The 285,458-nt window shown below is 29.3% G+C and overlaps 3 protein-coding genes across 10 annotated transcripts; 2 read left to right on the top strand and 1 right to left on the bottom strand.

The window, feature by feature from the left end:
• Positions 1-9,840: 9,840 nt before the first annotated feature.
• LOC129984985 (uncharacterized) lies at positions 9,841-132,222 on the top strand. The gene is made up of 29 exons (XM_056094920.1): positions 9,841-11,253; positions 56,696-56,797; positions 67,895-67,993; positions 84,541-84,657; positions 86,551-86,754; positions 89,371-89,574; positions 90,794-90,892; positions 101,429-101,527; positions 103,456-103,557; positions 104,934-105,035; positions 107,646-107,744; positions 107,865-107,993; positions 110,976-111,104; positions 112,178-112,294; positions 112,435-112,533; positions 114,312-114,512; positions 117,469-117,567; positions 118,120-118,221; positions 119,809-119,913; positions 120,815-120,913; positions 123,822-123,920; positions 125,592-125,717; positions 127,583-127,690; positions 127,794-127,991; positions 128,640-128,738; positions 128,840-128,947; positions 129,238-130,588; positions 131,304-131,435; positions 131,920-132,222. The coding sequence occupies exons 1-29, from the start codon at positions 9,841-9,843 to the stop codon at positions 132,048-132,050; spliced, it is 6,072 nt and encodes a 2,023-aa protein (XP_055950895.1). The 3' UTR covers positions 132,051-132,222.
• A 2,778-nt stretch (positions 132,223-135,000) lies between these two features.
• LOC129984830 (crossover junction endonuclease MUS81-like) lies at positions 135,001-194,209 on the bottom strand. 6 transcript variants are annotated; one of them, XM_056094795.1, is made up of 12 exons: positions 194,170-194,209; positions 167,797-168,061; positions 148,674-148,746; positions 148,456-148,512; positions 146,367-146,676; positions 143,840-144,050; positions 142,700-142,816; positions 138,715-138,810; positions 137,878-137,985; positions 136,572-136,675; positions 135,969-136,052; positions 135,002-135,174 (listed from the first exon to the last, which is right to left on the bottom strand). In XM_056094795.1, the coding sequence occupies exons 4-12, from the start codon at positions 148,493-148,495 to the stop codon at positions 135,120-135,122; spliced, it is 1,125 nt and encodes a 374-aa protein (XP_055950770.1). In that variant the 5' UTR covers positions 148,496-148,512; positions 148,674-148,746; positions 167,797-168,061; positions 194,170-194,209; the 3' UTR covers positions 135,002-135,119. The 6 variants fall into 6 exon arrangements, with proteins under 6 accessions (XP_055950766.1, XP_055950770.1, XP_055950768.1 ...); XM_056094793.1 differs by lacking the exon at positions 194,170-194,209 and adding an exon at positions 180,466-180,527; XM_056094794.1 differs by lacking the exon at positions 194,170-194,209 and adding an exon at positions 170,226-170,281.
• A 13,057-nt stretch (positions 194,210-207,266) lies between these two features.
• On the top strand, positions 207,267-235,736 carry LOC129984832 (uncharacterized). Of its 3 annotated transcripts, none has more exons than XM_056094798.1 (2): positions 207,267-207,383; positions 233,758-235,736. In XM_056094798.1, the coding sequence occupies exon 2, from the start codon at positions 233,822-233,824 to the stop codon at positions 234,593-234,595; it is 774 nt and encodes a 257-aa protein (XP_055950773.1). In that variant the 5' UTR covers positions 207,267-207,383; positions 233,758-233,821; the 3' UTR covers positions 234,596-235,736. The 3 variants fall into 3 exon arrangements, with proteins under 3 accessions (XP_055950773.1, XP_055950772.1, XP_055950771.1); XM_056094797.1 differs by lacking the exon at positions 207,267-207,383 and adding an exon at positions 212,556-212,884; XM_056094796.1 differs by lacking the exon at positions 207,267-207,383 and adding an exon at positions 227,476-227,626.
• The last annotated feature ends 49,722 nt before the right edge of the window (positions 235,737-285,458 follow it).

A 285,458-nucleotide genomic window follows, 5' to 3' on the forward strand; every position in this document is an offset into this window, starting at 1 on the left:
GTCGTCGAAATGCCCTTGTGTATATGCATCCTTTTTACATTCCTTTTTGCATAACAATTATTATAAAAGCCGTATAATAACAAAAACTTTCACAATACGTTTTAAGAATTACAGCAAATTTACAACTATTTCTGAGTTTTCTAAGCATTTAAATAAATTCTTATACTTACTTATCTATAATAATGTCTGTCATTATTTTCCGGTGTACAAAAGGTTAAAAACAAATAACAAGCGAAATTACATAATTAAAACAGCTCCAGACATGAGATTTTATCAAATTCAGTTACATGAAATAAGATCAATGATTGTATTAAAAGTTTTATTTGATTATCATTATAGGTATGAGTTACTTTTGATCGTAAGTTTATGCGAAATAATTTCATTTCGATATTTCATTGGATTTGGCTTTAAACAAATATTATTATTGAATGAGCAACAGTGGTCTTCCCAAAACTTTCTCGCACACTCTCTCATAAATTTGATACGCTAGAGAACTCTTTACATGGCAATAGCATACAATAGTTTTGAAATATTAACTTTTGGCGTGAATGTAGCATTTTCACCGAATCTGTCGGTTGATAATTGGCGAGTTATTTGGCGATGAATCCCTGGCATGCGGTTAATAATATCCAAAAATCGAATTTGTGTCTTAGGCATGTTTTTCTCTACCGATTGAAATACAAATTTGACACAAAACTGCACTTGTAAATCGTAAAATCCCATACCAAATTTGATATATTTATGTCACTTCGTTCTTGAATGATCGTGTTTACTTATTTCTGAAAATGCAGACCGACAGACAATCAACTCGTCGTTGGATTTCACTCAAACTTTGAGAGATGTTTACATTACAGATATTAAATATGAGTACCTAATTTTATCTATCTAGCTCTCTTCATTTTGTACTTATATTGTAACCTTATATTCGAACAGCCGGACAAATGCACTTTGTCTAAATAAATTTTATTCAAAAATTTTATAATAATCAGCAAATTTGGTATAAAGACCATATACCAAATTTCAACCATCTGACTCAAATTGATTTTGAGTTATCTTTGTCACAGGCAGACGGACGGACATTTTCCAAAAATGTGTTATTTGAACTCGGAGAGATTTGAACCGTGGAGATTCATTAAATCTCGAGTTCGAATTTTTTTGACGATTTCTATACTTTTTCTATACTACCCATACGAGAAGGTAAAGAAGGATTCAGAACAAAATCTTAAACTTAAAAATCTTAAACAAACAGTAAACTTAATTCAAAATTAATAATTTAATTTTTTAAATTTATTTTTTGCTTAACCTTTTAAAGGGCCATTTTTTTCTAGTCATATTATATTAAAATATTTTTAGGCTTGAAATTAGAATAAGAAAAGGGATTCATTTAGCTTATTAGATAAATTTAATTTGATTCATTAATTAATTTGGTTAATTAATAATTAAGTAACAAGTCAAGGCACATCATTTTGTCTGAGATAAAGAACTGAAGCATCTAAGTTTCTGACTTACTAAAAAATTTTATCTGAATTTATGCCAACCTACATAATTTCATACAAAGATTGATACATTTGGTAGGAAGCATACTTCCCCACGGCCCTAGAAAGGGTTAAAAGAACGATCAGAGTATATGGCAGAACGATGTATTTAAAAATAAAATATCTGATTAAGGGATGGGGTGGAAGAACAAGTTGATAATTGTAATGAATGAAAATCTGCGTAATTTTAAAAAGATCTTTTTTGAGAAAATTATTTAATATGAGGGAATACATATAATATAGGTTTCCTTTGAAATTTTGCAAAGTATTGTTGTTTTAAACAAAATGTTATTTTTTGGTCTGCAGAAACGAAAAAAAAAAAATGCCTTATTGATTAGCCATATACATCAGGGGATGTACAGAAAATTTCACAGGTGATTCCTTATCTCTCAATTATTAATACAATATGACATTCCATATCCATTATTAACCAAGATAATTGAATCATCAACTTTATATTCTTGTCATGATGTTCAACACAAGATGCGGCGTTGCTCTTCCGTGATTTATAAAATTTTATTCACTCAGTACATAGATTCGAATGGAAGAAAAAGAAATTATCTTATCTAATTCATGATTCAAAGCGTTCGCACCATAAAATGAAAACAAAACCCAACTTTCCACACAGATGTGTGCTTTGGTATTCATCGAGTTTGCTCATCAGTAAAATATACACGTCCTATTACGTTTCCTGGGTATTTGTTTAAACTTGCTTCAACCTGATAGCGCGCATTAAAATTTCATGTTTAGTCACGCTAGTTTTCAGAACTGGTCTAATGCTTTTGACTAGACGGTCCATGATAGTTAAAGCACATAGAGGTAAGGAATCTGGGTCAATAATAAGAACTACTTCAAGGCAACGCCATGTGGCTGCAAATATCTGGGTTTCCGGGAATCAAAACAGAGCCTTAACATTGCTATATTATTTTATATTGCAGAAACTATTTCATGGGACGAAAAATATTTACCTTAATAATTCATAATTATATAATTTTTATTTAATAAAAGTTACAAAGTTAAAATAATTAAATAAAATTATTATAAATTTTATAATTAAATAAATTTTTATAATTAAATGATTTTTATTTAATAAAAATTATTTCATCAATTTTTAATTAAAGTGGATGGAAACTGTTTAATTAATTTCAATAATGGACACCATTTGGCCCTTTTGCGAATTAGGATCGTCAAATTTTGTACGCATATGTATTGAAATATATATACGTCAAATATATAACAAAAAAAATCTCTTTAAACGAAATATATTATTTTTTAAAAATTAAATGTTAAATAATTTTTTAAAGTTTCAAAATATTCCAGGCGAATTAATTTTTAATTTTTTTCATTATTTTTCTCTTATTATCCTATATATTTTTATTTGGGAGAAAAGTATATATAATTTTGCAATTCCAATTAAACGTTGATTTTTTTAGAAATATTTTTCTGTATATGCACTGAATTTCCAGAAGAATTTTATGCTTTTCTGAACTAAAATTGACTTTTAAATATCTATAAAAACTGGAAACTTGATATGCACACTATGTTTTCTTATAATGTTTAACCGAAATCTTTATTATCAGTTTTATTTAATTTAATCAAAAATTTAAACACCTGCAATATTAAAAATATCATTTTGTGTAAAGCCATTAAAATGCATTGATTTATCTCTACGCTCTTCGAGTCAACAGTTTATTGAACCACTGATTTTATAAAGCTGTTTTAGTGTTGAATATACCATATATTTTGGTAATGAAACAATAAAAAAAAAATTTCATATTTTTGATCATTTCAAACCCCACTGTGTTCTTAAGTACAATAACATATAAAATATAGAGACACTCAGTGGCAGATTATATTAATGAGGCTTCTCTTTTAATAAACTGATCGATTTGTTTTCCCTTTCAATGCATTTTTAACTTAACAGACTAATGATTTATATAATTAATATGTAAATATATATTTTTATTTATTATTTAATATGAACATAATTAAAAATGACTAAAATAATGAAATTCTTTAAAAATTAAACTAACATTATTGATTATTTACTCATTTAAATGCATTTAATCGTTACAAAAGACTATAAAGCAATAATAAAACAATTATTACACTGCAATCTATTTCATTTGTTCAATTAAATGTAATATAACCTACCCAACTAAATGCATAATATTCTATTATGAAGGCGGCATATTTAATGGCGATTTTTAGTAATACAATGTAAGTGCATAGTTTTGCATTAATATCTTATATTATCATAATTATTCTTTTTTCAAATATATTTATTTCGTAACTGTATTAATTACATTTTTTTTAATTGACTTGCTTGAAGTTCCCTTTCCTTTACTGACTCCAGACAGCTGCCTAAGCAGAAACTGGCCTCTGCGTATACTTAAATATGAATGTGTGTTGCAATTTAATTACGAGAGCTTAATTTAACAACATTAAGAAATGGGAGGAATATGTTCTCCTTGACCATCTAATATGCAGAAATCCTACAGTGCATTTTATATTTAAATTAACCTTAAGATATAAATAATTAAGTATGACCTTTGTATCTTTGCTCGCTGTCTGATTGTGTTAAAAATTTAATAAAGATCTATATACAATCTTACTGAAAAGCTGCATTCTAAATTTCTTTTATTTTGCTTGTTATATTTTTGATTGATCGTGGTCCCATTTATACGAAAGAAAGAAATATAGGGCATATCCTTTAAAATATTTAATGAGAAATCAAATGCAAATCTGGTGTAAAGTTCTTTCTAATATTCATCTCTGCTTTTTTTTTTTTTCTCGTTTCTCATTTATCTCGTTCACTTATTTACATATGAACACATAGATCATGAAGCATTCAATTCTCAGAAGCATTTCACCCAAGATTTTTTTACGAAAATACAACTACTATTATAAAATCATATAATCAATTAAAATTATAGGTTTTGTTCTTGCATGTGAGGTGTAAAGAAAGTATTGCAATTGCCAACCGAATCGAACTAGGAATTTTAACAAATCTCCGTATTTCTGACCTCCTTGAGCTTGAGAAACATATTTTTTTAAACATTATGTTTGTTTATCCTTCTATGAAAAAGATAACTCGAGTAAAAAGGCTTGGAGGGCAGAGGATAAATTCGGTATATGGATTTAAATTTCAAGATTTCTTCAAATTTTAAATGAAATCATCAGATGAAATCTATCTGATTTCGATAACTACGAAACATAAAAAGCTAGAGAGATTCTTAAGCAGATATAATATCTAAAATGTAGCTTTGTATACATCTTTGAAATAAATTTGTTGTCAGTCTTTAGTTTCGCATGCACGCAATAACTCATAAAGGTAATTATCTAAATTACTGTCATTCGGTATTATTACAACTTTAATTTCGTTATAATTTTTGGTTTTAATATGTCAGAAAAAAGCTTTTTAAAATACATATTTGGACTGAAAATTCAATAAAAAAAATGCTAAATTCCTATTCAAGATTTGTATTTTGTTAATATTGTTCACCGATGGCACATAAGGCATTTGCATCCTTACCCAAGATACTCAGTTTTACACGGTGGGAGGGGGGAGAGATAAGATTTATTCAATGGATAAGAGGATGGATAATTACGTGGAGAATATGCAAGAAAATTTCGAGGAGACTTTTCTAGCTATTGTTTACTGATGGGTGAAGAGTCGCATTTCCCATGGAAGGATTTTTTTCCTAAATTTGATAAAAATTTGCAAGTAAATTTGTAAATTTGGTAGAAATTTACTTCTCTTTTAAGGTCAGGTTTTTTTTTTTATTTACATTTTAAAGGTCAAGGTTTTGATTTCATTTACAAATCTCAAGGACATGCTTGCTGACAATTATATCGCTTTCTCTTTGGATACATCGTAAACAAGAATGCAAAAATGAGGTAGCATTTTCATTTAATTTGGATTTTAATATAAAACATTCAAAGGAATGTCAATAAAAAAACCTAAATTATAAATTTTAAAGAAATAATTTTTTTTTGTTTCTGTTTAGAGAATATCGTTGATAGCAAATGATAATCAGCATATTATCTTACTTCAATCACAGTATCTTAATTAATTTTAAATTCTTTAGTCGTTTGAAAATATATATGAATTAGTTTCAAACGACTTTATTTAGTTTTATTACATAAATATTTTCAAGACTAAATATGAATTGAATTACGTGTAGCGAAATATAAGCTGAAGACACACAGAATTACATAATTTCCTCACAAAGGATTATATATTTGATTCTGTAAACAGTCTGTTTATTGTATAATTTTGAATAAAATGAGTTTAATAAATCTGCAATTGCAAATTTCAAGTTATCATGTGAGAACATGATTATTTCTTAAGTCATTATTTTTCTTACTTGATTTAAGTCATTAACCAGTTTAAACCGGTTTGAAACATTCACGAGATTTCTCTCTCTCTCCTTGTATATATATATATATATATTTCTTATTTTATTGGCTGGATTCTTATTTTATTTGGTTTAATTTTAATTCTATTTTTTTCTTTTAACTTGGTATTACTAATTATTTGTATTGATTGATTGTATTACTAATTATATATAATTTTTTTAAACTTTCATTTTCAATTCTTCTAGCTGGCAAACAACGAAGTTTTGGAGATCGACCGATTTTAAGATGAAATAACAGCTATGATGTCATAGTTCTACATCAACCTTTTTAAAACGCATCTGCTGTCAAAGAAGCATAAGTAATAATAATGCAATACTGGTAAAAGCAGGTAAAAATATGAGATTAAAAGATGATGATGAAAATTGCCATTTATGCTTTATTTATTGCCTATGCGATTTCGAGTTTAAAAATCACCTAACCAAAACAACATCATGTTCTCACATGAAAATATTATTTATAATTTATAGGAATTGCCTTCGTATTTAAATACTAAAATAAATAAATCATTAATTGTTTCGTGTACAGTATACTGATTAATGTTAAAAATATTACAATGGTTAAGCTACATGTTCGCATTTGTTACTTCTAATATTTTCATAAAAGTTAAAATTCTTATGATATATTTTTGAAGAAAAGAAACAATGCATGTTTAGTTTCCACAAACGCGATCCTATGACAACGAAGCGCTTGAATTTATTATCATTGTTATAGGGTAAAAATGATTAATTTATAAAAAATATTATAACATTTCATATTATTCTCTTTATACCTACGTGCTAAATTTATTGAGGAAATGAACTGCTCATGTATTTACTATTATTTTATACAACTTTGCTGCTTTCAAAATGCCTATTGTTTTTTTAAGGATAAAACACAGATATAATAAACTTTTCATTCATTGTTTCAGGTGACCAGCTGGCTTGTTGATTATATTTATGTTGGTTATATTTTTTTTCATATAAATCATTTAAATCAAATTTCATGCCCATGATTTTTCCAAACTGTTTGGTATTAAGACTGAGCTATTTTAACTATCTTGCATACGTTCTGTTTATTGTATACCTGAAGTTTTCTTTTGGGAAGAATCCAAACAACAAAATTTGTTATGTAATTTTTTAAAAAATATTCAAACAAAAGTTTTTTTTTCTATTTTTCCTTGTATATGCAAGAAATATTTGAGTTTTTTAATTCATCAGTGAAAAACAGAAAATTCTAAGAAAGAGAAATTCTATTTCAAACGGTTTTTAACTAAATAATTTTTAAAAACTTTCAGAGCTTAAAATTTTTTATTTATATCCAGCCTGTGGTTAGCTTTTGAAAATTTCATTAAAAAATCTTGTTTTAAAAATTCAATTTTATTCTTTGTATCTTTCCTTTCATTTTCTAAAAACAATTTTAGCTAAAGCTAATTTAATTTAAATGATATGGAAGCAAAATAGTTAAAATCCTCAATTATAGATTGACATTTTATTAGAATAAATTAACTGACAGTTTAAAATATAACTACATTTAATTAATAATTATGAAGATTTATAAGCGCAATTAGAATAATAATTTATTTAAATTAACAGAAAATTCTTTTATTTGTTTATTTTTGAAGTACCGTTTGAAACTATTTTAAAAACTTAATTTAATCTTCAATTTTTTAAAAATTATTTTATTCGTAAAACAATTTTATTTTTTTTTCACCGTGGAAAATATAGAACTCACAAAATTAATGCTGATTAAAAGAATTTTTGAGAAAACGGTAATTAGTTGTAAAATTTCTAAACAGAAATATAAATTTAAAGGAATAATTAAAAATACAAAAAATAAATAAGCTTGCAATTTTAAAAAAAGATTTATTTTATTTATAGAAAATTTAAATTTTCTTTCAAAGAAATTGTTGAAATCAGAATCCTAATTTTGATTAAAAGAATTTTTTTAGGAAATGATATTTTATTGTAAAGCATTTAAGCATGAATATAAATGTAACGAAATAGTAAAAGAAATGAAAATGTGTTGTGTTAAATTTACAAATAAAAAGAGCATTATTTCATGTAATGAACATTTCATTTTTCTTTAGAAGATTTTACGTTTTCAAACTTTCTTTGAAAGTTTGAAAACGTAAAATGAAAATGCAATTAATTTTAAGAAACGTAAAACGTAAGAAAATGTAAATATAATCTCCAATATAAAAAATTTTTTTAACAGACTGTAAGGTTTTAAACAGAAGCATATAATGTAACGAAATAATAATAAATTTGTAATTTTTCTTTTTTTAAAATTATTTCATGTAATGGAAATTTAGTTTTTTTTTTTTTTTCTTTTCTAAATGCAGAAAGTAGGCATTTTTATTAAAAGAATTTTTAAGCAGACGATAAACAACTATAAAATTTAGAAAAATTTAAAATTATAATTAATTATATTAATAAAACAAATGAAAAGGGTTTTTATAGCATTTAGAAAGACCGATCTCAACTTATTTTGTCATTTCATTCCGAGTAACTCTATAAACAAAACAGCGCCCAAAATATTTTCAGCGATCATCACCCTTTTCTTCCACAAAGAACGACGACCGTAATTCCCCTATAAACGGCAAATATTTCACCCTCAGGTGTTTACGGAACCGAAATTAGGCGACCGATTTATTCTTCAGGCACCGTTACATTTTCACCACGCGCATCCACTGCAAAAAGCTCTCTTACTCTCTCTTTCTGCCCTTTCATAATTACGCATTCCGACGGTGCTCCATAAATCAGCGGGAGTAATAATGAAATGAATAACAAAAAGAGGGAGAAATGGGATAGAAGTATTACGCCACCGGGGCGCACGCCTGCGACTGACCAATGAGCGCCCAGCGGTCCACTGACACCCGCCTAATCCAAGGGCTGTGGGTTAGGGCGGCGCAGCTGAAGAGAGGGGTCCAGAGCGGTCGGCTTTAATCTTCATCAACGGGCCACAACTGCGTGACGACTTGTTGAAAAATATATTAAATATTTACAGATACTTATGTATCCACTTTTACAATTGGTGAGAATCAACCAGTGGTCAGTGAGCGGTTCAGTGATTGGCAAGTTTGTGGAGTTTTTATTGCAGTGATTTGGATTATTTGTGCAATGGATATTTGTGAAAACGTGAAAACTGGTGTATTTATGCTCATCAACTGATTGCTGAAATTATTTTGAAATTCAGGATGCCATACGAAATAATTATAGGATATGTTTAATAATGCTGGTTGAGTGTTTAATATTGACAATTGTTTTAAATGAAAGGCTTAATGGAATTCTGAAAGCGAATATATTCAGCATTGAAATGTGTTAATTAAAAAAACTTTGAATATCCGAAAACGTGCTTTTAATTATGTATTCAGGTTACAGCAAATTTTAAATATGCATGTATAAAAACTGCCATGATGTAGTATCTCTATATTTGTAATGTAAAGCAACAGGTAGTTAACCTCTTGCACCTGAGCACAATAGGTATCTGCATTTCATCAAGCAAACACTCACTCAAATTTATACGAAATAATTTATATTTTAAACGTAACATTTTTAGAAGTAAAAATTAATTAAGTGTGATAAAATACATATTACTTTTTAAAATTTCGTAACTTTTTCCACTGCAGCATTTATATACTACAAAAAAACTCTATCAACAAAACTCTAGCTATGTCAGTGCCAAATATGATGATAATTAAAATACATAAATCAGATTGTATTTTTTTAAAACGGAAATTCTTAAAACATACAAAATCTTTTCAAATAATAAAATAATTTTTAAATGTAAATATTGGCAATAATGGGTAAAGTAAGAATCCTAAGCTATTTTATTGAATTAAAATGTAATAGTCGTATAATAAATTTCAATTTAGCATAATAATTTTAACTTTAACACCACAATCATGCCTGGTTTAAGTAACGGGGATAAAAATGCCCCACCTGCAAAGAGCAATTTACCTCCTGGTCGAGTTGTCAACACAACTTTACCACCCAATCGTCCTGTACCACCAGGTATGGACCAGGAGAATTCTGGTGGTGATATTAATCACCCAAGAATTCCTCATACAACTCTTACTATACCAGGGAGCAATGATCCTGTCCAACCTGCTTTACCAAGATCCCCTTTGAGAACAATTATAGGTCCACCAAATGGGCCTATGGCGATAGGCCGACCTGCTAGGTTAATAAACAATGGTGTAAATGGAAATGGTGTTCATGAAGTGAACGGAAATAATTCTGATCCAACAACTGTAGTTCACGCCACGAACGGTGCACCACTCACAACCAGGCCCACAGCACCTATTAGTTCACAACAAGTGAATGGAAGAAATGTGCAACCTGGTGTTTTGGCAAATACCCAGACACCAAGAGTAGGAATTCAAGCTGTCAGTGTTGTCAACGAGCAACAAAAAAGTGAAGATGCGCCAACAAATGGAAATAAAAATCCTAAACGACTACCTCAAAACAACGACCAAGAAAAAGTGTTTCTAAAGACGCCCAATGCTTTGAGAAGAGAAGAAGCTAAAAAAGAAGCGAACAATTCAACGAAAAATAATGAGACAGAGAACGGAAAGACAGATGATACAAAGAATGGCAACAACAAGAATGGTAACGGTAGGAATGCCTCTCCAATAAAAAGACCACTTGATAAAAATGGCAATGGTAAGAATGGTGGTGTTACCAACTCACCAACAAAGAAGGTGCTTAGGACTAATGGAACGAATGGAAATAATAAAAACGACGAAAAGTCTTCCCCTGTGAAGATTCCTCCCATAAAATCATCACAAGAATCTCCAAAGAAGAATGGTGCTCCAAAATCTCAAGAGTCTTCATCACCTACGAGAAAAAATGGCATCAGAGTTCCCTTAAACCCTTCTCCAACTAAGAAAACACCAAGAAATTCACCATCTCCTCCAAGAAAGAAAATAGCTAAGTCTCCTTTACCTTCTCCAAAAACAGCCCGAAAGAATGTTTTAAACCAAAGCTCACCAACCAAGCTTTTAGGCAAAGCTCCCAATAATTTGACATTGGTCCCTGGACGTCCTTTACCAGCCACAACAACTCTCATCGGCAGTCAGAAAGAGGCTGAATCTAAAGATGATAAAAATGCCAAAAAAGATGAAGCGAAAAGTGCTGATGAGGATAAAGAAAAAGCAGATGAGAAAGGGAAAGATAAAGAAAAAGGCAAACCATCGGAAGCTACATTAATTTTTGACCGATTGTTGACATTGTGCAAAAGAGGCGATTGGCTTGCTGTTGAGACATTGCTCAATCACCTTGATGGCCTGCAAATCCCCCCAGATTTGACAGATCCGGTAAGTGCAAATTATTCTGAAATTTCGAAAGAATTATTTTGTAGTTAAATGTTACTTTCACAATTTGGATGATCTGATAAAACTTGTAAAATGTATTTTAAAAGTACAGTTATAATCAAAATAAGATATTAAATAGAATGAATACCCAAGGAATTTAAGAAATCAAAACAGTGATAAATAAAAAAATCCTATAATATTACATTAGTGGTATGGTCTATTAAGATCTTCCGATACAAGTTATTTGTCAAATATTTTCAAATGTAAATTTTTCAAAAAAAAATGGCAAAAGGAAAAAAAGAGTTAAATTTTTTAATTATATTTCTTTCATGTCTATAAAGATTTTTAATAAATGATACCAAGTCTCAATAATGAATTCTCTCTGATATATAAATTTTTGAAATATTAATTTTTCAACAAAATATTGCAAAAAAATGTTCTATATACATATTTTTATAATTTTTAATTGCATTCGAAGGAATCTATTGTACAGTAATGGAAGTTGATTAAATTTTGGATAACAAACTGCAAGCTCTGATATATTATTTTTATAGTGTATATGAAATTTACAAAATTGTAATTGTTTCGTATTCGTATGGTTATATCAAAATTTATATATTGATTTCTTTCTTACTCTGCAGAAATTATATTAAAATGGAAAAAATTAGTTTTAGTTTTTAATTTTTTACTGTGAATTTTAAAGTATATATATAGAGCTAGGAAATGAGTCATTATAGAAATTATAAAATATATTTCGAGAGGAAAAAACTAACATTCAATTAAAAAAAAATGTATCTATTTTATCTGGACTAGACATGAGTTTCATTTTTTAAATTTATGGATGTAAAAGCACAATCAAAAATAAGCATTTCATTAAAACTAAATTTTTACACGTCTGGTATATTTAAATAGAAAGTTTTCAGAATACAGAAAAATAAATAATAATAATTAAAAAAAATTGCTTTGTTTTAAATGCTTTCAGAAAATATTAAAATGATACTTTTTCGTGTGATGCTAAGATTAAAGCTGTAACTTTTTCTCTAAGCTAGACTTATATTAATTAAATAAAATCTTACCTTACAATTCATGTAAAATTAGTATTTGTACATTTATAAATAAATGTATAAATTTTTATTGAAATAATTAAATAATGAGGGTTATTATTACTTCTATGATAATTTTTTTATTAATTTATTTTCATCCGTATGTTTGTTCAAAGTGTCTATTAGTAAACAAAGAAGTCATCGCCTCAATTCTCAGAAAATCCTGTAAAATTTTGATTAATTTCTTAGCTGGTTAAAAATTTTCTGAGAAAATATAACTACAATTTAATGATGGTACACTTTTTCATAGCAGAATCTTTTTGTTTCGCAGAAAAGCTATTATAAGTAATAAAAATATGCCCAGATTTTGCAGACATAATCTTGCTTACTATTCTAAAATAGAAAAAAAAATAATGAAAGTATTTTTTTAAATAAATTTATAATTCATAAAAATATTTAAACAAAATTTGAAAATGTAACATTTTCAATTAAGTTTAAAAAGCATTTTATGAAATTCTGTACTAAATATCTACAATAAGAACTAAATTTGTTGTTACTTTTAATTTTTACTTTTAATTTGTAATTCATTCCAATTATTTAAATTAATTAACTAATTTTTGAAATACCAAATTATTTGTGCTATAATTTTCTCTCCGAATTTATAATTCCGAACTCTTTGACTACGAATATAATTTTTATATTTAGAAATTAAATCGTTGAAATTTTCATTGCATGGGAAAAAGATAATAATATTCATAATTTTAATAATATATATCATAGCCCCCCCCTTTTTTTTGTAATTTAACATGGGCATTTTTTACGACACAAAGATATATAAACTATTTGGTTTTTAAATATGTTATAAAAATAATCACACATATATATGGTATACATATATTCATATGTGCATTATATAGATAAGTATATACTTATATAGAGTACATATATATTTACATACGTATTGTACATATAATCTTTTTAAATATTTACATATATTTAAAAGAAATGAATTAAATGAAAGCCTTAAAACCTGAAATATTAAGTGACAATTCTATTTTAAAACAAGTAATTTTTATAAATATTTGTTTTTTGAATAGTTGTAATATATTAAATAACAGATAACAAAGAAATAAGATTTTAAATTGCATTAAAACTACATTTTTAACTAAAAATGAAGAATGAAGATAGAAAATATCATTAAAATATTTTAATTTATTTGATGTACGATAATTTAAATATTGAATTTATTAACCTTGAAATATATTTATGTTTGTCTAAAATTGTAAATGTTAAAAATATATTTGTCTAAAATTGATAATATTTATCTAGATATTAAATTCAAAAATATAGAATTGAGAATAATATATAATTTAAAAATTAAAAGTTTGGAGATAAAAGAATTTTTATATTTTTCAGTTTAAATAAAAATCAAGAGAATGTTTATCAAACTTCATTACATTATAAATTTATTGCTCAGGATTTCTTTTATTTGTTTTACAATATTTCAACGTTTGTAACTGGAAGCCAAACATCTATCAAATTTTGACGGTCATGAAATTTTTCCTTCCTGCTTTCCTAGAAACCATTGAACTTATTAGAGGTCAGAACAGTGATTTCTGAAAATGGAGGAAAAATCGAAGCAGAGTAATTTGATGGCTAGCATTGAACTTCAGAGTTGATTAGGTTTCCTTGTAGGAAGAAGGAATTTACTGCCATTTTCATTCACGGTGGGAAAAGGGAACGACCGAAAGTTCAAGACATTTTTGAAGAAAATATTAATTCTTCCGTTAAAGTTAATTTACTTTAGCTGAAATATTAAACATTAAGAGAAATTATTTCTTCATTCCACTTTTTTATTTTACAAAATTATCGCTAATTATCACAAATAATAAATGTATTCAAAATTATCACTAATTATCACAAATAATAAATGTATTCAAAATTATCACTAATTATCACAAATAATAAATGTATTCAAAATTATCACTGATTATCACAAATAATAAATGTATTCAAAATTATCACTGATTATCACAAATAATAAATGTATTCAAAATTATCACTAATTATCACAAATAATAAATGTATTCAAAATTATCACTAATTATCACAAATAATAAATGTATTCAAAATTATCACTGATTATCACAAATAATAAATGTATTCAAAATTATCACTAATTATCACAAATAATAAATGTATTCAAAATTATCACTAATTATCACAAATAATAAATGTATTCAAAATTATCACTGATTATCACAAATAATAAATGTATTCAAAATTATCACTAATTATCACAAATAATAAATGTATTCAAAATTATCACTGATTATCACAAATAATAAATGTATTCAAAATTGTCACTAATTATCACAAATAATAAATGTATTCAAAATTATCACTAATTATCACAAATAATAAATGTATTCAAAATTATCACTGATTATCGTTGATAATAAATGTATTCAAAATTATCATTGATTATCAGTAATAATAAAAACTTATATGGATTTCTATTCAAGTTTTAGATTTTTGAATAAAAAAGCAGCCTTTTCTTTTAACTTAGTAATAAAAACTATGCTTCAGCAATTGTATAAAATTATAAAATATATGCGCAATTATTATCCGGTGTTAATGAAATATTATGAGATGTTTTCGGAAGTTATTAAGCTTTAAAATATTATATGTTCAATATAAGTATTTAAAATCGCATGGAATTGAGATTTTTCTCACTTAAAGGTTTTGCTTAATTTTAAATAATGGAACATTAGAGATGAAATTGTTAATGAAATGTGATGATTTATCACACTAATGTTACTCAAATCTTTTTGATCTTTATTGGTTAATCAAGTGACTGGTTAATTCATTAAATAAATAAGCCATTTTGAAACAAATCAAGTAGACGAGGAAAAGTGTCTTGTATTATTTTAGTTTAATAAACATTTTGATCACGGATTCTTTCCCCCCCCCCTTTTTCCTATTTATCAATCTGTATTTTTTAAAATAGAATTTGCTTGTTAGAATAGAATTTTTTTTTTCGTAAATATTATCAAAACGTTTTAACAGTAAAGGACAGAAAGAAATAATATATAAATTTTGTATTTATAGACCTTAACATAAAACAAACATAATTAGCTGAACCTTGATGAGAAAATTTTACTATTAACTTTTATATATCTTATCCACACAAGAACTACCTTTTAGAAATTCCACATCCGAAATTACAAAGCATATGAAAAAAAATGTATTAATAACTAAACTTGCGTTAGTTTCAACAGATACGATTTAAAATAATTTTATGAAAATATTGAATTGGGATAGCATGGAAAGATTTATTTAGTGATTTGATGATTTAAACAAGATCAAATTTTTAATTTTGAATAATTAATGCTTTATCCCAAAATGTTTATTTAGTAATTTGGCTTAAATAATTGATCGTTCATTTAATGATTATGAGAGTAATCGCCTCAATTATAAATTACCAGAATCTATCTTTTAATTCATTACCACAAAATAAAATGGGAAGCGAATAAGTTCTATAATGGAAATGATAATTTTTTTCAAAATATTTTAATTTAAAGAGAAGAGATTAATCTTAAAAAATAAAACTAATATTGCTGCATATAGAAGATATTATTATGAAGTCTAAAGATGGTTTATGGAAAGATATTAAATTTGACAATAAGAGAAAAATAAACATTTAAAAAATAGTTAAAAATAATATTTTCTAAAATTTTGTGCTTTTTAAATATTAAATATTGAAAGTAATGATATGAGAATTTCATATGGGTTTCAATAGCATGAAATGGACATTTCAATGTTTTTCAATTCCAAATAATATTTAGTATTTCAATTATTCTCTTTTATAATTGATAATAGAAAAATACTTTCAAAATTATAGTCTGCAATTATAATGAAAGGATATTTGTCAAATTATTTAATTTTTATTTTCGTTTCCTGTTATCTTCATCTATTTCAAAGTCACATTATAATTTTGAAAAAAATATGACTCCATTTTGGTAATATTTTGGGATATTGTAATTTAATCCAAAAATTCTTATCCATGTACATTTAAACGCTTTTTGAAATTATAATTTTGTCATCTTTTTTGTATTTTGTTGTAATCTTTGTCCAATAATTCATCTTGGATTTGAAAGAAACTTGATTTCATACTTTTTTACGTATCTAAAGAAATATGCGACTTTTTTATGCCTTATTTGAAAGACTATTTTTTCAAATTCTTAAAGCTCTTTTTAGTCCATTTATAGCTATTTACGATATTTTCCTTCTATTTCAAATTTTTGGTTAAACTCATGTTTATACATAAAAAATAATATGATGGATATTATATAAGGCAAAAGTTTTAAAATATATCAACATTTGAAATGTTCTATACTTTATTTTGTCACAGCTTTCATGAGAATTTTTTTGGTTTTAATAATTGAAAATTCAACTTAACTACATTCGTTGAGATTGTTTTGTATTTCATTAAAATCTTTCATTGCCAACAAGATAAAAAAATTTTTATTTCCAAGTGAACTTACATTTGATGCTGTCTAGTTTCTTGTAATTCTGATAAAAATCAGTGTTTGTCGTACAGAAAATAAATTATTTATAATTCAGTTTATCTTCTGAAACTTCAAACTTTTTTTTTACATCTTCAATACAGTTTTAATTCGCATAACAAAAAACTTGGTAATTTGATTAATTGTATCATAAATGTGCGAGACATTTTTTATTCATATTTCAAAAATTTCAAGTATTCTTTAAACAATAGATTTGTATGTTTTAACTCAAGTGCTTCAATGTAATTTCTGACTAATGCGTATAAATTCATATTTCTTTTATTCGAATAATTGTATGTAATTAAATTCTTAAATCAGTTACTAAAGTAAAGATATAATTTAATTTTTAAAGTAATGAGTAAGGTCACAAAAATTAATGAATTGAACGAATCATAGTATATACTAAGGAATTTATTTTATCAAAAATTTATCAAAATCTAGTTTTTCAGTTTTGAAATAAATAGTTCTAAATAAATAAAAAAATATCATTAATTATATTTTTAATTTAGCGAAACACATATGGAAAGATGATATTTAATTTAAAGAAACATTTGTATTATTTGAACATTATTTACCATTTGTTATTTAGTACTATTTGGTCACTATTTTCAAATCAACATAATTTTCAATTTTGAGATCAAAATTTTGCTATCATACAATGACACTATTAAAAGTTTAACAATTCATGATATGTTTTTCTAAAAAAATGTCGAGAATGTTATTTTTTTAAACAATCCAAACAAATTGACCAACTTAATTTCTCACAGTAAAAAATCAAAGTTATTTCGAAAGAAAGTTCGAATTTTTTGAAAAATAAAAGCGAATCACAAAAATAATAATTTATCTTAAAATTTATTTTTAGTAAAATTTTGATAAACTTATTAAACTGTGTTTTTGCACAAAATAGTTTGTCATAAAAATTATATTCTTTCTTCTCTAGTTTTAAAAAAATGAATGGTCAAAAAACTGTTCTGTAAATTTTTTTCAGACGAAATTTTAAAAAAAATATTTTTAGTTTTAAACAGATTTGTTTTCATATTTAAAATTTTGAATTCAAAGCATTTTTACTGTCCTGCTCAGGCTTTCTGAGATTGCTTTATACTTAATAATTTTTGAATTGTGATTCATTGATTTTGAAATCTATCTGAATGTTAAAATTCTGTTTAAATGGAAAGCTGTTTCCACCACTTTTCCCACCATTTTCTGAAGATTATTTACCATTCTCCCTGTTCAGAAAAAAAGTAACCTCAAAGTCTTTCACTTTTTTTTATTAGCAACAATAGGAAATAAATTTCTCACTATTTGAAAACAGTGAATTCTTCATATGCACTGTTAGTTCTACGAATTTAACCCTTTGCACTCGGATGGCATACAAAATGACAAAAACCTGTAGATTAATTTTTTAAAGAAATTCAACTCAAAACAATTACATATATTTATTTTTCGGAACGATAAGCAAGCCCCTGTATTAAATGAATAATTATGCATCGAATTGTTTTTTCGAGTGAAAAGGGTTAATATTCATATAACAGGATATAAATTGTACAAAAAGTTTGTAAACAATTTCAGAGAAGTTCCTTTAAATTGGTCCAAAGAGTCTGTAGCTAGGACAAGGCAAGAATCATTATCTCTGTTCTTTAAAACACTGAATTCCACCATTTAGATTATTCTTTTCATTTTGATATAAAAGGAACTTAAATTTTTAAAAAACAACGGGAGTTGTCTCCCCAAAACTTTCTCGCATTTTCTGTAAAAACTTGTCATGCTAGAGAACCTCTTACATGATACTGGCGTATAATAGTTACGAAATATTAAATGTTGGTGTGAATTTAGCAATTTTACTGAATGAATCGTGTCCTTCTTGGCGAGTTATTTGGCGATTAATCTTTAGCATACGTTAATAGTATCCTAAAATCGAATTTGGTCGGTAAACACGTTTTTCTCCACCAACTGAAACAAAAATTTGACACAAAACTGCTTTTGTAGTCACAAAATCTCTTACCGAATTTGATATATTTGAATCCTCACGTTTTTAAATTATTGAGTTGACGTGTTTCTGAAAGTACAGGCCGGCAGTTGGATTTGGTTCAAAGTTTGACGGGTATCTATACTATAGATGTTAAATCTATGTACCGAATTTCATCTATCTAGTTTATTTCGTTTTTAGTTATCGTATTAACTTATATTCAAGCAACCGGATAGATGGACTTCTTTGAATAGATTTTACTCAAAATTTGATAAAAATCTGGAAATGCGGTGTAAAGAGCGTATACCAAATCCCAAACATCAAACTCAAAACGTTTTTGAATTATCTTTGTCACAGTAGATAGACGAACATTTTCTAAAAATATGTTTTTCGAACCCAGGGAGGTCTAAAACGTGGAGATTCGTCAAAATATCGAGTTGGAATTTTTTGACTGTTATTTTTTCTCTATACCACGCATACGAGAAAGTAAAAATGAGTCTAGACATTGACTCATTTTTTAAAGCGAATAGCAGCATTAGCGACTGGCAGTATGTTCTGATATGGAGGGAATATAAACCAATTGTTAAACGATACATTCTAGATTGTGATTCCAATCGAAAGGCAATATTTACTTTATGATATAACCAGAACTTTGAAAAGAACCTTTGAGTCTAACTTTAATGAGAAGTCGCAGCATTAAGTCATTTTCCAACATTTTTAAATGAGCGGTATTAGAATTGAGTCTCGAAATATCCCATATTTAAACACGCGTATGTCACAATATTGTCGAAATTAATTTCGTTATGGAAAGAGGATGTTAATTATATATTACGGTTAAGAAGAAGCATATATGCATTTCTAAAACTTAGTTAAATATTTTGACAGATATCGTCATTTTTTTAAAATTCTGAGCTTTTTTAAATGTTATATAGTAAAATAATGACGTTCACTTAATGTATGTATGAAAAACATAATGTTGGAATTTTATAAACTTCTTTAAATATCTTCTCAAAATTTCTCTCACAATAAAATTTGCTTCTTATTTTTGAAAATTTATATATATTTAATGATTTACTAAGTTAAAAATGAATACAATCTGTTTATTCTCTCAATACATCATCAAAAGTACTAAATATGCCTTTAAAACATTAAGTTAATGCAATCATTTTCAGAAGATAACGACTTTTACCTAGTATGGATTGTGAAACTATTTCATATGCTTTAATTCTAAATTTTAATTTTGCACTTGATGAAAGGTTATAGGTTTCCCGTCTATTTGGTTTAAAGCCATGAATTTCTCTTTTAAAATAACAATTATTTTTAAATAAGATATTTATAAAAATCTTGAATATTTGAAAAATATTATTATAATACTCAAATATTTGTATCGTGAAATTCTATTAATTTTAGTTACAGAATTATATGTTTTATATATGAAAAACAAAACCATTACACAGTTTTATAAAATATGTATTATATGAATATCTTGTTTCGCATCCTTATTTTGAATTGGCTTTATTGTGTACTAGTCACCTTTGGCTATCAGCTGGTTCACCTGAGATTTTAATTATATTTAATTTCATTTACATCGTTTTAGATATTTCATACCAATGATTATCTCAAATTGTTAGCCATTATCTATATTATATATAATAATTATTATTATAAAATTATTATATAAATTAAATTGTATTTTATTAAAATTATTATATTATTATAAAATTATTATATTATTATAAAATTATTATATTATTATAAAATTATTATAATACTACATTATTATAAAATAGTGTTATTTTAATCATCTGAAATATGTTCTGTTTTTCCGTGAATAGGAGCTTTTCTAATAGTGACAAGTCCTAAGATGTCATAATGTTATTAAAAACACAAATGTTCGTTTCTTCTGTATTGTAAATACCGCATATTAAAACTTCACTTTTTTATTCGTCTCCTAAACTACACAAATATGAAACAGGATCTTTCTTTTTTTTTCTTTTGCTTCTTTAAATAATTGAAAAAATCGCAATAAAATATTTATAAAAACAACGAAAATGGTTTGAATATCAAGACAATTATGTAATATATTTTTGAAAATTAGACGAAAGAAAATATACCAATTTGCAAGATTCTTAAATTGATTTCATTAAAAGATAATTTTTTTTTAATTTTAAAATAAGGTTTTGAAGCAGTATTTTTGAAATTTATAGTTGAAAAATATTAAAATTACTCTTAGTTTTTAATTAAATAAAAATTATTATTAAATTTTTTAAAATCCCTTCCAGGTGTATATTTTTGCCCTCAGGGACTAAATTTGATAGCTGTTAGCCAAACAGTTTGACTCTAGATTGCCAATACTCGCACACACACACACACGCACATTCATTTTTATAACTAATAGGGATTAACAGAAATTGTTTGAAAACTTGTACAATAATTTAAAAATTAGATCTCGCATTTCTTTGATTTTAATTAATGCAATTATCTACTTCAACATTTATAAAGTAGAATTCAGAAGGAAATACAAATTTATCTCCTCCTGATTTTTTTTTTTTTTTTTTTTTAGAGAGAAAACGGTATCTTTACTAAAATCATTAGAAATCGCAAGACTAGTGAAGTATTGATTTTCTTATGGAAAGTCTAACAGCTGTGTAGGTCAAAATTTCTAATTATAGGGTAAATTTATTTCGCTTCAGCTTAAATCAAAGCATTTTTTTAACTATCCAAGACTTAATACTCAAGATATTTCCTGGTTCTCATCACCTTAAGTTTAATGCTTCATAGACAAGGAAAATTACACAGAGACAGCGTCAGACGAATATTTAATTCATAAGATAGCCTTTCGGGACTCCATGAAACACCACAACGTGTAGAACCTTAATGGCATCGTAATAATGTATATCATTTTAAGCCAACATTTTCATCGACACTTTAATGTGTGTTAATGACAGTAAAATAGAATAAAAAGATGTTAAGAAGCATAAATTTAGTTTAGAAAATGTGATACATGAAGTATTTGTAAATTATTAAACATTTACAATCATAGGTAGAGGTCGAGACATGTAGGGCTAATTGATTTTTTTTCTTCAATTTTATACGAAAGCGTTCATAAAAATTAGAAGAAAAAGAATGAAAACTCCGCAAATATTCATCAAGCGATATTACAGACAATATTATGCAAAAGAAATTGAAAAATCTCTAATAATTTAAACTATATAGTAAATTTTATTATATTATCTAGTAAAGCGATAGAGTACCAGTTAAAATATAAGATAAAAAGTTGAAAGGTTCATTAAGCCTTGATATTTTATTATACTTCAAATATTTATGCATTAAAAAAATTCGTTTAACGCTCTTCAGTATATCAATATTAAGTCAAAATGTCAAATATGCCGAAATATTTTATTGAAGAAAAATGCTTGTCTAGTTCATATCGTCTTCTCACAGTCTGTTGCATACTGTTACAAAATGAATATATTGCAAATACGTCAAACGGTTTTATCAAAATTTATTATATTTTTCTTTATGTGATTTTTGATGTATATTTTGATTAAGCGATGATATTATGAAAAGAGTTGCTAGTTTGAAACTATCTATATTACGCAGTGTTCATGTAATTTTTAAGAGTTATATAAAAAAAATGTTCTTACCTGTCTGAAAGACCCAATCTTCATATGGTAAGCGCTTACGTTTTCAGATGATTTGCAGAAAATAAAACTTTCTATTATCATAATTTTGCTGAGAAAAATAAGGTTACTCTAGTAATTTTTCTATTATAGAAATACGTAATAGAACAATTTTAACAAAAATTTTAAAGGTAAACTTTTTAAATTTTGATCTTTGCGTATTTGCTATCTTTGGTATACTTTTCTTTTTGTCCCGCCCTTTTCAGCTAATATAGAATCATATACACTCAGTAATAAACAAGATTTGCAGGCGAAATTCATTGGAGTTGGAAGGGCATAATCTTGCAAATATTTAGCAGCCAAGTTTGAAAACATTGGGAAATTTGAATATAATATTACTTTCAGGTTTTGAATTGCCGATTATTCTGAATCATTATTAGTATAAGAGAAAATAAATCTTTTCTCTTATATTGAATTATTCATTTACGGTTCACTTTAACAGCTATTCTCTTAAGATCGATATGTTCCTTTCCATCAATTTTGAGATATATTTAAATCATTGGTTTTTGAATTATCGCTTTTACATGTTTCTGAAAGTAAATATCGACAAACAGTCAACTCTTTGCTGAATTTGGCTCAAAATTTGACAGGTGTTTAAACTATAGATATTAAATCTGTATACCGAATTTTATTGGTCTAGCTCTCTTTGTTTGGTAATTATTATGTTAATTTAAATTAAGACAGATGGACTTCCTCTGAACAGATTTTACTCAGCATTTGATAGAAATCTGCAAGATTGGTGTAAATTTCATCCGTCTAGCTCAGAACGTTTTTACGTTATCTTTCTCACAGACGGACGGACGGACATTTTCCGAAAATATGTTTCTCGAACTTAGAGTGGTTTAAAACGTGGAGATCCGTCAAAATCGTGAGTTCGAATTTTTTTAAGATTACTATACTTTCTCTATACTATGTATACTAGAAGGTAAAAAAGTGTTATTTTTATTGTTCTTACCCGAACACATACATTGGATATTTGGCCATTCTTTAGACTTCAAATCTTTATTTTACTAGAATAATGCTCATCCTTAAAAAAAATGCCCTCTTTTAAATTTGTGACCCACATTCTGGTACTTCTCCAATGATTGTAAATAATATAAAAACTACTTTGGAAAATGGAAATCTTTAAAAATAAACGGATTTGAATCCTTCGAGAATTGTTTGAGTATACTGAGATGCTTTCTGAATAGATATGAAACGAACTCTATTGTCAAGTAAATTCTGTATCATTTTTATGCGTGAGGTTAAAATATTGGCTTGAATATTTGAAAACCAGACGACGAGTAAAACAATCTTTGAGAATCATCCAACAGATTTATATAATTTCTTGCCGTTTTTATTCGTGTATATTTACAATTATGTAAATAAAATGGTTACAGAACATTTTTAGAAACTCGTTCAATGAAAACTTTCCTTAAGTTGCTAATTTCCCTAACTATAAATATTTTTTATCTTGCCACTCATGTGGTGTAAAAGTTAAATTTCAATTATCACCTTATTATTAGAGGATAATGCCTGAGAAATTGCAAGATTTACAATTTTTAAAAACTTTAAAATAGTCTGTTATTTAACTAAAAAATCTAATGTTTTTTTTCTCTTTAGTTATTCTTTTGATACTTCCTTGTCAAAGAATTTTGAACCTAATTTGAAATTTCTGAATTAGATTATTGATTTTCCATTTCATTTCATTAAAAAAATTAATGTTTTATTTATTTTCATATTATTATGGCGAAAATACAATATTCTGTATATGAAACAGAATGTAGAGTAAAAGAAGAATGTGTTATATTTTGATATAAGACATCTGTGACGATTTCCTGCCTATTGTACTATGTATAAAGGATGTATAATTATTTAACATTTGAGCTTCGTTGCTTAATAGGACTAAAAAATATTAAATTTATGATAAAAGGTGTTGCACTTTTTTCTATTTTTGCTTTATAAATACAGCATTTTAATATTCAATATTTTTTGTTAAATGTTTGAGCATAGCCTGGTTGCATCATTATGTTTATTGGTTGAAAAGAGAATCTTATGTTTTGAAAAATCAAATGAAATAATCAGAGAAAGAAACTTAAGTTCAAAAAACATTATCAAGATGAATATAAAAATGCCATTTAAAAAGAGCTAACTGTTAAAAGTTTTCAAACAATAAATTTTGTAAAAATTTAATTAAAAAAAATTCCTTTAAAGATATCTTAAGGCAAAAAGCCCTACATTATAAAAATTTAAAAATCAAAATTAAATTAAAAATTTCGGTTATTAGAAAGCAAATCAAACATCTTGTGATATTATAAAATGTGGAAAATTAGAAGACAATGTAAGAAAATGTTAAATTTTATTAAAATTGCTGCAAAATATATTTAAAAAAAAGTGCAGCATCAAACTGTGGGTAAATGAAACTCTACATTGAAATGAATGTATTCAAGAAAATAAATTTCACTAACCATCGCTTTGGCATTGGGATAAAAACAATATGATTTAAAATATTTAATGATTATAGGAATGGAAAGTATTATTGAAAAGCTTAAAATTATATTTAATTCTTTTAAATTAAGTAGAAAGTTATACGACAACTATATTGATATCGTTGCAAATATAATTTTTTAAGGATTTTAAAAGAGTTTCAAAAGAGTTTGTGACATAACATGTTTGGTAAAATTAACAGAATATGCATAAAAACATTTTTAATTTGAAAAGTCAACAAGGATTTTTTTCTTGCTTTCTAAAGCTGGTACAGCATGGCCAAAGATTCCTAATTTTTAATTTAAAATGTCCATAATGATTTTTTTGTAGGATTGCTACATCATTGCCAAAAATGGCTCTTACGCCATAAAACACAACCCAACAATTAACAAGTTTTGTAGAGTGTATATGTCAAATTTCAGAAAGATGGGCAAAACTGAAAATTTCCACGCCCAACTCTACTTTAAATGTAGAAATACTTCTAATTTATTTTACATTTTTTACTGCCGTTTCTACTACTAACATTTAACGCAGCATTTCACTATACCGAATATAATAACATAGAAATTCTTCAAATAAATTGATAATTGCAAAACTTTATGCCATTTGATAGTTTTAATGTAACTGTTGAACATTCAGAACAATAGGAAATAGTTACTCTATTTATTCTATAAAAGTATTTAAAGTATTAAAAGTATAATATTTATAAATTATTATACTTTACTTTAAAAGTATATATCTACTTTATAACTTATCAACTCTACTTTAAAAGTATATATTATAAAAGTATTTAAAGTATTAAAAGTATAAAAGTTTAAACAGTGTGAAAATAAGGATATCAAATTTCTCCGTTAAGCCCATAATGAACCAATTTTCGATATTATGATTTTTTAACAAAACAGATTAGACAACTGGTTGGAAAAGTAATAACAAAATGATAATTCCTTGACATGGTGGTTCCTTGAAATAGTTTTAATGTAACTGTTGCACATTCAGAACAATAGGAAACACTATTTATCCTATAAAAGTATTTAAAGTATTAAAAGTATAATACTTTATAAAGTATTATACTTTACTTTAAAAGTATATATCTATTTTATAACTTATCAACTCTACTTTAAAAGTATATATTATAAAAGTATTTAAAGTATTAAAAGTATAAAAGTTTAAACAGTGTGAAAATAAGGATATCAAATTTCTCCGTTAAGCCTATAATGAACCAATTTTCTGTATTTTGATTTTTTAACAAAACAGATTGGACAACTGGTTGGAAAAGTAATAACGAAATGATAATTCCTTGTCATGGAGGTTAACAGATTGATGTAGAGTTTACATTCAGAAAAGTTACAATCCATCTACTAAGACCACGCATGCGCAGAAACTGTACAGTAGTATTGTCCACTCTTTCAACACATGCGTAATCTTCCATCAGCGCTTGCATGACTTACTGGCTGAGTGACACTTAAAGGATGGTGCGCGAGTCTGGATGATTCTAAATGTCTTCATATTAAAGTTGGAAACACCAAGTGTCACCCTTCTTCAATTATCTTTACTCAATTCATTCTTAGTACCCTCGTGTATGTACTAAAACAAAATAATTTAACTAAACATAATGAGGTTCAGTGACTTACGTAGAAATAATCAAATAAACCAAACTGAACTCATTCTAATAATAACATATATAATTCATTTGCTAATATTTTCTATTCCGTAAGATATATGGTAGTCATAAAAGTCATTTTCAGACTATATTAAGAGATAAATTATAATTTCCTTGAAAATGCAATAAATTAAGTAATTTGGGAAAGGGATCGGTCGGCGAAGGTGGTCCAGTGGGTGGGGCATTAGTAATAACGACACAAATAGACGTTAATTTTTAAACGAGCCTTATGATTCTTTTATTGACATAAGTTATCACTAAACATCCATTACGACAATAATTCATCATTCTTTAAAAGTTTTATGTTTCCCGAATCCTGAAATTCCGAATCTATTATTTTGATATCAAATAAAAAGAACTGAAGTTCCTTCTTTTCTTTAGATCATTAGAACAAAAGATCATTTAAATATTTCTAGATATTTTTTGAATAAGCAACCCCGTTGAAGCTCAGGAAAGTAAAGCAGGATCATAAGGTGGCTCTAAAAGTATCCTCCTTGACATTTTAACACACAGCCTCGTTTTCCCCAGATGTTTGGCATACTTAAAATGCCGGAATATCTGATAATGACGTTTAGAACTATTATACAAGAATGAATGAACATCAAAATTTTTGTCATGCAGTTCTTGTTTTTAAACTTTGTTTTATTTTGGAGCACGTCCAAGAATCTTTTGGAAACAATCTCGAATTTAAGACGAGAAAGAAAACGTAGGGATAAGTTTAAGATGAATGTGTTTGTTTTTGAAATTTTTTGAAAATATTCATTTTTATCATTCTTGTTTTCATTTAAGGGAAATAAAGAAAAAACTTTGTTTAAAAAAATTTATTACTATACAATTCACTTATGGTGATTAGCTGATTCGCCGAGGATACTGGCTACATTTAATTTTAGTCAAATTACTTCATGTCCATGATTCCGTCAAATTGTCAGACATTAAAGCCCCATTATTCTAAATGTCTTACATATGTTTTGTTCATGGTATACATGAACTTTTCTAATGGTTCTAATTCGACTAATCCCATGATATTGTCGTGTTATTATTAAGAACGTAAATGTCTATTACATCTGTCTTCTAAATTTTGTGGTATTGTAATTAAACTCTTTTATTTGTTTCGTAAATTTCACAGATATTGAACAAATTCCTTCTTCTTTAGTCTCCAATAATGGGAAAAAAAATCACGTGATTCAATATTTAATAAAACAATGCCAGCAGTCTGAATTTCAGTGCAATTAAGTAATCTATTGTTGTAAATAAGACAAAATAATAATTTTAAAAAATTGCCAAATTCAGCAAAAAAATTTGCCCGCTTACTTTTTCTAAGATTTGAAATAGTGTAATTTTTTTTTCGCCATAATATTTTCCGAAGTTATCGTGGAATTAATGCCAATGTTCAGCTTAACTTAACTTTTAATAAACTAAAATTCTAAGTGTCAATTTATAAGGTATATAAGTTCCAGTTTGGTAGTTGTAGACCAAACGCTCTGGCCTGAGAACATCAACACACACACACATACACCTTTATTATTTGTAAAGATTTGTATACAAGATAAGAAAAGTGAGGGAATTTTGGGTAAAGTTATTTTTATAAAGTTACCAACATTACAACAAAAATTCAGCGATAATTAATTTGATGCCATTAAAGTGATAATTATTTAAATTGTGGAATGGTAAAAAAAATTTTGTGCAGTCATATATGCTAGATACAAATTATGTCTATTACTTCAAAAATAATAGTATTGGATTAAGAATTAATTTTGCATCCACCAGAAAGACAAGGAAATGCAAATATGAAGAGAAAAATACTACAAACAGTAAGAAGCAGAAACTTAAATAACAAAATAAATGCAAATGGCAATAAAAAATATATGAACTATGTTTATTGATCCATTATAATTTAAAATAGTATTTTCATATTTTTATGATAACAACCCACAATGAATTGGTTTGATTAAATTAATAATACTGTAAGCGAAAAGTTGGTCGCCGAAGGTGAGGAGCTTAAACAATGATAAATTTCTTTTATACATATGCAATATACAAGTGGTTATAAAATAATGGAAACCCCTGTGAATAAAAGTGTTATTTTTGAATGCGCTTCATAAAAATTAAAATATATTAATATCCACCAGGTTTATATATATATATATATATAATATTGTTACAAAAATTTTTCTACAGCAAAATACCGTCGATCAATCATAATAACGTAACACATTTAATCGCTATAGTTCAGCAGCTTGCTTGCTTGCTGTTTAATCCTCTCAAAATCTTTACTTGTCGGCGACTCCGACTCCTCTCACACACAACTTCGGACGATCCACACAACTTCTTCACTATTCAGATTGCCTGTCTTTTATAGTTCCGGGAGGCCGGGCTGGAATATTCAGACCAATCGGAGCGTACCAGAGTGTATCTTGGTTCCTACTGGATAGATCATGAAACTTCTCGAACTTTCCAGTATGATCCATTTTGTCGCCAAAATCGCCAAATTCTTCGCCAAGCCGCCAAACGGTCGCCAAGCTCTCAGGTAATTGACGCACAGGACAGATCTTACAAAGGGTTTTAACGGCTTCTTCCCAGGATGACATTATTCGTGCCGGGTAACAAAATTACAAATTTGTAACAATATATATATATATATATATATATATATATATATATATATATATATATATATATATATTCTGGTTGTATGTGTTTATTAAAGTTCTGTAATTCTTGGATTTTTTTTCAAAAGCTTAAAATGTCGAACCTCTGAGAGGTCCGACATTTAGGAGAGGCCAAATTGTCGGAGCCCGTCTAGTATGACCAAAACATCCCAATTTTTAAGTGTTTGTAGAGGTACGGTGTCTAAAGTCATGACAGCATACAACACACAGCGCGGCAAGACAAACTCGGCAAAGCAAAACAGTGGGTGGAAAGAGAAGCTCAGTGAAAGATACCGATGGGTATTGAAGCGGATTGTAATGTCTAAAAAGCTAACAACTGCAGCAAAAGTGACCGCAGAGCTCAATACCCATCTGGATTCTTCAGTGGCAGTGATTACAGTTAGAAGGCACCTTCATGCATAGAAAATTTATGGCAGAGCAGCAATTCCCAAGCCACTTGTCATAGATGTTAATGGTAAACGTCGTCTAGAGTGGTGTCACACTCCCAAAACCTGTTCGATTGATAAGTGGAAGAAAGTAATATGGTCTGACGAATCGTGTTTCACACTTTTCCCTACAACAGAACGGTGCACGTTTGCTGGACACCTGCACAAATGTATGATCGAGATTGTCTCCTTCCAACTGTCAAGCGTGGAGGTGGATCTGTCATGATATGGTCAGCCATGTCGTGGATTTTGCTGGACCAATCGTAACCCTCCAAGGAAGAATCCCTGGGGAGAAGTATAGAGAAATTTTAGCTGACCAGGTTCATCCTATGATGCAAACTTTGTTTCCTGCAAGAGATGGAATTTTCCAGGATGATAATGCACCTATCAATGCAGCGAGACTTATCAAGTCATGGTTTGATGGACACGAGGATGAAGTTAAACATTTGCCTTGGCCCGCACAGTCATCCAACCTGAAGATAACTGAACCGTTATGATCTATTTTAGAGCGTTCAATATGGAATCGATATCCTCCACCTGCATCTCGCCCAGAACTTTCACAATATCTCCAGGAAGAATGGTACAATATTCCTCTAAGCACTATTCAACACTTGTATGAATCGATTCCTAGGCGAATCTAAGTTGTATTACATGCCCAAGACGGTCTTACACCATACTAATAAAGAATTTTTTATAAATCTAAGTGGTCGAATATCCATCATTTAATTCTCATCGCCAGAACTTCTTCCATTCATCATCTGTAAACATGATTGACTTGGTGGGTGAGAAACACCACCCAAATATTTTTGTCTTTTTAAAAGTAGTTGGATTTTTTATTTGCATTTAATACCTTTTGACCTTAATAATTATTTTTTACTATACAACACCTAATTCCTTTTTCAAAATCATTGTTCATATTTTAATCCTTAAATTTTATACACATTCTCTAAATGTATCAATATTTAACATTCTTATTCTTTTGCTAATAAGTCTATTTTAGCCTGATGTCAAATCATATGTTTGGCGCAGTATGGCCAAAGATGGCTCTTGCGCCATAAAACTAAACCAAAACTAAACTTTATAAATCTAAGGTGTTTCCATTATTTTGATAACCACCTCTATATTTATATGTTTTCTACTTTTATCATGAAAAATATGAAGCATTAGACATTTCATTAGTTGTCTAAAATTACTTTTTGAATTTAATTTTATTTCAATTTTGAAATTTATACCACAGCAGTTTCAAAATAGATTATTATAAAACACTGCGAAGGCTTTCATTCCAAAATTTTTTTAATTTTTAGTCCAAATCTGATTTTCTTTGATTCTGAATGATCTGAAATGGAATATATCAATTAAAATTTTTCAATTTTAGCTTTTAAAAATGTATTGCTTATTTATGCTTGTTTTCTGTTTATTCTTCCACTGTACCAATTGACTGCGCATATATTTTGATGAATATTTATTCTATGGTAATTTTTACGAACCAAATAGTTCTACAGTAATTTTTCTTTTATCATTTTTTCCTTTTACCTATTCCTCAGTCATTAATTATGTGAACTTAGTTTGAAATTAATTTCCAAATCTTGCACAGAAACTATTTTTAATTTTAGAAATTCAAGCTTTCTATTTGAGGTCGATTTATGGATATTAATTTAGACAAACTATGAATTTAGAAACTATAATTGCTTTGAAAATAAATGAGCATTTTTTTTTCAACATGTGCTCCAATCTAACTAACTCTTATTTTAGTTACTTCTTCAATATTTTCAATTTCAATTATTTCTTTAACTGGAATTGAAATAAAGCCTATAATCGGAGTGAAAAATTTGTTATTAAAAAGTAGCAAGCAAATAATAAATAAACAGATTCAGTATAATTTTGAAACCAACGCCAAATAAATTATCGTTTTATCTCCGATCTACGTCCTTTTTCATCGAATAAAAGTAAGGAGTTAACGGGTGGAGCTCTTTCCTGTCATTAGTGTCCTGTCACAAAACGCATTTGTGCAGTCTCGTTTGGAGAGTTTCCTGGAATATTTTCGAAAATACATCCATCATAAGATTTAATAATAATTAATTATCAGTTCAGTATCTCACTAAGTCTAAAAGAAATATTGCCATTTTATAATGGCTATTTTTGAATTTAGACGTTTACATAATTTGGAAAAAATACCAATTGTGTGAAATTACATTATTTATATAATATGGTCTAAATTTTGTGATTAACCCTTTCTAGGACTGTGGGAAGTATGCTTCCCACCAAATTTATCAATCTTTGTATGAAATTATGTAGGTTGGCATCAGTTCTGACAAATATTTTTTAGTAAGTCAGGAACTTAGATGCTTCAGTTCTTTATCTCAGATAAAATGATCTCTTGATTCGTTACTTCATTATTAATTAACCAAATTAATTAATCAATCAAATTAAATTTATCTAATAAGCGAAATGAATCCCTTTTCTTATTCTAATTTCAAGCCTAAAAATATTTTAACATAATATGACTAGAAAAAAATGGCCTTTTAAAGGGTTAAATTAACATTTTCAGATTGTTTCCAAGTTACATGCTTTAAAAAAGAGACAATGAAATGCACATTTTTAATTTTATTTAAAGGAAGTGCTTTTATTTAAAAGGTAAATACAGCATAAAGATTCTCCGTAATAAATTTCGTCAAATACATTTTGTACATCTTAATTCAATTTTGAATATTCGAAAGAAGAAAAGTATAAAAAGTATATGAAGTATGAAAATATAGCAAACTTTGAACAAAATATTTTCAACTAAGATATCAAAATGTGGAACAGAAAGCCAAATGCAGTCTTGTGCATTTGATATACTTATGCATTTCTTTTGATATGCATAGAAGGGTATGTTTAATACAATTATTAATCTATTATTATCAAACAAAAATGTTTCTTTTCCATAGTATAAGTTTGTTTTTACAAAACGCAATCCAAGAAATGTCCGCTAATAAAAAATGAACATAGTTCTTACTATTTTTTATCAGTTATTTTGTGAGAATTGTCTCTTCAAAACATTCTTACTAGGGATTGCAATACCGGGATACCGAATACCGGTATTTTAAGCTATTTTACAATTTTGCAATACCGGTATTCACAAGTTTAAATTCCGGTTTTTCGGTATTGACTAGAAATTTTTTAAATTGTTTCCACTATATATTCAGGGATCGCCAACATAGCAAAATAGTATACGTTTTTGTTTTTATGTCTCCCTAACGGTTGAAATTAATTAGCTAATTAATGGCTTAATTAATTACTTAAATCTAAATTCGAAACATGGATTATCCCTGCAAGAAGATATTGTATCCATAACGACTAATGGAGCAACAGTTATGAAAATAGTTGGAAAGTTGATTGGTGCAAATCAGCAGTTGTGCTATGCACATGGAATTTAATTAGGAGTAGTAGATGGATTATACCAAAAAAAAAATAAAGAACAGAAGAATCCAAATACTGTGGATATAGAAACTTCGGATTCCAACATTGAAGAGAGTAAGAGTGATATTGACAATGAAGATAATGACAATGTAATTGCTGAAGAAGATATTGCTAATAAGGATGAAATATTAACCCATCAAGAATTGTTTCCTATAATTTATAAAGTTAATTGTTAAGATCTTTAAACTTTGCATGCATTATGTTTTTTAAGATGCTAATGCATTATGTTTTTTAAGATCCCATTTCAAAAATTTGTAATAGTACTACAGACTGAATAGTGATATTTACACTTTTTTTGTGATTTAAAAAAAAAAGTTGTTACTTAACTTTTTTGCGATTCTTTATACACTGTTATAATTTATAAGTTACGTTATTTTTTGTGATATTTACACTCTCTTATAAAACTGGCAAATAAAACAAAGAAACACTTGTGTTTTCTTTCTTTTTCTAAAATTTCTAATACCGTTATTAAAACCGGTATCCCGGTATTGAGATTTAAAAAATACCGAATACCGGTATTGAAATTTTGGTCCGGTATTGCAATCCCTAATTCTCACATACTCTGTAGTAAATTACTTATGTATTATTAACCAAATACATTGGCAAACAATAGTTACGAAACTATTGTTGCCATTGTTTTTGTTAGTTACAAATCTATTGCTATTACACTGGTAGAGTGTGATTTTGCGGTGATTAATGATCGGAATGTGGTTAATACATAAGTATCAGAAAATCGAATGTGTATTTTTGGAAGCTGTTTTTTGACAAATTAAAACCAAAAATTGACCCAGAACTACAACTGTAAACAAATAATAACAAAATTTCATATATTTAAGTCTTTACATTTTGAAGCATTTACATGCTTTTGAAAGCATGGACCGATAGACAATTAACCCTTTAGCAGATTTGTGTCTAAGTTTCAAACATAGCTATACATTAATGCTAAATCTGTGTGCCAAATTTTACCTATCTAGATCACTTCGCTTTGTAGTTATCGTATTAATTCATATTAAAGCAATCGGGCAGACAGACTTTTTATCAATAGATTTCGCTCAAAATTTGATAGAAATCCACACATTTGGTGTGAAATCCACAGACTAAAGTTTATTCATCTAGTTAAAATAGTTATTGAATTAACGTATTCACGGGCGAAGAAATAGATATATCCCCAGTCATGGGTTTTTCAATCACAAAGACATCTGAAGCGTAAAGATTCGCCAAAATCTCAAGTTCGAAATTTTTAGCAATTACAATGCTTTTTCTTTGTAGATTTCGTATATGAGGAAATTAAAATGAAATTCCACCCTGTTTTCATATATATTTTACAAATATCAACCCCCCCCCTTTATGCGTTTCTATTGAACTGCATTTAGATATAATTAGATAATATTTAGATATTATCAATATATAGATATTATTAATTACGAAAACAATTTTATTTGAATCTTTTGAAAAATATTATGAACGAAAATTCCTAGTATAAACATATCTCTCAACATAATTCAAAAATGATTCCAATGACGAAAATAGAAGAATAAAAAGCATACCTGACTCAATAAGAATGCAATTCTTGAATTCAACTTTCATTTCTCATATTCGCAAAAACTTCTAATATGTCTAAAATATTAAAGTTTATATTATGGAATTAAGCATTATAATAAATAAGAAAATAATTCTGACAAACAGAATTTCTTGTAGTTATATCTGAGTGCAAATATTTCTCGCAATATGCGCTTTTCGAAAATTATTCAGGTGAACTCCGTATTTGTATTTCATTCAAATGCTGCGAGGTCTAGGAACAGTTTATTTTCATTTTGAATATTTTTGAATTTAGAAGGGTTAATTTAACTCTTCAAAATTCTTCTTGTTTTCGCTTGTTCCAGCGAAGTCCCTCGAGAATCAGTGGAGTTTTTTTTTAAATATATATATATATATATATTGACTGCCGGCGTCCTGGCATAGGGGTAGAGCGTCTTCCCCGTGATCTGGGCGTCCCGGTTCGGGCATGATTGTTCTTCTCTGTTCTACCTGCGAGGTGAGTGAATGTGCCACCCACCCCCAACCCCTGTAAAAAGGGGTTGTGCAATCGAATGTTGTGCATGAAGTAGCTAATTGTACTCTTGGTCCTAGTTGGCGCTACTGAAAAAACAAGACACGCTCACTCGACTTAAATCGCTGACAGATAAACTTCAACGGGCTTGTAAATTGTCATAAGTCACAGCACAACAACATATATATTGACTGTTTATAAATAAATTTTAAGACGGTGATGTTTCTAGCCTGGAGACTATCTGTGAATTTTATATGATGAATGTATGATGTCAAAAATGTTCTAAATACTATTCAGAAATGATATCTTCGGGTTATATATAAGACTTAGAGTCATCAAATTTGACTTTTGCGAAGCAGTTGCTCACTGTTAAAGGGTTTCACAAAATTTTAATTCAATTTTTAATTAAAAATTAATCACAATGTTTATGTTTTCCCTCAATAATTTCGAATCATGTCATTGCATAAAAACCCTTATTAAATTTCTTTTAAATTCCCAAAAAGTCTTTTCAGTGATAACAATTTTATTTTCATACAATTGTTCTCAAATTTTAATAAATTTATCTGTCTTTTGTAAATATAATTTGATATAATATTTTGCATTGTTTTGGATATTAGATTTTGCTCAAGCTCACAGCAACGATATTAAATATAATTTTTGTGTGAAAATCATCACTACTATGTAATTAGAAGTAAATTTTAAAAATTAAATAGAAATAGAAGTTTAAAATATCATCATGTTATGATGGTATTTCGGAATAATGGTTTTAATCTTTTAAATTTGTTTTCTTTCATATTAATTAAATTGAACTTATAATATCTAATCAGGAAATATTTTGATTTCACGAAGAGGATTAAAAGTTCCTTATAAAATTTAAATAAATCAATTTTGAATTGATAATTTATTTGTCTTGTTTTTATTGTATTAAAAAACTATTTTCTTCATTAAAAACTAAAATATTAATCAATGAAATTGCACACGTTGTACTTATTTAACATTCATTTAGCATTGTGCCTAATCCCTAGACCTTCACATACTTAATGTGCACGAATGTATTTTATAGCCACAATTTTGGTAAAAGAAATTATTTGTCCCCAAGGGTCTCATTACACGTGACAGTGTGACAGTGACGTTATATTATCTTTTTTTACTGGAAGTAGGAATGTTTTTTTGCCGCAGCTGAATTCATTATTTTTGGTTAGGGAAAATTATTCCACTTTTTGTGCGATTAGTGTTCTATATTCGTAGCTAATGATACAATAGTTTGTCTTTCTAATGGAAGATTGTAAACATTAAGCCAGAGGTGTAAGCTGTACATGTTAATTTATGAGCAACCATCTCTAGCATAAGAATAAGTTATTCTCATAAAATGAACTACAGACAGTTCTAAGTTTGTTTACGTGACAATTTCCTTAATGAACAGTGCTTTTCGAATGAATATCGTCCCACTTTACCACTGAGGTATAAATAACATTTCATAAATATTCAGCATTATTTTGTTTATCTTCCCTTTGGTTATTCTTCAGAAAAATAATTCACCTGACCTTTTTATCATCCATATAAAACTAAAATAATTAGCAAAATCCAAAATATCAGCCCTCCAGCTTCAATGACAAATCCGATTTCACCAATTTTCCCTTCATGTGAAAAATCACGACTCTTAGATATGACATCAATAGTTGCTTGTCTCCTATCACTATCTCTGCTTCCAAAAGAAATCTCAAAAAGGAAGACACTAGATGCGAAAAAAATCTTTGGTGGTTTCTCCAATCATACCTCTGTAGCGATTTCGCTGCTGTTTTTATTTTATATGAATGATTCTAAATAATCACTTGTCTCCAACTGTTTTAAATTTTTAAGCGATAACAGAAAATAAAATCTTGTCAGTTCTCCAGCTCATCAACTGGACGATTTTTTCAATTTTTCCACTTTGAAAGTACCGAAAGAGGATACTCTATGTTTATTGTGCAAATATAATTTTAAGTAGCACTTCCCTTTTTTTGTGATTAGATGTTGACACGCAATTATTTGAAATAACTAAATTAATAATATGATGATTGAACAGTTGGTGACTAGTTTACACGACGATAATGTCATTCCTTGCAGAAAAATCTTAAGATCCAACCGTGCATTTTATTTTAAATATTTATTGAAAATTTATTTGTTCTTTTATGCAAATGTTTAAACTTTAAATACAGATAGATGTTATTAATCCATTTTATTTTAGTAGATTTAAACACATATTCTGTGCCGGCGTCCTGGCATAGGGGTAGCGCGTCTTCCCCGTGATCTGGGCGTCCCGCGTTCGAGTCCCGGTTTGGGCATGGTTGTTCTTCTGTTGTTCTATCTGTGAGATGTGTGAATGTGCCCTCCTGTAAAAAGGGGTTGTGCAAGCGAATGAGTGATGCGCGAGTGGCAAATTCGTACTCTTGGCCCTAGTTGGCGCTGCTATAAAAAATAAGAGACGTTCCCCTCAGGCTTAAATCGCTGTCTTCGTAACAGTGGGCTTGTCAGTGGCAAGTGCCATAAAAAACAAACAAACAAACATATTCTGTTCATAGCATGTATAAACTCCCTAACAGAGTCGAGTTACTTGACTTCACAAACATAAGAAGAAGAAATAAAATAATAATAATCTAAATAAAATAATCTAAAATATAATTTCTAACATCCAATTGCGCATTCTCAAAGCAATTTGATAATTTGACTTTCTTATTCCTCTTGCACAACTTATTCCAATATAAAAATGACAAGTTTCATTTCACTTGAATTACGTGATCATATCCCAAACTTGTTAATTGAACTGAAACGCGTCTATAGAAAAGTAAAAGAATAGCAATTTTAATCTTTCGGAATTTCAAATAGTTTATTTAATAACTTAGAAGGTTTTAATAAATGATTCTTTGAGGAAATAAGAAAGTAAAAATTCATTATACTATATAGCAAGAGAATATGAGAAAATAGAATTTTTATTCCTAAGCTCTTAATAATGAAAAAAAAAATGCAATTATATATATTTGCGGAAACAATGTAAACAGTTTTTAATCTCATTGCATCAGTGGAAATTATTATTACAGATGTAACATAAAAATTTTTTTAACCATTTTAATGTAAAATTACCAAAATTGAGAAAGAATTTGGACAACAGCTAAATCGTTATTATTAAAGAGGCAATTTTCTTAAATCTTAAAATGACTCATTTGTGCGACACTATTTTTGAAAGTTATTGATGAAGAACGTCAAAATATATCGCAATTTCTAATTGACTAAACTTTTGGTTAGAATTGCAATAAATTAGCATAATCCCTCTATCAAAGTATATTTCTACCAAGTTCATTAACTCTAAGTCAAATTATATTGCATATAAAAGTGCCAGCAGGTAGACACACTCACTTTTTTTTTTAGAGTAGAAATTATTTTTTTACTTTATTCTAATTTTCTTTCATAATTAAGAATAAACGATTCAATTTATAGAATTAAATGTTTATTACCATTTATTTTTATTCCATTTGTATTTATTTATTTATTATCTTTTCTGTGAATCATTTGTCGATGTAAATCTTTTTTTTTAAAAATTTGTGGTTTGGATCAATATAAAATAGTTAGATGTTTAACTTTTTCTAATACTTTATTTGTTTTTTAATGTATGTTTAATAAGTAGTCCTTAAATCGCTATGGCTATCATAAACTTAATTCTTCTAGCTTGGACTTATAGAAACCTTTTCTTAATTGATTTCATTAAACAATTTACTTAATTTCGCCTGTTTTATGTTTGCAAAGAAGGGGTATCGTAATAAATATTTCACCCACTACCACATATATTATAATTCTGAACTTTCATAAAGTTATCAATTTCCTAGGAAAATAGAGTATTTTTATTGTTTTAGAGCTCGTAACTATCAATTAGTATATTAATTTTGTTAAAAATTGATTTCTCAGAGATGGTGGCATTAGAAAATTAATTTGAGAATAAAAATTTTTTGATTCCATAATATTTATAACTATAAATAATGTAATGCGTTGAAAATTAAAAGTAGAAAATAATACAATAAAAAGATTTCAGTCCCACTTTATTAATGTATTAAAAAGCTAGAAATGGTATTTTTTAAAAACCAAATCGAAGTACATTATAAAGAAATAATTACGACTCAATGCCATCATAAGAGTGAAATTTTGGTACAAGAGAAATCAAATCGTAAGTACAATAATTAAAGATGTGTTCTTGGAATAGGATTATTATTTATATCAATTAGAATATTTACTATTCTAGTATAGTAGAGTATTGAATGCGTAGATTATGTATAAATTATAATATTTATTATTAGAAATCTAGAATCTAGAAAATCTAGAATCCGTTGAGGTTTCATATAAATCTTTAGAAAATAGATGCAAATTAAAATAATAATAATAATAAAAAACGGTCACCTTCAATTCTCATATAAAGCTCTGGTGTTTCATGTGTTATTTTAAATCACGTTGGGATATGAATTAAAGAATTAAAATTAGCGAGTAATAAAGATAGAAATACATGGTTAAAAGGAACCAGATACTTACGAAATTTATACGAGATTAATCTCGCATCCATAGTGTCTATTCACATATAAAATAAAATGTCTTTATAGAAAATTTGTGTCCAATGCATGACATTATCTCTGTTAATAAATAACAAATGAACACTTTTAGCAATGACTAAACAATGTTGTCTTCCAAATAACCTCCTTTGTTTACATTTTCCTAAAATGTCTGGCCAATCCCAAAGTTGTTTTATCTTTGTTTTTACCTGTCCTTTTTGTAATATATGATTTTAATTTAGTTTTATATCAGAATTTTTTTTCTTATTATTTTATGAATATCTCTCTTTTCTAGTAGTCCCTTTTACACTTTCAATTTTTGCTCTTCTATTAATACAATCCAAGATCATTTAAAATAAGGCAAGTCTTTTATGTCCTTTTTTTTATTGCAATAGTATGCAGTATTACTCTATTCGGCAAAACAACATTGTTACGTCTTCCCTTTATATATTACAATAATTATACCTTATATAATATATTTGCATTTAAATTATGCTGAAAAATGTAAGTTTTTCTACTTCTTACTAGTTTTCTCAGGCGATCAGCTGGTTCATATTTATATATATCATATATGAGTAATAGTCATATTTAACATTAAATAAATAATTTTCTTTTATAAATTCATGATTCGACAAGATTCTCAATATTAAAGCCTTGTTATTTTAATTGTCTTAGTTAAATTCTACCTATTGTGTGCATGAACCTGTCCCATAACATCATAGCGCTGTTAAAAACATAAATCATCTATTTTTCAAATTTAGCGATATTGTAACTTTACTTTTTTATTTGTTCTTATAACTGCTCAGATATTAAATAGAATCTTTCTTCTTTAGCTATCAATAATGGAAGAAAATCACGTGATTCAATAGTTGATGAAACAATGAAAACGGCTTGAATTTCAGGGCAAAAATGTTGAAAACCAGGCAAAAAGTATATTTAAAAAAATTGCCTAAATTCAGTAAAAGTTTGCGTGATTATTAAATTATTTTCATTAAAAAGACATTTTTTAGGAAAACGCCAAAATTCGGCTTAATTTTTAATTAACTAAAATTTTAATTAAAATTTTAAAAAAATCCCTCCGAGGTGCGCATTTCCACCTTCCAAGGTACATATGTGTCTAATTTGTTAGCTGTAGATCAAGTGGTCTGGCCTAAAGAGCGCCAACACACGATCATCTTTATTATTAGTACAAATAGAAGTATTCTATCAATGTGCATCTAGAAAATAGTATATTTCACTATTACTTTCATTCTTTTTCTTCCAGGTTAATTCATACACATGTAGATTGTATTAACCCTTTCTAGGGCCGAGGGAAGTATGCTTCCCACCAAATTTATCAAACTTTGTATAAAATTATGTAGGTTGGCATAAGTTCTGACAAATTTTTTTTAGTAAGTCAGAAACTTAGAGGCTTTAGTTCTTTATCTCAGACAAAATGATGCGTCTTGATTTGTTACTTAATTATTAATTAACCAAATTAATTAATTAATCAAATTAAATTTATCTAATATGCTAAATGAATCCCTTTTCTTATTCTAATTTCAATCCTAAAAATATTTTAACATAATATGACTAGAAAAAAAATGGCCCTTTAAAGGTTTACAGCGTCTCTATTCTATGTATAGCGATAGTTCAGTAGAAAATTTTTTCAGGGCCATCTTATTTAATCTATAAATCTAGATTCATTTCCTTTCTCAATATCGATAATTTATTGAAAAACGAGAGAATTGGTGACTGTTTTTTTTTCGGGACAATTCGAGACTTTTTCACTCCAGGACGAAATCAGTATTGTCCAGATTAATCCGATAAATTTTATCCTTTTCATTATAAACATGTAAAAAAATTGGGAAGGACAATTCATTTTAGCTTTGCTTACATTTAAAATCAAACAGCATATCATAAAGTATGTCATAATGTTGCATATCATATCAAATCATAACGTTACATATCATAAAGTATGTCATAATGTTGCATATCATATCAAATCATAACGTTACATATCATATCAAATCATGACGTTACATATCATATCAAATCATGACGTTACATATCATATCAAATGATAATGTTACAGATCACATCAAATGATAATGTTACAGATCACATCAAATGATAATGTTACATATCATACCATATTTTATCATAAGCTTTTATAAATTCAGAAGAATTCAGAACATTTACTCCTGAAATTCGCCAAATCCAACAAATTCGATGCAAATCCGGGATTTATCTTCAAATCCGCTACAAACATACAAATTTCAGAATTGTCAAGGATAATTTGGTACTTTCGGTCACTTCAGCTAAAACTAAATGAAATACTGCCAAAAAAATAAAAATTACTTGAAAAAAATCTGGTAAAAGTATGCTTAAGGGCTTCTATTTTCTGATGAACCCTATAAGATTTTAAACAGAAAAACAACCCATCAAATTAGTAATAACTTTATTCAAGTTTATAATTTATGAATAAGTTGCAATTATAATGACATAACGAAAAGATGGGTGTGGATTCTAGTGAAATAGTGCTTTACGAATAAAAAGCTCAAAGATCCTATTACTTTTTGTTGTTGTTAAAATTCTTGCACTTGATGAAACTGCAGAAAATTTTTTTCTGGAAGCATTCATCCCATAGCAACGGAATTTCCCCCCCTTAATAGAATTTTTTCCCTCTTTTTATTTTCAATCTGGTAAACCACTTCCAGTAAGTAATTTATCATAATTCAGGTGGTCATTAATGTATTGGGACAAGATAATGATGATTGGTTAGAGAGTTTGGTTCGTGCTGAGGATGGCTTAAAACTGCAAAAGTCAAGAATAGATTTCAACTTCTGCTTCATAAAAGAATGGTTCTTGATCATGGTTAAATGAATGAAGGATTTCAGTTACCGAAATGAGGGTTTTATTTTTACTTTAAAGGTTTAGATCTTTGAAAGCGAAAGATACATTCAAAGCGAATTTTATGATATTTTCATAAAGTAGTGAAAATTATTTATTTTCATATTTTCAACATTTCAAAACAACATATTAAATTTATAGCTTTTCTTGAGCAAAATGCATCTGATAATAATGGTTTTTTTTCTGTTTTGCACCTTGAAAGTTCGGATTGTATAAAATTTTATTTAATTCATGTGATTTCATGCTTTGCAATTTTTTTTTCACTCATTTCTTGATGTGCTAGAGTTTTGAACAGTTGCACGCTACTGTATATTTGATATAATTTTAATAATTTCAATATTTACTTATTAGTCAATCTTTTAAATAATTTTTTATACCAGTAGCGCCATTTGATGACAAATTGGAAATATTGTTTATAAGCTTCCATAATATAGATAATAATGAATCATACGTTAAAATTCAAAATGTCTGCTTTGTACTTGACTATTCAGATTATGTTTGTTTTTTAATTTATTGTTGTTATTTAGATATTTGACATGGTTATTATTTGAGGGGCTACCGAACTCGCATTGCGCCAAAATAACGAACCAAAAACTAATAATGACATTTTTTTTTCTTTTTGAAAAGCTGAGCATATATATATATGTGTGTGTGTGTGTGATGATATTTTAAACTCTTAATTTAAACCAAATTAATTTCCAAAGCTTTATCTTAATTTAGCCCATAGTAATTTCATTCTCTAATTTCTTGATCCAATACTACTTTCGGTTTAATTAATCCAATTGAAGCTGTGTAAAAATTTACTGTGCAATCACTTCTACGTATCAAATGAAAGTGATTAACACGATGAATTTGAAAGTGATGATTTTAACGTTCTAATAAAGTGATAAAAAAATGAAGGGAAAGATGCTTAAAGACAAATGGAGATAACAGGTTGAACTTACAGAGAAAACATTAGTATTTACAGATACAGTCTCTTTACAGTTTTGAGACGGTTAATTGTGAGCAAACTAATTAAAAATAACTAACTGAATAAAAAAAACTAAAAAACGATAAAAATTATAGATTAAAAGCATTATAAACATTGATGCAATCTGATACTGCCTTTAATGATCGAGATTTTTAAGTGTCAAATCTCAAGCACTTTTATCTCCACATAAAAGTGTTTGATCTTAGACGCATAGAAAAAGACACTATGAGATTATACACTATATATTAATCATGGATTGCAAGTCCAGCAATAATAAAAACGCAACCTTGATTGTATGATAATAAAAATGATAAAAATACTCTAGTTCAAAGATTTAGAAAAAGAAAATCTACGTAGCTTTGTAAATATATATATATATATATATATTGTTTAGTAATCTTCATATAAAGGCATGAATAAAATAAATGCATCTTCTTAAAAAATATATACTTTCGTAAATGGCAATTGTTCGCTAGGACAATCTGACGAATCTGTTGTTTTGTGTTGTGACTTATGAAAATTTATAAGGCCGCTGATAGTTATCTGTCAGCGATTTAAGCCGAATGAGCGTCTCTTACTTTTTCAGTAGCGCCAACTAGGCGCCAAGAGTACCACTTAGCTACTTCGTGCGTCACATTCGATTGCACAACCCCTTTTTACAGGGGCATATTCACACATCTCACATATAAAACACAGAAGAAGAACAACCATGCCCAAACCGGGATTTAAATCCAGGACGCCCAGATTATGGGGAAGATGGGCTACCCCTATGCCAGGACGCCGGCTCTCAAGAACCTAATGGGGACAACTATTCAGAAGTCTGTGGCTACTGCCACTGGGTCTTGTAGTTTTGCTTTTCTGTTTTCCTTTGTGAGAACATGGTGAGTTGGCTATGTGGCTACTACTCGACAGTTTAGGCCGCAAGAGAATTAACTTCTCTAAAATCGGAGCAAATTGGCTGATATCGGTTGTAAATAGATATCTGGTGTTTTCTGTACTATGGAAAGTAACTATTAATTGTCGTAAAGTGTAACTACGATTTAAATTTATAATTCGCCAACATTTTCAGAATATGAAGCACTCAAAATTTATAACAAATAATTTGTTCTTGGAATTTATACTCGTTATATTACTTTTTTGGATGAAATACGGATTTGCTTAGTTTCTCTTCAACAACAATTCAAGTCTTAGAATGTGATTTCTTAAGAAGAAATATATATATATATTTTTATATTGCATCTTTGTAAGTCAGAATTGCACCAACATGTGATTCAAAACATCAAACCCATTTGCCAATCATCCCGATTCGTTTTTTTTTAAATCAATTTTTCTTTCTTTTTACGATAAATGCTGATTTAATTCTTGCAGAAAAAAAAATAACTATTACTGACATTAGTTGAGATGAAAGAAGATGCCTTCTTATATAACTTAACGAATATACTAAATTTTAAAAATAACAATTATAAGCAGCTCGAGTGGACACACAAGTAAATTTCAAATTCCTTTTCTCTACGATTTGGGAGGAAAAACAGGAAATCAAGTCCATACCTTAACAAGAAAAAACAAAAGTTTTAGAATCTCAAACATGTCTTTCTTCCCTACTGAATTTTATCTTTTCTTACTTCCTTACAAAAGACAGGTATTCTATTCTAATGGCTTCCTACAAATCACCTCCGTCCAAAATCCACAGATAAAATATTTTTACCTCTATTCAGCCACCCATTAAAACATGGACATGTCAGAACACCCATAATGTCCCCATATCTTATTTCTATGCACAAGGTCTGTCCGGCTGACCGATCGATGGAGAAAGCTAGCGAGGGCGGGAATTATTTTAAGACTACCACTTGTCGAGGGGCGATCGGATATCGGAACCGAGGACACAAGGGTGGAGACCTACGTCTTTAATCACCACCGGCTCCCGTTCCGGTGGCTCCTTGACCTTGAGACATTCGGGGCAACAAGGACTTCCATGTGAGAGCGAGCAACAGCGCACTCGTTCGGTCTGTATCGGCATGAAGCGGATTCTGGTGCGGTGTTGGACACGGAATGAAGCGATCGGGCGCGGTGGTCATTACGCAGATCCTTGGAATATTAATGATGTTCTTTAATTAATTGATTTGCATGAGGAGGTTTTTAATTAATCAGGAAAGACCCGCCCGTTTCCGTTAAAAACAAAGGAAAGCTATATTTGGGACCAAACTGTTGCTGTTGGTGGAAGTAGCCGCTTTGGGATTTGTTTGAAGTAGATCCGGTTGGGAAAGTATTAATTAGGACACAGAGCGAGTTCAAAAAACTAATAGGAGAAAAAGACCTAGCAAGGTCTTTTCGGCTCATTTGCAACCATTTTCTTTATCTCAATTTCTAAGAGCAAACTACAACATGCATATTTCCTTCTATTATATATTTATTATACTAGCTGCTAAGTCCGTGGCTTCGCCTTGTGTTTTTTTTTATAAATATGTTTAAGAAAAAGCAAAATAGATATAATTTTACATCGTTCAGCTTTTGAATTATATTCAATTCCTTAAGATGATTTAGAACCCTGAACCCTAATTTGAATAGTATCATTGTACGAAGATCTTGAGAAAATAGAAGACAGAATTATAATTTATATCATGAAAAGTTATTAATATTATTTCATTTTAGTGCAGGGCAAAAATAACTTTGGTGCGATGTTATCTTCCAAAGTTATGACCAAGAAAACTTAAAATAATTCTATCTTCACTTCAACCTTTTTTATGGCAACGTAGGCATATTCTAATAACACAGTCAATCTTTCTAGATTCTAAGGAATATGTGTGAGAAATTTTGTTTGTCAAGAAATGGGGAATTGTATAAGGTTCCAACAAACAAACAAATGGAATTCACTTTTATACACAGAGTCCGCCCCCTTTATAGTGGTCCAAAAGCTAACTTCTAAACCGCTAGAGATAGGTGTATAATTCCTACAGAAAAAAAAAGTTGAATGACAGCAAGAATTATATTTTATATTATTTGAATCAATAAATATATTTCTCGGAATGTTACAAAATCTCACTTTTTATACAGTCCCCCTAATCACTGAAACGTGAATTATTAGAAACACTTCCATATTTATTTATTAATTGCACTATTCTAATCGAAAATCTTTGATCTGAATTAACACTTGTTTCGAACAATTGCTCATGCCTTCACAATTCATGTATTTTTTTTTTCTAATGATATTCAATTTAATATTTTTATTTTTATTTATTTTTTGCTTAAAAGTAAAACCTTTTTTTAAGTGAATAATCGTATTTTCAAATTAAAATTGACAATCTGTGGCAACGTAATTCAGTAGAGTCTGCTAAAAATGTATTCATTAAATCAATGTAAATACATTTTACCAAAGCAAAATTTTAATTACATTAAATGTCAGTTATTGTTTTTAAATTGTCTATTGAAGTTATGTTCCAGTGGATGTAGCAAATTGTACAACGGTTACAGAAATAAAAATAAATATAAAAAAGAATAATAGTTTTAAAGCAAACGACTTTAAAAATAAATTTAAAAGTTATTACGATAATTAGTTTAGATTATAATTACTGAAACATAAGAAAACCATTCTTTTTCAACAATGCAAATTTATCTTTTATTAGTATAAATAGGTTCAGTCGAGTCTATTTTATTGCCTTTAAAATGGAAATCTATTCTCACAGGAATGTTTTAATTTGCAATGATTCGCCATTTTACGACTCCACTTGCTTTTTACTCTTAAAATAACATTGACCTATACAAGTACCTTTGGCATTACTTATCTATTGCCACTATAAACTTTCAAACACGATGGAAAAAGTTACGCGGCTCTGAAAAATCATTCATCAGCGTGTAATCATAAACGCTCTCCAGCTCTTGTCAGCTACCAGCACAAGTCCCAAGAGTCCAAGAGCAATAGTAACTGCAAACCGCGAAGCTTTATATGGCACCATTAACTAAATGAAGATGGGCGAGGCATCTGCAGTTGCTGTACGAATAAAAGATTTTTTTTGGCTTGTTTTCTGAAACTGTATTCAATCTTTACCTAGATTGCAAATATCCATATGTATTGTTGCGCACAAGGTTGTGGTAAAATCCAGCTATGTGTTAAATAATTACTTCTGCAACTGTTTTATGTTTATTATTTTTGACAAGATTTTTTTTTTTTGAAAAGTAGGAAAAATTATTGTTGTTATATGGGGTTACTAGGCGATGTTTGTCCTTCTAAAAGTTGTCGAAGGAGAACTGTGCGTTTTGAATAAAATTTATGGAATTGCAATTTGTTAATAGGTTTTTGGGTTATAGCACTTCACAAAATGCAATTAGTTCGCCAAGCTTCGTGATATTTTTAAAGGTCATACATAGCTCAATGTTAATTAATTAATCAAGTTATTAATAAGAATATCTTAATTTTTCTGTAATAAAATAAATAAGCGTCCCAGATTACAGTGCTGGATTAGTCTCTGTGGAGCTTTAAGATAATGAATGATCCAGTAACCTTTTCCGCTCTACATATTTTGATTTTCTCGCATACATAGTTTAGAGAATGTATAGTAATCGTCAAAAAAATTCGAAATCGAGATTTTGGCGATTTTTACGTTTAAGACCTGCCCGAGTTCGAAAAAACACAGGTACGACCGGAGTTTAATCCCCTGCTTGGTGCAATTTTCAAAAATCGCCAACTCGTCAACAACGGTCTTACGCCGTGTTTTGCGAAATGTTCAAAAGCGAGGGAGCAGATGTCCAATCATAGCGCATAATAAAGGTAAAAGATAATAGGTCTGCCAGTCTTTGGCGCATTATCGCAAATTGGCGAAGAAGGGGGTTAAACTACGGTTCACCCAAAACACATTTTTGGAAAATGTCTGCCCGTCTGTCTGTCTATGACAAAGATAACTCAAGACGCTTTGAGTTAGATAAATTAAATACGGCATGCGGTCTTTACATTAAATTAGTAGATTTCTATTAAATTTTGAACAAAATCCGTTCAGACAAAGTCTGTCTGTCCGACTGTTTAAACATAAGTTAACACAATAATTACAAAACGAAGAAAGCTAGACAGATAAAATTCGATACATATATTTAACATCTGTAATGTAGACGCAAATTAAATTCTAAGCCAAATCTAATGAGGGGTTGCCCATTTGTTGGTCTGTACTTTCAGAAATACGTAAACGCGTTAATTCAAAAACGCGATGACTTAAATATATCAAATTTGGTATGTGATTTTGTGTAAAATTTTTATTTTGATCGTTTGGGGGAAAAGCATCTGAAACACAAATTCGATTTTTGGATACTATTAACTCATTCCAGGGATTGATCACCAAATAATTCCCCAAGGGTGACACGATAGTTTCAGTAAAAATGCTAAAGTCAAGCCAAAAGTTAATATTTCGTAATTATTGTACACCAGTGCCATGTAAGGTGTTCTCTTGAATAAAAATTTATTAGATAATATGCGAGAAAGTTTTTAAAATACCACTCTCCCTGGTTAAAATTTTTTTTTTTTTATTGATTTCAATTTAGTATCTACAGATGCCATTTTTAGGTGTCAAATAGAAAGATGAAATTAAGCAACAAAACTTTTCATTTCTGGGTAACTTCGAGAGATACCCAGGATAAAAATACTATACATCAAAATATAAGTTTAATCACTTCACTTAACTAATTATAAAACGATTTAACACAATCTAAACATATTTACTCAAAGTTTGGGGAAATTTTTGGGTTGTGAACAAAGGCGGCGGCAGAGATTTGCCGACAGGGGGGCAAGACAAATCCGACAAGGGGGCAAGCACAATATCTCTAATTTGGCTTCAAAATAACTCATAACAATTAATTTACATTTAATTAAAGAGAATTAAGTATTGTTTAACATTTTTTTTTATTCAGATGCTGATCCTTTCTTTCATTGTTAAAACTTTACAAGGGTGTTTGTAAAAAAAATGTTCTCAGTTTCTTTTACTAACTCAAAAAAATTGTGAATATTTCAGTCTATTTCTTTATGAGACTCTTGAGATTTAATTTTAGAAAAAATATAGTTATATTCCGTTCTAGATTATAGTATATAGATAGAAACACGGATTGCAGCAGAATGACGTGTCATGCTAAATGAACAAATGTATACTCTTGCATACTTTTATATCAGAAACTGTATAAAATGAACGTTGAAACAAAAAGTTTTATAAAAGAAATGTTTTTAAAAATCCAGAATAATAAATAAAAAATATTCGATGTTTTCATCAAAAACCGATTTTTCTGCGTAGTCTCCTAACTAAAATATTTGTTAAGTAAGGATTTCAACAACGAGCAGGAATTAAGATGTGTTTCTTATCGGAGGAGAATAAGTGCGCGTGCTCAACAAAAATTTACTATAGTTCGGACACGAACAATGTAGAATGCGGAAAAGATACAAAGATGTTGTTTCTTAAGAAGGCCGGAGTAAATATTTTGTAAATATAATGACAAACTTACTACTTTATGTAAGATATGAAAAATGGACTGCTTAAACGTTAGATCCCCTTGTATTTATTTTTTGATTTATATTTAAGCTTAAAAAAATCAATGCATTTTATTAAAAAAACAATTAGATCTTGAACCTATCTTCATTTTTAGGCTTGCATTTTTATGGTTAAGTACTTTCTTAATTCGAAGTTATTGCAAGCTAACATTCTTCCCAAAAGGTGAGTTTTATCCCCTCAGTTGTATGCATTGGTTTTTCTTAACTCATACAATGGAGAGTCTAACTTGCGTATGGAATTATTTAATTTTTAATTTTAAATCTACAATTAAATGAAAGTATTAAGTAATTTAGAATGCAAAAATCCCTTGAAAACGCATCATTACCTCAAATGACTTTATATTATTCTATGGATTAAATTAACAATAATTGCCCCAAATAAAATCTGCCATCTAATTAGGAAGTTAAGTAAATTCGTATGTCAAGGGGTTAATGTGTTATTTATGAATATTCTAAAAATAACTATTTTAATCATCTTTTTATCAAGACATCTTTATTCAAAGTCTATTACGAATTTAGAAGCATCTGAAATTATATATTTTTTGTTGCTAATAGTAATTGAAAGAAAGGTATATATAAACAATACGTTCTCCGTTTACATGGTCATAATATTGAATGCAGAGTCGGAAGAATTTAGGCAGTAATTTATTTAACAAGTTTAGTGCATACTTGGATAAACTCTTAGTGTAGCTAAAAAGTTACCATACTACAAATATTTTTTTCTTGTCGTCAACTGCAGTCGCTAATATTTCTTTAGTGTAATAAATGTAGCCTGATAAATTTGATTGCAAAAGAAAACTGAAATTTTACTGTTAAATAAATTTAATTTACAATTATACAGTTTTCTTACTGCAGTGATTTATAATGAATTCACATAATTGGGCTACAGCAAAATAACTTTTTTTGGTATGCATATTCACAAGAAAAGTGTTTGTTTTTTTAATTTAGTTTAACCATTAACTAGGTTTTAGTCAAGCAATTCTCATAGTGAAATGAATAAAATGAATTTAAAAATTCGTTACCGAGGAAGTAACAATTAGATGAATAAAATGACGATTAATTTTAGAACTCGAATTTGAATGATGAATTATGGAAAACAACTCTATCGTCTTATTCATGAATAATATAAAAGTATCAATTTCTAGAATAATTCCAATGGCAGGTAATTGAAATGCCCGATGAAAACAATTTTTTTTAGATCTATGATAAAATCTTAGCCGAATCTTAGTCCAAAGATTAGTCGGAAAAAATGTGACGTCTTATTCATTTGTTAGATTATTGATTATTCTGCTAAATATAGTAAAAATTATATGCTGAATAAACATTATGACATTTAAATAAAATGACTGAGAATTTAGACTCGTCGACATCCATTCGCATTGAATTCTTAGTCAATCGATCAACATTTCTTGACAAAATGCGACATGTCTTATGTAGAGATTGCAATATCGAACCAAAAGCTCAATACCGGTATTCGGTATTTTTTAGATCTTAATACCGGGATACCGGTTTTAATACCGGTATTAGAAATTTTAGAAAAAGAAAGAAAACACAGTTGTTTCTTTGTTTTATTTGCCAGTTTTATTAGAAAGGGTAAATATCGCAAAAAATAATATGTAACTTATAAATTATAACAGTATATAAAGAATCATAAAAAAATAAAGGAACAACTTATTTATTTAAATCACAAAAAAGTGTAAATATCACTATTCAGTCTGTGGTATTAATACAAATTTTTGAAATGTGATCTTAAAAAACATAATGCATCAATTGTACTGTCATTAAGGCTGAAAAGTAATTTTGTGCAAAAATTACTAGCTGTCGAAAACGTTCTTTCGGCATCTATGATAGTTGGTGGTACTGTTAGCAATGCGCAATATACTTTTTCCAAGTATTTACCTCTAAATCCCACATCTTCAAATAAATCGATTTCTTATCGGATGGTTTTGGATATAGCTGATTTCTGTGTTGTATTTTGGTTCGTTGAAATTTTCCTATTTATCGCTAATTCTAATTTTTGATCAAGAGACAATTCCTTTTCACTATCGACATTAGTGTCATCATAATCTTCGATAACTGAACCGAATTCTTTTGAATGTGGATAGGTTTGTGGGTAAAAAATTTTAAGAAAATTCACTATAAACTGAATCAGATTTGAATGGGTTATTTTCTTTTCTTTTTTTTTTTCATTTTCATTTTTAAAATCATTATAATTATGTAAATACCATAAGACATTTTCTATTTCGATATGCCTTTCTTCTGTGCGATTTTTCAATGTAATACATAATCTTCAGATAGTGATGTGTGCTGTTAGGAGTAAAGGGTTCCAACGTGTTTTAAAATCTAATATTAACATATATTCTATATTATTTTCAGTTAGTATGTATTTTAGTAATATGTCATATTTTGTAGGGGAACGTTTAAATATCTTAACAATTTTTCGATCTTTATAAATTATAGGAAGCAATTCTTGATGGGTAAATATTTCATCCTCATTAGCCATATCTTCTTCAACAATTACATTGTCATTATCTTCATTGTCAATATCACTCTCACTCTTACTGTCTTCAAAATTGGAATTCGAAGTTTCTATATCCACAGTATTTGGATTCTTCTGTTCTTTATTTTTTTGGTATAATACATCTATTATTCCTAACTGAATTCCATGGGCATAGCACAATTGCTGATTTGCACCAATCAACTTTCCAACTTTTATCATAGCTGTTACTCCATCAGTCGTTATGGATACAATTTCTTCTTTCAGGGATAATCCATGTTTCGCCAATTTAGTTTTAAGCAATTAATTAAGCCATTAATTAGTTAATTAATTTCGCCCGTTAGGGAGACATAAAAACAAAAACGTATACTATTTTGCTATGCTGGCGATCTCTGAACATATAGTGGAGACAATTTAAAAAATTTCTAGTAAATACCGGAAAAACGGTATTCAAACTTGTGAATACCGGTATTACAAAATTGTACAAATGGCTCAAAACACCGGTATTCGGTATCCCGGTATACCGGTATTGCAATCCCTAGTCTTATGTTCTATTCACATGTCGTCTTGTCGGTTATATTGCCAAAAGTAGTGCCAATTAAAAGTTTGATGAACGACATTTGAATCAAATGTCTGAAAATCTGTGGATAGAGTCTTCGCCATTCTTCACATTCAGTTCGTAGTCGGTAGCTTAAAAGTTATCGGCAGAATGCGGTATCTTATTCACTCGTCGGATATATTGCCAAATCTGGTGTAAATTATAAGCTAAGTGAACGACATTTCAGTCAAATGTCTGAATCTGCAGATTTAACAACGTCAGCACTCACCACATTGAGTTCATAATCGACAAAACTCTACAAAGTGAGAATATCACCTTGTCGATATCTTATTCACTTGTTACCTTGTCGGTTATATTGCCAAAAGAAGTACAAATTATAAGCTTAATGAACGACATTTGAATCAGATCTCTGAAAATCTGCGAACTTACGTCTTCGACATCCATTGCACTCAGTTCTTAGTTCGGTCTATCTAAAATTGTCTGCAAAATAAGCGTATTATTGGCCTACCGCCCTATCGATTATTTTGCCAAATATAGCCAGAAAACTTTAACCGTTACTTGGATATTCCGACTGCTTACAATATATTAACTTTAAGGTGGATTTTAAATAATCATAATCGGTAATGCGCAACTCTCTACAACCATCCTGAAATGGTGAGCACTTGTTGACGAAACTCTCAATGTCTCGCCGATGGGGGGGGGCAGAGGCTGCCTACAGGGGACAATTGCCCCCTTTGCCCACCTACTACCACCGCCTCTGGTTGTGAGTTAATTTATTAACTGCAAAAGAAAAAGAAATGTTAGAAGGTGCAATAGGTGAATTTGAAAAACTGAGAAAAAAAAGTTCTAAGAATAGTCCTTCCCATGTAATTTAGATGGTACTTGATTTTAATTGAATAAGTTTGAACATACGACGCTTTTAAATGAAAAGAAGAGGGGGGGGGAGGATTTTCTTAAAAATGGCACCAAAAAATTTCTTGGTTCTCCTCAGAGTTACCGTGCCTCTAAGCCTCTTTTTACTATTTTACTCTGCCTGATATGCCTGGATTGTTCGCCTGACAGCGAGTAACTCATATTAAAACATGAAAAACAGATAAATCGTAATTGAATTTATCTTTGAAAATTAGTTTTTGAAAAATTTTCTTTCCGAACTTCCAGAATAGAAGGAATATTGTTATCTCATTTTAACGATTATTCTTGTTCAATAATATATTTTACTTCGAATAGTTTTCATGTCCGGTAATTCATAGTTTTCATGCAAGTTCATGGTGTTATAAGAATTAATATTAAAATAATTAGATGCACCTGAGCAGCAGACAAAAACCAAGATTTTTTTTTGGGGGGGGGGGGGGGGGTGGAGTCTTAAATAAAAATATATGCATTTTTCCTTTTAAGACTTTCAAAAATTTCTAAGCGTCCTTCGCAATAGAGAAAAATTAAATGTTCTAATGTGGGAACAATAAATAAATGATCTTATATTCCTTAGTTCCTGTTTTTATTTTTCTAAGAATTACTAATAATTCTTATTAAATCCCTTGACTAAAAATATAGAATTTTCGAATAAATTCACCTAAAATTAAATATGTTTTCAGAACAATCAGCGCTCTTTAAAATTTTACTCTCTGTAATTCTATTATAGCTAAAAGAAATATTAAAAACTCTATTTTACATAAAATGACTCCGATTTTCATATTCATCAATTACTCACCTTTTTTTATTTTTTACAACTGTTGGTTGAAATTTTTAATAAAGGCATTGCATTTATAATACATTTCTTGTATCTAATTAAAGAAAATGCATTACAAACGCATTTTCTTATTTTGCGTATTTTTATAAAGTGAACATTTAACGCTTAACGTAAAATTAAGTATGTTATTCTGTTAAATATTCCGAGTTTTCTATATAACATTCACAACACTTTCATATTATTATTGCTGCCTCTCAAAAGAACTAGCTTTCGGTTCAAGCATTCGAATATTTTAAAGAATTTGCCATGAATTAATTTTCAGAGAGATGGAAAACTTGTCTTGCATGACCCAAGACATCGGAATATGTACAAATGGTAAATAATAAAAAAAAGTAACTTTTCAATGCAACTAAACTTGAAGATAATTTGAAATCTATTGAAATTATAATCAATGTGATGAGAATCACATGTTTAAAAATTTTTAAATATTATTATGATGTATTTTTATCTTCTAATCTAATAATCTCAGGTTAAAATAAATATTTTGAAAACCAAATTTCGTTCAGCAATTTTTTCTTCTTTTTTGTAAAACCGTGTTTTTTCGGAGAAAATATTTAGATACGAATCGCATACTGATTACATTGAATATTTTTCATTCTTACATCATCTCACATCCATCAGCGCCATCTTGAAAATTTTGAGGTACCAGAAGGTAGTCGCCCTACGGGAACAATACAAGTGCCACAAAAAATTACGAGATGGCGCTATATGACATTGTCTGCATGAGAGTAGATAGAAAAAGGCTCTAATAGTTATAATATAAGCAATACCCCAATCTAGTCAAAGGTCATGCTGGCTAGTAGTTAATTATAAAAAAATGTTTTTTTATGTGTGTAAAATCGAGTTTTTCTTCTTTATGAAAGACACCTATATAGATAAACTGAAAAAGCAAAACCGTATATCTATATAAAATTAGATCCAAATCGTTAAAGCCGTTTCCGAGATAACACGAAATAAATTTATATGTATACAATTGCCCGTTTAAAGTTATAAGATTTGGAAGATAATATTAGTAGTTAAAATAATACTAGAAAAAAAATGTTGACAATAATATAGGGCTGTGTATGTTATTAAAATGGTTAAATTAATAACTATTATAAATCGTAACTTAGAACAGACTGTTATAGAACGATGAGACCGCTATCACAGAAAAAACTTGACTTAAATCCACATAAGTACAAAAATAGGAAGACAATTTTGTTTTAGTTTTGTTTATATCTGACTTTCATTTCAAATGTATTTCTAAAATACTATTTAATTATTTAAAACAATTTTTCACTTATTTAGGTTGCAAAATAACAGATTTCTGAATGATTTTCAAAATATTTTATTAAAATTAATAAAGTCTTTTCGTGCTTTTAGCTTGTGAATCCTTAATCCAGTTTTCTAAAGGATTAGGAAATCTTGGAGAATTGAAATTTTCAAAGCAATCTGATTTTAGCTTTCGTATGTAACACAAAGAAATAATATATTTAACTGTTTTAAGACGAAACCAATTACATATATTTATTTATTAATAAAACTCTTTGGAACTTTTAATTTGTTGTAAAAAAAAAGAAAAACTATGGCCTTCTTACTTCTTTTTTCTTTTTTTTCTTCTGTTAGCGTATAAATATTATTCAATTTAATATAAGCATATAACATTTTATCATGCTTAAATAATTGTTTTTTTACATACTAATAGTCATTTCTTTACTTTCCAGGAGAACGGTTACACACCTCTGATGTATTCCGTGAAGGATAACAGAGTGTTCATGGCTGAACGATTTTTGGACATGGGTATGGATATTAACATCAAAGGAAAGGTAAATAGATGTCACGTAATACTTTATCACCATATGTATAAATAAACAGACTGAAATGAATGATGTTTTTATAAAATACATTATACTGGGTTTATTTAAAATCTTATGCATATATACCAAGCTTTTCCAAATACATCCAACCTTGATATAATACCCCAAAAATATCTGTTTTATTGCTTTAAAAAATTAAATTTGTAAATTATGAAAAATAGTCTATATTTCTGATAATAGATGGCAGTGCGATCTAAATGCTAACATGTTGCTCAATTTCCACTGATTTTTGTTGAATAATTTATTTTATAATATATTAGTCTTGTACCCAACTGATTTAATACATTTCGAATTAAAAAGAAGATATTTTTTGATTAACTAATGTCCATTAATGCTGTTTTTAGTTATGCCTATAGTTAATACTGAAGTCAAAATATTAATCTAATATTTTTGTTGTTGCTATGTAGCTTTATTAAGTTAGAAATGATTGAAAAAAGTGGAGGAAATCATTGAGTTAAAATATCTTCCGTGGGAAGGGAGTAGAAGTTGAGTTTCCTAGTATTCTATAACATATTAAAGCAGCATTATTTTCTCACAAGAAGCATTTGCTAACTTCCTGAAAGGCACAGTTCTTAAGTTTTATCATTAATTAAAAATACTTAAATGATATTTTTTTTTACTTTTATGATCTTTATTTATCAATATTGTTTAAGATCATTTAAATTATTTACTTACATATTTGTTAATTAACCATCTCTTAATTAGTTTAGAAAAACAACTATAATTATTATCAAAATTTTGAAATAACCCTTGTGAATCATAATACACTTCCTACATTACATTCTTCCATGTTGGGCATTCAATATTGTTAATATCTATTGATATTCAGCAACAAATTTGATTCAGAAAATCAATCAAATTTGTTGGTGAATATATATCTGTTGCATTTTTATATAGTACTAGCTGGTACCCGGCGCGTTGCTGCCGCAGAAAAAAATAATTTTGGAAATATCGTTTGAAATTTGAAATAGCTATCTTGTTTAAATTGAAATAATCCAAACGAATGATATTCATTTTCTTGTCAACAATGAATACAATCATTGAAATTGAATGATATATAAAAGAAAAGTATAAATAATATTTCTTCTATTTTTTTTTTTACTGTATAATTCAAGTTTACTTTAAGATAGGTTTTCTTCTTCGATATTTTTTTGCTTTTCTTCGTTTTCAGCAAAAACAAGTAAATTTCTTGGCTATGCAACTCGTGAGCATCCATCATACAAGTGGCCTTTTGAAAAACATGGATTTTCTAGAATGAAATCAATAAGTTGGCAAAGTTTCATTGCCATCGGATGAACTGTACAGTAGTGCATAAAATACGAACAAACAAAAATGCATTTTTACATATTATATTTGCTGAATCGAAAATTGTCATAATTTTTAAAAATACTGCCGTTTGGGTAGAAAATAATTCTTTTCAACAAATGTTTTTAAAAGCATGATTACTTTTGCTCAAAATTATTTTTATTCTTAAGGAACTAACATTCGTATTTCCAGAAATCTCCATAGGATTTTACCTGGAATCGTTCAATCTAATATATAAAAATGAATGCTTGTTTTTTCGTATTTATGCGCTGCCCTGCCGTTCATCCGATTGCCAAGGAAGTTTGCCAACTTATTGCTTGCACTTGCGCAAAGGTTATATCTAAAGTAAAAAACATAGAATAAATAGTATTTATACTTCTCCTTTATATATCATTCAATTTCAATAAATGTACTCATTGTCGACAACAAAATAAATATAATTCTTCCAATCATTCTTAATTAAACAAGATAGCTATTTCAAATTTCAAACGATATTTCCAAAATTATTTCTTCTGCGGCAACAACGCGCCGGGTACCAGCTAATAAAATATAAACTCCTTTTATATTTTATTTCCACTTTAATACGAACCATTTGGAGTAAATGAATCACTTAGAATGCCATAGTAATGAAACCTAACGCTAATCGATAAGTCAGCGTTAATTACAATTTCACCTTGCATTAATAATTCTATAATAAGCACAAATCTTTAATAACAGACCTTAACGAAGTCTTGCTTTCAGGTCAGCAACCTCTTACAGGTCAAGGCATGCCTAATATAACTCTAGATCAACGATCTTATTGGAAGTAATTAACGATTAAATGCCATGCTAATGCCTGGCCTTCCTCAGAAATTCGAATTAGATCAATGTTCCGAGAGCAACGTCCAATGAATTTTTGCCATGACCAGCTAGCACAAGCATTGGATAATGGGTCAGTTATAGCAAGGCAAAGATCCGGGAGCCTTGAAGATCGGACAAAAGGATTGAGCTTTCTTGGATGACGCCCAAAAATGGTTGACAAATGACTGGACTGTCCCTAAAAGGGATACGAAAAAGTCGTGATATGCAGTGAATTTGTCTGTGATGTCACGTAAGGACGTGATTTGCATGCTACGAGGGGTGGACTCGTAATGTTGAGTGTTAGATTAGACAGAATTTGGCCGTAGGATATGTTTCTAGGGAATTTTTTTTTCTTTATTATCTGGCATCGGTAAAGCAGTAGGTTGGATTTTGGCTAGATATATTCCCCAGTTATGCGGATGGCTGTTTTTTCCATTCTGTCTTTTTTGGTTTTGTTTCGAATAAATTAATCAGTATAATTGTATTTTATTTAGGAACACTTAAAATGTTGGGACAATGATTTACATGATATAGCAATTTTTCGAGACCCTGCCAATATCAGACAAGGGCAAAAGATTTTTTTTTTTCTAACGGCCTATTTATGGAGTGTTCTCTGTCCAATTCATAATTTTCCTTTTGTTTCGGAAAGAAAATGAACAAAAATATTGAGATTTTTATAATAGAACATGGTTAACTTAAACAAAATTTGTTAAAATGTATAAAATAAGACGTTTTGAAAAGAAACATTGATGTGCAGTACACTGATGTTTATAAATACTATCTTGTATTGAAAGTTTGCAATTTGTTGATTTTAATGAATTGATCAATTAGAGCAGGGGTGGACATTAAGTTGATTGCGATTGACAGGTGGACCCCCAAGACATTTTGAGGTGACCGCCTTTACTAAGACCTAAGACGCACATACTAAAAGAAAAATATTCATAGAACACTGTATTCTCTTTATCTCCTGAAGTTTTTCTCCTTCAAAATGATATAATTTTAAAAGTAGGCTGTTCAGAACCTAAGAGAAACTTTTGGAATCTAATGGACGTATTCTAATTTTTAAAAAGTTGCATATTATTTAATATCGCTCTTTGGTTATACCTAGCTGTGAGAATTTGAATTTTCAACGATGAATATAATTAAGACAACGTGTAGTTCCCGTCTGACAGACGACCACTTAGAGTCCAGAGGAAGATTAGCAGTTTGTAATTATATACCGAGACATTGGCGGACAGTATGTAGCCGAAATCTTATACTAATTATAACTACGAGAACTAATTTTAATTTAAATGGTTATTATATTATATTGAGATTATTAAAATAATTTATTTTTTAACGTATTTTGATTTTTTTTAATATTAAATGCATCATTTGATATTATATTTGTGGCAATTACTATTATATTTGTAGTTATGTAGGTAAGTACATAACTACAAACTATAATAGGTCTACAATAATAAATATTGTAGACCTACTCCACTGGGTGGATTGCAACACCTTGAAAAGATTAGAAGTAGCCCGTACAATGAAAAGTCTGGCCACCCCTGAATAAAAAAATAAAATATTTATATTTTATAAACTATTTATTATTAAAATACTTTTATTATAATCAAGTATTAAAAATATCTAAAATTAAAATTTATCTTCATATTCTTTGAAATGGTTTGCTTTTTTGCCATTCTTTGGTGATAAATTGAAATCTAAATTAATAAAGACATAATATATTTTCATAAAATTATAATTCTTCTTTTAAAAATGACGACTTGTAATATTTGAAGGTAGCATAAATCATCATCTGCTAAATTTACATTAAATTAGCTCTCTCTCTCTCTCTCTCTCTCTCTCGCTCTCGCTCTCGCTCTCGCTCTCTCTCTCTCTCTCTCTCTCTCTCGCTCTCGCTCTCGCTCTCTCTCTCTCTCTCTCTCTCTCTCTCTCTCTATATATATATATATATATATATATATAATCATTTTTTTTATTCAGAAAGAGACTGAACAAAAATATGGAGATAGAAAGATTCCTTAATAGAACATCATTAATATAGATTATGCTAAAATGCTTAATGCACGATGTTTTGAAAACAAACTTTTATCTGCAGTACACTGAAGTTGATAGCCAATCATATCTTGTATTGAAAAGTTTCCATTTTCATGATTTTAATGATTTGAACAGTTAGAATATAAAATAGTTTATAAAATTATATTTATAAATTTTATTATTACTATTTATATAATGCTAATAATATTTATGATATTTTATAAGTTTTATTATTATTGTCAAATATTAAAAAAGTCTAAAATTAAAATTTAGCTCTATATTTTTTGAAGTAATTTGCATTTTCGCCCTTCTTTAGTAATAATCGAAATTTAAATTAATAAAACCCTCATAAATTTTCAAAAAATTATAATTATTTTTATAAGAATGATTACTTGTAATTTTTGAAGGCAGCATAAATCATGAGCAATAAAAATTACATTAAATTACTCATTTATAGATTATTTTATTCACTAAATATGAATTTGAATTATAAAGATATCTCAAATCCCCAGAAATTGCGGATATTATATTCTTCTCTCAAAAAATCAGAAATTATACGACCATATGCTGTGGTATATAGTGGAGGTTGCCAAATTAGGGCCGTATAATAATTTTTACTATACAGTGGCATAGAAGTTATTTCAGTATTTAAAAAATTGCCGATTTGCTGTTTATTTAATCCCAAAACGATGTAGTTGACTTGCTTTTAAATTATAAAAAAACTTTTGATGGAACCAAACGTTTTTTTCCTTCTATAAGAACAGACAATGGAATCGTTCAATACTGAAATTTTATGTACGCTACAGAATATATTTTTATAATTTGCGTAATAGCTCATTTGCGTAATAGCTAATTCATTGAAAATTTCTCTGCTTCAACAAAAAAAATTAATTCACTAAATTAAGAAGAAAATTTTCAAGCAACAAAAAGAAGGCTTTTTGTCATCTAATTTAAACGTCTAATTATGTAATAGCAAAGAGTAGCAATGTTTAAAAATGGACTTACTTTTTTTTAAAAAAATGATCAATGTTTACTTATGAAGTGAATCCTTAAATATAAGTGCAATCAATTTCAAAAAGCACATTAAAAGCATACTTTAAATAGAAACATAATTTATTGTGGAAAAAGAAATTTTGTCAAACTTTGATCATCAAAATTTTAAAAAGCCAAGAGGAAACATTAATTACATATAATGAAAACGATTTCTCTTCAACAAAGATTTATATTGTTAAAAAATACGTTTAAAATATATTATTTAAATGTATTAAATATAGAGAAAATTATACGACAAAAAATATGTCAATAAAAAGATATTTTTTGTGTGTTTAAGAAGATGTGAAAATCTTTTTTATGCTGCAATAGTTTTAGAAGTTATCTCGGAATAACACCCAAACTTCAGTTAATTTTTAATTAATTAAAATTTTTAAAAAACTTACACATTTTAAATATATACCTCACAAGTGCAATAGCTCTAGATAAAATGATGTGGCCTGTTGAGCACCAATACACACATACTTTCATTTTTATTATTAATAAAAATTTACTTTTTGCTTTCACTTGTTTTTTTGTTTGTTTTTTCAAAATACTAGACTCTGGTCTGTAAAAGATACCTAAGCATTTTCTCTATTTCAAGATAAAGATTTCATTTGTTTAAACAATCACACTTAAACAACAATTTGTGCTCCCGTCTGAGCAAGTTTTGAGCAAAAGCAACAAGAAAACAACTTTTATGCTAAAAATATTTAAATATAAAAATATTTGCACGTTTCCTATTTGATGATATAATAATATAATTCATTACTTTAAAAAAACCCACAGAATGGCTATTAATCTGTAGTTAAAATTTCTAATTGATGGTTTCTAAATGTAAATAATTATTCTTTAACCGCAATCACATATGGCTTACTTCGAAAAAAAAAGAATGATTTCATTAACCACATTTACATCATTACATTATAAATTGTCTGGTTTTAGTCTAAATTTTAAAAAGAATTTAAAGCTTCAAAATTGATACAAAGATGTCTAATCTAGACGATAGCTCAAATTTGGCAACTCTCCCTTGTAATGTGCTTTTATATTTGGTAATCTATTCATTCAGGAAAAGTTATAATACTGATGTAGCGGAAAATTGAATAAGTGGGCTATAACTATAGCGGAAATAACTATATTAAATGGCATAATTAATTTTACTAATAAGTATTCAATTTGGTATTTTAACGTAGTTTGAGTCATTAATATACCGGCAAGTGTGAAAAAATTAAACATAGTTTATATATTAAAAGTGTTAAATGAAACTATTTTTAACCAATGGAAGCCATTTCCTCAAAATACTTCCCAATAAAGGTTATCCCCCTCCCTCGTATAAAATTGTGAACTCTAGATAAGACCACGAATGCCTTTTATGATATTGGTGAACAATAGTTGCGAAAAATGAATCTTTGGTTTGAAACACATTTTTACTGAATCTATCGTGCGTATATGTATTTTAGATGATTTTTTTCGAAGAGATTGAAACCAAAGCTATAGTTGTAAGTTGTCAGGAAATTATACACCGAATTTCATCTAGTTAAGTCATTGTGTTGCATGCATGCGAAAGTGGACCGATAGATGGTCAACCCTATGATAGATTTAATTCAAAATTTGGTAAGGGTCTACATGTTCCCGTTAAAGTATATAATGCAGTTATTTCATAAATACCTAGTTATTCCATGAAATAACTGATTGTGTCCGTTAAAGTGTGTAATATGTTATTCATTTGACACTTTAACTAGTTATTCTATGAAACAACTAGGTATTCTATAAATTAACTAATGAGAGACAGTTAAAGTGTAAAATAAACAATTTATCTAAAATGAAATGAAACTAATGATAGACAATTAAAATGAAAAAGAAGCAATTTATCTAATTTATGCAGCGTATAAATGGTATTTATGGAAATGTACCATAAAATCATTTGTTACAACAAGGATTACTAAAATGACACTTGGAATTACAAAGAACATTATTTCTAAAACAAAAACATTTTTTGTTGACACACTGGGTTTTACACGAACATTTTTTAAATCCCTGACCAGTACCTAAACTTTGAGCTGTAGCAACCGACCGAAGCGATATTTCTACATCCGGTACTTCTTCGATTTTAATTAATTTTTGTTCGCAGACACTGAACTGGGATCGGGAATATAATTGTTTTATGCGGCCGTTTCTTGTGCCCAATTGGAAAAATCTTTCTTCCGTTATTTTTATGATGAGAGCTAAAATAGATTTGGCATCACCTTTTCCTCTGCCAACTTCAGGCACTGGGATACGGACGGTAAACCAACCCCACAGAGGCTTCAGAATGAGATTTATCCGACATTAATTTCATCTTTTTCGCTTGAATTTCTAAACATTTTTTAGACTTTTCTCTTTCTCTTTGAACATTAAGTTCATTAAAACACAGGAGAGATTTTACACTTTAACGGGCTGCAAATCGTTATTCTATGAAATAACTAGTTAAACCATGAAATACAAGAGAGTTTTACACTTTAACGGACACGATCAGTTATTTCATGGAATAGCTAGGTATTCTATACAATAACGGATTTCATACTTTAACGGTAACATACATATTAAATACCAATCCTAAAAATTAAATTCATTTATCCAGCTCTGTATGTATTGTAGTTGCCGAGTTCCGTTGTATGAGAACAACCAGACAAACAGACTTCCTCTTAGACTTAGAAATAAATTTCTCATTATTTATAGCATAAAAGATGATATATTTATGTCAAAGTTAAAAAATGTTTAGTTTCCAAAAACGCTACTAAATAATAATCTTAGATGTCTTCTAATCTCAATATTTTTTTTCCTCAATTATGTAATATCTGATTTCTAAAAAGATCTATCAGTACGAAAATATAAACAAATCTTTTGACAACAAATAATCAATACATATGAATAAAGACTTTTTTTCTTTTCGTTATTCATACATTATTATGTCACCATGGAAATTTAATATAAATACTAATTCTATACAACCGTTGTAGAATCCATTTTCAAAAGCGTCAAAAATAATATCATAAGAATGGATGGTAAGTTCAATATTTAGGTTGTTGATCCGACTCGATGTTCTTGAATCTTCTGTAATTATTTTATTGAGATGTATATTTTAGTTCTTAAATGTCTGGAAAATTATTTATTTTTGGTAATGTAATTTTTGGTAATTTTTCTTAGATTTTTAAGATTTATCTCTAAAATTATCATGTTTTTAAAAATTATCGAGAATGTTATCAGTTAGTAGTTTTTGAAGACAATTAAGACAACAATATAGTTACATTGCAAACATAAAGACAGATATCTGCCAGAGGCTTACTACATGGTATTTTATGTTATTTCTTGTTTCATGCCATTTATATTGCTGTTATACTGTCACTATTATACCACTAATTATTACTGCCAATTATATATATTATATAAATTAAACTGATATAATTAACTTGAAATAGGCTTGAATCGACTCCATTTTCATATTCAAATTTGTATTCATTCCAAATTCATATTCATATTCATATTTGTATATTCACCCTTGTACTTTCTGGTATATGAAATAGACAGCGTAATTTAGTCGTCAAAAAATTCGAAATTTTTATGAATCTTATTTCAGACTATACTGAGTCCGAAAAGTACTTCTTTATAATTATGCTTATCTGAGAAAATACTTAAATAACTCAAAAATACTTGAATTTTGAAATTCAGTATGTAATTTAAAGACTTCCATCCAATTTCAAAAGAAATCCACTTAGAGGAAGTTTGCCTATCTGGCTGCCCAAGTAAAATGAGCATGTAAATACAAAACAAAAACTAGATTAATAAATTTGGTACATAGATTTAACATCCCAAATGTAAATACGTATCAAATTTGGAATCCGTCAAGAGGTTGATCATCATAAGAATGTAAACGAAATCACTTAAATATATGAAATTTGCATGTGATTTGTGGCTATAATTATTGTTCTGTGTCCGGAAAAAAGAGCTCCAAAATACACACCCTCTTTTCTGGTACGTGTGTATTAACTGCATTTTAGCAATTGATCGTCGAAGATCGCACTCTAATAAGTTCTTTCATAATTATTGTTTGGGAATGGCATGCGGTTAGTGATAAAGAAGTAAATTTATTAGAGTGTGTACGAGAAAATTTCGGAGAGACAATTCATGCTGGTTAATATTGTTTACTTTTTAGTTCATGCGATACATTTTGCAGGAACTTAGATTTCACTTCTCCACCATACATATATTTGGAGAAAGAGATAAATGTTTTGCAAAAGAATGCTTTAAATAAGTATCTATTTTTGGAGGAAAGTAAAACAACTTTTATAAAAGTTAAAATGGAAAAAAATCAAAAATTGTTTTTTTAACGTACAGAATTCCACGTTTATTTTTAAATTTTGCTATGGATTCGTTTGTTGTAATTCAGTTTCTTTTTAAATATTGGCAGAATCATAATTAAATTTCTAATTAAACATTATTTGTAAAATTAACATAACATTTCGAAATCTACAAGGACTCTTACGAATAATTAATTTTAAATTGGATGATAAGAAGAAAAAGTTGCATATTTTCAAATCGCACTACATCAACAAGATTGTATTGGAATGTTCACAAATTGAACGTTTGTCATCATATTCCAATGCATCTTCGATGAAAAGCGATACAAGTTTTTAACTTTCAGGGAATAAACTAATGTTTTATTAAGCCAATAATATTGAATAAATTACCTCAATTTTCATTAAAGATATTATTTCGGACATTAAAAAAGCTGTTCCATTTCAACATAAACTTATATTTGCTTGCACAAGTTTTAAAGGAAAGGGCTAAAAGTTAATTTGTTGCAGTTTATAATTGATATATTTATCAAGAAAATAGGAATACGCAAAAGAATTTATCAAGTTATTATTTTAGATAGGGACATAATGCAGGATTTGTCAAAACAACGGTACCGGTTAGAAATATGTATTAATTCCTTGTAAACAAATATGAAAAGAAAAAAATTAAATGCAAATCAGAAGGAAGCTTAAAGTTTTGTTTCAATACAAAATAGTTGCACTACGTTAACATCTCTTGGTAGCACGGACGCCATGTATGCGGTAGTCAATTTCACGTCAAATGATGTAAATCATGTTCGCAGACCCTGATGCACGTTCGATAGTCACATTCAAAACATGCATGTGGCTATCAAACGCGCATCAAGGCTGATGTTCCCTGTGTGACAAAGATAATTTCAATGAACAATTATTTGGTTTGCAGATCATCAAATGTAATCTTCTATGATGGCATTCCATTATATTCCTTAATGTATTATGTTCAAATTTTGTTTTTCCTTCCATTGTTTACAATGAGGTTTAAATTTGTAGGTACAGTTGTTTTAAAATACTCTGTATTTCTAGATTTCCGATTTTTCATTTGAGAGCAATTTTCATCAAACATGCTAAGATGGATTTCATTTCATAAGCTCATACTGTATATCATCTCGTAAACGCCTACCCTACGACGCGCTTTAATATGTGGGGTGACCTGAATGATCGAGACGCCGCGTCGAGACACTTAAAATTGGCACTGTGAGAAAAGAATAACAAATTCCATTGCAGCTTGGCATATGTGACACCTCTCTCTTAAGAGGTCAAAGCCATCATTGAAATGGACATAACTCGACCTCACACCGCCATTTCTTTCCATCCCCAAATCTGAGGTGCCACAAGGAAAGGATTTATTTCATAAACAAACATAAGTTAAAGAATTTTATCAATCAGAAATTGCCTATTTTTCACATGTTGTAAGAGCATTATCACAATTTGATGATAACTGCTGATTATGTTTTTCTAGGATAACATGACAGCCCTTCACTTATCAGCTCAACAGGTCCGAGAAGATATGGTACGCCTTCTTCTTGGAAGGAAAGCAGATCCTATGGCAGCAGGCGGTGTAAGTAAATAACGTATAATTTTCTTAAACCAGTTTTTATGCATCATAATTCCAAATTAAGTTATGGTAATAGTTTTACAAAAATTTAGAAGTACACACTTCAAATTTTTTAATCCTTAGTTTAACGATTATTTTTATTTTGGAAGCGATTTTAAAATTGAGCTTTTTTTTCAACAAATATATGTTGGATAGGCTCTGTTGAAGTTATTCATACTTGATCATAATCAAATTATGAGAGAGAAGAATTCAGAAAGGTAAGGTATATGTGTCCCAGTTGTACTATTGGACATAATAATTAGGATTTTTAAGTCCCCCCTGGTATTTTAGGTAAGAAAAATAACAAACATAAATATCTTACAAACATTTATAGGGTTATGAACACATAATGCCTATATATTATTATGATGTGTAGTAAGGTACAAAGCATAGTTTGAGAAGCTGAATTTGTTACGTTACATAAAGGATTTTTTTTACATAGCTTTTAATGAACTCTGAATCATTGGGAACAATATTCAATAAATTTTAGGAAGATAAAATCACATTGAAATGTATATTCTATTTCGTAGGACATACGTATGTACCACTTGGGAGCTAAAAGGGAAAATAGCAATTACAATAAAAACTTTTGAAGATTCATTAATATGAGAAACGATGAGAACCAGATTAGACCAATATATTATTTTCTCTAAGTTAAGCTAAAGCATTTTTAAAATGGAAAATATTTACTTTCAATATCAAATGAGATGAATGCTAAAATGAATACTAAATTTTCTCTTATACTAAATTTTGCATACTAATGTAAAATTTAAAAAAATATATTCCTATGCAATTTTAATAGGGCTAACTTGCGAAAAATAAATTCATCTTGAAAAATTTTAACAATTAAGTCAAGACATATTGTTTATAAGACTTGCTTGTAGAATAGTACTAGGTGATATACTCAACTTTTCTCAGGAATTAAAATACTTTCACGTCTAACACTTTTAATGTAAAAACCACTTTTATATAAAATATTATAATACACAAAAATCTTTTATTGCTTGAAGTGTTTTTAGCAAGTAAATAAATAAATGTCAATTAAAGCAGACGATTTTTAAAACCATCGATTGCTAATTTATAGCAACACAATAAACAAATCAGTAGTTGTTCCTGATATAAATTGTAAGTCATCTGGTTCTAAACTTTTTTTATTCTGATCAGAACAGAATTTAAAGTTTAATTGCTCTCCCATGATTCTGTTAACAGTATATTCTGTCAACAGTTTTTCGTCTAGTTTCCTATTCTTCAGTTAAAAAAAATACGAATATTGTAAAAATTGTTTTTTAAAACCAATAAAAAAGTTGTTTAAAATGTTTTTGAAAATAAAACAGAGATATTAAAAAATAAAAGTAGAATAAATCAAATTCTCACCATTATCAAGAAATGGATTATTTATAAATATGTTTATTTTAAAGTTGTCTGCATATATACATTTAATTAAATTTGAAAAATTCATTGAAATCGAAGAATAAATTACTATATCATTGAAAATGTAAATAACAAATTACTATTATTATTTATATAATAAATTACTATTATTATTATTTATATAATAAATTACTATTATGGAATAAATTACTATACGAAATGTTACTATATCATTGAAAAGGTAAAATTCTGAATTTTAAAATGGTTTAAAATTATTCTTGTGAAATAATATTTACCGAGGTTACTACGAGAAACTGCAAAGCTTCCGTTGATTTCTAATTAATTGAATATAAAAATAACTTTTGTACTTTGGAAAGGTGGCAGCATTTTTTTTTTACGTCTTAAATAAAAAGTGTTACAAAGTTTGAAAAAATGTGCACCGTTATTTAAGAGAATATTTTGAAACATATGTGCATATGTACGTATGTTTCCAAAATAAACCACGATGTTACACCACACTTAACTATAATTTTCATCGTGTTCCATATGGAATCGAATGCCGAATAGTTGTAATTATAAAGATGTGTTTAAGGTAAAGTATTACTTCACCTCTCTGAGCCCGGCTAGTGTGTGAATTCCAGTGCCTCAAAATCTGGGATAATTTTTCAAACTTTGAAACAACAGAACGGAACCATCCTTTCTGGATGAGAGTCTGGCCATATTCAACTATCATCCAAAAACACCCAAATTAGGGGTTTGTCAAAGGAGCGATATGGGCTGATCCGGGCTCATAAGGTTAATGGTTTTGAAAAAGGAAAGAAAATGTGAATCTAATAAATGTTTATTAATTCGATTTCTGAAACTTCTTTAAGTTTCATAATTGAAACTTAAAAACAAAAACCTACATTTTCGTTTTTAAGTTTCAATTATGCAATTTTATTATTGATTGTTTATGCAAGAATATTCGATGTATGCGCACATAATAGGACAACTTGCAGTTTGAAAATAATCATACAGGAACATTTTGATATATAAAATAATAAGATACTTCAACATATGAATAAAATTTTGGAATAGTTAAATTTTCTTCTTGGAACTTTGCTGGAAAATTAACTGACCTTGCTTATATATTCCTACTAACTAAACTCTACACTAATCGTGGAACACTTAAAAATAAAAAATAAAAATGCTTGTAAAAATCTGTCGTTTAGTTAAGAAACGTAAATTATGTCCTCCGACATTGCATAATGAGTTTTCTAAGAATATTATCAAAGAGAGTGTCTCCATAGTATGCAGTCCATTTTTGAGACACGCGAAGAAAGATCTAATGGATGGAGGGCACGTGTAATTACTTCCGATATAGAAAAAATCTTCGCTAAATTCTTTTGCAAAAACAATGTCAATGTGCTTATTTTTCAATTTCTTTTTTCTTTTCCTTGCAACGTCATTTATGTCAATTCGAAGGAGTAAGTAAAAGACTTCAAATCAATAACACTTAGGAAAAGGCATGAAACAATTTTTCGTTGATGTTTTCTTAGCTTTTGAATTCCCCTACACATTTAATGGCGCATGATTGATTTGCTATTTTATTCACTTAACGTTTATTATGGTGTAGTAAACAATTTTCTTTGATTTAGTCCTTGTTTGCGATTTATGCTTGAGTCACCCACAACGCGCAGTTAAATAGCCTCGCAAGTCCATTTACTTGAATACCAAGGCTGTTACTGTCCTTTATTTAACTAAAATTCAGAATAGTTCTCCGTTATCGCAGTTTGCAAGAGATCAGTAAAAGGGAAGAAAATTATTAAGTTAATTTAATTATTGCTATCTAATAATCGCATGCTTCCGAGATGTACCAGAAAGGATTATCATGAAAGAAGGGCTATGTGTGCATGGTTGTTTTTTTCATCAACTGTTAACGATTTCTGGAAATACAAATGACTTCCAAAAAAATTCGCTCAAGAAATAAGAAAAATCAAGTAAGACATTTTTAACTTTTCACAAAACTCTTATAAATCATTCACTTCATTATTCACTTCTTCACTTCAAATCATAAATCTTTCACTACAGAACTCTTATAAATCATTTGAGATAAACCTAATATTCTCTATTTTAATTTAGGATTCAAAAAACGCTCTCTGTTTCACTCCTATCTTATTCAAAAGAATTTGAAAGGAGATTCAAACTTCTAAACAAATGTAGGAGTGGTAATGTTAGACTCGATTCTTTTATCTTTATTTTAGTTTTAAAATTCGATCTTAATTACATGACAGGGATAACGTACATAGATAAAATTTGTTTACGCACATCACAACGCACGAGAGTTTAGATTTCAACCTAAAATAATAAAAAGTAATGTTGTAAAATATGCTTAAAATAATTTTAAAAAATTATTAAAATAAAAGTAAAAATCGCAAGAAAATAAAATTAATATTTTGTTAATAATTAATATAATTAATTCATATTTTGTTAATTTTATTTTATGAGTTTTGTCTTATTTTTGAGTTTAAACTCATGCAGAAATAAGTTTTGTACAATACTATACTCCAAAGATATTTAGGAAAAAAAGTAAAATACAAGTATTAAAAAGGACAGAAAATGAAAAATGTACCCCAACAACATAAATAAAAAGGAATCCTGAATAGATAAGTTTTTCTTTGTATATGTTATGCATTTCCTATATGTTTAAACTCTGCTTTGTATAAATTATTATTTTAAATGTTTTCGAATATGAACATGTTTGTCTATTTTCACTATTATTCTTTCGAATAAGTATTTAACGACATGAGTTTTTGTTTATTTGTATACGAATTTTTTCGAGGACTTACATTCCAAGAGATGTTTCGATCACAAAGGATCATATTTAAACTAAATCTATTTTCTCTTTCATTCTTTTCAATATGTATTTAATGACATGGGTTTTTATTTATTTGTATACTAATTTTTTCGAGAACTTCCATTTCAAGAGATGTTTCGGTCACAAAGGATCATATTTAAACTAAATCTATTTTCTTTTTCATTCTTTTCAATATGTATTTAATGACATGGGGTTTTGTTTATTTGTATACTAAATTTTTCGAGAACTTCCATTTCAAAAGATGTTTCGGTCACAAAGGATCATATTTAAACTAAATCTATTTTTCTATCATTCTTTCCAATATGTATTTAATGACATGAGTTTTTGTTTATTTGTATACTAATTTTTTCGAGAACTTCCATTTCAAGAGATGTTTCGGTCACAAAGGATCATATTTAAACTAAATCTATTTTTCTATCATTCTTTCCAATATGTATTTAATGACATGAGTTTTTGTTTATTTGTATACTAATTTTTTCGAGAACTTCCATTTCAAGAGATGTTTCGGTCACAAAGGATCATATTTAAACTAAATCTATTTTCTTTTTCATTCTTTTCAATATGTATTTAATGACATGGGGTTTTGTTTATTTGTATACTAGATTTTTCGAGAACTTCCATTTCAAAAGATGTTTCGGTCACAAAGGATCATATTTAAACTAAATCTATTTTTCTATCATTCTTTCCAATATGTATTTAATGACATGAGTTTTTGTTTATTTGTATACTAATTTTTTCGAGAACTTCCATTTCAAGAGATGTTTCGGTCACAAAGGATCATATTTAAATTAAATCTATTTTTTCTATCATTCTTTCCAATATCTATTTAATGAAATGAGTTTTTTCTTTATTTGTATACTAATTTTTTTCGATAACTTCCATTTCAAGAGATGTTTCGGTCACAAAGGATCATTTTTAAACTAAATTTTGTTCCACATGGATAAAAATGTTTGAACCCAATTCCAGCCCGAAAATGCTCTTGGTGGAGTTTTCAACCAGGATTCTTTTTAATTTTTATTATTATTATTCTGTCTTTTCTTATACTGGTACTTCTACTTATATCCTTCATGTTTTATAAGCAATGGCCTTTTGCGTACTCCGAACGCGATGATTTATTAATTTTACTAAACGATTTTACTTCATTAGTTTTGAATAGTCCAAATTTTCATTAAAAATTATATTCTAGTATTTTTACTTGCTCGTCTTCAAAAAATTTCAAAATTAAAATCTAATTCAAATTTTGATAAACCATACTTAGAATATGAAAGTTAAAAAAACATTATATATATGGGAGGGGGGGATAAAGACCGATAGAGAAGTCTCGTGATTGTTTCAAACTAGTTTAAACTGGTTAGTGACTTTTTAATTTCCGATAACAATTATTCGTCCATATTGTTTAAGTCCTTATAATCTTTTCTTCCAAAATCCTTAAAAAGATTAATTGAGTGATTATCATTTTATAGCACAAGGACCGATACTGATACATTATAAAGTAAAGACCTTTTAATTTGATTGCTTAAAATTGATTTATCAATTTGTAGCATTAAAGGAGACACCAGGAAAATGAACTGTTTAAATACGTTTAACTCCCAGTTCAACTAAAAATAAATGAGTTGTGTCAGATGGCTTAAAAAGCGGTAAACTCATTTGACATGTCTAATATGTTGCTATATTCCATACAGTAACTATGTTTCCTAATCTTCAAATATTTTTGAAACTTTTTTGGACTTTCTCACATAATTTTTGATTCAAATTTTATTTTTCAAACGATGCATTAAGTGAATAAAAAAAATGATATAAGTTTAAAAATAAAAAAATCAAACTTTTAAGGTACAAATGCCTTATTTAAACAATTCTTATATAAACATTAAATCTCTAATTGGAAAAATGTTCGATTTCAAGGTTTCGATGGCAAGTCTCTATACCCGATACCCAAATGTTCCATGTTTAAAACCACCGCCCCCCCCCAAAAAAAAAACGAATTGGCTGCCTGTTAAATTAGTTTAGTTTAGTTGTATTAACGTGCCACTTGAAGGAATTTTGAATCCCGATCAGATGATGAGAGCGATAGCTGACCCTCCCCTCCTCTAACTTCAGCACCACACCAGTGGAGGGACTTTTGGTTCACGACATCAGATTTAACGTGCATCAGGCCCGCATGCACGTTAGACTTTTACAGGAATTGGGTCTCGAACCAGGGGCTCTCCGGCCCTGAGGCTTAGGCTTTACCATTAGATCAAGGAAGCCTCAAATGTCATTCTGTTGGTGGGCGTGGAAGTTTCAAAAGGAAGTGGTGGCTCAGGCAAAGTCCTCATCTATTGATCACATTTGAAAATTACGAGGCCAGTTTCAAAACAGGCCTCTTGTTGCTTCAAAACGGTATATAAATATAACTAAATTAAACAACCTTAAAGATTGCTAGTAATAAATATTATTCTTAATATAGATGAGTTTTTTTCTAATATAACAAGCTGCTTTTATATATATATTTCTAGTACGTCTATAGACCCTAACCAACCATCATTATTCCTAAAGCACTAAATTAACAATATTCTTTTCAATTGACTGCCTCTCAAGTCCTGTACCGGATACTCATTAAACTTCATTAGAGAATCAATTTTTATTTCCCCTTTTATTTTTTCACTGTAAAAATCCGAGCTTCACGCCAGACTCGAATTCATTATGCAACTAAAAAAGCAGTCATCAAAGTCGAAAACGCCCACCTTAAGCAATAATAGAGCTTCGATCTCTTACGTGAGAAACCAACACTCCGGAAGATCTGACCACTGGACAGCGGGCTTTTGTCTAGTTTATGAGGAATTGTAAAAACAAAGGTCGGTCCAAGGTTAGAGATCTTTGCCAAAATCTCAACAGATTCGTGATAGCACCTTAGTTTTTCGTCTCAGTAGAGAGGTGAACATCCAGGGTGGATCATTAACATCGACAGAATGTTCGCAATCGGATTAGAAACTTATTGGATTTGGTTCGTGGAATCGCACAATGTGACAGCGTTAAGAAATTAGTGGAAGTTCGAAAGTGGATATATGTATATATGGCAATAATGTGTAAGTTAATGTCATTTTAATAATTCGTTGATGTATTCATTTATTCTGTTCTTTAAAGATGAAATTTGTGGTAAATTGGTTGAATTGGTCAAAAGACATTGAAAAAACTCTAATTTAGAATGATATATTTTTAAGAAATATCTTCCCTAAAATAAGTACGTTTCAAAAGTTATAATTTATAATTAAAATCATAGAATGTAAATGTTAATGAATCAGATTTTAAAAGTTTTGCAATTTTTGAAAAAATCTGAACTCAAAATAACATTAAATTTTTTTTTGAATAAAAATAAACATCAAAAAGGTTATGGGTATCAAAAGACTTTGTCTATAAATTTATATTTGTCAATGAAGGAAAATTTATTTATTGTAATTAAAGATGAAATTATGGAAAATAAATAAATAAAAATGCTGGAGAATGCAAACAGAAATCAAATAAAATTAAATGCGATTAAAAATTTGAATGAAACAAATATTATCGTTTGTAGAAACTTCGAGAAAATTATTTCAGTTCTATTGAACAGAAAATTTTAAAAAATGGAATTAATTGCAAATGTTATGCAAATTGGTCAGAATTAATTAAATAAAATTCTTATTATTTTTAATAAATTTAATCGATATTTCACTAGGCTTAAGAATGAAATTCATAGCAAAAAATATAAGTTAAAAGCATAATTAGCATTAAAAATAAAATTCGTAAGAAGATCGTTTGCAATATTTTGTAATATATCTTCAGATACATAAATGGGTCTGCAAGAAAACGCCTTACGCTAATGAATTGTAAATTTTTAAACTAAAAAAATAATCATGCAAATTTTTTAAGATTTCTCAAATCCCGTATTTTCTATTTATTCTAATTCATAAATAAATGGAAGTAAATTTTCAAAGAAGTTCGCATTTATGTAAATAAATAAATAAAAGTTTTTAATTGAAATAAAACTATATTTTATGGTTTTGTTACAAAAATTAAAATTTCTCAATGCATATTATACAAATAGTTTCATTTTGACACAATTCAATATGAAAATCGCAAATATACGATTTGTAATATCGGAAAATAAAAATGATGATTGAAAACGAGATTTTCATTGTCTTAAGTTTCGATTGTTATTCTTCGTTAATGCATTCCTCACAAATTTAATGTTTAATATTATAGATACCAAATAATTTTTATTTCAAAATTTCAAACTAAAAATTTAAAAAAAAAAAAACGACTCAGATTTAGTATTTTGAAATTATGTATTTATTATTAATTCTCTTCCATTTACTTACGTAAAATAGATTTGAATTCATAATTATTAAATTAATATTTGAAAGTTTAGTTATAAAGTATATAAATCAAAAATTGAATAGATGCCAAATTAAAGACCTTGTTCAATCTATACTTTTGAAAATTTTCTTTTTTTATTGTGATTAAATAATAAACGAAATAATTAGACGCAAGATCGTTTATAGTTTAAATTGTGTTCCAATTTTCCTATTCTAGAGTAAAATAATAAAAAAATATAATTACAGATATTTAAATAATACCTAGCTCTTAAATAATATATAGAACAAAGATGAAATACTGTACGAAATAATATTAGAGCGATTTTTCACTAAAAGAAATCTTCTAAATCTTCTAATACAATTCTAATTATCATTCTGATATTTCATGCGCATAATATATTAAAATACATATTTTGTACTAATATATATTTTGAACATTATTCATAAACAAAATAATTAAATATATGTATAAAACACTCGAAGATAAATAAATGCAATTTTAAATATATAATATTTTTTATCAATACGAATGGGAACGCACGTATTAAATTAAATCTTTGGAAATATGAAATTTGTCTTTTTCAGAGAAAAAAAAAAAGAAGAAAAGCCTTTTTCGAAATGCCTTCTTATTTTTTATAAAAATAATTTTAGTTTGGGTTTTTAGGCTTTATGGCACAAGAGTCACTAACTGTTCCAAACAAATTTTTAAAATTATATTAATTGATTATTAAACCCTGATGTAACATTAAGATAATTAGAGTGATATGAAAATAGTTTAAATAAAAGAATTAAATTTTATGGAACCTAAAAATCTAAATAGTTGATAAAAAGATGAGGAATAGGTGACGAATAAAGCAGTCGGAGAATCTAGAGTCATGAGGAAAGTTGCAATCCTGGTACTGAGGTTTCAGCATCCTAAGAGGATATGTTGAAAAGGCATAATGAATAAGAACAAATGATGCACATCTACAATTTTAATATTTCTTTTTTTCAAATTCCATCCACCTAACGAGTTGCATTTTTGATAAACGCTTTGACACAGAGATAACAAATAAAATTTTAAAAAAACTTTAATATTTATCAAAGACGGCTTCAACATGTGTAAATTAACGAAAATAGTAAGCTCGAATGCTTTGAATATTACAATAATGTTTTGAATATTACAATAATGTTTTGAATATTACAATAATATTCTGAATATTACAATATTTTGAATATATTTCATATTTGGATATATATTTTATAATATCAGTGTGAATATTTTTTACACTTAAACACTTAGCACTTTGTTTTCACCCTAAAAACTGTTCATTCATAAAATTAAACTTTTAAAGATACTCAACATTTGTATTTTAACAATAAAATTTCTTTTACTGAAAAGGCACTTTAAAAAATTTTATAATTGCTACTGAAATATACTATTTTAAACATTAAAACTGAAGTAAAAGAATTATTTAAAAAAATTTGAGTTTCAGAAAATTAAGAAAAATATTCAAATTTTTAAATTTTTTTCAAATGAATTTTCAAATTTTACCTTAATTTATTCCCGTATTAACTTCATTTTAAAAGGTTCTTTTATTTCCTGTTCCAGTTCCTCCTTTTTTATTTAATTAATCCTACACAGGCACTGCGAAATTACTTTAATTAGCAGTTTCTCACGCTCTGAATGAAGGGATAAGAATCTGTAATGTTTGCAACATTCTTTTAAAGATATATTTCCCTTTCCTGTCTACATGTGTCAAAGAAATCCGTATCAGAATCTCATAGGATGACCGAGGAAAACATTTCGATCGCTTTTTGCTCTTTTTCGCATTTTTTTTGCGATGTGAACTGACGTCAGTTCCATCATTCATAAATTATGCACCCGTCAGTTTCATCATTCTTATACATAAATTATGCACCCCCGGGATGGAATAAATCGAGTTTAAAATTCAAAAAGGGTCTTTTATTCGGCCATGCAACTATTAAAATATGTTTCACACACATACAAACAATATAGTATCAATACTTTAATAGTTATTATACATTGCAGACAAAAATAAATTTCAGAAACAATGTCCTCTTTAAATAAAATATATCAATAAGATAAGATCTTGACTATATGTACAGTTTCCACGAATTTCTGACTCTCATGATGATTCATGATGTGGATAGTAGCATTAAATTATAACTTAACTAAAACTGTAAGCAAAAATAACTTTCAAAATCAAAAGAGAAATTTCTTCTAATATGTGTAAAAAATTTCTATTTTGAATAAGTTGGCTAAATAATAAGAAAGAATAAGGCAAATGAAAAAAAAAATCGAATTAAGGCTAATTGTGCCTTGTTTAAGCAAATATTTAGGCCAAATTTTCATGTGTAAAAATTTGAGAGCAAGTGGAACTCAGTTTGTTAATAATTAATGAAAGTAGCAAGATAAAATTTTGGAGTAATAATTACTTCCTCAGCATTTCAATCATCGAATTTCAGAGAGTGATTCGGTCTCTTTTATTTATTATTCAAGAAGGCGGCTTTCCTCAGCAAAATCATAACGATTCTGTTTCAGGTCTTTTCTAAATAAAGAGTCCTCTCTGCCTTAAAAATTAAATTTTCAACTTGAAAATATGTATACAATAAAGGTTTTAAATTTTCACGAGTAAAGATTGCAAATACAAACGACTTGAAAATTACTTGAACATTTTTTCGTATTGAAAGTCGAATTGAAAGAGTTGAACTACTCCTGTAATTATCTCTCAAATCATAAAGTTTTTAGTGAAACTTTTTATTTAATCATAATTTAAATTATTTTTGTAATAATCTTCTTTAATAATAATTAATTAGGGTGTGCATGCCAGCTCCATAGATTAGACTATTTGACTTAGAGCTATGAATGTGCCTCTTGGAGCGATTTCTTTTTAATTTAAATTAATCTTAAATAAGTAAAGTTTTGGTATGTACTCCCAACTGCCCATAAAAAAATATTTTACAAAACTGATTTTTAAAACATTTTAAAATTCTCCAAAAATGTCTTTTTAACGATAATAGTTTATTTATCCTGTAAATTTTCATGAATTTTGTCAGTTTTTAAAAAAAAATTTGTATAATTTTCAACGATGTAGCGAAATTCAAATAGTTTTCATTGTCACATTAATTATTTGATCTTATGAATCTTCTTAGATTGCTGAAAGCTAAGAAAAAAATTCTTCTAAACATCGCCTCAGTTGACAGAAAATAAAATTATATTATTGCAAGAAATAACATGTAATTTGAAATATAATAACCCCATGGTATAAGGACATGAGAATCGACTACATTACGAAAGTTCATGCATACATTAGGCAGGGTAGGTTAATAACGTTATTTAAATAACACAGTGTTTTTTAATGATTTTATTGTTTGTCATAATTTGTTGCTTAAGTATATTTTATGGAGTGGATCACAAACATCGTCATGCATGAAATATTTAATTTTACAATTTCTAGGAAACAGAATTTTATATATATTTTTACAAACCTGTAACTTTACTTCCAAGCACGAATAGTGTCATCGTAAGGAAGACCGTTTTACATTGAGCCCTGTTGGGTGCTAATCGGGTGGCGTGTCAGTGATCTCAGAGCTTGGTGACAAACTTGGTAACCATTTGGCCACAAAATGGATATTGCTTGAAATTGCGAGAATTTTATCGATCCATCCAATAGGAAGTGAGACACGCTTGATTGGTCCGAAAACTTTCTCGGCCCGTTCCCGGGAACTATAAAAGGCCGGCAGTCTCAAGCCGGAATGAATTAGAATTGGAACCGAAATCGGAGTTGGAGTCGTAAACAAGTAAGAGTCGTCAAGAGGATAGCGAAGCAACGGTAGTATAGTCCGGCGAAGTGCCAGCGTTGTGTGGAGCTCAAACGAGTGCTATGGTGCCGAGTCCTTGCGTTTATTGTGGAAGCAGCGTCGTGTCGTCTGAGGAGGAGCCAATTGTGTCGTAGTGTGTCGCAGCTAGATACAGCTAAAGCGAGGAGACAGTGGAGAATTTCAGCCGTTTGGACAGACCTACGTGAGAGTAATATTCATAGATTCCCTCTCCTGCCAAAATCTGTCTGGTCGCTTTGTGTGCTGTGGTTGTTATTACTACCATTTACGACTTGTAAGCTACTGTTTGCTGTAGTGTGCTGGCCTATGTTCGTCTAAGCTGTATATATTTGTCGTCTGTGTATTCGTTGTCTCTATGTTAGTGTCTTCGTGTTTAACAAACGTCATCGTTGTTTTCTACTAAATGACTGTTTATTTCAGCATCAAATCTTAAAAGAACCCCAACGGGAGAGGATAAATCTCTAACAATATATTAGCGAACCATTTAGTCGACTATAGTAGCTAGTTAAACAAAATCTATTAAAAATGATAGCATAAGCTCGAATATCTAAATTTAAATGAATCAAAGGTATTAAATATTTAGTGTAATAAAATCCGAACTTTAGATGATGCCAATGTCTGTGAACATGCGTCTCGCAGACATTGTTTCTGAGAGACATTCTTAAGAAAAAAAATCTAGGGTAGATAAATAGGATGCTACCAATCCAGCTGCAGCGATAGTGAATAGGTCCTTCAGGCTCACTAGACTGCCATTCCCAGACATTAACTTCCATTTGTATTTGTGCCTTCCCAGTGCCTCTCCAATATTCCATAGATATTCTCCAATGCTATAAAATATTTCCGATATTTAATAATATTTTGCAATATTGCATAATGTTATATAATATCTTGCAATATCCTCCACTGTATGTATTAGTACGTTCGATATCGAATCAATTTGTAGAATCCTCAATAGAATGGTAGCAAGAAGGAAACAAAATGCAGTTTAATGTAATGGGTTTCAGTTTGTATATTATTTAGATGTGTCAACTATTATTCTAAGTAAATACCATTTTATTAACCTCAACAATTTTAAAAGCCTGAATTATTCTTATCTAAATAAACTCTGAGTTACGGCCGATAATTATGTGGCATGGATTAAACTGATTTCAAGTTTTTTGGAATATGGCTCTAATTAATATCATAGTTTACAATCACATTTGTGTCACAGTGTTCTTTAATCAATAAAGCAGTTAATAAAATAAATCATAACAATAATTCTATTCATGCCTTGGTTACAAGTCTTTTGACTATTTTGTCTCGTTGAGAAAGAGATTTTATTTCATATTATTACGTTGCCACGGTTGTCAAAAAATTGCAGCTCTTCTTTCTGTTTTATTTCAAATGTCTTTCGACTGAAACGTTTCAGTTAAAATGGCGTAACAGGATGATCACAAAAGATGGCGCGAGACAACGAAATCTGCACAGAAAAGCAGGTGTAGATGATTTCTTTTGAAAAATTTGGCAAAAGATCAACATTGCCAAGTTCAAAGTTGCCATTATTTCTTCAAATATGTGAATATTTCTTTATACTCTCTGTAGGTATTCCCGGTATTAAGTTTCTTGCGAGACAAAAATAAAATCTTATACATTTCAAGTTCTATTAGTGTTAGGTCGATTTTCACCATATGGGATTGAGGTTTTAGGATAGGATACTCTTAATTTTGGTGTTTCCGCTTCACGACTAATTTTTTGATATTGCCGGTTAAGAAAATGGAATGTTACAACTATGCTATGAAATTATATATAACCTTATGCTGTTGATAAGCAAAATGAATTGAAATATTAATATATATCAGATGCAGTCAGCGAAAAAGTGGCGTAATTTATAATAAGTGATTTATCATATTAACATTTTAAAACACTATGAAGAATTATTGCTGAATGAAGCTTGTATTTTAGAAACTACTGTGATAAACCTTTTTGTTTGTTTTTTCCAAAATTCTTTATGTAACAGCAAGCAAAGATTGAATAGCTGTAAAATAATTCTGCTACGTCATAGATATGTAAACATCTACGGAATCGAAATCATAACATAAAGCTGGCTTGAAGAGATTGCCCTGGCTAATGATGTTTTTTGCTTTTACTAAATAGAATCAATGATGCCTTCAAAACTTTTTCGAAGAAAATTGTTCCAACTGCTTTTAGAATTTCTGTGCCATAAAATAGTTTAATATCTTCATTATTTCATCTGAGTTGGGAACTGTAATATTTAAATCGATATTTCAAGATATTGAACTGTTCAAAGACTTGGACCTGAAGACATGACTTAAAAAGTTTTTAATCAGACAAGGCTCGGATACTGTTGGATTTCTTTCGTACCACGAACGAAATGAGATTTTATGGCAAAAAGTCAAAATATAAAAAGTGTACTGTAATCGGAATTTTCTTTCAATATCTGGCGAAGATTCATGCTCTTTAACTAGTAAGTGTTCAGATAATAATGGTTAATTCTGAAGTCATAGAAAATCATTAGAACAGCATTTACTATTTCGATGATTGAAAGTAGGTGGACAATATTCTATTTTAAGAATCCATTCTATTTTGTTCAATTCATCTTTTCATGGTTATTTTTTTTCTTTTAAATTTTAAAGTATCTTAACATTTTTTTAAATAGTTAAGATAATTTTAATATTAAAGTAATTTCATTTCAATACTAAGACAGAATTTTAAATAACTATTTAAAATTCTATTTACTTTTTTTTATTTCCAATCAAAATCAGTTTTCGGAACAAGTAAAGTATTAGGAGATTTTAGTATTTGATTTAGCAATCACCTAATATTCTGGTATTTTTTTTTCTTTTTTATTTAAATCTTCTATGAAAGTGGAGCAGACATAAAAACATTTATAGAAATGTCAAGGAAACTCTTTCGGTTTGATAATTTATCCGCAACTGCACGACACACTCGCATGATTCCGTGACAACTGTTTTTACTTGTGAAATAAGAATATTTTGGTGTCAATCAATTATACATATATATATTTTTCTCTTTGTTGAATGTTCAAAAGTAAAAAAAAAAATGTACAAATAATTCTGTCTGAAAAATGTAAAAATCCTAAAGTTAAACTAAAATCTTAAAGTTAATCCTAAAGTCCTGCTAAAAATAATCAAATTTTGAATTTGTAAACATTGTTTATAATGTACAATATAATTATATATTTATTTGAATCATATTTAATTTCAATAATAAGCGAATCGTATTTAATAATATTTGAATCTTATATGATTGAATAATAAGTGATTTGATATCATCATTAATCATCATTTAAATCTTATATGATGGAATAATAAATGAATTGTATTTAGTATCATTTCAATTGTACGTAATTGAATAATAAATAAATCATATTTAATATCATTTGATTATCATGTAATTGAATAATAAGTGAATCATATTTAATATCATTTAAATCGTATGTGAATCTTATATGATTGAATAATAAGTGAATCGTATTTAAATATCGTATATAATCGAATAATAAATAATTCAGATTTAATAGCATTTGATTAGAATGTAATTGAATAATAAGATAATAATTGAATATATATTTATTTTAATTATATTTAATTTGAATAATAAGTTAATCATATTTAATATTATTTGAATCGTATATGATTGAATAATAATAATATCATTTGGATTGTAGATAATTGAATATCATTTCCTTCGTATATGACTGAATATTGTTTGAATTGTATTGAATATCATTTAAACCCTATAAAGGATTAAATAACATTTTAATCATATATAATTGAATAACATGTGAGTCATATATAATTGAATTATATTAATTGCGTATTATTTTAAATGTATTTAAATGAATAAAATTTGTATTTAACTGAATAATATTTGAATCGTATATAATTTAATCATATTAATTGTTTATCATTCAAATTGTATATAATGCTATATGACTGAATTTTATATTATGATATAATGAAGTTCTTAAATGAAGAACTGTTATAGACTGAATTTGAATCGCAATTACGCGCAATTAAGTGAAGAACTGTTGTAAACTGATAAAGGAGAAAACTTTTTAACATTTTTGTTTGTTCATTTTTTACTAGCCCAAGGGACAGTTACCACTTCACATAGTATGTTCCCGTCCAACTGGTCAAGCACTTACTCCTCTCCAGCTGCTTCTCAAAGCCACTGGTAAAGATGCCAGACTTACAAAAGATAAGGTGAGTTCTACAATAAAATATTAGAATAGAACTTCTTTAGCTAATAAAAGTTTAATAAAATCATCAGAAACATACGATAATAAATATTCAAAAAACATGTCCGTTAACTTTGATTAGAATGTCAACATTCTGATAATTTTATGGAACTGAATTAAAGGAAAATAACTTGCTTTCAATTATTTGATAAAGTAGAGGCTTTTATAATAAACATGGCGAACACACACAAAAAAAATAATTAGTTTTCATCACTTTATGTAAGTGTTTGAAATTTTTTGAACAATAGTTGTTTAAAAATAAGGTCTTTATTTAATTATGGCAGCATTAAGACCAGTAGAAATAAATGTATACATAGTTTTAAAATAATTTCTCATAAAAGAAGCATTAAAAAATGCACATTAATAAATTATTACGAAAATACTACTAAAGCGTTTGATTTTGAAAGTCACTTCTTTTCAAAAGCAGTTTCATTCAAATATCCTTTCTTCAGACAAGCAATAGCAAGATACCTAATAAAATTTTCTACTACATCCGCCTTACTTCAATTTAGGAATTGGTAATATGAAATTCGGTCTTACCTGTTTAGTTTGCTTTATAAAGAACTGATTCAAAGTATTCGTTAAATAATTTATAAATAGGTCAAGACTACAAAACCAATGATAGAAACATGGAACATGTGGTTACAAACATAACATAATTCCTACAAGGCTCGTTATGACAGGTGGACAGTTTTACTGTCTCAAATATATACAGCGCCATTATTACGGCAAATATATGTAGGAACTCTGAGAACATCTGTTTCAAGAGTAACTTATAAGTTCTACAATCGAAGTGGGTTATCGGTACAGGGCGAGCAAATAATGAAACATAATTTCTCATTGTCAGCCCGAACTTTAATACTGAAATACTGTTGTTTACTACAGTATCTGCAGTACAGTTTAATACAGTAACCTGCTGTTATTGAATTTTGAAATATCCATAGATGCCAGTTACGCTTAATGATCACAAAATCTTATAAAAATGTAATTTTATATGAGAAGAAATCCAAATTGGAAAATCAACCCATGCTCCGCTGTTTTGCATGAATATCGCAGCGATATCTCTAACAATTGCAATTTGCGTTTTCCTGTCTATGTTCATGAATTGATTGATGATTGATGCGGTCTTCTGATTACTGATTATTTAATACTTACTGATTGATGCACAATCCTGATTACTGATTATTTATCACTTATTAATTGATGCACAATCCATCCTGATTACTGATTATTTATCACTTATTAATTGATGCACAATCCTGATTACTGATTATTTATCACTTATTAATTGATGCACAATCCATCCTGATTACTGATTATTTATCACTTATTAATTGATGCACAATCCATCCTGATTACTGATTATTTATCACTTATTAATTGATGCACAATCCTGATTACTGATTATTTATCACTTATTAATTGATGCACAATCCATCCTGATTACTGATTATTTATCACTTATTAATTGATGCACAATCCTGATTACTGATTATTTATCACTTATTAATTGATGCACATTCCTGATTTACTCTCTTATTACTAATCCGGTCCAACCCAGTCGTAACTACTAAATTTGGATTATGTTCTAGAGTCAGAGGGTTGGTTGCATATTATTGAAAAATGTGCGATCACCCTATATATATTTTATATAATTTACTTATTCTTTTAACAAGGCAAAATTTATTTTGTTTAATTAGATATATATATATATATTATTCTAAAGCTAAGCAAGAATTTATTAAGAGATGGGATTTTAATAATGTTTAATATTTTGTTATAATATTTTTTTAACTTTTCAATCTGACTTACATTTTTGCTATTCGTAAAACAACATTTTTCTGATGTCTTTTTTCAGGCTGGCAACATCCCGTTGATGTTGGCCGTGGAGGTGGGAAACCACGGCATTTGTCGAGAGCTTCTGATGGTGGACGCAAAAGAACAGCTGTCCGTCCGGAGGCCGGACATCCGGGATACACCTCTGCACATAGCCTCCCGGAGGAGAGACATAGACCTCATGAGACTTCTCATTGAGAAGGGGGCTGCTGTCAACCTCCAAAACGTAAGATATTACGACTTTCCTATGCTCATTATTCAAATCTGAGTTTAAATAGGCATACTCTGTCTTCAAAGGAAATGGTGATAATTGTTAGCATGAAAATATTCTTGATTACCATTCATTAATGAGGAAGATATTACCAAATTTATAAAGATTATTAGTTACAAATTACCATATATTACCGAATTTATAACATTATTTAGTGGACATTATATTTAAAATTTAAAAGGAAATATGTTTTCAAGTAAATCTTTGGTATACTTTGAATATTAAATAATTGTCAAGTGATAGTGATTATGCCAATGTTTTGGATCATTTTGATTCAGTTATGTTCTTCTTGTGCACCAGAATTCAAAGATCTCACGCTATACAGTATCTTATCTATGTAGTAGATCTACAGTATCTTATACAGTAGTTATCCATGTTCGTTAATAGATCATAAACTACCTGATAAAAGCATATAAGTTCAATGTTGATTAATCATAATACTTTCAAAAACATTAAAGCGTTTTCGAGATATTTAAGCAATGATAATTTAAACACTAATTTAAATGGTAATTAATTTCTTAGTTTTTATCTTAATTTAGCCCATATTAACTTCATTCTATAATGTTCTCTTATTTCCTGATTCAATTTTCACTTTTTATTTAATAACTTTTAATACCCGCTTAGTAAAATTGCTGATTTGTGCTCACGCTCCGAGCGAAGGGATAAAATGCAATCCCTTACAGCATTCTTTCAAAGATACATAAGATTCCCTTTCCTAAGTCGACATGTGTCAAAATCTCATAGTAAAATCACTGAAGGGAAAAATGTTTATCTCTTTTGCTCGTTTGTTGCAATGTAGACTGGCGCATCTTTTATGATCGTCAATCCTTACAAATTATGCCTGCCGGGAGAAATAAAGCTAGTTTAAAACTTCAAAAGTCTCTTCCTCAAGACCAAACGTCTGCTAAAACTTGTTTACTTTTATCTCCGCTAATATTCCACTATAAATTAGGAAATTATAGGGAAGAGCCACCCTAAATTTCCAAATCATCTGCTCCTTTTTTGCGTTTCAGAGGAATCCTTTAATCAGAAAAAATAAGGAATTTTCTGAACTGAAATTTATTAAATGCTCTATGACAAGGTAAAATAAAATCTACTTACTTGTGTTGTATGCCTATTGTTTAATTTCAATGCTTTTTTTAAAGAGATTATGGATTCTCTTTTACCTGTTTGAATTTTTACACGAATCATTTCATTATAAAGCCGACGTCCTGGCCTAGGGGTAGCGCGTCTTCCCCGTGATCTAGGCGTTCCTGGTTCGGGCATGGTTGTTCTCTTCCTTGTGTTCTATCTGTGAGGTGCGTGAATGACCCCCCCCCCTGTAAAAAGGGGTTGTGCAAGCGAGTTTATGTGTGCTATCTTCATTTGAGCTAGAAGTCAGACTTCTGCCCTCGGGTGCTGAGGGGTCTTTATCCTCAGAAGCTACTGCGCAAAATTTGGCTTAAATAGTCACACAAAAAATTATTATAATGCATTGCGAGCGATTAATTCATATCTGAGATATAAATAACAGTAAAAAAAGTTGAGTACCATCTTAAGAAATGAGGATATATTTCTTACCAAATATGGTAAAGAATTGAATTTTCAATATTAAACTTCAAGAATTTATAAAGAAAATCAACTTTACTTATGATGTCTTTGTCTCTGCAGTCAAAGTCATTTCTGCATTAAAATGCATAGTTTTCCACATTATCAATTAAATTAGCAAATTTCTTATTCAAATTAGCAAATTTCTTAAGAATATTTCCATGTATATTTGAGACAAAGATAAAGAATTACATTTAAAGAAGAAAAAAATGAAAGCTATGTATGAATTTAGATTTGAAATAGATTATAGATGTAGATAGAATAGATTTTGAAATATTAATTATTGACACAATGGAACAGTTTTATATATTTAAAATATTTTAGCGATGCCATCTCACAGACGAATTAAAATTATTTGGACTCAATAACGAGAGTTACTAAATGGCAAAAATTTTTAATTTAATAACAGAAAAGCCAAAGAGATCATTCATAAATCTAAATTTCAAGCGAAAATCAAAATTAAGATATATATTTACAATTTTCGCAGTGTAGATAGATATCTTTGAGAAAAGTGTAATGCCGATCTACAAATACTGAATATTTCGAATCATCATAGTAACAGATATATTACTCTTAAAACAAGTATGAGTATAATGTGCCCGCGTCCTGGCATAGGGGTAGCGCGTCTTCCCCGTGATCGTCCCGGGCTAGAGTCTCGGTTTGGGCAAGGTTGTTCATCCGTTGTTGTATCTTTGAGATGTGTGAATCTGCCCTCCTGTAAAAAGGGGTTGTGCAAGCGAATGAGTGATACGTGAGTAGGAAAGTCGTACTCTTGGCCCTAGTTGGCGCTACTATAAAAACAAGAGACGCTCACCCACCGGCTTAAGTCACTGTCTTCGTAACAGCGGGCTTGTCCATGACAAGTGCCATAAAAAAAAAAACATGAGTATAATGTAATTTCTCTATTTGCTTTTTAAACACGAATACCGCTTTATATCTTTTATGTGTATTTTAAAAAAAAATTTCTTAATTTTTATATTTTAGAGTGAAGGTATGACGCCTCTCCACATCGCTGCTATGGAAGGAGACGAGGGCATGCTGAAGGTACTAAGTCAGGCGAATGCGAGGGCCAACATCTTAGACAGACGGGACAGGGCGCCCGTTCACTTGGCAGCAGAGAGAGGTCACACCAATGCTGTAGAGATACTCCTGGACAAGTTCAAGGCTTCCATATCACAGAGAACCAAGGTAAAAACTCAGTACACATTTCAGTAAGCTGTCTACTTTAAAAAAAGAAACTTAAGGCCTTAGCAAGCCATGCCCGCGTGTCATATGTGCGCTTTATAAGTTAAATTTAAATTAACCTAAGAAGCTATAACACGATTCAAAAGTTATACAAAACTTCATTAATTAGAAATTATCTTTTGTTATATAGCAAATATGTAATTGCCTTTCGAAGTCAATTTTTCGTTAAATGGAGAGTCAAATGTAACTTTAAATAAAGACAAAGTTAAGCAGTTTTCGCAAATTGTATAACATTATTTATTGAGATTAATTCATAAACATGCACCAAACTTAACTCCATATGACATAAAAACTTGTAATGAAATACATTCCATATACTCTCATTAAAATGTAATGAAAGTATACATAATTCTATTTGAATTCCGTTTAATAATAATGACAAGTATTATTCAATTTTCGGCTAATGTTTAAAGCTAAAAAAATAATCATTGTCACAGGAAAGCATTTTTCGAATTTGCATTGGAGGTTTATGAGATATTAAAAGCATTAATTATGGGAATTCGATGGGACATTATAAACCTAAATCATATATATATATATATATATATATATATATATATATATATATATATATATATATATATATATATATATATATATATATATATATATATATATACTTTAAATATGTGTGCCAGTGCATTGGAAAAACCGTCAGAATCAATAATATTTGATCTTTTTGATTATTTAAATAAAATTAGAAATTATTTCGAAATCAGAAGATATCCATATAATTTATATCAGACATTCTAATGCACTGACATTCTGTTATAGAATACAAAGCATACGAGTGTAAATTGGAAAAAATATAAAATAAACAAAATAAAGTTTGAAAATTAATGAAAAACATCATTTTTACGCCTTAATCTCTAGGTGCCAAAAGGAAATTATTAACAAAAAAAAAACTATTTCAAATGGCAAATCGGTTTCTTTTACTATTGAGAGCAGTGACTGAAAGAATTGGAATATATTTCAAGTGTAACTTGCAATGCCTTTTCATAAGTATCACTCTAGAATGAACCGTGTCTTCGAGTTTTCTGGCATTCATTTTTACACCATCTTACATATAGTAAGATGATACTTATTAAACACTTTATTACTACATTTTCACAGCATCAATTATGATATATTTACTTTTTTTGCATTTTTTCCCTTCATTTAGGACGGGAGCACCCTCATGCACATAGCTTCTGCTGCCGGCTTTCCTGACATTGCCATGATATTTATGAAAAGAGGAGTTCCTATTCACACTTCAAACAAGGTAAGCCTCGTTCTTCAGAATTCTCAGTTGTAAATCTCTCTACTTATCCGAATTTGTGATAATATATTAATCTTTATTTTATAGGGACGAATTCTTGAAATTCTTGACATTAATTCTATTTAAATGAATAATGTGTGTTTGTACGTTGTGTGCGTATCTGCATGGACACGTTTGTGTGTGAAATGTCGTAGCATGCCGATATGTTGAGTGAAAAAAGTATTTATCTTAGCCCTATCATTATAAAAATTTCATTGACCGCTGAAAAAAAATTATTGTTTAATCTTTCGAAATGAATTTATTGTTAAGAATCTCATTTCCTCATTTTTCTTAGTTATTTTAATCAAAATTTATATTTGTTTTGTTTCTAAGTGCTTTGAAATTCTTTTTAAAGCTAAAATCGCAAAGATTATTTAAAAAAAGGGAAATGCAATAAGTATTTAAAAAGGGGGAATGATATAGGCTATTACTTTCACACGTCGGCTGAAAAGAAAAAAAATATATATCAAAAATATGGTGACAAAAATGGAAAAGATGTAACAGCATAATTCGTTGCTTCTTTTTGGAAAAATTTTCAACATCCTTGGATGATACCAAATTCACAGTGGACTTAAAATCTCACTTACAGTTCTTCAGCATTTTCTTTAAGTGATCACTTCTATTAAAATATCCCTTAATTCCCTTAAAATTATTTTCTTAATCCAACCTGGTTAAGTAATTATCTCAGACATCTATAACAACGAACCAAAGGTACTTATTCTATAATTTAAGATAAGACTGTTTTTTAAATTGGTTTTAGTCCCATTTACAAAGATAAAAGGTTCTTTAAAAATCAGCATTCAATTTAAAAATAACTGTCCAACCATTAACAGTCAAATAATTTAAATTCCATAAACAGTCAAATAATTTCGAGCTCCAAAATTTTTTTGTCATCAAACAAAATTGAAAATTTAAATTATATATATATATATATATATATATATATATATATATATGTAGAGGTATGTTAACTCTGCCTCGAAAAACATGCCTCTACTAATCGGATTATATATCAAATTACATATCTCTCACGGGCCCTAGGGGAAAGCCCGGTTGAGATTAATGCGTACAGATGGCTCATATTAAGAGAATCACACACTAATTTAACATAAACAAATTTAATGAACTGGACGAACGGCTGGGCCGCTTTACATCGAGGGACGCTAGTACAGTACCGAACACAGTTCTTAGAGCGGGAATCAGATAGCTTCTTATTGGCTGTTGAGAGACGACGCGAGCGCCGTTAGGATGACACTCCGTACCGCGAACGCCGCTAGGATGACGCTCCGTACCGCTAACGCCGCCAGGGGGACGCTCCGTACCGCTAACGCCGCTAGGGGGACGCTCCGTACACTACAATCGGCCGTCCTGATGATCTTGACGTCCTCGTCAATCTGAGAAAGAATCTGAAAAAACTCAAAAAAGAAAATTTTAGATTTTTGCAAACATTTTACGTTTTGTAAAGTAGATGCTTTATGCAGTTGTAGACCAAGGCTTCATATAATCTACTGCTGTAGAGGTATGGTTGGGGCCTTCGTGGATTCCCACTTTCTCCACTAGGTACCTCTCGTGTGGCTTCTTCGCTGTGATGCGATAGGGACCATGGAACTTCGGGCGAAGCTTCAAACCACTGCCGAATTGGGTCCTCTGTATGGCCACTAAGTCACCTGGATTATATTGAGTAGCTTTCTTCCTGCGCTTGTTGTAAGCTCTTTTATTCTCTTCTTGAAGGAGCAAGATATTCTGTCGCGCTTCTTCGCGAATGTCCTCGCGGTTGTCGATGACCATTTGCTCATATTCTTCCTGTAGGATATCGAGAATTTTCTGGTCATTTTTATGCCTCATATGCACACCGATCATGAGTTCGAAAGGAGTAAATTTTGTACTCCGTGGAGCAGTAGAGTTAAATACACGTTGTGCTGCTTGAACATGAGTGTACCATTTCGTGGGATCATTGATGGACAGTTTGGCAAGCAGGGGGATAAGAGTTCCATGAACCCTTTCCACTTGTCCATTTCCTCGAGGTATTCCTGTGGTGATTTGAATGTGATTAATATTTTGATTTTCGCAATAGTTTGTAAATTCCTTGGAGGTAAATGCGGAACCTTTATCCGTGATGATGCGCATAGGATTTCCGAACACTGCTTCCTGCAATTTGCGTTTCGTAATTGCATCATTTGCAGTTACACCTTTAACAGGATATAACCAAACAAACTTTGAGAATGCATCTATTATAGTAAGAATATGATTATAATTTTTATTGGTTGACACTAAGGGTCCAATAAAGTCAACATGGTAAGTGCTTAGAGGAAAGTTTTCCTTCGGAATAGGATGTAAGAACCCTTCAGGTTTACCACGCTTCCGGTTGACTAGGATGCATTCGACACAGTTCTGTATTACCGATTCAATACTTTTTTGCATATTCGGGAAAAAATAGTCACGTTCGATAATGTTTTTAGTTTTCTCCACGGCGAAGTGCCCTTTTGAATGCGCGTTCTTAATTATTTCGTGTTTCATTAGATCAGGTATTACAAGCAAACGACGGTTGTCCTGACATTTATACAGAATGTTATTTTGTACCACGAAATCAACTTGGTTGTTATCTTTACATAATTCTTTCAATTTTTTTATGTATTCATCTGACATCTGTGCCATTTGCACTCGCGCTGTTAAATCATCACAAAGTGCAGTCATGACTGTTGGGTATCTACTAAGTGAATCAACGTGACGCATTTGACTACCTGAGCGATGTACTATCTCATAATCAAAATCTTCGAGGAATAAAACCCAACGCGCTATTTTAGGAATTAATTCTTTTTTAGTAATAGTCTGTTTGAACGCAGAGCAGTCAGTGACAATTTTAATTTTAGTTCCTAAAATGTAAGTACGGAATTTCGTTAATGCTTTAGCCCTACACTGCATCATGTTGCCATTTGGCTACACTGGCGATTTGTCATCTTCATGACCAGAAAAATGTAGCCATGAGGCAACACTGTGCATTAAAAGTAAGTTTGGACTTCTTTGATTCAGTTATCACCATTTATTCTCAATAGATGGCGGTAGGTGTCCGTGGATAACAGTAAATGGAGACATAGCAGTAGACTTTTGCAATCACATAAATGGCCATATTTTGAAATTTTTATTTACTATTAAATGTTTTCCTAGGTCCATTAAAAAAATCATATGCATAAAATGAACTATTAAAATTCGTTTATTAGGCTTTTTATGATAAAGCGAATATTTAAAAAAAATTTAAGCCACAATATGTATCTGTAGCCATTTGGCAACATCATGCAGGAAGGATGCGATGAACAATTCAACTCAACACTGTAGTTCAGAAAGCATGTGCTTTGTTTATACTACTTATGTTACATTTTGTCTTTCTTTTTTGTCTTTGCAGTTTTAATTATGAGTTTTGTGATATAATTAGAAGCAATTTATTTTTTCTTTGAAATTCTATAAGCTAGAATAATGGAAGAGCATAGGTCTGTTTACTTTGTTGATACAGATGGTAAAAAGAAATTATTGACAGATGAAATATGGAATGCTCTTTCGAGTGGAAGCGATGATGATTTTGATGATAGCGATGAAGATCCTACATTTAATCCTAATGTTCTCTTCAATAGAAATTCAGAAGATATTTCTGACAATAACAATGATTCTGAATCATCTGAAAATGAAGTGAATATTCAAAACGAAAGTTCGACTTCAGGTAACAAGACATTAGAGGAAAAAAGTAAGAAAGTTAAAAAGGAAAAAATTAAACTTGTATGGAAGAAAAAGTCTTTGCAAGTAAATCCTGAAATCATAACTTTCAGTGGAGATACACAGTTACCTCAAAATATTTTGAATTTGGAAACACCTTATGAGTTTTTTTCATATTTTTTTCATCCGGATCTCATAACTTTTATTTCTGAACAAACTATTCTATATAGTGTACAACAGACACCTGAGAAACCTCTGAATGTAACATCATCTGATATAAGAAAATATTTGGGAATTTGTATATTGAGTTCTGTATCAAGTGTTAAAGATTTTAGATTGTACTGGAATCCTGCTGTTGGAATATCTCTCATTCAAAATTCTATGCCCGTTAACGAATTTGAAAAAATAAGAAGATATCTTCATTTCAATGACAATAATGCATTTTCAACTGATTTGCAAGGAGGCCAGGATAAGTTTTTCAAACTGAGACCTTTGATTGATGAACTTCAAAAATCTTTCCTTTCCATTCCTATGGAAGAATGTTTATGTGTCGATGAACAAATGTGTGCTACTAAAGCTAGACACCATTTAAAACAGTATATGCCTGACAAGCCCCATAAATACGGTTACAAACTCTTCATTTTGAGTGGAGTATCCGGATTTGCATACAATTTCGAGATTTATGGTGGCAAAGAACTTGATGTTGCTAATATACTTCAAGAGCCTGATTTAGGAGCTAGTAGTAATGTAGTTATTAGATTAACTCGTCCTGTTCAAGAAAATGTTAATCACAAACTTTACTTTGACAATTATTACACTTCTATTCCTCTGCAAGTATATTTGAAGAAAAAGGGAATTTTATCTCTTGGAACTATTAGAAGAAATAGAATTCCAGACTGCAAACTTCCAACTGAAAGGGAGCTGAAGTTACAAGTTCGTGGATCCATCACTGAATTTGTGGCTGAATATGATGGCTGTGAACTGTCAAATGTATCATGGAAAGACAATAAAACTGTCACAATGCTCTCTACATTTGCTGGTACAAACCCGGTAAGTGAAGTACAGCGCTTTGACAGGAAACAAAAATGTCATGTAAAAGTAAATTGCCCTTACGTTATAAAAACTTACAACAAGCACATGGGAGGTGTGGACTTACTTGACAGTTTGATTGGAAGGTATAAAATAATAATGCGAAGCAAAAAGTGGTATTTTCGGTTGTTTTATCATTTATTAGACCTGACGATTATCAATGCTTGGTTGCTGTATAAGAGAGTGCACAAACAAAAGCGTAACAGTGAAAAGCCTATGAAACTTGTTACTTTTAGATTGCAGTTAGCAGAAACTTTGTGCTTACATGGACAAGTAAAATCACTAAAAAGAGGGAGACCATCAAGTGCAGAGGAAACAGTTGGAAAACAATCAAAAAAAGCTTGTCGAAAAGAGCCTCCAAAAGATATTAGATTTGACAGAATTGATCACTGGCCAGAGCATTCTACAAATAAACAACGATGTAAAATGTTGAATTGTAAAGGATTTACAAGAGTACAGTGCATGAAATGCTCAATTCCTCTATGTTTTTATAAAGAGAAGAACTGTTTTAGAGACTATCATTTACAGTAATTTTTCTCTCTGGAATGCATGGTGTAGCCATTTGGCACAGTTTGTTTTTTTATTTTTTATGCTTAACTGCATGATGTTGCCACTTGGCAACAAACTAACATTTAATTAAAAAATAATGAAAATTTAGACTTAATTTTTTTTAAATATTTTTTCATGTTTTATCATTACACTCTATTACATATATATTTTTTTCAAGGAAAAATAAAAAATCATGCAGTGTAGGGTTAATAACAGCTAAAACTTCTAGTTCATAGCTCGATAAATTTTCTTCCTGAGGTGTTGTTTTTTTACTCATATAAGCTATGGGATGTAAATTATCATCGTCGTCAGCTTGAAGAAGGATTCCACCGTAACCTAATTTGGAAGCATCTGTATGGAGTTCCAGCTTGGAACCTGGTTTGTACAGATGTAAAACTGGATCTTGCGATAATGCTCTTTTAAGGGTCTCAAACGTTTTTATTTGAGAGGGACCGAATTCAAATTTTACACCATTTCTAAGCAAATCGCTTAGAGGGCTAGCTATTAAAGCATAATCTTTAATGTACTTCCGAAAATATCCCGTTAAACCCAAGAAACTTTGGATTTGTTTTTCATTACGTGGTTGTGGAAAATTTAGTACGGATGAAGTTTTTTCAGTTGATGGCCTAATTTGTCCATTTTCGATTACTTGACCAAGAAAGTTAATTTTTTCTTTCAGAAACTGACACTTTTTTAGATTTAACTGTAGGCCAAATTCAGAGGCTATGTGTAAAACACGTTCCAATTTTTGAATACCTTCAGAAATGGTTTGAGAGGGGATGATAATATCATCCAAGTAAACAATTAAAGTTCCGTCATGTATTAATTCTTGAAAGATTACTTGAATGTAGCGTTGAAACATAGCAGGTGCATTCGTAAGTCCGAAACAACATTTTTTAAACTGGAATAATCCTTCATGGCTAATAAAAGCCGTGTACTTTCTGCTGCCAGGAGTCAAATCAATATGAAAGTAAGCATTTTTGAGATCCAATGTGGAGAAAATTTTGCCTGAGTGTAACTTATCAAAAATATCTTCTATATTTGGTAGAGGAAATTTATCTTTGATTGTTTTTTTGTTCAAAGAACGGAAATCAATACACAGTCTGGGTTCGCGATTTTTACGTTTCACTAAGACAATTGGAGACGCATAATCAGAATAGCTTTTTTCGATGATACCCTGGGCAAGCCATTCCTCGATTTGTTTTGTAACTTGTTGTTTTTCTATGGGAGCAAGTCTACGAACCGGTGAAGTCACAGGGATGTCATCAGTTAAAATAATAGACATTTGCAAATCTGTAGTTCGGATTTTATTTGGAGAGTAATTTGAAATTAAATTAATTACATGATGTTTCAATTTTTTATCAGATAAATATCCTATATCAAAATCATTTTCAGAATAAACATTTAAAACATTTGTGCATACTTCCTTCACTAACCATTCAGAATTCACATCAGAAAAACTCTGTTCAAAACAAGTATCTGTTATTAAATTAACATCAACAGATTTATCTTTATTCAAAGATATATCATCACTCTGGAAATAAAATTCAGAGTCAGCATTTATTTTCGAACTAGTAGTAATACTTTTATTTTCATTTAGAAGACATGTTGAGTTATTATCATTTTTATTGGGAAAAGTATTTTTAAGATCTAAATAGCTATTAGATGGTAAAATGCATTGAAAAGAAATATTAGTATCAGCAGCTGCTAAAACTCTTTTCACTTCTGACTTTTTATTAACATGACTAATATCTATCGCCACTAACGGAAGACTGACAATTGAACTGTTCGCTAATTTAATTTTTATGCTACGGCCTACATAATTTAATTTCTTTACATAATTAGGATTAATAATCATTAATACGCTTCCGCTATCAACCAAAGCTTTAATAGGAACGTCGTTTACAATAATATCTGCGTATTCCAACTCAGCGATTATTAATTCTTGTGGAATTTCATTTGATTTTAACATGGAGTTTACAGGATTTGAGTTATGGGATCTTCCCTGATTGTTATGTTGTCTAGCATCAACATTTTGGGGACAGAATTTTGTTAAATGCGATGTAGAATTACATTTAAAACAAGTTTTCCTATCAATATTTCCACCGTGTACATGATCATTATTTTGGCGGGAATTATTGACGCGCGGCCTTGAGCTGTAGTCATGTGTATATCTACTCTCTTCCCAAAACAAACTTTTATTTCTTGCGCGAAAGTAAATGTCTATTTCTTTTGCTAACATCAGCGGTTTTAACCAGTCGGAGCCTTGTTTGATCAAAATGTGCTCGGATGTGTCCTTGTCAAGAGTGCTGGTTAATTTATCGGTTACAATTAGTTCACAAAGGGTCGCGAAATCTTTCACTTTTCTTAGTTCCAAATAATATTCTAAATTTGCTTTTAATCTTGAGACGAATTGCACGTGATTTTCCCCTTTAAATCTTTTGGCGGCTTGAAAGTTATCCCAACATTCTTTAGCAGATGGTTGGAATTCTCTTAACACTATTCTTTTGATTTCGTCATAATCTTTTATTTCGCTTTCGTTCGCGTATAACAAAACATGTCGGCATTTCTCGCCTAACAAATTTAGAAGGACTTCGGCTTTGTATTCAGTTTTAACCTGTTTTGTTTCGAAAGCACGTTCCAAGATATTGAAAAACAAATTGAAATTTTCTGATTTAGTTGGTATTGGCATTGTTAATGTGCGGATGCTTTTAATTATTTGTTCGATGGACTCCGCATGATTTTCTTGAGGAGGTCCGTTAGGACTACTTATTCCGGTCGCTTGAACGTTTCTCATACTTTCTTCATGAGCTAAAGTTAGTTTTAATTTTTCTAATTCAAACTGTCTTTCCTTTTCACGCGCTTTTTCTGCCTCTTCACGCGCTCGTTCGGCCTCTATTTTTCCGCGTTCCTCTGCTTCTATTTTTTCGCGTTCCTCTACAGTTGAAATGATAATGTCTTTCACAAATTCCAAATCATCTTTAGCCGCTTGGCTATTTTCTATAATTTGTTTAAGCTTCACAATATTTGTTTTTTCCGGAACTACCTCACCTATTGCTTCAGCGACAATAATTAAATCTTTCTTTTTTGTATTTTTAAACATTTTGAATATGCCTTTATTTTTCCTAATAACAAATGCTAATATAATAACGATAATAATAATAATGCTAATATTTCTTCAAAACAGAAATTTCTAAAATAAACACATTCAAGCAGTTTCTTTTTCTTGAAAAAGTCATTCACAAATATATAAATCTTAAAATAAATGCTTGCAAGATTCTTTAATCAAAATGATATAGAAAATTCTCCTACCTGTTCTTCTTCAATTATATCCGTTGAGATAATATGCAGGAACTTCACAATTTGTCTGCCACTGCCGAAGCGAAGATTTGCTTGAAAAATTTGTCGACCACTGCCGAGCCGAAGATTTTCTTGAAATATTTTGTCGGCCACTGCCGATCCGAAGACTTTTCTTGAAATATTTTGTGGGCCACTGCCAATCCGAAGATTTTCTTGAAATATTTTGTCGGCCACTGCCGATCCGAAGATAATTCGACGAAAACTAATGGTGAAATTCCCAGCTTCTTACAGGATCGAAGATTATTTTTCTATTTCCGAGGTCATTGCACATCCCGGCCGAGCCCCCACATGTAGAGGTATGTTAACTCTGCCTCGAAAAACATGCCTCTACTAATCGGATTATATATCAAATTACATATCTCTCACGGGCCCTAGGGGAAAGCCCGGTTGAGATTAATGCGTAGAGATGGCTCATATTAAGAGAATCACACACTAATTTAACATAAACAAATTTAATGAACTGGACGAACGGCTGGGCCGCTTTACATCGAGGGACGCTAGTACAGTACCGAACACAGTTCTTAGAGCGGGAATCAGATAGCTTCTTATTGGCTGTTGAGAGACGACGCGAGCGCCGTTAGGATGACACTCCGTACCGCGAACGCCGCTAGGATGACGCTCCGTACCGCTAACGCCGCCAGGGGGACGCTCCGTACCGCTAACGCCGCTAGGGGGACGCTCCGTACACTACATATATATATATATATAAGATAATTCGATATCTCTCCTCGCTGTTTCGCATTCATTCTTATTTTCTTCTCTGGGCTTCTTCGGGCGGCAATTTCTTACAGCTCTGCCCTTTACTGGCCACACAGGAGAATCGAGTAAATGGCGGACATTCGCACCAAGGTACAACTTTTTGTTGACGATAAAGTCGACAAATGTGACAACCTTCTTTATCATTTTCTAATAATCCTAAAAGAAAAAAAAAATGAAGCCTCAAAAACAATAAATCACCAATTTTCTGCCTATGCGTTTTATGGCTTCAAAAACCTTGAACCAAAACAACATCATGTTCTCACATGATAATAAATTAAAGCTTTAATTAAAACATATATTTGAAGCTATCAAAAAATGTTATCACTTTCTTTGTAAATAAGAAATATTTAGAGCATAATTCATTAATAAATAAATGAATGGCAATATTTTAAATGCGTAGAGCATAATTAGTGCAGAACTAAAAGAAATAGCAGTATCTTTTATACATACAAGAAGGCAGCATGTATCAAGTTCTGAACTTCAGCCTTTCTGATATGAAATGGAATAAAAGAAATATAGTACTTGTTGGATAATCTTCTAAAAAGAAGAGATAAAAAAACACAATTATTATGGAATTAATGATGCTAATGGCATTGCTCAATAAATAGATATCCTAAGTAATTAAATGCATTCTTTTATCTTCTAATGCAATTATCCGCTTTGAATCGATTGGACACAAATGGACTGAGAAATTTCGATATTCGCAGAAATACAGTAGTGGAGTGAATACCAATGAACCGAGATATACATGAACCTGAGATCTCCTTTTACCATGAAATATTCGTTCTCAAAATCTGATATGTATATATTGAATTGAAAGTGGATCTTCTGACATTCAAAAATGGAGATTTCGGAGTCCAATCGTGCAATGCTGGATTGGTATATGGGCGAGGTGAATAAAAGATGGATAATTATTCATTTATTCTGAATATGACGTTAATTGAAATGTCTCTAAAGGAATTGTGTATCGCCTAGAGATTTAGTTTATGATTTCCTTTTGTTTATGTTGGCAGTGAATGTTTACATTTCTCGTTGCAGTCTGGTGCCAAGTGTCTTCATATCGCAGCTGCCGCCGGCCACGTAGAAGTAGTTCGGTCTCTGCTGAACAAAGGCGAAAGCGTTGACATCAAAACAAATGTGAGTACTGAATTCAAATTGTTAAATAAAAGAAATAAATCCCTCTTGTCAAAAAGGTTTGTCATGATTCTCTAATTTCTCATCAAAGCATCAACAAGTAGCAGAGATAATGATTCATAAGATTCACAATGAAAGTCAAAATTTCACAAAAATGATATTAATACATAATTCTTTAAAGAAATTCTGTAATTCGTTTTAAAGTTCGTTAAACTTCCAAATTGTTTACATATTGTTGAATATTCCCATCTTCATTAGAATTATTTTTATTATATTTTCTTTACATAATTCACTCTTATTTTTAAGAATTTTGACATGAATATCTTAGATATGCCATTGATTTTTCTCCGATAATAGAATCCGTGCAATTATTTAAACTGCTTCATATCATAACTGTAAAAAATTCCTTTCAATACTTTCTATATGAATATATAATTTAAAAATTTAATTATTTCTTTTTCAAAATTTTCGTTCAAGAAGTAATTAAAAATGCATTTACATATTAAAAATGAAATGATGTTTTCATGTTTAAAGACTTTAGGAGGGTAATTTCAATGTTTATAAAACACAGTAGCATTTTAACATTTGAAGCACCTTTTAAATAATCAGTTGCATCGTATCATAAATACAATTTACACTTTGACTTTCTGGAACTTAATGAATTTTATGAAAAAAAAATTCATTGAGAACTTTGTAAAATAAAACATCTTCTTTTAAGAATTATTTTTATAACTGCTCATTACACAGAAAAAAAAATAATGTATTGAAATTTTTTAAATACGAAAATCCTGACATGAACCATTGCAGATATAATTATGTAAAATTAAAAATTTGTGTTGTACTATGAACTACAAATTTTTTTAAAAAAAATGGCTTTTCAAACTTTTAGAGAAACCAGAGCAAACAAAAGTATATTAAATGAGAGCAGAGAGAATATTAGGAACAATTATTTTCTTTCTGTGTTCTTATTTTTCTATAAATCGTATTTCTACCTATTTATCCTTATTACTATTTCGCTTTTTTACTTCTCGTATATGTAGTATAGAAAAATTATAGTAATTATCAAAAAATCCTACCCCGAGATTTTGATAAATTTTCCCGTTTTATAACTCCTCGAGTTAAAAAAAAAACATTCACTAAAATATATGAAATTTCATGAAATTAATAAAAAAATGAATAAAAATGTATATATCAAATTTAATAAAACTTATAAAAAATTAATAAAAATTAATATATCAAATTTAATAAAATTTATCAAAAATTAATAAAAATTAATATATCAAATTTAATAAAATTTATCAAAAATTAATATATTATTTAATTTATCAAATTTAATAAAAATTTTCAAAAATTAATATATCAATTAATTTATCAAAATTCATTAATAAATTCATTAATTAATTCATTAATAAATTCATTAATTAATTCATCAAAAAATTAAATAAAAATTAATATACTAAATTTAAGTAAATTTAACAAAAAAAATGCAATAACATCTCAAATTGATATGGGAGTTTGTGATTATATGTGCAGTTTTGCGTCAAATTTTTGTTTTATTCGTTTTGGAAAAACGCATCTAAAACACGAATTCGATTTTTTGGGTACTGTTAACGGCGTGTCAGGGATTATTTGCTAAAAAACTCGCCAAGGATGACACCATGGTTTTATTAAAAATGCTACATTCACGCCAAAAGTTAATATTTCGCCACTATTGTACGCCAATTCCATGGTATGCTTTCTCTAGTATGACAAGTTTATTAGAGAGTATGCAAGAAAGTTGGTTTGTTATTGTTGGCATAACTTATGCACAAAATAGAAATACGTTTTTATTTTCTTTTATCTTTTTTTTATAATCTTGCAATTTGTAGGTGTGTGTTTTCAATTTTTTATTTTTTTGCGTCTTATGTGTTATATATTTCTGTTCTTTACAGGATGGTCAAACAGCACTTCATATCGCAGTTCAAGCTTGCCAGCCGCGAGTGGTGGAAACTTTATTGGGTTACGGAGCTCAGATAAGACTAAAGGCTGGAAAAGTAAGTGTCCATTTTTTTCTTCATCTTTATGTTTCCATTTTATTATGTCATAAAAACTATTTTGTCTCGTATTTAAATGAAAAAATAAAAGAGCTCTAAATGTCGACCTTAAATTGAATCAAAACAATGTGGATGAAATTTGCGTCATTTGCCTAGATTTTAAATGAATAAGAAATAAATTTTGCTAAAATTTATATATTAGTATGTTACTTTTCACAACACTGATGCAAATAGTTTTAATTTTTGCTGTTAATTAGAACCGCTTTTTATATATCGTAATCTGAAATCTCTCTCCTTAAAAGTGGAAAATTTTGAATAAATTTTTTTAATGGAATGTTCCATTTTAATCAAATTTTCAACATCTAAATTTACTTGAAAAATATTATAAATGTAAAAATGAATTATTATGTAGCCTTTGGGGATATTAATATGCCAATATAAGCCAAGAAACTTCTGGCTTAAACCAGATGATCAAGCATTTAGATTAGTCTTTTCAAGAAGATATGTATAACTTTTTTTTTATCTCTTTGAAAATATGCAACAGTTTTTGCTAAAGCCTAAAATGTTTAAAAGGAATAGTATTATCTATGAGTTCTTGATTATAAATAGAAGCATTTATATTTTTTTTTCATGTTTTAATTGGCATTTTTCATGTTTTAATTGGCCTTTCAATAATTTCATCAGTAATCGAACGATATAGCCGTGAGTTAGATTTGCGAAGTTCTGTGACAAATAATGTTTTTCGTTCTTATTCCACTTCGCTTAGTAGACACCCGCTAAATGAATGAGTCATATATAAAAAGAAAATATGGCGTCTTCTCTTCAAAAAAATCTTGGAGCGTTTTGCTAACATAGTAGGTATACGTTTAATTTGATTCCAGTATATGGGAGTAGATTGCCCTCCAGGAAGATTTTCAGTAAATGTTGCTCACATACATTCATTGTTTAGAGAGAAACCAAGGAAGTTTTTAAAACTAGCCCTATCTTAGTGAGCAATTCGTAACTATCAGTTTTTGAATACTGCTTGTTCAGAGCACATACAGAGATTAACCTATAATCTTTCTCCATTGTTCCATGGTCCTCAGCAATTCCATTCCTTATTCCATAAAGTCCCTAATGAACAATTGCTTCTATAACTATTAAGCACTGATCATTGTAGTGTTATAAATATTTAAACAATATATTCTTAAATTTAATTAAACATATCAACATTCAGAAATGGTAAAAAAAAAAAAAAAAAAAAATTAAAAATTGCAACAATTTTTTAGCACTATTTGATAAGGAGCAACTAGGATTGATATCAATGACTTCCCATTATTCATATCAATCTTGATTTTTTTTCCACTTCAGATCTCTATTAAATGTTTCATTTTCAGTCTGGGGAGACGCCCTTGCACATAGCAGCTAGAACTGCGGGTGGAGAGAAATGTGCTGAACTGCTGTTGAAAAGCGGAGCAGAAGTCAACGCAACTCAAGAGGTATTTGCTTCATTTACACAGAATGTGCTTTCACTTTCCACTCAAGGATACTCTGATGTGATTATTGAAAATGCTTACTTAAAATCTTTGTAATGTTTTGTCCTTCGTGATTAAAACCATTAAGGGGAATGAATATTAATATATTTAGCTTTTTAAATAAATTTGAAAGACTTTTTTGCTCTATTGTAAGAATCGGCTTGTTGTTCTATTGTAAGAATATAATAAAAAATTATCCAATATAGCTCCATATTTGGATATCCAACAGCTTTAAACTGCAGTTAGATAACGAAGACAGTATTGAAATATTGCCACAGTACAGATGTTGTTTTTTCTTGAGAACCTCACTACTACATTTTTTATATTTTAAATTTGGTTAATTTTCGTTGTCTGTGCATATGGCTGAATCGACATAGAGCGTTGGTAATATTAACATAGAATACTATTAGTAATTCTATCAATGGGAAATTTATATAAATGCTGCAAGTTGGACTGAATATCTGTCGCTCAAGATTGCTCTTTGAGCAATTGAGACAAAAAGCAGAAAAATTAATGTGTTTTAAACAATTTGGGGGGAAACGAAAACATCTATCTTTTTCTTTCTATTATTTTAGGGCATATTTTTTATTACTTGTAGACTTATTTTCCTTCTATTATTTCCATAAGTTAATGCTAGAGGCTTAGACTTGTGGTCGAATGTTTTGCTTTATGTATAAAGTAGGTAATGATTATGCTTAAATAGATTCCTTCAGTTTACAGAAAATATTTTTTTAACTATCAAAAAGGGAGAATTCAATAGTTTAAATCATCTGACAATTTTCTATGTAAATATTTAACGTATTAATAATTACATTTTTATCTACGAGAGTATTATTCTTAATAAAAAAAATATATTGCTAAGATCATAAAAAAGCTAAATAATATGAAGAAATCTTTAAGAGTTAGAAAAGATTTTTAGTAAAAGAGAATGCAATATATTCTGTTCATGAATCATTTGAAAATGGTAACTTTCAAGGGCTTTAAAGAAGGGTAAGCACAATTGAGTCATCCTGATCCATTTAGAGTCACAGAGTCAATTGGAATAATTGGAATGCCGCAGCAGCATAGATGATAACTATGGTTGAGTTCGCCATGGCCATCGTCGGGCATGGTAGAACTGCTTACATGGGAGGAAAGAGATTCGACCCCACACCATTATTATACGATAGCGAGAATCTGAAGTTCTTCATCCCTATTTGTTGAGATGCCCCCCAAGTGAAGAAAAGTAAAATGACTTAAAGAAGGATATAACTATGCAACCTTGGCTTCGAGAATTAACAACCACTCGGTGGAAAGAAATGCGACGCACGCCGAGATGCTTTTGCTACAGAATCGTTAAAGAAGCGTTGTACACATCAGCGGGCAATTATCACAGAAGTAAAAATGATGTTCGCGACCCACCGATGGAGATTGCTTGCCGGAACACAGCTTACAGGAGTACAGTCGAATATTGATTCATTAAAAAAATCTAAATCCTTTTCCGATTTCTATAAGGTATCGGATACTTTGTGTAACTCCGCTGCTAATTACAGTGAACAGTTTTGGCACGCGCACATGTGAATTTCTTGGCACAGCAGGTGGTTAATGATCTCGAAATCCAGGGAACATAATTAAATACGAAACCAAGTGTAAAGAGGGCCATATATCATAGCATAAAGGAATATACATCATAAACTGACTGCTTCGATCCGCTCTGAGGCCCACGTAAAAAACTAATGACCGGACTGCCATGACAGCAACACTGGAGAGAACTATGGTTGAGTCTTAAGGGCCATTATCGGTCAAATTGCAACTATTCCCGTGGGAAGTAATCGATAGGAGGTAGCCAATCCTCACCATGGGCCCAGCCGGGTGGTGAGAATCAACCACTATATCGGAAGTTTCTCAGATTCATTACTGAGGTGACCCATGGTGGGAGTAAAGGAATATATAATCAGGTGACATATTCAATTGATATCAAAATTAATAAAAGAAGAAGAAATAAGAAAACATTACATGCTTACAAGAATAATCATTGCTGTATAAATTTTTTTACAAAATGTATCATCATCTGCTGATAAATGCATAGAGTCCTGACAAGTAATTAGTCTTTTTAAATGCTGTTAGTAAAAATAAAACACAGTATTTATTGTTCCTGTAAAGGTGAAGTGGAAGACGTTTTTTCTATCGAATCTTTATGTCGTACTTGACAAAATAGATGTATTTAACCGTATGCAGTGCTTTCGGAATATTTGGACCACGGTGACCTGGTGGTAAGGTCTCGACATCCGAACCGGTGGGTTTCAGGTTTGATACCCGATACCACCAAAGAACCTTTGTGTAAGCGGGTCTGGTGCACGTTAAATCCGTTGGGATGAAACTTCTTCCCGCTGTTGTGGCGTCGAAATTTGGAAAAAGGGGTGCCAGCTGTGGTGTCGTCCTCGTCATCTGACCGTGGTTCAAAATTACGAGTTCCATCCCAAAATAGCCCTCGTGTTGCTTTAAAACGAGACGTTAATATAACTAAAATAATTCGGAATGTTTGGTTTCAAATGTAGATTAAAAAGATTACAAATTTTGATGCTTTCCTTTTAGGATGGAGAAACTCCTCTTCACTTTGCAGCTCGCCATGGTCACCTGAACACTGTAGCTCTCTTACTGCAAGATAAGGCAGATGTACAACAAAAGTCAAATGTAAGTCATTTTTTTTTCTTTTCTCCTCATTTAATTTTCTTTATTTCTTAATCTGTATTTAATGGAAATAAAAGTTATTTTTATACATTTCATAACTTGGGACTTTCTAAATGTTTCCAGAGTGGCGAGACACCCCTCCACGTAGCTGCACGCAACTGTCACTATGCCGTGGCTCGCAGTCTGCTTGACCACTGGAAGAAAACCCATCCAGGGGACAACGGTGCGACCCTCGTCAACGCTCAGAATGAAGTAAGTTAACAAAAATAAATAAATAAATATAAGATTCTGAAAACTTCTCATGACAGTAATTAGATTTGTGAGATCATGTGTGGACCTTACAACATATATTTTGATAGAAGAGCTTTACTTTTTTTACTTTTCAAGACTGCTTGAATATTTTTTTGGGAAAATTAATTATACAACAACTATGCAAGGTCAGACTAGTTACCTCCTGTTCTGCATGTAAAGCAGCTTTGACAAAATATTCTAGCTTGTTCATTACTATATTTTTTTTTTTACTTCAAGTTAAGGAAAAAATTAAATATCCTGCTCTATATTCATATAAATAAAGACTAAAGACATTTTTTCACACAGTGAGAAAATATTTAGTATCATTATTAAAATATCATTATAATATTTCGCATGTAAATTAATTTACTGCAACTGATAAAAGTACTACAGTTTACAATACACATACTTATGTTTTAAATATACATGTAACACAAAACTTATAATATATATATAATGATACTTTAAACTTTAATTTCAATTTAATTAATTTCCAAGATTTTATCTTAATTTAGCTCATAGTAACTATATTCTAAAATATTCTCTTATTTATTGATCCAATTCCACTGTCTCTACTTAATTCAAGAGAAGCTATGTAAAATTGCTGAATCGGCTAAAAGCCTAACTTTCCCACACTCCGCGTGAAGAGACAAAATACCGCTGACGAGACAAATTCTTTTTTAAAATCTTCCTGTGTTTCCCCTACCTCTTCGACGCGTGTAGCAAAAATCCCTATTGAAATCTTAATAATATATTAGCACTGTGAAGAAATATTTTCCCTATCAAAATCTCAGGTTATATAAGACCAGGGATAAAATGTCCAAGAGTTTTTTTCCCTCATTCCTCTCTGTGTCGTTCTGTGTACTCGTCGCTTGTACATATGCCTGCTTCTTCAAAATGAAATAAAACGACGTCACGAAATCAAAAGTATCTTCACTGTCTTCAAACTGCATTCGGCTTCCCATGAAATAATGCTTTCATATATATGTTTTTTATATTAAATATATTTATAAACACACCTAGATGTAAAATATATATGTGTATATGCAACAATAATTTTCAATTTTTTTCATTTTTTTCAATTTATATAAAATTTGACAAAGTATATCATTATTAGATATAAATCGTTATCTAGTACTAGCTAACTTTGGCAAAAAGCTTGTTCGCCCAGATTATTTTTTAGATTGTGAAATGATTTGTAGAATGTATTTTGAAAAATTTCCTATTATTTGATGCTACACGAAATTAATTGAATCAATCTGTAACAGATATTGTTGTGAATACAAATTAAAAAAATAAAGGTATATACTACGAAATAAAAGCAAATCCTATTTCAGAACTGATATCCAATGAAAGCAACTTTTTTTTTTTTTTTGATTTTATATTGGCGGATTGAATGTTTTGATGAATGAATTTTAATTTCATCAAAATATTAAAAATATTGTTACTTATTGTGCATTAAAGTAAGTTTATTAAAAACAATGAAAAAAAAGTTGGTATATATTAAAGATTAATGTAAAGTCACCAAATCTGAATTATTTGGCGACGAAATCTAGCCACATGTATCGTGACATTTTTTTTTTTTTTTTATTGCAACCCAAAAAGCCATTTGTTACTATTTCTAGTATCCATCAAAAATGGCAGAGTTTTGGCGAATTGTTAAAAAATTGGCATGATTTTGACGCGTTTGGCGAAAAACAAAACATTAATACATCTTACAAGAAATTTTTAAAAATGAAATTGACATTATTAAAGAAGCAATATTTTTGAATTTTAAGATAATGCGAAAACAATTTTTGAGATAAAATTTTTTTTAAGAAATGAAATCTCTTATTTTACCTGTTGAAATGACATCTTCGTGATCACTGTTTTGACTATTGATAAAAAGAAAATTCGCCTTGAACCCTGAAAGTGTTTCACGGAAATAGTTTTAAGGTATGTGTTAAGGACCCGAAAAAATTTAAACAGAAATGCATTGCAGTCGAAAGACATTAATTTGAAAAATATGCAACAATTATTGACCAATAAATTGATATCTTTTATTTTATGACAGCCTTTCCAAGTTTTTGTTTACAGAGGTATTTTATAGAAAATCTCAACATCTGAATGTACAAACTAAAAATAGCTAGAAAAACATGCTAGATAAACAAGATACAATATATATGTTTACCAAATACATGCCATTGAAACTTTCCAATAACGTGATGTTTTTAATTTTTTTCTTTTTCCAACATATTTGCAGCAAAATAACTGCATATGACTGCTAAGTTTTAGCATCTTATAAACCATCTATCAAATATTCTGTGGTAAGAAGTGCTAGAATATAATTTCCATGTATAGTTAGTTCAATTCCCTTTATGGAATTGTATAGAAGTGAAGAGTTCTGAATTGTGAACCTACCCTAGCATCTACTACAAATACAATATTGCTTCCATGATTGTTATAGTCTAAAATAGCTGTCGATAGTCTGCTAATTCCGAAATGTAATTTGGTCCGATTAATATAATTTGATTAAGAAAAATAAATCCATTTCAGATCGCATGTCAAATCTATTTTCAAACAAAATATTTCAAACAACTTATATGAATGGATCGGATACAAAAAGTTAAATACCTCAGATTAGAATAAAACTAACTTAATAAATTTTCGAGCCACATTTTATTTCATTTCTTTCTTAATAGAAAGTTGCCTTAACTGGATTTCAAGGATATATATTTAAATATTTTTCACGTGCAATCTATACCCAGAGAATTAATCCATCAAAACAGCCCAGAAAAGAACAAAATTTAAACAAATATCGATTAAAAAAATATTGTTGCGGGTTGTTTGAAATTGATTACTATAGACTTAATTGTGTGTTTCAGTTTTATATATTATATATAATTGTGCGTCATTCCATAGAATGTTTTTAAATATTATTGCCTTTTCTTTTTCCTTCCTAAGCTTGGCGAAACGGTTCTGCACTATGCCTGCCTTATATCAAAGAGCCAAGCGCATCATCCAACGGAGGACAAAGATCTGGTAAAGCTGCTGCTCCAGAATGGTGGAGAAGTGAACATCCCCAACGAAGAGGTAATTGTGGACGTTATTTGCAACAAAGCACATTTCACTCTCACAAAATCCACTGTTTTGCGTTATCTCCTAGAAAAATATGTTATTTTTTAAAAATTTAGTGGCATTTGCAACACAACATTTTACACCGAAATAAGTGAAGATTTTTTTAAAAACAAAACAGCATAAGAGTTTTTATTAAGTTAGAATATATTTTTATTTGTTCAACAAATATTTTTAATCAAATTCTAGAATTTCATTTTTAAAGAATTTCTTTTTTAAATTTTACCTGTATGTTTGAAAATTTTATTTTATTACAAAAAAAAAAAAAAAAAAAAAGAATGTGTTTTGAGAATGGAATTTTCTTGGAAATTATATAATTTTTCTAACACGCTTCCTAAAATCATTGTTTTGCGCTGTTAAAATCATTCCATTTACGATTTTTTAAATTATAAAAACTTTTTTTATTTTAATGAAAGAAAGTCACTTTAAAAACTTACACTAACTTTTTATGGAAAACTTCTCTAAATGATTATATCAAAACTATATATAACTTTATATGAAATTATATAACTTATGGATTATATAACTTTTTATGGAAAACTCTAAATGATTATATCAAAAATTATACAATTTTATATGATATTATATAACTTATGGATTATATAACTTTTTATGGAAAGCTTCTCTAAATGATTATATCAAAAATTATATAATTTTATGAAAAGATATTAGAATTAGTTTTCTGAGGAACTGCTTTCATAAATAAATTCAAAATATTTTGAATAGTTAATTAATCGATAATCGATATTTCTTACTAAATAATTTGAAAGCTTTATTTACATTTAGCGGTTTTTTTTACTAACCAATCAAGATGAATGCATCAACGGAGTAAAGCTAATTTTTTTACGATGTATATTACAAAATAAACTTGTTAAATACACATCTATTTAACAATGAAGCAATATTTAATGATTTAATTATTCAGACTCAAATTTTAAATAGCTATCTCTCAGTTAAAAATTAAAAATATTTTCCACCATCTGAATTATTATGAATAATCAGTAATTAAATGAAAATAATTTGTTTCCTAGTACCGTATGACTTGCATCCACTACTGCAGTAAAGAGGGAAATGCTGATATACTGCACGAAATATTGAATCAGATCGATCCGACGATGCTGCAAGGTGCCTGCAATAGAATCGCTTTGGTGAGTGACTAGCATCCGAATCAAGTGTTATTTTCAATTTGAATTGATGCAATTGCGATTATTTTCAAAGAAACTTAGTTAACTAAATAATTAAGAATGATAATAAATGTATGAAAATAACATTGGAAATTTTTTTCCAGAATGGTTGGACTCCTCTGCTGTATGCTTGCCAAAAGGGCCATCCCGAAGTGGTCAACCTGTTGCTTCAAAATGCTGCCAGAGTAGACGTCTTCGATGAAGTAAGCACACAAATTAAGACGTCTTTTTCGAAAAGGAACACTTAAATGTACTCTTGAGGATTCCTGATTGAAATATTTTGTTCATTATTTCTGTGATATGTGGTGACGCTTTATAAGCCAAATAACAGCTACGAGACATGAGAAATTTCTTTTGTCTTGTGGTCATGTTACGCGGCTACGAACCATAAGGTTGCGAGTTCGATCCTCGCTATTCGCCAATAGCAACATTGGTGACCCGATGACGAAAATACGCAGACTTCATACAACTGTTGTGGCGCCCTCTACCAGAAATAAATAAAATTAAAAAAATGAAGCTGAAAAAAAATAATCAGCCAATAATTTAAAAAAAATGAAACTGATAAATAATCAGCAAAACAAAAATGCTTATAAATAATCAGCCAATAAATAAATGAAGCTGATAAATAATCAGCCAATATATCACCACTAATAACAGCAAAAACAGGACAAAATATCGTTCGTCTCACCTCCGACGCACTGGAGGGGGAATAATGTGGTGACGCTTTATAAGCCAAATAACAGCTACGAGACATGAGAAATTTCTTTTGTCTTGTGGTCATTTTACTCAGCTACAAACCCAAAGGTTGCCAGTTCGATCTTCGCTTATCGGTAATAGTAACAGATATAAGCAAAACTGATCAAATTCGTCGGAAAATACGTATTTATTGATCGTTGCTGTCTAATAAGATATTTTGAATCAGGATTCATTAATGTTCATTCTGAAATGTATGTTTGGAGCAATGAGCGAGGTAGATAAAACAACAAATAAAAAGATAAAATATTTAACAGAAAAATATCATTGGAAAAAAACAAGGTATGATTCGATCTTCTAAACTGAAACATCAAACCATGGTAATGTTTTATGCTAGGCTCTTATCTTTTCGTTATCTGACTCGAATGTATCAGCCATTCACTCCTACGGGAAATGATTTTTAGGTCACGCATTTTATTAAAAGAATATCAGCCTTATAATATTATCATGTTAAAAACACCGATGTTTGTTCAAAACTGTAACTTCAACTGTTAGAAGTTATATAACTTTTTTTTGCTTGATTTTATGAAGATAAATGCCAAGTTCTATCTTCATAAAGTAAACAATTACATTTACATAAAAAATATTTATTCAAAAAATCAATATTTATGTTTCTCTTCAGTTAAATAATAACAATTAAAAATTATAACATATTCTTTAAAAAAAATTATAAATGCATCTCTAATACAGGTAATCAGCTTCAAAGAAATAATATGAATGCACTATTATGTTTATTAACGTTTTAATGGAAGCAATATTTTGGTGTGTTTGAGAAATATGATGGATTTCAAACATGTGCTTGATATTTAAAACAAATTTTTTGTTATTGATGTATGGCAACGCGTTGATTCCCTGTCTAAGAGTGAAGCAGAAGTACATAACATTCAGAAGAATAACATGAAAAGAAAAAAAAATATATTTCAATGGTGAAAATAAATTAGTAGAAAGAAATTGAGGCTTATGTGCTATTTGTTTGTTATGATAAAATCACATAAGTTTCTAAAATTGGAACGCTTTGACAAGGTCTTTGACCTCATCGGCCACTTTCTCATTCTGACGATAACCAACGTTATCTATGTTATAAACCACTCACAAAAATAAAATTTCATTAGAATCGGCTTATGACTTTTCTCAATCAACTAATCGTAAAAGTCAACTAAGTCAATCAACTCATCGTAAAATTTTGTAATAATATTGCCATTTACTCATAATGTGTGATTTCTTGCAGGGGGGAAAAGCAGCCCTCCACCTGGCTGCAGAGTTTGGACACGGGGAAGTGGTAGACATCCTACTGAAGCACAAGGCCTTCGCCAATGCCCGATCTAAGAAGGGCATGACACCCCTGCATCTGGCAGCAAGAAATGGGTACACAGAAATCGTCCAGAAGTTGGTCACGCAGTACGGGGCCACACTGGACGCTCTTACTCTGGTAAGAAACATATGATTCCTTTCAGCAATTTGGTGTGGATGCGTATTTTTATGTCGTTTCTCCCTGATAAATAACACCTGTTACCAACTAAATGGTCTTTATTTATTCTATCATATGAGCATGGATAGTATCAAAAGAATACATCAATTTGCACTGGTTATATCCATTAAGAAATAACTTAAATCAGCATGCCACAAACAGATGCAAATGCTAAGTTTCATTTGATATGTGAAGTATGTGGGAAGATTATGTAGACTTCAGAGCACAATGCAAATATATTTTTCGTATTGAAAATATAATAATTCGCACAATAAAAATCCTTTTTGGTTACTGAATTTTGTAAAAAAAAAAAAAAAAAATAAAAAAAAAATGAATCGGTTACAACTGAAAAGGAGCAACCTTAGTTGATAGATTTTTTTCAAAAATATTATCGTAAAGTTATAAGTATCTTAAATTTATAAATGATTTATTTGCTCCTTACAATCAAAACGCGAACGATATTTATTCGTTTGCCAGATTCATCCCACTCTGTTTATAATATACCTGCTAATTATAGTAAAGAACGTATACCAACACTAACTTGCAGCCTGAAAAATAATAGGTCACATAATTATATTACATAATCGGAAGAATAATTTTCAATTCATATCCGGCCCTTCAAATTAACTTATTCAGAATTTGATTAAGACTGTGAATTTGTTGTGCATTCCCTTCAGACTGCGGTCAATCAGAACCTTTGCCCTTGTCTAACACCCTTTTTTAATAAAATAAAGATACTCCACATAATAAGAGAATAAATTGAAGACTGGAAATGGAAAGCACAGTAAGAAACAAAAATAAAAATAAATTTAAAAAACCCCAAGTCTAAACCTAAAAAACGTTTTCTACATAGAAAAATATGTTAGTGTTTAACTAGCTCAAAGTAGTTGTAACAAGTGATTGCGAATGTTCGTAGTAAGATAAATATGAAACTTATTCTAAATATTAAACTAAAAGCATGAAACTTATACTGTGCCCTCTTGGAAAATTTATTTTTTGGCATTCACTACGTTTTCCATTTCCAGTCTGTATTGCTGTTTTTGAGAACAAACTCTCGTTGGACAGTTTCAACCAATGCATTATTAACAAATTCAGTTATACTGAATCTTTTCGTTATATGGTTGCTACTATCTCGAGGCGGACTTAGTTACAATATATTCAATACTATTCACATTCAAAGCAATCTCGAATGATTCATTGCCAGTGCCCCATCGAAATCGGAATCTGTTCGATTCCCTTGATGCCTAAATGGTTATCTGCAGAGAATTTTAATGAAAAAAAAATTCATAGGAACGCCTATATCGCATCGCAATACAATATTTTGGGGGTGGGGATGGGGGGTGGGTGGAATAATCCTTTCATGAAATTGATGTAATATTTCTTTGTTTACTCCAAGAAATGATTAGGAATATCAATGAAGCATTGAAATAAAGAATTATGCAGAACCTATATCTGGGAAAGAGTCTGTCATTATCTTGGAAAGGGTGGACGAGATTTCTCGTTTTAATTTTCGATAATTTGTTCTTTATTATGTTATTCCTCCGCAAGATTTGTTCGAGATTTAGGTAGGTTTATCGAGGTATAAAAGCATGGTGAATAGGCGGCTGGTGGTATAATGAAGCGGATTGGTCATTTCCCCGCCTCTACAGCATTTAGAATATTTAATATGAAAATGAAATATTAAAAAAATGGCCTCAAACGGTTGCAAATATGATATCTTGCTTATTCCAGTGTCGGGTATGGAAATTTGTGATATAATTCGGTGGATATTTTTCTAGTTGAAACTATTATCGCATTCTTCGAGCCAGCGCTAAAGGCAAGAGTTTTTTAAGGATAATTTTTAAAGATGCTTCTAAAACCTGGATTTTGCAAAGGTGGGAATCTTACAGTTAAAACCTGCTTAAATATGAATTCTGATACCTCATTGTCCGTGTGGGCCATATTTATTTTAAGTCCATCTCCCCAAAATAACTTCAAACATATGAACTATTTAGGGGATGGAGTATGTTTCTAACGATATGCAAAGCCTATCAAATTAGGCATAAGAATGTCTCTTTACAGTGATTTATAAAAAGCTGCTGGAATTTGGTTGATAATATAGTTTTCTAAAGACGAGCTTTTCCTATAAATTACTTCGAATAAATTATGCTGTATAATGAAAAATAAGAATTTTGTATCTGTGCAATAAATATAAATTAACGACAAATAAGATATAAACAACAATCAAAATCAGTAAAAAAATGTTTCTTTCTTATCGAAAATCACTCATAAAAATAATACTAAAATTCACCTTTCACTCTTTTGCTATTAATAAAATTGAAATCAGTTTTTGTTAGAGAAAGCATTCATCTTTGATGACAGATATTGAAAACAAAGTGCTATTTTAAACATAATTAAATATGCAAAGTGCATAATATGAAAATTTATAATAAGCTTAAAATTCATAATATTCAAATTAATATTTCAGTTTCCCATATAAAGGATATATGATCAATTGAAATCTCATGTTTCATTTTATTCCCATTTAGCATTTCGTTTATCCTTAATTTTTTTAAAATTTTTTTCTTGTGTTAATAACAAATAATTCAATTTATACAAAAAAAAATTTCTAGATTTAAAATAAACAGGAAAATTTCTAAAATCAGTTTTTTAATTGTTTTGCTATTGATATTACGCGAAAACCGTTCCATTGAAAAATTCCATTTCATTGACACTATAAACAGTTGCTGGTATTAAAAGTGTATCTTGACGTATGATAAAGCATTTCAGTATCTGCATATAATGTTAGTTAATATCATGAATTAATACTACCCTTCCACTTGATGAAAACAGAAAGCATTTCAATATAAATAACATCTCTGAAATAAGAAATATTTCTGGAAAATTTCCTTAAAAAAATTACTTTTGTATTTTTCAGACAAAACGAACACCTCTTCACTTAGCAGCGGAGAACGGAAAACTCGACGTCTGCAGCGTGCTGTTGGAAATGAGAGCTGATGCGAACTCGATTGATAATGTAAGACAACTCTCATTGCTATATAGAATTTAAAAAAAAACTAATATATTTTCTTATAATATATTAGTAGGCTAATATAAAAGAAAAATTTCATTTTTTTTAATTTCAATATTTACATTATAAAAGGTAATTTATAGATCAGAGCAATTAATTAACTAATTCAGAGATATATTTCTTTTTCTAGGGTGTTTCAGCTAGTGTAAAATGTTACATATTCTTCTGAACTATATTTACTATTCCGAGATGAACGAATTTATCCAAAACGTCTTTAGTCTTCAAATTAGCATTGCTAGGATGATACAATAATCCTATCAACGATAATGCATTTCTGTGATCAATAATTATATATTTTATTTGAAAGAAATTTTTTGGTACAATTCGAACGATCATGTAGGCGACTCTTATTCGTATTAAGCAGAAGTTGTCCAATTTAAAAAAATAGTTTTCTAGTGAAATGTATTTTATTTCATGAAAAATTCCGTTCATTTAGTTTTCTGCCTCTGTTGCCATTGCTCTCAGTTTAGAAATACATCTCTCTCTTTCTCTGGATAGACGGGCCAAACTCCATTACTACTGGCTGCCGAAAACGACCATCCCGAAGTGGTGAAGCTCTTCCTCCGGCACAAGCCCGAATTGGTGTCGATGGCCAATTCAGTAAGTAGAGGCTATTTTTACTTTACCTCATTATCCAATTGGATCGATTTTTCAGCATAGAAAGTAAAAAGATCCCAACTGTGAATGAATAAAATTTTTCTGAAACAATTCTATTAATGTCGTCTTGATTATTTAATATTGTAAAATGAAATACTACATGTGAGTAAAGTCAACGGCAAAGATGTTTGAGAAAAAATTTCTTCATTAAAATTTATATTTGCAACTTAACTGATGATTTACTGAAAAATGAAAAATAATTTATTCTATTTAGGGTGACAGAACTGCCCCCTATCATTTCGTTAGTCATTTAAAAGTTATATTTATTTTTGATGATTTATATCACTTCGCATTTCTAAAATGTCGTTGAAAAAATTTATATATTTAGTAAAATATTTAAAATTCGATGCCTTTTATTTTAGATTTCTGAGTTTTAGCATATTTTTATTTCAATAGAGTTCCCGGATGAAAACGTGTTTTGCTTATCATTGCTTGTTTATAACTTAAACAGTGAAATTTTGAAAACTTTTCAGTTGATCAGGTTTATTTCGATTGCACTGGTAATTCTTCGTCTTCATGTGAAAACTCTTTCACATGAGAAAAAAAATGAAAAATTGAAATAGGAAACTACGATAAATACATTCATTTTTACTTTCTCGTACACGTAGTATAGAGAAAGTATAGCAATCGTCAAAAAACTTGAACTCGAGACTTTGACGAATCTCCATATTTTAGACCTCCTTGAGTTCAAAAAACCCATTTTTGAAAAATATCCGTCCGTCCGTTTGTCTGTGAGAAAGACAACTCAAAAACGCGTCGAACTAGATGGTTGAAATTTGGTATACGGTCTTAGCAAAAAATTTGTTCAGTAGAAGTTCGTCTATCCGGCTGTTCGAATACAAGTTAACACGATATTTACTAAACGGATAGAACTAAATAGAAAATTCGATGCACAGATTTAATATATATAGTGTAGACACCTGTCCAATCTTGAGCCATATCTACTTGCGGGTTGACTGTCTGTACTTTCAGAAATAAGTAAAAGCGATAAATGTGGTACAGGATTTTGGGACTACAAGTGAAGCTCTGTGTCAAATCTTTGTTTCAGTTGGTTGAGAAATGTGTCTAAAAGACAAATTCGATTTTCGGGTATTATTAAACGTATGCCAGGGATTAATAGCCGAGGATCATACGATAAATATAGTAAAAATGCTAAAGTCACGCCAAAAGAGCTAATATTTCGTAACTATTGTACGCCAATGCCATGTAAGGTGTACTCTGGGATGACAAGTTTATTAGAGAGTATGTGAGAAAATTTTGGAGAGACCACTCCGGCTGGTTTGAGAGAGAAATCTAGGGTAGAGCCTTTCGTATTTTTTTAAAGGATAATTTAAATACTGATTATCCGCGATATTTGAATGCAGTTTCATTTATATACGTGCTATTGACAGAACAGCGATAAGTAAGGCAAAATGGAAAAGTGAATGAATTCGTCAACACTCATTTCAAAAATCAAAAAAAGGAGAAGTTCATTTTAAAAAAATGTATTAATCAGGATAATTTTCAACTATGAAACCTTTTCTTCCGCAGAATGGCTTCACCTGCGCCCATATCGCAGCCATGAAAGGAAGTGTGGCTGTCATTAAAGAGCTGATGAAATTCAATCGATCTATGGTGACCTCAGCACGAAATTTGGTAAGTATCTTTTCCTACTTCTTTGTAATTCTGCAGAAGTTCAGGCTACAGTAGCATGGTGGTAAGTTCTCTCCATCAGTACTCAAGGGTTTCAGATTCGAGACCCGATTCCACCGAAGAACCATCCTGTAAGCGGTTTGGTGCACGTTAAATCCATCGGGGCCAAATGTCCTTCTGCTGGTGCAGTGTGAAAGTTTGGAGAGGGGGTTTCCAGCTTAGTTATTGCTCTCATCATCTGACCGCGGTTCAAAATGACGAGGTCCACCTCAAAATACCCTTAGTATTGCTTTAAAGCGGGACGTTAATATAACTAAACCAGACCAAATTAAACTAATCTGCAAAAATGCATTAAAGTTTTAAAGCCACCATTTTATTTAGACGCTATTAAATTTATCGACAAATGGAAATACCAGCATCTTTATAAAACTTTTAATATTAAAATTCATACTATTGATATAAGAGGCAAAACTGAAATGATTCTAGAATGTAACTGACCGCGACATTGTCAATGAGGATTTTGAAAAATCGTCTTTTTATTAGGCAGTTGCTGAGTTTTGTTAAAGTTTGGACTACCATGTTTAAGTTTAAGAGACATTTTCTTTTCAAAATTTTCATTTTTAATAGATTTAAAAAAAAAAGTTTTTGGTGTTTTTTAAATTTGAGAAAAAAAATAACAACAACATCTAAAATTTTATATCAGAATTAAGTCATATTATTCAGTAATTTTGCTATAACTACCCCCCACCCTCCAAAATTCCGCCAATTATATTTAGTATCGAAGATAGCGGCCTTTATGCAGAATTGTTGATACAAATGCTTCGCTAATGAAAGTCCTTATATGAACAATTTGACTCATCTCATCGATTAAATTTCATTTAATCGTCCTTTCCTTTCCAATTAGACCGGAAACACGGCGCTTCACTTGGCAGCCTCTGGAGGACACGCTGAAGTGGTGAAAGTGCTTATTGAAGCTGGTTCCTCGGCAACGGAAGAAAATGCCGTAAGTGCCTCATTTCTGGTTTTGTTTTCTATAATATACAAGATTGTGGTGGTATGTAGATTATTATGATCCATGCAGGAAGCAACAGGGCGAATGTTTTTAGGAACATTTCTTTTAATAATCACATTCACACACTAAACAAACACAAAGACAAGACATTCACGCGCGCGGCTTCACAATTCAGCATCGCATCTCATTCCAATTACAATCGCAATGCACTATGGGATGGCCTAATCAGGCATCGCCATCTAGTATCCAAAAGAGAAGATAAGAGTAATGCAATTGCTACAAGATACTTTTTATGCCGTTTTAATTACTTCATTAAACAGATTTTAATTTTTTTTTAATTTCAAGGATATTTTTATATTGCATTTTTAGACAGAAAGGTAGTTGCTTGAGCGTAAGTTTCCGAATCGCTCTGAGTGATAATAATTTCCAGCAATAACCGTAACTTTAACTATGATATAAATAAAATATGGTTGTTTCGAAAGCTTGAGATATCTAATCATTTTTATTTCTAAAAGAATTTAATCCTCATTTTTTTAAAAAAAATTCGTCTTTTTCATATTTTATCCGTACATTTTATTAAAAATAAAAATATTATTCTTAAATTTAACTGGGAGAAAAAAAAATCAAATCAGAATAAGTATCATTTTTTTTCTGTGCCCCCCCAAAAAGGGAAAATCTTTGTTTCCTCAATATTAAACTTAAACATATACTTCCAATTACTAAGTTTCATTCAATAAGGCGGGCAATTGTTTTAAAACACACTGACGTCTGTTGAGATTCCTGGTAAAATATTAAAAAATAATAAACTTTTATACACCCCTTATGGTGTAAAAGCATCAGCTAATCCAATGTTTCTCTTACGATCCTGTAAGCATACACAAAGTTTTACGCTTCTTTCTAAAAAATTTGCAGAAACAGGGTTTTTTTTTAAGATTCCCTCATTACAAATTTCGATCGAAACATTTATTTCCGAAATGCAAATTTATTCAACATAGAAAAACTATCATATGCAAATATTTGTCTAATAGTCCTTCCAATCATCATGACCTGAAAGAAATTTGCTCATTACATATAACGTTGTTCAGCCGACAGAGATTATTCATTGATACTTCTTTACTATGGGTGTCGTAAAAAAATTTATTTTCACACTCTACAAAAATCAAAGTATTTTTAAAATTTGGATACCTTATTTGATGATACTTAACAATTAAAACTACAAGTCTGATTACAATAATTAAGAAACTAAAAGAGTGTTTCACTTTTTTGGGGATATCTTGCATATATTGTTCCTTTTATGTCATTAATATTTTATAACAATTACATTTTCAGATTTTGGTTTCAAGTAAGTTTAGATAAAACAAAATGCTAAAGCCAATATTTCATCTGATGATTATGCAAAATTTATCTATCTTAAAGCATCTGCGAAATTGCTTGTTAAATTTTATTCATGGAACTGATAAATCAGTTTACATCTATATTTAATTTTTCACAATTATATTATAAATCTTTCTTGCTAGATTTGATATTTTACACTCATTCACACATTAACTGCACTTTTGAAAACTTGAAATGTAGATGCAAATAAACAATTAATAAACGATCATCGAGTCGCAGATTGCTTTAATCAAAACTAGTATTCTTTTCTATTCCCTATCATGAAAATTATAACTGCGTCGAGAAACTCTCCTTTAAATATATATGAATAGTAAGCAGGCTATTATACAGGGTGTTTATAAAGTCCCGGACCCATTTTGATGTTTAATAACTCGTAAAATAATAAAGATAGATTTAAATTAATAACATAAATGGTTAAATAGACTCAAAAAGTTTCATGACCCTTGTCAATGAACTTCCACGTGTGCCCCCTTCGTAGCACGGAGAATATCAAGTCGATAGTCAATTTCACGCCAGGTAGCGACAAGCATGTGGGCATCCACAGAGCCATTTGCGCACATTATGGCGATTAACAATGCCAGAAACATGAAAGGATGCTTCATCGTAGGAACATTATGCTCTTCAGAAAATCAGCAGCATCTTTTATCCTCCTTAGCATATCTGTTGCAAAGGCCATCCTCCTAGGCCTATCGTTCGGTTCCAAAACTTGAACAATTTGAACTTTGTATGCACGCAGTCTTAATTTTTTCTTAATAACCTTGCACACCGTCGAATTTGGCATATCCAATTCTGTTGCCGCTGATCTCACAGATATTCTAGGATTGTGTAAAAATGTCTCTTTGACACGCTCAACATCAAAATCACTTGTGCAAGGACGTCCGGAACGTTTCTTATCTGCGATACTTCCAATTTCTAGAAAATTCTTTTTCCACCGCAAGATGCTGTTTTTGGATGGAGGATCTTTTTGGTATATTCTTCTGAAATTTCTCTGTGCTTGCACTATCGATTTCGTTTCTATGAACCACCATAAAATCTGTGCTTTCTCTTGTGGTGTATGCATTCTCCTTAATATCCGCTCGAATAAAACATCACATGCAAAAGTACTACATAGAACAAACACATCAAAAGTAAACATAACATTGCAATAGTTTCCAAAAACAAAAGAGAAAAATGCAATTAATAAGCAGACATATTTAGAAAAGTACAGATATTTAGACTGGAAAATGAAATTATCTGAAGTTAACCACACGTGCAGACGATATTTACAAAAGTAAAAATATTCAAACCTGAAAAGGAAAATATACGAGTTATTCCATCAATAAATGCCATAAGTTTGTTTATATCTTCATTATTTTATGAGTTATTAAACATCAAAATGGGTCCGGGACTTTATAAACACCCTGTATATTAGAACACAAAAATGGAGATGGAAGGAAAATGATAATTGAGTCATTTTCTGAACATTTGTTAATAAATAGCCCTAAATTTTCTGTTTTCACTTTAGGACGGATACACCGCATTGCATTTTGCTGCTAAAGACGGACATGTCAAGGTTTTACAAGCACTGAAATCTGCAGTTTCCTGGCGAGTCTGCAGTAAAAAGGTAAGCATCTCATCTACGAGGAATGGCTGGTTTCACGCAATTATTTCTTTCTAATTCAATAATTACCTCAATATATTATATCAAATAATATTTAAGAAACTTAATATCTTTACTTTAAATATCTATAAAAAAACTTCAATAACTTTTTCATGCTTATAATCCACATAACTAAATAACAGAATTAAGAAATCTCGGTTAATAAGCATTAATTAAGAATATTTTTATTTTTATTCGTTTTCATTGGTAATATTTTTTGTACTATTTCCATGAAGCTATATATCTTAAAAAAGAATAGTTCAAAGTAATTTAAACTTATCAGTCCTATCTTAAATAGAAGGTTTTGTTTCAAAAAAAGGGTAATTAATCCGGAAAATCAAACTAATTAGGCTATTTCCTTCAATAAATTTTAAGTCATTCTTTTTTTAATTTTCTTATATAGAAAAAAACACGGAGTAAGTGTTGCAATCGTTAAAAAAATTTAATTTGATGTACCTCCACGTTTCTAAATGCGAGTCCGAAAAACACATTTTCGGAAATGTCAGTCTGTGAACATGATAATTCCAAAGTGTTGAGCTAGATGCTTGAACAAAAACATAAATAAATGAAATGTGGTATGAGATCTTCCAACTAAAACAGCTTATTATGCGATTTTGGTTTAAATCAGCTGACTGTAGGCCGGGATAGTCTGGTTGGTAGGGCGTCCCTTGGGTTGTGAGTTCGAACCCGCAAGCCGAAGACTCACCGTGTGTGGTGGTAACTGGCTCACGTATAAATATGTCGTGGTCACAGAGGTCCTCCATGCCGAAAGTAATACCACTGGGGGTACTGGATCAGAGATGATCGTTCTCTGGTTTAGATCTAAATTACGATCTGCGGTTGAATGAATGAAGTCCTCACCGTAAAAAGGGCTGTGACGCATGAGTAGCTAAGACGTACTCTTGGCCCTAGATGGCGCTACTGAAAAACAAGAGACGAAAACATTTCGGCTTAAATTCGCTAACTGAGTCAACTTGTTTGTCTATGACAAGTGCCATCAGAAACAACAACATCATCAACTGACTAAAAAGTCTAAAATGCATACGTGTTTTTTCTACCATACTACGAAACCCAAAACCGACACGTGTGAGATTCTGAAAATAAAAGTCTGGGAAATCTTGGCTTTGAGAGCCTTGTCAGTGTTCTTAACTTTTATGAAAGAGGGAGGGCTCAACCACCTACATATGAGAATATACGAGAAAGCTTTCAGGGAAGAACGCCCAGTGCTCTTTGTAATTATTCAAAATAACTACCATAAAAAATAAATTAAATTCTGCAACATTTAATAGATTAAATATCATCACCCTTCATAGTAGTTTTTTTTTTATATTGTTTGATCAGATAAGTCATTTGCTGTTTAACTGTTTTTAAATCGTACTTTTTAATAAATATGATTAAAATGCATTCATTTTAAGCAAGAATATTAAAAAATGGCAATAAATATTTTTACGAACATTCTTTTCATCTCCCCCTCTCCCCAAGGCTTATCTAGATATATTTGCGTTTTCCTTTATTTTATACCTTAAATAACTTTTTTTTATTTGAATAGTAACTGTTTCGTTTTTGATATATATTATAAAGATGTGCAATTATCGTTTACTTTATAAAATGATATTCACGCCATTAATTATGCAGACGGGGATGACGGCTCTACACGTAGCTGCAAGTTGTGGGCAGACGGAGTTCGTTCAAGAAATGTTAACTCAAATCCCCGCCACTATACCGAGTGAGAGACCAGGAGACACAAGCCTCAGCGATGATGTAAGTTGAAACAGATTATTAAATTTTATTTAATCCTTGACTGTTTTCGTTTCAATTATCTTTTGAACAAATCATTGTAAAATTGTTTTAAAAATCCTATTTTGTTTTAAATGTGATTTAAGACTAAGAAACAATACATTGAAAATCAACAACACCGAGCTGTAGTTCATTTTTTTTAAATGTGAACTATGATAAATATAAACTTAAATACCTTACTTTTCAAGTAGCAATTTTTAATTCAAGAGAACAAAATAAAATATATCGCACTAGTGAAACAAAAAGTATGCTGTTGCAAGTAAAAAAAAAAAAAATTTTTTTTCTTTTTTTTAGCATTCGCGTTGTTATGTACATGCTGTAAATTGATTCAATAATATATTCAATATGCATCCTGTTGTCACCATAAGACATTAAAGTTTCAATCTTATTCTCATAATATATTAGAAGACAAAATTGTCTATTTTGCTTCAAGGTAAAATTCGTTTTTTTTTTTTTTTTTTTTTTTTTAATTAAGAGTAATTGGGGTACTGTAAGAGTAAATGGTACGAATAATCGGGATACTTTATGAGATCCGTATCGAATAATAGTGGAAGCGAAAGACTAAATTTTAGCTTATGATTTTTAAAGTGCGATATTTCATTGCATAATTAAAACCTGGAAAGGACTTAATGTAAACTAACACGTCTAATATAAATTTAATAACACAACTATTTATCATTATTTTAAAATTTAATCTCTTATTAAATTTATTTCATCACCTGTTCTTTTTGTACAAATACATTCTGTAAAAGTTACAAAAAAAAAATCAATATTTGTAGTCAAAACTATAGTCTCACGATGATTATCGAACCAGCCATTTATTCCACTTTCCTTCAATAAATCATACTTACTCAAATGACTCCATTCTTTTCTATCATATCAGAAAAATCTCGGGCTTCCTTTTTTATAATACGAGTGCCGTACAAAACGGTCCGATTTTCGCCTGAATTTTTTTAACTTGATGTAATTGGGACCCCAATTCTCTCAGTACGCTCCTTGCACTCCATATACTTAGCCCACTGATACTTCCACTGCTAAAAGCATTTTTGAAATGCTGCTTATCCACGGCCGTCACATTCTGCATTACCTCTTCTCTACTCTCGAAACGAGATCCTTTCAATATCACCTTCAACTTTAGAAATAACCACAAATCGCAAGGAGTCATATCTGAAGAAAAGTAGATTGGCGAACAGTTGGAAATCCATACTTCACCAAGAAATTCTGGATAAAGTATAATGTATGCGCAGTATTGTCATGGTGCAGCTTTCAGTATTTCGCCATCCAAATCCAGCTTTTTGCGCCGAACTGCATCACAGAGAAATGGGTGTTAGTATTCTTTGCCATTCACAACAATAATTGCATTCCGAACGGTTTGTGGTCTCACAGAATGCTACTCACTTTCCACTGTTGTGCGACCATTTTTAAATCTTAAGCATCTTCACCTAAATACCTGTAGAATCTTAAGCATTTGATCGAATTAGATTCAGTATCTTTGCTCTCAGTCATCACGAGAGAAATTTTTAAAAAAATCAGACGAACACGCATAGCACCAACTGACTTGGTGGCCACTAGGCCCCAATATATATTCTTGAACGTTGAGAAAAAATTCAAGAATATCCATTAAGCTTTTTTTTCCTTCTGTACACATTGACGCCATCCCTGCATTACTATTGTGTGGAGGATACTTCAAATTCGGATACTTTTATACTTCTGAATAAAAAGTCTATAATATAATTTTGAAAATTCCCCTCTGTTTCTTTTATATAGATTTATACCCTCGTAAACAACAACAACAAAAAAATGCCAATATTATGCATTTTGTTTTTCAGTATGGTTTCACTCCACTGCATTTAGCAGCAGAATCCGGTCATGAAGGTGTAGTCCGTGTTTTGCTCAATAGTTCCGGAGTCCAAACTGATTGTGCTACAGTAGTACAGGTAAGTGTTCTCAAATATCATTACAAAATTCAAAAGCTAAAGATAATTATCCCGAGAATGGTTTCTTTTACAGATAATTAACATATTCTCCATTCGCTTGTAGGGTATATTGCCAATGCATCTCGCCGCTCGAGGTGGCCACTTAGCCGTGGCCGGTCTCTTGCTGAGTCGTTCCACTGATCAGCTTCAGACGGCGGATAAACAAGGTCGAACGCCGCTTCACATGGCGGCCGCACAAGGACACAGAGAAATGGTCGGATTACTCCTCGGTCAAGGTGCTGATATCAATGTCGCAGATAATGTAAGTAATTTCACTTTCAGATAAAGGCTAATTTTTACCAGTGGAAATATAAAATATATTGTAGAGACATTAGTGTGATTGCTAACACACAAGAACAAGTTAGTTTAGAATCGGAATTGAAAATAAGCAGTGTTTGATTCGCTATATGCAACTGCATATTCTTGATGGTTCATAGAAATCTTTCTCTGATTATAATTATCAGCCGAGGGGGCTCATTACAATGAAAACGGTTATCAGAGCAGAATATAATACTATCATGTCGAATCTGAAAAATCAAATGATTCATTATCTAGAAATAATATGCTACACTCACTTATGATTGTAGTGGTGTTTCAGCTATTTTTGTAAATGACCAGCATACAAGTTACAATGCCGTGACCTTAATTCTTTATATTTATAAAATGCTAAAGTTCGAATTCATTTATTTAAACTCCTATAAGATATTTCGTAAAAAATCTCCTGTGACGCATTGACCGTTTTCATGGATTATTTCCTTACAACGAGGCTTTAGTTTGAGAATAATCATACATTTATTACAAATAATAAATAATTATCATATACTTACAATATTTTCAGTTTCTTAAGATACTACAAAATAATAAATTCCTTTAAAAAGTAATTTGTTACGTCATGTCCTTTTTTTTACAGAATGGATGGACAGCGCTTCATTATACCACGAGGCACGGTTTCCTCGATGTTGTTCAGTTGCTCGTTAACAGCGGAGCATCTCCCACAGCTGCCACAAATGTAAATGAAATTTTTTTCTCATTGAATGTATTCTAAGATTTAAAAACCAGGAACGATAAAACAGATTCTGAACTAAAATAATTATCTTTTCTAACATTTAGGATGGAAAAGTACCTCTCTGTTTGGCAGCTGGAGCGGGACATTATGACGTTTTGAATTACCTACTCAAGAAAGAACACGACACGCACACTCTAATGGCAGATAGCAATGTAAGTTCTAAAATTTAAGGCAAAAAATAATTCAAAATACGATATACATAAAAAAAATTATATTTTTAATATTTATTTAAAATAATCACAAACCTTTAGAGACGGATCTGATCAGTGTAAAATCCTAATTTGGCATTTATCTCATTTAGTTTATGTGTGAAAAATTTAAGTATAGTAAGAACTTGTTAATTAAACAATTATGTGCACATCGGAAATTTTAATTTATTGAATTCTAGATTATAAATTCTAATAAATGAATCTTTATTTTTTTTTCTCACTATTCTTTACAGTTCCTCATCGATTTAATGGTCTCAAGCAAAGCACACGCGAACAAACCAGTTTTGGAATTCGTGTTAGTCTCAGCCGCACCGATAGAAACAGCAGCAAAAATGGCACGGAGTTACCAATTACTTTCACTCAAAGAGAAAGATCGTGCACGGGACTTGGAAGTGATGGCTATGTTTTGCGAAGCTATGGCAGCTGATTTGCTAGGCATAACAGCAATCTCGTACAACACAGGAACACTTCTGAGATCAGTAGACTCCCAGAATCAACCATTTTTGGACGTTCTCATCGAGCTTCAGCAGAAAGAGGTCGTGGCCCATCCAGCAGTGCAAAAATACTTGACGGACTTGTGGATGGGCAGCTTGCAGTGGGCCTCTTGGAAAATGACCCTCATGTTTTTCTCTTTTTTAATATGTCCTTTAGTTTGGGTCGCCTTCTCCTTACCACTGGGCCACAGATTCACCAGCATCCCTATCATCAAGTTCATGTCTTACCTGGTATCACACATATTCTTCATCATCCTTCTTTCGTTCACTATTGTCAATCCCTGGTTGCCTTTATGGAAATCGACTCATCTCATTCCATACATACATGAGTGGTTGCTTCTTTTATGGCTAATCGGTTTGTGGGTATCCGATGCGACAAACCCAAAAGACAGAGAAGGCTTAGGCTTCATAAAAGTCATCATCATGACTGTGGGGTCCATGGGCATTTTAACGCATGTCGTAGCACTGGTTTTCTCAGACGACCACTCTATTTTGGTATGCTTGTACATCCGCAACCAATTCCTCGCCGTTGCCCTCTTGCTCTGCTTCGTGGAATTCTTAAACTTCTTAACATTCCATCACCTGTTCGGACCATGGACAGTCATCATCAGGGATCTCATCAAAGATCTGATGCGATTCTTGGCTATTCTGGGCATATTTTTAGTCGGTTTTTCCCTGCACTTATGCGCAATCTACCAACCAGTATTCCTTCCAAAAGGCGCGGACAACCTTGCGCTAGTCGTATTTCAGTCACCAATCGACACTTTCGAGATGCTCTTCTTCGCACTCTTCGGTCTGGTGGAACCGGATTACATGCCACCGATGCACCTGAGCCCTGGATTCTCAAAAGCCATCATGAAGGTGGTATTTGGGATTTATATGATGGTCACCGTGATTGTGTTAATCAATCTGTTGATCGCCATGATGTCAAATACATACCAGAGGATCCAGGCGCAGTCCGATACAGAATGGAAGTTCGGACGAGCGAAGCTCATCAGAAATATGAATAAGACGTCACCTTCACCATCACCTATTTGCCTTTTCACTCTATTCGGAGAACTCTTTTACCGATGTCCGAAGAAAATCACAGGTATATATACACGATTCATCTCAATACTATGAACTTTACTAGCTCAGAATAAGGTCAGTTTCAATTTCAAATAGCATACTGAAGCTCGATTAAAAGTCGTTTAAGTTTCTCTATTTTTATCAAGAATCAACCGATCGTACTTTAGGGGGGGGCATTCTAAATTTCTAATCCGATTCGAAGCACAGCCTTTTTTTTAAAGCCCTGATTTGAATTAACATCTTGCCTCCCCCTCTTTTTTTAAAGATTGTTTCACTTAAAAAAGTTTTCGTATAACAAGATTTTAATTTTTTATTTATTGTTATGGAAGCTTTTTAACAAGAAGTATTTAAAAACATTCACATAAAGTAATTAAAAATTAACTTTTATATAAATGGGCAGAATTTTCGATACGTGTTTATTTTTTGATCACAGAAGTTAGAGCATATTATGCTAACAAAGACATCAAATTTTGATTAATCTTTCCCAAACTAATGAGAGATTAAAAGAATGCTTTATCTTTGATCCACATGAGGACAGTATCTTACTTTTCAAAATATAGCATCGCAATGTATAGAGAAGAGGCAAAATAAATAAAACCAGCTTTACACAATATTATATAATCAATTTGCATAAATTTTTTAATTATGAATTTAGAAATCTAGCAATTTCTCATTGGAAATGCACAAGCAAAGGTGATCTTAGTAAAAATGCGGTTCTTTCTCTGATTTCCTTGCAGGTATGAAACCACAACTGCACATGATGAAAACTAAAAGGGACGCGGCAATCCAACGCGGAGATGTACCGCGAATCATGCCAGCAGCATGGCAAAGGAGATGCACACGTAGATCGCAACAGATTATGCCTGTCGGTAAGTTTTTCCCTTTTCCCTTTTTTTTTTTTTTTTCTCCTGAAATAAAAAAAAATGAAAGGGGGATTTATAACGTTAGAACTGCTATATATAATAAAATTCGACTTTTATAAAGAACAAAAGAATAATAGATGAAAGTTCCAAGGCCATAAATGATGTAAATTAAATTATTACTAAAATAAGATTTTGTTAAATTTATGTATTGAAAATAATTTTCCAAACGCACACTTTTATTAGGCTTCTAAGACGTAGACTTTTTTAAAATATTAATTTATAAGTCACTACTAAAAATATTATAAAAACTTGACACTAAATTGCAGTTGGTGCCACTCATATGGAATCAAAATTAATTAATTAATAATTATGTTATGAAATTAGTAAAATATTATATTACAAACACAACTGTGCAGAATTCCACCTTTACAACATGAACTAATTCAAGCTAAAAATTGTAAAAAGACAACTAAAAAATTTTTTGTTTCAGTGCAAAATCTCACAGCTGGACGACCCATTGCCAAAGTCGTAGATTGGCCATCTATCGTTGTCAAATACCTGGAAGTGACGGGAGCTGACATCAAGATGGAACTGCCAGAAGAATCTCATCCAGGAGATTGAACTGAAAAGTGACTTTTTCGTATGACCTCACTTTGGTGCTTCCTGAAATTAAAATAAGGTGCGATGCCTGTCCAAGTCGGGCCAATGGGTCATCTACAGATCAAAACTTCACTGTGCTTGACTCGCAGAAGTATTTTTAGATATGTAGATAAAAATAATTTGTAAAATGTTTGTCACAAACAATCTAATGTGAATATAACAAACAAGTTCTTTGTCCATTCAAAGTTTTATAATATATTTTAGAAAATAAATAGTCCTTATGTGACACTATTGGTGGAACTTTTAATTTTTTAAAAAATTGAGTTGTATAAAAACATTTTTTCTATTTAAAATTTCTATACGATACGTCTGAAGATTCTATATATTTTTAGCGCTAAATTAGAAACAAATTAACAATAAAAGTAAGTAAAATATTTTTTTTTAATGTTTTTATAAAATCATTTAATATTTGGTCACAAATTTAGAGCAACAAAAATTCAAGAAGAGAAATAATTTTAAAAAAAATATATACAAATATCATTTGTGAATATTCCCATATCATTAATTAAGTTGTTCAGTATTGTACCTCAAAGGTTAAAAAAAACTGGATTGGTTAATGTTCTAAAACCAATGACATTTCATGCAAACTATTATACTTTTGGATATTCTAGGTACAATACATTATTGGTCTCAAAACACAATAGTGAGCCTTCTTAGGAAAAGTTATATGAAACACCATATGAGTCTAATTATACAGCAAAAATAACCTCATTTTTATATAATGCATATTTTAACATTGAACACAAAGACACACAGTATAAATATAAAATAATGATAGCAATGTATTTACTTACCATAAGGCAGTTTTTAGTTTTTCTTAATGGCAGCAGCAAAATATGAGATAACACCAGGCAAGTTCTTTGGTAGTTACACAATTTTAACATGTTAATTAATCTCTCACACAGCAAATGACATAGGAATGTAATTTGTTTTACAATAAAACTACCCCAATCACATCTTTCCCTAATAGAATTCATTACTAACTCTGTGGTTTCCTCTAATGGCATTTAGCCCTGAATTATAAAAATGAATGAAATATTTTAACCTTAGAATAAAATAGATTCAATATAAGAAAGTTAAAACATGTAACTATTTCTAAATATCAATTCTAACCATATATTAATTTATCCTTTTAACAAATGCATCAAAATATAATATAAATTAAAATGTGAAATATGATTTGATAAAAAAATAACTGATAACCATAAAACATATCAAGTGTTCTATAGGCTCTTAAGCCAATCAAAATGGCAATACATTCTTAAAGCAGAGGGTGGTATACCTCATTATTTCTAGAGAAAACAAATGCAGTTACATTGATGAAATTATACAGATGAATAAAATTAATGCTATGCGTTTAGAATCATTACATAAAAACATAATGGTATAAACAAATTTGCCACATCAGTAAGGAATGAATTTATAAATATTCAATTGCATTTAGGAACATAAAAAAAAATCTGTTTTGTAACTAACATACTATGCTACATATAATTTCAATTCAGAAGTTCAGAATTTCCTTTAATAACTTTTTAAGGTCTTCTACTATTCAACTAGAGGTCCCTCTCGTCCAATTTTTTTTTTTTTTTTGCAAATTAAAGTCTTATAAAGAAGGAAACAAAAATGTATTACTTCATATCAGTGTATATATAAAACCATAATTATATATATAAACCCTGTTTATAACTTTCCTTACTTGTGCAAAGTGTAATGCATAGAAAATAAGCAAATCAATAAAATATAGTATTTTTATTATTAAATGTATTAATTTTTAAGAAAAATTTTTTTCTGAAAGTCTTTTAAAACATCAAAAAATATTTAAAAAGACGCACATCTAAACTGCAGTATTCATAAAGGCAGATAATTTTTTTTCCCCCAATTTGAACTTTATGTGAAAATATTGCAGTTTAAGGAAATGCTAAGAGGGCTTGAGTATGTAAATATAATTCAATTGCTTCTGTAAACTGCTATACTGGATACAAAGATAATGTATATTTTTGGGTCTAGGAGAGTTAAAATTGAATCTAATTTTTAATCATCTACAAAATAAATTTGTAAGAAGAGTGCAATCTAATTATGACATAGCACGAGTCGTTTTGCATTATTATTCAGATTATGGGAGAGTGCAACTCATATTTTTCTAAAACAAAAAATCAGATAAGAGAAACAGACATATGTTTACTTTTTTTACATTTCATTACAAGGTAAAATATGTAATTTTTATTTATGGTCCTTTATTCAAGCTGCCACCAGTTAATAATCAATCTAGTCATTTTACATGAGATGATATAAGAAATAAGACAGGAAGATATAAATTTATCACTAGAGCAATTGAAATAATTTTGCAGAATCAATATGCTGTGGCATTACGATCTTAGTGGGATAATAATGCAACCTCTGCATCACTCATAATTTAAGGATTTAATATTTTAAATACAGATCCAATTGGATTTGGTTAGCATTAGTGATATTATAGATATTTTCTTATTGTTTATAGAACAAAACAATTTTGCCTTTACGATTTGTTAATTTTAGCAACATTAGAAATTTTAAGACGATTTTCTTTAATATAGATATATTCAAGCAATGAATTAGTGTAAATACATCAGGTACCAAACAATCTTAAAGTATAAAAAATATTTTTGTCTTAAAAAACAAAATGTTAAACATTATCCTGAAACAAAATTAAATTGTTTCAAAGCCTAAGATTTAAATTATACCTCAACAGTAATAATAAGATAAGTAAACTTAAAATAGTATAATCAACTGGACACATACACAAATCTACCAAAATGCCAAATGATATCTTTAATATCAGAAAGTAAAACAAATTTTTTCTAATAATGCATGATGTGCAATAAAAAAGTGAAAGACATATTTACAAACAGGATATATACAGTGAATTATTCATGAAGATATTTATATATACAATATACATAAAAGAGGATTTCTTTTTCATTAAAAATATTTTTGTTGAAACTGCATACAAAAGGAAATCTCAAAATTTATCCATCCTGTGTTTAAATGTAATCAAGAAGGAGAATAAAACTGAAGTAAAGATTTACTCAGAGCTGGACCTATATTTCTAAAAAGAAAAAAAAGTTATATAAATACACATATAAAATTATACACAAATGATTTTTTCCCCAATTTTATAAAGTTATTTAATAAGCAAGCTAATTTGCAAACAGTTACAAAAAGAACTAATATGAAAAGACTGTGACACTTAGAGGGGAAAAAAAATCATTTTATATTATGTTAAAAGCTTAAACTAGATAATAATCAAGAAAATTCTAAGAAAAGAGGGGAAATGTATTAAATTGGAAACAATTAATAGAATCAAAATATTCAACTGAGATAAAGGTAGTGTTCCTATTTTGGGTCAGGAGATATAATCAAAATGAAGCCATTTTCATCCTATATAAACCTATAAATACTTTTAAACTTAAATAGCAATAATTGTTAAACAGAAGTATTAACTGGAATTATTGACATAAAAAGTGATGGAGAAAAAATTATAGAATTAAGGCTTTTTAAGGACATATTAGAAAATTTTTAAAAATTTAACACCAAGTTAATATAAAATTTGTTTATCCTAATAATAAAATTTCTAAACTAATATTTTAAATTTTTTTATTCATACATGATAGTTTTATTCAATAATGAAATTTCTAATTAACTTTATAAGCTAAAGATTATAACTTAAGAAAATTATTCAAAACACAAATTTATGAACAATATAATTAATAAATTTGCAGATAAAATGGCTACATATTTAACCTAGTAGTTATAAAATCATATATACCATATAATTTTCAATAAAAAAGCATTCAAAATTTTTTTTATCAATAATATCAAACAGAATTACATAGTACTAACTTTTTATGTAGACCATATTTAATTGAAGAAATTAGTTGAATTTTTTCAGTTTCAGATGTGCATTTTTCTAAAGCTTCAATGAATCTAAAACAAAGCATAAATTATCAATAAAAAAAAAGAACTATTTTATGATAAAAGTTTTTATAACAACTGTAGTAGACTTTTCTCTAAAATAATCATGTAATAAATATAAAAGAATCCAATAGAAAAAGTGATTTATGAATGGACAAGATTTTTAAGAATTAGAAGGCCAGTTTCTATTTATTTTATTCAGACTGAATATAATCTATAAGTTGGCTTATTTAAAGCTAGGAAGACCACTTTTAACAAAATAGAAATTGCTTGGGCTGTAAATAATGATCTATACATTGGAAAAGAACTTGACCAAAATACAGAATTATAAAATATCAAAATTTTAAATTAAGGAATGTCAGATAAAAGTTTTGGAGAAAAATAGAAATAGAAAATGCATTGCATAACGCCAATGGAAAAAGAATAAGATTATCTGTAAGAAAAAATAAAGCAAAAATAAGCACACAAAAAAAAACAGTTAAATAAGGGTAAAATATACATTTAAGACATAAAAAAATTAATAAATCTTACTCCGAAGGTGTTTTAAATACTTCTACAATTGCAGCAGCACGATCAACTGATAAGCCAAAGAACTGTAGTAAATGTTTTGCAAACATTTCTTTTATTGTAAGATTCTGAAATATTAAAAAGCGAAAAATAAAAAGGTTAATCATTATAATTCATCAAGAATTGATTAATCATATTTCTCATAGCATAATAAATATTCCAAAAAATAATGATAGCTAAAATATCTTTAAATTGAAATGCTTTAAAGATGATAGCTAAATAAAATTTCAGCTAAAGATTTAAAATAACAAACAAAAAAAAAACATACAACCTGAGAATAAGAATATATTTTTAAATGTATTCAAAAGGGGGGGGGGAATAGAAATTATATTCTAATATCAGTATAAAAAATTTTATATTATTACTGTTGTACAATAACTGATGTATTTCATATATTCACTTAAAATAATATCAAAATACTTATTTCTTTGCATTGATTAAATGAATTCCTCAGATTGTATAAAAATAATATGTAAATACTATAATATAACAAAGAACTATATATTTCAATATTTACATCAACATATTAAAAGTAAATGTACATAACAAATATCATCAGCTTAAAAAGTATTATCTGGCATGGACCATCAGTTAAATTAAAAAGATTACCAGAAAAATATTTAAGAAGAATTATTTGTAATAAAAACAAAATTTACAATGGATGTTCACAATGCAAATGATAGGAGTTTAATCCTAAACCATTTTTTTGGAAATTCATAGTTAAAGACATTGCATCTCCCTGCTAAAATGAAATGCAGGGGAGGGGGGGGGAGAGAAACTTTTAAAAAATCAAAGGGAAACTTCATAAAAATTCTGAGTATGCAAACAATTTTCTGATTAATATGCTGGAAATTCAGGAAAATAGACGGAGAGTAGCTTAAAAGAAAAATAGGCTTCCAATATACCCCCCCCCAAAAAAATGAAACATTTAGTTCCATTATAGAAAAAGCATCAGGGTATTTAAACGATTAATTTAAAAATAAAGACTCTATAAGAAAATGATCTGAAGTCAGTAATTAAGTATGAGTGCTATAAATCATTTTGCCTTATTTTAAATCAGAGCAAATTGTTAACATATCAAAAGAGTCCCTTAAGTCAAAATTTCTTTTATATATTTTGAAATGTTTTATTAAAATAATTTCATAAAAAAGATAATCACAGCTATAAGAAAGCTACTAATTTTAGTTCAATTGATAACAATTACTTTTTTAATATTTCAATAAACAAGAAAAAAAAACATCAATATACATTTTATAATATAACAACTTACCTTATTCTTTATTGATGAACAGTTAAATTCTCTGAAACTCATGAAAATATTTGATGACAAAGTTTTCTTCTGGACAACTTCTCTTGATCCAGAAACTAGAGTTAGATTCTGCAAAAGCATGAAATAATAACAAATCTTTCAGATTTTTTAAAAAGAGTTTTAAAAGCTAGATATTTTTTAATTTTATTTTGAAAAATTGAAAATTCAGGCATATATATAATATATATACACATACACACACTAAAACAGATACCAAGAATGAATGCTGCAAATTTCTTTTTAATATTGAATTTTTCATTTTAAAATGAATAGCACACAATTAGCATAATCTATAATTTGATATAAAATATCTCAAAATTTTGAATAATTAGTTATAACCAAATAATTAGGCATCAAAATAATAGCATTTTCTCAATCTAGCAAGGAACAAAAAATGCTGAGAAAGTTACATTAAATCATATTGCTAGAGTAAGTAAAAATAGCTATTATAGTAACTTTTTCATCACAATTACACAAAAAACAAAAGGCAAACACAATCTCTGAAGCAAAGGGAAAATAAAATTTAGTAATATTAGAAATTATGAATACTTGATAAATCTTTTCCTTTCACTTTTTGTTAATAATACAAACAAGGAAATAACTCAAAATTTAAACAAAAGAATAAATTATTTTACTTTGTACTAATAAAAGTCATAATTTATTAAAAATATAACACATTATAATTTTAATAAAATCATACAGAAGTACATACGCACTAAAAATAATAATTCAAAAATGTATCTGAATCTTAAATATAATGGAAATAAATGCATAAGTTTTTTTGAAAAAATTATTTACCTGATATTTACGTCTCAACATTTTTGTCATAAGGGAAAGGTATGTTACAGATTCTTTTATGCCTTGAGTTCTTTTCACAAGAAATCCATCACAAATCTTTAAAGGCACAAAAATTAGTGCGATTAAATATATTTTTGGAATGTAAGAGTGAAAATTTTACTGAAGAGAAAGAAAAACAACCAAAATTCATGTTTTAAAAAACAGCAAATAAAAAAATTAAATATTATAATCAATAAGTTACCTAATAAATTATATATATAATCTAATAAAATAAATGTTACAAATGAACTTGAATATTTTGAATGAATATCTAACAAATTCTCTCGACCCATGCTCTTCAAATTATAATTAGAATGCATTTCACCATCTAAACTTAATCATTTGTTTCTAATAAGCATTGAAAATACAAAATGGTCATTTTTTAAATTTCTTTTATAATTATGGGTATTTTCCATTTTGAAGTTATAAAAAGTCAGCAGCTGATTCATCAGTGATACATAGATACATATAACTATCTCTAGCATTCAAATTGGTCATGAGCTGGAATCACATCAATCTTTAATAAATCTCTCCAATAAACACTGGAACATAGAAAGTTGTTCTTTCAGTTTTCATGTGCTGTTAAGATAGTTACCAGTCAATGGATTAGAAATAATACCAACATGGACAATGTTACTGATAAATTTTTATTTAATGATGGAAAGACAGTTGAGCAAGAAAAATAATTTATATGATCATACAGATAATTGTGTAAAAATGTTTAATTTCACATGATGCATAATTTGCCAGCCCTATTACTATTATGCAGGTGATATTAAAATCATGGAGCAAATTTAGAGCAAGTCAGACATGCAGAAAGAGTTATTTTTATAACAGAATACAGTGTTATAAACATAAAGGATGCTACAGAAAATCCTTTAGCAGTGAATTAAGTAAAAAACAGATAAACAAAATAAATAGAATTAATGAAATGCAAATTTTAATAGTAAAATAAAGCAGTTTGTTGTATAAGTAACAAGAGATTCACAGCACTACAGATATAATGGCAAACAAGACATAGTATCAACAACAAAAATTTGAGTATTAAAGGTAAATTTTCAAAAGAAGTCAATTTTCAATTTTCACTAGACATTAAGGACATTTCTTAAGTTTTAATTCATACAACTTATGAAAAAATTTGTATTACAATAAACTTTTGTTTTATATACTTTGTATAGTGTACCTCTTCATTTTACATAATTCACTGACAGACAGTCTTCAAAAGTAATAAGCTCCCCATGTTCTTATCTTTGCATATGTGTTATTATAGTATTATGAGGTACTACTTAAATCTATTTAACCTGCATTGTTCACTTTAAATGTAGTGTTTTTTTCTCCATCCCTTTAATTCACTGGTAAAAATTTCCCTGCAATGATAATCTTTTGCATTTGCAGCCCTAATATCTAAAGTAATAATGACATTTTTCTGTATGGCTGGCCTTCCCTTGAAGCTTGGAGTATAATTTTCTAATCCCGAAGCAAATACCCAGTTTTGCATACCTTTATGTAGACAATGCAAGTTTAAAATGTTACTATGGAATGTATTCCAAAAAGATAAATTCAATTTTTTACCTAATTAACCCTTAATGCAGGGGTGTTTGTGGGACCCCAAAAAATCCCCTGAAACTTTTACGGACTTACTACCAACATTTTGGAGTTTCGAGAAGGGGGGGGGAAGAAATGAAAAATTACGATTATGAAGTATTGAATGACCTAATTATAAAAGTTCAATGAATTACTTTTTTTGCAAAATTAATAACCATTAATTTTGCAAAATTAAGACCTTTGAACCCAGGTCACGTGATCGCACATCTGGTCGAACGAAGTCTCTCCCTTTTTTTTCTGCCGCGCCTACTTGCCGAAAAGAATCCAGAAGAGAATGTCCGAGAACCGGGGGAATGAGTCATAACTCGCAATAAGGAAAGAACAAAAAAGAAGTTTTTTCCCCCTTTTCACGCATTATCACTGCCTTTGGAGAAAGAAAGGAAAAGTTTTCACCACACACACTGACCTTGCGTTTTCTGCTTTCAAAGCAAACAAAATTACCCAGATCAAAATAAATAATTCATTATTATTCCTACTTCCTTTTGAACGACGATACCCGGAATTTCCGGGTATCGAAGTTCAAAATCCCCGGAATTCCGGGGTTTCCCCGGAGCACAAACACCCCTGTTAATGGTTATAATTATTTTTCATGTGACAACAATGCTTCGTTAACTATTCCATGTACAAAAATCTGAGAACCGACAAGGATTAATTTTCAAATAGAATATTGTAATTAACGTATCAAAAATCTTTTACAATCCTCCCCTATATTATATATATATATATATAAATAATGACAAGATGGACAAATAATTTTCCTTGTTTGAAAGCATCGGTAACTAAAATAAATGAACAGAATAAAACCAAATTCCATATGCAAAGCATAAGGAGATGAATTCTAAAAAAAGTTGCCAATGTAATAAACTTGTACACAAGGAATGCCAGTGCATTAAAACCACTGCATATGAGTAACAAGGGGAGAAGACCTTAATGTTGATTAATAAAAAATTATTTTTTTGAAATTCATACTGCATGTTATTTATTTCTCTACTATCAGTACATACACAACATTGCCCAGGCATAACATCCAAGTGGAAAAATCAGCTTTAAACTTAAGTCTAACCTCCACCCGATATGACATTGGCATGACACACAACATTAAACAAACTTAAAAATATATTTAGAAATTATCAAAAATAATTACAAAACAATTTTTTATTGCACACATTCAGAAATATTTAGACTGTTAAAAAGGTAAAAATAAGATATGCTCATAGACAAAACAATTCAGTAAAAATATACAATAGAAAAGTTGTTTGAAAATTTAAAAATATACAAATAAGTCATTGTACCCATTGTTCCACACTTGTTTATCAACTCTATATAATCTGATATGAAAATAAAATTCAGCTTGCTTCATAATATGTCTTTGTAAACTATATTAGCTGGGCAATCACTTCTTTCCTCATGAGATTCATTCTGTCTCTTCTATTCAATTGCAGTACAATTTAAAGAGACAATTACTTCGCTCAACAGAAGACTCTACTTTCCTAAGTGGGGACATTCTTTCACTAACTGAATTTTTCTTTCCTCTACATTTTCATTATTGCACAACAAACGAAGCACTTTGGCATTTAATGTACTCTGACCAAGGTTGGGTTTCCTTTTTTTTGGCATTATGAGTTTTGAATCATTGTTTAAAATCAGACATTAACAAAGATATATATCGCATTTGCATAACCACAGCCCTTCTACTTGCACATACTCAATTTGAGGTTTTCGTACATGTGTGGATAAGTGCAAAACATAGATACTGCTGTTTTATGCATTTGTGAATCGTAGTAGGAAAATAATTAAAATTGTAATCATAAAACTCCTTTTTAAATAATAAAAAAAAAACCTTCAATACACTAAAACCTTCTCCAATAAATGCTCTACAAATTGGTGCAAATATCTCCAATATCAGTTAAGTATTTCTCGAGACTTCATTTCATACTATGTATAGATGTGCATTGTTTATTACTCAAACATTAATGAAATTTTGGATAATCCCTTTTCTATACACTCACTGTGACTTATTTTTATTTTGACTGTGCCAGAATCTCTATTACTGGTAACTTTTGTAACTTAATTCTTTTGTGAAAAGTATATTCACATGTCTTTCAGAGTCTGCATATGAAATGATTTCATTCCATTCATTAGTTTTATATACAGATGCCTCCAAACAGAAATACATAACGTTTTTTTTTTTTTAAGTATTATAAATTTAGGGGGGGGGGAGAAGATTGAATTCTGAGTAGTATACTTTCCCCCAGGTATTATTATCAATCATATGTTTAGCATATGGGAAAACCAAGCATTGATATTAAAGCATATATCATAAGTTTATATTAGAGCTTACTTGTGTATTTATCATTGCTTGCTCTAATGTAGATTCTGGTAACCCAAGATACTTGGCTCCAGAGCAGTTTTCAACTAAATATATGGGATTTTTCAAACAAGAATTTTTCATCCGGAACTGAAAATGTATCAAATTTTCTGTTTTAATATTATACCAATATATAAAGAGTAAAAATTTGAAGCATATAAAAATCCAACATAAAGAATAGTTACAATCCAAACACATCATTCATTTCAACAAGAATTTGCTGCCTTCCTTTTTTTAAAAACCGTTTCTGCCAAAATTCAAATACTGTTATCGATACATTTAAACAAAAACTGTGAGACTGTATACATGCCAATAAATTTCAAATAAATTCTAGGATTATCCATAGTTGAAAAACATTAAATATGAAAAGTTTGTAACTAATCACACATACATAATTGATTATCATAATTTATGCATTTTTGAAATTGCATTTCATAAGACACAAGAAATATTCTTAGTAATAAAGCTTCATAGAAACACTTTTTTTTTTTAGCTCACTTTTTAAGAAAAGTGAGAAAAAGAAATCAATGAAAACTTTTTTTTTCAATTCACAGAAGACTTTAAAAGGAATATTCATTAATATTCCTTTTAAATGAAAAATCTATGTATATATGTAACTTCAATTAATCAGCATTTTAAAAATACTTATGTTCTAATCAGTTGAACTCAAACTTCATTTTAATTTTGGAATCATAATGGCGGTTATTTTCCCCCTCTACCAGTACCAAAATCAAAATGTCGTTTCAGCAAATTCTCTTCCAAAATTATGCAAGTTCAAAATTCTTTCGCATGGTTTCTTCTTCATGCTTGCTATTTCCTTATTCAGATTATACCAGAGTCTAGTCATGATTCTAGTAAGGACTTTTCAAAAGCATTAAAAAAATGAAATCTTTCTTTAATCGCAAAGAAGAAGAAATATTTATAGTTAACTATAACTGCTTTCCTACCTCAAGAAAAGATTTAATATTTATACATACAATGAACTTCAATAATTGTTTTTTTTTTTTTACTAATATTTTTTTTTTTTAATGAAACTACAATGGAATACGCAGAACTATTTGAAGCAGTAAAGCAGTGTATAAAATAGAGAAGAAAATATAACTAAAATCATACCTTTTGTTCCCGAAAACGACCATCTTTTATACTATGAGCTAAATCATCAAGTCTTTTTCTTTCCACTATAAAATCTAGAACAAGTTCCTTTTCACTATCAGAATTATCCCTCGCAATCCATAAAAAATCTCCAACATGTAACTTTCTTACTTCATACTCTACTCCACATTTTTGTAGTTCAGAAATAAATAACTTTTTGTTCCTACCATGTCTGAAAAAAAAAAAAAAAAAAGAGTAAAGATTGTATCAGGAAAAACATAAATAAAAAGGTTCCATATATACAAATGATATTCAATACCTCAGCATTTATAAGCCATATATATATATATATATTAATATGTTTATCTATTATTTCTTTGAATTTTGCATGCATGTTAACTAAAAACATATTACATATTCCAATACAAATGATATTCAATACCTCAGCATTTATAAGCCATATATATATATATATTAATATGTTTATCTATTATTTCTTTGAATTTTGCATGTATGTTAACTAAAAACATATTACATATTCCAAAATATTATAGAAATCTCACATTGAAATTCAAATCAAATGGATAGCTTTTAAGAATAAGAAATATTAAAAGCATATGACCTTACATTTTAAAAATTAGGAATATATCTCACAAATTTTCCTTTTGTCAGATGATGTTTAGTTCTTTTCAAAAATTATTTCAGCCACTATTACAATTCAATCAGGCAAAGCTTTAATATATAGTAAACTATATATAAAATAATATTGTGAAATCTAATTGAAACAATTTCCTTTCAGTTTAATTTAGCCCATATCAACTTCATTCTAAAATATTCTCTTATTTTCTGATCCCATCCCACTTTTTCTATTTAATTAATTCAACACGAGTTCTAAAATTGCTGAATCAGCTAAAAGTCGACATGTTCCCACACTCCGAGTGAAGGAATAAAAAAACTGTCCAGCAAGCACATTCTTTAAAAGATTCCTGTGTTTCCCTTGTCTAAATCGGCGCATGAAGAGACAGATGGCACTTTAAATTTTTAACTTTGTTTTATTTCCATCCCGGGAGGCACAAGCAGCACAGACAAGACATGTCCATTCACAGAACAGCACAAAAGCAGAAGGTAAAAGAGAGGGAAAATAATTTTCATTCATTTGAAAATTTTAAGGTCAGAAGATATCATGTTGACTAATTAATGCAATCATATAATTTTTTAAGCAGAAGGTAGTTTCAAAGAGAGAGATGACACTTTTAATTTTATTTTATATATATCATTATGCATATTTTATTTATATTATCAGTTTTACTATAACTAACATGCCAATAGTATAAATGCATCACATTTTGTATGATTTGGGAACAAATATAAAATTCGATCATATAATGTCTATAAAAAAACTTCAATCTCAAAACAGTCAGTAATATCTGTGAAAAATTTAGCTCTCAGAACTTGAAAATAAAAAACTTATCTAAATTAATTCTAAAGAAAAATGAATATGACATATTAAGAGTTTCTCCGGCTTGTGTTAAAGGTCAGTTGGTGTAAAATGGTCATGAAATTAGTTATGATATACTCCCAAAACTATGTTAAATAATTGCATTTTCTTGGCAAATATTTTATAATGCACTATTTTAGGATTGCAGCAGTTTTTATTTGCTTCCTTTTTTATGCTATTAAAATGTTTAATCATTATTTTTCAAGCAAGTTATTACTATTGTTTTATTGTAATGCAGCACAAATTGAATAATTCATAAAGAAAAATTATTGCAGATGAGGGGAAAAAATGATTAGTAAAAATATCCTATTATATCAATATGATCAACTGAAAAATTATGCTTTTTATTAAATTATAGGTTAATATCTTATTAAATAAATTATTATAGCAAATTTTAATATTTGAATCAAATATAATAGTTGGTTATAAAATTAAATAACTTTTTTTCCTTCAGAATTTGCAAAAATAAAAAAATTTTTAAAAAAAGTTGAAGATTTACAATTATTCAAAGAGTTTAATAATAAAAATCTATATAAAGTCTTACTGTTTAATTTCACGTCTAAGCAACGAACTTTATACATATAACACAAATGAAAACAACAAATTCTAAAATGTTTGTAACGTGAATGGTACTTTTTTCATTGCTTGCAACAACTAGTTTGCATACATTTTTAATGTATTTAGTAAAATATATTCATTAATTGATAATTTATTAAACTGCTACAAAATTAATTTAAAGAAATTCATAATAATGAAGTTAAGTTAGCATATCAGTCCCAAAATCATTTTCTATAGTACAAATATTAGTGAATAAATAATCTATACAACAAATAATAGTGCACAAGTTCTGCATGACTATCAAAATTGAAATGAAAACCATAACTTTAATCTTATGAAGAAAAATAATGAAGCCCCAGTTGCTTTCTGAAACAATATTTCAATGTATTTTAATAGCACAAATAATCACAAAAGGACAAAATGATATTAACTTTGTAAACAAATACCAGCATTTCATAAAAAAAAAACGGAATGATTTGGAATAATACATACCCAGACACTGTTTCACAATTATCAACACAAAGTACGATACTGAAGTGTCCAGGAAACAGATAAAATGTATTGAGATCAACAGGTGAGGAATCTACATCTTCTGTAACAATTTGCTCACTTTCAACCACAGCTAACTGTTTAACTGGTATTCTACCTATATTAACAGTTTTAACTTGAACATTGTTTTTAAAGACACGAGCTGAAGAAGGTTTAGCTGCAGGTTTTCGGATCTGCAATGAATTACTATTGCTAGAACTAGTTGAAGCATCTGTAGAAGATCCAGATGAGGATTGTGAACTACTAGGAGAAACTAAGATTTAAAAAAAAAAAAAAAAAAGCATTAATAAAAAAAAAAATCACATCTGATTTTCAAAAATATTTTTCCTTCCAGCAACAAAGGCTTAGTTTAAATACACTATTTTGCAGTGCAATTTAGTTTTGATTATTAAACAAGAATTTATTCTCATGAAACTATTTAAAATATCATTACACTTTTAGAAAACTTGCTCAAGCTTTCATATAATAAACAAGAAGAGTAATATACATTCATCATAATTTTACTTCTAAACTTTCAATAACTAAGCTCCACTTAACTTCTGAGTTACACTGGCTCTTAATTTCTCCCACTGATTGAATGATAAATCAAAAATGTTTCTTCAAAATTCCTTAACTCCAAAAACTTAAATCATATAATTTCAAATACTTTCCTACACTCACTTTTTCCTGCTTTTTACTTTTCTATTTGGAATGTGTTACCCTCCAGTCATGAACTAACAATGAACTTTTTTAACAAATTTAACAATTTTAAAAGTCTTATTTAATTATGAAGAAGAATTAAATGTAATTTCTAGAAAAACACTACTGTTTTTCTTTCTCAAGAAAATCCTTATATATATATAATGTGAACATATATTTTTTGTGCAGTTTCACGGCTGAAGAGAGCGAAAACACTTTTAATTTTTTAATCTTCTCTTTATTCCATCCTGGGAGGCACAATTTATATACAAGCAAGAAGCGACAAGGCTCGTCAATCCACAACGCAACACAAGAGCAAAAAGTGAATGAAATATTTATCCCCATGGTTATACACTGCGAGATTCTAAAAGGAAGATTCTACACATGTCGATTTAAGTAAGAGAATTATAGGGATCTTTTAAAAGAATTTGTTCAACAAATTTTTTGAAAGAAGAACTTTTGTGGCATTAATTAAACAAAAAAAAAGTATAAAATTGGATCAGGAAATAAGAAAACATTTTAGAATGAAGTTAATATGGGTTAAATTAAGATAAAAGTTAAAAAATTAGGAAATTAATTAGGATTTAATTTAAATTTAGAGATATCATTATACCAAGAGAGAGAGAGATGAAATAACAGAGACATGAGAACAATCCTTGATATTACATTTTTACAATTAACTCTATTAATGGTGGAAAAAGGTTGCGATATTTTTTTATACAATGCAAAGGAATTTATAAATTATAATAGTATTTATCATGAACATAACAGATTAGTTTATTATAGAAATTTTTATAAATTCTTGAAGTAGTTCTACACTACATTAAAATACGAAAATACATACCCTGAAGGATAAAATGTATATATATATATATTTTGGATTTAAGATATATTCATAAATATTAATATTTAATAATCATTTTTTAAAGTATACCTTTTTCATAAGACAAAATCTTATTTATAACATGAAATAGTATCATGACAAAAACAATTCATTTTTATCAAATATTAAAATGAAATTATTAATAAAAATTAAAATGTTTCCAAATTTAGCCAATTCTTTTCCTTTTATTTAAAGTCATTATTCTCTCATTTTCATAATCATAAATTTAAAAATAACTTCACAATTTTATTGCCGTACAAGCACACAGTATAAACATATTTATCAAAAAACGTTATTAAATTCAAAGAGCAAGCTTTTGTACAAAGAAATTAGTGTAGAAAGTCTACATGCACTATTTAGTGAAGTCAATATATTATTGATATCATTTCTATAGTATATTCAATGGTAATTATATTCAATAGCAAATATAATAATACTTAAATAATTTATAAATTAGAAACCATAACTTACTATTACTTTTTCTCCATTCAACAAGCTTTGCATCAAGCATGGCACACAATTTATCACCTAAGAAAGAATTAAAGGAATAGTAACATCTGAAAAGAGCAAGCTTTTGTTGACTAAAAATGTTGACTAAACTTAGTAATAAGAGCTTAAAAACATTATAATACTTTTGCTACTTATCTAAATTAACAATAATTCAAAAGCAGGCTTTAAAAGATATTTACCAAAATATTCCAAAATTTTTGCTTCTTTGCCACTAGAGAGTGGTAAGGGATATTTCTTTAAAGAAGAAAGAGCCTGTAAAAATGTTCAAGAAATATTATCATCATAATTATATAATATCTGGAAGTAATTATTTGTAGATACAATGACTATGAATAAAACAACTGCAGGTAAAATAATTCTGAATAAAACATCAAATTTGATTCAGGATTTTTAGGACCACTTTACTATCTATTTTGTTTCCCTTCTTCAAATAAGATTATTTTTTCTGTACTTGCATTATGAATATGAATGTTTTTTTTTTTTGTTTTTTTTGAAATCTTTTTAGAATTTTGATGGTAACATATGAATGCTTTTACTTCTATTACCTCTTTTAAGTGGTAATTTTTCATTGCTTTGATTTAATTTCCTGAAGCATTTAGTGATGGCATTGCATTGTAGATTTTTACTTAAAAATTAAGCTTTCAATCCTAATAAACTTGTTTACTTAAAAAAAAATATTTTTCATCAACAAGGAATTTTAAAGCCCTCCTTTAAAAAAAATCCAAAGACAATAGTTTAAAAGTTTTCACGCCATTGGTTAAATGTAAATTTTCAAAGAAAAAAAAATGCTGTATTAATAATTACAAGAATTAAACCATAAAACTGAATGGGGGGATAGAATTAATCATTGCTGCCTACTTTGCACTGTGGCTAATTGATTTAAGCAGCTAAATGCACACTCCTCATTTAATGACAGGTTCAATCCTAGATCCAAAAGAAGGGACCAAAGATAAGATGAGTAGCTTCAAATAATGTATTAATTGCCAGTAATTAACAAAAAAAATGTCAATTTATAAAAAACATATCAGGCAGTAACTTGGAATTTCCATAGATATATTCGAATAGAAATACAACAATAATAATTAAACAGTAAAGGATGCCTACCAAACAATAGATTTTCGTGCAAATAAAATTGGCAAGAATATGAGAATTCAGACTATAATGCTGCTTGAATTTAACTTCCAAAAACAAAAATAATTTCTCTGGTAATCATAATATTCTGAAAACTCACTTTAGCATAAGTATATTGAAGTTTCAAGCCTTTTTCTTTAGCATCCTGTTTCCATTCAGTTAACCATTTTACAAACAACGGATTAGGGCTTGTATATTTTTTCTTTAATCGACGTTTAACAGCGTTATCCATTTCTTTTAAATACAGAATAATTTTAAATAATAATTAATTAGTTCTATCAAAAGTTCATAAATATACATTCAACTTTCGTTCAAATATTCCGCATTAGCAGGTTTATTTACTTTCTACAAAAAACAGTTACAGTTAAGAATCCTTATAAGGGGGGGGGGAATTGAACTGGCCCAGTTGCTGCTTGCATTTTATATTTTTCTTCATAATTAATTCCATTATTTTTCTGCTTGATAAAATATTCTTGGATATACCTTTTTTATTATATAGCTGGACAGTTTTAAAAATATTTGAGTAATAATGTATTAAATCTCAAAGTACGTAGTGGTTGGATTTGAAGTAAGCAACCTCATTGACATGATGGCACATGGGATGCATAATCCACGATTTTTTGACTAACAAATAATTTTGCTATTGTTATTTTTAAATATTTGTTCCAAATATCTGTTATTTCAATCATATTATTAATAAAAATTATTAATTAGTATTAAATATAAAATTTATTAATTGTAATTAATAATTAATTCACTAAAGTAACGTTGATTGAATTAATTTATCTATTTCAGTTTACTTCTTAAATTTGATTTTTTTTCAAAACGATTTATTTAATTTCTTTATTGGAATAAACCATTTTCTGAGAAATTTGAATTAAATATATATGTCATTTCATTAAAATGTTTACTTTAGTTTTCTACTCTACCAATAGATGGCGTCAGATATAAACAAAATATGTGCAATCAAAGTAATGTCACAAGCAATTAAAAAAGATCTTTATGGAAAAGTGCATCGTCAAATGCGAATATCGGAAAGTCAAGGTCACTCCCATGAAGTGGAGCGTTGATTTCGCACTTTCCAGTGAAGTCACCGCTCCGATAAATTTCAGTGATATGCGATAAATTTCAATGATACGATAATTCCAAGAATAACCGGTCCGTTCACTTCAGTGGGTAAGGGACTTCCCCTATGCATGATTGAACTCTTGTTCGAGAGCTTCCATTGGACAGATCGTATCGATTGTTTTTTTCTATCGTGAACCAAGACCTGTAATCGGAATATCACCAGTAATATCGTATCAAGGATTTGAATCAAACCTTTCTTTGAAAAGTATTGATCACTGGTATTTGGGATTATTTGATAATGGTTACGTAATAACCGCTCGTAAAATATTCGTCATGCCTACATGGGATTAATTTCATGAAATCATTAATATTGGGTATCAACATAAACATATAATGTTATCGGGTTTTTGTTTTTTTAAATTGTAGTTTAGTACATTGTATTTTAAACCAGTACCTAGACTGTTCATGTGATGTCACAGCATAATTGCTGCATAAGTCTTTTAAATATAATAAAGCCATGTGTATTAACTTATCATTTATATATATTATGTTCACTCTTTTGCAAAGAAACACTATTATTCCGTTGTCCATATTGATAATGCACGAACTAAACGATAAGCGAAACGAGGAACTGTTTTCCATGTTCGTTTTATCGTTCGTTCATTTTTTTTTTTTTTTTTTTTTTTTTTTTTGCTTCAAACTTGATTGATAAAAACTTAGATATTAAAAATGCGAAAGTAATTTTAAAATCTACGTGATATAGAGTATAATGTTATTTTATTTATACAAATTAAACGAATTGTTTGTCCAAATTAATATATAATAAAATGGCTAATTTCCAAAAAATAAAAAATACTGAAATAAAAAAAACTTAAGTATAACTGACTAAACAGGCTGGATAAATAATTATTTAATACAACAATGAGTCCTCACTATGTTATATTTAGAATCTTTTAATACCCTTTCTCAGAAATTATATTTTTTTATGCAAGACTATTTAAAACATGGAAAAGCAAAATTGCCATTTTAAAAATATGAACCTTGTTTAATGTAGAAAATTCACTTTATTGTATAAAGTCTTTAATGAGCTAATTATTTCTGGGGAGTAATAAAGTTTTCTTAGTCATGACTTTAGAAAAAATAATAATGTCTGAAATTAAATTAAAAGTTCTAATTTAATTTAAAGAACTTGGTTTTAAATGAATGTAAATCTGAATACATTGAGCAAGAATTGATTATAACAGATGATTTTTAATAAATTTTCCTTGTCTATCTAAGGAGGTTAAGAATTTTAAATGAAGATCAACAAAACATACTTATATACTTCTATTTACTTGAGTTTAATTATTTTTGTCCTGCGTTTTTTCATAGTCAATCGTATTTTTTATATTTTAAGTATTTATTTAGTTTTTATTCGTAACTTTTTATCAAATCATTGGGGTTTTCCCCCTTCTTTTTCTTGCTGCTTTACATTTTTTTAAAACTTAACGTCAAATCATCATTAATATAAAATTCATAACAAAAATTCTTTCTTTTTTTTCTGTTGTTTCATACAATTAAAAATTCACAATCGCAATCACTGCATAAACATGAAATTCTATTTCTAAATGAATATAATTTTTTATATAAATATCAGATTGTTTTTCATTCAAATTACAAAATAATTTTCATTTCTTTTTAACAATACAATGCTATAACTATCTGAAAATTAATTTTATTTTAAAAGAAATGATTATTTACCAAAGTATCTCTTTTTAGATTTAATTCTCATTACGTCAATCTTGATGTTTATTTTCATGGGATTTTCCTTAAAAATTGGCAGTAAAAATTTTTTAATGAATTAATATGTAATTCAATTAATAAAACTTAATTTAAAGTACTTTTTACATCCTCGTGAGTTTAATAATCATTGAAATTATAATACTTTTGATCTTAAAAAGAATTCAAAATTTGAAAGAGATAGTCGAAGGTAATTATCCTTTGACTTCCCCATACATTTCCACAGTTTGGCATATTTGATAATTAGCATCATTAGATTGAAGCATTTCATGTTAGAATATTTTCCCCCTGTTGACTGATTTCAGTCAAGAGTTGGTGCATATCTATAATTTCTACATAAAAATTGCATACCGACCTTCTTTTATCTAGGTCAATGCGTTTTCTTTTCTTTAGTCTTCTTATTACTTCAAGCAGTAGACAGACAGATAGACTTCCAATTGATAGATATAACAGATCATATTTAACAGATCTACAGTTCTGGTGGAACGACTGTGCACAAAATTTCACCTATTTATCTATGTTATTCTCTTTTTGAGTAACCATTTTCACATCTATTAATTCTTTACACAAATGCAATGTTTAGGTAAATGCATGCAGTAATAAAAGTTTAATACGATATGATTAACAATACCAACGTCAAAGAAAAATCTTTGTAAATGTAACCATTATATTTTTATTAAAAAAAATTACTTTATCCTTCTAGGGGATTGGATACCAAATTTCATACGCACGTACATTTTTAATTTAAGGATCACAAGCGAAATTTCATCCATATAGCTCTTCGGTTTTCGCAATAACTGTGCTTTCATAAATGCGATTAGACTAACACACTTTTAAAAAAATTCTTCAATTTTAATTTTTTTTTTTTCTGAATTAAAGAGGCCTAAAACACGGAGATTCGTCAAAATATCGTGGTTGTAAACCAAACTTCAGTACTTTCCCCTTTTATATTAAGAATGCGGAAAGCAAAAATAAATAGTAAAATAGATATACAAACACTTGGATTATAGAAACTTTTAATTTTTTAAGATTTAATGATATTTAAAGGTAAAGTTATAACTGTTGCAAACAAAAAATAATTCGTTTTTTTTTTAGAGGAATAGGAGTAAATCATTTTAATGAAGCAAAAATTATTTTTTCCATTTGTTTAAGTATATAATACATTTTGAAAGTCCAAATAATAGAAATGAATTACAAAACAATATTAATAGAAATGTTAAAGAATCAAGCTATTTAATTATTTATTAACTTCTTAACCTTCAAATAAAAAGTTAATACTTCAATGCAATGCAAAAATATTGTTTTGTAGAGAGTAATAAATTTACTTCAAATTAACAGAAATAACATTTCATTAACACAAACAATTTCAAGCTTAAAATAAAATCCATTAAAAATGATTGAATATTCATTAAATTAAGATGATTTTTTTTCTTAATATAATTTTCAAAGTAATTATTTTAAAAAATTGAATCAAATCAGAAAGAAAACATTGACATTTATGAACAAAGAATTATATGCTCAAAGTTTTTTTTTTTTTTTAAATCGAAAAAAGGATTTTCATGACATAAGAAATTGAAATTTGTGATTACAATTTAAAATATTTAAATCAGAATACCTATTATCCGATTGAAAAACACAATTATTATTGATACGGAATTAGAAATAAGAATTCTAATATTCTCTAATATCGTTTTAAAGTTCAAAAGTCTGGATATGTTATTAAGATTTCCCGATGCATAATATGTATAATGGACAGTTTATTTGAAAGATTCGTTGAATAGTTTTCATAAATATACATATATAAACTTGAATTTCACTACAGATCTAATTTAATGAAGATTATAATTGCTTGCCACATAAAACATCAGCGCATTCCTGTTGCTATGAGTTAAGATCCATGGAAAAACTTCTTGAGTATTCAAGCATGGAGGAAGCTTCAAAATCAGTTTATGTTCTACATCAAAATGCTCTTCATTATGATAAAAAATGTACTATTAATTAGAAAATATAAATTTTGTAAGAGAAAAACCCATTTCAAATAAATAACTTGCTGCTGCGCTGTAACTCCATGTTTTCAAAAAATTTTAAGAAAAAGTATCATAGCATAGAGTTTATTTTAAGTATTAATGGAAAATTTTAAATGTTACTCCCTATTGAGGCATACATTTCTTTCAAAATTAGAAATAGTGCTATGGGAAGAAGAAACACATTCCTTATCCAACACGAGATATTATCATAGCGGCAATAGTAAAAGTCAATTCTTCTCTGAACATTCCGTAATCTTCTTTTGTTCATCAGTACAATTATTGCGTATATTACAGTGACGCACAAAATAAAAACAAATAAAGAAATTAAGGTTTGCAAAGCTACAAAAAAGTACATATCATGGCCTCGAGAAACTGTCAGAAATAGCCCACTACTGATGGATATAATTGAAACGAAATAGCCAAATGCTGTTAAAATGAGGATGATCCATACTAATAAAGTCCTGGAACAAAACATTCTCTCCAATAGCTTGCAAAGATAGCATTCAAAAAGTCTTGAATTGATATCTTCAGTAGGCATACTGTCTGTTTTTACTGTTCAACCGTTTCAGAGTGGTAATCGAGAATAACTGTATTGTAAATTTTTGTTTTTCCTTTATCTATGAAGAATAAAAATAGTAATATTTAAAAAATGATGGATTGTGATGAAAAAGTACGCAGATACAACTCTTTCCTACTGAAAAAAAAACTCTCAGAATGTGAGCAATTCTAAAAGAACATATTGATCATTGTTTATCTATAAATTTCTCACATTGCTTAGCACACATATTTTCTGTTACATGCATACCAATAAAAAATCCTTTTGTTCGTTAAATTATTACGAAAAAAAGAGCTCAATCAAATCCTATTCACGAGAAAACGAAAATTCTTTTCGGTAAAAAAAAAAAAAAAAACTAAATATCTTTTAAAGAAGACCATTTTCAATGATATGTTATTTTTTATACCGGTTCTTAGAATGAAATTATTCGTTCTGTTTTCCCTTCACGAACAGTTTCTTTATTCTGATCAGATGAAATCAGAATAAAAATCATATTAGATTTTTTATTTTTATTTTTCTACTCTTCTCGCTCAAAAAATTAATAAAACAGTATATTTGTTACCTTTAATTTCACGCCTCATACTTTACGATAAGAAAGAAATTTCTAAATAATAAAATGAGTATATTTTTAAAAAGATTTCACCAAACTTCTAATTGCTTTAATGCGTATCATAATATACCAAGAATGCCATTTACGCATATAAACGATGATTGTACAATCCATTTACTAATTTCTTTATTAAAAATAAAAAATTATTATTATTTAATAAATATTTATGCATAATTTTTTTACCAAACATTCTCCAAAAGAAAAATTTGAAAATAACCAGACGTATTTTAAAACTGCAAATTATTTGACATTTTGCGCAATGAAATATATGATTAAAACTAATGTGAGAAAATTTTCTGAAACAAAAATCTTGTAGGCTGTGTTTACTTTGTACTTTATTATGAATATAAAATGACTTCTTATAAGATTAGCAAATCGAAAGAATTAAAACTTCTATTACAATTATTAAAATTGATTATAATCATACACTTAGAAAAATCTATTTTATTTCATATATCCTTTTATCTCTCTTGTATATATTTGTGGCTTATCAAGAGCAAGCATCAGAATTAAAATTTTAAGAGTGAGATAGAGTTATAACCAGATCAGCCGATTGAATAAGTTGATTAAAAATATGCAAAGTAACATTGAATAATGGTTTGTTAAGCTAGCGAAAGTGGTCTCTCCCAAATTTTTTCGCTCAGTACTCAAAAAAAAAAAAAAAAAAAAAAAAATCTTTCCACATAAAACTAAAAACCTTGACAAGACCTAAAATTCCACGAGTGCTCAGATTCTTATTTTCAGTGTTATGCTCATGAACATTTTATGTTACTTAGTAAAATGAAGGAAAGCAGCATATATTTCTAACGTCTTTTTTTTCGACCGAATGAAATCAAAATTTTGTACACAATTACAATTTTAGTAATTAGATCTCATACAAAATTTCATTAATGGAAGTTGAATTTTTTGTTATTGCTTTTAAACGCATGATAATGTACGGATCAACTGCCTGTCACCCCCTGGACAGATTTTATTACAATTTCAATAAGAATATATACTTTAGATTTAAAAACTGTACATAAACTATGTACAAAATTTCATTTATCCAAGGTTTTGTATGTAGCGATGATACAAACCGACAACTTTGTTGACAACTCCTTGACAACTTTGTTCCAAATTTGATATGAATTTACATTTTCGATGCTAAACCTTTGTATCGAATTTTATCTATAAAGCTCTTTAAATTTTGGAGCTATCTCGGATAATAAGCTAAGGATAACTAGCTAAAATAACTCATATAACTAGCTAAGCAGATGCTCTCAGAATGGATTCAGTCAAAATTTGGAAGTAAACGACAATTTGATTTAAAGACCAAATTTATTAATCTAGCTCAAAACATCTTTGAGTTATTATGTTTAGAGATAAGCAGGCAGAAAAATTTTCCCCAAAATATTTTTCGGATTTGGAGACTCGTCAAAATCTCAAATTTGAATTCTTTGACAATTACGAATTTTTTTCTTTGTATATCTTTTCTTGTTCTCTTCGTATACGAGAAAGTAAGAAAAAGTTAAAACTTCTCACACTGCAATAATGCGAAAGCAATTTTTCAATACACACAATTGTTTTTATTGCAACTTTTTGGTAACCGAAATTATCCGTAAAAGCATAAACATTTGTTAAATTTAGTCTTATTAAATTGAAAATTAGCGCTATGAATGTAAAAGCAGAGTAATAAAAACAGAAAAGAAAAATTGTTCTTAATGCTGTGAATTAAATATTCGAAACATGTATGTGAATATGTAATATTTTGTGTTTAAATATATGAGTCGATGCAATCAGTGCTTTTTTTTATTCAAAACGTAATCGAGACATTAAACCAATGCTCTTTCTTTTTGTTTCTAATAAAATGAAACTTGAACTCATTTTAAACAAATTTATCAAATAAAAGAAACACATTACTGTAAATATTTATGATAGCACTCATCAGATAAGGTTGAGATAATCTGTTGGAATTTGGATGAGATACGAACCTATCAAATTGATTCTTTATGCGCGTTAAAAATCGTAAATGCTAGTTATGTTAGGAGTAAAGAAAACAAAGAAACAAGTTAAGCGATAGAAATAAAAAGTTAAAAATGGGTTTTTCCGCTCAAGCTTACAAAATCATCTCTTTTAAGTTTCTATGATAACTGGAAAATAACATGAATATCGAAGAAATTGATAATATAGAACTCACATATGTTTACATGTAAATTTAATATTCATCGATAACAAGTCTTCAGTTTATTAATTGTTTTGCCTGGAAATATTAGTTGTATTAGTTTTCAAATAAATCATTTAGATATAGCGTCATGTCCATGACTACGCTCAATTCTCTGACATAAAGCTCTGTCATTTTAATTGTCTTACTCAAATTTTACTAATTATATACATGAGCCTTTCTAATGGAGAAAATTCTAGCATCATGGAAATATTGAAAATGTAAATAGTCGACTCATCTATCTTCTAAATTTCGCGATATTGTAACCTCACTTTTGTATTTGTCTAGTTAAACTTCACAGATATTAAGTAAGTTCAATTATAGAAGAAAATCAAGCGATTAAATATTTGATGAAACAATAAAAACGGTTTGAATTTCAAGTCAATAATCTAATTTATTGTTGGAAATTAATATATATATATATACATACATATATATATATATATATATATATATATATATATATATATATATATATATATATATATATATTGAAAAATTGCCAAAAATTAAGGAAAAATTTGCATGACTATTAAATTGGTATCATTAAAAAGACATTTTTTTTTAAATTTTGAAACGAACATTTTTTTTAAAATTTGCGCAATAATATTTTCGAAAGTTATCAAGGAAAAATGCTAACAAATTTTTAATTTTTAATTAATTAAAATTTTTGAAAAATCGCACCAACGTCAAAATTTTCATTCTACAAAGTATACATGCGAAAAAATTTAGTAGTTGTATGTCCACCGGTCTAACCTGTAGAGCGCCAACACAAACACACATATATACACACACCCATACAGTAGTAGTAGTTATATACTAAAAAAAATTATTAATTGCAGATATATATTAAAAGAAATAAAAAATTATAAATCGCAAATTAAAGAGAGCACACATTTTATTTTTATTATTTCATTGTTAAGGTCCCTCCCTTCTTTTCTTAAATATTCGCTGCAAAGAATTATTTTATAATTAAAAAATTAATTATAATCATTTAGTTTACATATGAAGAGTGATAAATCATTTAACAGAAAAATAATTAACAATTTCTTAAATAAAGACTTTCAGCATTACACATATAGGAAAGTTTACAATGTTAAATTATTAATTGAGTAGTTATTTTATTCATGCTTAAAAATTTTTTTTTGGCTTATTTTGTTTACATATTGAATATCTAAAATTCATTTCATTGCAGAAATTTGGGTTTTACTGTAAGGAAAATAGTTTTAGTACTCTGAATAAAGATTGAAACGAGTCAAAGACAAATCTTCTGTGCTTAATATAACTTAATAGCTACTAAATAAGATTTCAGTCAGCTTGAATAAGCCCACATCACTATACTTAATAATTTCTCGTCCGTAAATATTATTTGACTGTTTTGTTTTAATAACTAGGTTTGATTCATGCATTTGGCAAAATTAGGCAAATATTGAATTGAAGTTATTGAAATATAAAAATATTTTCTATTCAGAACATCATTTTGTTTCAAAACTTCATTTTGCTAGGTTTAACGAACACTTTAAAAATTAATTTTCGATTAAACTATCTATACTTAAATTTCAGTTTGTTGCTTTAAGGAATGATCAACTGCCTTCTCAATTTTTGAATAAAAACCTGATTTAGAGCGTTTCTCCGAAAGGCATTACTATAAACCATGGCTCAGCCTTTTCCAAAGAGACACGAAACTTAATAATGCGTTCTATGAATCTCCACGCCATATTAGCGCCAAGATTATATGAAATTTAACAAAAAGTAAATACTTTTAGAAGAACCAGAATTCCTAGATTAAAGCTAATTATTTGTCTGTTTTTTAACTCATCAAGCACTTTTCCTGATCTAGTGTTTAACTTTTACTGATATAAATTACATTTTCAAATAACAATTCGATTGACTTCAAAAGCTCGTTCAAAGAAATATCGCGCCTAAACAATGTTTTAAATAAGATTTTGACGCTGGAGGTAATTTAAGATTTTCCAGGTCATGACATTGGAATTTGCCATTAAAGTATTATAATCTTTGAGAGAACAGTATTTAGAATATTGATGATGTTAAATATAAACGCCTCAATGTGATTGATTTTTTCCAAAAAAAAGTCAAAATCTTTCTATCGTTTTAAATAGAGACTTAAAATAAGTAGAAATATAGATCCGATTTGAACATTAACGCTATAGGCATAAGTCGGAATGAACCGGCAGCTTTTAATACTTCGACCCAATAATCGCTTTTAATAATGATCGAGCCAATAATTGGAATGAAGCATTAATTTAAAAAATAAAATTTCATAAATCTTTTTTTTTTAATTCTATGGAAGACATCATACGTGAATTCTAAACTCACATCTTACATATGCCTTCACCTAATCAGGGTTCAATATGTCTCTTGTGTTTCGAAATGGGCCATAATTATATTCGGAATTTACACTGAGATATGCAGTTTATTTGTAGGCTATGCCGTTTCCTATTACATTTTCATTTCCTCCTCTAATTAGATAATATTCAGAGCATCGTGTATATTTTATATTAGCATTTACTTATAACGTTTTTGATTATTTTCAAACAAATTATTAAAATAAGAAAAAAAGCCGTAAAGATTTGTGTAAATATATTTGTTTCCTGCAGAATTGGTAAAAGGAATATGAAAATATTTTGGGTCGAAATGAAAGCAATATCTCCATTATTGAATGGCTTAAAGAGGGAGGGGACGTAATAATTTATATTTAAAATCGGTTATAGATTAATAAATTAACACTTCAAAAAATTTCCGTCACTTAAAATTTTAACCTTTGGAATTTTCAGAAACATTGTTGTGAGTTAAATCAATGATGTTCACTTATTTTTAAAGTTATTTCTTGTAAGTATTAATTCTTTGAAAAATTAACAATTGTTTATAATAATGACATATCGGATGAAAAAAAAATTCAAGTTCTTTGAAATAAATTTAATGATGCAAAAATATTCGTTTGGAGTGCAGATCCAAACGATCATGCACGATTGGTTTGAAAATTGTTTCCGCATGAATCTTGAAAAGTCGCATTCTGATCCTGGAATTTCAGAACTATATGAATCACAATTGTCTGGTATTTTATGTGAATATTTGCTTTTCTTAGAAATATGGTTTAGTAGGGTTGCTCTGTTTCTGTCGTGGGAAAGTTGTCATTAGATGTTTTGACAAAAAACATTTATTCCGATTTTCGCCAACTTTAAAGCCATATTCTGATATTTAAAAAATTTAAACTTCTGATTTTTTTTTAAAAAATAGAATGTTTTGAATAGAATAAAAATATCCATCAAATTTTGTAAGATACAGCAGAATTATATTTCATAAATAAAAATTACGCTTGTTCTTAAAAATATTAAAAAGATTTTTACGAAAAATACATTCAAGATAAAAGTGTTATTCATTTGCTGACATTCGTATTAAAATTTTATTTTTATCTAACTTTTATAATTTTGTAATTTAATACAACTACGAAACAGAAACAAGAATGCTAATGCCTCTTTATGAGATAATTGAGTTACGCAAAAGAAATGAAATATTTTAATGGAAACTAACAAAATCTTTTGGATGAACCAAGACCTCCCTGAATTTGGAAAATGTCCGTTTGTCTTTCTGTGACAAATATAACTCAAAAATGCTTTGAGTTGATCGTTGAAATTTGGTATCTGGTCTTTACACCAAATTTGCAGATTTTTATCAAATGTTGATCAAAATCCATGCAGAGGAAGTCTGTCTGTCTTGCTGTTCGATTAAAAGTTGACACGACAACTACAAAATAAACACGCTAAATGGATAAAATTTGTTTCAGAGATTTAACATCCATAGCAAAGATATCTATAAAAAATTGAGCCAAATATAATAATGAACTCACTATATGCCGGCCTGTACTCTAAAAAACATGTAAAAGTAATAACTCACAGACGCAATGACTCAAATTTATCAAATTTGGTGTGAGATTTTACGACTACAAGTGTAGTTTTGGGTCAAATTTTGTTTCAATCGTTTGGGAAAAACGTGTCTGAAACACAAATTCGTTTTTCGGATGCTATTAAATGCTTGCCATGATTATTCGCTAAAACGCTGGTTAAGGATCACACAATGGATTCAATAAAAATGCTCAATTCACGCCAAAAATTATTTCGCAACTATTGTACGCTAATTCCATATAATCCATTTTCTAGGATAAAGCCTTTATTAGAGAACATGCGAGAATGTTTTGGGTAGACTCTCCCGCTGGATAAAATTCGGTTAATAATCTTTGCTTTATGCCAACAAAAATTCAGTGAGGCAGAAAAAAATTGAATTTATTATTCAGAAATTTTATTCAACAAATTTCAATTTTCCTGATTTGGAATAATTTTAATTTAAAAATAAACAAAATGTACTTATATGTGGGTATTTTAACATAATAAAATCTTTTATAATGAAACATTTAGTTAATTATTAAATTCTAAATTCTGCAAAAATCATTTTAAGACATAATAAATTATCTTACTATGCTTTTTCTAATTCTCTTGAGATTTTCCCCTCTTAAGAAAATATAGAAAAAGATAGAGAAGTTTTAAAATAAACTTTTTTCTAAATAATAAAAAAATTAAATTGGATCTTTAACAATACAAGCCTATCATCTGACGCAAGATAGATCGCCAACTCTGGAAGTCATAACCGAAATTCCAGAAATTATTTTTATTAAAATATACGGAAAAATAAAATTTTATCATTCCTGGTAATTTGATTTCAGTTATCCATAATTAAATATTATTTTGTTCGCGTTTTTATTGGCTGTAAGCATTTAAGGATCCATCAGTAATAGCCAATCAGCGATCATCACTCAGGGTTTAAAAATAACGGGCTCAAATGATTCAAATTAGTTTCCGACAAGAAAACTGATTTCAAGGATCTGCTTCTCAAGTGATGGGAAAGAATCTTCACCGTATCCATTCCGGGGAGTTCCTCTTCGTTTGGGATCATTACCTCAATACTGAATCATCACCTTTTGTGGATATTTGAATGCTGCACCTGTAAACCTTCCGCAAAATCTGCAAGCTTTTTGTTAGAAGTTTTTTTAAAGCAAGAAAACTGCTTTCTGTAAGTGATATGGAGGAAGAATCGCGAAAACGTCTTTCAGCATCATATTTACCTCTTGAAGTTATTTATTCAATGTGGAATCTTAATTTCCCAATGCGACACTTGACGGATCTGGTAAGTCTTCCGTCTTTTTAATTTCAAATAGTATTTTTATCTCTTTTTTTTTCCAAACTACTTATATATATATAAAATTGGTCTTCACAGGTTTTTTGCTTCAAAATCATTTAAGGTTATTTCTTTATTTTCTTATCGCTAATCGTTTAAATCCTCAGTTTTCAACCTTTTGGCAATCAGGATTCAGTTTTCCATATTAACGTGCATTGCGACTCTTTCCCAGTGACTTTTGCTGAACTTCTCGTCCTTCTTTCTTTAGAATTTTAAATACTTAATAACAAATCATTCAATATGTTTTCATGCACTTTTATTTAATATATTTTATGGGATATGTTTGTAACGACAGAACATAATTTTTAAAATCTTGACTTTACAATTAATTTTTCCACTTTATTTGTCTTTTTTTAAAATCTTTATGCACTTTATTGACAACTAATCTTTAATTTAGGTATAAGTATATACCATTTTGATAATTTTTATTATTTTAATCTAAAATTCTTATAATATATACAATATTTAATGCTTTTTACTATTGCCAGTTATCAAACCAGTTTCAGTTATTTTATAACAATAACAGATTATCATATTTTGCTTTTGATCATTAAAGATGGTCTTTAAAAAAATTATCATTTTTTCGAAAAGGAAAAGAGAGAGAGTGAGAGAGAGAGAAAGCAAAATTATTTTAAGAATGTATAATTTTAAGTATTATGTAATTTATTTTTATTTTAATATACGTTATTTGTAACCAAAGAATTTTCTTTATGATAGAACGAGAATGCAATTCTTCAGTTGAAGTATTTTATTCATTTATTTATTTTGCAACGCGTTATAAAGTATATAATATCGATTTTAACTTTCTGAATGTTTTAGAATACCTCTAAAATTTCAATTTGTTTCTTAATATCAAAAATATTTAATCATTCTCTTGACTTTTATTGATAATTTTTCTATATCTTGCATTTAGTGTTCAGAACGCTATTTTATTAGCTTTATAGAGATTTTATTACATATACAGCACTGCTTGATATTGCATTCCATTTTGATATCAATGTATTTAAGAAAAGTACGAATAAATATATGTGCAATGATTATTGAACTTTTCTTTAACTTACTCCCAAAGTATTTTGTTGCAGACTGAAAGGCTATTATCATACATTTTGTGTTCTTGATTAAAAAAAAAATAGAATATCTAAATAATTTAGCCATGTTTCTCAGTGACAGGAATTTTCATAACTAATCATTAAAAATGTAAATGTAGAAAAATGTTTCTGCGAAAATTCTACATAACTTTAGAACCCTTGCTTTAAATATTATTAATTAAGTAAATTATAGTATTATAAGTAAATAATAGAAATAAAAGAAAAGAGGAAAGTATGATATAAAAACAAAGAAAAAATATCTCAAGTTTCCTAAAAAAAATATTTTTACAGTTTGTATCATAGTTTATACTAGTTTTAAAATGTCTCTCAACAGAAATATATCGCTTTCAAGAAATAATTTTATAATTTAAAAAAATTTAATTCCAATTTGTGCAAATTATTGGATGTATAATGGATATAAAATGTAAAGTATAGACAATATAAATTTTATATTAGTTAATAAATATGAAAATAATCCTAAAAAGCATTTATTTTATTTTTTATCTCCTATGATTTTTGTAGCAACAGCAATAAATAAATCGAATTATGATCTATTGATTCCATTTGTACTCGAATTGAAAAAAAAAATAATTTATGTATATTTTAAGATTTAAAATTATATGCATGTTTGTTATAATTCAGTTACGATCCTGCAAGAGATTTGTCTGAGAATGTTCCACTTACATTCCTTAATAACGTCTGAAATATAATTTTAAAGTTCGTTCATATGGAATTTCTTACTTTTTATGGCGTATCGCTTAGTTAATACTCTATTAACTAAAAATAAAGTAGGAAAGATTGCATAACTATAAGATCCATTATTTGAATTTTTAAAGGATAATTTTGATTAATAATAGTATATTTATACATAACTTCATTTATTCCATGCACTGTGATATACTTTTATTATTGATTTCAAAATGTAATTATGACATACGTAAACATAAATATTTAAAATTCTTCACTCACCTTAAATTCCTGTCTTAATCGGTTCTTAATTATCTTTTAAAAAACACATTTGAAATTCTAGTTTTCTACCAAATATAAATAAAGAAAACATTTACGTGCAAACGATTCTTTTCGCTTTTAATTTTATGTTGCCATTTCAGAGTAATAAATGAATAATGGAATGATTTACTTAAAGAACATGAATAATTAATGAACTATTTATAATTTTTGTGAAAATTTTATCAAAATATTTGAGTTTAGATTCTAAAATTTAATATTTTTATACATACATTTGTTACTAAAGGATATATAATTGTTATTGTTATAAGTTAATATAATTGTTTAATTGTATTTTATAAATAATAATTAAATCTGCATTGTCAGAGATAATGTCATCTAGATATATTACTGATTTACGTTTTGCTAAATAAATTCCGGGAACTTTATGTATTCGATATTTCCGTATAATGTGACAAACTCGGAAAAGATATTACCAATCTTTCGCTTATTTGTCTCTTTATTTCTTCGAGAATTGGATGTATTAGATATTTTAATTTCGAGTAAAAAGAAACAAGTGGAAGGGATAATACTATTTTTCAATTAGCAAGTTAAACATAAGACACATACGGAACTTATATAACAATGCAAATCTGAGAATTGTCTCGGGAGTTGAATGTATTTGATATTCTCAGTTCTTATAAAGGAATAGTGGTTTTTTCAGAGTAAGATATAGCTCTAAGTTTCACTTCAAATAATGGAAACTTTTTTTTCCAAGAATGATACGTTTTGATTAAAGATTCAAATATTTGTGATTGATTTCTTTTTTGTAGAAATAAGTTGATTGAGTATTCTAAGATATTTCTATTTATGTACCAACTATTCTACTGATGTTTCAATTGATGTTCTATTGATCTACCATTGTTCTATGAAATATAAATGAAAATATTAGTGTATCCTTAATTCCTAAGCATGAATATTATCTTTGTGCTTTTTTCACAAGATCATTTTTATTTTATATCATTTATATATCTTCGAAAATTCAAATTAAGAACCTTCTCATATGTGTATATTTGAATATTAGGAGGACCTCTGAAAAGTTTCCGACCTAACAAAGAAAAAAATTTTTTTCCTTCAAAAATTACTTTTATTTTTTGATATAATCTCCTTGTAAGTCAATACATTTCTCCCATCCTTTCAATCTGTCCAAATATTATGTGGAATCTTTGTCTGCAAAATATTTATTAACGAAGTTCATAAGTCCTGAGATGACGAAAATCTTTGGTCTTCAATTGCTCCTTCAAGATTAGGGGGGGGGGAATAATTTCGGACCAAAATAGGTGAGTAAGGCGGGTAGTCAAGCAGTTGAACCCATAATTCATGAATTTTCGGCATCGCAATCGCAGAGGTATGAGATGGAACATTCTCTTAGTTAAACAATTTTTTTTTTCTTTTGCAAATGCGGACGCTTTTTAGCAATTTCTGCTTTCATCTGGTTAAGTAACATTGCATAGTATGCTACGGTAATAGTTTTACCCTTTTCAAGATAACCTATGAAGATAATTCCATGGCTATCCCAGAAAACTGCTGCCATCACTTTCCCAGCAGAAAAAACAGTTTTTGCCTACTTTTGAAACCGATTTTTCCTTTGCTGTCCATTGTTTCGACAAAAGTTTTGTTTCTGGGTTATAATGATGAACTCATGATTATACGATGATTATTCATTAAAAAACCCTCCAATTTATCATGTCTAAATTGCGCCAACAGAGTAGTGCAAATCTTCATTCGGACACGTTTTTGATACAATCAGCCTGTGAATACCAGAATCTTCGTTCAATATGTAGAAAAAACAATTTTAGACAAACTTCAAACCTCTGCCATCTCTCTAATCTTGACTCGATCATCGTCCAATACCATTTAACAAATTTTAGTGATATTTTCAACAGTGTTTCAGCTGCCTTGGGTGTTCATGATAACAGGAAGCTGGTACGGTCATGGTTAAATTCAGCTGTTCAAAGTTTCACAGTTCAAAAAGATGGTGCAGAATCCCAGACCATAGTATCCAAGTAGCTCTTTTTAATCGATGTGGGCGCATTATCTATTTAAAAACAAGTGTCTAGTGACAGTTCGACTCTCGATTTTTCATATTTTCATAAAAACTGCCACCAAAATAAATGTCAAGCAAAACATTCGCGTTCAAAATGAATGAAATTTTAGTTGTGAGTTATCAAAGAATTCCAAAATAAGTCTCTATACTTTGGTTGATTTGTGCTGTCATTTTAATATCAAAGCTGTAAACTTTTCAGATAGCCTTAATACATTAATAAAATGGATATATGAAATCTTATTTTTTATAGAAAATTTTGGATTCTTCATTAATTATTAATATTGCATCTAATGTCTTTGTATTTCCAAATGCCAAACCAATTTTGTTTCCCAACAACAGAATTTCAAGTCTGATTTTCGACCCAGCCATATCTAAAGATCTGGAAAAAATTACCGACATCTCTACTAATGCTCACCGAAAGACAAAAAGGATCGCCAGGAAGGAAATCACAGCAGCAGCTAAATTTCAAATCTTATTTCCGGAAGAGTAGTTTTTTGAAAGCTGGATAATAGTACCAGTTAAGCTCTCTGAAAATGCTCACCTGAAGGTTGGAATGATCTCCATGAAAAAGGCGAAAGCTGCTGATAACTTTCAAATCCTATTTTCAGGTGAGTATTGTCTTGAGAGATGGATTAAAGGAGATTTGCAGCTGCTTGCTAATGCTCAACTGAAGATTGAAAGGATCTCCATAAAACAGACAACAGCTGATGATAACTTTCAAATCCTATATTCAGGTGATTACTGTCTTGAGAGCTGGATAAAAGGAGAGTTGCAACTGCTTGGCTTTGCTCACCTGAAGATAGAATCTATAAGAAATAAATGAGAGTTGCTGCTAAATTCCAGATCCTGTCTCCAGAGGAGTATTATCTTGAGAGTGGGATAAAAATATAAATTTCAGCTCTCTGGTAATACTCATCTGAAGGCTGGAAATGACTTCAAAAGATGTTTAGTAAAAAAATTTACAAAAATATTTCTTTATATTTTAAAAACTTAAAATAACTTATAAAAATATACCTTTTTATTTACTTTTCATTAAAACCAATATGTAAATATGATTGAAATAATATTTTTTTAAAAATTTCATTTCACATAACAATGTTTTTTTTATAAAATAATAAAATTATTGTGTGTGTTGGGAATTTCTGCGTTCCTAAGCTGCCATATTAGAACTGCTATATCCAAATTTTACAATTGGAATAGAAGTGGTCCTATCAAGCACCTCTTCAGTATGAGTAACAACAATAAGAACTCTTAGTTCTTCTAAGATAAATAACTTCTTATATTTAAATTTATATTATTTATTGAATATAATTTTCATACTGTTCCAATTTTATGTCCTTTTTTTATATTGCTTTAATATGGCAAGCCTCATGTTTTAAAATATTTTTATGGAATTTTTTTCCTCTTTATGATGTTACAACAGCTGCTGATAACTTTCAAATCCTATTTTCAGGCGAGTATTGTCTTGAAAGCTGGATAAAAGGAGAGTTGCAGCTCCCTGAAAATGCTCACCTGAAGATAGGAAGGATCTCCATGAAACAGACATTAGCTGATGCTTACTTTTAAATCCTATTTTCAGGTAAGTATTGTCTTGAGAGCTGGATAAAAGGAGAGTTTCAGCTCCCGGAAAATGCTCAACTGCAGATGAGAAGGAACCCAATGAAACAGACAACAGCTGCTGCTAACTTTCAAATTAAATTTTAAGGTGAGTATTTTCTTGAGAGCTTTATAAAAGGAGAGTTGCAGCTCCCGGAAACTACTCACCTGAAGATTGGAAGGATCTGCATGAAACAGACAATAGCTGATGATAACTTTCAAATCCAATTTTCAAGTGAGTATTTTTTAGAGCTGAATAAAAGGAGTGTTAAAACTCCCTGAAAATGCTCACCTGAAGATTGGTAGGATCTCCATGAAACAGACGAGAGTTGCTGATAACTATCATATCTTATTTTCAGGTGAGTATCTTCTTGACAGCTAGATAACCGGAGAGTTGCAACTTCCAGAAAATGCTCACCTGAAGATTGGAAGGAACTCGAAGAAATAGACAACAGCGGCTGCTAACTTTCAAATCCAATTTTCAGGTGAGTATTGTCTTGAGAGCTGGATAAAAGGAGAGTTGCAGCTTCCAGAAAATATTCACCTAAAGAATGGAAGGATCTCCATGAAACAGACAACAGCTGCTGATAACTTTCATATTCTACTTTGAGGCGAATATTGTCTTGAAAGCTAGATAAAAGAAGAGTTGCAGCTCCCTGAAGATTGGAAGAATATGCATTAAAAAGACAATAGCTGATGATAACTTTCAAATCCTATTTTCAGGTGAGCCTTGTCTCGGGAGCTGGACAAAAGAAGATTTACAGCTCCCGGAAAATGCTCACCTGAAGATTGGAAGGATCGCCAAGAAACCGACAACCGCTGCAGGTGAGTATTTTCTTGACAGCTGGATAAAAGGTGAGTTGCAGCTCCTTGAAAATGCTCAACTGAAGATTGGAAGGATCTCCATGAAACAGTCAATAGCTGCTGATTACATTCAAATAATATTTTCTGGTGAGTATTGTCTTGAGAGCTGGATAAAATATGTACTGCAGCTACCTGAAAATGCTCACCTGAAGATTGGAAGGATCGGCATGAAACAGACCACAGCAGATGATTACTTTCAAATCCTATTTTAAGGTGAGTATTGTATTGAGAGCTGGACAAAAGGAGAGTTGCAGCTCCAGGAAAATGCTCATCTGAAGATTGGAAGGATCACAAAGAAACAGACATCAGATACTGATAATTTTCAAATCCTATTTTCAGGTGAGTATTTTCTTAACAGCTGGAAAAAAAGTGAGTTGCAGCTAATTGAAAATGCTGAACTGAAGATTGTAATGATGAACAGCTGCTGATTACAATCAAATTATATTTTCAGGTGAGTATTGTCTTGAGAGATGGATAAAATAAGTATTGCAGCTGCCTGAAAATGCTCACCTGAAGATTGGAAGGATCTCCATGAAACAGACAACTGCTGCTGATAACTTTCATATCCTATTTTCTGGTGAGTATTGTCTTGAGAGCTGGATAAAAGGAGAGTTGCAGCTCCTTGAAAATGCTCAACTGAAGATTGGAAGGATCTCCATGAAACAGTCAATAGCTGCTGATTACATTCAAATAATATTTTCTGGTGAGTATTGTCTTGAGAGCTGGATAAAATATGTACTGCAGCTACCTGAAAATGCTCACCTGAAGATTGGAAGGATCGGCATGAAACAGACCACAGCAGATGATTACTTTCAAATCCTATTTTAAGGTGAGTATTGTATTGAGAGCTGGACAAAAGGAGAGTTGCAGCTCCAGGAAAATGCTCATCTGAAGATTGGAAGGATCACAAAGAAACAGACATCAGATACTGATAATTTTCAAATCCTATTTTCAGGTGAGTATTTTCTTAACAGCTGGAAAAAAAGTGAGTTGCAGCTAATTGAAAATGCTGAACTGAAGATTGTAATGATGAACAGCTGCTGATTACAATCAAATTATATTTTCAGGTGAGTATTGTCTTGAGAGATGGATAAAATAAGTATTGTATTAATTTTCAAATAATATATTCAGGTGAGTATTTTCTTGACAGCTGGATAAAAGGTGAGTTGCAGCTAATTGAAAATGCTCAACTGAAGATTGGAAGGATCTCCATGAAATACACAACAGCAGCTGATTACATTCAAATCCTATTTTCAGGTGAATATTGTCTTGAGAACTGGATAAGCGGAAAGTTGCAGCTCCCTGAAAATGCTCACCTGAAGATTGGAAGGAACTCCAAGAAAAAGACAACAGATGCTGGTAACTTTCAAATCCTATTTTCAGGTGAGTATTGTCTTGAGAGCTGGATAAAAGGAGAGTTGCAGCTCCTTGAAAATGCTCAATTGAAGATTGGAAGGATCTCCATGAAATAGTCAACAGTTGCTGATTACATTCAAATCCTATTTTCAGGTGAGTATTGTCTAGAGAGCTGGATAAAATATGTACTGCAGCTCCCTGAAAATGCTCACCCGAAGATTGAAAGGATCTCCATGAAACAGACAACTGCTGCTGATAACATTCTTATCCTATTTTCTGGTGAGTATTGTCTTGAGAGCTGGATAAAAGGAGAGTTGCAGCTAACTGAAAATGCTTACCTGAAGATTGGCAGGATCGACATGTAACAGACCACAGGTGATGATTTCTTTTAAATCCTATTTTCAGGTGAGTATTGTCTTGAGAGCTGGACAAAAGAAGAGTTTCAGCTCCCAGAAAATGCTCACCTGAAGATTGGAAGGAACTCCAAGAAACAGACAACAGCTGCTGCTAACTTTCAAATCCAATTTTCAGGTGAGTATTTTCTTGAGAGCTGGATAAAAGGAGAATTGCTGCTCCTTGAAAATGCTCACCTGACGATTGGAAGGATCTCCATGAAACAAACAATAGCTGATGATAACTTTCAAATGCTATTTTCAGGTGAGTATTATCTTCAAAACTGGATAAAAGGAGAGTTGCAGCTTCCAGAAAATACTCACCTAAAGAATGGAAGGATCTCGATGAAACAGACAACAGCTGCTGATAACTTTCATATTCTACTTTGAGGCGAATATTGTCTTGAGACCTAGGTAAAAGGAGAGTTGCAGCTCCCTGAAAATGCTCACCTGAATATTGGAAGAATAGGCATGAAACAGACAATAGCTGATGATTACATTCAAATCCTATTTTCAGGTGAGTATTGTCTTCAGAGCTGGACAAAATATGTACTGCAGCTCCCTGAAAATGCTCACCTGAAGATTGGAGGGATCTCCATGTAACTGACAACAACTGCCGAAAACTTTCAAATCCTATTTTCTGGTAAGTATTGTCTTGAGAGCTGGATAAAAGGAGAGTTGCAGCCACCTGAAAATGCTCACCTAAAGATCGGAAGGATCGGCATGAATCAGACCACAGCTGGTGATGACTTTCAAATCGTATTTTCTAGGTGAGTATTGTATTGAGAGATGGACAAAAGAAGAGTTGCTTTTCCCGGAAAATGCTCACCTGAAGATTGGAAGGATCGCCAAGAAAGAGACAACAGCTGCTGATAATTTTCAAATAATATATTCAGGTGAGTATTTTCTTGACAGCTGGATAAAAGGTGAGTTGCAGCTAATTGAAAATGCTCAACTGAAGATTGGAAGGATCTCCATGAAATACACAACAGCAGCTGATTACATTCAAATCCTATTTTCAGGTGAATATTGTCTTGAGAGCTGGATAAGCGGAAAGATGCAGCTCCCTGAAAATGCTCACTTGAAGATAGGAAGGAACTCCAAGGAACAGACAACAGATGCTGGTAACTTTCAAATCCTATTTTCAGGTGAGTAGTTTCTTGAGAAATGGATAATAGGAGAGTTGCAGCTAATTGAAAATGCTGACCTGCAGATTGGAAGGATGTCCATGAAACAGACAACAGCTGCTGATTACATTGAAATCCTATTTTCAGGTGAATAATGTCTTGACAGTTGGACAAAGGGAGAGTTGCAGCTCCCGGAAAATGCTCAGCTGAAGATTGGAAGCATCTCCATGAAACAGACAAAAGCAGCTGAAGACGTTCAAATGCTATTTTCAGGTGAATATTGTCTTGAGAGCTGGATAAATGGAGAGTTGTAGCTTCCGGAAAATACTCACATGAAGATTAGAATTATCTCCAGGAAACAGACAACAGCTGCAGATAACTTTCAAATCCCATTTGCAGATGAGTATCTTCTTGAGAGCTGGATAAAAGGAGAGTTGCAGCTAACTGAAAATGCTCATCTGAAGATTGGCAGGATCGACATATAACAGACCACAGCTGATGATTACTTTTAAATCCTATTTTCAGGTGAACATTGTCTTGAGAGCTGGACAAAAGGAGAGTTTCAGCTCCCAGAAAATGCTCACCTGAAGATTGGCAGGAACTCCAAGAAACAGACAACAGCTGCTGCTAACTTTCAAATCCAATTTTCAGGTGAGTATTTTCTTGAGAGCTGGATAAAAGGAGAATTGCAGCTCCTTGAAAATGCTCACTTGACGATTGGAAGGATCTCCATGAAACAAAAAATAGCTGATGATAACTTTCAAATGCTATTTTCAGGTGAGTATTGTCTTGAAAACTGGATAAAAGGAGAGTTGCAGCTTCCAGAAAATACTCACCTAAACAATGGAAGAATCTCGATGAAACAGACAACAGCTGCTGATAACTTTTATATTCTTGAGGGGAATATTGTCTTGAGAGCTAGGTAAAAGGAGAATTGCAGCTCCTTGAAAATGCTCACCTGAATATTAGAAGAATAGGCATGAAACAGACAATAGCTGATGATTACATTCAAATCCTATTTTCAGGTGAGTATTGTCTTCAGAGCTGGACAAAATATGTACTGCAGCTCCCTGAAAATGCTCACCTGAAGATTGGAGGGATCTCCATGTAACTGACAACAACTGCCGAAAACTTTCAAATCCTCTTTTCTGGTAAGTATTGTCTTGAGAGCTGGATAAAAGGAGAGTTGCAGCCACCTGAAAATGCTAACCTAAAGATCGGAAGGATCGGCATGAATCAGACCACAGCTGGTGATGACTTTCAAATCGTATTTTCAGGTGAGTATTGTATTGAGAGATGGACAAAAGAAGAGTTGCTTTTCCCGGAAAATGCTCACCTGAAGATTGGAAGGATCGCCAAGAAAGAGACAACAGCTGCTGATAATTTTCAAATAATATATTCAGGTGAGTATTTTCTTGACAGCTGGATAAAAGGTGAGTTGCAGCTAATTGAAAATGCTCAACTGAAGATTGGAAGGATCTCCATGAAATACACAACAGCAGCTGATTACATTCAAATCCTATTTTCAGGTGAATATTGTCTTGAGAGCGGGATAAGCGGAAAGATGCAGCTCCCTGAAAATGCTCACTTGAAGATAGGAAGGAACTCCAAGGAACAGACAACAGATGCTGGTAACTTTCAAATCCTATTTTCAGGTGAGTAGTTTCTTGAGAAATGGATAATAGGAGAGTTGCAGCTAATTGAAAATGCTGACCTGCAGATTGGAAGGATGTCCATGAAACAGACAACAGCTGCTGATTACATTGAAATCCTATTTTCAGGTGAATAATGTCTTGACAGTTGGACAAAGGGAGAGTTGCAGCTCCCGGAAAATGCTCAGCTGAAGATTGGAAGCATCTCCATGAAACAGACAAAAGCAGCTGAAGACGTTCAAATGCTATTTTCAGGTGAATATTGTCTTGAGAGCTGGATAAATGGAGAGTTGTAGCTTCCGGAAAATACTCACATGAAGATTAGAATTATCTCCAGGAAACAGACAACAGCTGCAGTTAACTTTCAAATCCCATTTGCAGATGAGTATCTTCTTGAGAGCTGGATAAAAGGAGAGTTGCAGCTAACTGAAAATGCTCATCTGAAGATTGGAAGGATCGACATGTAACAGACCACAGCTGATGATTACTTTTAAATCCTATTTTCAGGTGAACATTGTCTTGAGAGCTGGACAAAAGGAGAGTTTCAGCTCCCAGAAAATGCTCACCTGAAGATTGGCAGGAACTCCAAGAAACAGACAACAGCTGCTGCTAACTTTCAAATCCAATTTTCAGGTGAGTATTTTCTTGAGAGCTGGATAAAAGGAGAATTGCAGCTCCTTGAAAATGCCCACCTGACGATTGGAAGGATCTCCATGAAACAAAAAATAGCTGATGATAACTTTCAAATGCTATTTTCAGGTGAGTATTATCTTGAAAACTGGATAAAAGGAGAGTTGCAGCTTCCAGAAAATACTCACCTAAAGAATGGAAGGATCTCGATGAAACAGACAACAGCTGCTGATAACTTTTATATTCTTGAGGGGAATATTGTCTTGAGAGCTAGGTAAAAGGAGAATTGCAGCTCCTTGAAAATGCTCACCTGACGATTGGAAGGATCTCCTTGAAACAAAAAATAGCTGCTGATAATTTTCAAATCCTGTTTTGAGGTGAGTATTTTCTTGACAGTTGTATAAAAGGTGAGTTGCAGCTCCTTGCAAATGCTCAATTGAAGATTGGAAGGATCTCCATGAAATAGTCAACAGTTGCTCATTACATTCAAATCCTATTTTCAGGTGAGTATTGTCTTGAGAGCTGGATAAAATATGTACTGCAGCTCCCTGAAAATGCTCACCTGAAGATTGGAGTGATCTCCATGAAACAGACAAAACTGAAAAAAACTTTCAAATCCTATTTTCAGGTAGGTTTTGTATTGAGAGATGGACAAACGGAGAGTTGCTTTTCCCGGAAAATTCTCACCTGAAGATTGGAAGGATCGCAAGAAAATAAACAACAGCTGCTTATAATTTTCAAATCCTATATTCAGGTAAGTATTTTCTTGACAGCTGAATAAAAGGTCAGTTGCAGCTAATTGAAAATGCTCAACTGAAAATTGGAAGTATCTCCATGAAACAGACAACAGCTGCTGATTACATTCAAATCCTATTTTCAGGTGACTATTGTCTTGAGAGCGGGATAAAAGATGTATTGCAGCTCCCTGAAAATACTCCCCCGAAGATTGGAAGAATCTGCATGAAAAACTCAACAGCTGATGATTACTTTCAAATTCTATTTTTAGGTGAGTATTGTCTTGACAGTTGGACAAAGGGAGAGTTGCAGCTCCCGGAAAATGCTCACCTGAAGATTGGAAGCATCTCCATGAAACAGACAACAGCTGCTGATAAATTTCAAATGCTATTTTCAGGTGAGTATTGTCTTGAGAGCTGGATAAATGGAGAGTTGCAGCTTCCGGGAAATTCTCAAGCGAAGAAGGGAAGTATCACCATAATACAGACAAAATCTGACGATAACTTTTAAATCCTATTTTCATGTGAGTATTCTCTTGAAAGTTGGATAAATGGAGAGTTAAGGATTCCAGTAAAAAATACTCACCTAAAGAATGGAAGAATCTAGATGAAACAGACAACAGCTGCTGATAACTTTCATATTCTATTTCCAGGCGAATATTTCTTGAGAGCTGGAAGAAAAGAGAGTTACAGCTCCCGGAAAATGCTCACATGAAGATTAGAAGGATCTCCAAGAAACAGACAACAGCTGCAGATAACTTTCAAATCCCATTTGCAGATGAGTATCTTCTTGAGAGCTCGATAAAAAGAGAGTTCCAGCTCCTTGAAAATGCTCACCTGACGATTTTAAGGATCTCCATAAAACAGACAACAGCTGCTGATTACATTCAAATCCTATTTTCAGGTGAGTATTTTCTTGACAGTTGGATAAAATATGCACTACAGCTCCCTGAAAATGCTCACCTGAAGATTGGAAGGATCGGCATGAAACAGACCAAAGCTGATGATTACTTTCAAATCCTGTTTTCAGGTGAGTATTGTATTGAGAGCTGGACAAAAGAAGAGTTGCAGCTCCCGAAAAATGCTCACCTGAAGATTGGAGGGATCGCAAAGAAACAGAGAACAGCTACTGATAATTTTAAAATCCTATTTTCAATTCAGTATTTTCTTGACAGCTGGAAAAAAAGTAAGTTGCAGCTCCTTGAAAATGCTGATTTGAGGATTGTAAGGATCTCCATGAAATAGACAACAGCTGCTGATTACAATCAAATTCTATTTTCAGGTGAGTATTGTCTTGAGAGCTGGATAAAATAAGTACTACAGCTGCCTAAAAATGCTCACCCGAAGATTGGAAGGATCTCCATGAAACAGACAACTGCTGCTGATAACATTCTTATCCTATTTTCTGGTGAGTATTGTCTTGAGAGCTGGATAAAAGGAGAATTGCAGCTAATTGAAAATGCTCACCTGATGATTGTAAGGATCTCCATGAAACAAACAATAGCTGATGATAACTTTCAAATGCTATTTTCAGGTGAGTATTATCTTCAAAACTGGATAAAAGGAGAGTTGCAGCTTCCAGAAAATACTCACCTAAAGAATGGAAGGATCTCGATGAAACAGACAACAACTGCCGAAAACTTTCAAATCCTATTTTCTGGTAAGTATTGTCTTGAGAGCTGGATAAAAGGAGAGTTGCAGCCACCTGAAAATGCTCACCTGAAGATTGGAAGGATCGGCATGAATCAGACCACAGCTGGTGATGACTTTCAAATCGTATTTTCAGGTGAGTATTGAATTGAGAGATGGACAAAAGAAGAGTTGCTTTTCCCGGAAAATGCTCACCTGAAGATTGGAAGGATCGCCAACAGCTGCTGATAATTTTCAAATAATATATTCAGGTGAGTATTTTCTTGACAGCTGGATAAAAGGTGAGTTGCAGCTAATTGAAAATGCTCAACTGAAGATTGGAAGGATCTCCATGAAATACACAACAGCAGCTGATTACATTCAAATCCTATTTTCAGGTGAATATTGTCTTGAGAACTGGATAAGCGGAAAGTTGCAGCTCCCTGAAAATGCTCACCTGAAGATTGGAAGGAACTCCAAGAAAAAGACAACAGATGCTGGTAACTTTCAAATCCTATTTTCAGGTGAGTATTTTCTTGAGAACTGGATAATAGGAGAGTTGCAGCTCCTTGAAAATGCTGACCTGGAGATTGGAAGGATGTCCATGAAACAGACAACAGCTGCTGATTACATTCAAATCCTATTTTCAGGTGACTAATGTCTTGACAGTTGGACAAAGGGAGAGTTGCAGCTCCCGGAAAATGCTCACCTGAAGATTGGAAGCATCTCCATGAAACAGACAAAAGCAGCTGATGACTTTCAAATGCTATTTTCAGTGAGTATTGTCTTGAGAGCTGGATAAATGGAGAGTTGCAGCTTCTGGAAAATACTCTCATGAAGATTAGAAGGATCTCCAAGAAACAGATAACAGCTGCAGATAACTTTCAAATCCCATTTGCAGATGAGTATCTTCTTGAGAGCGGGATAAAAGGAGGGTGCCAGCTCCTTGAAAATTCTCACCTGACGATTGTAAGGATCTCCATGAAACAGAGAAAAGATGCTGATTACATTCAAATCCTATTTTCAGGTGAATAGTTTCTTGACAGTTGGAAAAAAAGTGAGTTGCAGCTCCTTGAAAATGTTGAACTGAAGATTGTAAGGATCTCCATGAAATAGACAACAGATCCTGATTACAATCAAATTCTATTTTCAGGTGAGTATTGTCTCGAGAGTTGGATAAAATAAGTACTGCAGCTCCCTGAAAATGCTCACCTAAAGATTGGAAGAATCTCCATGAAACAGACAAGTGCTGCTGATAACTTTCTTATCCTATTTTCTGATGAGTATTGTCTTGAGAGCTGGATAAAAGGAGAGTTGCAGCTAACTGAAAATGCTCACCTGAAGATTGGCAGGATCGACATGTAAATGACCACAGCTGATGATTACTTTTCAATCCTATTTTCAGGTGAGTATTGTCTTGAGAGCTGGACAAAAGGAGAGTTTCAGCTCCCAGAAAATGCTCACCTGAAGATTGGAAGGAACTCCAAGAAACACACAACAGCTGCTGCTAACTTTCAACTCCAATTTTGAGGTGAGTATTTTCTTGAAAGCTGCATAAAAGGAGAATTGCAGCTCCTTGAAAATGCTCACCTGAAGATTTGAAGGATCTCCATGAAACAAACAATAACTGATGATAACTTTCAAATGCTATTTTCAGGTCAGTATTATCTTGAAAACTGGATAAACGGAGAGTTGCAGCTTCCAGGAAATACTCACCTAAAGAATGGAAAGATCTCGATTAAACAGACAATAGCTGATGATTACATTCAAATCCTATTTTCTGGTGAGTATTGTCTTGAGAGCCGGATAAAATATGCACTGCAGCTTTCTGAAAATGCTCACATGAAGATTGGAATATTCTCCATGAAACAGACAATAACTGCTCAAAACTTTCACATTCCATTTTCTGGTGAGTACTGTCTTGAGAGCTGGATAAAATATGTACTGCAGCTACCTGAAAATGCTCACCTGAAGATTGGAAGGATCTCCATGAAACAGACAACAGCTGTTGATTACATTCAAGTCCTATTTTCTGGTGAGTATTGTCTTGAGAGCTGGATAAAATATGTACTGCAGCTACCTGAAAATGCTCACCTGAAGATTGGAACGATCTTCATGAAACAGACCACAGCTGATGGTTACTTTCAAATCCTATTTTCAGGTGAGTATTGTATTGAGAGCTGGACAAAAGGAGAGTTGCAGCTCCCGAAATATGCTCACCTGAAGATTGGAAGGATCGCAAAGGAACAGACAACAGCTACTGATAATTTTCAAATCCTATTTTCAAGTGAGTATTTTCTTGACAGCTGGAAAAAAAGTGAGTATCAGCTCCTTGAAAATGCTGAACTGAAGATTGTAAAGATCTCCATGAAATAGACAATAGCTGCTGATAACTTTCATACCTATTTTCTGGTGATTATTGTCTTGAGAGCTGCATAAAATAAGTACTGCAGCTCCCTGAAAATGCTCACCTGAAGATTGGAAGGATCTCCATGTAACAGACAACTGCTGCTGATAACTTTCATGTCCTATTTTCTGGTCAGTATTGTCTTGAGAGCTGGATAAAAGGAGAGTTGCAGCTCCCTGAAAATGCTCACCTGAAGATTGGCAGGTTCGACATGTAACAGACCACAGCTGATGATTATTTTTAAATCCTATTTTCAGTTGAGTATTGTCTTGAGAGCTGGACAAAATGAGAGTTTCAGCTCCCAGAAAATGCTCACCTGAAGATTGGAAGGAACTCCAAGAAACAGACAACAGCTGCTGCTAACTTTCAAATACTATTTTCAGGTGAGTATTTTCTTGAAAGCTGGACAAAAGGAGAGTTGCAGCTTTCAGAAAATACTCACATAAAGAATGGAAGCATCTCGATGAAACAGACAACAGCTGCTGATAAATTTCATATTCTACTTTGAGGTGAATATTGTCATGAGAGCTATATAAAAGGAGAGTTGAAGCTCACTGTAAATGCTCACCTGAAGACTGGAAGTATCGCCAAGAAACAGACAACAGCTGCTGATAATTTTCAAATCCTATTTTGAGGTGAGTATTTTCTTGACAGCTGGATAAAAGGTGAGTTGCAATTAATTGAAAATGTTCAACTATAGATTGGAAGGATCTCCATGAAACAGACAACAGCTGCTAATTACATTCAAATCCTATTTTTAGGTGAATATTGTCTTGAAAGTTGGATAAATGGAGAGTTACAGATTCCAGTAAAAAATACTCACCTAAAGTATGGAAGAATCTCGATGAAACTGTCAACAGCTGCTGATAACTTTCATATTCTATTTTCAGGCGAATATTGTCTTGAGAGCTGGAGAAAGAGAGAGTTATAGCTCCCGGAAAATGCTCACATGAAGATTAGAAGAATCTCCAAGAAACAGACAACAGCTGCAGATAACTTTCAAATCCCATTTGCAGGTTAGGATCTTCTTGAGAGCGGGATAAAAGGAGAGTGCCAGCTCCTTGAAAATGCTCACCTGACGATTGTAAGGATCTCCATGAAACAGACAACAGCTGCTGATTACATTCAAATCCTATTTTCAGGTGAGTATTTTCTTGAGAGCTGGATAAGTGGAGAGTTGCAGCTTCCTGAAAATGCTCACCTGAAGATTGGAAGGATTTCCATGAAACAGACAACAGCTGCTGATAAATTTCATATCCTATTTTCAGGTGAGTATTGTCTTGAGAGCTGGATAAAAGGAAAGATGCAGATTTCAGATAATGCTCACCTGAAGATTGGAAGGATCTGCATGAAACAGACAATAGCTGCTGATAACTTTCAAGTCCTATTTTCAATCAAGTATTGTCTTTAAAGCTGGATAAAAGGAGAGTTCCAGCTGCCTAAAAATTCTCACCTGAATATTAGAAGGATATCCATAAAACAGACAACAGCTGCTGATAACTTTCATACCCTATTTTCTGGCGAGTATTGTCTTGAGAGTTGGATAAAATGAAAGTTGCAGCTCCTTGACAATGCTCACCTGAAGATAGGAAGAATCTCCAAGAAATAAATAGCAGTTGCTGCTAATTTTCAAATCCTGTTTTCAGAGGAGTATTATCTTGACAGTTGGGTCAAAGTATAAATTTCAACTGTCTGGTAATACTCATCTGAAGGCTGGAAATATCTGCAAAAGAGGTTTAATAAAAAAAATTATAAAAATATTTTTTTATATTTTAAAAACTTATAATCACTTATAAAAATATTCCTTCTTATTTCCTTTCATTAAAACCAATGTGTAAAGATAATTGAAAGAATATTGTTTTAAAAATTTAATTTTACAAACAATATTCTTTTATAAAATAATAAAATTATTGTGTGTGTTGGGGATTTCTAGTTTCAGAAGCTACCATATTAGAACTGCTGTATCTAAATTTTACAATTGGAATAGAAGTGGTTCTATCAAGTACTTCTTCAATATGATTAACAGCATTAATATCTCTTAGTTCTTATTACTTTTTCTGAATGTCTTTTATTACCATAACTGGTACTGTTTTTAGTGGTAAGATAAATAACTTCTTATATTTAAATTTATATTATATATTGAATATAATTTTCATACTGTTACAATTTTATGTCATTTTTTTATATTGCTTTAATATGGCAAGCCTCATGTTTTAAAATATTTTTATGGAATTTTTTTCCTCTTTATGATTTTACAACAGCTGCTGATAACTTTCAAATCCTATTTTCAGGCGAGTATTGTCTTGAAAGCTGGATAAAAAGAGAGTTGAAGCTCCCTGAAAATGCTCACCTGAATATAGGAAGGATCTCCATGAAACAGACATTAGCTGATGCTTACTTTTAAATCCTATTTTCAGGTGAACATTGTCTTGAGAGCTGGACAAAAGGAGAGTTTCAGCTCCCAGAAAATGCTCACCTGAAGATTGGCAGGAACTCCAAGAAACAGACAACAGCTGCTGCTAACTTTCAAATCCAATTTTCAGGTGAGTATTTTCTTGAGAGCTGGATAAAAGGAGAATTGCAGCTCCTTGAAAATGCCCACCTGACGATTGGAAGGATCTCCATGAAACAAAAAATAGCTGATGATAACTTTCAAATGCTATTTTCAGGTGAGTATTATCTTGAAAACTGGATAAAAGGAGAGTTGCAGCTTCCAGAAAATACTCACCTAAAGAATGGAAGGATCTCGATGAAACAGACAACAGCTGCTGATAACTTTTATATTCTTGAGGGGAATATTGTCTTGAGAGCTAGGTAAAAGGAGAATTGCAGCTCCTTGAAAATGCTCACCTGACGATTGGAAGGATCTCCTTGAAACAAAAAATAGCTGCTGATAATTTTCAAATCCTGTTTTGAGGTGAGTATTTTCTTGACAGTTGTATAAAAGGTGAGTTGCAGCTCCTTGCAAATGCTCAATTGAAGATTGGAAGGATCTCCATGAAATAGTCAACAGTTGCTCATTACATTCAAATCCTATTTTCAGGTGAGTATTGTCTTGAGAGCTGGATAAAATATGTACTGCAGCTCCCTGAAAATGCTCACCTGAAGATTGGAGTGATCTCCATGAAACAGACAAAACTGAAAAAAACTTTCAAATCCTATTTTCAGGTAGGTTTTGTATTGAGAGATGGACAAACGGAGAGTTGCTTTTCCCGGAAAATTCTCACCTGAAGATTGGAAGGATCGCAAGAAAATAAACAACAGCTGCTTATAATTTTCAAATCCTATATTCAGGTAAGTATTTTCTTGACAGCTGAATAAAAGGTCAGTTGCAGCTAATTGAAAATGCTCAACTGAAAATTGGAAGTATCTCCATGAAACAGACAACAGCTGCTGATTACATTCAAATCCTATTTTCAGGTGACTATTGTCTTGAGAGCGGGATAAAAGATGTATTGCAGCTCCCTGAAAATACTCCCCCGAAGATTGGAAGAATCTGCATGAAAAACTCAACAGCTGATGATTACTTTCAAATTCTATTTTTAGGTGAGTATTGTCTTGACAGTTGGACAAAGGGAGAGTTGCAGCTCCCGGAAAATGCTCACCTGAAGATTGGAAGCATCTCCATGAAACAGACAACAGCTGCTGATAAATTTCAAATGCTATTTTCAGGTGAGTATTGTCTTGAGAGCTGGATAAATGGAGAGTTGCAGCTTCCGGGAAATTCTCAAGCGAAGAAGGGAAGTATCACCATAATACAGACAAAATCTGACGATAACTTTTAAATCCTATTTTCATGTGAGTATTCTCTTGAAAGTTGGATAAATGGAGAGTTAAGGATTCCAGTAAAAAATACTCACCTAAAGAATGGAAGAATCTAGATGAAACAGACAACAGCTGCTGATAACTTTCATATTCTATTTCCAGGCGAATATTTCTTGAGAGCTGGAAGAAAAGAGAGTTACAGCTCCCGGAAAATGCTCACATGAAGATTAGAAGGATCTCCAAGAAACAGACAACAGCTGCAGATAACTTTCAAATCCCATTTGCAGATGAGTATCTTCTTGAGAGCTCGATAAAAAGAGAGTTCCAGCTCCTTGAAAATGCTCACCTGACGATTTTAAGGATCTCCATAAAACAGACAACAGCTGCTGATTACATTCAAATCCTATTTTCAGGTGAGTATTTTCTTGACAGTTGGATAAAATATGCACTACAGCTCCCTGAAAATGCTCACCTGAAGATTGGAAGGATCGGCATGAAACAGACCAAAGCTGATGATTACTTTCAAATCCTGTTTTCAGGTGAGTATTGTATTGAGAGCTGGACAAAAGAAGAGTTGCAGCTCCCGAAAAATGCTCACCTGAAGATTGGAGGGATCGCAAAGAAACAGAGAACAGCTACTGATAATTTTAAAATCCTATTTTCAATTCAGTATTTTCTTGACAGCTGGAAAAAAAGTAAGTTGCAGCTCCTTGAAAATGCTGATTTGAGGATTGTAAGGATCTCCATGAAATAGACAACAGCTGCTGATTACAATCAAATTCTATTTTCAGGTGAGTATTGTCTTGAGAGCTGGATAAAATAAGTACTACAGCTGCCTAAAAATGCTCACCCGAAGATTGGAAGGATCTCCATGAAACAGACAACTGCTGCTGATAACATTCTTATCCTATTTTCTGGTGAGTATTGTCTTGAGAGCTGGATAAAAGGAGAATTGCAGCTAATTGAAAATGCTCACCTGATGATTGTAAGGATCTCCATGAAACAAACAATAGCTGATGATAACTTTCAAATGCTATTTTCAGGTGAGTATTATCTTCAAAACTGGATAAAAGGAGAGTTGCAGCTTCCAGAAAATACTCACCTAAAGAATGGAAGGATCTCGATGAAACAGACAACAACTGCCGAAAACTTTCAAATCCTATTTTCTGGTAAGTATTGTCTTGAGAGCTGGATAAAAGGAGAGTTGCAGCCACCTGAAAATGCTCACCTGAAGATTGGAAGGATCGGCATGAATCAGACCACAGCTGGTGATGACTTTCAAATCGTATTTTCAGGTGAGTATTGAATTGAGAGATGGACAAAAGAAGAGTTGCTTTTCCCGGAAAATGCTCACCTGAAGATTGGAAGGATCGCCAACAGCTGCTGATAATTTTCAAATAATATATTCAGGTGAGTATTTTCTTGACAGCTGGATAAAAGGTGAGTTGCAGCTAATTGAAAATGCTCAACTGAAGATTGGAAGGATCTCCATGAAATACACAACAGCAGCTGATTACATTCAAATCCTATTTTCAGGTGAATATTGTCTTGAGAACTGGATAAGCGGAAAGTTGCAGCTCCCTGAAAATGCTCACCTGAAGATTGGAAGGAACTCCAAGAAAAAGACAACAGATGCTGGTAACTTTCAAATCCTATTTTCAGGTGAGTATTTTCTTGAGAACTGGATAATAGGAGAGTTGCAGCTCCTTGAAAATGCTGACCTGGAGATTGGAAGGATGTCCATGAAACAGACAACAGCTGCTGATTACATTCAAATCCTATTTTCAGGTGACTAATGTCTTGACAGTTGGACAAAGGGAGAGTTGCAGCTCCCGGAAAATGCTCACCTGAAGATTGGAAGCATCTCCATGAAACAGACAAAAGCAGCTGATGACTTTCAAATGCTATTTTCAGTGAGTATTGTCTTGAGAGCTGGATAAATGGAGAGTTGCAGCTTCTGGAAAATACTCTCATGAAGATTAGAAGGATCTCCAAGAAACAGATAACAGCTGCAGATAACTTTCAAATCCCATTTGCAGATGAGTATCTTCTTGAGAGCGGGATAAAAGGAGGGTGCCAGCTCCTTGAAAATTCTCACCTGACGATTGTAAGGATCTCCATGAAACAGAGAAAAGATGCTGATTACATTCAAATCCTATTTTCAGGTGAATAGTTTCTTGACAGTTGGAAAAAAAGTGAGTTGCAGCTCCTTGAAAATGTTGAACTGAAGATTGTAAGGATCTCCATGAAATAGACAACAGATCCTGATTACAATCAAATTCTATTTTCAGGTGAGTATTGTCTCGAGAGTTGGATAAAATAAGTACTGCAGCTCCCTGAAAATGCTCACCTAAAGATTGGAAGAATCTCCATGAAACAGACAAGTGCTGCTGATAACTTTCTTATCCTATTTTCTGATGAGTATTGTCTTGAGAGCTGGATAAAAGGAGAGTTGCAGCTAACTGAAAATGCTCACCTGAAGATTGGCAGGATCGACATGTAAATGACCACAGCTGATGATTACTTTTCAATCCTATTTTCAGGTGAGTATTGTCTTGAGAGCTGGACAAAAGGAGAGTTTCAGCTCCCAGAAAATGCTCACCTGAAGATTGGAAGGAACTCCAAGAAACACACAACAGCTGCTGCTAACTTTCAACTCCAATTTTGAGGTGAGTATTTTCTTGAAAGCTGCATAAAAGGAGAATTGCAGCTCCTTGAAAATGCTCACCTGAAGATTTGAAGGATCTCCATGAAACAAACAATAACTGATGATAACTTTCAAATGCTATTTTCAGGTCAGTATTATCTTGAAAACTGGATAAACGGAGAGTTGCAGCTTCCAGGAAATACTCACCTAAAGAATGGAAAGATCTCGATTAAACAGACAATAGCTGATGATTACATTCAAATCCTATTTTCTGGTGAGTATTGTCTTGAGAGCCGGATAAAATATGCACTGCAGCTTTCTGAAAATGCTCACATGAAGATTGGAATATTCTCCATGAAACAGACAATAACTGCTCAAAACTTTCACATTCCATTTTCTGGTGAGTACTGTCTTGAGAGCTGGATAAAATATGTACTGCAGCTACCTGAAAATGCTCACCTGAAGATTGGAAGGATCTCCATGAAACAGACAACAGCTGTTGATTACATTCAAGTCCTATTTTCTGGTGAGTATTGTCTTGAGAGCTGGATAAAATATGTACTGCAGCTACCTGAAAATGCTCACCTGAAGATTGGAACGATCTTCATGAAACAGACCACAGCTGATGGTTACTTTCAAATCCTATTTTCAGGTGAGTATTGTATTGAGAGCTGGACAAAAGGAGAGTTGCAGCTCCCGAAATATGCTCACCTGAAGATTGGAAGGATCGCAAAGGAACAGACAACAGCTACTGATAATTTTCAAATCCTATTTTCAAGTGAGTATTTTCTTGACAGCTGGAAAAAAAGTGAGTATCAGCTCCTTGAAAATGCTGAACTGAAGATTGTAAAGATCTCCATGAAATAGACAATAGCTGCTGATAACTTTCATACCTATTTTCTGGTGATTATTGTCTTGAGAGCTGCATAAAATAAGTACTGCAGCTCCCTGAAAATGCTCACCTGAAGATTGGAAGGATCTCCATGTAACAGACAACTGCTGCTGATAACTTTCATGTCCTATTTTCTGGTCAGTATTGTCTTGAGAGCTGGATAAAAGGAGAGTTGCAGCTCCCTGAAAATGCTCACCTGAAGATTGGCAGGTTCGACATGTAACAGACCACAGCTGATGATTATTTTTAAATCCTATTTTCAGTTGAGTATTGTCTTGAGAGCTGGACAAAATGAGAGTTTCAGCTCCCAGAAAATGCTCACCTGAAGATTGGAAGGAACTCCAAGAAACAGACAACAGCTGCTGCTAACTTTCAAATACTATTTTCAGGTGAGTATTTTCTTGAAAGCTGGACAAAAGGAGAGTTGCAGCTTTCAGAAAATACTCACATAAAGAATGGAAGCATCTCGATGAAACAGACAACAGCTGCTGATAAATTTCATATTCTACTTTGAGGTGAATATTGTCATGAGAGCTATATAAAAGGAGAGTTGAAGCTCACTGTAAATGCTCACCTGAAGACTGGAAGTATCGCCAAGAAACAGACAACAGCTGCTGATAATTTTCAAATCCTATTTTGAGGTGAGTATTTTCTTGACAGCTGGATAAAAGGTGAGTTGCAATTAATTGAAAATGTTCAACTATAGATTGGAAGGATCTCCATGAAACAGACAACAGCTGCTAATTACATTCAAATCCTATTTTTAGGTGAATATTGTCTTGAAAGTTGGATAAATGGAGAGTTACAGATTCCAGTAAAAAATACTCACCTAAAGTATGGAAGAATCTCGATGAAACTGTCAACAGCTGCTGATAACTTTCATATTCTATTTTCAGGCGAATATTGTCTTGAGAGCTGGAGAAAGAGAGAGTTATAGCTCCCGGAAAATGCTCACATGAAGATTAGAAGAATCTCCAAGAAACAGACAACAGCTGCAGATAACTTTCAAATCCCATTTGCAGGTTAGGATCTTCTTGAGAGCGGGATAAAAGGAGAGTGCCAGCTCCTTGAAAATGCTCACCTGACGATTGTAAGGATCTCCATGAAACAGACAACAGCTGCTGATTACATTCAAATCCTATTTTCAGGTGAGTATTTTCTTGAGAGCTGGATAAGTGGAGAGTTGCAGCTTCCTGAAAATGCTCACCTGAAGATTGGAAGGATTTCCATGAAACAGACAACAGCTGCTGATAAATTTCATATCCTATTTTCAGGTGAGTATTGTCTTGAGAGCTGGATAAAAGGAAAGATGCAGATTTCAGATAATGCTCACCTGAAGATTGGAAGGATCTGCATGAAACAGACAATAGCTGCTGATAACTTTCAAGTCCTATTTTCAATCAAGTATTGTCTTTAAAGCTGGATAAAAGGAGAGTTCCAGCTGCCTAAAAATTCTCACCTGAATATTAGAAGGATATCCATAAAACAGACAACAGCTGCTGATAACTTTCATACCCTATTTTCTGGCGAGTATTGTCTTGAGAGTTGGATAAAATGAAAGTTGCAGCTCCTTGACAATGCTCACCTGAAGATAGGAAGAATCTCCAAGAAATAAATAGCAGTTGCTGCTAATTTTCAAATCCTGTTTTCAGAGGAGTATTATCTTGACAGTTGGGTCAAAGTATAAATTTCAACTGTCTGGTAATACTCATCTGAAGGCTGGAAATATCTGCAAAAGAGGTTTAATAAAAAAAATTATAAAAATATTTTTTTATATTTTAAAAACTTATAATCACTTATAAAAATATTCCTTCTTATTTCCTTTCATTAAAACCAATGTGTAAAGATAATTGAAAGAATATTGTTTTAAAAATTTAATTTTACAAACAATATTCTTTTATAAAATAATAAAATTATTGTGTGTGTTGGGGATTTCTAGTTTCAGAAGCTACCATATTAGAACTGCTGTATCTAAATTTTACAATTGGAATAGAAGTGGTTCTATCAAGTACTTCTTCAATATGATTAACAGCATTAATATCTCTTAGTTCTTATTACTTTTTCTGAATGTCTTTTATTACCATAACTGGTACTGTTTTTAGTGGTAAGATAAATAACTTCTTATATTTAAATTTATATTATATATTGAATATAATTTTCATACTGTTACAATTTTATGTCATTTTTTTATATTGCTTTAATATGGCAAGCCTCATGTTTTAAAATATTTTTATGGAATTTTTTTCCTCTTTATGATTTTACAACAGCTGCTGATAACTTTCAAATCCTATTTTCAGGCGAGTATTGTCTTGAAAGCTGGATAAAAAGAGAGTTGAAGCTCCCTGAAAATGCTCACCTGAATATAGGAAGGATCTCCATGAAACAGACATTAGCTGATGCTTACTTTTAAATCCTATTTTCAGGTAAGTATTGTCTTGAGAGATGGATAAAAGGAGAGTTTCAGCTCCCGGAAAATGCTCACCTGCAGATGAGAAGGAACCCAATGAAACAGACAACAGCTGCTGCTAACTTTCAAATCCAATTTTAAGGTGAGTATTTTCTAGAGAGCTTTATAAAAGGAGAGTTGCAGCTCCCGTAAACTACTCACCTGAAGATTGGAAGGATCTGCATGAAACAGACAATAGCTGATGATAACTTTCAAATCCGATTTTCAAGTGGGTATTTTTTAGAGCAGAATAAAAGGAGTGTTAAAACTCCCTGAAAATGCTCACCTGAAGATTGGTAGGATCTCCATGAAACAGACGAGAGTTGCTGATAACTATCATATCTTATTTTCAGGTGAGTATCCTCTTGACAGCTAGATAACAGGAGAGTTGCAACTTCCAGAAAATGCTCACCTGAAGATTGGAAGGAACTCGAAGAAATAGACAACAGCGGCTGCTAACTTTCAAATCCAATTTTCAGGTGAGTATTGTCTTGAGAGCTGGATAAAAGGAGAGTTGCAGCTTCCAGAAAATACTCCCCTAAAGAATGGAAGGATCTCCATGAAACAGACAACAGCTGCTGATAACTTTCATATTCTACTTTGAGGCGAATATTGTCTTGAAAGCTAGATAAAAGAAGAGTTGCAGCTCCCTGAAAATGCTCACCTGAAGATTGGAAGAATATGCATGAAACAGACAATAGCTGATGATAACTTTCAAATCCAATTTTCAGGTGAGCATTGTCTCGGGAGCTGGACAAAAGAAGATTTACAGCTCCCGGAAAATGCTCACCTGAAGATTGGAAGGATGGCCAAGAAACAGACAACCGCTGCAGGTGAGTATTTTCTTGACAGCTGGATAAAAGGTGAGTTGCAGCTCCTTGAAAATGCTCAACTGAAGATTGGAAGGATCTCCATGAAACAGTCAATAGCTGCTGATTACATTCAAATCCTATTTTCAGGTGAGCATTGTCTCGGGAGCTGGACAAAAGAAGATTTACAGCTCCCGGAAAATGCTCACCTGAAGATTGGAAGGATGGCCAAGAAACAGACAACCGCTGCAGGTGAGTATTTTCTTGACAGCTGGATAAAAGGTGAGTTGCAGCTCCTTGAAAATGCTCAACTGAAGATTGGAAGGATCTCCATGAAACAGTCAATAGCTGCTGATTACATTCAAATAATATTTTCTGGTGAGTATTGTCTTGAGAGCTGGATAAAATATGTACTGCAGCTACCTGAAAATGCTCACCTGAAGATTGGAAGGATCTCCATGAAACAGACAACAGCTGCTGATTACATTCAAGTCCTATTTTCTGGTGAGTATTGTCTTGAGAGCTGGATAAAATATGTACTGCAGCTACCTGAAAATGCTCACCTGAAGATTGGAAGGATCCGCATGAAACAGACCACAAGAGATGATTACTTTCAAATCCTATTTTACGGTGAGTATTGTATTGAGAGCTGGACAAAAGGAGAGTTTCAGCTCCCAGAAAATGCTCACCTGAAGATTGGAAGGAACTCCAAGAAACACACAACAGCTGCTGCTAACTTTCAACTCCAATTTTGAGGTGAGTATTTTCTTGAAAGCTGCATAAAAGGAGAATTGCAGCTCCTTGAAAATGCTCACCTGAAGATTTGAAGGATCTCCATGAAACAAACAATAACTGATGATAACTTTCAAATGCTATTTTCAGGTCAGTATTATCTTGAAAACTCGATAAACGGAGAGTTGCAGCTTCCAGGAAATACTCACCTAAAGAATGGAAAGATCTCGATGAAACAGACAATAGCTGATGATTACATTCAAATCCTATTTTCAGGTGAGTATTGTCTTCAGAGCGGGACAAAAAGAAGAGTTACAGATCCCGGAAAATACTCACCTTAAGATTGGAAGGATCGCCAAGAAACAGAAAACCGCTGCTGATAATTTTCAAATCCTATTTTGAGGTGAGTATTTTCTTGACAGCTGGATAAAAGGTGAGTTGCAGCTCCTTGAAAATGCTCAACTCAAGCTTGGAAGGATCTCCATGAAACAGTCAATAGCTGCTGATTACATTCAAATCCTATTTTCTGGTGAGTATTGTCTTGAGAGCCGGATAAAATATGCACTGCAGCTTTCTGAAAATGCTCACATTAAGATTGGAATATTCTCCATGAAACAGACAATAACTGCTCAAAACTTTCACATTCCATTTTCTGGTGAGTACTGTCTTGAGAGCTGGATAAAATATGTACTGCAGCTACCTGAAAATGCTCACCTGAAGATTGGAAGGATCTCCATGAAACAGACAACAGCTGCGGATTACATTCAAGTCCTATTTTCTGGTGAGTATTGTCTTGAGAGCTGGATAAAATATGTACTGCAGCTACCTGAAAATGCTCACCTGAAGATTGGAACGATCTTCATGAAACAGACCACAGCTGATGATTACTTTCAAATCCTATTTTCAGGTGAGTATTGTATTGAGAGCTGGACAAAAGGAGAGTTGCAGCTCCCGAAATATGCTCACCTGAAGATTGGAAGGATCGCAAAGGAACAGACAACAGCTACTGATAATTTTCAAATCCTATTTTCAAGTGAGTATTTTCTTGACAGCTGGAAAAAAAGTGAGTATCAGCTCCTTGAAAATGCTGAACTGAAGATTGTAAGGATCTCCATGAAATAGACAACAGCTGCTGATAACTTTCATACCTATTTTCTGGTGAGTATTGTCTTGAGAGCTGCATAAAATAAGTACTGCAGCTCCCTGAAAATGCTCACCTGAAGATTGGAAGGATCTCCATGTAACAGACAACTGCTGCTGATAACTTTCATGTCCTATTTTCTGGTCAGTATTGTCTTGAGAGCTGGATAAAAGGAGAGTTGCAGCTCCCTGAAAATGCTCACCTGAAGATTGGCAGGTTCGACATGTAACAGGCCACAGCTGATGATTATTTTTAAATCCTATTTTCAGTTGAGTATTGTCTTGAGAGCTGGACAAAATGAGAGTTTCAGCTCCCAGAAAATGCTCACCTGAAGATTGGAAGGAACTCCAAGAAACAGACAACAGCTGCTGCTAACTTTCAAATACTATTTTCAGGTGAGTATTTTCTTGAAAGCTGGATAAAAGGAGAGTTGCAGCTTTCAGAAAATACTCAATTAAAGAATGGAAGCATCTCGATGAAACAGACAACAGCTGCTGATAAATTTCATATTCTACTTTGAGGTGAATATTGTCATGAGAGCTATATAAAAGGAGAGTTGCAGCTCACTGTAAATGCTCACCTGAAGACTGGAAGTATCGCCAAGAAACAGACAACAGCTGCTGATAATTTTCAAATCCTATTTTGAGGTGAGTATTTTCTTGACAGCTGGATAAAAGGTGAGTTGCAATTAATTGAAAATGTTCAACTATAAATTGGAAGGATCTCCATGAAACAGACAACAGCTGCTAATTACATTCAAATCCTATTTTCAGGTGAATATTATCTTGAGAGCTGGATAAGCGGAAAGTTGCAGCTCCCTGAAAATTCTCACTTCAAGATTGGAAGGAACTCCAAAAAACTGACAACAGATGCTGGTAATTTTCAAATCCTATTTTCAGGTGAGTATTTTCTTGAGAACTGGATAATAGGAGAGTTGCAGCTGCTTGAAAATGCTGACCTGGAGATTGGAAGGATGTCCATGAAACAGACAACAGCTGCTAATAACTTTCAAATCCTATTTTCAGGTGACTATTGTCTTGAGAGCTGGATAAAAGGAGAGTTGCAGCTCCCGTAAAATGCTCACCTGAAGATTGGAATGATCTCCAAGATACAGACAACAGCTTCTAATCACTTTAAAATCTAATTTTTAGGTGAGTATTTTCTTGAGAGCTGGACAATGAGAGAGTTACAACTCCTTGAAAATGCTCACCTAAAGATTGGAAGCATCTCCATGAAACAGAGAACAGCTGCGGATGACTTTCAAATGCTATTTTCAGGTAAGTATTGTCTTGAGAGCTGGATAAATGGAGAGTTGCAGCTTCCGGAAAATGATCACCTGAAGAATGGAAGTATCACCATAATACAGACAAAATCTGATGATAACTTTTAAATCCTATTTTCAGGTGAGTATCGTCTTGAAAGTTGGATAAATGGAGAGTTACAGATTCCAGTAAAAAATACTCACCTAAAGTATGGAAGAATCTCGATGAAACTGTCAACAGCTGCTGATAACTTTCATATTCTATTTTCAGGCGAATATTGTCTTGAGAGCTGGACAAAGAGAGAGTTATAGCTCCCGGAAAATGCTCACATGAAGATTAGAAGGATCTCCAAGAAACAGACAACAGCTGCAGATAACTTTCAAATCCCATTTGCAGGTTAGGATCTTCTTGAGAGCGGGATAAAAGGAGAGTGCCAGCTCCTTGAAAATGCTCACCTAAAGATTGGAAGAATCTCCATGAAACAGACAAGTGCTGCTGATAACATTCTTATCCTATTTTCTGGTGAGTATTGTCTTGAGAGCTGGATAAAAGGAGAGTTGCAGCTAACTGAAAATGCTCACCTGAAGATTGGCAGGATCGACATGTAACAGACCACAGCTGATGATTACTTTTCAATCCTATTTTCAGGTGAGTATTGTCTTGAGAGCTGGACAAAAGGAGAGTTTCAGCTCCCAGAAAATGCTCACCTGAAGATTGGAAGGAACTCCAAGAAACACACAACAGCTGCTGCTAACTTTCAACTCCAATTTTGAGGTGAGTATTTTCTTGAAAGCTGCATAAAAGGAGAATTGCAGCTCCTTGAAAATGCTCACCTGAAGATTTGAAGGATCTCCATGAAACAAACAGTAACTGATGATAACTTTCAAATGCTATTTTCAGGTCAGTATTATCTTGAAAACTGGATAAACGGAGAGTTGCAGCTTCCAGGAAATACTCACCTAAAGAATGGAAAGATCTCGATGAAACAGACAATAGCTGATGATTACATTCAAATCCTATTTTCAGGTGAGTATTTTCTTTAGAGCTGGATAAGTGGAGAGTTGCAGCTCCCTGAAAATGCTCACCTGAAGATTGGAAGGATTTCCATGAAACAGACAACAGCTGCTGATAAATTTCATATCCTATTTTCAGGTGAGTATTGTCTTGAGAGCTGGTATGGTATGGTATTTTGAGGTTTAGTGGCGCAAGAGCCAAAAATGGCTATACTGCGCCAAACAAATGGTAAAAATGTGTCTAATACAATTCGGTCATACAATTTAAAATTAGAAATATGATTATATGGAAGACAAATAATGAATAGTAACAGTGGTCTTAAAAATGCAAACTACATCCCAGAAAGGAAATTTTTCCCAAAATGTCAAAAGATTAAAATATTAATGAAATTTAAAAGGTAAAAGTGCAACTCTCATGATAAAAAGACAGGTACAATAAACAAGTACGGAAACAAGTGAAAAAAATCATTGTAACCTTTTTATTCGATGTCTCTTCAAGTATTTCTTGTGAATAGGTGTATTTGAAGGTTGACTGTAAAATTTTTTTGGGTCAACCCATTGAACCATACTTTTTTGAGGACTTGGTTTAAAAACAGTTTTGTCCACTGTGGTGGAATCGGTATAAAGTTCCGGAGCAGGTGGTGTTTCATCAATTGTTTCATGAGGATTATATATTATTGCATTATCAGATTCTATTTCGCTATCAGTGTTTTGGTTGGGTTTATCTGAGGACATAGTTTCAATCACAGAGGTGCCTTCATCTATTTTATCATATAATTTGGATTTAATGGTCGAAGAGCTAAAATTTGCGACTGGCATAGATTGGGAGACTTCTCGAGGTGAAGTCTTCCAGAATTTAGAACTGGATACATTTTCAGAATTTTGCTTGTGTTCTTTATATTTTTTCTTATATGTAACTGTTTTAAATTCATGAAGGTCCTGTGGCATTTCACTGGATGGGACATAAGTTTCACATTCATGACCAGTTGGCTGAGTAAAATTTTTAGAAGCATTTGGAGTATTTTGTGAAGAAGCTATTTTGGGATTTTCACGAGGCGATACGACATAAAATTTTGAAATTTTTTCAGCCTTGTTAACATTTTTTGTTTTAACAGGAGAAGCCTTTTTCACCTTTTTCGTGTGCGTAACAAGTTTAAAACCAGTTAAATCAGGTGAAGCAGAAACGACTTCACAAACTGGGGGAACAGAGCGTGGAGAAGGTATTAGAAGATTATTTGATTGGACTGGATTGGATTTTGCAGAGTCTGACTGTTTCAAATTAATGCCAGAATTTAGATCATTTAGATCCCATTGGGTCGATATGGTAGACAATTTTTTGACGACAGAAGCATAATCATTTCCAGCGGTAGAAGTTTTAGATTTTATTAATTTTCGGGCTTCTTGATAAGATATTCGGTTTTTTACTTTAGTTGAAATGATTTCTTTTTCCTGCTTCCAGGCAAAACAGTTCCGAGAGAAAGAAGTATGCTTCCCTTTGCAATTCACACACTTCTCTTGAGCAATGCAATCAGTACTGTCGTGACCGACTTCTGCACAACGGGCACAAGTCAAAGTCCCGCGGCAAGAAGATTTGGAATGCCCGAAGCGTTGGCACTTGAAACAACGTAATGGATTGGGAACATAAGGTCTGACAGCAAGGCGCATATAACCGGCTTTTATGTGATCTGGTAATTTAGAGGAAGTAAACGTCAGAATTAAATGCTTAGTGTTCAGAAGCTGGCCATCTCTCCGTATAGATATACGCCGTACATGGCTCACCCCCCGTATTTGCAATTCTTTAGTGATTTCTTCAATCGGAACATTGAACAGCTCCCCACAGGAAATGACTCCTTTAGAGGAATTCAGAGATGCATGGGGAGAAACAGTGACCGGGATATTTGAAAGCGCTTTCATTTTAACCATTTGTTGAGATTGCTTGCGAGAACATACTTCGACCAGTAAATCACCGCATCTGAGCTTTTTAGTGCTTTTGACTTCACCAACAGTACTAGTAATAGCCCTTTCCACCAAAAACGGAGAAACAGAATGAAATGTTTCATTAGTGTTCGATGATCTTTTAATTACAAAAAAAGTAGGAAAATTTGTTGCTGTTGAGGTGTTGGAAGTAATTTGTTGCCCACCGAAGGGAGCCCGTTTGGTTTTACCCATACGACATTGATTTAAATTCAGGTCCGACAGCACCGCCCACCACGGAGCCCAACAAGGGAAGGCAGCCACCGGCTCTGGCCATTCCCAGCCTCGGCGCTTACCTTGGTGCTAGCCGGAACCTATACGCTCGGAGTTACCCCCGGGGACAGTGACCACCCTTAACGCCAAGCCCAAGGAGTAACCCCTTCGCTTAATCCCTAGCAGACTAGTAACTCAGGTTGCTAGCTACCGGCCGATTGATGCACAGGGGACCACAGTGCACCACCCGTCTAAAGGGTCGCCACGCACGGCTAACACGTGGGGTTTTGGCTGTCCATGAGAAGCAAGAAGCAAACAGAGCGGCGACAGCTTCTCATGGAGAGCTCCCTCGCTTGCCGTCGAGGGAAGGATAGACACAGCAGAAAGCAGAAGGCATAGGGGAGAGCGAACTGAATGGGAGTATAGATCCCTGGGTACCTCGGGATTGGGACACCCGTACTCACCTATAGTAGGCGAGCCCCTGAGGGGCTTGAGAGCTGGATAAAAGGAAAGATGCAGATTTCAGATAATGCTCACCTGAAGATTGGAAGGATCTGCATGAAACAGACAATAGCTGCTGATAACTTTCAAGTCCTATTTTCAATCAAGTATTGTCTTTAAAGCTGGATAAAAGGAGAGTTCCAGCTGCCTAAAAATTCTCACCTGAATATTAGAAGGATATCCATAAAACAGACAACAGCTGCTGATAACTTTCATACCCTATTTTCTGGCGAGTATTGTCTTGAGAGTTGGATAAAATGAGAGTTGCAGCTCCTTGACAATGCTCACCTGAAGATAGGAAGAATCTCCAAGAAATAAATAGCAGTTGCTGCTAATTTTCAAATCCTGTTTTCAGAGGAGCATTATCTTGACAGTTGGGTAAAAGTATAAATTTCAACTGTCTGGTAATACTCATCTGAAGGCTGGAAATATCTGCAAAAGAGGTTTAATAAAAAAAATTATAAAAATATTTTTTTATATTTTAAAAACTTATAATCACTTATAAAAATATTCCTTCTTATTTCCTTTCATTAAAACCAATGTGTAAAGATAATTGAAAGAATATTGTTTTAAAAATTTAATTTTACAAACAATATTCTTTTATAAAATAATAAAATTATTGTGTGTGTTGGGGATTTCTACTTTCAGAAGCTACCATATTAGAACTGCTGTATCTAAATTTTACAATTGGAATAGAAGTGGTTCTATCAAGTACTTCTTCAATATGATTAACAACATTAATATCTCTTAGTTCTTATTACTTTTTCTGAATGTCTTTTATTACCATAACTGGTACTGTTTTTAGTGGTAAGATAAATAACTTCTTATATTTAAATTTATATTATATATTGAATATAATTTTCATACTGTTACAATTTTATGTCATTTTTTATGTTGCTTGAATGTGACAAGCCTCATTTTTAAAAATATTTTTATGGAATTTTTCTTTTTTTCTTTATGATGTAATTAATTATATTTAATTTAAATATCTTGCATATTAATGTAAATGCTGTCATTGCTTTAGATTCAGCCAATGTTTAATGTGTTTATATTTCCGTTATGTGGCAACAATCAAAATATCTTTTGATTGCTTATAAAATGTAACTGAAGAGGAAACTACTTTATTCTTAATGAATTATTTTGATAATTGTCGTAATTTCTCTTTTTAATTTCACCCTTGTGAAAGTTAAATTTTTAGTATAAAATAAATATAATCTTGAATTAATAAACATATCATCAACAATATATAACTATGTTTTATAAAATATTTTTGTATTATTCTACTAAATATTTGAAAATACACTTCTGCAGCAATCTGTATTAGAATAAATTATCTGTATATGTAGCCTTGCTCTTGTGTTTTAAATTAACATTCTTTTTCTAATAGGTTTAGTAATATTTATTCAAGATGCAGTAAAAGGCGCCATCTGCAGCGAGTTCATTCTCTTTTTCTACTTTGGCACAAAGTGAACTGAAAAGTGATAAATAAAATTTTCAGTTCTCTGAGTGCTTAAGTAGACGATGAGAAATCTCAACAGATTTACTACAAAAACATGAAAGATTCTTTACAATAAAAGTGTATCTTTCTATAGTGTTAAGGTGACAATTTAATTTCTGTTTTAAAATGATATTTTATATTTGGTTATAAGAATAATTTAATCATGTTTAAAACATTTTTAAATTCTTGTCTTCTGTTATGTTATGCTTGAAATCCAAGTTGTTTTAACTTTCTAGAATTTTGTCATAATTAGAAGATAAAAGAATAAGCAAATGTTTAAGTAATGTATTTAGTATAAATATATGATCTAAGGCAGAAGAAACATCAATAACCTTTGAAATTCTGTTCTGAAGAGATAAAAATTTCTATATTAAATATTTGCATAATAAAAATGATCATGATGGACTGCTATATTACTTGTATAATAAAAATGGCTATAATGAACTTTTATATTAAGTACTTGTATAATAAAAATGGCTATAATGAACTTTTATATTAAGTACTTGTATAATAAAAATTGTTATAATGGACATTATTCCAAATACAATGGTCATGCCATGACGTACTTGGATTGTGATTTTTTGCGTCTTAGAAGAGGAAATCATTGGATTCTGAAAAATGCAAACTCTAGTAATATCATTTGGCTTCATTCTTATAGAGTAGAGGTAGCCTGGGCAAGTTTGGACCGAGACGCAATTAGACAAGGCTTATATTTCTCATACCATTGATCGGAGGACACTACATGTCGTTCCAGAAAATGTTCTGAACATTTCAGAAAACGTTTGAGAGCGAGTCATGAAAAGGATAACTTTCACTGAATTTTTTTCATCGAATTAGTAAGTATTTACTTTTACTTATTAGCCTTAAAAGATTTCGTATTCTTGGAACATTATATTTTATTAGAGATTATCTTCTTTGATTGTTCTTTTGTAGTTGTGTTAAGCTATATAATTGACCATTTTCCATATAAATAAAGCATATATAATGAGTTACTACAAAAAAATGGCAAAGTTTAAGTTTATGCACAGCACATTAAACTGTTCTCATCACAATAGTAATTTGTTGTCTGTTATTATTAATATTTAATCATTGGATTATTCTTTCAGTTTAACAATGATTATTATCAGGATTGTACACTTTAACAGCTTCACGTACTCTGCATTTTTCTACACAATATTTGCTGTAACTTCACTCTTGTGCTCTTTCATATGCTTCACGTAAATATAATTCCAACGCGAATTGAATCCTGTATATTTCTGCAGTAACGTCAGAAATTATCTAGATGGCACTTATGGCCAACACTGTATCGGATGAGTTGGACCTGTTGTTTGACCTCAACTACCAACAAATTTAACTGTAATTATTTTATCTGTTTATTAAGTGCATGCTTTTATCAGCGATGAAAATCTAGAGGTTATAAACCAGTTATGACAGAAAATGTCCACGAAATGTCTCAAATCTTTGCTAGTAACCACTACTTCATGAGCCATCGAATACCAATGATGGGAGGTTGAACTTTCGTTCTCTATTCCATTATTTGAATAAAACCCAATCTTATCTTCTTAGTTCACATAATGTTATGTTTCACATACATATAATTCCAGTGTACCAGTTCAGGTGCCACCGAATATCAATGGTGAGTAATTGAACTTTCGTGCACTATTCCCTTATTTGAATAAAACCGAATCTTATCTTCTTGGTTCACATAAATATAATTCCAGTGCACCAGTTCTTGCGCCATCGAATATCAATGGTGAGAAATTGAACTTTCGTGCTCTATTCCCTTATTTGAATAAAACCCAATCTTATCTTCTTGGTTCACATAAATATAATTTCAGTGTACCAGTTCTTGCGCCATCGAATATCAATGATGAGAGGGTGAACTTTCGTGCTCTATTCCCTTATTTGAATAAAACCCAATCTTATCTTCTTAGTTCACATAAATATAATTTCAGTGTACCAGTTCTTGCGCCATCGAATATCAATGGTGAGAAATTGAACTTTCGTGCTCTATTCCCTTATTTGAATAAAACCCAATCTTATCTTCTTGGTTCACATAAATATAATTCCAGTGCACCAGTTCTTGCGCCATCGAATATCAATGGTGAGAGGGTGAACTTTCGTGCTCTATTCCCTTATTTGAATAAAACCCAATCTTATCTTCTTGGTTCACATAAATATAATTTCAGTGTACCAGTTCTTGCGCCATCGAATATCAATGATGAGAGGGTGAACTTTCGTGCTCTATTCCCTTATTTGAATAAAACCCAATCTTATCTTCTTAGTTCACATAAATATAATTCCAGTGTACCAGTTCTTGCGCCATCGAATATCAATGATGGGAGGTTGAATTTTCGTACTCTATTTCCTTATTTGAATAAAACCCAATCTCATCTTCTTAGTTCATATAATGTTATGTTTCACATATATATAATTCCAGGACACCAGTTCTTGCGCCATCGAATATCAATGGTGAGAGGTTGAACTTTCGTGCTTTATTCCCTTATTTGAATAAAACCCACAATAACGCGATGAACGTAAGGTTCGAAATAAAAATCTGAACATGTATTGTAAAATGAAAATGTCCTCGTCGTTTGGTTTTACATGTTCTTCTTATTTACTTGTTTTTCGGATTTCCCTTACTTACTAGTACCATTCACTCACACATATTCCATTTCTAAATATTCTTATTTTGGTATCTTTTACCCACCATAAGTTTTAGAGCCTCATTCATTTGTATATATTTGATAAAAAAAATTATCACATGATTTTCAAAAGAGAGAAAGAAAAACTAATTTCGATTTCTTTCCAGGATGCGGTTGTTGCTTTATCTGGGGTTTTCCCTTACTGAGATCTTTTGTGTTTCCTGTATCGAAACTCCAGAGCTCTCAATACAGATAGTTTTATCAGAAATACCAAGATACCTCAATTTTCTTGGTATGCAAGGCAGACGAACAAGGACTGAGAAAGTGCTGCTGCATGCCTTTCCCTCGCTGAGTATTGGCAAAGGAATTTGTTATTGTTTAATATTCAAATTCTTTTGACAAACTCGGCGAGAGAAAGGCAAGAAACATCTGTACAAACAGAATGTGAAATGGATGATAATTTTTACATAAAATATCCTTTGAAAGATAATTTTTGCTTATCCTCTAATTTTCCATCAAATAAGTTAGTTTTCTTCGTACGTCGTTAAAATTGAGAAATAGTTTCTTTTCCAACTAACTTATGAAAAAGATATTTTAAATGCTTTTTACTGCAATCTTATTATTTTTTATAAGATTAGACATTTTCGATAGATGCCTTTTTTATTGAATTGCATTTATTTGTGATGATACTTGTTTAATCATTTAAATTCACTTATTCTGATTTTTTATAAGGTATAGCGACGATCCTATTCAATATTATATTTTTGAAAAATCTATATAATCTAATCAAATTCCAATATCCGATATTTACATAAAATTGATCAGTGAGTTTAAAAGTCCTTCACAGAAATATTCTAAAATAAAGAGCAAACCTGCAAAAACCTTTAAGAAATTATGAATATTTGATTAGTTTAATTTTTATACTTTCATAAGAATTTTAATCACACTTTTTAATTCTTGAAGCATAAATATTTCCTAAGGAATGATAAGCATTTAAATTTTGCATCGTAGTTAAGCCCCTATCACCGAAATTTAAAGAATCATTCAAGCTTTTTCAAAACAAAAACATAACAATTAAACAATAATTCCTCCATTAAGAAGGATACATTAATAGTATATCATCAAGAAAGGAGAAAATATTTTGATACTACTTTGAAATATATTAAAATATTTTTTTGCTATCTTTAAGTTGAACTGGAATAATTTAGTACATTTCCGAATAAAATAAAATATTTATGTGAAATTTTAATCCATAAAATGCATCATGGGATCCTTATATAAAAATTCTGAGTACAAAAATAATTAAATTACATGAGAGTCAAAAATGCAACAGCTGCATTAAAAAATTTCATCTTTAATATAAAAGTGTCCCTCATTTCAAAATTTTAGAAATATTAAATTTGAAGTAAAAGAATATAGATATTTAATAATGTAAGGTACAATTAAATTTACAACTTTATTGACAATTTTAGCGATTTTGGATTCTTTATCTAAAACTATAAGTGCGTGTATTTAATATCCAAATTAGAAATCAATAGAAATTCGTGGCATAAGATTATAGACAGAGCAATGATGTATTTTGGGAAAAATACAATGCTAGAATATTTTTCAGTAAAGTTTTGAAACAAAATTATATTTCAAAATGGCTTTTAAAGTTGTTTCCTTATTGTATAACTACAAAGATATGTTTAAAGCCTTTCTTAGAAATATATATCAGATATAAAAAAGGAACAAAATTAGATTTGCTTTAGTAATAAGCATGTATCAGAATTGAGAATATAATTCTTATTATATGTTTATCTTATTTTTAATATAAATTTGACGTAACAATAATTGATAAAAATTTTGACTGCTGCAAATACAACTTATTTCAAAATAATGACAAAATATCTGCAATAAATCTTGATAAGTTTTATCTGATGCAATTATTTTTTTTTCAGAATTATATGACGTTTAAGAAAAATTATTCTGTTTTTTGATGGAATGTACTTAAAATTTGATTTAACTGAATAAAAATGGTTTTTAAATTAGATTATGTCTTTTCAATATTATTGCAATTCTTTACATTTTGGTCAATTTAATGCAAAGTTCCATATTTTAATACAGAACATGTTACACATCAAAGTGAATATTAACATGTGAAAAATATTATCCTACAGATTCGTATAATTTCATTTTTTTCTTAAAGAAAACTATCGGTGTATAACATACCAACATATTGAGAAACTTGAATGCATGTCATTAGTTCTAAAAACTTCTAATCTATTAGAAGTAAAAGAATAAGTCGATAAAAATTTTGTATAATAATATTTAAACAGTGAATAAAGCTCTAAAAATATATAAAAAAGGTTTTAAGAGAACTTAAATCACAAAAATATATTTTTTCTATGTTAAGAAAAATATTTTGCACTTTTTATGTTTACTGTGCAGGAACATAAATTTCTAAAAGAAATTTCAAATTCAGAAATATTGGAATATCTATGAAAAATTTCATTTTTTTACAAAAATGCTTCTCTTTATATATTATTAATATTCTCTCACCTGAGTTTTTAAAAATTTATCCACACAATGAACTTGATAAAAACAGGGATCTGATTTGAACATCTGAATTAGTTTTGGATAAAAAAATATTTTCTCATAAATTTGAGTAATTTTTTTAAAAAAAAATATTAGATATTTTCTGTTTTTAGAATTTTTCTAATAAAACTTTTTCACAAATAAATTCATAATTCTATTAATTTGATATCTGTGAGTCTGCAGAAGAACTTTAAAGTCATTTCAATAAAAAGTGTCTGACTTTTAGTATTTGATGAAGTTGGATTTCAGGAAAAACGAATCGAGAAAAATTGATTCAAATGTTTGTTAAAATAAAGCACAAAATTATGGTAAAACTAGCTGATATCAAACAGTATTTCTTCATAACTTTATTATATCACATATGTCAGAAGGTACCAATTTAATAAATATTTATCAATAACATTGCAAAAGCTGTATTTTAATTTGACAATAATAAGAAAAAACGAAGAAAAAAATTAAGAAATTGTAAGTTTTTTTAGTGCAATTGTTTTAGAAATTGCTTATACTTTATTAGTAAATGTTTAGTAATGCATAAGAATTATAAAGTATTAAATAAAATATAAATAGAATAAAACTTTTTTAAACATATAACGTTTCCGGAATATGAATTGAATAAAAATAATTTTAAAAAGATTTGTTCAATTTTAATCATAAAATTTTTTGAATAAAAAAAAATGTAGTGCAAAAAAAATGTTTCAAAGTTACCCCGTCGAAATAAAATTATTAATTATAATCCTAATCGCCATTCATTTCGATTTCACTAACGAAGTTAACCGTTAAATTTAAAATAATTTGATACATTTAATTGAATTGTTTTCCATCTATTGCTATTCAAAATAAAATAATTTGTCTTTCTGTTAAATTTTCATTGATTTTTTCAAATCTATCAAAATTAGAATAAGCAATATACAGTTTCAGATTTTGAAAAAGCTGTTTTTCTTTACAAAAGTGGTTCAAAAATGGAGGGGTAAAATTTAATAGAGGTGGTTTTCCAGAAAAATATTTTGCACCTTATTTTATGGGAACAAAATCAACCCTTATGTTCATTTTGTATAACAACTTTATAAAAATATACTTTTTTATAAAATATAAATACTTTTTTGTACCTTTTTACTTTATACTTTTTTATAATATTATATAATATAATATATATAATTTATAATATAATATAACAATACTTTTTTATAAAAATATACTTCTTCAAAAAAGCAATCTTGCCACGATAAGGGTTAAGAGGCTTGACAGTTAAAATACGAAAAGTAAACAGTAGAGGAGAAAGCAAACAGAAAGTAATAGCTATTTTTCCAAATTGCTTCATATCCAACTAATTTGAAAAGAAAACCATTATTTATAATTGCTATATTTATAATTGCATTTGCATTATTTATAATTGCTATATATCTCAAGTTGTTTAACAAAATAACCCCTTCTTGTAATTGAAAAAAGATGGTTGTCTATTTACACCTGTTAAAGGAAAATAATTTTGTAGATCAATTTTAAAACTTTCCAGAAAAATTAAGAATCGGAAAATACAATATATTTAATTTTCTATTAGATATATACATTCTTTCAAATGAAAGAATGTACATCATATTGCTATAAATTCTCCACATATTCAAAATTAGTTATTTCTATCATGAAACAATACAAATGAAAATAATAAATAAGTATCAACAAAAATTAGAATTTCCAGAAAAAAATAAGAATCGAAAACACAATATATATAATTTTATATTAGATATATACATTCTTTCAAATGAAAGAATGTACGGCATATTGCTATAAATATGCATTCTTAATAGGCGTCACACACTTAAAATTTGGCACTTTTATTATGAAATAAAGAAATGAAAATAATAAATAAGGACCGACAAAAATTAGAATTTTCAGAAAAAAATAAGAATCGGAAAATATAATATATTTAATTTTGTATTAGATATATACATTCTTTTAAACGAAAGAATGTACATTATATTGCTATAAATTCTTCACATAATCAAAATTAGATACTTTTATCATGAAACAATACAAATGAAAATAATAAATAAGGACCAACAAAAATAAGAATTTCCAGAAAAAATAAGAATCGAAAACACAATATATATATAATTTTATATTAGATATATACATTCTTTCAAATGAAAGAATGTACATCATATTTCTATAAATTCTTCACACATTCAAAATTAGATATTTTAATTATGCAACAATACAAATGAAAATAATAAATAGGGACCGGCAACAAAAAAAAGACGGTTAAGTTTTTTAAAAAGAATTGTTAATTTTTTTTAAAATTTAATTCTAAATTTCTTAGAATTGTTTTTTAAAAATTATAAACATTTATAAATTGTAACGGCAAGAAAACTTTCCGAAATTTGAAGAATGATTCAAATAAACTTTGGAATAACATTTTCTTACTAATACCTATGACAAATCCTCAAAGACTAATTTCTAAATATTTGTATTCATTTAATTTCAAATGTATTTTTAAACCAAATTGTTTTAAAACATAAAAATAATAGAGAATTAACTAATTTAAAAATACTCTGAATTCTTTTGAATTTTTCTTGAAGTTCAGTGAGCTTGCAATTACTATTTTGCGTTTGTAGTGGGATGGATTTGATGTCTTTTTCCCCATACATTACAGAATATGAAAATGTGATTATATTTTAAAAAATAATCTAATAAATTAAAAAGATAAATTTTGTATAATCGAAAAAATTCTTTTTCTTGAATTTCCAAGTAAAGTTTCAAACACCAAAAATAGATAAAATTTAAAACTAATGAAGCAAGAAAGAATATTCTATCATTTTGAATTTCCTATGTAGTTCGCAAATAATTATTTCTTAATTTCAAAAAGATTCCATGAAGAATAACAAAAAAATTATAAACTTTGGAATGCTTATTTAACTGCATCAGTGTGTTACGATCCATTTTTCGAATGAACGATATTTCCGATAAACGGAAAACAAAATGTTTCATAAACACTTTTCCGTTAAAAACATAAAGTAGTGTCCTTTTTTATCATTACTTTTAAAATTTTTTGTTTAATATACATTTTAAATCAAATACAATGGGTTTTTTTCTGCATTTCAAATTCCAATATATACTAAAAGTTTTATTTTATTTGAAGAAATATCTGCCCATAATCTTGCCACTATTTAAGAACTAACAAAATATTTTATAAATACTTTTACGTTAGAAAAATAAAGTAATCTCTTTTTTTCTATTGTTGCTTTTTAAATGTTTTTTTTTATTAATATGCATTTTAATTCTAATGCAATGGTTTTTTCTGCTTTGCATATTCCAATGTATACTAAAAGTTTTATTTCATGTTAAGAAATATCTGCCCATAATCTTGCTACGTATTTAAGAACTGGAAACAAATTTGCAACCAATAAAGATTGAGGAAATCTGAAACAGGAAAACGGGTTCGGAGCAGCGCAGCGCCCCTATATCGCTGATCTGAAGAAACATTGAGTGTCAAGTAGGCAGTCCTAATTCTTTTGCCAGAGCTGGCAGCATTGCATGAAGAAATTCCCTGGTCTTAATAGCAGCAGGTTGAAAAGAGGGAATTCCCCTGTTGCTGAAAACGCGAAAAACGCAAATTTGGGTAGATTCTGCAGGTATTTATAAATTTATTTTTTATGCACTTGCAATAGAAAAAAATGCAACAAATAATAATAGTATGTGGGCGAAAAATAATAATTATTAAAAAAGATATTACTAAGAAAAAGTGGAAAGTGCATCCTGAAAGTTTTTTTCGGTCGCAGTCACCTGTTGAATATTTATAGAATATAAAATAATTTTACAAACTATTCTTGTCTTTTTAAAAAACATTTTTATCAGATTTCGCATAAAATAACACTTTAGAAATAACGCAAAAGCATATGACAAAGAAAAAAAAAAGGCATTAAAAAATGTTAGCTTCTCGAATTTTTTCCCATAATTTTTCAACTTATGTTAAATGTTAGGATTAATAAATTGAAAATAAAGGATTCGACAAAAGAAAATATGTAATTTTTGTTTACTCTCTAATAAAAATGCAGGGATTTAAAATATATAAATGGCATTTGTTTAACTTTAAAAAAAAATTGTATGAATTTATTTATACAAGATTTTGAAAAAAAGGATTATAGAGAGGAAGAATCATTTAAAAAGCCATTATATGAGATTTGCGATATGTTTTAATAAATTTTAAAGATAAAACAAACTATAATAAATGGAAATGTTGAAAATATTCAGATTAAAACGAAATTACAAAGCAGTTTTATCTGGATATCATATAAAGGTACGCCCCCCAAACTCAGATTTTGACGCAATAAATCAACCATCTTCAAAACTAATTATACTATTTAATTAAAAAAATATTTTAATAATTTAAACCCTTTTTGCCTAAAAAATAATTAAATTATACCATTTAAATAAAATTATGATAAAATATAATAATATGAACATCTTTTCCGCTATTTCATTATAATTATTGTTTATTTTTTTAATTACATTTCCTTCAAACTAAAGAATTTACAAAGATAAAAAGTGCTGCATGCATATTAGTGTAGCAGCATAGTAACTAATAATGCATTGTAGCGGCATATTAATACCGTCATTTTAAAATATTATTTTTTCATGCTTCGAAATAAATGATATTTTTCTTTATTTACCGATGCTGACGTCTATTTTGAGTCCCATGAAATATAACAAAAATTAATAACGAAATTAACTTTTTTTAAAAAGTTCATCCTCTACTCCGTTTAAACATATAATGTTTGGATCATTATTTGTAACAATTTCTCATTACTAAAAAAATTCTTTTGAAATAGAATATAATTTAAAATAATAACTTCTCATTGACAGAGAATATAGCAATTTTGTTTTTAAGTTAAATGCCAATTTTATAAAAAGTCAATCGAAGAAGAATCGAAAACATTTTTTAATCAATTAAAATATTAAATTTACTATAAATAAAATCAAGGAGTATATTTTCATTATTTTTCTTTTCTTCAGAAAATATAATATTAAATTTAATAATTCTCGATATATAAATAACCATAAAACATTTAATTAATAAAATATTACTACTACAATGTCACTAAACATTATACTGTTTCGATAAAAGAGATTATTGATCCAAGGAATACATTAGTATTAAAATACATCTTTAAATTTAAATTACACCATATTTATATATAATGCATGCATTATTAATATAATTCATAAAACTAAATATTCAAATTATAAGAGAAAAAAAAAAGAAATATTTCGAAATATTTTTCTTTCTTTTTTGCAAAGGGTATACACATGAAATTTTTAACACCTGAAATTCTAAAATAAAAGTCTTAGTTTTAGAGATTTTTTTTTCGATATTTCATTATTAAGAATAAATTTTCGTTTCAAATAAAATATAAAATATTCTTCTCAAGATACATATTTTCTTTATAAATAATAAGAAAAATAAATATTCAAAATAATAAATAAGTAACAAATAAATATATAACAAAATATCAGATATTAGAGAAAAAGAAAACTATTTAAATCGTGTTTTGAAGAATGTATAATTCCAAAATGGTCCTTCTTATTAAAAGAAAAAACTATGCAAAAATCTATTAAAGAAAATACTGGAAGATAAACGTAATGTACAAAAACAATCATACTTTTTAAAAATTATTCAATAATATACATTAAAAGAACTGCTACTTAAAATAAGTCAAATTTCATTTAAATATTTAATAAATGGGGAGCATCGCTCCTTATGAGAAATTATTAATAACATGAATTTAAGTCGTAGCTTCTCAAAAACTTAGGTGAGGGTTTAAAAAAATCAGGCTTTTAGCCTTTCTTATTCGATTTTCGCAGAAACAACCTTCTAATATTTATTTAAAACTTATTATTTCCGTATAATACTTACAATTTAACATTTTCTTAGCATCAAAAATGTGGTGGTGCAACTGATTTCTGAGCCAGTATTGCAAAAACTGATTTGCGAATTTTTAGAAGATCTATTTACTAAAATATCGAAAAATAATTGCATTTCATTTTTACAATAACATTCCATATGAATTTTTAAAAATCGGTTAAAATAATATTCTATAATTCTCAGCCGCAATCTCAAACCGCGATACCACCTTGCCTACTACCCACCTAATAATAACAGCGATATCATAATTATTCTGTTTAAATAAGACAAGTTATTCTTCATCTCATGTGCAGCGAATTAAAAGCTGGCTAAACGGATGAGATACTTAAAGAATGAATAATTTTAGCAACTGGAGAATGCTTTTAAAGAAATAAAAAACACTAGAAGAGGAAGGAAGGACGGAAATTCCATGCTTGCCGGAAATTTGACTTGCCCGAATTATTTGAAAATTATTACTTTCATTCCCTGGTATTAAAATGTGGACAAAAGACCATAAGAAAAGTTACATTATAATATAATTCAAAAAATACTTTGTGTATTGATGAAGAGTAAGTATAATTATGACTTACAATTTGATTTATAATTCTGTGATGGCGGTTTCAAAATGGTTTCTAATAATAGATTTTTATTTTCTTTATTCAACGTGACTTTCAGTTCAATTGCTTTGATTCAATAATAAAATCATGATTTGAAAATAATATTGAAAAATAGATGCTTTCACTAATGTTACATGGAATCTAATTCAGAAAAAAATTTAAAGATTTTTTCATATCTTTTAAATAAAAATCAGTTTTAGCTTGAAGTTAATACATGTTGCCTTTATTTAGTTTCTTATTAATTGAATATAAGTTATATCATTATATTTTCTTTCCTTTTGAATTATAGATAAATCTCAAGAATTCCTTTAAAAAATAATTGAAATAAGATTTATTTAAACATTGAAAACAAAAACGATAAAATGTAAAATATTGATTTAATTTCTTTAAAACACCGCCCATGCTTTACACGAATGATTATATGAGTGATAGTACATTTTTGTATATTTCTCTGATAATGTATATTTAATGCGAGAAGTAAATTGGTGTTTTTTTTCTTAATATTATATCTTATTAAGCTTAAAATTATTATCTCACAGTAATGAATTATCCTCTATTATAAATTATTCTCAGAATATTTACTTTGAATTAGAAAATATTTAGGAGGAAATTAGAATATATACAATGTGATAATTACTGAATAATATTGGCGTACAGTTTTAATATTTTTAAAACATTACTTTGCAATATTCTTCACTGTAGTTTTACTAAAGAATGATACTGTAGTTTTAATAATGACATTATAAAGCAACGAATATTCTTGTTAAAAATTGTTATTTTTTTGAAAAAAACTTTCTAGTATTTATGCAGTGTTAAGTATATTGAAGTTCAACAACCAATGTAAAATGAAATTAATTAATAAACTATATTTTAATGAATATTTAAGTAACCACATTAATATTAAGGATCATTTTGAAATTTAATTGTGAATTAATTGTGAAATTAACTTGTGAAAAGCAAAACATGAAAAGAAATCCTGTGGGAAATGCACAGGATGCATTGTTATGTATTGTAAATTATAATTTTGTAGATCAATATAAAAATCCAGTTGTGATATCTATAAATTAAAAAGTCAACAAAAAAGTTGTAAAATTATTTACGAATTTTTATATAATTTTACATATTTTTTATAGCTATCTGTTCCAAATAGTGTACATTCAAACTTAACTTTTTCATTAAGGAGGACAAAATGCTTATTTTCTTGAATATATAACTAAAATAACGAGAAAAAATGGATTCAAGGATTCATATTTATGACTTGTTTCAATGTAACCTTTTAGAAATGTTCTAGATAATCGTTATGTAATCTGAGCTTTTTTGGAACACCTGCTCTATATAAACTCTTTGTTATTTACATACAGTGAGATTTTTCTGAGAAAGAGGGACAAACAAAATCAGAGAAGGCTGTTATAAGACATATATCCAATACCTTATGGTAAAAAAAAAAAAATTAAACATAGATAGTTGAAAATAAATTTTATTTCCTTATTTTAGAATGATACAAAAAAAAAATGATAAAATTTTTTTATTTTGGACAGATATAAAAAAAGACAATTTTTATTTCCTCATTTTGGAATGATACAAAAGGGATACATGGAGATTTCAACATAAACAATAATGAGAGAATTTTTAAAGAAGGAATGTAGTAAAAATAACATACTTTATATGAAATGCTGCATATATCAATTTTTCATGCTAAATTAATGATTCTTAGCTTGTGGAGAGGAGACAAATAGAAGAAAAAAAAATAAGTCACGCCAAAATTGACAAAAAAATAATTAACTAACCAGAAATAAAGTGCTTTCTATTATAGTACAAAAAAAGTTTCGTATTTAAATAGACATAAATGCTTTAAAAAAATCGAGCTTTGAAAAAAAGCAGGACGTCAAATGTATAAATGCAAAAAAAAAAAAAAAAAAAAAAATACGACCTCCGAAATGAGAGCAGGACCATGTATATGACCAAAATTACCACACAAAAAATAAGGAGCAAATAAAATTGATAGCAAAATATTAGACAAAAATAAAATTTAAAAAAAAAACGGAAAGCATAACAACATTAGTCCTCAATGCAGATTTTTAAAAAATTTATTCAGCGCAACTTACTTTATAAACTACTACCAGCATGCTTTGCTTTTCCTCATGACGTGCTTACGTAATCCACAGATCCACAGAAGCAGCAACAAGAAAACAAACGGAGGAAGGGTACGCCAAACTCCATCTGAGCTACGTGAAACGGGGAATCCCCGTTTCGCTTTGAATTATCGTAACTTGCGCGAGTTATCGTGGCATTGGCTGTGCTATCAAATGTAGGTGGAAACGCATCTTCCAGATTGGTGCAACGATTTATCAATATGTTTACACAATTTTTACAAAATTATATATCTCAGAATGTTTTTTTATTGATATTATAATGATTAATAGTATATTTATATCAATCTATGATACTGTGTAATGATATGTCACAAGATCGCTCATGCATTAATGTGCGGCCGAATCAACTAGCGCAAAGTGGTTGTTCAACCAGTGTTGGTGTATATTGGATGTTACAGAAATGGCGCACTTGAAATTGTGTTGCCGGGGGCGTGTAAACAAATTTGAGACTTACATCACAGGTAAAAATTTAGATTGATGTAAAAGATATTTTGCTCCCGGTGTTGCTGCGCCAATCGGTCTCTTAATAGCACAATTGAACAAAACAAATTATGCTATGAATTAGTAAAAGAAGAAGACGCTTCAGAATGAGATATTATTAAATTAATTGAGTATTCATTTTTATTACAAATATATTAGTGGTATAAAGGAAAAATACATACCAATATTTGAAACTCTAAATTTGAAAATAAATGCAAATATTTTGATGAGATCTCTATTCAGTTATTTTATTTTTGATCAATATTCATAAAAGGCAGCAAGATCCTTTTAATTTTTAAAAATGGTTTATGTCTATATTTTTTAAAGTGAGTTGCCGAAAAAACTGCATTATTATGTGTTATTGTTTTAAAAGTTGAATTATTCTTTCTAAATATGACATAATTTTATTGTGTATTTGCATTTATTACATTGTATATAATATCTGCACTCCTCTACAACTAATGAACTCAATCGTCCGTATCATAAATTATTTTGGGGATTATATATTCAATAAACATTTCAACGTCAATATTTTATGAATAATTTTCAATTGTAATATATTACAAAATGCTTATGTAAAATCAAAATAATTAACTTTCGTATAAATAATAATCAAACAGGATTACATAACAAATAAACTCATTTGGAGGCTTCAGAATTTTTTTAAAAATTGTATTTTATGAAATGGTTTAATATATTTTAAAAAGAAGCTGAAATTTTTAAATGTTTTAATAATACTGCCTTTATAAAAAAATTCGAACTTTATTAATATTAATGCAGAAAGAAATTACAAATTAATAATATTTTTCGGGTATTTTTATATAAATTTAAAATTTTCTATTGATTATAAATTTTTCTGCAACATAACATGTCTTGTATCAACATATTTCATTCGGTGTAAGCTGTTATTTCCCTTTGTTTCATATTTCTAAAATTTTTAAATGTTAAAGAAAATCTATTGAATTGAAATATTATGAATTTTTTTAATTTTACAAAACATCATGATACAGGAATTTGATTAATAAATTTAATAAATCACTGATATGAGCAATTGGTTACATTTGAAATCTTATTATGTATTTACTTTAAAAATTAGCCGATTTAATACAGTATTTTTAGACAACACAAATCTGTTTGAAAAATATCGCGTAAAAATGTGGAAGTCGCGCAAAAATGAGAAATTTTCTTCTAATAATAAAGATGAATGTGTGTGTTAACGCTCAGTAGACCAGACCTTTTGACCTAGAGCCACCAAATTTGTCAGAACATATACTTTGGAGGGTAAGCGTTGCATTTCAGAGCAATATTTTTAACATTTTATTTAATTAAATATTAAGCGAAAGTTTAGCAATTTTCTACGATAATTTCCAAAAATATTACAACACAAAAATAATTTTTACCTCATCATAAAATAAAAAAATAATTTTGAAAAACGGAGTTTTTGCCGCATAATTTATTTACGATTTTTAATTCATTAAAAAAACCCCTTTAAACACACATTTTACAGCAATATATTTTATTGTTGAAGTGAAACTAAAATCGTTTTCATTACTGTTACTAATATTTTACCTTGGCTTTTCCCGCATTGTTGATCATCAAGATATGAAGAGTCGACATATTGAGTAGATTTCAATATAAGGTATGCTTTTAATAAATTTTTAAAAAATTTGTTGTACTTACAATCAAAGGTTTTTTTTTTTTTTTTGGATGTAAGCGATGGTGAAAATTTTTGACGTGCGTCCAGTTTTAAACAGTGTTGAGCTGTTGTTTTGCTGTTCTTTCCTGAGGTATAATTGGGCGTATTCAATAATTAACGAAATAAATGACACAATTAACAGAGAGGAATAAGACACCTAAAATAATATATATCTATGAAAGTTTGAAATTAAAAAATATTTTGCATTAATAACTAAGTTAGACAAAATATTTAATAGAAATTATTAACAACCATTAATCATAGCGAACCAAATGGTCGCGAAAGGTGGCTAGTAATTAGTAAATAATAGTATATACGTTTAAACAAAGTTATTAAAATAAAAGATAACCTTAAAATGTCATTAACTTGATAAACTTGAATAATGAAATTTGGATCTAAATTAACCAGTGACTTCAAAATGTTTTTTTGCCTATGACTACAAAATTGTTACATAGGCCACTGATTTTATCATTAGTTTCAATGAACTGCAGCCAAAATTAAATATGTCGCTGATCCAAACAAGACCAAAACTTCATTTAATGTCAGTTACAAATAGGAGGTAAAATAAACAGAAACTTTTATCCTCAATTAGTATAGCTTCTTCAGCATTATGCTTAGCGCAACTTCTTATTTTTCAGAAGAAGCATGTGTGTGGCATTAAATTTAATAGAAAAAAGTGCATTCTGTCTACTTGACACACATTCCAAAAATACGCGGACTGCTTTCTGAAATATGATCTCACGTTTAATCTTTAAAAAAAAGTGAGACAGAAAGACATTCTTGTTTAAAAAAATTTATGACTTTTTTATCTGCATGAAATAAGAGTTAAGAGGCTTGATTGGAAAACTCGTCAGCTGTCCTATTTAATTATTAAATGCCTTTTAATTTAAAGAAATATGGAAATAGAAATGCATTTCATCAGTTGTTTTGAAGAAATTTTTGCAATCCTTTTGCACTAGTAATATTAATAACTCAAATATTATAGCAATTTTTGTTCAGAATGTTATTGATGTATCCAAAACGTATATCACAAAGAATTTGTAACCGGAAATGTCCTTTTACTGAAAGATGTATTATTCATTTTAAGGAAGTTTTCCATCTCTTAATAAAAATTTTGATTTTATCAATTTTTTGAAAGCATTAAGTAGATTTAAATATAGCATCTAATTTCGCGTCGTCAAAAAAAAATATTAGTTAACCTTGCTGGATTTTTCTCCTCGCGACTTTCTTGTATGCATATAAAATATGGCGTTTAATGTATTTCGTACTAGAGTAGAAAACTGGGTATGCATTTTGGACTTCTTCTTTTGACTGATTGAGTTGAAAATTTGACACGTATTTAAATGTAGGATGAGAGGGCAATATACAAATATACATTTATCTAAGTAGATGTGTTTTCCAGTTATCTGTTTCACTTAGATTAGAACGAACAAAACGACAAACAATAGATATATACATTGAATTAATCCAAATTTAGATACAGATGTACAATTTTGATAATAAAATCACATATGCGATTTCGTTAATAAAATTAATTTTCTCTCATATGAATTATACAGATATCCAGACAACCTTCTTGTAGGCGTTTTTCGTCTACATTTGATTAATAATTTACAAATATTGTGTAAAGATCTTATAACAGTTCTCATTCGTTTAGTTCGTTGTGTTTTCAATTCATGACTGTGGTTTCGTATTCAAAAACAAAATGATTAGAGAAATACAAATATATTTTATTTCCTTTTTCAAAAATTCAAAATAAGAATATTTACTCCTTCTTTGCATGATGATGGAAATTTCCAACATAACATTTAGTGAACAAAAAATTGTACTCAAAACAGGTGTACTGTAAATTGGTTGTTGCTGGCAACTTTTTTCATGACTATTGCTTAATAAGGAACATAACTGTAAAAGAAAAAAAATCAAATGTCACAATTATTGTAGTGGGTTTAAAATTTTCAGTCCGCTGTTTGTTGTGGTTGGAAGAAGCCTGCGATTTCTTGAATATTTTTTTATAATTAATCTGAGATTTTTTTTTCTGATAAAAGCGATAATGCGTTTAGAAATTTAGAAGAGAGGACATTGAAAATTTTGTACTGAGCTTAACATGTAAATTTCTATCATGATGGATATTTCCATCATACTGTGTTTTGGTTATTTTTATTATAAAATTATACTAGGATATTTTAAAAACATTTTTCCTTTACTCTAGAGCATGGATTATATCACTCTGATTTATTTCACAAAAAAAAAAAAAGTATGCAAAGAAGAGTTAATCATTCTCTTTAGATCAAATTTTTTTGACGACTGCAATCGTTATGGTATCTCTCATTTTTTATTTGTACGCAAGGAAATTAAAAAAAGGGAGACTATTTTCCATAAAGCACGAATGTTTGTTTTCGCGTTCGCATTTTTTCTTTGGAAGTTTCACTTTACATTTAGCTTTGGTTCTTTCAAAAATTTCATTACGTAATTCTAACTAAACTATCTAATCATCTTTGAAATAAAGGTCAGATAAAGAGTGATCATTTTTTTTGTATTAAAAATAAAACGTTGAACGAAGGAATATCTCACTGAAATCAACTGTTATGAACAACTCAATTCTTATGAACGAAATCATAAAAATTGTTGTTTTCTTGCAATTGCGCAAATAATATCCAGAGGAGAGGATTATTTAAAAACATTTCAGCGGTTAAACACCTCAATTCTTATAAATGAAATCATAAAAATTGTTATTTTCTTACAAATGCGTAAATAACATTGAGCTTCAAGCCGATTGGAAAATTGTGTCTATAGTCTTAAAAGTCTTGAGACTTTAACCATGTGTGATATATTCCAAGTTATTGAGGAACTAAGAGAAATAAATTGCTATTTTCTAAACAAGGCTTAGTTTAATAACGCGCATAAATGGCAGTTTGTAACCCAGACGTTAATTTAATTGGTGGTACTTTAACTTTGTATCTCTACTGAGTACGTTGACACTAGGAGGGGAGTATGTAGCCGATTAGCAACTCACTTGTAATGACCGATTCGCTGTCAGTTTTAAAATGTGTTTTACGTTTCGGCTGAATAAATTGTTTGTGATTTTTCTAAACAAGGTTTAATTTATGAATAAAATTATGAAAAAAAAAACTCTGAAAGTCCACTTCGAAAATATTATTACCGATAAATAATTTTTAAAAATAGAGGAAAATCTAAATCTGGCTTACATTGTTTGAAATTTCTACATTAAGGAAATGTAATATAATTTATTTCAATGCAATATTTATATTCGTGCTCGCAGATATCTGTGAGATATTTGTCCCTCATAATAAATTTTATATTAAAGCCTTATTACAATTTGAGAGTATCCAAATTTTTCTGCGATTTGAGATACTTTTGATGACTATGAAACGAATAGAAACGCAGCTTATGTATGCGCTAGCAAACTAATCATAATAGTCCAAAGATATATGAAATTGTTTTTCGATAAAAGGAGATTCTCGACATTTGGCTTTTCAGCGCAACTTGTCAAATTTGTTTTAATCGCGTACTCTTTACTATTTGTACTGAATACTCTATCTATACTGAATCTGGTTTCCCTGTTTTACGAATCTTGAAATTTTAAATAATTTATATTAAAATTTATGTGGTAAATTCTATCGAAAAACTTTTATTTGTATCCAAAAGTAACATTTTATTTCCTAGTAACAAAAACTGCTTTTTTATTTTACTTTCATGTTTCAATTCCTTTTTAATACTTGATTATACCTCACACATTACGAATAATTACCCTAGCTCTACTTTTTTTCTCGATATTTTCAGCTTCTCAAAACTATGTTGCTTCGTGCATGTAGCAACCAGTTGCGCGCTGTGTTGTTGCTGTTGTAACTTATGGCACTTTACAAGCCCGCTGACAGTTATCTGTCAGCGATTTAAGCCGAGCGAGCATCTCTTGTTTTTTCAGTAGCGCCAACTAAGGCCAAGAGTACGACTTAACTACTTCATGCGTCACATTCGCTTAAGCAACCCCTTTTTACAGGGGGGAACATTCACACACCTCACAGATAGAAAACAGAAGAACAACCATGCTCGAACCGGGACTCGAATCCGGGACGTCGAGATCACGGGGAAGACGCGCTGCCCCTATGCCAGGACGCCGGCGCGAGTTGTGTAAAGAGTTTATTTAGAAGCAAAACAGCTAAACTAACTTTTTTTCCCACATAACGAAAGAACTTATGGTTTGGTTATCAAGGCGTGACAGCTTTCTTTTTTTTTTCTAATCATTTCTTTTGTATTTTATTTAAATCCTTACAACTTATTGCATTTAATGCTTCTGTTTTCCTTTTTTTTTAAATGAAAATATCCCTCATAGCAGTAGTTAAATTTATTTATTTTTCTAAATTACATAAAAATTGAATTTAATTTCTATAATGTAAATATGCTACATAAAAATTGAATTTAATTTCTATAATGTAAATATGCAAGTTTTTCTGGGAATTTCGACTTTTGCATGTAAATTTTTTGGTCGATATCCAGCTTATATTTTAAATGGATGTGTTTCTAATACCATAATCATAAACATAGGCCTATTGTAATAAAGTGAATAAAGTTGCTGCAGTGACATTTAGAAGAAACTTTAAAAGCCATAAAAATGAGTTTCTTTGAGTTTGGTGGATATATTTATTTTTCGATATAATGGTGCATCTTCTTTAAAATGTTAAGCGTTTGCTTTCTTGAAGGTCACAGCGGATGCAGTGATAAATGCTCTTTATTTTTGTGACACCGGACATGGCCGAGGACAAAGAGGAACGACCCAGCTAATTCATCCTATTTTTGGACTTGACATGAGCCTGATAATATTATTAAGATAGATCCTGATAGTTCTAGAAGATATGTAATCACCCTATTTGAAAAACTCGGGATACGGAAACAAGAATTTTCAAACGACCTTTTTCTGATAATATGTCCTTATATAATGCTAAAAACCATTAAAAATTATCAAAGACTACCTGCTTTTGGCGGCCAGCTGGTATGTTGGAATATCTGGCTCTTAAGTATTTAAAATTTAGCTTGTTTTTTGATATGTTTGAGAAGGAAAAGATCATTTTACATCGGGGCTAATGCTTTTAACATTTGCACAAGGATTGAATTATATAGTTTAATGAAGCGATGAAATGAATTTGAATTTCATTATAATAATAAAAACATTGTTATAGAATGTATAGCGACTTAAAGTTTAATAAAATTAGACAGAAAATGTATTGAAATAAAATTGGCAACATTAAAAAATTCGTTTTTTTTTTAATTTTAAGATAGTATAAAGATTATTTTTTGAAACAATATTTTCGGAATTAAATAATCTTTGTTGCCTCTGGCAGTCAGCAAGAGTTAATATCATTGAAGGGATTAGGCATTTCTTCTTTAGTTTTAGTATATGACTTTTTAAACTAGAAGTGAATTGAGTTGTAGAATTGCCGGTGTTGTAATATGAGAAAAAGTAAATATAAAAGAAAAATTGGGTCGAAACTTAATTACCTAAATTTTTCTATTGCTACAAACTGAAAAAAATTGTTTTATAGAAGAAGAGTTTATTTATGTTACCCATTATATTTTATCCTTGATATATTAATGTTTGCTTTTAAAAAAATGTATTTTCTTTTTTTTTTCATTTTGAGTGTTCGGTTCCTTTAATTTCTTTATTGATATCAGATGCTTTATGATCTAAAATATAAAATGTAAATATTTATGTTAAATTCAACGCAATATGTATTTATAGACTTATGAAGTGCAATTCTGCAAATTAAAGGTTGTTCTTTAAATGAAATGACTAAAATTGCTTTTGTGATTTTTATATATTTAAGAGGCTAAAATGACCGACCGCTTTAGCTGCATGGGACAATCAGTAGTACAGATAATTTTACTGGAGCGCGTACCGACTCTTAATTTGCTTCTAGTTTCTAGTATGTATGGAAGCTCAATCGTTAAATAGCCAATTTTATGATATATGAAAAAGTAAATACAAAAGAAAAGATGAGATGCGATTTAATTATTTACATTTTTTTCTAAAGATTTGTATAAACTCATAACTTAACAAAAGATCCGTTCTTTATATAAGCAAAAATGAGTCTGAAAGAATTCTAATTTATTATTCTTGTAATTTTATATCATGATAGTAATTTTCGTTCTAGCAAATGTTCTTAAAGTTTATTTACAAGTAAAAACGAAATTACGGGTTCAGAGTTCATAATAATATTTCAAAAAAATATCTATGGAAAATAAGTAAATCAATGTTTAATCTTTGAATGCCCTTATTTTCAAATTTGATTCCGGACTTTTAAATCGATTTGTACACTTGCAATTGGTTTGTTTTTAATATTTGGCCGCATGTACGTTATCATTGCATGATGTACTTTTGAAAAAAAGTTTAAAAAAATAAACATCAACTGTTGAAATTGTTCAAATGATATGGCATTTCATTTTTCAGCCGTACTGAACGGGTGACATATTTTTATAAAAAAGTTTTTTTTTTAAATAAATCTTTGACGCATTTTATTTCTCCGAAAAATAAAAATATTTTTGAGATGGGTGAGTTCCTATTTTTACTATAATTTAAGTAACAGTTAGTGCGACATACTCATGGTCTTATTGCCTAAAATATCAAAATTGAAACCTGCTTTTTTTTCTTCAAATAAATATATAAAATATTTGTTGTTGTTTTTTTATTATTATTATTTTTCTTTTATCTGGCTACTGCAATGAACACATTGATAGTTTTTTAAATTTAATTTGGAAGACCAGATTTCTAAGGGTAACCCTTTCAGTCCTAATAGGCATTCATAATAGCCCTAATAGCTGTCATTCCTCATTGGGTAACATTTCCTCATTGGTAACATCCTACTTTTACAAGAGTTATCTCAAACATGGGATTTAAAATTTTAATAATGCAAAAGTCGAGCTGAATGGTTTAAATGATAAAAACCGGGACAAAATGCAAACTGAACAGGATACATATAAACAAAATTAATTATTTAATGCAAGTGGTTAGATATTGCAACTGAATGCTTCTGACTTACATGAAAAAAATACGTTAAAAACTCCAAATTTCCTTTTCCACTGACAGATTTTCACTTAGATTTCTTCAGTTGTAATTTTGATGCTTTCCGGCTAAGCTAATCTATAAATGTATATATAAAAAAAATGAACATTAAAATTTTTTTTCATAAGTTTAACATTCAAATGCACCAGTTCTATAACCAAGCTTTTCTTTTCTACAATATTTTCAAAAATCTTTATAGTAATGTTAACTTTTACACAAATAAATATGTTTGATGCTCTCACTAATATAAGAGGCACAATGAATAATTGAAGAAGCGCAACATCTGGAAATGTTTATCAGGTTTTTTTTCGGCATAAATAGCAAACGCAGAAAAATAAATTAAATAATAAAAAATGTGAATGATTTGTTATTCGACGGGATTAGCTACGCACAAATAAATAAATTGAATAATTAAATATAAAATTAATTTTTTTGTACAATATAATTAGTGATGCACAGTTATATAAATAGAATAATTAAAAAGATGATTAGTGTGATTAGCAACGCTTATTTTAAAATTTTGCTAATATAGTTCTTGTAATGTCATTATAAAGAAATTAAATTAAATATCAATTTCTCTCTACTTCCTACCTCTTTCAATTAAGGTATCAGATCCATTTATAGAAACTACAGACGCATATGCCAAATTTCATCTATTTGGCTCCTTTCATTTTTGAGTTACTGTACTCACATATATGCGGAAAAATAGATTAATGTAATTCCAAGAATATATTTTCGAACTCGAAAAACTCTAAAAAAATGAAATTCATTAATTTTTTCCATTTTTTCCGCTCAAATTTTTAAACAATTATTTAAATTATTTTTTTATTATTATTTCGGATACTGCAAAATAAAAAATAATATGAGAATCGTCCCTTTTATTGAAAATGTCTTAAAATAATAGCATAATTCTGTGATCGCGATATATATGTGTAACAGATTCATTCATTCCTCGCTTCTTGAACCCTGAATCTCGAATCAAGTACTTTTGTCAATAAAGAATTTGCGCAACATCCAATGACGATGATAATGTTGCTTACTCAGACATAAAAATAACTTGTTTGCCGAAAAAAAAATTACTTGATTTACGTGTAATGCATGTAATATAAATAAAACTGTGAAAGATACCTTTACTAAATTAAAAAAATAATTAACTTTTATTGTCAGGTTCTAATAGTTAATATGCATATGATATCGCTATTTTGCCCAACTTATATAATTTCATGTTGGTGAAAATTGCTTCTTCATTATATATTATACTTCACGAATATCCACCAGTGTCGTCTTTTTATTTACAAGGTAATAAAAAAATAATTTTATCTATTTCATCATTTTTTTAATTTTATATAATTACTGTAAAAAATTTTCCTGCGATATTTGCGGCGTGATTTGCTTTGCATTAAAATTATATATACCATGATTCTGACATTTAATTATAAAAAATAAAGTGCATTTTTTTCCATATTTTAAAATTGACTAAAACCCAAATGAAGTGAAAATACGCTATTCTGTAGAAATTCAAAATACTGAATAAACTTCATTCAATTTTTTTCAAAAATACCGATAAGCATAAAGAATACTCTATGATAATTAATTAAAAGCTAGTTATTGGTTAGTTAAAAACTATGTTTCAACATATAAGATAGTTTTATCTTTAGTGTTACTATTCCTAATGAATTAAAATATATTTCATTAGCAGTAAAATATATAAGATATTTGAAATCATATCATTTATTTACTTCCGAATTGACTCTCACAGTGTTTAATTATATTTTGCGCCAATCTTTAATTAATAATATTTGGAAAAATTAACTTATTAATAATAATTAATTAAAAATTATTAGTTAGAATAATAATTTAATTGGAAAACATAACGTTCTATGTTTAAGATAAATTTTTACAGATGTAATGTTTTAAGAAACTATGAGACTTTAAAAACATGTCTGGTGCAACTCATTTTCTTTCAATTTTAATTTAATTTAATTTTTCTCATTTTAATTTAAAGAGTTCCAAACAATAAGATAAGAGTATTTATATGTAATAATATTTTATATAGAGGTATTTTAAATATCCCGTACGACATTGAGTATATAAATTAATTTTTAACATTTCCAGAATGAACCAGAAATTTCTTGATTATAGAATACAAAAAGATTGAAATTATTTAAAAAAATCTGTGGCAAGTGAAATTGTGAATTTTTAAAATTAAAAACTTTTATTTAATCAAATGTTGTCCTCGTTTATTATTTTTCTCGTTTTAGGAAAACAAAGCTTTTTTTTTTTTTGAAAGTTGAAATAGTTCACAATAATTAATTCCAGATTTATTTTTAAAATTTGTACACATAGCAAACGAAAATAAATTAATTAAAATAAAAATTTTGCAAAATGTAAAAAAATTAATTAATGATATTTACCTAAAATTCTTTATTTACTTATAACTTTATATAAATTGAAGTACTCCGAATGACAAAACAAATGATAGGATTTTGGTCGAAACAAAAATAGATTTTGAGAATACGAAATCTAGAAAAAAGAGGAACAGTGAAACATGAAATAAAATATAATTCAAATTGCACCCTCGTACTGAAATGTCTCATTACTACATTTCTGAACTTCACGCAATGTCAAATTGGCTTTCCCAAGTAATTCATCAAATAATTGCCTTGTAAATTCCTGAATAGATTAAAAACTAAAAACATTTTACAATACTTTATTTTATATCAGGATATAAAGCAAAGTATATCATAAAGTTTTGAGAAATTTTTTGGCCTGCAATATCAAGATTGCATGATCTTATTTGTAGATTATTATTTTTTTCTTGTGATTGTAATAATTAATCCTTATGCTTCTCAACGAATATGTTTCGTTTCATCAAGGAAATTATTGTTCTGAGTGAACTATAATCACCTACATTTTAATTCAATGCTCAAATTTTATGTGAAATGGTAGGAAAATGGGTAGACTCGTAGTATATTGAAGTTAAAAGTATAAGTTTTTAAAAAATAATACGAGACATGCACTATAAAAAAAGGATTAAATATGTTTTGCAATAGAAGCTAGTCAGAACAAGTGACATAAAATATTTAATTGAGAATTTTAGCAGCTATCGATCTCCGAGAACCAATTGTTCGCTAAATAGTTAGACATTAAGCATTGAATGGATATATAAGTCAAGTATCTAATGTAACTATTAAAAATAATGTAAATATTCTCTTCCGGCTAGAAAAGTGTTTCCTTTCAATAAGCTCCAAAATTAATGCTTAACCCTTTCTAGGACCATGGGAAGTATGCTTCCCACCAAATTTATCAATCTTTGTATGAAGTTATGTAGGTTGGCATAAGTTCTGACAAATTTTTTTAGTAAGTCAGAAACTTAGATGCTTCAGTTCTTTTTCTCAGACAAAATGATGTGTCTTGATTTGTTACTTAATTATTAATTAACCAAATTAATTAATTAATCAAATTAAATTTATCTAATAAGCTAAATAAATCCCTTTTCTTATTCTAATTTCAAACCTAAAAATATTTTAACATAATATGACTAGAAAAAAATGGCCCTTTAAAGGGTTAAATCAGTTTTAGTAAAGATTAAAGGTAATCAAATTGCTAGAATTGTGAACCACTGAGTCCATGTTTTCTGGTTTAAATACCCGTCACTGGTGCGAAAATTTCAGGGTCTTCAAACAGATAAAAATTAATTCGCTGATCAAATTAGAAAAAGGTTGTTCATTCATTTTAGGAAAAAAAGAACAAGGAGCAAATAAGTAGATTTTTGATTTTTTACACTATTATTAAATGCAAGATAAAAATTTTATTAGCTTTTCATTAGAAATTGAATTAAAAAATGCAGCGTTTATGCAAAATTCGCAGAATTTATTTCTAATTTATCTTGGATTTTTATTATTATTATAATTCGATACATTCACGATGTCCACTTTTATCATGACTTAGTAGCTAATTTCTGAAACATTAAACGTCAACATATATATCCATTTTCAACTAATGAGAGTCGTATACTTTAACCTCTTGCCTGCCGCGGACGTATATATACGTCTCCCTAAGTCAATGTGTTAACTGCCCCTGGCGTATATATACGTCTCGCAACTATATACGTGGCACTGGAGACCGAATCTCGCAAGTTATCCTCGGCAGGTAAGGGGTTAATAAAGGTTATTTCTCTCCCTCAGCTTTAAATTGTGGGTATAGGCTGTGAATGTCTTAAAACGCGTTGGAAAATAATAGTTAAAAATATTAATTTTCGTATGAAACTATCATTTTTACTGTATCTATGAAACTGGCAAATTATTTTGACATTTATCTATGATTGCAAACACAAAATTGCATACCAAATTTCATATGTTTGTCATTGTGTTTTTGAGCTATCGCATTTACGTATTTATGAAAGTACAGACCGACAGACGGTCAACCCGAAGGATTTGGAACCGCATTTGATAGATATTGTAGGGAATAGCTTATAAGCCAGTTAACAGCTATGCTATCCGAGCAATTGCTTTTGCATTGTGGTCATGTTACTAGGCTGCGAACCGCAAGGTCCCAGGTTTTACCCTCGCCCATCGCAATCCGCCACATTGGTGACCTCGGACAATGAACCCTTCAACCTTTGTACTGCTGCTGTGGCGCCATCTACCCGCAACCAAAGTCGTCAGACTCACTTGACGCAGCAACAGGCATCAGCAATCACTCACCGACACACGCTCGCCATAACGCTTGGCGCTACTCAAATGGGTACAGGCGCATTAGAATCAACAGCTAATAATTAATAATAAATAATATCGTTCGTTTCACCTCCGACTCACTGGAGGGAGAGTCTGTAGTGAATAGCTTATAAGCCAGTTAACAGCTACGCTACCCGAGCAATTGCTTTTGTATCATGGTCATGTTACTGGACTGCGAACCACAAGGTCCCAGGTTCTATCCTCGCTCATATCAATTTATTACAATATTAAATCCACTTCCTGTGTATCAGTTTTCATCTGACCAGATCTTTTCGTTTTGTAGTCATTGTATTAGCCAACATTCGGACAAATAGACATTCCTTTGAATAGATTTCGCATAAGTTTTGAAAGGAATCTACAGATTTAGTATAAGGACCATATACCAAATTTCATCCATCTAGCTCAAAGTATTTTTGAATTATCGTATTCAAAACAGATAAACGCTATGCCGAAAGTGTGTGTTTCTAACTCAGAAACGTGGAGATTCGCCACAATCTCGAGTTCGAGATCTGTGGAATTTTGACAATTACAATATTATTTTTATACTTCATTGACGAGAAAGTAAAAATTGACATATGGTTGATTATTATGATAATATATTAATACTGATTATTATTTTTATAAAAATTTGTTCAATAAAATAAAAAAAAAGAAATTACGTCATTATGGCAATATTTAATACGCATATATATTATGAAAATGATATTCGAAAGTTAAATATTTGATAAATAAGTAAAAAATATTTGTATAATTCAGTGTGATGACAAATGGCCAATGTTTATTTTTAAACAAAAAATTGATTCATTCAATCATGCTTATAAACAATTTCACTAACATTTATTTTTTTTGCTGTAACTCTAGGGTATTTCCCATTACGCTTATCGTTCGTTAATTGTTTAGTTTTTTGTAAATCAAAACTATTCATAAAAAAATTTCAAAACCACAAGAAATAGATTCTGAAAAATCCATAATATCGCAAGATCTAATCTCTCACTTGGCTTTAAATCGAATTTGAATCATGAAGCATGTTTTTTATCTTGTAATTCATGATCTAACTTGTGCGAGGTGATCAAACGTGACGAAACGGTATTCCTACTTCCGCAACGCAGCGCCGCTCATTTTAAATGCTTTACAGCTTGGAAACAAACTCATAGAAATGAGATCCTCGGCCGCTTGTGGTCTGTGGGGCACAAACAAGTTTCAAATCGAGATTGACGTGAGTGAATTTTTTTTTTAATAGCATCTTACGGAACTTTAAAAATTATCGACTCTTTGAATATTTTTTTAAAAAAATAATAGATCATGAAAATAGATCTGTTATATTCTCTTTTCTGTTATGTCTCTTATTTAAAAGTAGAATTTTGTGTTCTAATAGTCTCTTTCTAATTATTGCATTTTGTTACATGTTTTATATAGCTAATATTTTTAAGAAACCTAATATTAGACTTTAATTTTTAGAAATGGATTTATATTAAAGCAAAATAATCTCATTGTAACATTTTTTTTTATACATTTTTGTGGCATTTATTTTTCTTCTAACTCTCAAAATATTATTCAAATTTTACTGGAATTCGTCATTTTTATTTGTAATATGATGAATTTATTGTTAATATTTTTTCAAATGAATTAATTCATTTATTTTTAAAAATAGTTTTTCAATTTTTTTTTTATTTTTCTTTAATTTACAAACTATTCTTCAAATTTTGCAGAAATTCATCATTTTTTTGTTATATGATGATTTTATTAGTAATATTTTTACAAATAAATTAACTAGTTTATTTTTAAAAATATTTTTTCAAGTTTTTTTTATTTATCTTTAATTCTCAAACTATTATTCAAATTTTACTGAAATTCATCATTTTTTTGTAATATAAAGATTTCATTTGTAATATTTTTTCAAATAAATTAATTAGTTACTTTTTAATGAAATCTTTTCAAAAAGCCTTTTAAATGGCCGTTTTTTGTAAGTAAATTAGTAATATTTAAAATTATAATGGCCAAGGTTGCTAAAATCTTTTCAACCATAAAAAAAAAACTCTATAAAACTTCTACGTGTTTGATAGCCACAAGAAGCTGGAGGGGGAGGGGGTTAATATGCAAAAATTGAAATAAAATAAATCAATTAATTTCAATTTCAAACGAAAAATTTCGCATGGTTTTAATGGGACTTTTGTAGTTTAGAAATAAAAATATACTCTGAAAAATCTGTTTTTAGGCTAAATTTGACTAAAATAAAGGATTGATTTTTTAGAAATTTTAAAATTTTAACAGGTTGTTTCATAAAATAAAATAAATTATGATTAGAATTTATTTTCCTATGAAATCAGAATTAGATAAATAAATAATCGGAAATAATTTAATAAATTTTTCTCAGATGCTGAAATGCACCATGAAAAATATATTTAGAATTCTTAAATTTTTAGATGAAATCAAAATTGTTTGAATAATTCCAAATCTTGTTGTTCAAATGTCGCTGATGCACTTTTCTCATGTACGCAAATAAAATTTAGACAATAATGCAGATGGTACTAGCTTCCCCCTAATATTGGTCAAATCATAACAAACATTAAAAACAACACGCAAGATTTTAAAATTCCAAAAATGAGAAGAATAAAAAACATATTTGTCACATTCGTGGATGGTTACCATATTTGGCATGGTATAGTCATAGAAAAATTTCACTTTGATGATAGTATACTGTATGCTTATATCTGCCTGACGAATATTTTTATAATTACTTATTAAATAAAGCAAATAAAAAAAAGTAAATTATGCTTTTCTCGAGATATTGTTATTGACTTATATAATAACATATTAAAATAGGTACTGCAAATTGAAAAAAAAATCAAAAATCAAAAAATCTTGTCTCAAAGAAAATTTTCAAAAATGAAACTAAAAGCAAAACTTGCCGATGCATGCTAAAATCCAGTTCTCAAATCAATAGTTTCATTCGGCGGAATGGTAATCTGCGGTTCAAATTACTAAGTATTTCAAAAATTATTGCGAATTTTCTTTCATATTAAATGGAAACATTGTGCAAAAAATGAATAAGGTTTATAAATATACAACCATCGATTTTGTAATTTTACAAAAATATGTATATCAGTTTAAAACGATTTTTTAACGGGAATTAGAAATTTTAGTTCAAAACATTGATACATATTAATATATTAAATTTGATTCCCTTTCCTTTTTTTAAAAAATTTATTTTTAATTGTATGACAGCAATAATTCGCACACAAAAATTATATTTAATATGACCATAATGCACATAAACAAATTCTATTACTGCAAAATATTTATAAAAATATTTTTAAAAATTCATTATTATCTGAATAAATTGTACAGAAATAAATTAGTTTTATTAAAAAGCATATCTTTTTAATTTTAAAGTGATATTAAAATAGATTTTGCTCAATAATATGTAATTAATTATTTTAATAAAAATTTTAAAAGATTCTTTTTTTAACTACCCTAATTTCCAAAAAGTAAATACATGTCAGATTTCATTACTTTACGCTCCGTGGTAACCTGTAGAGCATTTCAAACGATTTTTTTTATCATATATGTTTTTGTCTTACATATAGTTACTATAAAATTATTACTATGTTAAAATGTTCTTAATTAAATATTTTGAACCAAATGTTCTATGTTCTTAATTAAATGTTTTGAACCAAATGTTCTATGTTCTTAATTAAATGTTTTGAACCAAATGTTCTATGTTCTTAATTAAATGTTTTGAACCAAATGTTCTATGTTCTTAATTAAATGTTTTGAACCAAATGTTCTATGTTCTTAATTAAATGTTTTGAACCAAATGTTCTATGTTCTTAATTAAATATTTTGAACCAAATGTTCTATGTTCTTAATTAAATGTTTTGAACCAAATTTTGATAGAAGTGCAATAGCATGAACAATAAATAAAATCTCTCTCACTCGATAGGCAACCAATCAAGCTTAATTCTGAAATTATGTTTTTTAGGCATTAGAAAATCTAAAATGAAATTTATCAATTTCGAGAATAGAGTGTTGGTAATTATTATATTTTCAATATACATAATAATTCATCTATGAGAATGTAAGAAAGATCAATAAATAGTTAAAAAAATTAACGAATTATAAACATTATTTCTACTATGCATGTCTATGCTTGGCTTCTAGAATCATAATACTAGCATATAGATAATTATTTAACTGAACTTTTATCTTGTATAAAGAGATTATAAAATGTGTATTGTTTTACGTGGAAGTTGTTATACGAAAAAAAATGAATCTAGCTAAACTCAATAACTTGTAATATTAACCATGGTTATCATTACTTTGAACTAATTAGACTGAATCTGTCGTTTCACAATCATCTCGAAACTGAAACTAACTTAAGTTCCTCAACAGTAAGTAACAGATCTGATTCCAGCTGGTTAATATCAAATTTTGAGGTTGTTATGTTAAACAGCTTATGACATCACGTTGTTTCTTTTTTTATTATTCCTTTTTGTTCACCTCTTTCCCTCCGCATATCGAACTGCTTCGTTAACTCTTCCAGACATCATATTTCATCGCGTTTATAGCCGTGGAATCTCTAGGGCTTTATTCTCTCGAAATAATTCGCAAAAGTGTAAACAAAAAGAAAGAAATTAATATAGAATATTACAGGTAGTGTGTGACAGTGCTTCATGCTTTGAAGTGTTTATTTATTAATTCAACATGCTCAGTTTAAAAGAAAACTATTACAATTATTTATTAATTTTTTTTTAAATTTCAATTTTTTAAATTATTGAAAATATAATAATTGCTTGTTATATATTTTCAACGTTTACAGTATTTCTCAGGATTAAAATACTTTTATGTATAATATTTTTAATAAAGAAATGACTTTTGTATAAAATAATACACAACACCTTTTCCAAAGACATACATATCAAAACGAGATAAATCTTTATAAAAATAGTGATAGAGTATTCAAAGTCTTGATGTTATCCAACAAAGAAGTAAATTTCTTTCTTTCAAAATCATCTACATAAAATTTTTAACAAATTTATGACAACTGAAAGAAAAATTGCGCAAAAATGAAATTGATATGGTTGAAAATTTAAAAAAATCTAACTTTAAAATGATATGAATTTTTTCGGAATAATTTTCCTGATGTTTTTTGTGGGGAAAAGCACAATATTAACTTATTTCTGATATCCTTAATCTATTGCTGTCGTCGGTCATATGTTTCATTTGTTCATAAAAGCTTTACATTTATTGCTTATGTATAAGCGGTTATCTTGTACCTGCTTTTATAAGCATTTTAAATCTCAATTTTGAAAATAGTGAACGCCTGGTAAAAAGTATGTATTAAAAAAACAGTAATTTACAAAAATAGTAATAGAGTAATTCAAAGTAAATAACTGTAATGGCTTTTAATTTTTTTTAATTAATAACAATTGAAAGAAATATTGTGCAGAAACGAAATTCATCCTTTGAAATAGTAAAATCATGAATTTTCAGATTGTTTAAAAAATATATTTCCTGTTATAATTTTTAAATTACTGTGGCAAAAAATCCGAGATTTTAGTTAGTTTCTAATAAACTTTAAAAAGTTGACTATATTTTTTCCCTTGTATTAAACAACAAATGTGCAAATTTTAGCTGCATTCGATGCAATGTGGAACATATATACATAGCTACGTTGGCTTCTATTTATATTAAGATTAATTTAACTAAATTGTTTGCATTTTCCGATGTTTAAAAAATTCTAATAATTCACATACATGATATTTTATAAATAACTTCCAAAATATATTCATATTACTTTGAGAAATTTCAAAAACAAAATCAGATTGGAGTTTTGAAATTCATTGGTATTCTCGTTTGGCAAAATAATAATCAATAAATAAAATGTTTAAATTGCTTTTGTGCTTGTTTCTCCATTTTTCGTTTAAATCAAATTTTTATTTTTATTTTTTCAAAGAATTTGAAAAAATTAAAAAGCATTATGCATATAACCGATAAAAGAATGTCATTAAAATTTTGATAAATTTCAAAGCTTTTATAAAATTTAAGTCCTAAAAAATATTGCCGGAATTATGTTTGACCGCGTGTATGAGAACACATTACTTCGAAACAACTAAAAAAAAAAATTAAAAGAAATTCGAACATCCAATCCAAAATATCTTAATACGATATTCTCAAATTTTAAGCGAATCCATTTAAGTGAAGAAGTACTTTCATGAATTACAAAACACTTTTTATGCCTTGTAATTCATGAAAGTATTTCTTCACGTAAATGCTTTATTATACTTTGTATATACGAATGAAAATATTTATGTATGTAATATTACATTAACAAACATTTACAAGAATGTTATTAATACGCATGTTACTATTAATGTTTTACTCTTATAAAATGTAATACAAATTTTTAGTAACGATAATAATACTGCCATTCCGTTTAGCGAAAATGTTGAATACATTCACTTGTGTGGAAATGATCCTATTTACATTTAAAATATCATTTTTTAATTTGTAGAAATCAAATATAAAAATTACGACGGTGCAACTGGCATCATCGAATATATGACTTTCACTGTTTTAAGGTGGCATATAAAATACATTTTTCGGATTACAATTTGTAAAGCTACTTCCGGTAAACATCAAAATTATAAAAACAAAAACAATTGTGTCAAATCTTAAGTAGAAAATGCATCTTTCAGATATCTTTAGAATATTTCAAGAAAGTTTAGCTGCACAACATACATGTTCAATTAATCTTGCACAGTTTCCCACATTTAATTGTAAATGTCGGCTCTATTAATATCATCTATCAACAAAAATGGAATTGTACTCTGAACCTTTTTGAAATAATCCATAGAACAATGTTAGTTCTTTTCTCGCTATTTCAACCGATTTTAACACATTTTCTATATGCCCAGCCACCTATTGAAAAAACACTCCCATAATGCCATTATAATGGTATTTCGTGAGGAATGACACATCTAAAACCAATTTTCATTTCCATTCCAGCATGTCTTAGAACATTCATGGAAAAAAATGAAACTTTTGTTCATTGAAATCATAAATTTTGAAAGTTAAATTTTTTATTAAAATTTCAGCAGCCTGTATATTTTTCTTAATATTTAAAGAAAGTACTAATTTTTTAGACAGTACTTTAAGGAATACATTTGTATAAAATATCTATTTTGTAAATTATTTTTGATAAAATTATATTTATTTTTGACTATTCTTATTTCATTTATGATTTTTGTTAAGATAGTCAGATATACTTTATATTTTGTATGTTATTAGTTTGTATGTTTATCTTGGTCTGTCATGAATTAACCGAGTATTTATCTTTCTTTTCAGGTGATCTTAAATTTAAAACAAAACGTCTTTGATTATTACAAATTAAATTCGTAGTTACACAAGAATGAATAAAAATCAGATATTCCACGATCCTTTCTTCTGGCAGCACTTCCAGAAACAAGTGCAAAACAAATTTTGGAAATGTGATTTTTCCAACAGCCTTCTTCTGGACACTTTAACTCATGACTCAAAACTCTACAAAGACGATACCATCTTCACGAAAAGAAGGGAAAACATATTGACCTGGCTCAACAACGAAAGCCAATGGGAGACTATAATCTTGGGAGCTTGCTCAGAATCAGCTACTCAACGTCTAGGACCACATAGCCAAATACTTAAAAATCTTCATATTCTCGAAGCTTTTACGGATTTTACAGAACACCTCAACTGTTTTTATTCAGTAGCTTCTACAATGTCCATTCAAGGAGAAGTGGTCCAGCCTTTTAGTCAGTATTCGTCCCAAGTCCATGACATAGATAAACTGGATCCAGTGATGCTAGTAGGATATTCTGAACGCTTTGAGGACAATATGGCCACTTCTGTTTGGGACTTGTGCGTTGATAGGCATGTACAGATTAATCCACATCATCAGGGGCATAGCGTATGGCACAGTCAGGATGAAGACGAGTCTTCTCGAAGTATTAGAGTAGCAGCTTTGAGAGAAATGGTGTGTGATAAAGTGTCGAGACGTATGCAAAAGAATTTAAATGGTGTCGTATGCAAAGATATGTGGAATGTCGACATTGTTTTCTTTCAGGGGCTTCCTCAAGGATGGATGGATAAAGCAGACGGTATCATGAGACTCATGAAGCAAAAAGGTGTCTCCATGATAAGTTAATGCAGAATTTCATATTAAATAAGAATAAGAAGATTATGTGTAAACCAAAGATACAATCCACTATTTTTTTAAGAAAATAATAATTTAAATATGTAAGATATTCGTTGCTTGTATTATGCGTGTTAATATTTCAGTGACAGTCAAAATATATCTCCTGAATTCCAAAATTTGTATAACTTATAACCGTAAATTAATGAATAATTTAAGATCGAAAGTATCTAATTTTATAAAACTCATGTACGAAATTCTACGTCTTCCGAGCTCATATCTTATTAAATTTTAGCCTTTTATGTCAATAAATAGTCTTGTTATGTGAATTCAGATTAAATTATTTCGCAGTATTTTATATTCTTGATGTTGCTAAATTTTCTGGCACTTAAAACAATATTATTTGTATTAAAAAAGCATCAATTATAATTTTTGAAATTTTCATATTAAAAAAAATAATGAGTCATTAATGACCTTTAAAAGATGTATGCTTAATTAACATTTAATTGTGTTTCATTTATGAGTGAGAATATAATTTAAGGATAGAAGTTGGTTTTGAAAATATTATTTGATATTCATTGTAATATTAGATGATGAAAGTTTTATCGGATTACCATCATTAAATAAAATAAAGTTTAAGAATTACCATCATTAAATAAAATTTCATGGTAAAGTTAACATAGGTTGAAAATAAATTTTTGAGACCTTTGTAGACTTTCATTCTATCACTTTAAAAAAGCATTTTGATTGTAAATAACATATGTTGATTCCTAAAGAGATTTTTCTATTATTGGTAAATTGATATTCTACTAATTTGCATGTCAAACGAATCAAATGAATTTTTTAATTAAAAAATAATTTCATAGCATAATTATTTTTATTTTTTTATACAATGAGATTATTTTTAACTGTTTCATTTGTATGTGTTAATGCACATTAAAATACTTCGTTAAAGACAGGTGTGTTTTATTCATTCATAGAATCCTGAATCGTCCAATTATAAATAATTGCCTGGTAATTACCTTCTAGGCATAAATAAGTATTATACTATTCATTTTGTCCTCCTTTATAATCTGTTATTTATACAAAACAGATATTCTATGTTAATTTTTTGTATATCTTGAAAAGTTTATTTTCGTTAGCACAATAAAATTCAGTCATATTCAAATGTGTTTTTTCATTATTTGTCTTTTAGCGTTAGCGCACAAACATTAAAGTTAACATATTACCGTCTAATATCTAAAATCTATTCAGTTTGTAAGAAATTGCTTTTCAGAATCGGCTGACATTCTACATTATCTTGCATCCCATTGTATATAGCTTACATTTTTTGAAATTATTACGCTCATTAAATGAATAGCTAAGTGAGTATTTTCTTTTCTTTTTGTTGTGTATTTATAAATTTCTGTTAGATTGCATATGCGTAAATTTATTGTGAAATGTTTCAATAGAAAATGTATCCTAAAATCTGCAGGAATATCATGCAAATTTTTGCAAGTCATTAAAATATTTGCCAAGAGCAAACGTATTAAAATGCATTGATCGTTTAAATTTTAATTTACTCGGCAATTTTGTATTTGCTATTAACAAAATAATACTAATATTTTTAACATGATTGCATGAAATAATGAAATTAAATTCAATTATTTGTTTGCACAGCTTATAGTATGTGGCATCCTATCATAAATGGTGTTCATATTCCGGATCCATGTCTCATTTTGGAGGTGGCAAACAGATGTAACGTCACCTCGCATCTCAGATGACATATTTTTATTTAAGTTTTCTTTCATTCTGGTATCATATGGATTATTATCCTCCAATAAAAACATATCGAAAAATCATTATCTATAAATCAATCATGTGAATTCATCAAAAACACACATATCATTTAGTAAAATTTTTTAATACATTAAATAAGTAAAAAAGATTTTTTAACTATTCAATAAGTACAAATAAAATTGTTTAAACAATTATTATAGCAGTTGCATTACTCTTATCTTCACTTTTGAATACTAGATGGCGATGCCTGTTTAGGCCATCCCATATGTCATCCCATAGTGCATTGCGATTGTAATTAGAACGAGATGTGGTGCTGAACTGTGAAGCCGCGCGCGTGAATGTTTTGTGTTTGTTCAGTGTAGGAATGTGATTATTAAAAGAAATGTTCCTAAAAACATTCGTCCGGTTGCTTCCTGCATGGATCATAATATCTACATACTACCACATTATTAATTTAAAATGAATTAAAATACATATTTTTTTATTTTAACTTGATATTATTTAAAAAAGAATGTAGTCTCATTGTATAATTTTCACCAAATACAAAAGATTTAAATTGGATCAATCTCTTAAAAAAAATCGTAATTTTTATTCTTTTTACTTTCTTGTATTCGAAGTACAGAGCAAGCATTGAAATCGGCAAAAAATACGAACTTGAGATCTTGAAGAGTCTTTACATTTTAGATCTTTCTGGATTCGAAATACACATTTTTTACATTATGTTGTCTGTCTATCTGTGAATACGATAGCTCAAAAACATTTCGAACTAGAGAAATGAAATTTGATATACAGACCAAATTTGTAGGTTTCTATTAAATTTAGAAATCTATCCAAACGTTCAAAGAAAATCTGTCTATAGGTCATCTAAGTGAAAATGAATATATGACTACCTATTAAACGACTATAAATTACAAAGAGCTGAATAGATAAAGTTTGGTATGTAACAACTTGTAAATTCTTATGAAATTTTGAACTAAATCTTTCAAAGGGTCTTTCGGTAATTTCACATGCCCGTAAATGCAGTAACAAACTTGTTTCTGTCAAACTTGTGATTAAAATGTTACTTTTTGTGTACATTAAATTAGAAACAGAATTTTTACTTCAATTTTTACTTCATAGCATGCAAACGTTTGTAAGATACTTTTCAATTACTGTTTTTTAAAAGTGTGTTTCATTTATTTATTTGTTTGTTTTGTTTTAAATAGCGTAATTCCGTTTCCAAATGTAATACGTTTAATTTTACAGTATGTTAGTATATTATATCTTTTAACAGCTGCTTACCAACTCGATATCATTCATTAGGATTTTAATTTTCATAAATTCTGTTAATTTTTATAAAAAGGTGATAAATATAAGAATACGTTAAATATCTAAATTAATATATAAATCATAGGAAGATGAAACAAATGAAGCCCGTCTAAATGCTATCATGTTATGATGCTCTAGACTAGATTCAAATTTCCATTTCTTTTTCTATCACTTCTTCAGTTAGAAAAAATTCGTCATTTCAATTATTTGTCATTAATAAGAATACTTCATCTAAAAAATAGAAGTTTTTTTTTTTGCTTTATAAAATTTACGAATTAAAAAAGAAGACTTACAGAAATAATATATGTATATATAAATGTATGCTTTTTATATTATCGCGTTAGTTTATTACAAATTTAGGAGCAACCTGGAACTGTTTTTCGCGGTAGCATACGAGAACTAAAAGATTGGAAAATTTAATATCTTCATTCATAACAGTATTAAAATAATTCTATGATATCGTTATTAATATTTTATTTACGTTAAGGTTCTTATAAAGCAAAAATAAAGAAATTTGATTTCATTCACTACTGATAGATGGCAGCAGTACTGTTTTAACTTTAATCTTATCACTCTCTAACTTTCATGGTTTCGGTTCGCAATTTTGAGTTTAGATTTGTTAAACGTTTCAGTTCCAGAAACAGATAATGTGTGGAATATTGGTTTCGGTTCGTAGTTTTACCGCGTTTTCTGATACGCATTGTAAACACCCTGATAGTAATTCTAAAAATAATTTCAAATGTACGTTTCAGTTTTTTTTTTTTTTTTTCCTTTCTTAATTTGCAGCATTTCATCACCTTTATAAACACTAAAAAATAATAGCTTATCAGGAGAGGAAAGTTTCAAAAGAAAACTTCAGGCAGGCAGTTAATTATCATGACTCATTGTAATATAAATGCGTACTAAATTAAAAATAATAAATGTTATTATTAACTTTGAAAAAAGAAATCATAGTTTACGGAATTTTTCTCCTTCACTTTTTCAAGTGATAAAAATTAACCTAGTAATTATATTAAACAGAATTCTACATTTGCAGCATTGCTTTTTCCCTTTCTTTGCTTATCACATCGTTTATACCAATTTAAAAAAAAACAGAGCTAATTAATCAAAATTTTTCTGGCATTTAGTATTAATAATCATTTATATTTAAAATGCTTAAAATATATAAATAATTAATAATAATTATATATATATACTTATATAATTTTAATAATTAAATATATACTTAATAATAATTAACTATATACTTATATAATTTTTACGATAAAACTTTGACAAAGAAAATTTTTAAAATTTTAAAATTTATTATTTATGCATTTTTCAATCAGGAAATTTTTTTTTCTTCCCTTTCCCATATATGAACTATCTCGGTATAGTGAAAAATACATGACAGCAAAGAATTACAGATTCAGAAATTAATTTCAGCAAAATAGCTGTATTTACGTCATTTCGTCCACGCCTTATTATTCATGTGCTTTTGTTATATATATAAAATAAAGGAAAACATTTTTTTACGCTAATGATCTCACGTCAAAGAATTTTCTGACATGTTTGAAATAAAGCAATATTTCATAATAAAATATATTTTTTTATATGTGAAACACGCTTTAAGCAAGTTTGACAAATTTAAATTCTTAATTGCAAATAAAATTTCCCATCATTTTATTGTAACAATTACAGAGATAAATTCAAAATAAGCAATGCCTAGTTATATTTTGTTTAATGGAAGGCGAGATCATTAAGAGTAGAAGTAAATACACAAACTGAAAAACTGTCTAGTGTTATATTTTATACTGGGAAAAAAAAAACAAAAAAAACATGCATCTGAAAAATTCGAAAAATCACTTGCCGTTTATGGAATATATATATATTGCAGACAGATTTTCTGTCTCATGTTGATAGTAGGTGTGAAAATAAATCTGCCACATTCCTAATTAGCCTTGAAAAATTCAGTTTCTTTAGAGGCACCAAAATACTATTTCATACAGTGATACCTGCTGCCATCTACATAGGGACGTGTGAAATAATTAGACGTGTGAAGGATGTACCTCGTGTTTTCTCCCCTTCCTTTCAATACATCGCATTGCGCATGATAAATGTTAATGATGAATATGAAAACTGTTATTGAGAATTTAATGAATTTAATCAATTGTACAACATTTAAAGCTTAAAAATAATTTGAAATAATAATTTTTGAAGGATATTTTTCAAATTAATTTTTCCACAAATATCTCAGTTATATTACATTCTAGTAAATTCTACTGATACATTTAGGTATACTTTACGAATGTGATTGGGTGTGTTATTAAAAGCATTCACAACGTAAAAGCTGTGGCGGATTTCCGATTAGGCAACTGCTTAGGGTCGTTAGGCTGAAAGAAATCCACAAGTAGGACAATTAAAAATTTTATTTTTGAAGTTGTCGAATGTATGTGAGTAATAAATACAAATTCTATGAATTATGAAGTATTAGAATTATATTAACCCTTTAAAAAGTGTCATTGATCTAGTTCCTATATGTCTCACCCCATTCTTTTAATTGCTAAATTAATTATTAACACGAACTTCTGCTTCAATAATATTGTATATAAAAGTGAATGCCGAGAAAAATAAAGAAATAATAGATAAATAAAAATAAGTTCATTTTAATAAAGCTAATAAAAAAGATTAGCTTAAAATAATTCATTAACAATTTAAAAAATGACACTATATTGACCAATTTGTTAAAGTAGAGCCTTGTTCTGTGCATAGAATGGGACAGCAAAATGCATAAAATTACCATGCTTAAAAAGGCATTATATTTCTTGATACCTTTCTCTTTCGCATATTTTCTTTCTGTTCGAGTCTACGAATTCAATTCAATCTGACGTCAACGTTTCCAGCCATTCTCATACTATTCCAGTGATAATTATGAAGTCTTATTTTTTGGTAGTCATATAAGTAGGTAATGTCGTACAAATAGCACCGTGACAAACCAGGTCATTCCATTTTTTAGTTTATCCATTTAGAACATTCTGTTGCTAGTTTCAGACTGATAGTTCACCCATTAGCATAAAGATAATTTGAAAAAAAATCATAATTTCTTCACAATATGTATAACACCTCATCCTCCCTATTACTCTACTGGAAAACAAAGATCCTGTTGAATGTAATAACTATACAGTTCTGTTAACAGAAAAATGTCGGAAATTCATAAAACAACGACAGTACTCTTTTTATACCGCTTAAATTGTCAGCACATCCAAATGTTGCTTGTTACTGAAATATGTCAGTCTTTTAAAATGCCCACAAGTGGGCAAATATATTTTCAAATAAGTATATTTCCTAGCTTGGCATTCTAATACTTCTTTGGGATATCTTATATGTTCAATTTCCCAAGTTTTTTTCCTCTTTTATGAAATCGATATTGCAAATATCGACCAATCAAAGTGAATAGCATTATACGTGATTAGCAAATTACTTTGAGATCTTAATGAATGGATGATGTAATACTTGATGAATATTTACATAATAACCCCTTTTGGCGAACCAACTGGTTCGCCGGGAATAATGGTATCTAAAATTTTCAATTAAATATTTATGTACCTTGGTCTCTTAATAGCTTCTTCAGCAAAATGATTTTAAGCTTAAAATTTCAAAAGTCATATAACTCATATTATAAAAGCTTTACGATATTTTGTTAATTGTACTATATTACTTTCTAATTTGCTGTCAGCTTCTGTAAGATTTAAATTTGAATTTGAAATGGAAGAAATAAAACTTCAATCAATATAGAAACGTTTTTGCTGAAACCAAATACATTTTTGGAAAATATTACTACAGAAAATTGAATTCTTCTGCGTCGTAATCTTGTGTGTACCATAGAATATTCTTTAAATAATTTATGCAAAATTTCTAAAAATTTTACAATAAAAATTTCTGTCATCAATTATATAGTTCAGTTTTACTTCTATTATTTAATGAACTTTTGAAAACAATTATGAAATCTAAATTGCATGCAGTCCTTCTGCCCTATATATCATATTCAGTAAAATTATCCTAATAATCTAACGTTTCGATCTTCTGCGATCAAGCTCGGTCGAGTTATAAAGCTTTGAATATTATTATTTTAGAACAATCAACAATTTCATTATTTTATATAATCAGTCTTGGAGAAAGTCCAATCACTGATTGGCATATTTTCTTCAAGATGGTCGATATAGAAGTCTAAAATTGCATGTTTTTGTAGAATAGATTTGTTTAAATTTTCATTAGTCACTTAGTTTTAATTGTAAAAGAATGGAACTTTTTTATTTAAAATATTAGTGTCTCAAGAATATTTTATTAAATTTTCCTCACAGTTGTTGTCTTTTATGGCATACTGATACTGATCTTGAATAATGATGTATGGCATCTTAGCACCTTGCAAATACTGCTTACTACAAGTGATTGTTTAAAAACTGTGAAACTGCTAGTATTTATAATCCTGAAAAATACCTTTATTTTGATATTGCTGATTAACAAGGCATCAGTAATGAGAGATTACATCATAACCCGATTTGAATCAGTTAGAAGTTATTATACCAATTACCATGAAATATGCCTCGAATTTAACTTTAAATAAACTTTATCAATTTAAATAAACGAATTAAAAATTAAGAGAAAAAATAATAAAAATTCCAGAACGATTATTAATAATTTTTACATTTAAAAAATAAGTTGACTCTAACCGCACTTATGTGTGAAATCAGTAATCTAAATATGAATATAAAATTATTTTGTGTTTCCTATATACCAAATCGAATTCTTCAGCGAATTTAAATATGCGCTATTCAACTGGTTGTTTTTATACCGTTGAACGGAAAACTGGGGGAGGGGGTGGGAATTGTGCGATTATAAAGGATTGCAAGTAATTGTCCTCTGAGAAAAAGGTCATGATAGAAATTTTTTCGTCTAAAATAAAAATAAAAAGCCCTTTGTTTAAAAGGACAATGACCTACCCGAAGATCGCAAAAGTACTTTTCAGTTTAAAACGAGGATTTCCAATTTGTGAGGTACAACACATTTGAAGAGATTAAAACATGATAATATAAAAAAAAATGAATAAGGTATAAAGTAATTGGAAAAATTAATTATTGAAATTAAAATAAGAAAATATGTTTTAATATTAATTGTTTACATTCCAGAATTCACGGGAAGACCGATGTTGTTCACGTGATTAAAACTGATATGAAAATTTGAGTCAAATGTATTGAAACATTGAGAATTAATGGCAAAATAAAACATCACTTTTTTTAGTCTGTAACATTTCAAAAAAGTCCCTGCATCATTTATAATGATCTTACAATGTTTTTACATAAATTTTTAATTTTTTTAAAAAAAGTTATTGTGATTAAATAAAATATTTAAATTACGAGAACTAAGTCCAAGTAGGAAACTATCTAAATACTATAGTAAATATCATGTAAAGTTTAACAAATTGCACAATGATATTTGATACTTCGAATATAGTTTTATCTTCTTATTATTAAGTTTATAAACTTTTATAAATCAGGCTTTTAATTGAAAAATCTTCAAAGTAAAATATTTATCATTTCAAAATTCTTCGGTACAAACAATTTGTATCATAACATCCAGATTAAAGCTAAAAACCAATTTAACTTCTTAATTTTAATAAAACTGAACAATTTTTTTTTATAATATAAACACCGAAAGGAATTTTAAATAATTAATCAGAAACAGGATTGTTCAATGTAAACTGCCAAAATTTTTCAAAGTAAAACATTTATCATTTTAAAATTCTTCGAGGCGAACAATTTGTCTAATCACATCCATATTAAAACTAAAAGTCAATTAAACAAATTAATTTTAACAAAACAAAGTTTAACTTTGTAATAAAAAAGCAAAAGCAACTAAAATTAATCAGGAATAGGGTTGATTAAAGTAAGCTATCACAAAAGAAATTCCGCCAAAACTGTCGGCTAAACTTTACTCTTTTGCCTACGTAGATATCTTTCACCTCATCCCTGAAATAATATACTTGTAAATAATAAAAACGTGACACAGCGAATTCAATGGAACCCGATCATGCTTTTACAATAATTGTTAAGTGACCCGCGTCAAATCAAATTTCCAATTTGCTGTCTCTCTCTATCGTGAAATTGCAGCTCGTAACGGTAAGAACACTCCTTTACTGAATTAAATATGTTTTAATAGTTCCGCTTTATATTTTCTGTAATTTATTTGAAGTTGAAATACTAGAAATTTAATTAATTTTTTGGTAGTTTTTTATTAATTCTGAATATATAATTATGATTTATTAATTCAGTTTTTAAGCTTAGTCTGATTTATTTAATATCCTTTTTTGTTTACGAAAGAAAAAAGATTTTTTTTAAAAAAAATTAACTTTAAGAATAATTTGTGTTTGTTCATTTTAATATAGCATAATTAAATGTATGGTCAATTTTTATTAATTCTGATTCGGAATCTTTAATTCTAATTTATTAATTCAGTTTTTAAGTTTCGTCTGATTTATTTAACAATTTTTGTCTTCAAAAGAATATTTTTTAATTAACTTTAATAATAATTCGTGATTGTTTTTTTTAAATAAGTAGATCTGATTTTAAAATGTCAGGCATTCATATTCGGAGGTGCAGATGCGAAGTTAGATAGTCTGCGTTTTGTAATTTTACTATACTTTAGTCTTTATAACTGGATTTTAAATTTCCTACTGGATTCCAAATTTGACACAAACCTTCAATTTCAGAGGTAAGACATAATACCAAATTTTGTTTATCTAAATTATTCCAGTTTTGAATAATAGTGTTTACTTATCAGCGAATAAACTGAAAAACGTTCAATTCCTTTAAGGATTAAATCTGAAATTTGACCAAGATTTCTAAACTACATTTCTATGACTAAGATTTCTACATTTCTAAAGATTAAAATTATATGCAAATTTCATTCATCTGGTTTATTGCATTTTTACGTTTTTATGTTTACATGCACGAAGATGGATAGATGAAATATATAGACTTCCAATATAGAGACTTTCTCTAAAAGTACAGAAATATGCAAAATGAAAGACCACATTTTAACTATCAAATTTGTTGCGCTTTTGTTTATCGAATTCAAAGGAAGACAGATGTACTTCCAAAAGTGTTTTTATTTTAAATCAGAAAAGTCTAAAATATAGAAAATCGTTAAAATTTTGAGTAAAATACGCAAAAAAATTACTTTTAATAACAAAATAATACTTTTAATAAAAAAATTACTTTAATTTGCTCATAAAATTACTTTTAATTATGACAAAATTTTCTTTTGATACACCTTCGTATACAAGAAAGCAAAACTCTTATAACTGCAATATCATATTTCGTTTAGTAAAATATTTAAAGATGGAATCGCATTAACATATTCATACGATCATATTTGCTAAAACATTTAATTTCACTACATAAAAAAATAGATTTTAACTTTCTTTTAAAGGAAAGTAATGCATTGTTTCTTTCTTCCTTTATAAAAGAAATTTATTTAAAATATCTATTTCTTTTAAACACGGCACTGATTCAAGAATATACTGGAAATCCAATATTAAAACTTATTCTATATTTGAACACACAGAGTAAAACTGAATTATAAGAAGATCCACATTTTACAATATGGAAAAAACTTAATTAAGAGGCACTAAATCAGATATCATGATGAAACAATCTCTAAAAAACTATTTTTATTCTATAAAAATGTTTCAGTGGTAAAGATCACTAAAAAAGTACAATCAAATCATCCTTTTTTTTTTTTTTTTTTTCGATTTTCGATTTTTGCTTCTCAAATAAAAATTTCTTTTTTGAAGAGATTTCTTTTTTTAGAATTTTTTTCAAGTTCGCAATGAATAAATCAATAAAATCGTTTGCAAAACTAAACAGTAAACTGTAAATATTATATATATATATATATATATATATATATATATATATATATATATATATATATATATATATATATATATATATATATATATATATATATATATATATATATATATATATATATATATATATATAATTTAATAACAGCTGTCGTTTGCCCTGCAATGCATGAAAGTTAAATAATGCAAACGACTCCCAAATGTAATAGAGTAATTTTTGTAAATGTAATACAGTTGGTGCCAGGGAAATTTGAGGTGAGTAAAATTTGCACAAATATAATTTTCAAATTATAAATTAATCAAACAAACAATAAATTAATTAATAGAATAATTTTAAAAATTCCTTCATTTTTGTGCCAACGATAGCTGCATGTTTTGTAACAGAAACTATTTATATGTTACAGCTTTCCATATGATAATGAACTTGCATCTCACAAAGCTTTTTTCAATCAATCAATCAGATTAGAATTTCGCTCAAATTAATTAAAGCCAAGTGTTATTAATATTTCTCTTAAATGCATTTAAATATTGTTTTTCATCCACTTTTAAAATAAATGTTAAAAGCTATAAGGAACGAATGTGTAATAAACAAAATGTACCGTTGAAAATATTCCTGACAGTTTTTGACGATGTTTTTAAAAAACTTTTACAACCATATATTTTTGTTCAGCAAAAGGTTTGAATAATTTTTCGAATTGAAATTGTTTAATTTTTATAGAATCATATAGGCCTGAGAAAAAAAAATGTCCGGAAGATAACTAGTGATTTTCAATGTTATAGCAAAAGACATAATTAAAAAGTTCCATTGCTTGCAATTTAATTCCAAATAACAAGTTTGAGTTTTCTGTGTTTAAAAACGCCATAATATTGGTTACATGAATCTATTAAACATTTTTATAAATTTTAAGTAATAGTTTGTTCTTCATAGATTCTATTCAGGATAAAATGTTATTATTTATTATAATTTTCTTCTAAACTGTATGATAAACATAACAATAAAACCAGAAGAAAAGATTAAAGCTGGATCACAAGCTCGTTGCTATTGTTCGTTTTAGTATTCTGAGATGATCACGTTTCGACGATTCTATCTCATTAAGGGGAGAGACGCGGAAGGCTGAGTGCATTTCCGAACATCTTCGTCATTCTTTGACATTCTTCGTCATTTTCGACCTATTAGATACTTTTTTGTTCAATATATATATATATATATATATATATATATATATATATATATATATATATATACGTTTATGTGAATATCGTATCGTTTCTGATAGTGTTATTTTAATTTAGTCTGCGAGTAATCCGAGTTTATTTTATTGTTAAATATAAACATCCCTTCCTGTCATCTTTCCTCTCACCCCGATTTTGACGAATTAAACCCATCCTAACGCATGCGCGAAAGCGCGAAGGATTTTAGAATCCGTTGTCAAACAATACATATCTATCCTATCTACCCCTCCCCCTAACATTTCTTTCTCTACTTTCCTATCATAGTGTCTTATTAAGGATAACAGACACTCAGAGCATACTATAATTATTTTCACACCCGTACACATCAGTTTTTTAGTAAATACAGATGTCAAGCGAGACATAGTATTATTTTTTCAGTCCTTCGTGATACCTTACAACCAACTTTAAAGAACAATTCTTGCATATATATATATATATATATATATATATATATATATATATATATATATATATATATATATATATATACTAGCCGCCTTTGGCGACCAGCCGGTTCGCCAATCTTAATGTTCGTTAAAATTTTAATAATTAAATATTTTATGCAATTTCTACTTTAATAGCTTCTTCATCAAAATATTTTAAAACTTCAAATTTTGATTATCATATAATTCATTCATAATATTATAAAGGCCTTCAGTCATAACGTAATATGTATCTCTCTCATTTTCTGTTAGCACCCGTAGAATTTATGCTTTAAATTAAAGTGGAAAGAATTTATCTTCAATTAATATAATATTTTTTACTGAAACAAAGCATTTTTTTATAATCTGATTACTGAAAATAGAGTCACTCAGCGTTTAAACTTTATGGGCATTAAAGAATATCTTTTTAAATTTATGTAATATCTCAAGAGTTGGTCAACAAAATTTTCTTAGATTCATTATGAGCAGATCGATTAATTAACAATGTTTAAATTTAAATGCATCAAACACTAAGAAAATAAAACGAATCGTTTAAAATAAACGGTTGAAAACATGTTTTAAAAAAACTACTTAAAAAACAATGTACTTAAAACTATAAGCATATACAAAAAATATATAACTAACATAAATACAATTTACTTACAAAAGCATGCAACTAACCCAAAAATAATTTAAATCATCCATTGATAACGTTGTCATGACAACAATCAGAACAGAATGCGCATGCGTGAATTTTCTTCGCCGGTTACGTAACGCAAATACGTGATTTTTTCTACGCCAGTTGGGGTAACGCTATGCAGATTAGAAATTTTTAATTTCCTTTATTCTGTTTTATTTTAATTCAAAAGTACTTCAGAATGAATCTGAAAGATTGATTCATTAACAATGTTTAATTTTAAATGCATCAAACATTAAGAAAATAAACAGAACCGATTGAAATAATCCGCCGAAAAATTTTAACCCTAGCCTCATTACTGTTGGGAGAAAAAAAAAAACTGAAGCCTTTCTCGTTTGGCGCTGGGGATAATGGAAGATTTTTTTGGCGGAAAAGTTGGCGGTGGGGAAAATGGAAGATTTTTTGGCGGGAAAGTTAGTTTTTAATTAATAATTAAAATTCTAATTAAAAATTCGAAAAAAGAAACCCCAGGTGCACATTCCCAACCTCCAAGGTATACATGTACCAAATTTGGTAGCTGTATGTCAAACGGTCTGGCCTGTAGAGCGCCAACACACACACACACACATTGAGCTTTATTATATATATATATATATATATATATATATATATATATATATATATATATATATATCTGTGTGTGTGTGTGTAAATTTATTTATTGCGTGTATCTCGGAAACGGTCCTAAAGAATTGGATCAAATTTTGTATTCAGATAAGGTTTTGCTTTTTAAGTTCATTTATATAGGTGACTTTTAAAAAATATTAATGCTCTCACATGATAACTTGAAATTTGCAATCGTAGATTTCATTTTCTATTTATTTACTTAGTTATTTTTAACTTTTTAAAAATTTTCAGCTGATTTTTTTTATTTACGTTAATCTTGGCTTCTTCGGTGTTTTAGAGTCAATAGAGACCACGAGAAAAAAATTAACCTCTTGTAATATTATATTTCGACATCCCCCAATTTCAAATATATCCAAATTTTAACCAGGTCCAAAAGAAGCGAAATAATAGAAAAATGTGTACTTGTAAATTAGGTATTCTCCTGTAGAAAAGCTTAAAACATTGCAAAATCTTGTATTAATTAATTTCCTTTCATTTTCATAAAACTTTAATAACTAAAATCGCAAAGCATTCTTAGGAGGATTATTATAAGGAAGAAAATAATTTGTTTATTATGGAATTTCTGTGTTTCAAAGGTATTCACTATGAAAATTGGATTGGAAATTGGAAAATTGGATTGATAAAAATTTGAATTCTCTAAGCTCCAAAAAAAAGTAAAAGAAAACAAAATTTTGGAAGCTAAAAATGGCAATAAAGATTTATAAATTTTAATAATAATCATTCGTGTATTAAACAGAAATAATTTAACATCATTCGTTTCAGTATCAGCATTACAATAAATAATAACAATGTTTTAACGGAAATTCATGAAAGTGCCACTAAGCAGAATATAACGTTTTCACCGAAATCTGATCACCGGAAACACCTGCTGATTTAAATGAAAAAAAAAATCGATTGAAATTTTCGCTAAGCAGGTCATTTTTAGTGAAATCGCAACGTCAAAAACACCTGTTGGCGTAGAAGTGAAAGGGGAAATATTTATGAAACATATGTAATTAAACAAAAAAATTGTATTGTACATTTATATTATATAATAAATAACAGATTATTTAAAATTTATTGCTTTCTATATTTCAGTCCGTTTTTTATTACTTTTTTCATTTAACTTTTGTTTATAAATTGTGGTTCATTCTAGAGTATCTGGTTATTTCCTTTTTTATATATATCCTTCATTGTACTCTTATCAATATGAAAATACATTTCTTATTTATTAAGAGATGTTCGCAAGATCTCTATTACAATCCCGCTAGAAAATGCGATTCATGTCAGAACAATTGCAGAAAATTTCGGAGAAATTATTACCCGAAGTAAAGTACTTAACAGCACTCTTGATTTAGTAGCCCATGAATGGTCATGAAATGAAAAATATTCATGAAATCGTGTCATAGCTTTGTTTTTGATTCTCCTCGGATTATTATTATTCCCGTTCTTTACTTGATTCTCCCTACCCGTTTGCGTTTTTTCTCATTAATCTTTTGGCGAAATATTTTGGCGGCCAAAGGCCTTTCGGGTTGGCGTCTTTTGCTTCCCAGAAAACTACTAGGGAACCGTTTAATCGTGTTCACTCAACTTCGGAAAAAGTTCTGGAACATTTTTGGAAGTTTCACTGGTAGTGTTTATCGTTTGATAAATCTTTAAAATTTACATTTACGAGATTTAGAGCATGCTTTTTAAATTTAATTTTGTTTGTAATGTTTTTCAAGTTTATCGATGAGTTTAAAGGAAGCGCAGTTTTGCCGATGTCCTTCAACAGGTGATAACATTTAAATAGAAATTTATTTTATAATTAAAGCATTGGTACAAATTTTACATTTAGAATAATATTTTAATAATAACAAACAATGTAATAATAATAACAATAGCTAATATAGCTAATTATGATCTTGAAAAATATTCTTTTTCAAAAACTGTGTTTTAAAAAATTACCTAATGTGAATCATAGTAAATATAGCTAAATTTGTTATTATTATACTATTATTTATACTGATTTAGTATATTTTTTAATTTCTAAATATTAAAAATTTTCTTCAGGTTTGGATTATTGTTTGGATATTAGCTTAATATCACTTGATTATATTTTGTATATTTATTTCTATTACATATGCCAATTTATTGCTTTATTTTGTTTGTATATGTTTTTAATTTAACATATAAAGTTTTAGAAATAAAATTTATCGAATTACTTTTTATCTTATTATATTTACTTTTTAAATACTTTTTTATTTCAGTTTTTTTCCCTAAACAGTCTTCTAAGTTCTAAAATTTTGTAACCACTATTGCAATTTTTTATTTGGAAATAAGCATAATTACCATTATTTCTAATAATTACAGTTATTTTATCAAAATATCTTAAAGGAGACCCACAAAAGAATAATAAATATTTTAAAAAAATGGTAATCGCGAATAAGAATCTAGAATTTAAGTGAATTAGAACTTAATCTTTGATGCTACAACTAAATAATTCTTTGCCGATTAGTATTTAGTATTGATTGTTTCTTGAAATGTATTAAAAAAACTTTTTCTAAACACAAAAATGCAACAAATGCTATCATGGGCTATTTTTAAATCTCTTCTTGATTGATTTTTTAAGATTAATATTTATTTTGAAATTTTTAAGCCTGTATCCATTATTAATCATATATTTGAATATTTTTGAGAGCAATTTCAATGCAAATCATATTCATATATATAACATAACAGAAGTGAAATTGAAATTATGGGCGTTACTAAAATAAAATTGTTAAGCTTTCTTTTAAAGCTTAACAATTAACATTGCTATCTATATTACAAAAAATGCGATTCATATATTAGATATTTCAATAAAAACTTTGTAAAAAAATTTTTTAAGTAATATTTTTAAAAACTCTATTATATTCTTATTCGTGAAGTGCATTACATGACTTATTCTCTAGATAAAGACCTGATTATACTTGTCCATTAGTTTCTATTTTCATATGTATGATTTTTAAGGGTAAATTTCATATTAACTTGTATTCCTCTGAAGAGTAAATACTTGTAACTCCTTTCCATAAAGGTTCATTTATATAGAATATTTTTTAACCTTACTTTCTATTCAGTTTTATTCGACAAACAATTGTAATAAATATTAAAATGGTTGTATTGTTCTTGGTTGTTGATTGATTGATTGCCCTTTTGTGAAATGCAGATATTTCTAGGACATGAAGACAAAGCGTAAGGGAGGAGAAGGGGGGGGGGAGTGACGAATTTGAAAAATTGAATAGTTAAGAAGAATTTTTCTAGTTTTTCTTTATTACAGTTGGAGTCAGAATTTTCAAATTCTTATTCGGTTTCAATTGTCATATTTTCATAAGAATTTCATAAATGCTTTCAGTCTTTGGGATATTTACCAATTGTGTAAATTTTATAATTGAGTAATCAATGAAAACTTTATCAAAATTTCGTTCATGTAATTTGATCCCTTTATGCTTTCAGCGGTCCATATTTAAACCGACAGTTTCCTTTATGCTATTTATTCAAATATAAGGAATTCTAAAAAGATATTATCGGTACTTTGATAGGAACTGATTTTTCGCATATATGATTTTTTAAAATCGATATTTGACTAATGTACAACATTTTTAGATGAAACAATTTTTTAGTGGAACTTGAAATCATTAAGACTTTTAGCTGAGTTGCTCTTTAATCTAGGTTGTTACACGAATTTAGATTCACTATTTAGACAGCGGTGACCATTTTATTGGTGGTTGTTATTAAACCTTAATGTAAATGTTAAAATAATTTTCAAGTTTTCAAATGCTATCAACATACGTTTCAAAAAATTTTACTTTTGTACTCAGAGTTAAGATACATTTTTCTTTGTGTTAAAATGTAAAAAGGTAACTAAAAGATAAATGCTAAAAAAAAGCCTGATACGATGAATTTTACAGTGATTCAATGTGTTTTGTCAGTTAGTAAAGATTCTAGTGACTTTTGCTATATTATTTTCTAAATCTATAAAAACTAATATATGAAATACCAACATAATCTAAAGATTCTAAGTTTATTTCATTTCTTATAATTTTTTGTTTATATTTCAAGTTATTTTGTGCCCATGGAAACAAGAAAGATTAAATATGATTACATTTAATAGAATTGGATAATTGTCTCATAATAATAAAAATAATTATTCTAGATTTTTTTTATCTTTTTAAAAATTGCACACTTATCCATAGAAAATAACTATCGTCTGATTCTTTGAATTTTTTTAGTATAATTAAAAATTATAATTGCTCCGGTATGAGCTACAAGCCTTGCTGAAAAAAAAATTTAAGAAAATCGGAATGAAAGTATCATTTTCAATATTCAAGTTGTAGATAGTCAAAATATTATTTTTAAAATAGACAATACATTATTTTTTTTTATTATAGTGAACACTTTTTTTAGAGATATGATTGATTTTATTGTAACACACTGAAAATTTCAGGTTGCTTTCATTGAAATGACCAATAAGATCTTGAACGAATATATTAATTGGAATAAACATATGTATATTGATATAACAAAATATTAAATTCTAATAATTGTGGGTATGTATGTATATCTTATTATAAAGAACTAATGCAAATTCAACCAAACTTTGCATAGTTATTATTCAAGACAAGAGAAAGAATACTCAGTTTTTCAAAGTATTAAAATTATTTAAATAGCGTATTAATTACAAAATAACTGTAATGCTGCCGCTCTTTCCGAATCAAGTTCGGAGCAAATTATCCTATAGGTAAAATTTTTATACCATCGTAAAATTTAATGCTTGAATTTATTCAATTCTTTTATATTATACATATTTTATTTCTGTGCAATTTTTCTTTATTTTTAATCTGTTTCCCAAAATTTAAAATAAATGCAAACGATTTTGAAACAAGGAAATTTATGGATATTCCGTTGCCAGGCAACGATGACATTTGAAACTCTTCTAACTTTACTTTTTGATATTTCTGTATTATTTTTAAATATATATTTTATACATTTTTACCGACAGGTTTCATTTTCAACGTGCGAAATTTTGTGTACTATAATTTTTTGCGCAAAAAATAAGGCTTTTGCATTAAAAAACATATTATTTAAGAATCATTTGTTTAAAGACGTGTTGATATTCCTATTATATAGATTTTTATTTCTTCGCATCCGATGTATAATTAAAATTTAATCCATAAGGATGAAAGTGTAAGCTAGTTTTTAATGAAGTTCTTGTGTAACTAATTAAATTTGAATTCTTTTGTTTGTAAAAATTATAAAACTTTCATCCCAAAGTACGTCACATATTTTAGATTGTATGCATGCTTAAAATAATTCTCCGTTTTAAGAAATGTATTCTAAATCTGTAAAAGCCCGCAACCATCAAGTTCAGTTAGTTATGATTAGCACTTACTGTATTGTGTAATCATTATTTCAGAGTATAAAAAAAGAAAACAAAAAAGCAACTTCGAAATGCCGTAATTATCTGAACATATCAATTTTAAAATACATGCCATCTGCTCGCATCCAAACCGGTAAAAGAATGTTTTAAAGTAATGGACCTTGATCTTTGACTTTTGAACCCAAAATTCTGTTCAGCACTTCCTGCCTGGAATAAAAATTGATAACCCAATGACTAATTTTCCCAGTGAAGTTGTTCACCTTTATTGAGCACATTGTAATTTCAGGGTGGATTTAACAACGGCCAATTTACTAATAATGCTCCTCGTTTCAGAAAAGTTCGTTTTTCGTAAAATCTAGTGAAACTAAATTGGCCAAATCATCTGAACTTTAATCTTCATTAAGTCTGACAAGGTTTCTAACAAAATAGACATTTTTTTATCAAAAGCTAGAAAAAGCATTTTGACTAATAAAAGTAAAAAGTAAACAAAGATACATTTCGTTGTTATTTACATTGTTTTTTATCCTTAACGATTACTTGAGTGTTAATATTTTACGCATATTAAAATTTTGGTGGTGGCTAATTGTTTAAGATAGTATTTAATTAAAATGTAAAATTCTAAGTTTTATTTCTATAAGATTTTTAAAAATAATTATAAAAAATTATTTAAAGTTTTAAAATATATTATTATTCATAAATAAAAAAGGAGATAAATTGTAAAATTTGATCAAAAACTGGAAATATCCCAGCTATCTAAAATGTCTGCTATTTAATTCCTCTAGAAGTCACCTTCTATAAAAGAGCATTCTCTATTTATTTCGTAATTTTTTTAGACATAAATTTCATATTTTTTTCCATCTCTCAAAAGAATCATTTTATGGCAAGAGAAAAAAATATCTATTTTTTCATTTTATTGTAGTCCTTGACTTGATCACACCTTTGTACCTCATGCGATTGTCATGAATTCCCGTAAACAGGTATTGTTCTTGTCCGAAAATCGGTTTGCTTTTATTCTCTGAAAAATTCATATGTTTTCAGTAAAAAAGCTACGGTTAGAGCAAATATTTTTGAGCTACTACTTATTTCCTTGCATTCTAAACTTGTAAAAGAGAATTCTTTAATTTTTTAAAATTCTTAATTGTTTACAAAAGCTAATGAAGCTTTAATAAACAATGAATTACTTTGTACAAAATCATTCTAATAAACAATGAATTACTTTGCCATTTAAGTAAATATGACAATTCTGAGCGAAATGAAAAAAAAAAAAATTACAAAATCCTTGATTACTGCTACTTATCTTGTATTTTATGTATGTAAGAATTTTTTTTAGTAGTTTTGTGGCCAAAGAGAAAACACTTAAAAAAATTTTTAAACTTCGTTTTATTCCATCCCGGGAGGCATAATTTATGTGCAGTATAAGTGGTATGAAATACGTCATTCTACATCGCGATACAAGAGCAAAAGAGACAACATTTTTTCTTTCGTAGGTTTTACAGTGAGATTTTGATGGGGATTTCTTTGACACGTGTAGATTTAAGTACGGAAAAATTTAGGTACCTTTAAAAGTATATTGCAAACATTAAGGATTTCTAATCCTTTCACTTGGAACGTGGAAAGATGCTGATTTTACAGTTTTCTAGAGAGCATGTATAATTAATTAAGTGAAAAAGGTGGAATTGGATCAGGAAATAAGAGAGCATCTTAGAATGAAGTTAATAGGGGATAAATTAAGATAAAAATTTGGAAATTAATTAGGATTTAAATTGGATTAAGATACTACATGCATATAAATATAAATTCTAATTTCATGACAATATTAGAAAAATATATAAAAGGGAATGGAAAAATCGATTTCAGATTCATTTCAGACCATTTTAGATAAATAAATGCCTTTTATGTAGATACACCTGCTCTTTTAAAATCAGACTATTACAATATTACAGTTCTGAGAATGCTTTTTTAACGGGCACATTTTTGTTGAATATTCACTTAATTATTTTATATGAAAACGGAAGTATTTCACATCTCTAAAAATGCTTAATATGGGCATACAAGAGGGAAATCTCATATAAATTTTTCAATGAATTTTATTAGAAATTTAACTTTAATCTTATTTCTAAAAACATTTTAAAATTTATTTCTTTGAGAAAATTGTTCCGGGACAAATTAAAATGCAAACTTAAGAAATTTCTCTTAAATTTAAAATTCTGAAATACTGAAGTTAACAGAAACATTTCTTCAAAGAGAAATTTTATGAGCCACTCTTATTCTAAATATATTAATCTCGGCGAATTGTTAAGTCATATGCTTAGTAAATGAATGACTATTATAAATCTAAAAATTAGAACACATAGAGAAGGGTTTTTTTAATCTTTTTATTAATAAAAATATTCAGTACTATTCTCTGACTTTTTCCGCATTTCTATAAAGAGCAATTTTTAAAGCTGAAAATTCCGTTATATGCATCCCTTAAAAACGTTTTTTTAAAAGTGCTTTTATAAATTTTAGCACTACTTATCTTTGTTCATATTAAGACAAAATAAAAAAAAATAAAAATGAAGTTTGGAAGGAAAATTCAATTTTAACTCATTTTACTAGTCACATTTAGCGACCAATTGGCGATCATAATATAGGTCATAACACATCATGTCCATCAACTTTAATGAATAACATCACAACAAAGGAGTATTATTTTAAACTATCAATAATAACTGTGGAGTATTCTGCTTAATTAAATATGCATGAAAAATGGTCAAAATGATCTATTTGATGAGGTTGAATTTTTATTTTGCAATATCTCTCGCAAATGAAAAACAGGAGAAGGAGGGAGGGAAAGACTATCAATGTGGATCTAAAAACTTTATCTTTCATATACAATAAAAATTGGCACAATAGTTGTCTCTGGAGGATACCATAACAAGTTTTTCTATCTCATAGTATATAGTAATGTACTGTCTTTGAGATTTCTCTAAAAAGTAGAAGGTGGAGAAAGGCAGCCAATTATTGACAAGATTCCTAAGGGTGATGAGCTTACATCTATCTATCTATACTTATATAAAGCTATTTATTATCTATACTTATATAAAGCTATATTAAATTATATTTATGTTAGTTATATATTTTTTGTATATGCTTATAGTTGTAAGTACTTCGTTTTTTAAGTAGTTTTTTTAAACCTGTTTTCAACCGATTATTTTAAACGATTCGTTTTATTTCCTTAGTGTTTGATGCATTTAAAATTAACATTGTTAATTAAACGATCTGTTCATGATGAATCTGAGAAAATTTTGTTGACAAATTCTTGAAATATTACATAAATTAAAAAAGATATTATTTAGTGCCCATAAGATTTAAATGCTCAATGACTCTGTTTTCAGTAATCATAATATAAAAAAAGGCTTTGTTTCAGTAAAAAATATTATTATATTAATTGCAGATGAATCATTTTCACTTAAATTTAAAGCATAAATTCTACGGGAGCTAACAGAAAATGAGAGCGATACATATTACGTTATGACTGAAGGCCTTTATAATATTATGAGTGAATTATATGACTATCAACATTTGAAGCTTTAAAATATCTTGATGAAGTGGCTATTAAAATACGAGTTACATAAAATATTTAATTATTAAAATTTTAACGAGCATTGAAATTGGCGAAACGGGTGGTCGCCAAAGGCGGCTAGTATGAAATATAAATTTTTTAAGCTTAATTTTGTTGACCGAAATTCGTAATCGACTAGATAAGACATATTAATATAATATTAATAAAGATTTTCATATGAAAGTCACTAATTAATGTGAGAAAATCTTAAAGAATTTTCCATTAATAGTACTTATTTCATTTACTTTTCATTTATTATTTACATTTATTGTGTTATCTTCAACAATACCGCCCATGTCTAAAAGTAAAGGAGCTATACAACTTAGAATTGGAACAATTATTTTATGGCATTGCGCATTTCGGAATTGGAATGCGCTTTACCATTGATGTATTTTTTTAATTGTTTCAAGGGACTAGTCGAAAGAAAAATGTGTTAATATGTTCGATTTCTTTTAAAATGTCTTCTCTGTAACAAGAAAAAGCATACATATTAATATGTTATCAGCATACAATATGTGTTGCAAATATGCACAATATTTTTTTCTGCTACAGAAATTGCATTTTAAAACAAACAACACATTAATTCATTGTTCGTGTTTTTTTACTTGATCATTTTTAGCGATATGCATCATAAATATACGGGTAGAAAAAAAAAATAAGATGATTAAATTGTAACGCATAAACCATCACATAGCTATCCTGATAACATGCTGTTCCTCTTCCACTTTTTATATTTCAATGATTTTTTAATAATAATTTTCATTCCTTTTACAAGAAATCTATTTTACACTCTATTGTATAAAAAATGCTTATGCGCATTTTAATAAATATAATTGTGAATGATATTTAAAATAGTATTATTTTTTTTTTCATGATAATTCTATTTTATTGAATTGAAATAATAATAATATTTATGAAAATATTATTATTATTTCATTAAGGGTTGATTGAATTGGTGCAAAATTTTTTTTTAATTTTTCTTCATCTGGTTCCGATTTATCGTTACATACAAAAATTGCTGAAACAAATATTAAAATGTAAATTAAAATCTTCATAATCTTATGTACTGCAGAACGGGACAAAATTCAGATGTATATTTAAAACTGTTAATAGAAACAGTAAAATAAAGTGACATAGTATATAAAAAATAATATATTAAATCGCGCAAGGGCAATAAAACATTACGATTAAAACAAAATAATGTGTGAAATAATCATCAAATGTAAAATGATAATGGTCATATCTTTAGAACTGACTGTTATTTTTCTGAAATATTTCATTCAGCTAAGTATACATATATTTAAAACAAACCTTAAAAAAAAAATTAAGACTACCTCTTTAGAACTGATTTCCTTCAAATTGTAACCACAAATATATTTCTGATACTTGTGAAATGCTTAAACTTGTCTGGTCATCCATAAGAAAGACGATTTAGGGGAAGGTTTCATTTAAATAAATCATTTTTTATTAAAAATGGAACCAAAGCAGCGTGAATTTAGCCAGAACAATGAACGATGATGACCGGTTTATATTTTTAATTTCTCACACAAAGAAGTTGGGAAACTTTATTATAGAAAGAGGAAAATGAAATAAACAGAGGAATTGTTTTTTAAAGAATTTGACTTTTTTGAAAAATGCAACAAAAATAGTGAATGAAAACTTTTATTCTTCATAAGTAAACGAGTTTTATATGCATAAACAAACGAGTATTTGTGGTATTCTATTCATTGTATTACGTATCTCCCGAATTTTCTATCAGGTCCCGTAAAATGTGAACTTGAATTGATGCGGAAATAATTGAAATTCAATTAAAACAAAAACTTTCTTGGTGATTTAAAAAAAATCTGAATACAAAAAACATGGGACTCATAGGACTGAGGGTCTGTATAAAAATATAAAATCTGTAATTCATTTCTTGACTCAAATTACATAAAATATTATATACATACATAAAATAGTACACACACACACACACACATATATATATATATATATATATATATATATATATATATATATATATATATATATATATATATATATATATATAAGTAACCAATCTAAAGTAAGAAAAAGTTTGAAAACGAAACTAAAATGAAAACGAAACAAAACAGTTTCGAAATCGCAACTAAAATTTATTACCTATTTAAACTAAAACCAAAAAGTAACTTCATAGTATTTAGAGAGCGCAATTGCAGCTACTTCTAAAACACAGATGAATTTATACAAAAGTATTAGAATCAAGTTAAAAGGAAAAACAAAAATCAAATAAAAATTAAACCAAAAAAATTATTAAAAAAATTAAAAAAGAATCCGGCCTGAAGACTTTTTCAAGGGTCACCCTCAGGCAGGGATTCAAATAAAGGGATTTTTTCTGTGAGAACATACAGACATTAAGTCTAATAATGATTCCTCGTGACCCGAAAATCCCCCGAAATTATGCTCAAGAGATATACCATTTTAACAGAAAGGAAATATAAAATAACAAATTAGAAAAAACCACAAAGTAAAAATACAATGAAAACAATAACAATAAAAACAAAAACAGCATTAAAATTAAAAACGAAAAGCCAGAACATACCTTCCAACAGTGAATGAAACTTTAAACAATCGATTGTTATTTCCTGTTTTTGAAAGTTAACGGTAAATTATGTAAACAGAGGTAGGCACCCAGCGCCATCTATTGAGTGATCCAATATGCAAGTAAATTTCTATTTTTATTTAAGCCAAAAGATTAATCCCAAACCATACCTTGTTTAATTAAAAAAAGATCTAAAGAACGTGGGATTTATTTTGGTAAAACATTAAAAAATGAAATAAAAAATTTAAAAGAAAAATTTGTTATTACAGTAATAGATAAATCAGCAAATAATTTCTGTTTAATTTGTAAATATTATTATAAAGAACTTTTAATTAATGAATATAACTCTAATGCAACTTATATGTTAAAGAACACCGGAAAAAAGGAATTAGATAAAAGAATGCTAGCTTTTGCAAAAAAAACCAAAACTAAGACTTGCTCTCTTAACTATCCTTATTTATTCCCAACAGTTAAATTTCATAAAAATCCATTAAAATTCAGATTCGTAACCTGTAGCACTGGTAGTTATAATTACTACACGGGTAAACATTTCTTTAAATACTTAAAAATTATCCTGGACAAAATAAAAAATGAAGACAACTTTATTATTTCTAGTAACAAAGAAGTATTAGATTTTCTTAAAGATAACAACATTAACAAACTTAATACTTTTGATTTCGAAAATTTATACACTAATCTACCTCATGAAAAATTAATAAAGGTCTGCACTTTTATATATGACGAATATTTAAATGAAAATATCATTCCTAAAAATAACTGGCTTGAGTTATGTAATTTTAATATTACTGAAAATTACGTGTTTAATGGTATTAATTTTTATAAACAAGTCAAGGGCATTCCAATGGGGACAGCTTTCTCAAGTGCTTTAGCTAATATTTTCCTGCATTACTATGAGAAAAAAATAATTAAATATAATTTAATAAACGGGTGGAGATATATTGATGACCTACTTTTGATTAACTTCGACAATACTAATATTATTACTAATTGCTATCCAAAAGATTTAATTCTAAAAGATACAAATATAAATCAACTTGAGGCTACCTTTCTGGATTTAAAAATCGAAATTGCTAATGATAAAACAATAGTTGGTATTTACGATAAAAGGGATGATTTCAACTTTAAAATAACAAAACTATGTAACTACCATTCCAATCTAAACTCTAAAATTTTCAAAAATCTAATTTTCTCACAAGTTAACAGGATCAAAAGGGTTTGCAATAATAAAAATTCTTATATTGAAGCATCAAATATCCTCCTTAAAAATTTAATTAAAAATGATTTTCCTAGAAATTACTGTAATGTCAATTTTTTAATTAAACAAGGTATGGTTTGGGATTAATCTTTTGGCTTAAATAAAAATAGAAATTTACTTGCATATTGGATCACTCAATAGATGGCGCTGGGTGCCTACCTCTGTTTACATAATTTACCGTTAACTTTCAAAAACAGGAAATAACAATCGATTGTTTAAAGTTTCATTCACTGTTGGAAGGTATGTTCTGGCTTTTCGTTTTTAATTTTAATGCTGTTTTTGTTTTTATTGTTATTGTTTTCATTGTATTTTTACTTTGTGGTTTTTTCTAATTTGTTATTTTATATTTCCTTTCTGTTAAAATGGTATATCTCTTGAGCATAATTTCGGGGGATTTTCGGGTCACGAGGAATCATTATTAGACTTAATGTCTGTATGTTCTCACAGAAAAAATCCCTTTATTTGAATCCCTGCCTGAGGGTGACCCTTGAAAAAGTCTTCAGGCCGGATTCTTTTTTAATTTTTTTAATAATTTTTTTGGTTTAATTTTTATTTGATTTTTGTTTTTCCTTTTAACTTGATTCTAATACTTTTGTATATATATATATATATATATATATATATAGCCTTAAATACTATAAAATTATTGAATTAATAAGATAAAATTTCTAGAAAATGTTTTCTTTCATTATTTTTTTTTAGAAAATATCATATTTCACTTTGATTTTTTTTAACGTTAATTTTTATTTTTACTCATGTACAAATTAAATTTTATTTTTTGATAAATAAATTGTTGAAAAATATGCTTAAAATATTTTTTAAATCGATCAGAAAAGATATTCAATTTGTATTTTAAAAAGCTGGTATTATTAAAAAGATAATTTTTTTGAATTTTAAGATGATGTAAAAATCATTTTTGTATTAGAATTTTTAGTTATCGCAGAAAAACGCCAGAATTTCGCTTGGTTTTTAATTAATTTAAATTCTAATAAAGATTTTTTAAAAATTCGTTCCGATGTGCACATTTTTATTTTCCTAAGTATATCTGGGCCAAATATGGTAGCTTTAAGAGCGCCAACGTACATACACACACATACACATTTATGTTTATAATAAAAAGAGTAACTTCAAATAAATTTTATTTTGAAATATAAACAAAAATTAGCTTATTTGTTTCAACACATTATATTATTTTAACCAGAAAGAAAAGAGGGAGTAAAAACACTATCTAAAAAAGGCATTTTTTCTCATACCTTGACCTTGTTTATATAAATTAACATTTTTTATAAAAAATTTTAAAATAAATTCTAACAGACGATTATTTTTTGAAAGAGACTCATAGTTTTTATTAAATTAAAAAAATAATGAGTTTTTGGCTCTTTGTAATAATAAAGACGGGTTAACATACACTTAAGGTTATATTTCTTCAATACAATGTGAAAACTTATCTTTTCATATATATTAAATCCTTGTTTTATTAAATCTAAAAATATTTTTCATGTTATTGACATCATATCAATAACATTTCTGAAGAAACTTATTTTTTTATTAGAATACCACAATCAATTTTCATCATTTGTATATGCTCCAAATTATTCAAATATATACTATCAAACAATTAAATAAGAAAGCAACGAGTACAGAGATAATTATGATTCCATACTAATAACATTCTACTCATTTTATTAAAAAAAAATGAATTCTAGAAGGAAAAAAAAATGCAATATTTTGCCAATATCTAAAACAGATTTTTTTTAAAAATTAATTTAATGGCTAAATTAGATAAAGAAAGATAAATTTAAACAAATGCGGAACGTTCTGAACAATGTATTTAATTATCAATATACTTATGAATGAATTGGATTAGCGATGAAATTATGTATAATGAAAAACGTGTAAATTGTGTGTTAATATATTTATAAAATAGGCTTACGAAATTTTCTACATAAATACAAAAATCATGTATTTCAAATAATGGTAAAAAAATTCGCTCATAATTTTACTGTTTACGCAATTATTTTTATTAATGAAATAAGTAAGAAACCAATTCTAAAATGTATCATAAACCAGGAAATTTTGAATGTCCATATTACTCTGCATACAGATTTCATATAGCATTTAATACTGTCTCAAATACTATTTTATATTGGATTCCATATCCCGTTTCAGTCATTAATAAATTAAAATTATTTCATTCCAAATCGTCGGGGAAAAAATCCATTCATATAGAATATTAATCATTTAATTTTTAAATATCATTTAATATTCATAATCCTCTATAATTTTTAACAATCTATTAAAGAATCCCACACATTTAATAATTTCTTCTTTTCTTGTGCTTCTGCGCATGTATGGACTCATTTCAATAAGCCTTGCTCCTTATTCTTCCAGGCGAAATGTTCGAATATATATGGAATAAGAATATTCAAATATTCTTGTAATAATAAATTTATTAGAAAATCAGTGAATGTTATTCAGATCTGAGAATATAATAACAGGCCTTTTAACCATTCATAAAGATAAATGAATGTTCCTTTATTAAAAAATAGCTATTCAAAAATTTAATACATATAAGCAAAACAAACGCCCAATTTGCTGCGTCATTTCATGGTAACATTCGATTGCTGCTTTGATTAAGCCAACTTCTTGAAGCAAAGACAATGCTATAACTATGTTACCACAATTACCATATATCCATTGGAAGAATGGTAATTATGAACTTCAGTTTAAAAAAACTCTCATAAATCGAAAATGTATGAACATTGAACTTATTTTCTGGAATTTTGAATTTTCAGTAAAAAATACAATATAATACATACTGCATTTTCAAAAAAAGTAATTTCAATATATCGGAAAAAATTTCTATGCATCAAATAAAATTTTCGCATAAAATGCTATGTACACTTGTAATCAAAAGGTGACATTTTATTTTGTTCATATGAAAGGATAAAAATTAAATTAAAAAAAAAATGTTTAAAGCAGAATAAAAAATAAAAACGCTGCAAATAACCTTTATATAATACGTATTATATTGCATAAAATCTTTATACAGTATAATACATATTACATAAAACCTTCATGCAATGTAATATGTATTACATAAAACCTTTACACAACACTAGCCGCCTTTGGCGACCAGCCGGTTCGCCAATCTTAATGCTCGTTAAAATTTTAATTATTAAATATTTTATGTAATTCCTACTTTAATAGCTTCTTCATCAAAACATTTCAAAACTTCAAATTTTGATAGTCATATAATTCATTCATAATATTATAAAGGCTTTCAGTCATAACATAATATGTATCTCTCTCATTTTCTGTTAGCTCCCGTAGAATTTATGCTTTAAATTAAAGTGAAAATGATTAATCTGCAATTAATATAATAACAATTTTTTACTGAAACAAAGCATTTTTTTATAATGATTACTGAAAACAGAGTCACTGAGCGTTTAAAGTTTATGGGCATTAAAGAATATCTTTCTTAATTTATGTAATATCTCAAGAATTTGTCGACAAAATTTTCTCAGATTCATCATGAGCAGATCGATTTTTCACGGCTGCACAAAACTGTTCATATTATGGAATTATACAGAAAAGCGAGAGAATGCTACCGCTAGTTTATTAACGAATTGGTAAGAAAAACAATTGTTTTTCATCTAAAAAACAAGAATCCTTATACTTTCAACCAATAGAGTAAAATTAGGCATTACACAAATTGACATTATTCAGCATTAAATAGCATTTTATAGCCATGTTTTGTTGGCTCGGTAACATTATATAGCCTGAGTAACATTTATTATATATATATATATATATATATATATATATATATGTAATTGATGAAATCGGTTTTGGTGTTGTTGACTGAAATAAAACGTCTGAGAAAATAAATCGCATTAAAAAAAATTCTGTTACTTTACTTCTAACTCGTGTACCATTATGATATACATCTTTTAGCACTATAATATTTTTATGCTGTCTAATACATTTGCATGACATGTGATGAAAAAATCATTCGAAATGCTTTACATGTCAGGATGTTGAACCCAGATCTGCCAAATTTCGCATGTAATTTCTGCTTGAGAAGTTAAGCTCCTTCTAATAAAGAACTTTACAAAATGTGAACTGAATCTTCAGTTAATTAAACAACAACCGAAATTTCTATTTCTTTCTCAATGTATAGGAGCAGATTATTTCACAAAAATTATTTTTATATCTCTTTAAAATACAAAAAAAAATTAGCTTTCCGATTGCGCAAAATTGATTTTCATTTAAATTTTTCTCAAATTTTAATAAATTCGACAAAATTTGTCATAGAACAGCAAATGTTACAGATTTTAACCATTCATTTGTTGCTGAAATGCGCAAAAGTCCTTTTAATTACGAGTCGGTTTTCACGAGATAATCTTTAATTCGTAAAATAAGTAGATTTACATAAGAAAAGATATTTAATTATGAAGTTCTATTTGGTTACTTTTGTTTCGTATTTAAAGGAAGTATCTCATATCTTGATATAATTCAATTAATTTGTAAATTTAATATAGAATCGATGGCGAAATAGTATTGCAGAAACGCAGATGATAAAATAAATCATGATTTTTAATTTGATGTTATTGTGATATGATGTTTGGGACCAGAAGTTCGAATTTTCTTCTTTTCTCTTCAATATATATGATATATTTTTTATATATATATATATCATATACGCAATACTTCTGTTTTGGATTCCGTATGTAATAATTCACAATGTGTTAATATATATAAATATATAAAGAAGGATATATTTTTAAATAGCCTAGCACTTTTTTTAAGGCATCACACAATTTATAGTTAACTCAGAGAATCAAGACGAATGATGAAAAGTTAATAAATTCAACATTTAGGTAAATAAATGAAGAATCGAAGATTGAATATTCATGAGATAATAAGAAAAATTTAATGATATGCAATTTGCATATCGATCAAAAGACAATGGTTAGATCCTCTCTTTTTTTACACAATTAAAAAATAAAAGTAAATTAAAAACAGTTATTCTAGGTTTGTCAATAGCAAAATATCTGTACACTTTCAAAGGAAAAATATTTTTCTTCGGCTGTAACACCTGCGCCGCATTTACGTTCTTGTTTTTAATATTTTACCGTCATTTACATTTTCGCTGTTCCATCAGATTTAATAATTAATATAAAGGACTTGTTTAAAAAGTGTGAATGATAATAATTATTATCATTTAAATTAATTATTTAATTGCATTCTGTAAACAACTATAAATAATTTAAAAGTATCTCAATTGTTTTATACTATTGAATAAAAACGTAATAGATAAAAATAGAATTAATAATATTAAAATATAAAAAACAGTTCTTTACAAAAATTAAGAACTTACAAGAACATAAGAATGATTTTTAATTCTTATAAGAACAGTTCTTTACGAAAATTAAGAGTTTACAAGAAAGTAGAATTATTTTGAATTCATATAAGAACAGTTCTTTACGAAAATTAAGAACTTAAAGAACGTAAGAATGATTTTGAATTCATATAAGAAGAGTTCGTTACGAAAATTAAGAGCTTATAAGAAAGTAAGAATTATTTTGAATTCATTATGAAACGTGGGCTGATTGTACGCGCAAAAACTAAATTGTTTCCATATCAAACTGAGTCCAGGCACGATGTGATTCAGTTTTCAAACCATTATAAAAATCAAAAGATGTGAAAGAAGAAACGGAATTCTACACGCAGTTTCGGCGCGATAACTGCGCCACATATTCTTCGGCCGGTTCCACTTCCCAAGAAACTCACACATCAGACTACATTTTTTTTCATCCATATATTTCTTCTGGAATGACAATAGAACCCCGTACACTGGCTGAAATAATAAGGACCAAGAAGCAGAGGTAACGGCGGGACAAAAGGGGGGGGGGCGAATAAATTTCTACAATAGCACGCAACAGTATTGTCATTTTGCACCACGCTTATAAAAATGAGCAGTCGCAGGTTTCGATGTAAGTTATGTCTCCATTGTTGTAATTTGGAATAGAGAAAAAAAGAGAGAAGGCTTCCTGGTAAAGGCCAGCCTCATAACTGTCAAATAAGCAAATAAAGTCTTTTATACCCCGGCCTTTATCGCATTATTTCTGCTAGAAAAATTTCTCCTTTAAGCGGGGTATTGAAAAAGTAATAGATGATTGATGGAATGTGGGTGATTTTTGACCACTGACCTGACTGGTTTTGTTTTAAAGGTTTCTTCTCTGAAAACAGTTAAGTTTAATTCTTTTATATCTCTGTTATTCTAACATTCCTTTGAGAAGACAAAAAAATATATATAATAAAATGATAGTATATTATTTTACTTATCATAAGATAATAAAAATTTATTAGCTATTTTCCGAAATGTTTTTATTTCAGACAAATAGATGCCAAATAGAAGGAAAAAATAGTTTTTGAACTTGCACGAACTTTATAAATGACATGATGGAAGGTTTGCCTTTTCACTTCCTACTTTAAAACGTAAATAAAAACGTGTGTTTCAAAATATTTAGGATTTTCAGAAGAAAAGAGCTATCTTAGAAGTACCACGAAGCACACATGGGCACTTAGTAACAGTTAACTTTCTGAATAAGGACTTCGCATATCAATACATATCAAGTTCTCTGGTAGTTTTGTGATACAGTCCATCTCTTAGGATTTGAATGCAACAATATTGTTAGTCTGTAGTCTTTCCAATGGACTTATCATCATCAAGTTTATCACAGTATCAAGTTCTCTGCAGTTTTATGATATAGTCTGTCTCTTATGATTCGAATGCAGTAATATTGTTCATCTGCAGTCTTTTCAATGGACTTATCAGTATCAAGTTCTCTGATATTTTTGCGGTACCGTCCGTCTCTTAGGATTCTAATAATATAGTTCATCTGCTGATTTACCAATGGACTTAGACTGCCAGACTTAATATAATATGTATCATTCACAGTAGCGATAATCGTTGTATTTGCAGCTCTCCAAAATACTTAAAATGCTAAATGTTTTACAAGAAAATATTTTTTCTCCGATTTTCAACTTTTATTAGTGTTCTGTTGTCATCGAAAGTATTATAGCCCTATGTTCCAAAAAGTTATAAACCGATTTAATTAATTGTATAAGGGGAAATGCAATTTGAAAATGGATTCCAAACTGCTCAAGTCAAAGTGTATGCATATTGTAGTTATTGCTTATTAAGATGATTTTTTTAATACTTCTCTTCAGTACAAAGATGTTCTGGATTTTACAAAGGTGTGATGCTAAACCAAATCATAAAACTTATGGATATTTATCACTTCCTACTGTAGAAATAAATCTGCACTGTTAAAAGTAAGTGATACTCAATTTTTTTTTATTTATGTTTATGTTTTTAGAACTTCTAATGTGTTTTTCATCATTCATCCTTAATTTATAATAATCTATTTTAAATTTTAAAAAAAATAATAATACAATGTGTGTAACAAATGCATTTACACTTAAAAGCATTAATTTCAGCATAACGAAACTTTACATTTTGGAAGTATGGATCTAATAACCAGAAGAATACCTAAATACTGTAACAAATATTGAAAAGGAAGTTCCATTTCCATTAATGCTCATTTTTTTCTTATAAACTATTCTAAATACATTTTGTAGAAACTCGTAAAATTACTTACAATTTCTGTAGAATAGAAAGTGAGATCAGTCCTTTTGTTATTTGTTGAAACAAAAATAGCAAAATTATTATTGTGTTGCCATTTTTAAACATGCATCAAGAAAAATCCTTATTATAAAATTCGAACATCTGTACATGGTTTATATAATATGGTTAACAATATTTGAATTAATCTGATGGAATCGTGGGTTCAAATATTCACCTCTAAGCCGTATGATAAAAAAAAATTGAAAAACTTGCGAGAATCAAAGGATAATTTCTTTAAATGGATGTTTACAGTCAAACAGAAAAGATGCAAATTAATGCCACAATAACGTAAATTCTCTTTATAAAATAAGAATTCTGCTTGTACTAAAATTAAAATGGTTCAAATTTAATTATTGTATACTTGCATTTATTTTTTAGCTAGGCATGGCAATTGAAATTAAAATATTTTATTTTTATTTAATTTTTTGCATTAGTATTTTATTGTTGCATCAGGTTTTTTCTTTCTTTTTTTTTTTTTGGCAATGAAATCTTTGAAATTTCTCTGACTCGTAAAATTTATTCATTCAAACTACTTAAGTATTATTACTACATTTAAAAAAATTCTTACATTTATAATCAAATATGTTGACAGATATAATGCGCTGTAAAAAGAAAAACAATTTTACTGTGCATCAAAAATTGGTGATTTTCTAACTATTATAACGTCTAAGATTTTAAAAATTTGGCTATTTCCAGAAAAAAATAAAAATTCTGTTCTGCAGGAGAATTTGAATTAAATGCATTCAGAATTATAATTTTAACAATTTATCGTTAATAATTTAATACCTACAATACAGGGAAGCTAAAAATTCAATTAAAAATTAAAATTTTAGAAGATGCTAGCTCCATTCTAAAAATCAGTTAAAATACAACTAACCAAAAAGTTAGAAACGTTTATTAGAAACTTTGGCATAAAAAAATCAACAAGGAAGATGAAAAATAAAAGAAAATAAAGTTTACGATGCCATTTTAAATTTTTAAACAGAATTTGTTTCAAATGAGAAGTGGTTTACAATCAAACCATTTTAAAAATAAATAATGCTTTTATCTAACTTGTTGAAAAGAGAAGCGAATGCGATTGTAAAATCTGAATGGTTTTCTAAATCTTTCTTGAAACGGGGAGACAAGAATTGTCTTGTTATAATAGCTGTAGAAACCCCTTCAAGAAGTGAAAATTCCAATTAACTTTCTCTAACTGAAATAAGACGAGGCCTTCAAATCTCGTTTTTAATACGAATCACCTCCTCGGTCACAAAATTTCTTCAGCGCTTGCGATGTCTTCAAGCAAGCAAGCAATTAATGAACTCGAATGATCCAAATGGAATGAATAGTTTTTAAGGAGAATGATTATTTAATTCCAACCCATACTACTTCGAGCGTAATTAAGGTATGTATATTTGAAGTGAAAGCTGAAATGCAATACTTATTTATGATTTTTATTTATTTATGTTATGTCTGACTTAATGATAATCAATTGAATGCATTATGGTTTGTGCTTCAACAATTTTACATCACAATGGTCTGATTGATAAAAGTTAAAGTATAATAAGAATATCCTATTGGTATTCAATATGGTTGGTATCAAAATTGGTATCAAAAGGTTGGCAATATGTTGAAATAACATCTGAAAAACATAGGAGCCATATTTGATTTGTATGATTATGTTGCTGTTTTAAAAGTCTAATCAAATCAAAAATATCTATAGTCATTTACATAAATATAATTAAACGCTGTCAATATAAATTCAAACAAAATGTTGTTAAAGATATATTAGTGTTCTTCAGTACGAAATATATTTTTAAACTTTATTCTTTTATGAATTTGTGTAAAACATTCTTCTTAAAAATAAGCATCTATTTGTGACAAAGAATTGTTAGAAAAAAATTAAAACTGTCAGATGCATTACAAAATAGCTGAAATCGAACTATTGTATTCTGTTATACTAAATTATTTTAGAATTTATTTTAAAACAGTGAAAAATGAAAATAGTGAATAATGACAGTGAAAAATGAAAACAATGTTAACAATAAAAAATGCTAAATTTTATGATGTAATTTTAAACTAGATTCCAGTGAGGGGGGGGATCCTTCAGTAAAAAGAAAATTATTTTTTAAAATCCTACCTTGATATTTCCTTGTCTTAACGGAAGTCCCTTCATTTTTTTTAGTCATCTGATTAGGCTGCGTATTGTGGATTTGAGATTAAATCACGGTAAGGGTTTTAAAAATGTTCTCCATTATTTTCCCGCTTTTCAAAAATTTATAAATTTTTAGCTGAACTTTAACCGGTCTTCTCAACACTGGAAAATAATTAAGGAAACTGCAATTAAAATGATTGAAGGATACCTTATGGAATGTTTTACTTTTAATCTGATATATTTTAAACTATTTTTTCTTGCAAAAATATAGATCTGATACAAGTGAAAAGGCATAGTTTGAATTTTTATCGTCAATTTATATTGCGGTCGAAATCTGTGTTTCAAGAAACTTGCTTTAATTATTGCTTGCTTTAACTATCTAAATAATATTTGTATGGTTTTTCTCGAAATAAATTTGAAAAATGAAATGTATATTCTTTTGGAAATATTGTGAACAAAATATTCTTCAAATCCTGATTTACAAAAAAAAATCAGAAAAGCAATAAATAATCATGAAATTTTATCCAATTATCTGCATTTTGGAAAATAATAAAACACCTGCTCTTACTTAAAGTTTCTTCCTTTCTATTAGGGGGACCTTATTGGACATTTAGAAAAGCTATGTTTGGCACTAAATGTACCCGTATTTAACAATGCATTGGACCTGTCATTGGAACCGCTATTTCACCGCTTGCGGTAGAATTAGAATGAATTTAAATAGTGCTAAGGTTTAAAATATTAAACCACTATAGAAAACTTTTATAAAAAAAATTAATGCAATATGTACGCTCTGAAATTTTAATGAGTACATTAAATTTAAAAGTATTTTTTTTTATTCTTAATATTGCATGAGGTGAATAAAATTCCATTCCCAAACCCATATAACATTCTTTTAATACCTTTCGTACTTCCTTATTGTATTTTTCGAGGATATCCCAACAATATTTGCATTTATAAACAACATATTTGATACATTAATATCATGCAACATATTCTATGCAATGCAGCATATTTGATACAATAATGTTGAAAAAATATTGTTGTTTCCCTTAGTAATATACAAGTTATAAGACTTTAATCCAAATTAATACTCAAATAATATTCATTGATTGCTTATTCTTTTCTTTCAGAAAAAGTTATATTTTGAAATTTTTTGAGTTTGAGAGCTCGGCTCATCACTCCATCATTCTCGGATAGTTATTATTGAATTACTATGAATTCGATGAACTGGATCGCACCGTATTTTCTCACAATTGGGATTTAATCTATAATATACCCTAGCTTAGGTTTTGGACGATATTTGATTTTGCTGTATCGGATGCAAGTTGATACTGTTACACGATTGCACCTCATATTTCTCTCTGATATTTTTACACCCGATACAACCTGTAACTAATCTTTTTCCTGTCAGAATGAAGCCGGGTACTCGGTTGGTATCAGATCGCGCTTTTAGCCAATTTTGGGATTGAGTTGATACTCGCTTTTGCACTATCAAGAGCAGGCAGATGTTGATGTTCGATATACCTGACGCTTTTACCTGATAATTTTGTATTTAATACACTCGGCAATCTATTCCTTTGCCATTAATTGATTGAAATATTATTTATTGATAATTATTAGCTTTATTGGCTATTTCTTCTACTCAAATTGCTCAGCTAGACGGGTGCCATACTTATTGTCAAATGACCAATCGAAATACAAATATAACATCTGTATATTTGCACATGGTAGCGACTAAATAAAATCTTCAACATTCAGCATATGTTACAGTGACTGATTAATTCTTGACGAATAATCCTTGTAAAGGAATTGTATTTGATTTTCCAATAAAATCAGTGCAAGCAGATTGAATTTTTCATTTAGTATAAAGAGGGAGTAGTGGAAAATTCCTGAGATGAAAAGCGGCTTTCTGCTTAGAGAAAGAGTTCGCTGGTATAAAAATAGGGATCATAGGTCAATAGCCTCAGCCATCAGGTAAACACAGGAAATGCCGAGAAGCATGATTCAGCAATTTTTATGCTCCGAATTGGAAAACATATCTGTGAATAGCTTGCTGATACAAAATCAAAGTGTTTGATTGTTGATTATATGAGAAATAAGCATAATTCTTTTATATAAAAAAATGTAACCTGTGCATGAAAAAAAATGGGCATCTCATGAAAATAAGCTTTAATGTGTACTTGAAACAAAGACTAATAAAAAAAATTGACCTTTTCTTCCGGGAAACCCATGCAATATACTACGTTATGATTGGATGCGCGAGTGATGGCCAGAACTTTAGAATTTTTATTCTAAATCTGAGTTATAATGCTAGTGTATTAGCATTAATAGAATAGTAATATTACTAGTATAGTAATTTGCTAATATAGTGTATACTTTTTTCAAGTTTATACTTTTGTCTCTTGTCCAATAATAATAATAAATGTAGAAAACTTACTCAAGAGATCATTTGGCTATGCATAAAAAAAAATGCAGTACAGCATTAAAGAAGCTACCTATAGGTTTTTATGCGAAATAAATTAACGATTGTCGAATTCTATTAGGTATGCATTGAATCCTTATATTGTGGAATGAACCCACGTTATAATTATCAAATATAATTGAAGTACAGTAAGCTCTCGATTATTCGTGGGTAGATTATTTACAATTCTTAATGCCGTAAAAAAAATCACAAACTTAAAAAAGATTTTGACAAAACAAAGAATGATAAATTTTTTATAAAATAAGTGAACCAACAAGCTTTAAGTACATATATCTATTGTTTATCAAGGCATAATTATATGTATAGTTCATTATACTCTAAATTAAAATTGTTCAAAATCATTTTCGTATTGATTTCGGTCTTTTTCCAGGTATTCTGCAGATTATCTGCTTCTGCCATGTCATCCTATTAATCCATCCTCAACTATTAATTTGATTAATTGGAAGTTAAATACATTTTTTTACAGGTACAGTCTTTTGACATATCCAGTACAATAAAAGTTTAAGGAATCTAAATCCTTATTTCCAGAAAGTTTGGATATTACATAGAATACGCTTAAACACCCTATCTGCTCAAGATATTGTATCTTCAATATGTTGTTCGATATTCTAAATACTGTGCAATATCATTAAGATATCAAAATAATATTAGTAGATATTTTGTGCTAATTGGGTAGAGCCGATCAGTACATGGCCATAATGTTCTACTCCAAAGAAATTATTGGAATAAAATATTACTGCAGATTTATTCTTATTGTTTTATTATGCTTGTATAATTTGCATTCTAGGATCTCCTAGAATTTTCTTTTGTTTTCTAACGAAGGTTGTTTTTCCAACTTGCATGAGTTATGTTCTCATTAGTCCAGCATATTTTTCTTTCCTCTGCTGTACTGTATTTACAAATGCTATCTACACCAACCTGTATAAGTTTGCTAACTGTCTGAGTTCTTTACCTCTGAGGCTTTACCATTTCTTTACCTCCGAGCATTGTTTTTATACTTGTAGTTATGAATACCATTTCACCAAAGACATAATTTTTACAAGCTAAATCTGCCATGGCTCAAACATTATGCAAAGTGGAATCTTCTCTAGACGAAATGTAATCCCGAATGCCATCATTTTCCATTAAACTGAACACAAGATATGGCGTCCATCCCAATAGCTTGCACCTCAGATTTGAAAACAGTATCTTAATTTTTTTTTAAAAATCGTTTTTTATAGCCAGTAATGTTTTTTTCTTTTCAGTATTAATTGCTATATGATCAAATGGCAAAGCAGTGAGTGTTCTATTTGATCTGACGAAGTTCACTGTTTTCCTGTTTGATTGAAGATCGGGTTTATGTCTAAATTTAGAATTCGATCGTCAGTCATCTGCAGAAAAACAGCGATAGTGGGCCATATGGTGTAAGGATCGATTTTAATTCAATCGTTTCTTTTTAAAACATACATGTTATTAACACGTTGACTGCCATGCTGTATTTTTTACAATGTAATTTATGAGCCCACCGATCGTAGGTGACCCCCGCATATATATTAAACATAAATTATGCTCTTTCATGTTTGTTTTTAACAATTCTTTTCTATCTTAATCATTTTTATAAAAGTGGTTTTTCTTAATTGATTATATTTTATATATTTACTCTTGTTTTTCGATGAAGACTGTTTTTAATTCACCATACAAGATGTATTTCTACATATAATGCATTTTTCGAAAGAATTTAGTCTCTATGGTTTTCATCAATGCAAGGGGCCCGAGTTATTAAATAGACAAAGTAGGAAACTATTTAGGGTCTGTATAACTTTGGATTGTCACAACTTTTTTCTATGTTTTAAAAATTATTTAATTTTGCACTTTTATTGGCTTATTATAACCATGCTCTTGAACATATTCAAATCAAAATCATTTAGATTTTATAGCATTATTTTTTGGGGATTTTTCAAATTATACGTATCTACAAGTGTTTTTTCTATTCGCCGGCTTATAAGTCAACAATCCTAGTAACCTTTTTATTACAGTATTTAGGATACGTTAAAAAAATTATAACCTTTACAGTTTTGCTTTAAAAAGTTTTTTTACATGCGAGATACTAAAATCAATTCTATGAATCTCTCTCAATGAAATGATTAGTTATTTCAATTCCTTAGACTTTGTATAACTTAAAAACTGCTTGCATAGAATAAAGATAAATGAAAATAATTTTTTTACAAATACACGATTTCGAAGTTTGGACGTGGAAAATCCCTCCTACTCTGAAGTATGGTCTAAAGATCCCAGCATCACTCTGGCCGTGAATTTCACAATTAATTGGCTGAGTCTTGGTTTTTAGTTCTCTAGGTTTATTCTGCTGATTTCCTTTTTAATGCAACTGTATATCACTTCTGTTCATATAACTAATGAGTATTATTCTACTATTATTGTTTGGTGACTCGAGACAAGTTCCAGAGTCAAGAACTCTTAATGAAGCGAAGATGTCAAATATTTTATTCTACAGAACATGCCACTTACCCGTTGTGAGGCGTCCGTGGCCAATGGACTTGATGTGTTAGACCAAGAGGTATTAGAATTGTTACTAAACAATAGATGTCGTTTGTAGAGATCACTTAGTGTCCAAATCAAAGTGATTGTTACATCCGAATAATTAGTACAGCCGAACTCGCCGTTGGAATGATCTTAAAGTCTTCGTTCTTCTGATATAGAAATGATCCACTCATACGTCCGTCTTTTTATCTCATTTCCAGAAATCTCTTCTTCAACACCTATTCTACGCCTCCATCCTTCTCATATCTTTACATTTACGCTTCAAATCTAGTTTTTCTGGATTAGAGGTTCAGTATCACTCTTGTATTTCAGCAATTAATTTTTTTAAAAAACTATTGGGAAATATTCAACATAACTACCACGAGTTGAATCTAAGTCAGCAAGTTCTGCTGACTTAGTCTGGGAAGTTGATCATACTTCAGAAGAGCGCATTTTTCTTTCGTGCTCAACACGTGACGTTTGCTCATCATAACGCTGAAAATGTTTTTTGGTCATAACCGTTAGCTCACTTAGTAGATCGGGGTCGAATACTGAAGAGGATTGGTTCAATCGAGGTATTTAAGTACGGAAGATTTATTCTATACTATTTTGATCAGTGCAGTCAAATTATCTTTACATCCGTGACCACTACAAGCGGTAACTATTATAGTTTGTTTTGATATATAATATTCATTTTCTTTGCTGTTATCTGGATATGTGCTGCTGATCCCGAGTGAAAGAAGAAATAGACGAAAGGGTGACGATGCAATCTCATTCGGTATGGACTGATAACTTTTTTAACAGCCATACCCTTTGAGATATCACCGAACCTTTACATCTCCACTAAAAAGAATACCTATGCCGATTGCTGAACAAAAGGTAAGAATTCGTTTTTATAAGATATAACCTCAATTCCATGTTTTTGATTAAAAAAAATAATTAATGGTTAGGGCATTAAAATTTTAATGCTTTATTATTAAATGGATGTATTTGCATATCATTAGGACAGAGCTGGGTTTCCTTATAAAGTGGCCTGGATGCAAAAAAACCATTCGGGGTCCTAAATTTTTGATAAAAAAAATACAATTGCGAACATATATTATGTGTATATTTAATGCGTGATTTTATTTTTGCTATTAATTACTTCAGAAAAATTAGAATTTTTTTTGCACTTTCCTTTTCGGTGCTTAATACAGCAAGAGCATTTCAGCATTCTGCTCACATGCTTGACCGAAAACAATTCTTTGTTGATTTTAATTTGCTGAAAGAGTGCTCAGCACTTGCCATAATAACTGGCAAAGTAAAGAAAAGTTTTAACACATTTAATATATTTAGAAATCATTCATTATAATAATTATTTAATATATACTGCAGTAAGTCTTGTGCGTTAGTTACATCTCTTTTATTCGAAATCAAATCCCATAGCAAACCAATTTCTTGGATTAGGTTTACATTTACATCGCTGTTATAAAACCTTACAAAGTTTTTGGAACATTTTTCTAATTCCTGTTTTTTTAAAGTTTTTTTTTATCCGTGATTTATTTGAAATACTTTTAATTCTATTTTCTATCTGTACAATAGCAGTATCAATTACAGTGCTAAAAATAACATATCTCCTCTACCGAGTTTTCTCTAACTTCTTGTTCAGCTATTCGGAATGTAATCTTTTTATTTTTCGAATTCGTTTTTCAGGAAAATGTTCTGAAATATTCAAATTTCGTGCTATCTCTTTTGTTTAATCTAAAACAGTGTTAAATTTTTGATTTCAGTTTTAATTTTACTGACCAAATTAAATTATTCAAGAACAATTGTTTTTGCTTGAAATAGTTTAATCTACTTTGGCTTTCCAACGAGTGTTGGATAATGTTTTAAGAGTAATATTTAAATGTTTTTGTAAAATTTCCCATATTTTTGTAGATGCATAAAATAAGCAATATAAACATTGTAATATCGAAAATAAATAAATAAAATTACAGTATATTTTGCTGGTAGCGGAATTTCAAATTAATGAATTAAAAGAATATGATAGGCAAGACTCAAAAACATGAATGTTTAGAGCAATTATTCTAGACTGTACACCTTTATATTTCCCTTTCATGTTGCAACCATTGCAGTATGCATGTCCTCTACAATTCATTCTTCTACAATATCTAAATCAAACTCACTTAATCTTTTCAAAGGAATTTTTGCAAGTCTTTCTCCAGTTACTTCAAGAAACCCTATAGATGACTGATCTATAGTTTGACTTTTCTCTTCAAAATTTGCATATCTAATAATGATTATGGGGAATATCATCGACATTTTAGTTGATGATGTTGGGCTCCCCTCATCCCGGTGCATAGCCCCCCGTCCCCAGATGGCTGGCCCTGCATTAGGAGTGACCTTCCCGAAGCTTGCTCGCATACTCTCGAATAAAGATGTTATCCCCCTTCCTCCACATAAAATTGTGAGCCATGGACAAGGACTTGATTCATAGGAATGTTGCATAATTCACAATGTAATAAAGAAAAGCAGCATTTGTGTATTAATTGCATGGTATTGGCGAACAATAGTTACGAAATATCGGTTGCTGGTGTCAAACTAGCATTTTTACTGAAGCTAGCATGCGATCTTTGGCAATTAATCATTGGCACGCAAATTATACAGAAGTACCAGAAAATCGAGAAATCGCATGGACCGCCATTTTTCGAAAAAAAACTGGAACACAATTACAACTGTAGTTGCAAGATCACATACCAGATTTAATTTATTTTAGACATTGCGGTTTTGTATTCTCGTTTATGCAGAAATACAGATAAAAAGATGATCAATCCCTTGAGAAATTTGATTCAAAATGTGTCACAATTATATAATTTAGATGATAAATCTGCTTACCAAATTTATTTCTACGTTTTCCGTTTGGTAAGTATAGTGTTCGTTGATATTCAGACAGCCTCTGAATGGATTTCGTTCAAAATGAGCTACAAATTTTAAAAGTTGGTGTTTACACCAAATTTGATCTTTCTAGCTCAAAGCGTTTTCGAACCATCGTATTCTCAGACAAAAAATATAATTCTAGCTAACGGGACTGGTCTTTCCAAAACTTTCTCGTCTGCTCTTAAATAAAGATTCCCTCCCCCCTTCTTCGGATAAAATTGTGAATCTTGAATCAGACCGCGAATGCCTTGCATGGCTTTTGCTAATAACCGTTAACTAAATATCGATCTTAGGCGTAAATTTTGCATTTTTACTGAATCTCTCGTGTGATCTTTCGCGAATTTGGGGATAATTAATTCCTGGCATTTAGCAACAGGTACACGAAAATCGAATTTATGTCTAAAATCAAAATTGGACACAGAATTATAATTGTAGTCACACAATCACATACTATATTTAATAAATTTAAGTTCGCGTTTATCGCGTTTACATACTTATGAAAGTATAGATCGACAGAAAGGAAACATAAATTCCCTTGACAGATTTGGTTCCAAATTTGAAAAGCGTCTACACTTTAGATGTTAAATATATCTATCAACTATGTTCGGTAAATATCATAATCTAGATCTGTTAATAGACATTTAGCAGACGACTCCTTTTCAGACATTTTATAACTGCTACCATTTTTTTTTTTTTTTGTTAAAATATTATTAAAAAGTAAAAGCAAACGATTTTTTTCTTTGATAAAAATATTTTGTTAATATTATTTCGTTTATTTTTTGTATAATAGCTGATGATCAATTGTAAATCTTCTGGAATCTGGCAATGTTTGTAAGATACGCTGTTATGTCGAAAGAATAAAAAAGCCGATGGAATTCTAAATTGCTTGGAGTATTATTTTAGTTTTAAGAATTTAAAATGCTCTGCAAGCTATATTTTGAAGCTTAAGAAAACGAGTAGTTTTCTAGAAAGCATGCAAAAAACTCTTATCCATCTAGCTATCTTTTCTTAACAATTATCGGAGCATCCGGACAGAGAAATTTATTCGAATGCATTTCTTTCAAAATTTGATAGAAATATACAAATTTTGTGTAAAACCCCTATACAAATTCACCAGTCTAGCACAAAGAGTGTTTTTCATTTTTCTAACAGACAAAATACCAAAAATGTGCTTTTCGGACGATGTCTAAAACTGCAAATTTGTCAAAATCCCGATTCCGTATCTTTTGATTATAAGCGATGATTTTGTCATCGTATACGAGTACATAGAAACTTTTAATCGAATCAGAGCGCTTTTCTGCTATGCTACTGTAATTTTTTTTCTAGTTATTATGCAGTAGCAGAACATTTTCCTTGGAAAACAATAAGAAATTTTTAAAGAAAAAAAATAATGAAATTATCAGAAAAATCAGCGGGTGGGTTTTTCCGAATGTTTCTCGCATGTTCTAACTATTAATAAATTTAAACATAAAATCCAACAGCGATTTTTTTACGGCGCAAATAAGGAGAAAAGAAAACAATCAGGAAATAGCTAAAAATCACTGGAATTTTGATGACTAATGCGGATTGCAGGAACGCCTATACAATGAAACGTAACAAAAGAATATGCCAAGAATGCCAACTGATTACGAATTTTTTGAAGCAGGATAAAGTCTGTTTCTATTGAGTTATGCCACCTATAAACTTTGATTCCAATTTGAATTGCAGTTTTCGGCTGAAAATAATTATTTCCTTGTATTGTATCATTTATAACAAACAAAAAGATTCACCTTTTCATTAAAATAATAAGAAAAATTCAAGGTTTGCAAGTTCTTAGTTTGAATGGTCGATTAGAAAAAACTTTGAGATTAATGCTCACTGCAAGTTCTTGAAAATTCATAACAGAAATAAATCAATAAAATAAAAGCACTTTTAATTTTATGAGATATACTTTTATATTCAAAAAACCAAAAGAATTATGTCTGATATTTGCATATTTCTTTCATTTTAAAAAAATTAAAATTGTGATATATCAAAGAATTGTAAAATAAAATAGAAGTTCGATTTTTTTTTTTTTTTAAATTTAAGACCTGCTTACTTGAAAATCAAAACAGTATGGAAAAATAATAATAAGGTTGGGTGTTCAAATCACGTCCGGGTCACCATTATGGAGAAATAATAGCGGTTATCAGAAGGTTGTTTTACTATCATTTGGATTTTCAGATTTAAAAGCAAAACGATTCGTCCAGATATTAATCAATTTTATTAGATTCTCTCATTTACACAGCTCAATCATATCGGTATAAAAATGGAATGATTTATTTTCCCGCTTTCGCCTCGCGACTGAATTACTGGCACGTTTAAAGGTAAGAATGCGAGTGCAGAGATCGGCTTCACCACAACAGTAAAGTCCTAAAAAGCGAATGAACCATAAAATGACGAATAAAATAATTTCACGTTATTTAGTAAATGGTAGTCAATTTTTACTCTTAAGAAATGGTTCATCTGAAACGGATGTATACTTCAGTTATTTTTATAACTAATAAATGACACGAGGGGGAAGAAATTTCAAGATTTACTGTCAAAAATAATTTCCTCATAATAAAAGGAAATTCAAAAATCGACAATAAGAGAAGATGTTTGGCATATATTTTCTTATTTGTAAAAAAAGTGATTAGTATAAAATTGTATAATTGTTAAATTGTTTCAGATACAGACAATTTTATAAACTAACGGTAGTGATCAAAATTCTCTCGCATATTCTCTAATACACTTATTATGCCAGAAAACTCCTTGCATGGCATTGGCACACAATAATCAATTTTTGGCGTGAATTTAGTATTTTTATTGAATCTATCTTGTCATCCTTGGCGAGTTTTCTGGCAATTAATCCTTGGCATGCAGTTAATAGTGTCCGAAAATCAAATTTGTGATTTAAACATCATCGATTGAAATTAAAAATTGGCATAAAATTACACTTATCACAAAATCCAATACCAAATTTGATTTATTTAAGTCATTGCGTTTTTGAATTATCGCATATATATGTTTGTGAAAGTACAGACCGGCAGACAATCAACCTGTTGCCAAATTTTGAGCCAAATACAACAGGTGCCTACACTACAGATGTTAAATATATATTCCGAATTTTAACTATCTTACGCTCTTCGTTTTGTAGTTATCGTGTTAACTTATATTTGAACAGTCGGACAAACAGACTAGCTTTGGATGGATTTTGCTCAAAATTTGAGAGAAATCTACAAATTTGGTATAAAAGCCGTATTCTGATGATGATTAGGTGTGTGCCAAAAGTGGCATTACACAGGAAAAAGCTCATAAATAAAATTTAAACAAATAGAATTTAAATAGCTATCAAAGGACTACCTATTCAAATTTTTTTTCGTGATCTTGTGTACTAGAAGCTAAAAACAGCCAAAGGAAAAAAAAAAAAAAAGAAAGAAAAGAAAATTAGGCATAAAAAAGGAAAAGTGGAGAGGTCTAAATAACCAAGCAGAAGAGTCTACAAAATATTCCAACAGCATCATTGAAACATAATTTGTAAATAATAAAATTTACCGAAGATAGGCAATTTTAATTTAGAAGAAAAAAATAATAAATAAAAAAATTATATAAATAAACAAAAAAGTAAAAAATATAAATAAACAAATAAGTAAATCAAAAAAAAATAAACAGATAATAAATATATACAATGACTAAGTCTAAGGTAGAGTCCATGAATCAGGAACATAAGGCCTGATAGAGTTCTTTTTGTATTTTTTTCCTTGTGCTCACTAGATACTGTCCACTTTTAACAGTGCTTGACAAACCAGGATAAATTATTGTTCTATTTGCAAAATTCTGCTTTCATTATGATATAGGAAATCCAAAATATTTCGAGCTTCTAAAGTCAATTTATTGTTTATTAGAATTTGGGAAATATTTAGTTGAGGTTTAATAAGTTTTCTCAAATGATGAAGAATAGGGCAATGGAAAATATAGTGTGGAATGTCATCATAATCATTACCACATCTACAACTACAATTTCTCAAACTGAATCTTTTAAAATAATGCGGGCAAAGTCCATGGTTTGTAGTTAATTGGGCTAAATATTTATTGTCAATACATCTATTTCTTTTTACCTGAGAAAAGATACTGAAAGTAAAGCAGCCTTTTTCATTATTTTCCCATCTTAATTGCCATTCATCGATGAGAATTTTACGTAGACGAGTTTTGATTATTCTTTCAGATTCTCCAAGGTGATAGTCAATTGCAGGTTTAAGTGAAAAGCTTTTGAGATGGACGTACTTTTGAATCAAATCGGGTGAAAAGGACAATACTAACTCCAACAGAAGAATGTGTGTGTGACACGACGAGAGAATTTATGCGCACCAGCCAAATACAGGTCCGATTCATTGGCAGACGTATACCTTAAATTCATGATCATCTACAGGGTGCGTAGTGAAAAACTGCTGCAAAAATTAAGTACTTTTAAGCACTTTTTCAGTATCTTAGCCCCAAAAATTAAGCACCTTTGTATAAGTAGGCACACATAAACTGTGTAAGACAGTGCATCATTTTGAAATTTTATTTTAACTGTTAAATAGATGTATATTCATTTTTCAGGGAAACTCAACTTACAACAAATGCATGTATTTAATTTTTGGTGTAATAAACAGATCCAGGTATTGAGTGATTAATTATGCATTGAATTATCGTTCCAAAACAAGCAACATTATGAAAGATATTTCAAAAGGGCTATAATCAGTTGAATAGCAACAGAAAGACAAAAGGGGATATCATAATATGAACACCAAGCTTGGAGATGTCATAAAGACAGAATATGAGTCTGTTTGTTTGTTTAACCTTCTTAACGCTACTTCTAATATGATTTTATATATACTAATTTTTGCCATCAGTTATCTTTGCATTTGAATATAAAAAACTGTGGAGATACTAAGAATGTCAATTTATCATTTAAATATACACTACAGTCTATTATATTTATTTAGAATTATTATTTGACATATTTTATTTTTGAAATATTATTAATCATTATCATTTTTGTGGTCAATTTCATTTAAATTGTCACTTTCAGACAGTGAGTTTTCATCCATCCAAGACCATTCTTCTCTTGAATAATTTATTTCTTATAAAGTTCTTCAATTTGATTTTTGAGACTTTCTTAGACATAATATTATATATATATATATACATATATATATAATATACTTGCGTACAAAGAATGTAAATTTCAGCAATTGTTTTTTTTTTTCAAAATATTCCAGAATGACAAGAGAATTTTTTATTTATACACTATTTTAACATCTGGACTAAACCATTTCAAATTCATAACTGAATTAGTCAGCAATACAATTAAGAAAATACTGATAGTAATTTTGTAATTTAAAATTTCATTCCACATTACTTTTAAGCACAGCAAACATTATTTCATCCTTTTAAAATCTGTGATTTAAACTTTTATGGTTTGATTATGAACAGAACCACAATTCATTACAAATCAATAGTTACAAAAAATTTTTAAGCTTTTCATATTTTGCACCCATGGTTTTGCCAGTAACAAGACACATATCGTTAAAAACAGTTGGTGAAATAATGCAGCATTATGAACAATCACAAGAGCAAAAAGTGTTTTTTAATAAAGAAACAATTTTGTTTAAAATTAATATTTTTTACAAAAATATTATGCATTATACTAAACTGGGTCTCTAACTCTCACCCTTTTTGATTAGATTTTATTTATACATTAATTCAAAGATAGCAGCATGTACTTTAACTTAACAAATCATATATTTCTTCATGTGTCAAGAATGCTAAAAATCTATTGATGAAACTCTTGTATAGGTATTAGCAGTCCTATTTTCTAAAGCATAAAATATATGAGCAAGGTTCACATAACATTTTTGTATGATTTGCCATTGGTAAATGAGTTTCCTTTTAAGATTTGGGTGTAATGTAATATTTCTTACTAGTCATGAATTAAAAACTGCTAAAATGTCACGTTAAAATATTAAATTAATACCTTTTAGTATTTAACGACAATGTGAAAAGCAAAAGAATTTTGTATTTACTATGGCTACACTTCCCTCAAGAAGTCTCTATACTTCCTACATTGTTCACTCTCATTTTATGTATATATTTTTTAATTTTCAATATGCATGGAGTTTCAAATTGTGATGTTACAAAAATCGAGATTACGCACCAAACAAATAATATAAGTGAAATCCATATATAGAAAAGAAAAAATAAAGTAAATTGATGAAATTTTTATGATAATAATTAAATGGCAAAAAAGTAATGCAGAAAATTACAAATAATTA

The sequence above is a fragment of the Argiope bruennichi genome, chromosome 9, assembly GCF_947563725.1.
Source record: "Argiope bruennichi chromosome 9, qqArgBrue1.1, whole genome shotgun sequence".
Lineage (NCBI taxonomy): Eukaryota > Metazoa > Arthropoda > Arachnida > Araneae > Araneidae > Argiope > Argiope bruennichi.

Coding starts and splice junctions, on each gene's coding strand:
- LOC129984985 (XM_056094920.1), top strand. CDS start 9,841: ATGCCTGGTTTAAGTAACGGGGATAAAAATGCCCCACCTGCAAAGAGC. Junction 56,798..67,894: donor ATATTAACATCAAAGGAAAG/GTAAATAGATGT, acceptor ATGTTTTTCTAG/GATAACATGACAGCCCTTCA. Junction 127,691..127,793: donor ATTGTGCTACAGTAGTACAG/GTAAGTGTTCTC, acceptor ATTCGCTTGTAG/GGTATATTGCCAATGCATCT.
- LOC129984830 (XM_056094790.1), bottom strand. CDS start 149,857: ATGGATAACGCTGTTAAACGTCGATTAAAGAAAAAATATACAAGCCCT. Junction 148,513..148,673: donor AAAAATTTTGGAATATTTTG/GTAAATATCTTT, acceptor ATTCTTTCTTAG/GTGATAAATTGTGTGCCATG. Junction 136,676..137,877: donor GTTCATCAATAAAGAATAAG/GTAAGTTGTTAT, acceptor TTAATATTTCAG/AATCTTACAATAAAAGAAAT.
- LOC129984832 (XM_056094798.1), top strand. CDS start 233,822: ATGAATAAAAATCAGATATTCCACGATCCTTTCTTCTGGCAGCACTTC.